The sequence below is a fragment of the Gasterosteus aculeatus genome, chromosome 21 (assembly GCF_964276395.1).
Source record: "Gasterosteus aculeatus chromosome 21, fGasAcu3.hap1.1, whole genome shotgun sequence".
In the NCBI taxonomy this organism is placed as follows: Eukaryota; Metazoa; Chordata; class Actinopteri; order Perciformes; family Gasterosteidae; genus Gasterosteus; species Gasterosteus aculeatus.
Window position 1 is genome coordinate 15,142,421 of NC_135708.1, and position 241,778 is coordinate 15,384,198.

General features: G+C 45.6%; 23 protein-coding genes across 81 annotated transcripts; 14 read left to right on the top strand and 9 right to left on the bottom strand.

Moving 5' to 3' along the window:
* Positions 1 to 425: 425 nt before the first annotated feature.
* Positions 426 to 7,436, bottom strand: cdk8 (cyclin dependent kinase 8). Of its 2 annotated transcripts, none has more exons than XM_040167690.2 (13): positions 6,882 to 7,436; positions 5,543 to 5,618; positions 5,127 to 5,237; positions 4,536 to 4,676; positions 3,859 to 3,916; positions 3,644 to 3,775; positions 3,389 to 3,532; positions 2,662 to 2,731; positions 2,397 to 2,469; positions 2,124 to 2,221; positions 1,859 to 1,937; positions 1,593 to 1,751; positions 426 to 1,380 (listed from the first exon to the last, which is right to left on the bottom strand). In XM_040167690.2, the coding sequence occupies exons 1-13, from the start codon at positions 7,007 to 7,009 to the stop codon at positions 1,255 to 1,257; spliced, it is 1,395 nt and encodes a 464-aa protein (XP_040023624.1). In that variant the 5' UTR covers positions 7,010 to 7,436; the 3' UTR covers positions 426 to 1,254. The 2 variants fall into 2 exon arrangements, with proteins under 2 accessions (XP_040023624.1, XP_040023623.1); XM_040167689.2 differs by having other exon boundaries at positions 1,850 to 1,937.
* A 448-nt stretch (positions 7,437 to 7,884) lies between these two features.
* rnf6 (ring finger protein (C3H2C3 type) 6) lies at positions 7,885 to 14,502 on the top strand. Its single transcript, XM_040167392.2, has 4 exons — positions 7,885 to 8,062; positions 9,146 to 9,301; positions 10,311 to 10,475; positions 10,900 to 14,502. Exons 2-4 carry the CDS (start codon positions 9,160 to 9,162, stop codon positions 12,747 to 12,749), a joined length of 2,157 nt encoding a protein of 718 aa, XP_040023326.1. The 5' UTR covers positions 7,885 to 8,062; positions 9,146 to 9,159; the 3' UTR covers positions 12,750 to 14,502.
* Positions 14,503 to 14,547: 45 nt separating this feature from the next.
* Positions 14,548 to 54,456, top strand: atp8a2 (ATPase phospholipid transporting 8A2). Of its 26 annotated transcripts, XM_078096583.1 has the most exons (38): positions 14,552 to 14,651; positions 15,630 to 15,811; positions 18,343 to 18,450; positions 23,054 to 23,198; positions 25,900 to 25,999; positions 26,613 to 26,711; positions 26,840 to 26,885; positions 27,119 to 27,159; positions 28,432 to 28,505; positions 28,974 to 29,043; positions 29,163 to 29,290; positions 29,641 to 29,752; positions 30,040 to 30,208; positions 30,336 to 30,463; positions 30,599 to 30,676; positions 30,827 to 30,915; positions 31,146 to 31,190; positions 31,438 to 31,510; positions 31,625 to 31,813; positions 31,902 to 31,951; positions 32,045 to 32,114; positions 32,193 to 32,277; positions 32,394 to 32,533; positions 33,391 to 33,529; positions 34,166 to 34,230; positions 40,031 to 40,203; positions 42,856 to 43,039; positions 43,944 to 44,054; positions 44,971 to 45,045; positions 45,366 to 45,488; positions 45,901 to 45,979; positions 46,064 to 46,125; positions 46,567 to 46,623; positions 47,881 to 47,988; positions 49,677 to 49,765; positions 49,962 to 50,066; positions 52,306 to 52,397; positions 53,015 to 54,456. In XM_078096583.1, the coding sequence occupies exons 2-38, from the start codon at positions 15,769 to 15,771 to the stop codon at positions 53,107 to 53,109; spliced, it is 3,639 nt and encodes a 1,212-aa protein (XP_077952709.1). In that variant the 5' UTR covers positions 14,552 to 14,651; positions 15,630 to 15,768; the 3' UTR covers positions 53,110 to 54,456. The 26 variants fall into 26 exon arrangements, 20 of the variants coding, with proteins under 20 accessions (XP_077952711.1, XP_077952712.1, XP_077952709.1 ...); XM_078096585.1 differs by lacking the exon at positions 18,343 to 18,450 and having other exon boundaries at positions 14,548 to 14,651; positions 23,021 to 23,198; XM_078096586.1 differs by lacking the exon at positions 18,343 to 18,450 and having other exon boundaries at positions 14,548 to 14,651.
* A 748-nt stretch (positions 54,457 to 55,204) lies between these two features.
* shisa2b (shisa family member 2b) lies at positions 55,205 to 61,532 on the bottom strand. Its single transcript, XM_040167394.2, has 2 exons — positions 60,376 to 61,532; positions 55,205 to 56,917 (listed from the first exon to the last, which is right to left on the bottom strand). Exons 1-2 carry the CDS (start codon positions 60,677 to 60,679, stop codon positions 56,352 to 56,354), a joined length of 870 nt encoding a protein of 289 aa, XP_040023328.2. The 5' UTR covers positions 60,680 to 61,532; the 3' UTR covers positions 55,205 to 56,351.
* A 495-nt stretch (positions 61,533 to 62,027) lies between these two features.
* Positions 62,028 to 67,243, top strand: spice1 (spindle and centriole associated protein 1). 11 transcript variants are annotated; one of them, XM_040167386.2, is made up of 18 exons: positions 62,028 to 62,354; positions 62,560 to 62,655; positions 62,843 to 62,890; positions 63,010 to 63,150; positions 63,306 to 63,408; positions 63,620 to 63,738; positions 63,932 to 64,020; positions 64,148 to 64,281; positions 64,373 to 64,498; positions 64,618 to 64,892; positions 65,197 to 65,328; positions 65,408 to 65,543; positions 65,626 to 65,739; positions 65,817 to 66,217; positions 66,368 to 66,548; positions 66,627 to 66,705; positions 66,858 to 66,921; positions 67,013 to 67,243. In XM_040167386.2, the coding sequence occupies exons 2-18, from the start codon at positions 62,560 to 62,562 to the stop codon at positions 67,070 to 67,072; spliced, it is 2,298 nt and encodes a 765-aa protein (XP_040023320.2). In that variant the 5' UTR covers positions 62,028 to 62,354; the 3' UTR covers positions 67,073 to 67,243. The 11 variants fall into 11 exon arrangements, with proteins under 11 accessions (XP_040023320.2, XP_040023322.2, XP_077952733.1 ...); XM_040167388.2 differs by having other exon boundaries at positions 67,016 to 67,243; XM_078096607.1 differs by having other exon boundaries at positions 66,633 to 66,705.
* An 18,449-nt stretch (positions 67,244 to 85,692) lies between these two features.
* Positions 85,693 to 106,650, top strand: boc (BOC cell adhesion associated, oncogene regulated). 2 transcript variants are annotated; one of them, XM_078096598.1, is made up of 18 exons: positions 85,693 to 86,166; positions 96,172 to 96,300; positions 96,680 to 96,952; positions 99,841 to 99,987; positions 100,664 to 100,807; positions 100,907 to 101,194; positions 101,924 to 102,199; positions 102,308 to 102,576; positions 102,674 to 102,839; positions 103,074 to 103,139; positions 103,423 to 103,632; positions 103,944 to 104,119; positions 104,236 to 104,458; positions 104,589 to 104,774; positions 104,869 to 105,083; positions 105,180 to 105,271; positions 105,382 to 105,533; positions 105,639 to 106,650. In XM_078096598.1, the coding sequence occupies exons 2-18, from the start codon at positions 96,189 to 96,191 to the stop codon at positions 105,806 to 105,808; spliced, it is 3,165 nt and encodes a 1,054-aa protein (XP_077952724.1). In that variant the 5' UTR covers positions 85,693 to 86,166; positions 96,172 to 96,188; the 3' UTR covers positions 105,809 to 106,650. The 2 variants fall into 2 exon arrangements, with proteins under 2 accessions (XP_077952724.1, XP_077952725.1); XM_078096599.1 differs by lacking the exon at positions 85,693 to 86,166 and adding an exon at positions 88,884 to 89,854.
* Positions 106,651 to 106,830: 180 nt separating this feature from the next.
* Positions 106,831 to 115,930, bottom strand: usf3 (upstream transcription factor family member 3). Of its 2 annotated transcripts, none has more exons than XM_040167375.2 (7): positions 115,759 to 115,930; positions 115,163 to 115,287; positions 115,029 to 115,060; positions 114,839 to 114,921; positions 114,645 to 114,741; positions 109,665 to 114,538; positions 106,831 to 109,101 (listed from the first exon to the last, which is right to left on the bottom strand). In XM_040167375.2, exons 2-7 carry the CDS (start codon positions 115,204 to 115,206, stop codon positions 107,302 to 107,304), a joined length of 6,930 nt encoding a protein of 2,309 aa, XP_040023309.2. In that variant the 5' UTR covers positions 115,207 to 115,287; positions 115,759 to 115,930; the 3' UTR covers positions 106,831 to 107,301. The 2 variants fall into 2 exon arrangements, with proteins under 2 accessions (XP_040023309.2, XP_040023308.2); XM_040167374.2 differs by having other exon boundaries at positions 115,697 to 115,890.
* Positions 115,931 to 116,085: 155 nt separating this feature from the next.
* naa50 (N-alpha-acetyltransferase 50, NatE catalytic subunit) lies at positions 116,086 to 119,836 on the bottom strand. 2 transcript variants are annotated; one of them, XM_040166878.2, is made up of 5 exons: positions 119,630 to 119,836; positions 118,229 to 118,365; positions 117,787 to 117,906; positions 117,623 to 117,689; positions 116,086 to 117,510 (listed from the first exon to the last, which is right to left on the bottom strand). In XM_040166878.2, exons 1-5 carry the CDS (start codon positions 119,635 to 119,637, stop codon positions 117,333 to 117,335), a joined length of 510 nt encoding a protein of 169 aa, XP_040022812.1. In that variant the 5' UTR covers positions 119,638 to 119,836; the 3' UTR covers positions 116,086 to 117,332. The 2 variants fall into 2 exon arrangements, with proteins under 2 accessions (XP_040022812.1, XP_040022813.1); XM_040166879.2 differs by having other exon boundaries at positions 118,229 to 118,362; positions 119,630 to 119,811.
* Positions 119,837 to 119,899: 63 nt separating this feature from the next.
* On the top strand, positions 119,900 to 127,223 carry atp6v1ab (ATPase H+ transporting V1 subunit Ab). The gene is made up of 15 exons (XM_040166876.2): positions 119,900 to 120,413; positions 122,737 to 122,840; positions 123,034 to 123,162; positions 123,390 to 123,604; positions 123,708 to 123,845; positions 123,940 to 124,091; positions 124,185 to 124,347; positions 124,428 to 124,536; positions 124,622 to 124,744; positions 125,263 to 125,377; positions 125,464 to 125,527; positions 125,610 to 125,813; positions 125,963 to 126,057; positions 126,183 to 126,354; positions 126,560 to 127,223. Exons 2-15 carry the CDS (start codon positions 122,759 to 122,761, stop codon positions 126,650 to 126,652), a joined length of 1,854 nt encoding a protein of 617 aa, XP_040022810.1. The 5' UTR covers positions 119,900 to 120,413; positions 122,737 to 122,758; the 3' UTR covers positions 126,653 to 127,223.
* A 340-nt stretch (positions 127,224 to 127,563) lies between these two features.
* Positions 127,564 to 137,221, top strand: gramd1c (GRAM domain containing 1c). Of its 2 annotated transcripts, none has more exons than XM_040166874.2 (18): positions 127,564 to 127,737; positions 129,023 to 129,125; positions 129,254 to 129,377; positions 130,023 to 130,123; positions 130,628 to 130,723; positions 130,804 to 130,884; positions 132,499 to 132,614; positions 132,691 to 132,838; positions 132,926 to 133,088; positions 133,191 to 133,331; positions 133,457 to 133,575; positions 133,662 to 133,804; positions 133,882 to 133,985; positions 134,149 to 134,319; positions 134,927 to 134,993; positions 135,165 to 135,284; positions 135,420 to 135,525; positions 135,768 to 137,221. In XM_040166874.2, exons 2-18 carry the CDS (start codon positions 129,027 to 129,029, stop codon positions 135,834 to 135,836), a joined length of 1,968 nt encoding a protein of 655 aa, XP_040022808.2. In that variant the 5' UTR covers positions 127,564 to 127,737; positions 129,023 to 129,026; the 3' UTR covers positions 135,837 to 137,221. The 2 variants fall into 2 exon arrangements, with proteins under 2 accessions (XP_040022808.2, XP_040022809.2); XM_040166875.2 differs by lacking the exon at positions 127,564 to 127,737 and adding an exon at positions 128,156 to 128,290.
* Positions 137,222 to 137,538: 317 nt separating this feature from the next.
* zdhhc23b (zDHHC palmitoyltransferase 23b) lies at positions 137,539 to 142,176 on the top strand. Its single transcript, XM_040167356.2, has 5 exons — positions 137,539 to 137,723; positions 138,939 to 139,093; positions 139,617 to 140,306; positions 140,669 to 140,836; positions 141,034 to 142,176. Exons 2-5 carry the CDS (start codon positions 138,957 to 138,959, stop codon positions 141,305 to 141,307), a joined length of 1,269 nt encoding a protein of 422 aa, XP_040023290.2. The 5' UTR covers positions 137,539 to 137,723; positions 138,939 to 138,956; the 3' UTR covers positions 141,308 to 142,176.
* On the bottom strand, positions 141,979 to 152,354 carry ccdc191 (coiled-coil domain containing 191). 8 transcript variants are annotated; one of them, XM_078096601.1, is made up of 19 exons: positions 152,149 to 152,306; positions 151,373 to 151,429; positions 150,903 to 151,001; positions 150,294 to 150,332; positions 149,986 to 150,121; positions 149,715 to 149,867; positions 149,124 to 149,302; positions 148,807 to 149,030; positions 148,215 to 148,359; positions 147,949 to 148,139; positions 147,600 to 147,846; positions 146,625 to 146,980; positions 145,418 to 145,509; positions 145,072 to 145,154; positions 144,864 to 144,965; positions 144,575 to 144,718; positions 143,623 to 143,775; positions 143,172 to 143,326; positions 141,979 to 142,411 (listed from the first exon to the last, which is right to left on the bottom strand). In XM_078096601.1, exons 3-19 carry the CDS (start codon positions 150,978 to 150,980, stop codon positions 142,270 to 142,272), a joined length of 2,619 nt encoding a protein of 872 aa, XP_077952727.1. In that variant the 5' UTR covers positions 150,981 to 151,001; positions 151,373 to 151,429; positions 152,149 to 152,306; the 3' UTR covers positions 141,979 to 142,269. The 8 variants fall into 8 exon arrangements, with proteins under 8 accessions (XP_077952727.1, XP_077952726.1, XP_077952729.1 ...); XM_078096600.1 differs by having other exon boundaries at positions 151,373 to 151,435; positions 152,149 to 152,288; XM_078096603.1 differs by having other exon boundaries at positions 146,625 to 146,971; positions 151,373 to 151,435; positions 152,149 to 152,281.
* On the top strand, positions 151,435 to 166,962 carry qtrt2 (queuine tRNA-ribosyltransferase accessory subunit 2). 8 transcript variants are annotated; one of them, XM_078096613.1, is made up of 10 exons: positions 151,663 to 151,916; positions 152,202 to 152,405; positions 152,908 to 152,963; positions 158,573 to 158,649; positions 159,394 to 159,603; positions 160,255 to 160,454; positions 161,380 to 161,531; positions 163,692 to 163,778; positions 164,986 to 165,100; positions 165,235 to 166,962. In XM_078096613.1, exons 2-10 carry the CDS (start codon positions 152,203 to 152,205, stop codon positions 165,485 to 165,487), a joined length of 1,353 nt encoding a protein of 450 aa, XP_077952739.1. In that variant the 5' UTR covers positions 151,663 to 151,916; position 152,202; the 3' UTR covers positions 165,488 to 166,962. The 8 variants fall into 8 exon arrangements, with proteins under 8 accessions (XP_077952740.1, XP_077952739.1, XP_040023288.1 ...); XM_040167351.2 differs by having other exon boundaries at positions 151,709 to 151,916; positions 161,380 to 161,549; XM_078096614.1 differs by lacking the exon at positions 163,692 to 163,778 and having other exon boundaries at positions 151,435 to 151,916.
* Positions 166,963 to 178,696: 11,734 nt separating this feature from the next.
* drd3 (dopamine receptor D3) lies at positions 178,697 to 193,753 on the bottom strand. 2 transcript variants are annotated; one of them, XM_078096615.1, is made up of 9 exons: positions 193,086 to 193,207; positions 192,897 to 192,990; positions 191,141 to 191,473; positions 188,066 to 188,178; positions 185,555 to 185,691; positions 183,996 to 184,189; positions 182,539 to 182,604; positions 181,538 to 181,910; positions 179,591 to 180,477 (listed from the first exon to the last, which is right to left on the bottom strand). In XM_078096615.1, exons 3-9 carry the CDS (start codon positions 191,429 to 191,431, stop codon positions 180,281 to 180,283), a joined length of 1,371 nt encoding a protein of 456 aa, XP_077952741.1. In that variant the 5' UTR covers positions 191,432 to 191,473; positions 192,897 to 192,990; positions 193,086 to 193,207; the 3' UTR covers positions 179,591 to 180,280. The 2 variants fall into 2 exon arrangements, with proteins under 2 accessions (XP_040023612.1, XP_077952741.1); XM_040167678.2 differs by lacking the exon at positions 192,897 to 192,990 and having other exon boundaries at positions 178,697 to 180,477; positions 193,086 to 193,753.
* Positions 193,754 to 194,758: 1,005 nt separating this feature from the next.
* Positions 194,759 to 201,245, bottom strand: LOC120811841 (thiosulfate:glutathione sulfurtransferase). Of its 3 annotated transcripts, XM_078096616.1 has the most exons (5): positions 196,610 to 196,838; positions 196,193 to 196,238; positions 195,971 to 196,093; positions 195,725 to 195,887; positions 194,759 to 195,381 (listed from the first exon to the last, which is right to left on the bottom strand). In XM_078096616.1, exons 2-5 carry the CDS (start codon positions 196,197 to 196,199, stop codon positions 195,327 to 195,329), a joined length of 348 nt encoding a protein of 115 aa, XP_077952742.1. In that variant the 5' UTR covers positions 196,200 to 196,238; positions 196,610 to 196,838; the 3' UTR covers positions 194,759 to 195,326. The 3 variants fall into 3 exon arrangements, with proteins under 3 accessions (XP_077952742.1, XP_040023440.1, XP_040023439.2); XM_040167506.2 differs by lacking the exons at positions 196,193 to 196,238; positions 196,610 to 196,838 and adding an exon at positions 200,981 to 201,245; XM_040167505.2 differs by lacking the exon at positions 196,193 to 196,238 and having other exon boundaries at positions 196,610 to 196,856.
* On the top strand, positions 196,948 to 199,681 carry LOC120811842 (cystatin-B). Its single transcript, XM_040167508.2, has 3 exons — positions 196,948 to 198,513; positions 198,619 to 198,720; positions 199,353 to 199,681. The coding sequence occupies exons 1-3, from the start codon at positions 198,442 to 198,444 to the stop codon at positions 199,482 to 199,484; spliced, it is 306 nt and encodes a 101-aa protein (XP_040023442.1). The 5' UTR covers positions 196,948 to 198,441; the 3' UTR covers positions 199,485 to 199,681.
* Positions 201,246 to 203,692: 2,447 nt separating the features above from the next.
* Positions 203,693 to 207,130, bottom strand: mix23 (mitochondrial matrix import factor 23). 2 transcript variants are annotated; one of them, XM_078096617.1, is made up of 6 exons: positions 206,915 to 207,130; positions 206,636 to 206,742; positions 205,652 to 205,777; positions 205,422 to 205,568; positions 204,766 to 204,825; positions 203,693 to 204,674 (listed from the first exon to the last, which is right to left on the bottom strand). In XM_078096617.1, exons 1-6 carry the CDS (start codon positions 206,952 to 206,954, stop codon positions 204,624 to 204,626), a joined length of 531 nt encoding a protein of 176 aa, XP_077952743.1. In that variant the 5' UTR covers positions 206,955 to 207,130; the 3' UTR covers positions 203,693 to 204,623. The 2 variants fall into 2 exon arrangements, with proteins under 2 accessions (XP_077952743.1, XP_040022821.1); XM_040166887.2 differs by lacking the exon at positions 206,915 to 207,130 and having other exon boundaries at positions 206,636 to 206,760.
* Positions 207,131 to 207,143: 13 nt separating this feature from the next.
* Positions 207,144 to 210,125, top strand: fam162a (family with sequence similarity 162 member A). Its single transcript, XM_040166886.2, has 5 exons — positions 207,144 to 207,309; positions 208,022 to 208,123; positions 208,523 to 208,634; positions 209,125 to 209,233; positions 209,456 to 210,125. Exons 1-5 carry the CDS (start codon positions 207,267 to 207,269, stop codon positions 209,573 to 209,575), a joined length of 486 nt encoding a protein of 161 aa, XP_040022820.2. The 5' UTR covers positions 207,144 to 207,266; the 3' UTR covers positions 209,576 to 210,125.
* Positions 210,126 to 210,325: 200 nt separating this feature from the next.
* On the bottom strand, positions 210,326 to 216,414 carry kpna1 (karyopherin alpha 1 (importin alpha 5)). The gene is made up of 14 exons (XM_040166881.2): positions 216,260 to 216,414; positions 215,442 to 215,575; positions 215,105 to 215,218; positions 214,889 to 214,988; positions 214,612 to 214,706; positions 214,318 to 214,449; positions 214,043 to 214,131; positions 213,846 to 213,945; positions 213,508 to 213,671; positions 213,209 to 213,287; positions 212,964 to 213,089; positions 212,751 to 212,878; positions 212,447 to 212,622; positions 210,326 to 212,220 (listed from the first exon to the last, which is right to left on the bottom strand). The coding sequence occupies exons 2-14, from the start codon at positions 215,565 to 215,567 to the stop codon at positions 212,033 to 212,035; spliced, it is 1,617 nt and encodes a 538-aa protein (XP_040022815.1). The 5' UTR covers positions 215,568 to 215,575; positions 216,260 to 216,414; the 3' UTR covers positions 210,326 to 212,032.
* Positions 216,415 to 217,135: 721 nt separating this feature from the next.
* Positions 217,136 to 218,335, top strand: LOC120811501 (nanos homolog 2-like). The gene has a single exon (XM_040166884.2). It carries the CDS (start codon positions 217,506 to 217,508, stop codon positions 218,016 to 218,018), a length of 513 nt encoding a protein of 170 aa, XP_040022818.2. The 5' UTR covers positions 217,136 to 217,505; the 3' UTR covers positions 218,019 to 218,335.
* Positions 218,336 to 219,126: 791 nt separating this feature from the next.
* LOC120811500 (uncharacterized) lies at positions 219,127 to 221,585 on the top strand. The gene is made up of 8 exons (XM_040166883.2): positions 219,127 to 219,259; positions 219,382 to 219,493; positions 219,575 to 219,719; positions 219,811 to 219,924; positions 220,295 to 220,439; positions 220,542 to 220,690; positions 220,787 to 220,926; positions 221,095 to 221,585. The coding sequence occupies exons 2-8, from the start codon at positions 219,394 to 219,396 to the stop codon at positions 221,244 to 221,246; spliced, it is 945 nt and encodes a 314-aa protein (XP_040022817.2). The 5' UTR covers positions 219,127 to 219,259; positions 219,382 to 219,393; the 3' UTR covers positions 221,247 to 221,585.
* A 761-nt stretch (positions 221,586 to 222,346) lies between these two features.
* Positions 222,347 to 224,889, top strand: LOC120811499 (uncharacterized). The gene is made up of 8 exons (XM_040166882.2): positions 222,347 to 222,377; positions 222,904 to 223,020; positions 223,162 to 223,306; positions 223,467 to 223,580; positions 223,675 to 223,819; positions 223,947 to 224,095; positions 224,184 to 224,323; positions 224,635 to 224,889. Exons 2-8 carry the CDS (start codon positions 222,921 to 222,923, stop codon positions 224,784 to 224,786), a joined length of 945 nt encoding a protein of 314 aa, XP_040022816.2. The 5' UTR covers positions 222,347 to 222,377; positions 222,904 to 222,920; the 3' UTR covers positions 224,787 to 224,889.
* A 605-nt stretch (positions 224,890 to 225,494) lies between these two features.
* Positions 225,495 to 232,242, top strand: LOC120811855 (uncharacterized). Its single transcript, XM_040167540.2, has 17 exons — positions 225,495 to 225,856; positions 226,264 to 226,307; positions 226,617 to 226,681; positions 226,772 to 226,908; positions 227,137 to 227,194; positions 227,321 to 227,519; positions 227,640 to 227,732; positions 227,991 to 228,071; positions 228,228 to 228,362; positions 228,431 to 229,134; positions 229,474 to 229,941; positions 230,046 to 230,625; positions 230,728 to 230,801; positions 230,903 to 231,043; positions 231,196 to 231,356; positions 231,465 to 231,555; positions 231,710 to 232,242. Exons 1-17 carry the CDS (start codon positions 225,833 to 225,835, stop codon positions 231,790 to 231,792), a joined length of 3,138 nt encoding a protein of 1,045 aa, XP_040023474.2. The 5' UTR covers positions 225,495 to 225,832; the 3' UTR covers positions 231,793 to 232,242.
* Positions 232,243 to 241,778: the final 9,536 nt, after the last annotated feature.

Below are 241,778 nucleotides of genomic sequence, written 5' to 3' on the forward strand. Positions count from 1 at the left end.
ATAATAATAAAATATTTTTTTAAACATGAATATCATCTGGTTCCAGATTCTACTATAATTCAAATTTCAAAATGACTTTTAGCTAAGACTAATCGTAGTTTTAGGAGACAGACAAAATAATTGTCAGATTAAAACATAATGACCATATGAAAAAAGTTAAGAGCACCCCAAATAAGATTCCAGGTGAAGAATTTTTCCAACAAGTAAAGATGGATGTTTTGATGGACCATCAAAAATGTATCAAGCAAGTTTAACACAATTCCTGGGATTCAGCTTAATTATCGAGAAATAATTAACAGCTTGTTGTGAAGTAAAATTTGCAAAAGTAGAGGAAAAAACATGTAATTAAAAGGTGCAAAAGATATGCTTAACCCGTAGGTTTGTATCACTCATCAGCAGCTTTCACAAACACTCAAATAACAATATCAACGTTGTCACTTTTATTGTCAGGATACTTGCTTCATGTAAAATATTTCGATACAGTACAGTGAATGTTGCATCTGCCAACCTCCACGCCATCGGTTGGGTTTGCCATCGTTTTGTAAGGCCGGGCGCTCAGACAACGCGAGTTGCTTCGCCACTTTACCACAAATACAGATTCAATTATAAACGACTAAAACAATTTGCCATCTGCTCTTTTTTTGTCCTTTATCAACGAAAACCCCCATAGCGCCAAAGCTGCGGGGGTTTCGTCATTTCCCAGCATGCTTCACGGCAGCTCAGTTCAATCCCCGGCTGAGGCTCGCACAGGGTTGCGCGCGCACACACACACACAACAGACACACAGGAGGACGGTCAGACAGAAATCCATCACCGCTGGCAGTCACATAGCAGCTTTCAGTCTCATCCAAGCTTCAATGGGGTGGGGTAGCTGGCCGGGGTCAGGCGTGGGTGTGGGTGTGGAGATGAAGAGGATAGGAGATGACACAGCAGATTAAAACGTGTCCACCCCCATTATCAAGCCATCTCCCCCTTGGCTGGTTTGTGATCCATCATCGTATCCATTGTTATGATCCTCCCTCATCAGGTCTTTGTTCGTTCTGTAGAAGTGTTTCTAGTATTGGTGTCGCGGGCGTCTTATCTTGAAGTGTAGATTGCCGACTGGTGGATAGAAAGTGCACTCTGTGGGGTGGGGGTGCTTTGTTGCGTGCCCTCTATTCCTCAGTACATTTGTTCTGGTGGACATGGTGAGGGCTTTGTGTGTGTATGCACGTGTGTGTGTGTGTGTGTGTGTGTCTGTGTAAGAAGGGCGTCTCAGTAGCGGTGGGTTTGGTGGGAGTACTGGGGCGGCTGCTGGGAGGTAGAGGAGTATCCCATGCTGCTCTGGGGCAGTGACGCACTTGGTCCGGGGTTCTGGTAAGCAGCATGTGGATTGGAGCGCTGCAGGGAGAAGGACGAAGAAGAAGATACTTGTTTACTCTCATTCATCGCGCTTTGGTCTAGGCCACAGAAAAGCCAGCCCCACATTTACCCTCAATGACCTTTAAAAGACTTGAAGGTTGACCGGCAGGTTGTGACATTCTGCCCAGACATGCAAAGCCAACACGAGGGAACTATCCAAAAGGTAACGTGCCGATGGAGGAAAGCCGTACCTGGTAGTCTGAGTTCATGATGAGGCCACCTGAGGTAGTGGTCGGCGGGACAACTCGCACCTTCTTCTGGGGCGGGCCCTGGGCATGGCTGTTGTCAGGGTTACCGGTGTGCCCCGCCCCGTTTGTGTGGTTGTTTCCCTGTTGCTGCTGCTGGTTTTTCTAATTATAAAAAAAAAAAATTGTATGTGTACACTTGTCTACCTCTCCAGATATTTATGAAATAAGCATGCCAAAGGACGGAAGGAAAAGGTTCTGACATTTCTTACTTTGTCTGCTTTGTCCTCCGGCTCCTCCTCGGTCAGGAACTCCCTCTTGGGGTAAGGAATCTGGCAACCTGCAAACACACTGGAGAAAAGAAAGGGCAAAGACGCACATCAACTTCAAACATTTATACCCACGAAATGAAGATTTGAGCAAACTGACCTGCTTCAACATCGTGGGAACCCTACCGTGAAATCAAACCAAAGTGCAACAGACGGAGGAACTGGACACAGTGTGTGTGTGTGTGTGTGTGTGCGTGCTGTGATTTACTCAGAGGTGGGCAACGGCTCCTCCAAAAAGTAAGGGTCCTGCATGGCCTGCTCGGATGTGATTCTCCGGATGGGGTCCATGGTCAACAGCTTCTGCAGCTTTAATGAATTGCCCAAGATGTTAGCCTCAAACAAGAAACCATTAATAGAAGGGGTGAAGCACGCTTCATTTCACACGGAGAATTCAACTGGCTTCTGTTATAGTTGTGCCAAGAAGTCGATAAGTTATGCAAATGACATGCAATTTTGCTATCATCGAGGCGTTTTCACTCACCAAGTGGAACGCTTTGCTGTCTGGCTTGACTTTGTGTTTCTCCATGTATTTTATAAGGCTGCAGTTTGTGTATCTGTGAGAGAGAAGGCACAAACGAATTTCATGCCTTCAGTGCAATCGCCCTACTGAGCAACATTCAGAGTCACAGCATGCTGGAGTAAGACTTTGTGTAGGATACTAAGAGGGGTCTATTTGCCAGGAGACAAAAGCACTTCGCTTCAACTTTGTCTCTGATCCTCAACAAAACTAGGACAGCAGCACTCACGTGTTCCTTCTAAAGTCTTTCATCAGCGTTGAGTGTTCTGGCATCTTTTTGATGTCCTCCCAGTCTTTATCTGATAAATGAGGGAAAGACAGTATTACACCCTGTCACACTGTCCCTCCCTTTAAGATCAGATCATTTAGGTTGTTAGTTGCCATCTTTTAAGTAGGAAGTGGTCATGCTTTCTGTTCAAAAAGCACATATATTAATTTACACTATATGTTATATTATAATATATATATATAAAAATTGTTTAAAAAAGTATAAAAACTAAAATCACATTCATCTTTGTACTATTTAAATTTGTCGCAACATTTGTAAGGCGTATTTGTGTGAAAACGACATCCATCAGACAGACTGGTGAATTACACAGCAGCAGAGATGGTAGAAAGAGAAAAAAAACATCAAACAGCTGAAGTGAACTGGAAAATATATGCCCAAATGTACAAATGTAGCCCTGCAAGCAAAAATTCCTATGCTTGTGACTTGGCAGTGGTGTTCAGAGCCAACAGAGCACAGCACTGCCTAAAGAAAAAAAAGGGCTTGAAAAGAGCAGGCAAATAATCGGCCTCTGGTGGGAAGAGAAAATCCTTCCACTGCATTGAAAAGACAGCCGTGAAACATTGGCACCAAAAACAACTGAATGGCACAAATCGTCACTCGCTCAGCTCATCAGAACGTTATTTAATTAATTCAAATGAGTATTCCCGCAGCAGTGGTGAACTCTCACCAGCAGGGAAGCCCATGACGTTGAAGATGCGGTCCAATTGGTCGTGGTGGTAAGGGTTACTGGTCTTGATGTCCTCCTGGCGACAGTGGAATATGGGCTCCGACGTCAGCAGCTCGGCAAAGATGCAGCCAATCGCCCAGATGTCTGGAGATGACAAGCGGAGCACACACGCACACACACACACACACACACACACACACACACTTTAAGTTCGGGGCGGGCCCGGCGGGTGGGAGCTTTTTGCACGGTTCTCACCGATGGCTTTGGTGTAGTGCCGAGCCCCGAGCAGCAGTTCGGGCGCCCTGTACCAGAAGGTGACCACCACAGGGTCGAGATCGGCTAAAGGCTTCAGCGGTGAATTGAAGAGGCGGGCGAATCCCATGTCCGCTGCAAGACACACGTTAAAGTCAGTCATTGACAACTTGTCAATGTGTGTGTGGTTTTCTTTAAAAAGGAGAAGTCATACATACCAATCTTTACTCGGCCCCTCTCCGGCCCTTCCCCCATCACTAAAATGTTTGCTGGTTTCTGAGGAAAAGAGACAGATACACATTTCTGAACATTTCTGGGGTGCTCACAGTCGCCACCCTGTAAAAATACTTTCTAAGAGCACATTTCTAATAGGTTTCTTGTTCACATAACTCTGGACATAGTATGATTCTAGTATGAGTCAAGTATGATGCTGTAGTCACTCAGTGAACCACATCGCTGCTTGTGTCATCAAAACTATGCTGCTGCCCTCTAGTGGACAAACACGCTTACTGCATTGCACAGGAGCACCAGTATTACAGTTTCTTCTCTGTGGATGGAAATAGATCAATTGGCTTTCCAATCAAAACTAAATCTGTTAATATCCGACTAAATCGAGTACAAATATAATACAATCTTTTATGTGATAATCTTCCAATGAAATAAATAAAACTGTATTGTACTGTATACATTATTATATTACGTAAAACGTCACGCTTATCTTAGACTAATTGAACTTGTTAATGATTATCCTCATCAGAGGGAGCCATTACGCAACACATGCAGATTGACAGCCTCTCTGCCCAATGACATTCTTCTAATCTCTCATCAACTCCCTTGCTTTCCTGCGCAGCGCATTTTCTCTCCCTTCCCCCCGTTCCCTCCCCAATCCTCTTACAAGGTCTCTGTGGAGGACCCAGTTGGCGTGAAGGTAATGGATGCCATCCAGGATCTGGTAGAGCAGAGACTTGACCATTCCTCTCGGCAGCTGAAGTGGCTTCTTGTTGGCCTTGGACGCTCTGTGGAACTTAATAATGTGCTACAGAAAGACACGTTAATAGGAATTGTGCGTATGGCTACATGACGATTAACATCTATAGATTTGTATGCTTGCTGTAGGAGAGACGAGTAAGCTTGGTGTGATTTTTACAGCTCTGTGGTTGAAAATGGCATTTTAACTCAGTTCTGATACACTGCAAAGTGTAGTACAGCAGAGGTTTGACAACCAAATGTTGAATATTTCTTGGTGTTTTCGTGTTTAATTGAGACTTAGCAGTGATAAAAATCTCCATTTGAGTGTCTTCGCTTACAACTGGTTGATGAAAATGGATCAGCGCTGTGGAGCGCAATCTGCCGTGTGTGCATGTGCAATCAAACTAATAAAATACATTTAAATTAAGTAGATAGAAACTTTTCACACACAGATTGCCATAGTCAACGTACAATGTGGTTTTACTGCAGTATGTTGTGTGTGTGCAGTTTTTTTTACCCAGAGATCGTGTTCGGCGTAGTCAAAGAGCAGCCAAACTTTACGGTCGGCGTGTGACAGAAAAACCTTCTGCAGCGAGATGACGTTGGGGTGCTTCAGCTCCCGCAGCAGCTACAAGACACAAAGCCACTCAGCAGACGCAGCACACACTCACCTAGAATAAATCACTCAATCTGCACTGTACCAATAACCATGAATGGTGCCCTCAGATTAAAAATTAATTTTGATTGGCACAGCTTTTGATACCAATATTGTGTATATCCTTTGTATGCATGACATCACTGTCTTACAAACTCTTGAGTTTGATGACAGTTGCTTACTTTACAAAGTGCAGGTGATTCAGACATTGTATAAGGCCGCATGGGAAACGCATGAGGATGTCAAAAAAGGAGTGACGCAAAACTGGCAGTTCTTACTGCGATCTCCCTGCAGGCTGACATGGAGATGCCAGTGCCTTCAATCTGCTTGAGGGCGTAGTCCTTGTCATCCTTCCTACAAACAGAGAGAGGCAGAGCAACATCAACACCAGACCAGACCGTGAGGCCCCCCTGAGAGCTGTCTGCACAGAAACATAAGGGGGGGGGGGGGGGGTTTGGCAGCTGGCACTGGAACTCTGAGTTGAAGCCACGTTGTGTTACCTCCTGATTTTGTGCAATCAAGCTCAGCTCTGAGGCTCGAAACAATACAAGGGGGAGAGGAAAGGAAAGCGGCGCCGCACGGTGGATGGCGAAGGACAAACGGAGCACTGGGACTCGCTCTCACTTGAACGTATCGGTAGGAACCCCTCCCTCCGCCTAGCCTATACAATCTCACAAACCCGTGCTTCCTCCAGGCCTCGTCCGACCGCCGCAGCTCACAAAGTGCCGTGAACATGAGCCTCCTAAAGTGAACACCAGCATCCATAAACACTTGAGGGATGTTTAGTGTGGTTCTGGCTGCCAGTACGCCCAGTCTGTGATAATAGGCGAGCACGGGCCCAGCAGCTCTGGCTGCCTCCAGCTCCTGACCTCCTCTGGTCCTGGTACACTTGACACGCTTACCAGAGGGTTAGATTACAAACACAGTGGGGACGTAAACACAGGGTTTGTAAATGAAGGTGGGTGGCCCCCCTGGTGGTCCTGGGTGTTTGAGGATCTGACCATGAACCAGTTTGATTGAGTTGGGCCCAGCCATGCACGTATCTTTTCCTTCATGATATCTCTCCCCCAATTTAGCAGAAGGCTAAAAAAATGAATTAAATAAACACAAAATACACAAACAAGGGAACGAAATTGTGGCTAACGAAAGAGGAATAACATGACAGACAATAAGAGTAAATACTAATCAAAGCTCTCATGTCTGACTCCTCTATGAGTGAACACATTTTAATAATTTACTGAGATATTTGAATGACCAGCAGTATAAAACTAAAACCTTACAAAAAAGGTCCCACACCATTTAGTTATATCTGGCTGCACTTGCACCTGCTGTAGGTTCACCAAACTCACCTGCAAAGGATCTTACTTCATATCAACAAAAAAAAATAACGTAGAGACACAACTCCACTACTTCGGAGACACACAACAACGCGTCAGTGAAGTTACACGCGTCCCACAAGCATCAGCAGCATCCTGACAGGTCAGGCGATAGACGTGGGCACCTTATTTTCTAATTTCTAATAACAACACGCCTCGGCGTGAGCGCGCGGTGTCTGGAGGTAGCGGGCCGGCGGAGGGCTTCGGAGGGGCTCGAGGCCTCGGCTGCTCGTCAACTCACCCATCTTTTCTCTTCGCCTTGTATACATGGCCGTAAGTGCCTCGTCCCACTTTGCATCCTTCGTACTCGAACAGGTCCTCGACGCGCTCTCTTTCGCCGGTCAGCCTCACCTTGAAGTCATAGTCCATTTTCACCCCCCCGACTCAGACTCCTTCTCCCCCCCCCCTTTTTTTTAAAGCGTCGCTTGGGAGCCAACCGGGCTAACTCCGCGGAGCTCGGTTCGACAAGTCGGCTAGTTGCCGTCCCCTGCGTGGCCCTTTCTTCCTTCAGCCCAGCTTCCACATCGAGTTTTCGGGGTTAGTTGTTGGTACCGGAAGGGGCGCGTGGTTGCTCGGATGTGGTCCAGGTAGAAAACAAGCCCGAAGTGTATTCCTTTCTCTTGTTGCTGCGTCTCACTCAGCCGGTACTTGCTCTGAAGAGACGCACTTTGCCTCGGTTAAGGTGCCGTATGTCAGCACGGCACTGTCGCAAAACGTCGCGAAGGAAGCCCCGCAGCAGAGAAAGGGGTTTAGAGAAAATAGGTATACAGACGGCACACCTCGTGGAAATTCGTACTCGTTATTATCAGAAATGGTGTATTTAACTATAACAACCGTATGTTGAAAAAATCATATTGTACTATAATATAGTTTGTTGCATTGACACATTATTCGGTGCTATAATACAGGTGCACAAAATAAATATCTGCCTAGATGTTTATGCCTATTACCCCAGAATAACATAAATAAAAAGCATGCATCTTTGAATGAAGCGAATAACTATATATATATATATATATATAAACCCTAACCCTTGCAAAAGTACAATAAAACAGCAGAATATTCAGTTTGGGTATCGATTAGTACTAATTAATAAATAGCTAGTTAAAAGGATTTTTTGCATTCCCAATATTAGACGAAAGAATCAAATAAAACAACAGTTCAAATAAAAGGCTTTTTTGTAAACCCTTCTAAGAGTCTCATTCATTTAAGACTTTACATTGAGATCAATATATAATGTAAAACTGCGCTCGATCCATTTTTGTACACAGAGACAATGTTTTTGCAGATATCGTGTTACCTAGGAACAAATCTAGCTATGACATTTGTTTTTGACGGACTATCTGATGTAGCACCACTGGTCCCATCTTGAGAGAGAAGGGAGTGCAAAGCAAACCGTCCATATTACCGCTGCTTTGTCAGGTAGTAAATTCCTTTTAATGTAATTGTCATCTCTTATACAACTGTGTTAGAGTTACGTAGACGCTGTGTTTACATTAGCTACTCGGTAAAACATTTCATCACATTTATATCCGAGGAGTTTTACAGCCTCACAGCTCGCTGGCGAGTCGGCTAACACTAGTGTCGACGGACTGCTATTCGCTTTCGTTAGATGTGCTAATTTGCTAGTGCTTGGTTAGCAACTATGGAATTGCGCATTCGGAATGACACTTCGCATATTTGAAAGCTCCTCAAAACCGACTATTGTGTTTGCGTGGAAACGCCTGTAATCATCGCCAGGCATTAATATCTTTAATGTTTAGTTCTGTGATAAAGCTGACAGGATTCTTTGTCTTTCCTTCTTTGCCTGCGTTTACATGGAGGAGACCTCCGTTTAGTTTGTCGCGGCCCGCCTCTGCAGAGCAACGATTGGACGCCTGGCTTGTCCGTCAAGAGCGCTAGGCCGGTCATTGGTGGCTAACCAGGATGACAACGCCAGTTTGGCTGCTTTATTGCCTGCCTTCAACATGGCCTTCCGTTGCTACTGATATAACTTAGCTAACATTAGCTTACATTAAGACAACGTTGTTATTGGGATCTATAAATGGCGGTGCCTTACAGTGACTAAATTGAGCATTAACCCACAAGCTACATTAGATAAATCTACGGCGCTTGTCCTCGGGTTAAACGTTAGCAAGATTACTGTAGCTGCCTCTTGCTGGTGGAGTCTTTCGGTAGAAAATGGATGGCGTTGTCTTAAGTGTCGTCCTTGACTAGAGATTGGTCATTTTAAGACTAAGATACTGGAACAATTATTTTTTCCCGCTGGTTTATTATACAACCAGGTAAGAGATATAGAGCCAAGAAAATCGCTCGTTCTTTTTCTTTCCAAAATATAATCGATCAGCCAATATAGATTGAGCAACATAATGTAATCACATAATTAGCAGGCAGCGTGTTACTTGAACCTTTTTTTTTAATGATGGCTAAATGTGAAGCTACCGCGAGTAGCCTCACATGACACCCCCAACCCCTGACTGACATCGTCACTCATCTGTGGTCCAGCACTTTTCAAGGGGATGGACCCTCCTGGTGGGGGAGACGAACGCCGGAGGCAGGCAGAGCGTCTTCGTCGGGAGGAGGCTTACTATCACTTCATTAATGAACTGAGTGAAGAGGAGTACCGCCTGATGAGGGACAGCAATCTGCTCGGCACCCCTGGTGAGGAAGGACACGTCCTGTCTTGACGTACTGATATGTGATTGTCGCTGTGGCTTTGCGTCAACATGCATTCCAAACGTTTTAAGTTAATACGGTACCTGGTGTCACACTGCATGAGTGCCAATTATGGCGTTATATTTGTGCCACAATCCTGAGCGCGTAATTTTAAGTTTTGAGCACAGAGAACTATATTTTAGCAACGAAAAACATTCCGTGCGAGCAGTTTACTGAGGTGCCCTCGCCACAAACTGGTTTTCTGCGCGCAGGCAGCCGTTGCTGCGCTCGCGCCACCTCTTCACGCTGCGCTCGCTCGACGTTTCACTCACGCGCTCGCTCGACTTGCAGCAGCGTTACATTTGTGCCACAAAACCAACCAATCAGAGAATTAAAGAAGGTCCATTGTGATTGGCTGTTGGTCTCCAATCACAACGCTTCCTAAAGAAGACAAAAACGAGTGATATTAGAAGTCCGGCTAGCCACCATCAGACATGACCGAAGCAAATGATGAGAACAGCAAGTGTTTTAATCCAGTCCATTAGCATTTAGCACAAATGCTGCAAACTTCAACAACTCGCTGAGCTTCCGCGATGCTGTAGGTAGTTTTACTAGCGTTGTGATTGGAGACCAACAGCCAATCACAATGGACCTTCTTTAATTCTCTGATTGGTTGGTTTTGTGGCACAAATGTAACGCTGCTGCAAGTCGAGCGAGCGCGTGAGTGAACCGTCGAGCGAGCGCAGAGTAAAGAGGTGGAGCGAGCGCAGCAACGGCTGCCTGCGCGCAGAAAACCGGTTTGTGGCGAGGGCACCTCAGTAAACTGCGCGCACGGAATGTTTTTCTTTGCTAAAATATAGTTCTCTGTGCTCAAAACTTAAAATTACGCGCTCAGCATTGTGGCACAAATATAACGCCATAGCCAATCATCCCCTCTCACAAGAGGAGCGGCAATAGTGCTTGACCCGCTCCCACTGACGCCACGTAACGGCCCGCGTGTTTGCGTGTTTCCCAGGGGAGGTGACTGCCGAGGAGCTTCGGCAACGCCTTGACGGAGCAAAAGAGCGAATGTCTTCTCAGCCTCGGACCGAGCAGCGTGCGCAAACGGCCGATTCTGGAGAGCAGCAGGGCGGCAGCGGTGAGGCCGAGGAGAGAGGCGCCGGAGGGAGACGAGCAGCAGGTAGGAAGAGCAACTGGTCTTTTTCTGATCTTTCCAAATGTTGCTTTCACTAGCCATGACGCAATATGGATTGGGTCTACGTTACTATTGATTACTTGTAAAATGTAAGAAAACCTGTATAAGAGGATCATTGGATTATTACAATGCCCCTACTGATGAAGTTCGGTCCTCTTGAAACATTCGTCACACATTTTATGGGACAAATATGACTAATTTGTTTGCTCGACGTAATCTTTGGCAATTTGAAAATAGTGAGTTTGGTTTAGCCTCGTAATTAATAAATTGGAATGGTCGTCTAACGCTGTTAGTGTTTTAAATGGACACAAGGAAATTGCAATCATTTTGTGGGTTTCCTTGCACCATACGTTTTTATTGGGAGTAATACATTGGTTTTTGGGAGTAAAACCTTTTTTGTTTTTCACAGGGGCCGCAGAGCCTGGAGCCGAACCATCTAATGGTGACTCATTATTGGAGTGGCTGAACACTTTTAGACGCACTGGTAATGCTACTCGCAGTGGGCAAAGTGGCAACCAGACATGGCGTGCTGTCAGCCGGACCAACCCCAACAGTGGAGAGTTTCGCTTTAGCCTGGAGATCAACATTAACCATGATCAGCCAGAGCCAGGGGAACATAATGACACCGTGGACACCGCAGAGCTGCCCGTGGCTGCCCAGAGCATAACCTCACCTTCCATACGCACTGCTTCCTCATTCTCCAACCCCCGCCCCTCAACCACGCCACGGCCAGTCCCGTACCCTACCCCTCGCCCCGCCCTCAGTAGGAGGATGCAGACACGCCGTACGCGCAGCAGCACTACCAGTCTTTTTATGAGCCCCCCTGCACTCCCTGCACCCGTGGCCTCCCCACCCGCTGCTGAGAGAAGTGCCACATTGCACTCTTCAGCCTCAGCTCCTACTGTTTCCAACCCGCCTCTTGATCAAACGACGCCGGTGCAACCTCAGGCCCTGAATGCAGAAGTAGTGCAGGGCAGTGATGATATGTCCGCTTCTTTAGACTGCCCCCGTGTGTCCCTGCAGTCTGCGTCCCAGGCCCCTGCGGCGGAACACGAATTGCGTGGCAGGAGGACTCGATCACGTGGTCGTGCACGCAGGGCTGCCGCGGGCGGCGGGGTTTCATCCCGCTTGTCAAGGCGCAGTCGCTCCCCCTTGCACAGAATACCTGTGGCCAGTACCACTCCACCGTCAAGTAGTGGCGTCAGTGGCTCCGCCATCCCCACTGTTGAGCCAGGCAGTGCCACAAGCTCTGTTTCCGTGGAGACGGTGGAGGCTGTGGCAGAACCTGCAGCTCTAACTGAGCCCGCTGTAGAGTCAGGAGAGCGCGATAGTGAATCACATGCAGTGGGAGCAGGAGGTTCGGCGGTGCGACGGCACCCGACTATCATGTTGGACCTGCAGGTGAGAAGGATCCGACCTGGCGAAAACCGCGATCGGGACAGCATCGCCAGCCGAACGCGTTCTCGCGCCCGGGTAGCCGAGAATACGGTCACCTTTGAAAGTGACAGTGGTGGATTTAGACGCACCATCTCCCGCTCTGAGCGAGCTGGGATCCGCACCTACGTGAGCACTATCCGGATCCCGCTGCGACGTATCAGTGAGACGGGCCTGGGCGAACCCAACTCCACCGCCCTGCGTTCCATTCTGCGCCAGATCATGACTGGATTCGGGGAGCTAAGCTCCCTGATGGAGACCGAGGCTGATTCAGAGACTGTTGCGCCTAGCCACACGGATGCTAGCGTTACAAATAGTAGCACCAGCCCGGCCAGTCGTCTACATACAAGCGAGACCGAAGCTGGCCATGTAGGCGCCAGCCGGGTAGATCAGGAGAGGGCAGGGCTGGTGAGCGCTGAGGAGGACCAGGTAGGGCAGGCCAGGGTCGGAGGAGCGGTGGTGAGCAGCACGGAGGCACGGGCCACCAGCAGAGACACCAACAACCTGGTAGAGAACGGCACTCTACCCATCCTCCGACTGGCCCACTTCTTCTTGCTCAATGACGAGGAGGATGACGAACACCCGAGGGGGCTCACCAAAGAGCAGATTGACAATCTATCCACACGTACCTACGGGCAAGCCAGTCTGGAGGGAGAGATAGGCCGCGCATGCAGTGTTTGCATCAATGAGTATGCCCAGGGCAACAAGCTGCGCCGGCTGCCCTGCTCCCATGAATTCCACATTCACTGCATTGACCGCTGGCTCTCTGAAAACAACACCTGTCCCATCTGCAGGCAGCCCATACTTGCAGTGCATCATGACTGATTTGCTCTCAAACGCAACTATTAAGTTCCTGGCTGGCTGAACTGAGCAGACCCAAATGGGCTTTGCATGTACATAGCGCTTTCATGGTTTGATTTTTCTTTTTTAAATATCCATAGTGACAAAGTTGAAGAAGGTTGAACCAAAAGTGCAGAAAAAAAGAAACTATAAATGCAGAGAATTTACAAAACTTTATTTTTTTAGACTCTTTTCAGCTTCCTATACGTTTTATTGTTTTTGCCATCTCCCGTTTCACTGGTCTCCATCACAAAGCTTAAGAGGCCCATGTCAATGGATGATATTAATGCTTAGGGAGTCGCTGCTGACTGGTCTCACTTTAACTCTTTAATGTCTGACACATGTGACGTCTCCTTGTCACAACCGGTCCACACAAATCACTTCTAGACTTGCTTCATTCAGTATAAGCTGTAAATAACTCACAACTGCTTGTGTTTTTATGGTTTTGATCCAAGCAGCTCCTCACATGGAATGTGTTTAGAAAGAAGCAGGAAACATAATTTTTCACATTCACCATTTTAAAGCTTTGACATCCATTTTAAAGTGTCCATCGACAGTTTGTTATAAAATGTATGATTTAACGGGATGTGTGTATGATGTATGTATTTAATTTTGAAATAAGTTTTATTCTGTGTGCCCGGTAGTATTTGTTTAAGCTCCATACATACATTTCTGTATAATTGCAATGCAGGATTAATCTTTATAAGTCACCCACTAAAATCAGCCACTTTCAAACCATAAACATCAACCATATCAGCAGCACACTTCTAGTTAAACGTAGGAGGAATGTGATAATCAGGAATTCAGTGATGTCATTTAGTATGAGTTGTGCAATACGGAGAGAAATAACAGTATTGGTTTTGCTGTTTATTGTTGTTTACATTGTAATGCCTGATTATCATCTCCACTTAAAACAGTCTTGTTTACCCTGAAATCAAAGTCCCCCCTCGGTTCCTGTTGCTATTGCGGATCCACACGTGAGCGACGACGAGGGACTTGGGTCACAAAGGTCTCATTGAGTACTGAGCCAGATACATCTGCAGACCAGAACCTGGAGTCTGGACTCTTTTTTTTTTTTTTTTATTCTTTTTTTTAAACAATTTTACAAACGCATCGCCAAAGTCATCTTCACGAGACAATTAACGCAACGGTGACTCAAAAACTACAATTTTAAGATTCTGTCAACACATCTTAATTGAATTATTGTTTTTCTTCAAGTTACATGTGCAGATGTGGACATTTCCATTGTAGCACAGGTGACTTTAGCACCCAGTCAGTGTGTTGTCCCTAGGGTCGCTTTAAACGCCATCAACAGTCCATAGCAGCTGCTACACCTCTGCAGATAACGTGTCACTAATAAAACTGCAGGAATGACATAGTGAGAGTGGAGAGCGTTTGTATGGTTTAACTGTGTGTGCGTTTGTGTGCATGTAAGTTTGTGTGTGTGCGCGCGCTGAAGTAACGGTCCAGTGTTTCAGTGAACCTGGTTCTCAGAAGGCTTTTGTTCAATGTATGTCCAGCTTGGAGACTTTGAGAGGGTCGAGCTCAGAAGTGAATATTTATTCTGTTCCTATTTAATAATATGGAAACATCAATTTTTGGAAATATGTATTATGTTACAATGTGATGAGAGTTAACAATTAAGATAAATATGTTACTATGTAATAAATTGAAGACATGGGTTTTCTTCTCTGCTCCTTAACAATGGAATAAAATACAGCTTTGCTATGCCTGGAAATGCGGAATGCAGGGTTCATGTGTGTGCGCGCGCTGACCGGCCAACGGCTGATTGTTTTGACCGTTAGCGCCGCCATGTTGGGACAAAACAGGGCCCCTGCGTTCGTTACGACAGGTGGATTTATGTCGCCGTAAAAGCTTCCCCGTTGGGTGAGTGTTAGCTAAATATGCTAGCTGATAATTCATTTGACGTCCGTTCATTTTTACCAGTTAGCTTAACGTTAAATGACCCATTATTCTTCCCAAACAAATAACTAGTTAAATATCTAACGTTAAATAAAGCGCACCCTAAAGAGTGGAGGCTATCTAGACCCTTTCCGCTAACTATTTTGCCGTGTTTCTATGTCACGCTTTACGAGTTGAGTCAATTTAACGAGTAACGATGAGTTTTAATGTTATTTCAGTTTTTCCCCAAAGTAAACTATTTCATTGAAACATAAACTACAATACGAAAACATGTCACGTTATTCGTTTTGAATAAATTGATGAAATAACATTAAATAAATACAACCGTAGCTACATATATATTTAACGTTATACAAGCTAAGTTACATCAGTTTTAGGTTACTTTGAGCCCGGAGGCCGGTGCGCGGTTTCGTCTCATCATACGATGCACGATCGCTCGGTCAGCTGTTAGAAAGCTTTGCCTACAGGGAAGGAGCGGAAGTTTGACAGTTGTCCTCCAAAATAAAGCATTACTTGAACTATACTGTTGATTTTACTTGTTCAAAACAGGGTTAAAACGAGCGATATCTCCAACTCATCAATAGGAAGGAAATAGCAGTATTGTTTATTTTAGTCTTAATAACAGCTATCTCCAACATAGTGACACAAAGGCTGCCTGTACTGTAGATGCATTCCGATCTCTCGCTTAGTAAAAGGTGTCACCCTTAACACGAACCGCTAGTTTGCTCTTCCCTTAGTGGATGTTATTTATTAAAATAAAATATGTTAAAAGAATTATCAAAATATTTAGCTAGCATTGTCAGTCTACTGTACTTTATTTTGAAAGCAGTAACCGGAAGCAGCGCGTTTACCAGTGCGTCTGACTGGAAACCGGCTGAAGCCGTGGTCTCCATAACATCACCTCAGCGGAACAGCTGATAAAAAATAATGATCTTCCAGCAGCAGAAGCAGCAGCGACAGAAGCAGCGACCGCAGGCCGGGTCCGGAGAAGCGTTTTCCCGCTGCGTCGCTGAGCCGTGAGCATGCCACCGCTCCGGCCTCCTCTTCTCAGCCTCACCGACACCCGTTCGCCCCCAGCAAGATGTATTTCAACCGGAGACCCAAGAAAATACACAGCGAGGGAGGTGAGCTGCGAAACGAAACACATTGTTTTAATCTTTGCTCGATCGAGGTCCCCGTTATGGAGGTGTTGATATGTGTTGATGTTATCGTATGGGATGTTGCGGCCTGTTATATACTCGTGCGTATCTGCTCGGTGCTTGGCGTTAAATCGGCTCGTCCTGGACTGCGGCACGCATGTGGGGTGACCTGCCGTAAGCCTATCGATGTTTACCTGTTTAGTCTCGCTCATTCCTTTTTCTGTTCACACCGCTTGGGGGATGCAAGGGCAAACTGACTGCAGGTGCCTGCATATGTCATCACTGACTGGCCTAAGTATGTTATTATCGGCGTCTCTGTTCCTTACCACCACGAAAACATAACGTATGTATTTTGAATGATGAATTTGAGTGTGACCTTAGTACTCATACATGTACTGCATTTCTCATGGCATTATTACTGTATTATATAATTTTGTCTAGACATCATGCATTGCTTCATACGGGCTATTCTTGTATGTATTGGCTTTCCGTAATCTTTCCATATATAGAATGAATGAATGTTCATATAGATCAGTCGAAGAACAGCCTATTACCTTGTCGACTTAAGATCCACGTGACCTAAGCGGTCCGTCGGGAAATGAATCTCACCTGATCTGATTCTGGACGCACTTGCAAAGTCTGTATTTACAAGTCATTATTTTACTCCCTCGTGTTTTGGGAAGATGATGTGTGTGTATCTGCTAAATGCTGTAAACCGAGCTGTTAATGAATCCATTGTGACACAAACGGTATATATAAAGCTATACTGATCTCACTTGTAAGAAAAGTGCCTCATAATCGCCTAAAATGAAAAAGTTGGAGAGAGAGTGAGAATAATTCGACAAAAATGATCAAATCATTTCACACATGGCAAACAGACATTAGATCGGATCGTCCTGGGAGAAATGAGTATGTTGGGGGGTGTAGTTGGTGGACCCAAATGCACACACACAGCAGTTTGGTTTGTAGCCAAATTATTTTATTTCCCATACAACCTGGGAAGTGAACAAACAAAAAGAAACAAACGAGGCGAATAGTCAAAAGGGGAACAGAAAGCTTGGGCTCAACTGGAGTCAGGAGGAAAACTCCATCGACGTCTTGCGGCCTGGGGCGGATCAAGCAGGGTCTGGTGTGGAAACCCGAGGCCCGACACCATAACCAGAGTCCGATTAAAACGAGTCACGTGTACTCTGTGGGTCTGATACTGCAGGACAAAAAACGAAAACATGCAAACTGGTTAGCTACTTCTGATAGCGACATTCAACGGCAGCTGAGACCAGCCTGGGTACTGGGACGGACTGACGACGAGCCTTGGAACTCAGGAGCCTTTATGCGTTCATCCCCGGAATGAGCCACAGCTGAGCTATTGAGAGAGGGGCGGGACCACAAAAGCATAGACAGAGGGGGGGGGGGAGACTGATAAGCAGATAGGGACCCTAACAGAGTATGTGTTTGGCTCATCCTGGGGCTTTTAATGGTGACTGTCGTTTTGTGGGGCCCAACTGCTGTTGTGTTTTGTGTGTGTGCGTGGTCCGTGTGTGGCTCACGCAGCTTCCAGAAATAGAAAGCAGGGCAAATTGTGAGCATAATTAAAGCGCCAACTCGGCCACACCATTTTCAGTTTTCCAGATATTTATCAGTTATTAAAAGAACACCACCACCACTTGATTTTTGGACACTGAGTGGGCACCAGACGGGGTTAAGGACATAAGCATGTCTTTTATGCTCTTTTGAACCAGTAGTGTAAGAGCATTCTGACATTCTCACACTATCTGCCATATGTTAAGCCGAGGGAGCAGTACCCCAGTCGGAGTGGCAGCCGGTTGATAAATGCGGCTCCTCCTGGATTCATGTTGCTGTCTGTGCTGTAATCTCTTGGAGCCTGACCTCCTTGATTCTTTGCTCCGAATAGCGCGCAGCCATAACCCTGGTGATGACTGAGTTCCAACGAGTACTTTTTAATTACAAGCACTCACAAGCACATTGGTTAAAAAAGCACATCTAGGAAGTCAAACCATTTGTAGTGAAGATGCCTTCCCGTTTTTTTGCAGATCGTCTTTGAAAGCCCACTTCATTTGTGTTTGAATGTAAAGGGAACAGCTTGTCCCTGTGTTGATGTGTCTAGTTTATGTGAGTCATTCAGCTCATCCAACTGTCAACAATACTTCTGTTTTGGAAAGATAATGAACGGTTGCTGTGGCTGCCAAGCTAGGGACGATGCCATTTGGGAGATAGCGGGGCCTAATAAATTGCAGCAATGATGTACTTTTATTAGTTGGACACAAGGGGGCTCTCCTGCACAAGCTACAAAGCTTGGACTATTCCTGTGTTCATCTGTCGTACAAGCAGGCCGGACTCCAATCGCACTATTGATGCTTCAAGCAGTGGGCACCTACAAACACATTAACAGCTCAGCTCCTGACACATGGGTGTGTTTGTGTGCGGTATACGTGTATTGACTTAATTGTCTTCTGTGTTGTTGTTTTCTCCTGCCGCGGCCTGTCTGGTGCCCACAGAGCAGTTAGTGTTGACCGCCATTAGGCAGAAGGCTTCTAAGCTGCAGGACCCGGGCGAGGTCGCTGGCGCTGCGATGCCTTCGGGCCTCACACACAGGTTTGACAAAAGTGAGTTTGCTCGAACCGGACTGGACCGACGCCCCTTTCGTGTCCGGAGTCCCCAAAGTGCATGTGGCCGATGCGCTGAAAGCCGAACCTCCGGCCCTCAAGAGCTACAATGTCTGGTTCCCTACTCTTTGGTTCTTGTTTGAAAAGGTTTAGACATGATATTGCTGCTGTGGATTCTGAATAATCTGTAGCTCCTCTGGGCCTGGAGTGATTAATGCTGGGCAGGAATGAACCCTTCCACTGCATGTGCTTGTAGTAGGGTGACCACCACTCACGTCGCACCATAACGATAAAGACAAATCAATGGGATCCTTCGGGAAAGCGTTTGATATAACCACACCGTAGAACACAGAACAAGCATGCGGGGCAATGGTTGAATAAAGCATGTCCATGAACACCGCTGCATGTATGACACGTAAGTGACTGAGATGGATTTAGACAGGGGGAACGGGAGTAGCTGCATGTTTGGGCCTTGCATGATTTCTGGCGTTTGAGATGTATGTATGTATGTATGTATGTATGTTCATCTATGTGCGTGTGTGTGCGCTGCAGTCTCACCTGTAGGCTTAGCAGGTTATGGATTAGCAGCAGGTGAAGTTGCAGAGCAGTCACAGAGGGGATTATCATACTCGGATCGTAAGAGGCTTTCTCGCCTTACCTTCTTGTTAGTGAGGCAAATGGACCCAGTGGGAATGCTCGGGGCTCGGTCCACCGGGACCTGCGAATAGGCCCGGTCTGTCGCCTCGGTGACCAACGCAGCTATGGGACGTAAGGTTCACCAAGGCGGACGACGCTCTGTTGGTAATGCTTTTCTGACCAAACAGCAGGATTGTGGGCTGAACAGAAGGATGTGGGGGGAGATCTTTTATTTAGTCATTGAAATTTCGAGCAGTTGTGGGGCAATTAAAGAACCCCCCCCGGCCCTTCCTTTCAATACTTCTGGGGCTCTCGTGTAAGCAGTGCACCGACGACATGCGCGCCGAGACAGCATTGTTTACAGTGCAATTAGTAACTTTAGTCAAGCGAATAGCGTTGGAGTCGTGGTAGCTATGCAAGTAGCTGTTTGACCCTCAGTTTATTTTCCTCTATGATTTTGGCCGAGGCATTCCAGCTCTCCTTTTGCTCCACCGCGGGGACAATGTGCAACAAAGGCCTACACACACGTGATTGGTCAGTACTGCTCAGACTACATACTCAGGGGCCGATACCTTGTGGCGTTGCTGACCTGTTCTTCATTCATATGCGAATATCTGTTCAGCTCAAAAACAGGCTTGTTGCAAGGTGAGGAAAAGAAAAAGTGCTTTGATCAAATATGCACATTATATGCTACTCTGATTTAATGCACGCATGCAGCTGCACAAGTGCAATTGTATTTTAAATGTTTTAACAGTTGCAGCCAAAGTTATTTTCCTTAGTGTGTGTTGTGGGGTTGGTGCTTTGACAGCTGGGGATAATTTAAGTTATTTTAACATAACTGTTGTTATGATTAGTAACTATTATCCCTCTGGCTCATTTCACCTCTGGGTTGTTAAGTACAGAAATAACAGACGTTATTAAAATAAACATGGACACATCTATTAAAGTTTTATTTGGGCCATTTAAAACACAATTACATTACAGGTCATTTAGCTGACGCTTTTATCCAAAGCGACTTACATTGCATTGGGGGTTAGGTGTCTTGCTCAGGGACACTTCGACATGGGACATGGAGAAGCCGGGGATCAAACTGCCAACCCTGCGGTTAGGGGTGTTAGGGTTATGCACACCCACTCTACTCCATGTGCCACTGGGGACGGGACCGGGTGAAATACGCCCTGCCATACCGGGAAATGGAGATGAATTATGCAGCGGCCTCCATCTATAATTAAGAATCCATGCCTGCTTTTTAACGGTGAAACTTTGGCCTCAGGCCTCGGCAGCTTCGACTAAAGCTCGAGACCGTAAGTTATTACTGTATATTAAGATTCATGAAGCTTTGATTAGTGACGCTGTCTTCACATGCCATGCGTAATGGATTCAAATGTCTGCCTTCCCCAGGCTGGATTGCTCATGTTCGGCTTTCTGGAACGGTCCAGTCTTACCTGCTTTGGCTGCAGGTTGCCAGACCTGTAGCACCCGTCCGGCTAGCCGTGGTGCTTTGTGTGAAATTGATTTGGTTATGCTCTGCTGGGCGTCACTGCTGACTCATCAGTGGCTCATCAGTACTGAGTTATGGCGCTGACTGCGCCATGACCCCCCCCGCCCCCCCATCGGAGATGAGTAACCAACACATTGATCTCGTCAAAAAAGGTGAAGGTGGGGAGGGCTGCAGTAAAGACAGGCGGCCGTGTTAAGGAGTACAGCAAGTAAAGCGTGGAAAGATCCGAAATGAAAGGGTAGGAAAAGTAGACTATTCTCCAGGAAGGTAAAGAAATGCTCTGTGACGGAGAATTGAAAATTTGACATATGTATCATCCTTAACCCTTTCCTCATAATCACTCGCTATCTTGACTGACCCTAGTGCCCTTTGCAGTGTGGAGTTCTGTGATTGTGATTTATGGCTGTGTTAGGTCCAGAGGTAATAGCCTAGTCATAGATGTATGGATGAGGGTTAGGCGTTTTATAATCCTTTTGCATGGACTTTGACTCTCTCGGCTTCGTTCAGACGCTTTGAGGCCTGGTCTGGTTTGTTACTATACGAAATTGGAGCTCTTGACAGGGTTTAAGCTTGTCAAACGTCAAAATGGGTTTCTTTTACAATGGTAGAATGTCAACTGCATTTAATACCATGAAGTTTACCCTCTAATAAATAAAAAGTAACACAAAAAAACATCCGACAAGTCGCACTCAAACAAATGATGTGATTATTGTAGCCGTTTCCCGTAGACACACACGAGTGTTTGGGTCTTTTAGTGGAAAAATGGAGGCCTGATGTGTCAGCAGTGATAATAGCGCATCTCGACCGTCTTTTGTCTTGGTCACTTTACAATTCTTCTCTTCCTTTGGAACAAAAGCTTGAGTGGAATATAATGATATTTTGGTTATTGATGAGTGAAGAGGCCGACCGTAGAGTGCTGCAGAAATAGAGTTTCAGGACTGTGGAAATCCAATCCGCCAAACCCTGACGGTGTTTATTCGTTTCTAATTTATTTATGCAACTAGCCTGTTGTTGATTTAACTTGCAGCCTTGTTCACACAGACAGACAAACACACACACACACACAATGACAACGCACAAATAAGAATTGGTATAACAATAATACAACAACTCATTGTATACTCACAATGGCAGCAGTGCAGGCACACTTGTGTAGATATCAGAATAATGAGAGGATTTGTGTCATTAGGTGAACCTCTTACCTGGCTGCACATGTTGCTACTGTAACTGCAGTAATTCAAACATAAACTGTCAATGCAAACTAAGGAGAAAGATATGAAGGGCCGAGACCTGTGGCGGGTGCAGAACAGCGGAAAAAGGGGGGGGGGGGGGGGGGGGGGGGGTGGGGGAGCGAGATGACCCCTTGATGGATGGTTGGTGCCTCGCGTGTCATCCGATCCATCTGGGCCGACCACTACTTCGAGGCGATATCCGGCGTCTGGCTCTTTAAAAGCGGAGCGGCCGGCTCTCGCGCCCCCCTGCCCCCCCCCGCAGCACCGGGGGAGCGCCATATGGCTCCTTCTTGTCGTCCGCACTGGCAGCTGTGAGGCCGCGCGGCGTCACAGTCCGCGGGGGCAGCCGGCCGGGACATTCGTTCAACGCGCACCCAGATCGGGACTACCTCCAGGGCGGCAGGTGGCCAGATGACACTGCCGCGGAGCGAGTGTCCCTCGGAGCCGCCTCTTCCTTTCGGCCGCCGCACGCGGAGAGAGGTTCGCCGCTGTGTTGCGCCTGCTGGGTAAACTGTGCGTCCCGCTAAACTGTCTGCGATGCTCTCGTATCCCCCCCCCCCCCCCCCCCCCCCCCCTTCCATCCCCACGAAACAAAGCTACAGGCTACGTATCATCCCGTCATTATAAACCGGCCGCTCCACGCGTGGGGCGCATGGGAGGCGATCACGACGCGCTCAATAAAGGGATGGGTGGAGACGACAAAGCCAGGCGGGCGAGGAGGGAGGTGTGGGGGGAGTAGGGGGCGGCAGAATCAGCGCCTTGCATCCCCTTATGTCACTAGCATATTAGCCTTGTTTGCTAAACGCCCGCCGCGATGCGTGCGTTGGTTGTGCAGATAAAACTGACACACCGTGTGTGTTTGTTCGCCATTGTGCATCACTCAGCACATCCATTATACGCGGATGAGGGAGGGAGGGGGGTCCCGTGGGCGTTGCGAAACGAGTGTGTGTGTGTTTGCGCGCATTGACGGAACCTGCATAATAACAGTGAAAGACGACGGGACGCGTCATTGGATCAAGCACGCCGGCTTCAGCGCACATCAGCAGACCGTAGCCTCTGGTACTGAATGGTCGCTTTCGTTTTTGAACCGTAAACCACGTCTCTCTCTCTCTCTCTCTCTCTCTCTCTCTCTTTCTCCCTCTCTTTCTCCCTCTCCCTCCTTGTCTCTGTCTCACTGCCTCCCACTTACTCACTCACTCAGCCTCACCTCTCTCTCATCAATCCAACGGTGCAGGACCTGCTTGCTCGTCCGGCGGTTACCGGAAGGCAGATGATGAGATGTCCGGCACCACCTCCCAGGCGGACCCCGTAGACGCCACCGCGCGGACGGTGCTGCTCAACTCGCCACAGAACACCAAGTTCTGCGACAACCACGTCAGGTAGGTGCCACCGAGCTTTCACCGACCCAACTGACCGACTGCACGGATCTCTGCAGTGCACCCGGACAAGTCGTGGCTCACCTGGTGAAAAGCCGACAGGCAATTGAAAGTGGGCTGTAATTGAACTGATTTTAATGTTTTGTTTTCCCCCAAAAGTTTAAATCAATGCTTTAATAAACTGCGGCAAAGTAAAGATGTGGGCAGACTAATGAAACCTGTGGTTACTCATCTGATACTTTGCGTTTGTTGAGTGAGTGATAAGCTCATCTTGATTATATTTACTTTATTACAAGTTGTTTGCCTGACTGGGATCAGAGGGCACGGCCGGCTTGTGGGATTCTGTGCTCATTGTAGATATTTACTTTGGGGCTTACACCCCTTTAGTCAGGTTGAAGGACACCCTAGCCTGTGTGTTTTGTGATACGAGTAGACTTTGGACAGGGTTGAATTTGTTTCCTTATCTCCTGCTTTAACTATTAGCTTTTTTTCAGTTTGGCCTAAAATCACATAAACCAAAACGTTTTGTTTTACCACAGTGATATAAATCCTATGATTCTCTTAATAACTCACCCATTAGGTGAGTTACCAACTGGGTGAGGCTAACCTGAATCTGAAAGTGCTTGGCTTAACAACTTTACATTACCATTAATGTACTGAATCGATACCTCCTAAGCAGTAATGCATGTTTAAGGACGCCAATGAAAGTAAGGTCACTGCACTTAGCTGTGTTACATACATTTCAGTAAGGGCTTTCTCTGTTTCCTCAGACACTGAAGGGGCAATTTTAGTAGTCTTTCTGTACTTCAAAGTAGACCATAAATCAAGGGCTAGAGTGTGATTATTTCACGTGGTGTGAACTTGAATTACCTGCCCGTATGTAGTTTAGGTCGAAGATGGGGTTATGGGCTGCACGTCATGTAATGAGGTCCAGATGTCTCTTCTGTAAGCATCATCCCATCCGTCATCTGTGTATTGTTTTGGGTGTAACTTTTGTCGTAAATACAAATTTGCAGTTAGACTGTATTAGAGTTTGAATTACACGGACCACAATGTAATTTGTTCCTTGTCATTTCCTTTTTATTAATCCCATTTATACTGTGCCTAGCGGTACGCTCAGGTTCAGTGAGTTGAGGGCTTGTCGTTAGTCTGCTGACATTCACCGGTCTGCCATTTTTGTTGGGAGATTTCATTTCACTTTTAAAAGAGGCGTTTTTTTAGCTCTACAAATTAGATTAACAGAGTGCTCCCTGTCTCAGCTGATTGGATCACATGTGTCCTTCCACCGATTGGTGCATGCTGATTGGAGAAAAGAGTGCACTCTGGCTCTATGTGGCTGCCCTCCGATGTCTCTGTATTCCTGTAACTCTTGTGTTTATGTTGGAAAGGTTCAATAGCCCATATTGATTTTTCTTAGATTAAAGCCATGTAGCTTCTATCTGTCCACTCAACTCACCGCCTCTCTGTTCCGTCGGCCATCCACATCCATATTTTAGTGTATGTAGTTGAATTGTGTTCATACAGACTTACCATTAGTGCTGCTCTTCATTGCACAAATGTAGTAAAGTAACCTGCTCCATAATTCTGAGGTTTCACCGATTCACCCAAGCTCCACCATGTTGGTGCTTCAAAATCAAATCAATATAACTGACAATTATTTTACAAATACTCTCTACCCTCCAGCGTCCAGTGTTGTCCTGTAATATACAGAGATCTTTTTGTTTAAACTAAAAAAACATTGACACCATGCCATGCCACACAGCTGCAGGAGAGCATCACCCCTGCAGCTAGCAGCTGTTAACACCACCCACGGGAAAAACTAGGAATCTAGGAAAAAGGGTGTGTGTGTGTGTGTGTGTGTGTGGAGTCTGATTGAACTTGTCTTTGATTAAATTAAGGGAACTTTATCTGCCGGATCTTAGGTGTAGTATCGGTAGCTCTGGAGTATTCAGAACATCAGGGTCAGGACACGATGTGTGTGTGTGTGTGTGTGTGTGTTTGTACAACAGACGAACAGCTGTTGTCACTCTGTTTCATGTGTAATGTCCTGCCCTTTGTAATCCTTTTGTCTGTGTAAGAGGCAGACGGAAAAAGCGGTCACTGGTTCGTCTCCTAGGAGATGGTGAACTGTGATGGAGAGGTGCACAAACTTGATACACTCACGCACACAGAACACATTCTATCCATTAAACAAATGCCTCTAACTTTGCACTCAGGCCACACAAGGGAAACAAAACAAAACTGAGAACAAGACAGGCCTCGACTTGAAGGTCAACCTTTTTCTTATTTTTAACTTCTCTAAAAGCTCTTACGGAAGCTCCTGGCTACAACCAGGCTTATCAATAACGTTCCCCGATCAATGCAGTTGACTGACAGACACGTCGGGGTTGCCAAGGTTTCTTGCCCTATTTTCTGGAGTGCTTGGTCTTTATATAGATGGCTGGATTAAAAGCCTCGGCCCGTTTTATAGGTGTGATGTGTGTGCAACCGATAATGGCCCACTTGGCCCCCTGAGCCCAAATGACGGTTTTTAATAGATCTTCAAGTGCTGCGATATTAAAACGCAAATTGAATGACGCTTTAATGTAACGCTGTGTAACCCTGTCACGTGAAAGAAATCATTGGCACACAAGTGATGTCTCTCCGCCTCCATCTGTCTGAATGTAAACAATGTGTTTAATCTCCTTTTTGTCTTCTTCTGCAGTACCACCAAGTATGGAATTCTCACCTTCCTACCTCGGTTCTTGTACGAGCAGATCAGGCGGGCGGCCAACGCCTTCTTCCTCTTCATCGCACTCATGCAGGTAAACTCTTACTCAGTGTGAGTCTGTGGCATTTCGGCTGTAGAGGCCGAATCCTCTTGAGGAGTTTTTTAATGTAACATTCCAGGATTTACCACTTGTCCAGCTATTTTGTAATAATGGATTATTGAGAGTTGTTTGTGAGACTGCAAAAGTTCTGACGTCATATCACAGGCTTGTGTCAGACTGAATATATCAATACGTATTTATTAAATATAATAAATGTACTAATTTGATGAATTAAAGATTGCGTGTTTTCTTTATTACTCATTTCCCTCACAACGTGAAGTCCTACAACAACTATTAGACCGTTTCTAGGCTGAAAAAATACATTTGATCATAGAAAGTAACCTCTTATCCAACTCTAGTCTCGACCTGATTAGTGAAAACAATATTCTTCTACAAAGATGGGAGGAGAAGAACGGCACTTGTTTCTTATCTTACTCATGAATAGTGGCACCACCTTCCATCACGGCTCTGTCGGCCCGTCAAAGAGACGTGATACAGCACACTCGTTTTACTCCACCGCCTTGTGCCATTATTGTGGTGTTGCATTGTGGAGGCTCTGAGCTCCTCGACAGGATTTCTGATCGCTGCCTCTCTACCTTCTGACCAGCAAATCCCCGACGTGTCGCCGACCGGTCGCTACACCACTCTGGTGCCGCTCATCTTCATCCTCACGGTGGCCGGCATCAAGGAGATCATAGAGGACTACGTGAGTAGCGCTGCCGCCGCCACCCGCTATATGAAGTTGCTCCTTTTTCCAAATGACAGGAAAGGAGGGCTGATGCATTCTTATCTGACGTAAACTGACGCGTCTTTATCCTTTTTTTTATTTTTTAGAAAAGACATAAAGCGGACAACACCGTGAACAATAAGAAGACGACAGGTAACGTCTGCGTGTCTGCGCCCGTTAGTCTGCACCGGTTCTGCGCACTGCCCCCCCGAGCGCGCTCCTGTCTATTTGTCTGGGTTTTGTTTTCCCTTTCACGGCCGGGTGAGCGGCTGTTGTCCGTCACTCACTGTGTCGCGGGCCCTCAGACAAAAAGTTTAGTCCCCATGAATACTGTACGAGTGCTGCTCTATAGGTTGACTGACGGATGTGTTGTCCCTGTCTCTCAGTGCTGCGCAGCGGAGCCTGGCAGACGATCATATGGAAACAGGTATCGCTGTCATGGCGGACTTCGTCTCTCTCACGCACTCATCACTCCTGTGCTTTGCCTTTTATCTCTCTACCGCGTCAGTTTCACAGTTCAGTTTAAACATACCTTCAACAGCAAAACATGAAAATGTGCCAGCTTGAGAGATGCATAAAAAAATGCAAATCCAACTAAATCAATAAAAGCATTTCAATAACGTAGATATAAAATAAGGCATAAAATGCTGCAAAGGCCAGAACAGTAATAAACTATTGGTATGTTTTTTTTCTTTAAATGAGGGATTAACATGAAAAGTGTTTTATTATTGGATTGTTTAATTTGCCTCAGAAGCTATATTTCTGTACAAGCTGTATATTTTCTCCTCTTATGACTTGGATGCAGGACTATATGTGCTCCACTCCCTGTTCCTACACTTTAGTCCCCCAGTATGTTTTTTGAGGATCGGTCTGTGCTTTGGATCCCTGACAGTAAAAACATACTCTTCCAAGTAGTATTTCTTTTATTAGGCCAGATAACAATTTCCAATATTTCACATAGACATGCGTTGTTGGTTTAAACATCAGGCTTTCTGCAGCTCATCAGAACTAATTTGCCTGATTTCATTTCACATGAAGCTTCATTCAGTGAATTCGCTACCTGTTTTTTCCCAGTATTTTGCACGATCACTGTATGTTCTTGTACAACAATGCATAACTGTGGCCTTGTTCTTGGATGTACTCATTAACTGAGTCCAGCTGTGTACAGCCATGCTCCAGCAGGTCAAATCAAACTTAGGTTCTTGTTTTGTCATGTAGAGAAGGAATGTAGCCCTCATGTTATTCAAGGTCAAAGAAGCTGGAATTTGTTCCAGCTTCCCCGTTGTTTCAATAATGTTTACATTAAACAAAGATGGTTACAAGTACTTTCCCAGAATGCCCTTTAATCAGAGAAGAACTCTGAACTCTGAAAATGTATTTTTTGCAAAAACTGCAGTTTTGTCAGGCTGATATTGAATGGCTTTTTATTCTCTTCTCTCATCCGTGTCTACATTCTTGCAGCCTGATCCAAAAAGTAAAAGCTATGCACTGCTGGGCTCACTGTCACTTTATCTGAAGTCTCTCTCTCTTTGTATATGATGCCTCTCGGTCGGTATCTTATTAACTGGCCTCTTGTCTCCCTCCCTTATATCTTCCCCTCACCCTCTGCCCTAACACCCCTCTTTTTCTTTGTCCCGACCTTATCCCTCCCTCTCCCTCCCTCTATCACGCTGTTGCACTGCTGCGTTCTGCCCACAAGGTGGCAGTAGGAGACATAGTGAAGGTAACCAATGGCCAGCACCTTCCAGCTGACATGGTCATTGTGTCCTCAAGGTTAGACCTCAGTGTGCATGGGTGTGCATGTTTGTGTGTGAGCACACATGTGCTTTTTAATATGTTTATCGGTTAACATTTCCGTTGTAGTTGTTTGTTGTGTATTAAACTACACTTTAAGGCTGCAACTAATGATGCACTTTCCTTATCAATCGATTTGCTAGTCTTTTGATTAATTGTTTCAATATATGAAAAAAGGTAGTGATTTAATTCAAATCGATATTTCAGGGATTTGTTTGAAATTTTATTAACTGTCATAAACCCAAAGTGTTCATATTAAAAAAAATTGTAAATTCATTAAAAAAGGCAATGAATATACAAATTTGAGAAGCAGATGTTTAACGTTATTACGGTAATTTTAAGAAAGACCACTGCTTAATTGTTCATTTGATATTCTAAGCGTCATTAACCGGTTTCTTGTCCATTGATTGGATCCATAATTTTTATTGCTACAACTGTCCTCTGCAGCGAGCCGCAGGCCATGTGTTACACTGAGACCTCCAACCTGGACGGAGAAACCAACCTGAAGATCAGACAGGTACGACCTTACCTCACAGATAAAGCCTGATCACATGTCTTGTTCTCTTTCATTTTGAACAGTTTCAGTAATGTACTTACTGTACGTAGTCCTGACCAGTCATATTTCATTTTCCCCAGGGTCTCTCGCTCACGGCCACTTTTCAGACCCTGGAGGATTTGATTGCGCTCTCTGGTCGCTTGGAGTGCGAAGAACCCAATAGACATCTGTATGACTTCACCGGCACACTGCGGCTGGAGAACCACAAGTGAGAAATACACACACACACGTAGGCTGTTATGCATTGACAAAAGTGTATTGTCAGTGTTTAGTGATGCATGATTTTTGTAAGTTAGTTTTTCCAACCGTCTCTCTTTTCAGACAAAACTATACAGCTCTTTTTATGTTTTATCGATTTAAAGATTTTCATCTGGTACAAAATGCATCGCATTTAGCAGACAATAAGTAACAGTAAAACCATTTTATAATTCTTTGTTCATTCAAAAGTTACCACAGGTTTTAAAAATTTCAAAAGTTTGCAACTTCCATCTGTATGCATTAAACAAACATGCAGGTTGTGTTAATTTATCATGTTTTCTTTTCCCTTGCTCCTCTCAGTCCAGCTCCTTTGGGTCCAGACCAGGTGTTGCTGCGCGGCGCCCAGCTCAGAAACACGCAGTGGGTTGTGGGAATTGTTGTCTACACTGGCCACGACTCCAAACTGATGCAGGTAAACCTGCATTCTGGTCTAAATACAACACAATGAATAATTTAGGGATTTTAACTTGAGGGATGTATTCATAACTGGGAGCACAATCCTTGTGATTAATGGCACAGTGTTTTGCCAAATTAGTTTTTTAATTATACATTTAATTATACAATTATACAAATTAAATATGTGAAGCAAAATAATTTTCCCAGAGAAAGTATTGCAACTCAACAAAACTGTGCCATCACGCAGCATCGCCTTGATGCGAGTGTCTTGGTGTTGTATTCATTCACCTGTCCACCCACCAGAACTCCACCAAGGCACCACTGAAGCGCTCTAATGTGGAGCGGGTGACCAACATGCAGATCCTGGTTTTGTTTGGCATCCTGCTCGTCATGGCCCTGATCAGCTCAGTGGGCGCGGCCATCTGGAACGACAAACACACCGAAGATTCCTGCTGGTACCTGTCCAGGGCTGGTGAGGACACACGCACGCACCTATTGCATTTCACAACCAGTGGCGCAAGTCTCCCAACGGTAATGGTTTGGCAAAAATACGCATTTTACAGGCTAGTGAATAAGTTGACTTTGTGTGTTTTGTCTAGGTGACATTTCCACTAACTTTGCATATAACCTGCTGACATTCATCATCCTATACAACAACCTGATCCCCATCAGCCTGCTGGTCACTCTGGAAGTGGTCAAGTTTACACAGGCCCTCTTCATCAACTGGGTACGGGCCATAAGTGTGTTGTGATGCAGCTTTTTCCATCAACTTAGTGTATGTGTATATGTCAGATATTTCTGATTTCATTTAATTTGTTGTTGTTTTTTGTTGTTGTTGTTGTTGTTGTTTTTCTGCGACCAGGACATGGAGATGTACTACGCAGAGACAGACACGCCAGCCATGGCTCGAACGTCAAATCTCAATGAGGAACTGGGCCAGGTCAGTGTCCCCGCCCAACCCTCCTACCCCTTCATAACCCGTGGCTTACGGATGGGAATTAGGAATGCCCATGGTGACCCTTACAGACGCATCTATACACATCTGGTAAACACGCTGCGTTTACTCACATTACCTTTTTGTATTTTCCAGGTGAAGTATCTCTTTTCCGACAAGACTGGAACTCTGACCTGTAACATCATGCACTTCAAGAAGTGTACTATTGCGGGAATTACATATGGGTCAGTCATAATACCCATTTTCTTTATTGTAAATTAATTATTGCCTGTTAGCTCTGCTTTTTAAAGGAGCCACCGCCTAAAATAAAATGAACTAAGACTGCCATTAAATGACTCTAAAAATGAAACTAGCAATGTGTCACACCAGAAACCTTATAATAATTTGCTCTTATTATTTCAAATAATTGAACTAACCAACTCATCAACTGATCCGTTTCCAACTTGCACTGCAGCCACTTTCCTGATCTTGACTGTGATCGTTCAATGGACGACTTCAGGTCGGTGACCTTCTCTTCTGATCCTCTCATACGTCTTCCCCTTTCTGATATTCTTCTCTCCATTTCAGCCTGTGTGCATGTTCTAAGAAACGAGTGCAATGTTTATACTTTCATCAGAATAAGAAAACTAAAAGTGTAATTATTTTTTAGCTTGCTGTGTTAAATGAATGATTGCTCACTTCTTCTTTTTTTGACACAATGTTAAATTCCTTGCTAACTCTATACATCTGTATTTCTTGTCTCACAGCAATCTGCCGGCCAGCAGCACTAACTCTACAGAGTTTGACGACCCGACTCTCGTCCTAAACATTGAGAGCCATGTGGGTGCCTCTGGAGCTTTTCTCATTTTTCTGTATTTGAACCAAACCTACTCCTACAAAAACAAATAAAGGATGCTGTTAAACCTCCCGTCCTCTCTGTTTCTTTGTATTTAGCCAACATCCCCTCAGATCTGTGAGTTTCTGACGATGATGGCTGTGTGCCACACGGTGGTCCCGGAGCGAGAGGACAACCAGATCATCTACCAGGCCTCTTCTCCGGACGAAGGAGCACTAGTCAAAGGTGCAAAAGGGCTCGGTTTCGTCTTCACTGCAAGAACCCCTCATTCAGTCATCATTGAAGCTGTAAGTGTGAATTTATTTCTATCTGTGTGTGTTTTTAATTATTTACTGCTTATTGCAAAGAGCTGACATGGGCTGTTTTTTCTTTCAGAGAGAGAAAGAGATGATCTATGAGATCTTAAATGTGCTCGAGTTTTCAAGGTAGCCTAATAATTGTTCATCTCAGGCAATTAATGGCTGTGTAATATAAAACTGGCATGCGTTTTGAAACTAAGCCCGCTGCTTTCTTTGCAGTAACCGCAAACGCATGTCTGTGGTGGTCAGAACCCCCATTGGAAAGCTTCGGCTGTACTGCAAAGGAGCGGTATGTTCATCTCATTAAGTATTTCAACTCGCCAAGTGTCGTTTTCTATCAATGTTTTATCTGTTGTCTGTTTCGCAGGATAATGTCATCTTTGAGCGTCTGACTGAGGCGTCACAGTACAAAGAATTAACTCTTTCTCAGCTGGAACAGTTTGCTACTGAAGGTAAGAGGGAGGATACGCCATAGTTGAGTTTCTCTGTTTCCTTGATCTGTTTTCCATGATCGTGCTCATCGATTGGTTTTCTCCTCCTCCTCTTCCTCCTCTTCCCATCCGTCCAGGACTGAGGACCCTGTGTTTTGCATATGTGGACCTGGAGGAAGACGCCTACCAGGAGTGGCTGAAGGAATACAATCGTGTCAGCACGGTGCTCAAAGATCGCGCTCAGAAACTCGAGGAGTGTTATGAGCTACTCGAAAAGGTAAACACACCACCTCTTTCTCTGTGTGGGATGTCTGGAAGTCAAAGACTAGAGCTGTCTATTCTTCATGATTTCCGCTCAAACGAACACACACATCCTGTTTGCCAGCAGGTGGCAGAGTGGCCCCGTTGTTTTCCACGCTGCAGTAAACCCAACGTCCTTCATTACTCAGCATGAGTGTAAATATCAAGACAGAATCCCATTTTAGCGGAACGTGCAGAATGCTACTGCTCTTTCCTAAAGGGATGGCTTCACGGACATCTGGTGTTGGTCAGAAGGATGGCACTGACTGGGGACGATCAAACACATTATGCAGATGTTTCAGGCGGGGGGGGGATATTCAAGAGCCAAACTAATATGTGGGCAAACCGAAGAGTTGGAGTTGAGGGTCAAGGTGGGAAGAAGGTAAAGAGGAAGCAGTTGCAGGAGGAGGGGAGCTCAGACTGGGAGACCACGAGGGTAATTACCTTCACCAGTGTGCCAAAAGCCCCATAAAACCGGAGTCAACAACACAGCAGTGTAAACCTGTGTTTGTGTGTGCGTCTGAGTGTGTCTAATGGGGGTACACAATCATTTAAATGCTGAACAAATTAAAGCAAGGGAGGGGGGGGTGGGTGGATGACTTTTTGGCATGAAGACACAGTCGGTATCAAGGTTTAAAATGAGCTGCCGAACCAACTGAACTCGCTGGCATCGTTCTCATCCTCTAACTAGATACGGATGGTGTTCTCTAGAGAAAGAGCCTTCACATACAGCCGGGGAATGTTGCCCTAAATACTTTCCCTCTTTCGCCATATTTTGCTGTCACTGTCTTTTTCAAAATTGTATTTCTTAAATGATTTCTGTTCCGCCAACAGAACTTACTTCTCTTGGGCGCCACGGCCATAGAGGACCGTCTGCAGGCCGGCGTGCCAGAGACCATCGCCACCCTGATGAAAGCCGACATCAAGATCTGGGTCCTCACGGGAGACAAGCAGGAGACCGCCATCAACATAGGTGGGTTAGATGTGCCAGTGATGGCGGGGGAAGTCCCCTGGTCTCTGCAGCTGGTGTTTATTGAATAATACCCAGAAGAATAGGAGGCATTATGTGTGCCATTAAATGCCAGACAATTCTCAAAGCTCTGGGCGAAATACACCAGCGGTATGCAGCGTAGAGGAGACTTAAAGCTGGAGGAGGATGTCCACAAAAAACACACTTACAAATAAGCACTACATTTAGTTTAAACGTTCTGAAACTCTCTGTGCTGTGCAAATAGTTTTTTAGTTTTAACTCTCTTTTATGTGATACAACTGTAGTAGTGTGTACTGTACCTGTTTTGGTATTTAGAATGATAGTGAGTTAGTGGTTGGGCTTAGTTTAATTGGCGCATTACGTAGTTGTACGATGCACAACCGACTGCAATGAGAGACGTGATGATGGCCAGAGGCTGATGGAGGAGAATGGAGTCGGGTAGCTCTTTGAGAGAACTGAGCGGGACAGTTTTTTGTTTTTTTTTGTTTCATTTTTTTTCTCCACTAACCGAGACCGTAAACGAGACAATTGTTTCACCACAGTTTTGGGTTGGAGTACACCTAATCTCTCCCCCTCCCTTCTCCACATTCTCCACAACCCTCGGTTTCTGTTTCTCAGGTTACTCCTGTCGCCTGGTGACACACGGCATGTCCCTCATCATTGTCAACGAGGACTCTCTGGACGTGAGTAGGCCCTCTGCTTCCGCCCGCTGACCTCGTTGATTCCTGTCTTTGTACAGTATTGGGACTGTGTGTGAGGAGGGAGGGGGGGGGGGGGGTGTTAAGTGGTGGGGTCTTAAGCGAGTTACTGTGGGAACTAAGGTGTGGTCCACAGCCAGATTGGTGGGTGGGGCTCTTTGTGTGCTCACAGGTGGAGGTAATTAAAGTCTCTGGTGTCTCTTTTTCGGAGAAAGGGATGAGAAGCGAAGCGTAGTGAACGGCCACCTCTTTCCCCTCGGTCTTTATTCCCCCTCTCCATACGTCTCTTTTGCAGCTCTCATACACCGAACCTTTAAAGGGTCAGACCGTATTCTCACAGTGTTTGTGTCTCTTTTATCGAACGTATTTTAGGGCTCAGACTGAGTGTTTGTTAACGTGTACGTGTGTTCCTTTGGCTCTAAATTACATTTAGTTTAAATTAAATTTCTCGCTGGCTAAGTGGCTTCATTACTGTCATGTGTCGGTCTCTCTCTTTCACACACTTTCTGACTCACGTGTGTGTGTGTGTGTGTGTTTGTGTTTGTGTGCTTACACTCTAACCTTTGTAAACACGCACAGTGTGTTCACTTTTATGGAGTTTGTTTATATGTGGGGCAGGGGCAGATTAGGCCTCCATAAAGTTTAAGCGTCGGAACTGCGTGTGTGCTTGTGTGTATTTGTAGATGTGTGTTTGTGTGGTGTTGGTCCAAAGAGGGATTTTATTAGTCTATAGCATAATCAACACAGCAGTAAAGGCGTCTACGTGGTTAACGTTGCATCCTGTGTAGAAGATGTTAATGTTTGTCATCATCTAAAATTTCATTGCACAACTTTGCACCTCTAATAATGTTCCTTCACAACTTGGAGTAAAGGGAATGGTTATGATTTTACTGTACTGACGCACATCACAGTGGTGCCCGGCTGGTCAAAAGCCAGACAGCGTGCACAGTTCCCACAGACGCTGAGTAAACTGAGCTGGACAGGGTGAACATTTTATGTCAGGCCAAAGCAGGTAACTCTGCCTCCGAATTCCCTGTCGATTAGAACCAGAGGTTGGATGCTAATGGAGTTAGCAGTGTAAGTGGATCATTCTTAACATAGTTTGGAAGGCTTTTGCTGCTGCTCGGCCCTCCGTGTTTGGTCACCCGAGTTTCTCAGGGTCATAAAATACAGAGACAAGTTTTCAATAAATTAGTTTAGCGTTTTAGTCTGCTTTATCTAGTTCGCTGAAATGGTGTCAATATTGTATTTTTCTTTTTTTTAATGGACTGGTAAGTAATGTGTGGGAACCTTGCTTCACTGTCAATGTAGTCTGAGTCGGAGGATGAAACATTTAGTTCAAACAGGTGATCACGGTAAACAAGTTTTCTTTCATCTTCTTGCCCGGCTGTTATTGCTAGTACATATTTGAAATTCATCTGTATACGCTTCAATTGCAGCCAAAAGAAATCTTATGCCTATCTTGCTTGGGAAACTCTTTCCCAGGAATTGCAGGTTCTTCGGAGCATTTTTGCACCAACACGTTGGAAAAGGGAGCTTCCTCGGCTCATTCGCTAGAAAAATATTTCAAGCCAAAAAAAGTAAATTCTTCCAACGTTGAATGACGAGTAATGAGGCGGGATCTTTCAGCTGGAAAGGACGGCCAAAATAGACAGAATCATATAAAAAGTACACACTGCTGATATGTCCTTGAGTTTTTCTAACCCCGGGCTTATCGCTCAAGTCGTGGTGCAGACACATTTCTATATGGCACAGAGAGTCCAGGCAACGCAGCAACCAAGAGACAGTGACGAAAACGTACATTTGCAGCCTCTTAGACAGAAAATACACTAATGGCGTCCTACTCTCCATTTAAAAAAAACATCATGTTGATATATTCAGTTGCAGAGATGCCCGTCAATCAGGACCACTTCAGGGAGCTCTGGTCGTGTTTGTTGCAGATAAAAGCAACACCGTCTTCACTACACCGCTTATCTCGCACTTAAAATAGCTCACGTCGGCTCGTTTTGAAACGGTAACCCCCCGAATGTGAGTGTGGAGGCTGAGGGAGACAGAAGCTGCTTATCAAAATGTCACCTCGAGGTCGACCTCCTGACTCCGTTGGAACGAAGTCTGCCCGAACTCTCACTCTCTGTCGCACCCTTTTTCTTTTCTTTTTTCTTTTTTTATCGGCGTGTGAAGGCACATCTGTGGGGTTGATCTTGCGATCATTGTGCTTCACGTATGAGATGGACAATCTGGAGAGAGAAAGGAGGAGGGGGGGACCAGCCATGCGAGGCTGACGAGTGAGCTGTAACGCCATCTCCTTTTGGTGGAGCTCCTCGTCAAAACAAACCCAGCGAACGATGCCTCCTGGGTAAACGCTGCGAAAACCACTGAAGCTGCGACAAGCGGCATCTGTCACCTTGGCGTCACATGCCACACACACACACACACACGCACACACACACACACACAGACACAGACTGACACGCATCTGCGCCTTGTCTCTCTCAGTTTAGTCAGTACTGCTGGACTTGGCAAGCGTGAGAATGTAAAGTCTTCCTCATTTCCCCGCTCGCGTCGGTCCCTCTAGATCTGTCACGCACCCTATCAGCTTTCTCAAGCTGCAGCGGCACATGAGCAGCCGGATCCGCCTGGTAGTTCTGAATATACCGTATATCCAACTTTCCCACCATCCCCTTCTCTGCGTCACGCTGCCTGAGGTGCAACTCTAAAACAAACAGCATCTCTCTTCTGCTCATTAATCATCTTTACGCACACACTCATACTTTGTGCCTCAACTGGCATGCTCTATTCTTCTCTATTTTTCAATTTGAAATATATATATATATTTCCCACTCTTAACGGTCCATATGTCAATTTTTTTTCCTTTTCAGACAGCTGTGTGTGTGTGTGTGTGTGTGTGTGTGTGTGTGTGTGTGTGTTTCTGGCTCAGGCAGCAGAGGATGTGGGTGTTTGCACAGATGCACAGTCAGATAATTAAACGGTATATTAATCTCAGCGGTGGTGACAGAATCTGCACTTCAGATATGAGCATGTCTACTACACCCCCCCCTCTCTCTCTCTCTCTCTCTTCTTGGTTGCTCTTTCTTCCTTTTTGCTTTGTAACTTTTCCTATTTATCTTGTTTAGTGCTTTTTTGTATATGTTATACTCTCTACATACCTCCATCATGATAGAACAGCGATTGAGTTCTCTTTGAATGGAGACGGTAGCCTGGAACCGATCAACATTTGGCTTTCCGCCTTGCTCACTGTGTGCATTTATTTATATCTTATATGTGTGTGTGTGCTTTTCATGGTAAAGAATGCAATGAGAGAAGGTGACCTGTGATATCTCAAACCGCCTCCGGGCCCTTCCCATTTTGTGGTCCAAATATAAACCCGATAAAATTTCATGCAAAAGGACCTGTTAACATGGTTCACAAAGTTTGTGCGTGTGTTTTCGGCCTGTTCAGATGCGTATGAAAAATCAACATTTAGTTTGGAACACAACGCCGCTTGCTAGAGAGATCTGTCGTATTGCAAATGGGGCAATCAAAGAAATTTCCGCTTAGGTCTCCAGAAATAGCGGGTAATTTAGCGTGAGAATGAAGAAAGTTACAAAGTAATGGATGTTTCTTTGATCTAGTGTTTGTTCTCTTCGACAAAGTGTTAAAAGATCCCGGTGGACCTCGAGGCAGCCGTTTCTTTTCATGTTAAGGCGCCATTCCTTCTCATGATTATACAGTTGGGTCTGGGCCTGCTGTACTTCAGCAAAGGCCCGCCTGTTAGCTTTGAACGCTAACTAGGGTTTGTACCTTTAGTCACCTCGCTAATCCTCTACAGCTCCATGCAGATCCAGCCTGGTTATTATTCCGGGTTAGCTTAGCTGACGGGACGCTGAACTGTTTGTGTTCACTTGAGGGATTAAACCGTGTGTGATCCACTCTCTTGGGCCTTTTTTTTTTTTAAGATAATGAAAATGAAACGGGTTCATACACTTGTCAATTTCAGGCTCAACCACCGACTGAACCATCATTCTTGTTAGCACTTGTCATTTGCCCCTAAATGCCCCGTGCGAGACGCCAACACCCGCCGTCGCAAACCCGTGTTGTCGTGTGCTGGGTGTTTTCATGCGATCGTTCTCTTCACATGCGCGCTATCTGCTTTGTGTCCTGCCGCTTAGCTGGTTTTCATGTGCGTTCCACTGGAACGAGGCGAGGACACGCAGGGAAAAGTGGGTCTACGTCCACAGCCACCTGAGCAATTAGAGCGCTAACAGGCAACACTCATACACGCATACACGTGTTTTACTCCTCCAGTAAAAATGCAACCTGTAATCCAATTTAATCCTTTCATTATGTTTTTGTTTTCCTTTCCCCTGTTTGGGGAAAAAGGTGAATGCAAACAGGAATTCCGGCATACAAAGAAAAACACACGGCCTCAGGCTGAGAAAACAAGAGCGGGGAATTTTTTTTAGGGGGGGGGGGGGGGGAGAGGAGGGACACTTGTGTGCATAGCTATTTGGCAAGGAGAAGAGAGAGCGCATTGTTCTTATAATTGTGCTACATACGTGTGTGTGCGTGTGTGTGTGCGTTTGTTGTCTCCTGCACATGCTGACCGGTAGAGAGAGGGGTCGTCTCTCCGCGGGTCACTGGATTTTGAGGTCAGGCGGCCGCCAACAACCTGAGGGAACCTGTAGCTTCTCTTCTTCTTTTCAAATGTTTCAAAAAGGATTATTTGGGAGACAATTTTTTTTTTAATGGAACCCCCCCAAAAATGCTTCATTGAAAAGGAAGCACACAAGGAAAACATGATACATGTGGAACCATTTGGATGCTCTGTAACATTAGGATGCCATGGAAGTCATCATTTCAGTCGGTGGATGTGTTAGAACTCAGGTGTGTGTGTGTGTGTGTGTGTGTGTGTGTGTGTGTGTGTGTGTGTGTGTGCGCGGGCCTGACTGGTAGCTTGTAGCGTGCCTGCTCCTCCACATGGAATTCATTACTCTGTGGGATGTTTATTTTCTCTATTAATCCTTGTTCCTCTATTATCAAGAGCTCCATCAGAATTGCCCCCAAACTACTGCCTTGCAGGCGGAATGGCATTCATTCACACACACACACACACACACGCACACTCTTACTCTTTGCTGATAGATAGAATGCTCCATCTTCTTTTCCTCTAGATTTGTGTTGTCCATTGCTTATCTTCTCACTGTGGTGTGCTGCTGCTTTTGTGTAGTATATATTTCGCCCCCCCGGGACCCTTTTGTAACATCAGCGTTCTATCATGACGTCTAGAACAACGGTGGACTTTGTATCGGCATTCCTAATTGTTTAGTTTACACACAAGCAAATTCTTTCCCCAGATGAAAGCAGCTGCATGAAACCAGGAGCACATGTCTTCCATTTACCGCCAGGGGTTTTGACCTTTCAACAAGCGGTCTGCGCGTTGTGATGTCTGTATGTCTGTGTGTGTGTGTGTGTGTGTGTGTGTGTGTGTGTTTGTGTGTGTGTGTGTGTGTGATTTGTATTTTTCACCCGTTTTAAAAGGCCACATTATATCCCTAAAAACATAAAACGTGATGAGTCACCATTTTCTGGAGTTAATTTAAAAAATGGTGACGAGGTTCAGGGTTTCACTTCCTTATGAGCACTTAGGGGGCTTGTTAGTGAACGCATGTTTGAAAGTGTCTAATTGGTCTCTTTTGAAGGGGGGGGGGGGTGAAGATCATCTTGATTGTCTCCCTCCTCGAACGATGGAAGTAAACCCCAAATCGTGGTCCCTGTGTCCTTGCAGGCTACCCGCGCCTCTCTGACCGCTCACTGTTCGTCCCTGGGCGACTCTCTGAGGAAGGAGAACGAGCTGGCGCTGATCATCGACGGTCAGACGCTGAAGTACGCGCTCTCCTTCGAGCTCCGCCAGGCCTTCCTTGACTTGGCGTTATCCTGCAAGGCTGTCATCTGCTGCCGGTAGGGAAGATGCGCTCATTACACACAGACACACACACACATGCAGACACACACATTTCCTGTCTTATTGGCGCTTAAATCGTCTGAAAAAATGGTTGTAATATTTTAATCCAATTAGTTGTTGGTGCTGTTGATGAAATAATTTATATTCACAGCAAACCGCATTCAAATATTCACCAACTTGTTGTGATTAAAAGGAGTGTGGTAAAAGCCAAAAGTAATTTAGCAAGAAGTCTAGAAAATGTAATGTAGAGATGCCCAGCATCATTGTGCAAAGCAAGACAGAGGTGCTCCACACACACCCACACACACACACACACACACACACACACACACACACATTTTCACCTTCTAACATGGTTGTAAAGTTTGTCGGTTTCTCACAGTCAGCAAAGGAGCGAGGATGATGGCAGACGGTCCCGCTGCACGGCTGCATGGAAATGTCAGAGCCATGACTCACTGGTGGCACCCCGAGGAGCGGGCACTAGCACACACTCACGCACATTAACAAAATGCATTTCTGTTCACACAAAGTGCACTCTGTTCATACAATGTTTACTGCATGTTCCCTTTTTTGGTCATGTTGGCCTCAGCCCCAGCTGTGATGTTTAACAAAAGAGTTTCCACTCGTCCTGTGTCTCTGTGTGTGTGCGTGTGTGTGTTTAATAGTGCGCGTTCATGTGTGTGTGCGTAACCGGGTGGGGTTGGGGGGGGGGGGGTGTAATTGACTCCCATATCCGGAATCGGGTCTCACAGGCCCTGCAAACAGCCTCCAGCTTCCTTTCCTCCATCCTTAACCTCTCCCCTCTCTCTCTATATGTATATCTCTCCCTCCTCCGCTCCATACGTATCTCTCCATCTCGCTACCCTGTTTAGCGCTAAGTGTTTGTCGTTTGTGAACGCATGCAAAAGATCACACGTTCACACGTTTTGCAAGTGGAGAGGAGCGCAGCGGCCTGTTGATAAAGAGGCCTTTTTATTAGTGACACGGCTTGTTGTTGACAGATCTTCATCAGGAGTGTTCTGCTCCTCCTGAGCTTTTCCAAAAGGTCTGAATGTTTCAAATCTTTTTCTTCAGGAGCTCTGGTGTTTTTGTATTTTCCCAGTCTCATATTATGTTTTATTCTAAAGTTCAGCTGCTTATGTTTACACTATTTAACATTGAAAATGTTGTACTGGAACCATATTTCTTAAAGGTAGAAAGAGAGAAGAAAAGAAATCCAGATATAATATTGACTCTAGTAGATATTAGTATTTTGTACTGTAGATCAATGCTCCCCAACCATTCTGGTGCTCAGATCCTTTAATCTTAATGATCATTTGAGGCCCAATACGCCCCGACCCTCATGTTGTACTGTAGGGATCCAGTTGTGACTGTCGCAAAATACTTTTAATAAGGTGCTTGTACATAACAAGCTCTAGTCTTGACTTTTAAGTCTCTCCCCAACAGTACGTGTGTGATGTTCCACATTGAGAGAGAGAGTGTGTGTGTGTGTGCTTCGGCTGCACTCGTACGCATGGCTTCCTGACTTCACTGTGCGTCTGTTTATAGGAGGACTTGGGGGGCTGCTTATTTTCTGCTCGGTTCCACCGTGAAGAGCGCTCGGGGTTCCTTTCATCTCCCCGATGGCACTTTATACAATCCCAGACTCTGTTAGCCGCGTTCCAAGGCAACGGTAGAGCGAGCCGGCGAGAGACAAGTCGATCCCATCCTTCTGCGTCGACCACGGGGGCCAAGACACTCTCAGGGTTTCCCCCCTGGTGCGGAGGCGGGGGGGTTTGTATGTGTGTAAACTTGTGTGTTTTTGCACACGCCCGTGTATGAACACTTAGCAGACCACCCAGCTCTGTGATTTCAGTTTGACCGGGACATGATCCTTACGTATTTATAGAAGACAAACCGTCTTTCGGAGCCATTCTGTGTGTGTGTGTGTGTGTGTGAGTATCTTGTGTGTGAGCACCAATGAACGTGGGGATGTGAAGCTGTACTTGAGACACGCACACACCGTATTTGTAGTCAATTTATATGCGACTCCGCCTCTTTCTTGTAATATATATCATTTGACGTATTGTCCCGTGTTGAAAGTCAAATTACTATCAACTAATACATCACTGGGACTCGGCTAATTACAATCACCAGCAAAAGTAAATGTAAACCTTTTTAGACCAGGAGCGCGTCCTCGTACGCAGCACGTTCATGAAGCAGAGCTGAGGACAAATTCCCTGTGTGTCTTTCTAAAGCAAACTCCCAAACCCTAAGACCGCAAGACCCACAATCAGTTTGTGTCGTTCTTCCAATTGTCGGTGTGTGTGTGTGACCCGGTAATATGAGAAAAACAAATATCCACAGCTGTTCAGCAGTTGCACCATTACACCTGGCTGTCGTGTCTCGGTGGCCCCCGAGGAAAACCACTGTAATGGAGCCTCCCTCGGTCCTTCTAAGGATCAGTGAGACAGTAGTACCACTGGAAGCTCCCTGAATGTACACACACACACACACACACACTCCTTCTCCTTTCCTGATTGCTAGCATCTTGCTTTCTATCTCGGAATCTCACAGCGTTCCTTTTTTAATCGTCCCGCCTCTGGTGAAGCTGCATCTCCCTTTCCAACATCAACCAACCACGTCCATTTCTCTCCTTGCGCCCTCAGAGTGTCGCCGCTGCAGAAGTCCGAGATCGTGGACATGGTGAAGAAGCACGTGAAGGCGATCACGCTGGCGATCGGCGACGGTGCCAACGACGTGGGCATGATTCAGACGGCTCACGTCGGAGTGGGGATCAGTGGCAACGAGGGCATGCAGGCCACCAATTCCTCCGACTACTCCATAGCACAGGTGGGTGGGGAAGGGGGGGGGCGGGGGGATTCATGCGCATATGTTACAAACCTTTCATATGAACGTGGATAATGGATTTGTGCCTGGCTGTCCCCCTGCTCAAGTGTCTTAAGGCGGACACTTAATCTTTACCTGCTCACGCTACGGCTGTTGCTGACCTTTGACCTCCCTGGAGGAGTTGGGGGGCGGGTGGGGGGGCACCGGAGGAAGAGTTTACTTCCAGGGGTCACTCCAATATCAATACAAGGCTGGACATTGATAAGAATTAAAGAAAGAGTGTGTAAATGGTAAAAACTATTTAAAAATAAAAAGTAAAATGTATTTCATGCTCACATTTAAGCATGATTCACTCTTGTAAACGAGTAATAGTTCAATTAATTTCACTCAGACATTCTAAAAATTCTCATTTGAGAGCCCATTCGAACTGAGAACTGAGAACTGGTTTATTATTGACTTTGTTGCTTGAAAGGAGATTAGTGTCCTACAAAGAATGTCAAACCTTCTCTAGGGAATGAAATATCTCAGGACGTCACGCTGTTGGTCAGACAAAACAATCCGCCTGAGGACTTCCTCATGAGTTGCACGTATCCAGACATCTTGTGGACAAAAGAAATAAGCAAGAAGAAGAAGAAAGATTATTTGCAATCCGGTTATCCCTGTGACACGTAACAACACCTCAGTGAAATGAACACATTCATTATTTCGGGTCGTTTATCTTTTAGTATCTCATTCTTGCACCACCTGGACTCCTCTTGCTTCAACTTTCTCCCAGCCACATCCTTAATGTCAGTTACGTTTCCCCCTCCATCTCAAACATTCTTGTCAACTCTCTATTCTTTCTTCTAATTGTGATCGTAATAAGCGTCCTAATAAGTGTCCTCTGTTTCTTTCCCATGATTGGTAGTTCTCCTACCTGGAGAAGCTGCTATTGGTCCACGGGGCTTGGAGCTACAACCGTGTCACCAAGTGCATCCTCTACTGTTTCTACAAGAATGTGGTCCTCTATATTATCGAGGTAAGAGCTTCACTACCACACACTCCCTGTTTCTCACACACACACACAGTTACATTAACAGAGACGTTCTGCAGCTGTTTATCGACGCAGACTGACAGTGATGGACGACGTGCCCTTCTGGTGTCTGCTTTCTGTCTGTTTTGCACACACACATGCTACGAAAAAAAAACGTGTGTTTAGATCAGCAGTGGCAAGACCTTGGCTCCAAGGGTCTGTGTGTGTGTGTGTGTGTGTGTGTGTGTGTGTGTGTGTGTGTTTGTGTGTTTGTTGGATGAAGGGGCACACAGCAGCCCTGGCCTTTGGTATGAGGGGTATTCGTCAGCTGTGCTCCACCCCTCCGTCTCACATTAAGGATGCCAGCAGGTGCAGGTCCTCATGGGGGCCTACTGTCCCGCTCACACCACCACTCTGTGGGTGTGTTTCCATAATTATCTCACATGATTGGCTCCCCTGCAGGGCACTCAAGGCCAAAGGTCATAGACTGTCTCTGTCCACTTAGTGGAGACAGAATACGCGGAAAAGTGTGTGTGTGTGTGTGTGTGTGTTTGCTCCATCGTACGCCTCCAGGAATGCTACAACTCCCACCACCGGCCCCAAACATTTTCTCTATCTGACCATAGATCAGCCTACGTCACCTCTGTGTGTGTGCGGGTGGGGGAAGTGGGGGGTCAATAGTAAGACGTTAAAGAAGGTTTTCCCTCAGCCGTAATTGTTTTTAGTTCTTATATATCTAAAAATGATGTCCACAATTCCCCTCAATCAATCTGTCGTAATTAAAGTGCACTAAAACATGCACTAAAACGTTGTTTAAACAGCACACACGTTATTAGCAGCTTTGGACTTTTTGTCCAACTTTTTGTCCAACTTTTTGTCCACTTTTTGTCCACACCTCTCATCTGTCTCTTTGTGCCTCCAGCTGTGGTTCGCCTTCGTGAACGGCTTCTCCGGACAGATCCTATTCGAGCGCTGGTGCATCGGCCTCTACAACGTGGTGAGTACCTCGTCTCACCGCTCACCACTTCGTTTCTCCACTCTCTCACTCAGTCTGTTTTTTATTAGGTCAATGTCCCTCTCCTCTTATCCTAACCAATCTTAATTGTGTGCGTCTGGAGTTTTTCTTTTTTTCTTCGGGTGTACATACTGTATGTCTTAACTGCAGATGCCCTGTAAGGTTACCCCACTTTTAAAACCTTGTGGCGTTCCATAAATGCCGCCGCTGAAAAGAGCAGCGAGTTCCCAGTATGTTTATATGTATACACGGCGCTCTGTCATTATGTGATTAAATGGCTGGATCTCGTGTGTGTGATGCAGATATTTACTGCGCTGCCCCCGTTCACTCTGGGGATATTCGACCGGCCGTGCAGCCAGCAGAATATGCTCCGTTTCCCACAGCTCTACCGGATCACTCAGAATGCCGAGGGCTTCAACACCAAGGTACACACACACACACACACACACACACACACACACACACACACACACACACACCACGTGCTCTGTCTCTGACTTGTCATGGCATTGCAGCTCGCTTTGGGAGTGCCAAGTGATGCCTCCTGTTTGTTTGGGCTCCAGTGGGTAAATAAGAGGGGCAGAGGAGTCCGGGTATGTTTCCATGGCAACGTCTAATGAGATTCATAGGCCCAGAATAAGGAAGTCTTTCATTTTTAAAGGGTACACTAGGAGGGCACTTTTTGATGGCAAGAACACAGTGGAAGTTGTGTGCTACTGTGAGGGATTTCTGTTTTTGTATGTTTTTATGTGTGTGTGGGCACATATGTGCTTTGGCATTAACCTTCACTGACTCGTTTTCCACTCTGTTCTCTCTCTCTCTCTCTGTGTTTTTCAGGTGTTTTGGGGTACTTGTATCAATGCACTGATTCATTCCGTTATTCTCTTTTGGTTTCCACTCAAAATGTTGGAGCATGGTAAGTGACGTGCCAGAGTAACTTAACATTCAGAACTCTGCCCGGTTAGACTTTGGCATTAAGGTGCGTGTGTGTTCCCCACAGATTCCCCTTTCAGCGACGGTCAGGGAAATGACTACCTGTTTGTTGGGAACATGGTCTACACAGTAAGCATCATCCATCTATTACCTTTGTCTGTGTGTCTTTTCATTCATATTCAGTTTTTATATCCGTGTCCTTTTTGATTTTGCTCTACATATGCACAGTATTTGTGGACACGCCGGCACTGTGCTGCGTTACGCGTCTCTCCACTAAATCTCGTCTCGTCTAGCCAGTCTGTCTCCTCTCCACACTCATCCATCTCTCTTCTCCCTCCCCACTTCTCCATCCCACACTATTGATATCATTTTACCCCCCACTCTTACTTTTATTTGTTGTTGTTGTGTGCGTGTGTGTAGACGGCACAAGGTTGAGGGGGTCTGTAGCCTTTTAACAGACATTTCTTAGTTTATTGTACAACATTAATGTTTATTATCTCCTTCAGTCGCCAGAGACTTAACCCTGTTTCTCTCTTTTTATTTTATTTGCTCTCCTGTGTGCGTGTGTAGTATGTGGTAGTTACAGTATGTCTGAAAGCTGGAATGGAGACCACAGCTTGGACCAAGGTAAGAACATTAACACTTTCTAATATTCCACACCACATGTGCTGTGTTTTACTCAACCGTTGATGAATAAAGTGGGAGGGGGGTTCACTGTGTGAGGCCTTAATATTTAAGACCTGGGAAAGGAGGTTGCTTACATCACTCGACCCTCTCACTCATTGTTTTTCCACTGCTCATGTTTGATATTTCAAAATTATCCACTTACAATAGAGTCACTGTCCAAAAACTGTGTGAAAATTGTAATAGATTAAGACTGAAGAACATTCAAGTCAACGTGGGAAGCAGGTACAGGAGCTGAATGGACGCCGTTAGTACACAGCAAAGGAGAAATGCAGACCAGAAAACCGAGACAATCATCAATCAGACAATCTGTTTGTAAGAGAAAATACAGAAACACAAGAGCCAAACAGATTTCATTTAAAATAGAGCCCAGGTGTCCCCAATCTCTCCAAAGAATTTCTATTTAAGCACTATTTTTTCACTCCTCTACATGGTTACTGTCAAAAGTTAATTAAATTCCAGGGCATACTGCAAGCCCTACTTTATATGAACAGTTTTTCTCGCTTACAAACAGAATGCGGGAGGCTAAGCTTATGTATTGATGTTGCCACTATTCATTTAAAATAACTAACTCTCCGGAAACCAGTCAAATGTATTTTTAAGTAACACATTATGAGTTAAAAGCACGCTAGTAATGTCAGCGTGTTTAAAAATTCTACTGTATGTATACTATGTACAGTATATGGCCAGATGTCTTGTGATAATGTATAAAGAATATCAGGTACACACACTACTATCTACATTAAAACAATAGGGAAAAAAGACCAAAAACCAAACAAAAGAGTTTCGGAACAACGCATACGAGGGGAACAGCCGCTCAGACCATGACGCCACCATGATGTGCCTGCTCTCTGCTGCTGGATGGAGAGAGAGAGAGATTGGCAGCATGAACAGGAGGGCGCTGACACTTTTGTCCGTTCAGCTGTCCACACAACAGCCCGGCGGTAATGAAGCAGGGTCCCGCTGGAATTCACACAGTGTCCCGTTTCAGAGGATCACAGAGAGCAGCAGTACGGAGATGTGGGAAGGAGCGAGGGAAAGGTTGTGTATATTCGGAAGAACTATTTGACCTTACGCTGTCTTTCTCCTCTGTCTCTTCATCTCAATCCTCTCCTGCACTCCACGCCGTGGGCTTCCTTTTTTTATTGGCCTTCCTTCTTGGTCTCCCTCCCTCTCCCTGTCTGTCTCTCTCTCTCTCAGTTTTCCCACCTGGCGGTGTGGGGAAGCATGGTGCTCTGGATGGTCTTCTTCGCTGTCTACTCTGCAATCTGGCCCACCATCCCCATCGCCCCCGACATGCTGGGCCAGGCAAGTCCCTCTGCGTGAACATGTGACGGGGGTGGGGTGGGTGGGTTAAAATAGCTCCTCCTTTTGACGTCTCTTTTCTGCCACCTCCATCACCTGCCCCTCCCTTGTTCTCGGCTGCCATTACATGGCGCCTGCGAGACTCTCCTCTTGGGTGTTCCGCGTCGGCACTGCTGGAGCCACGGGGGAGATTTATGCCTCGCCAGCCCCACTCACCAGGCTTCCTGCACCTGCTGCGTGTCACCCGAGCCCCCCGTTTTTTTTACTGCCCTCTGTGGAGGTGTTGACTCAAGAGGGTCCACTCGTGGCGGCGATGAGGATCCAGAGGGCCGTGGGCAAGAGTGTACGCAGGGATCCCTTGATAGGAAGACTCGTCTTTCGAGTTTGTTGAAGCGGCGGGGGAGATGGGGGGAGTCTTGCGAGGAGAAGGGAATAGGGCCGTCTGAACTGCCCTCGGCTCATTAATTCGATTTGTGTCAGAAATCTGGAATGTGGTCAAATATCTCTGCAGCTGCTCGGTCTAACTGGGGAGTGGTCAGAGACACTGAGCCCCCACAACCCCCTCCCCCATTACCTCTCTTGTTTCCCCAGGTCTGTTATCTATATATCCATCCGTCAATAGGGGACACAGGATGCCCATAGCAAGTGTGTGTGTACATTCAATTTAAAGCCCTTTGTGCGTCCAGGTACCTGTGGTTTGTGTTGATTGTAAAGTGGTGCTTGAGACCAGCACTCAGTTTCTGAGTAGAAAAGAAATGATTAAGCATTCCTCTGTCCTCCGAGTGTATAAAGACCATGTGATGTAGTGCGTGTGCAGGGCTGTTAGAGGGAATTGTGTTTGTCACATACAGAAAGACAAAGGATGGTTGATTCCATTTGGATCATATGTGACTCGGATGTGATTCCAGCTGCTGCAGAGCACTTTTCCTTATGCTTGTCAGATTCATTTTCCCATTATTTATATTTATTTTTCCCCTGGGAAGATTTATCGCTATTTCAGGAAAAGAAAACAGGACACGGGAAAACGCGATACGGCCAATAAAGTAGTAGAAGTTAAGCGCATGAAATGTTTGACTGTTTACTCAAACAGTTACTCCCAGAGACAACGATTTGATTTGGGTTCAAGAAACTACACAGAGCTCTTGCAAATAACTAAAGGAGGGGGGGGGGGGGGGTATTGGGCAATAAAGGGAATAAAATGGAGGGATTTGCAGCAACAGGTGAGGACAAGCAACGTAAGATACCGTCACTAATGAATGAAGTTGTGAAAGAGTAAGACGTGAGGGATGTGTAGGAGTGAGGCGCACAGACGGACAGAAGCACTGACAGCGGTTAGATGCATGGTTGATCCCTGGAGACGGAAGGAGGCTGAAGATTAAGGTCAACGGTTTAGGAGGCAGTTTGCAGCTGGACCGCGGAAACAAGCGGAAATCTGTGGTCTCTCACTATCGTTTCCAGCATGGCAGCATTGTATATCAGCTGCGGGGATCTTGTGTTAAATCCAGTGTGGTGGTGTAGTTACAGTTTGGGGATATCCTGCTCTTGCTGACTTTCAATGTGCTTTGTCTCACATTTCTCTTGGCCTTTTCCACATGTATTTCCCTGCGCCCGTTGCAGAGAAAAATGACTTAATACTCGTTTTGAATTAATATACGAGCGAAATAAATGGAGGCTGTGTGTTGTCATCGCAGGCTGGCAAGGTGATGCAGTGCTGGTACTTCTGGCTGGGCCTGGTCCTGGTGCCCACTGCGTGTTTAGTCAAAGACTTCGCTTGGATCACGTAAGTAGAGCACATTTAATATAAATACCCGGGATATCCACGCAGAGGCAATTTGAACTCAACCGTTTACATTACCCACACTGAGTCTGTGTCAACACTTACGCACACTTATATATCATGAATCCCATGTGTCTGCAAAGTAACACACACAAGACTTTCCTTCTTGGGTCTGACGAGCTTTATTTCTGCCCCGCAGCACACGTCGCACCGTGAGGAAGTCTCTCCTGGAGGAGGTGCAGGAGTTGGAGGCCCGTGCGGTGGACCCAGGGGCAGCTGTACTCAGGGACGCCAGCGGCCGCAGGTACGCCTAGTGTGCTAAAAAGCATCATGTTTTTTAACATTTTCTATTTGTGTTATCGATCAGTTTTTTCTATGGATTTTTGTTGATTTTCATTTTCGCTTTTTGTTTTTATGATTTTCATGTTTTTGTTTTTATTTACAATGATTTACACAAGAATAATCAGCTATCACATACATAGTAGCACTCTATGCACATGTGCAGATTCAGTATTTAACCGTTATTCCTACTTATTCAGAGGCGTTGTTGGAATATTTTTCACCAACGTGTTAACTATAAAACGCAGCCCAGTGCAACAGCACTACGAGCTACGACCTCAATAATAAACATACAGTAGAATGTAACCTCCAAAAGTAAAATATGAAATAGAAACCTGGTCTAATCTTTCACAGGATGTGTTGCAGAGCTGTTGTATCGTGTTGCATTGGAATGCATAGGTGAACATTTCAAAAGTGCGTGTAATATAAATTCTTGCTCCCCGGTGGCGCCGTCCAAAGGGCCGAAGCCCCGGCCGAGGTCCCGTAGAGCCACAGCTGTCACATGCTCACAGAGGTAGTTTCTGGGTTGGCATTGTCCCACTGTGTGAACTGTGACCTCAGTGACCTGTGTGCCCCACTGCAGGCTGCTTTGGAGTGACCTTCGCTTGTTTTCCATTATCTGAGTTCACCCTTCTCTCGCTTTGTCTTGAAGTCACCTTTTGTCCTCTAAATCATTTTAAGATTTAATTTCTCTCCTTATTTCCATTTTTCCACCTGTGGATTGCCTCATAGGTGGATCAATATGAATTGCTGTACAGACCTGGTGTGTTTTCTGAATCTGTCTGTAGCTCTCTCTGTGATTTAGCTGTGATGGCTAGAGGTGTGGTAGAAATTATTATTTGGCTATACATTATGATCTTTTTTAGAGGTTTGACTGTTTGCTAGAACTGGTAGAATTAAGCAAAAAAAAAAAGTAAATAGTCGTAAGGTGTTCAGAGGTTAAGCTGCTTCGTTTCTACTAAGTTTGGAAAATATATATTTTTTAAACTTTATTTATTTTGTAGATGACTTGCAGGTTCAGATTTGAGATTTGTAACCATAAATATCATAAATAAAAAACAAATAAAATGTCAGCATATATAAAGAAGCGCCACCTCAACTACAACGTTACAATGCAGCATACATGTCTATATCAATAATATCCATTCTGCATAATGAGTGCTTTACTTTTGTTGATGTTCAGTACTTTAAGTAAAAAAAGACTTGTTGTCCATTTTTTGGTATCTTTGCACGGTTATATTAATTTTTTTTTTCAAAACAAAAAGGTAATCTGACTCAGAAGTTGTTCAGCACTTTTCTTCTTCTTTTTTGACCTACACTCTCGTGAAGGTTCCCAACATTCACATTCAGTATGAAGAGTTTCCAAACACCCTGATCCAAATCTTAATCATAGGAAGGCTGGCTTTTCTTCATAACGTATCTTTGAATCATCACAAGTGTCCATTGGCAGATGAATGTAGAAAACGTACCCTTTAAATGAAATTGGTAAAAACTGATGAGGTGTTTTTCTTCCTACGCCTCTGCGTAGGGACTTTAATGAATGCGACTATGTTGATGAGAACGGACAGAGGTATCAACTAAAAATGTGTCAGTGCACGCATTTGTGTGCAATATCTGGAAAGGAGTTAGTTATTTTTGGTCACAGGAGGAGAGGAGCCGTGACGGCGTGTGGTCTCCGAACAGAGGAGCCAGTCTTCCTCTTGGAAAGGGGGAGAAGGGTGGTGGTGGTGGTGTGGGGGGGGGGGGGGGGGGGGGCGGAGTAGTTTACTGTGGATGTCCTGTTACTCTGCAGCCAGCGTAGGACTTCTTGGGTTGAAATTGCGCGTCAGGAAAAAGTCAGTGTCCGATCCACTTTATACCAACTTTCTGGTTTTACATCTTTAATGCGTGTGTTTCTGTGTTCATCTTTGAAGGAGAAACATACTTTTGTCTCAATCATTCAGAGATTAATTCAAGGGCAGTCAAAGGTTAAAACAATACTAAATAATTCCGCTGCCGTTCAGTCAGTTAAGTTAATTATATTTTGACAACCTGCCACTTCTCTTAACTAAAAGCAATTTGTTGAACTATGTTCACTAATAAAATCCCAAATAAAATCATTCCCAGCAGCTAGTTTTGGTTTTGTGCAGTAGTGGTGAGTCTTGTTATCATCATTGTCATCATGTGGCAGTGCAGTGAATAATCCCGCTTTCCTTTCTCTGCAGTCTAAACGAACGGGCCCATCTGCTGACAAGAGTCTTTAAGAAAACGCCTTCCAGCGTCGGACGCTCCAACTCGGTGCAGCAGACTGTGTCACGTGAGTCTCCTCTCCAACTGCACTGTGAGGTCAGCCGAGGACTGAGATTCAGTGTCCCGTCCTGTCAGGAATCAGGAATCAGGAAACATTAATTGCCAAAATATTTCATACAAGGAATTTGACTTGCGGTTGGTGCGTGACAGTAGACAGTATAACAATAGACAACAAGACAGCAGTGCACAAGTAATAAAATTAAATAAAATGAAATGCTAATGTTCCTGTCGTTACACGGAATAGACCTAAAAACACTTTCTTAAATGCAAGAATGAACAATGTATTCAATGTATTCACTCAGGATTTTGAGCTCTGTTTACTACATATTTACAGATTAGTTTGCTTGTTTACGTATATATTAAGGGTGTTATATGAGAGAAAGCAGTGCTTTTCCATATTTCTATATTTTTTTTAGCCCAGAAACAACAAATTGGGTTTAGAGCAAGAACATATACACTGAGTAGAGCGATCCAATATGTCATTCCTGAATCAAATGCCAGCTTTTGAAAATCTGACGGACTTATCATGAACTAAATTGCTGTTGTACTACACCGCAATACATCAGGTGTCCAATCTTCCTCCCTCAATGACGGGTCCGTCCCTCCTGTTGTCTCTCCCTGCAGACGGCTACGCCTTCTCTCAAGAGGAGCACGGCGTCGTTTCCCAATCCCAGGTAGTGCGCTCCTATGACACCACACGCGAACGCCCCAGCCTCTAGCGCCACCCCCCGATCCGAGGCAACGGTTATCAAGGGGACAGCGGAGACAGACTTATGTGACACCCTCGCACGGGGGGGATCGACCCCCCTCCCCCGCATCCTCGCTGTGGCCTTAACGGAACTATGACCCGACCCCCTCCGCCGGAAGGGGGGTGTCACGGTCAGCCGCGAAGGCCGGCGCACATAGGATTCACTTGAGAGAAGGGACCAGGCCGACTCCGTGAAAAACAAAACTCTTGAAATCCCCATAAGCTGCACAGGCATGAGCAACCTATCTACGCACAGACACGACGAGGCAAAGCCAGAGACTGCTGCTCATCCCTGTACGCCCCCCAGACTGGGTTTGCTTCATGCCGCTGTGTTATCCGTGTGTGTGTGTGTGTGTGTGTGTCTGTATCTGCCCGTGCATGTACGCCTGCACGCATTTGCGCTCCTGTGTTTGTGTGCATGTGTGTTTGCTTCCACGGCTCGCCCCCCCCCCCCCCCTCTCTGACATCTGAAACATACACACACACTGATGAGTTCCATACAGGAAAGGAAAGAGGGAGGACCGCCAGAGCCCTGGACCCCAGCTACAGACCCCCCCTCCCGTCCCCTCCCGTCCCATCGCAGCAACAAGCCTCACTGCCAAACACCGTGGAGATTTCACTGAGGCAGAGCGCTCTAAACCGGACCACCGCCTCGCCGCTGCCCCTCCCACCACACCGGGACGTCCTCTTGCTTATCCCTCCTTGTATCTTCATGTCTTCACCCCTATCGCTCCATCTCCCAGCCGCTCCTCCACGTCCCCCCTCCACCCCCCCCCCCCCCCCCCCCCCCCCCCTCTTATCACGTCTCCTCATCTCGGCCAGTTTTTAACAATCCACGTTGTTTCCTGTTGTTTTTGACCCCTCCCGTAATTCCTGATGCTGCCCGTCAAGCCTCGTCAGCTGACTCGGGAGGCAGTGAGTCTGGCATTAGAGCTTCCTCAGTTAGTTTTTTCCATTCCTTACTGGACTGCTCATTTCTTTTCTTTTTTTATTATTAAAGTTAACGTGTATGTGTTTGTATTTTGTATTTTTTTTTTCTAATTTCATTAACGCCTGTTTTTGTACTCGTATGTGAAGACTTGTCCTGTAGGGAATATTTTACTTGAAACAGTGCTACTACGCATCCAAACAGAAGGGATCTGATTGAGACACTCGCCTAGATCATGTGTTTTTGCGGCTCTGCGGTTTGTCCCAACGTAGAGTCCATTGTGTGTGTGTGTGTGTGAGAGACTGTGTTGAGGATGGGAATGCAAGACTGAACGGGTGGGGGTTGTCCATCCGAGTCCTAATCATTAAATCTAATTAATCCATGGCCTGACTAAATGTCTCTGTCTCTTAACTGGAAGTGTTTGATTTATTCGTCAAACTGGCTCTGGGCGTCTTCACTACATGCTGAAAAATGATTTATTTTTAAAAAGCATATCTTGTACATACGGGAACTGAATCACTCCCTCTCCCCCAATGTCTTTCCCGCCCACCTTCCTGGATTTGGCTGAACCCAAACCGACTCCAGCTGCTCTCCAGCGTGGAGAATCCATCCAGCGGGGCCGGAGGAGCCACAGAGCCATTTAGAGATCTTAACCCTGCCTGTAGTTTCTGGAGGCGTCCGCCAAAGTGACACCTCCACACGGTCACAGCTGTAAACGGACCATTGTTGTGCTGCATTGTCCCTCCTCGGGTGATGTGGCCGTCCACTGTGGGTGGTAAAGCTGTCTGCGAATGTGTGTAATTAGTGTTCCTAATTGCTTAGCTATCGGTGTGTTTGTGTTTCAAGGGAATTAACAGTGGGAGACAAACCCATTCACCCGGTCCCTCACCCGAGAGGTCAATGGCAACGAAGGTGACGAAAGACCAACACACACAGAAGCTCGCCACACAATCACTTCTGTGTAAAAGTTGTTTATTTATTTAGAATCAAAAATGTCACTCCTGCGTCAAATTGGACCAATTTCATACATCGTTTTACAGATTATTTTGTCTTCTGCGTCGAGGCTATCGGCTCTTCCTCAAGTCGCATGTGGCAGAGATGTACTGTACGCTGAGGGAAAATAACGCAACGCTTGACCTTTTTTTTTTAAATCTTTTTTTTATTTTTAGATAAACAAGCAACCTCCATTTCTGTTCTGTTCTTAAGTGGGAAATAATGAGTCCAAGCAGCCCGAGGCCCCCGCTAACGCACTGAGCCGTGGTAGCGTTAAATACACGCGCACACACACTTCCCACAGGGGGAGAAAGGAAGCCGGCAGCTTTATGCTGAATGATTAACTTGGTAATCTTCAGAGAGCTCCTCACTGCTTCCCTCGCACACACACACACACACACACACACACACACACACACACACACAAACACCCTTCTCATATACATTGACCGCCATCCTTGCATGGATTCAACATTTAGGAGGTCTGTGTTTCCGCTCAGTGCAGTGGGGATTACATTTTTTCTCTTTTTGGGTGGCAGTGGTGTGGGGGGGTGATTTGTACTGTCGGGTGGAGCGTCACAGTCTGTGTCCCGTGTTCACTTCATTAGACTTTAAATGGTCTACAGGGAGACGGCAACTGCCTTTCACATTACACCACCTGCTTTTGCCATTACATAGTTACTCATACAACCACACACACACACACACGTAGAGTACAATCGTTCCCATGCTTGCTTTCCTCACGCTTTCAACACAAACAGACATACCGTTCTTTTATAAACCACTCACAACCATTCACGTGGTGCAGATGTGCACATGGCATAAACAGCATGTGGTCGTAATCGTTTCTTGCTTGAATATATACTTAACTGCTATAAATCATCCAGTCATCATCACTCATTCCAGCACAAATAAAGCAAATTAAAAAAAGTTCTCACTCCCACACGCACGCACAAACACCTGCGCGGCCTTTGTTTGAGCCGCAGCGAGCGGTGCACCGTCACCCATCTGGGCTGCATAACCCTCCTCTTTGCAGCCGGACAGAACATTGTTTACGCATCCGCCATCGGTTCCAACTCGCGTAGAGATCATACGACACACTAAACGGACACACAGCGCGCGCGCCCACACACACAACAGCCAGGCAGGGCCTGCAGCCAGCAGGAGGTTTATGAGTCCTTCGTGTGAGTCCGAGTCTTCTTTTTTCCACTCTGGCAGCGTCCCCCGAAATGACTCACAAAAACTTCACAAAAAAAAAAAAAAAAGAGCGAGGTCTGCAGGTTGGCTCCTCATCATACAGTCAGCGGGGGGTACTTCTGGTCCCCGGTGATGCTGGACCCGCCTCCGTTGGGAGGCGGGCAGGGGGACTGGAGGGGTCTGTATCCCCCCTGAGTGGGGTCCAGGTAGGTTTGGGCCGGGTGGGCGTAGCCGATGTACTGCGGGTGGAGAAACTGTCCCTGGTGAGGCATGATTTGCGTGGCCTGCTGGCAGTTGAGCACGGAGAAGTTGGTGGGCATGTTGACGAAGACGCTGGCGTCGGGGGGCAGGCAGCAGGAGGCCTGAGCCCGCATGAGGGCGGCGCGGGGGGCGGTGGGCGGGGCGGAGGAGCTGGACGACGTGGCCGTGCTGGACTGGCGTGAGGAGGAGCCCCTGGAGGTCCCCGCACTGGCCATCATAGGGATGGTCTCCAAGAGGCGGCCGCTGCCCCCTCCTCCTCCTCCTCCTCCCGCGGCACCTCCCGAGGACGGTTCCTGCTTGGGGCGGAGGCAGCGGCAGCAGCACACGGCGACCACGGAGCCCACCAGGACGAAAGCCACAAACACCGAGCCCACGATCAGGAACGGCACATAGATGGGCACTGCGCACAGAGGAGAAGAACACAGCTGTCAGATCCGATTCTGTGGCAAAACATTGACTTCTGAGTTGAACATTAAACCTCAAGGCAGTGTTGCGTCTCTCACACACACACACACACACACACACACACACACACACAGGGGTCTCGCTTGCCTTCACAATAAAAACTCCTGCATGTGAGCGGAGGTTGGGTAAGACAGTGGAACAAAAGAGAGTGAGCAGAGTGGAGTGTTTGGACTCGGGTAGAAGAATGAGAGGTGGACTGAGTCCCCGGGGGGCCCCGGGCTCTCATTAGCAGTTATTAACTTTGTTTTGATCTGTTTTAATCCTCGGCACCCTGCTGTGTCCCCAGCCTCCCCGACCCTGTGGACCTGTGTGTGTGTGTGTGTGTGTGTGTGTTTGCAGCGGTGACATTCTTAAGGCCCGGCTGCCAGCAGACATATGTGACCCTTCTTATAACTTGGCTATTTATGACCGACTCCTTTGAAAATAAGTTACTCAAGTTGAACTGCTGTAGTTGGCTTCTGCTTAAAGAAGGGTATTAAAGTTGGCTGATTTAATGGAGCTGAATGGGAGCTTATTCAGCTCTTTAAATCAAAGCACTAGGCCAATTTCTTTTTTTAAATTGTTTTACTTGCAGGACAGTACTTTATTGGACCAATGATTCTGATTTGTTAAGCTAAATAGTAAAAGCATCAATAAACAGATATAAATCGGAACATTTTGTCCGTTAAGATCTCAAGATTCGGTTGGATATTGGTCATTTATCTACATGAACAGATGAAGCGCCAAAAGCACGATCAAAAATAACCGTATAAACAGTTACAGGCTTTTTCGTTTTCTAGGCTCCGAGAGAATGTTTTTGGCAGAGCCGGGGTGAGATGACGTTACTTCTCGGGTGTGTTTTTTCTCTCTCTTGTTAATTTCCCTTGCTCACTTGCACAAACACCTCTCAAACAGAATAATGTCCATGTTACAAGTGATAAGTTGTGCTTTATTGTTCCCGCAGGGTGTAGTTACCCCACCCCAAACCAACCCCCCCCCCTTTGAATATGCCCATGTGTTATGAGTTGTAACTTTATGCCAAAGCGGGAGAGGTGGCGACCGGGCTCCAGTTTCCTTTTGTCTCTTTGAAATACATCCACACGGCCTTGAGAAACTTTTAAAAACGCTCACCAAAAGTAGCCGGGGTATTAAACGGATTACTGCGTGAAAGCTGTTAAGCTAGGGGACATTTATCAAGTGAGGCGGTAAGACCAGGTGACAAGAGACAGAAAGAGGCCCGGGACTCGGTGGTGACATGAAACCGACGAGGACCTTGACCCTTCTCCCGTTGACTTCACGGGCCGATGTACCTCTCGGCCGCCGCACACCTTCCAGTAAACAGGTTTCAACGGGAACTCTGTTACGGCAACGCAGATATATGCTCAATTTTCCTGCACTTATAAGGCCTCCACCTCAACCTCTCATCTGCTTCCACTCCCCCTTTTCGTGCGCGGCCGACGAGGATTAGTAGTTGTTCATGTTTCGTCCCTTGCGTCTACACGACGGGCTGCACTCAAGTGTGAAAAAATATCAGTGCAGCAAATCAAATAAATAAGAGGTAGAAAAAATAATCAGAGTATCAGCAGAAAAGGTCTTAACGGTAAAATGTTTCTTTCAGTTAAATGCTAACAACGACATGCTAATAGCCCTGCTAAGTGGCGAATGTCAACCATGTTCACCATATTCTTTAAAGAGTTAATGTTAATTAGCACCAAACACAGCAGAAACCGGTTGGAGTAATTAAGTAAAAAGTACATTTCCCTCTTAGTGAGTCGAAGCCAAGCAAAAGTCCAAAATGGAAAGTACAAATACTGAAGTAGACTACGTGAGTAAATGCAACTCTGGAGACATCTGGAGAACGTTTCTCACTTTGTCAAACGTATGTTTTAACTGTCTAGTATATAGGTTTCTTTTCACAAAGGACTCTATTGCTTCACCACTTGCCAAGGTGTGATTTTCTCATTCTGAACCCTTTATGGTTCCCTGTCACTCGTCCACACCTGTTGCTGCAGTTAGCTGTAAAGCAGCCGGCCAAGTAACAGACCCCCCCCCCCCCCCTTTCTCCTATAAGCTCTTGTTTTGGGCACATCCCTGTGCCAGTGCTGGCTGGACTCTCTCTCGTCTCCCCCGTGGGATTTCTCCTGTTCCTAAATACCATATGTTCCTTCATGTTGAGCACATTAATAATTTCCTGCCGGTTATCCATTGACAACACGGTGTGTTTCTTTCCCCGGATGATTAATAGGCCGCAAACATATGACAAATGAGTGAAACGCACAAAACGAACAGGGCTTTCCTCTTAGTGCTTCTTAGTGGGGGGAAAGCTGCTTTTATACTTGAATTTATTATGGCCGAAGGCCCGTGGATGAAATGGATACATCTGCCCGCAGTGATAAGGCATGATTGTTTTAGCAAAGGTCCACAAGAGAGCTTTAATATCCTCAAGGGAAACATGAAGCCTGTGTTGCCTTTCTCTCTGATGTTCAATATATTGCTCTACTTTCCTGAGTGCCGCTACTTGTTAATCTTTATTAAAGATATGACCGGGCCTCCAGAGGCTTTATGGTAAATTAATCTATGGGAATGTAAGCGCTGATGAATAAGGAGCCATTGTGGAAAAAGAAGATGTATCATAACCTAATCCCCCCCTAAATCATATTGTCTCTCTTCTGCCTCTCTTGAATACAGCTTGTGCATGTGAGTTCTCGTTTAAAGCAGCTTTGGGTGAGAATGCCTGGACGGACCACAGACACCAGGTAGACATCGGGAGGATGAGAGGAATCCACGAGCCGGACGGGGAATCACACATGACGCAATGTGCGGCCCAGCTGTCAGCGGCGTTAGTGAGCCGCCGTCCCGAGATCCGGTCGAGTCCAAACCTCGATCCCCGGAGCGATTTGAGCCCACGGTCCCTCTCGCTCGAGGCCAGAACAAACAAAAGCTATTTATAAGTGCCGCAACGGTTTGCCATTTGTGAGGGCAGTTAACAGGTTTGTTTTGGTTGTTTTGTTGGGGGAGTCTGCTGCGGTCTCCTGAGCAGCTGTCGATGCCGACCGGGACAGGCAACAGATGAGGGTTTTTACCAGGGACAGACTGTGGGACTGTTTTGGGTTTGTAGGAGGGGGCACCGACCCGTGCGATAGCTTTGCAATTTGCACTATCCAATTTAAGGCGTTCTGCGCACGCACCCCCGGGGTAATTGATGAGTCAGTTCCCATTACATTGAATAGAATGAACCTTATTAACAAATAATGAAGCACCTCCATGCACGTGAATCACTTTCTTTAGTTGCCATTTTCCCTCTCGCACACTGTTTGAGCTGATACGCACAAGTTGTATTAAGTACACCGGTGACGCTCATGCTTATCTACCCATTTGTGGTGGAAGTTGATGAACCAGCAGAAGTGAATATACCTGCACCGGAGTCCTTGTCCTCCTTGTCCTCCTCCCCGGCCTCCTTGGCCTGCCGATCGTTATCGCAGCTCCCTTGGTCCAGCCGGGCCTCCGTGCTGGAGCAGCAGTAGCGCAGCTCGCATTTCCCGCAGCAGATGATCGCGTCCACCGCGTCGATCTTCTCCGGACACTGGAAGCCCTCCTTCCACGCGCCCTGGGAGTCGTGCCAGCCGTGGCAGTACTCCCCGCTGGCTTTCACGTCGATTACCACCAGGAGCAGAGTCACAATCGCCGTGCCGGACATCGGGAAGCCTCCTCCCCACATGGTGGGCCGCGCGCCCCGGCGCACTGAAGGAGCCGGAGAGGCTTTCACTGCCGGCCGCCGGCCTCGGGAGGAGGGTGAAGGTGCGGTGGGTCGCTGCGATGCAGGGAGGCGAGGGGATGAAGTGAGGGAGCAATAAACCGCTTAGAAGTTGTCATTTGTTAGAGGAATCTCGTGCGTAATTCAGATGTAACGTCTCCAAAAGTGACTCCGCGGTCTGGATGGGGTATTATCCAAGAGAACACAACGATGTTTGCTTTGAAAGTGAACAGAAATTCACCCAAAGCTAAAAACCCAGTATAGAAAGACTAAATAGTCTCCGCTTGATCCGCAGCGAGGTTGTTCATGTCTCCTGGCGCTTCAAATGGCTCTCCACAGGGATGCAGAGAATCCAAAACCTTTAGCCTGATCCATGCTGATGTTTACTCCCGAGACCCTCCGCAGCCGGCAACGTGCGCGAAGACAAGGTTTCAAACTTCCGAAGCTCGGTCTGCATAGCTGGGCGTCGGAACTCGGTCCGCCGACTCCGGGTCAGTGTGACCCGATTGAACCAAAGCGCGCAGAGTCTATCGGACTTTGCGTCAGAGTGAGTGTGGGGGGGAGGAGGGGGGAGGAGGGGGTGGGGGGGGCGTGTAAAAGTCAAACGCAAAACACACGACCTCTCAATCGAGCGATAAAAAAAACAAGTTTATCGAGATGCAAAGAGTAAAACTCAACTTCCGATTGTATGTGAGAATAAAAGTCGAAAGTTGTAACTTTAATGGGTGATTTTAAATAAAGTACCCTGATAAGGTGAATTTGGAAGAGAAGGAGGAAAAATGAATTATTTATTTAGCTAATTTGATTTTGTTCGGTGACTTACAGCCTTGTTTTTGTCATCTTTACGATCTACTTCAGGAAACTTCTTTTGTTTCTTTCTTTTACCCAACTTCAATCAAACTTCCTCCTTGTTTGGCTTGGTTGTCTCCAAAAAAGCATCTGAGATTTGGGCTGTTGGACATCCCTGTACGGCCCTCGCCAACATGGGGAGCTTACCAGCCTTTACGCACATGGCGCCAATGCCATCTAGTGGAGTTGATAGATCTTTGCTTCTTTGCAAACCAGAGGCAACATGTTTAAACTAGTTAAGATACTTCTACTTTAGTACTTGCTACTAACTACTTAACAGTTACACGTCAATTCATCTCCAAACAATGTTCACATATTGTATTCTACATCTTGCTCATACAATGTAAGAATGCAGGACTTTGTTTGCAATAGAATATTATTACACTGTGTTACTGCGGCTAACGATCTGAGGATTTCTTCCACCAGTGAACTACACTACCCAGCAGCATTTAGCGTTAACGCCGTTAGTCCCCTCGCCACAAGCTAGCTACAACATCAACTATATCTTTTAAATAAATAATAATCATAATCATCCTGGCGGCTTAACATCCACGAGTACCACTTTTCATTTTTCGATAATTCCTCTTCCAACGCTGAACCGTCCTCGCTCAACAAAACTTCATTTCCCGTGATGCTCCACGGTGAAGCGGCGGTCACGGCAACGGAAGTGGCGCGCGACGGTTGAAAAACGGACACACGACGAACCCGAAGAGGAGATTTTGATGCTCTTCAACTTTGTCAGATCCAGAGTCAACTTTATGGAACTAAGAGTGTCTTCCTAACGCGTAACGTAAGTGCTGACGTTAACTGCGACCTCAATCTTTGCATGAAATCACATTTCGGCGTTAACACGTTACAGCTGACGCCACTGGTTAAGAACGTTATATCCGTGACTATTTTATCTACTCAACCCACGCGCTGGTATATTAATTATTAAATATGTGACACGTGTAAAAGAAGTCATTGGACTGATGCCATCGTGTCCGTGAAAGCAGATGTCGTTGGTGAGAGTCGGACGTCCACAACAACACAAAGTTAAACGGCCCGTTCGACCCAAGAAAGCAGCAGCAGCTCCCAGGAGAGATTGGGTGGTGAGTCCTGACATCTGCTCCACCTGCTGTGTTCCTGTAATATGGTTGTCTCAATTGCATTATGCAGCTAGTGATAGGATTATTTATGGAGTTACCAGACAACTGAGAGCATCTTCCACTCGTGTTTGCTGCAAAGTAATCTTTTTAAGCAAGTTAAGTGATGTCCGCCCTCTCCTGATGGTTTCAGAGCACTGTCAATGACCTGTCTGTGCACAAGGCGTCACCTGCGGAGCTGGTAAGTTATTAGCGTGACGGAGCGATGCATGCTGTTTCATCACACTATGCATGTGAACATCATTGTAGCGCTTATTTCCATCCCACGTTTGCATGTCTCAATTATCCCCGCTGCTTCAGATCCATCGGCACGAGATCCACAAGTCCCACAACAGGGCGGCGGCTCAGTGGGAGCTGAGAGAAAAAGATCTGCAGCGCCGTTTGAGGCGCGCCGGGAGCCCCGCTCCTCTGGACGACGCCAGCCTCAGCATCATCAGGGAGGCACGTGTGACGACGAGTTCCCGTTTACCCTTTTGTGGCTTCTTTGGTGTCTCAATGTTTGTCGTGCAGAAGTCATAAGTCATTTAAAGTGTGAATCTACTGAAGTGCTCAGTGCATCAAAGGGCTTTTGCTCATGGTGTGTGTTACTGCTGCAGGTGTTCTCTGATCAGCTGCTGCTTCAGGATGTGCTGGCTCGCTCTGACAGAGCCATGGCTGTTGTCAAAGACTTGTTTGGAGATGCTCCACGCAGGCAGACTGGTATGAATCTTCTTCATTCACTCTGTAGTTGTATAAATGATAAGTGAACAAAACATGCACGTCTTTGCCTCTTCCCTGCCTGTCGACATACATCCCAAAGCTTCTCATTTAAGATAATTTCCGCAGTGATTAGATGTTTATTACTAAACTGGGATTTTTTGTTGTTGTTTTTTTTGGAGTTGTATACGGAGTGTTTTTTGTCTTCCCGTAGGGCACCCCAGTGTGACGATGGCTCCAAACTGTGACTCTGACTCCGGGCTGCCGGTGCTACAACGACCCGATCCTCCAACTCAGCTGTCACTGCTCAGCCAGTCTCTGATGGACCCGCAGGTCGGTGTGTGAATGAGTGTGTGTTTGTGCCAAGACAATGTCAATCATTTTTGATTTGTTACTTATGTTTCCATCAGCTTTCATCCATAATTGTGTATTTTCTTGCCTAATGACAATGTTTGTTTTTACATCCTAGTTATAGTTTCTTGCTGAATTTGTTCTGTATTAATTTATATAAAATGTCCCCTTTTAGGCTCTTAATGAACTTGAAGCTTCAGAGGAAGACTACAGTGATGAAGATCCTGGTCCTACAGGCAGATCAGACTATGATGTAATCCGCAGGTAATGCCTGTGAAATATCGTACCTGCAAAGCAATTGAACTGACTTGTGTTCCCTCCTTTTGGGAGAGAATATAATACATGCGTCTGTTGACACCATAACACTCGCTTGTAATACTTTTCTTTGCAGGAACAATGTTCAGAAAATGAAGGCGCAGTCTCGAGGTAGGCTGGTACAGCGACAGAAAGTCAACTCCAAGCAGGCAGGCAGGGATAATGATCCTGTGACCCCCTGCACATCAGGGAGAGCATCGTCTCAAGCAGGTAGGACGATGAGGAGAACGATATCCGTGAAAGAATTTCTTTCAGACGTCACAAGAGAAAAATATTGTCAACTCATCTCACCTTCTTTCAGCTCTGAACGCCACAATGGCGGTTCAGCGTCTCCGGTCCAGGCGAAGCCAGTCCGAGGAAGGGATGGAGGAACCGGAGGTCCTGGTTTCTCAAGTCCTGAACCCTGACGTTCCTCTTAACCAGTCAGGTAAAATCACAGAGGTATCCGTGTTTTCATAATTCGTCCCTCTGTGACAAATGCTCCATCTTATGAACCGCGAAATGCTGCATAAAACAGTAGAGCGTTTCTCTGTATGTGTACATCAGGCAGAATCAGTAGTCGAACCAGCAGGGGCAGGAATGGTGTTTCCCAGAGGTCGGCGCTGGATGGCTCATCGGTCGCCTCTCTCAGTGGGGACCAGTCCAGCCTGGGCCTGTTGCAGACCATGTTGGGGCAGGTGGAGGCCGACTTGGATACTCTGATTCCTGCCACTGAACCAGCTTCAGCGCAGAGTCAGAAGACGGATAAAGCTCAAGGCCTCACAGGGTTCTCCGTCGCGTTGGTCTCCACTCTGGGGCGTTTGGTGCACCTGCTCAAACAGGTACTGGAATTGATCCAATGACGTATCTGTTAATCAGTAACATAACCATCGCTTGGTTTGTTGAGCTATTATTTCTATTAATGTCTTTAAAGGGTTAGGTTTTTTTTTTTGATCTCATTGTAGAGCCAAAGTGTGTACAGCTCTGAGATCACTAAAAGCAGGCGAGGTGTACATTTGGATATATTGCTCAACTCAACCAAGTTTCAAATACATGAATGGAAAACCTTGGCTACCCATAAGAGTATTTACTTAAAACTGGAGCATCCCTTTTTAATTTTCCTAACATCCACCGACCTGTCGTCAGAGGGAAGAAAAGGCGCAGGAGGAGGCTCGAGAGAGGAGAATCCTGGAGGAGGTGTCAAGGGAGCAGCGCGGGCTGATCGATGCGCTCACTGCTGAGACGATGGCTCTGAGGGAAGAGGCCGCCGCCCTGCAGGTGAGACGAGCTCACCGCGCAGCCGGACGCCGCTTAACTCTCTAGATTCCAACCGTGTGCCCGCCGGTTTCTCCTTCAGTCCGGGCTGCAGCAGCGGACGACGGAGCTGGAGGAGAAGTTGGACACGGTGGTGTTGTTGATGGGGGGACTCGGACTTCTGGAGGCGCCCGTTGACCCGCCACAGGACTCTGATTCCAGAGCTGCAGGTTCATACGGTGTGTGTTTGTGTCCTTGCACAGATACGTGTCCAGTAAATTGTGCATAATTGTTGTTGTTTTTTCGTCATGTTGCAAACAGTTTGCCAGTCTGCACCAGTTGATAAGGGACATTCTGAACGAGCACGAGTGTCCGTCTCTCCCGCTGTCTTGCTGTCCCCTCCTCGCCAGAGAGACAACTGGCAACAAGCTCCCGGTAACAGCCTACGTCTATTGGAGTAATCGGCACTCCATCAGCCTTGAGAAGCCTAATTTCCTCCGCCTCTTTTCCAGCGACTCATTCTGTACAACTTCACCAGGACCTTCCTGGAGACATCCTGCGCTCCCGCGAGGACGTCCACTCCCACAGCTCTGCCTCTAGCCTAACCAGCCTCCCTCTCGCCAGCCTCCCCTCCTCTTCCTCATTATCCCCACCCTCCGACCCTCTCCTCTCACAGCTCTCGCCGGAGGTCATGCGGGCGGAGATCGCTCAGCTGACCAGACAGAACAACCTGATCAGGGCCCAGTTTAGCCGGGCTGAGAGCCGCAGGTCGGAGGCCGCAGAGCAGAGGAGGAGCAGCGCGGGGAGAGTCACACCCCAAAGTGTTGGAGAGGGGAGGATGTCGGCATCCAGCAGCACAGGGAGAAGGAGTCGGCATGTGCAGGCTGCTGAAGGAGAGCCGGTGACCGACCAGGTGGGTTTGAGGTGTCGGCCTACTCGGGTGTCTTTGAAACGTAAAGCTTCCTGTCGTTTAAATTAGTTTAGTTTACAGTTTTTTTCTCATACACAGATCAAGCTTTTCTGTATTGAAACTTAATAATGATTTGTTTCTCCTCTCGCTCAGGCAACATCACCCGACAGCCTCCACATGAGCAGTGTGGAACAGCGCCTCCTGGAGCTAAACAGACAAAGTGCAGCGGCGAGGCACCGCTTGCTGGAGCTTATTGAGCAGCAGAAGCAAAGTACTGTAGCTTCTAACTCTAGTTCCCCCGTCCCTCCCTCGGCTTTTAGCCCCCATTCAGCAGGTACGAGGGCTCACTGGGACACGGTTCCATTTATCAACAGCTTGTCACAGTAGAATATAATCGTATTGTCCTTCCCAGCTGCAGGAGGAAGTCCTGAGGCGTCTGTGCTGCTGCCTGATGAGGAGCGGCTGTCACAGACTGGTGTCGGGGGGAGACGGTGAGTTGCTCTTTTTAGATGATGGGGATGTTTCCTGAGGAATTCATTCTACACAAACTTTGCTCGTTAATTTTTTTTATTTTTTCTGTTCAAAAGACTTTCCTATAAAACTATTTTATTCACACATTTTTCATTGTATGTCTGTGGTGCAGATCTGCTGGTTCTGAAGTGTCTTCTAACAGTCTTGGTGGAGAAATGAAAGCTGGCAAAACACAGGTACACAAACACACTACAGATTACATAGAAGTATTAAGTTTTATCCAAACTGTTACCTCTGAGGTCTCCAACGTCTTTTCTTGTTCCACAGCAGATGGAGAAACGGAGGGAGAGAGAGGGGTGGTTTGCCTTGTCTGCTCATGTGAGGTGACAGGACGAGCAATTATTCAACCCAATTTGCTAATATTTTATCCACACATGCATTTTAAATGACTGAATTAAACGTGTTTCATTTGTGTTTTTGTTCTCACTGTTTCTTAGCACACATTGCAGATGCTTGTATATGATGATTGTGATTATGGAATAAATGATTTGTTCCTTTCTTGTTTGTTACGATCACGTTTGCTTACTTAGTAATGTTTTTGCCAAAACCAGTTTCTGACATAATATAAGTGTTTCCTTTTTGTATGCAGTTAGTTACACGTTTGTGTGTCTGACTGGCCCTCCTAAAAGTAAAAGTTGCATAAAATCCTGCAGAAAGGTCCAAGCTAAGTGCGTCATCCCGGCTCGGAGTCACGTTTTGATATCATTTAACTGCATGCTGACGAGTCACAAAGAAATGGGAGAGAGAGTGAGAGAGGAAAAGGAGTCGCTCACTTCAACCCACTTATCCTTTTCTGCTGTGGCTTCGACTAAACTATAGCCCCTAGTCGCTATTTATGGGATACATAAACGCATAAAAACATTTGTTTGTTTTTCTTCTTTTCTCCAGCTCATATCTGAAGCCTTTGTTTACCTCAACCTCTGTGGTCCTTACAGTCATCTCTTCTTTTTTTCTCGTACATTGTACTGTTTAGTTTGACTACAATTTACTGGGCCATGTAAATATATGAACCAACTGGTGCCATCTGTTTTTCCCTCTGTCCTCAATCCAAGACGATCCTTCGTCTCCACGTACAGTTGTACTACTTTTCAATCTATGACAGGACAGTAGTGTCATAATGTAGTTTGTTCCCTTCTTGTTTATGTGGTGCACTCTTAATTCATGTCTTGACTGACGCGTCCACCTTTTTGCTCAGCTGGACACTAAAGCTGGAGCTAAATCAAAAAGCCATGAATAAGTTGTCGTAAGCGGACTCTTTTCCACTTTGGGGGGGTGTTTGCTGAGGGTTTAAAGGTTTGCTCAAGTAGGAAGGGGAGCACTCGAGAGCGCTGTGTGAGCAACTACAATGAGCAGCAGGGAAATCAGAAGGAGTAAATATTGCAGATAATAACAAGATGGAGCCGCAAAGAGGCCAGGGACGGCGTCGGTAAACGTGGGGTCAGAGGTCACCGTGGGGGAATTGGGGGGAGGCGGGCGGGGCTTATTGTGCCCGGCCGGGCTGAGTGAAGAACGGGGTGAATGGGGATTAACCCCCAGCCCAGTGCCTCTCAATAACCCCCACCCAACCCCACTCACACACACACACACACACACACACATGGGTATTGGTATGGCCCCCATGTGCCCCCCCCCCATCCCCCAAAACCACCATCTTTATCCAGACCTCTCATCATCCTCAGCACACCTCCATTACTCCTCACAGCCACATATTCACACATACATCATGTGACTTAAAAACAGGGGAAACACCGCAAATTACATCAATTTGTTTTTTCAATTGTCAAAGTCCTGTGTGGGCATTTTGGGGGCTCTGAGGGGAGGGGGGGGGGTCGTTTTCTTTACACATTTAAATCTGCCCCCACTTCACCTCAGCGAAGGAGCTTGAAGTCACTCAGAAAAACACACTCACTAAGGAGCTTGTGCACACGCTGGCTCATGCGATCGCCTTTGGTTGGTTTGGTTGTCCAAGGTGACTTTGGACTCCTGAGTGACTTTTCTAGAAGAGAAATACATTCATAATTCATACCTTATTTTCTGTTGTTTAGAATTTAAACCAATGGCTATCATGGGATACATTAATTGCTTCAAATATTGTGTCTATATCTATCTTGCTCTTATTTCTAATAGGCACTTTTTTCTTTCTTTCACCCCCTTTAAGTGTTGCAGTGTAGTTATCTGTCCACTAGAGGGCAGTGTGAACGTACTACACAGCTCTGTTTCGGGTCCTGATGAGTTTGTGTAGAACTCTTCACTAACTTTCTTCATAATATTTTATTAATTTCATAAAACTGCAATGTTCATACAACTTATATCAAACACAAACCAAACAATCGTGGCAAACAATTCGTCTTTTAAAATAATAATAATAATAATAATAAAAATGCTTTAAAGTAAACCAGATTGGTTGAATGATCACAAATATTGTGAAATCTTAGTGGTCAAATTACCACATTATAAACATATATGTATACATTTTTAATACTGTGAGTTTGTGTGAGTTTGTTTTGATGCGTTTTGTTGTAACGTGTAGCGGCTGTCAACTCCTTCTGCTGCTTTCTCACCTAAAATTGCCTTTAACGTTTAAACGTTTTGGAAGCGGCGTGACGTGACGTGTGCGTGACGAGCAAGCTGCGTGTGTGCGCGTGTGCTGCACAGCTGCGCGAGGTTCTGATCTGAAGCAGGCTTTTGCTCGCTGTGAAAATATTATTGCGAGTGTTTATTATTGCTTCAGTGTGAAACAGTGGGAGAGTTGTGTGTGCTGCACGGACTGGTGGAGGGCGGTGTGTCTGTGGAGGGACGGTGGTGGTGGTGGTGGGTGGGGGTCAGTCAGTCCCTCCCCCTCTCTGTTTCCCACCGGGCAGCCCCCCCCCCCATTGCACCCTGGGTAATGGGGAGGCCTTTTGGAGTTGATTAGTTCCGGCTGGATCCCAGAGAGAGTCCTGACAAGCAGGAGAAACGAGCTCTCAGCGTGACCCCCTCCCACACACACACCCCTGTCTCAGGCACAATGGGCAAGGCAGGGGAAGGGCTTTTTAAACAACTGCAGCTTCACTCTACTCTGCCCCCCCCCCCCCCCTCAAAAAAAAACTGGGCCCATTATTATTACAAAAACCACATGACACTGCTGCAGCACTTCGGCCTAACTTTCCTAACTTTTCCCCCTTTCTCTGTCGGGACAAGTAAAAGAAGAACCTTTGATGGACCCTGTGGACGCAGCGCGCTCAGTGAGTCGCCCACAGAACCGGCCGCGTCCACCAGGCTCCGCCCACGGCGCTTTGTGTGTCCCTTACAAACCATCACATCCACCACGCCGGACACCTGTGGCATAAAGTGACACATCCACATTCCTCCGCAGAGCAGCAGCGTTCACACACTTTGCATCTGTGCCTTTATCCCGGCTATCCTCTTTAACTCCCCCTCCCTCCCCCCTACAGATCCTCTCTTTCTTCTTCTCTCCTTTCCCCCTCTCACCCTTTTTCTCCACACATAATTGATTAAGGGCCGTTTTCATAAATCAATTTGGGACGCACATCAGTCAGCCCTGAAAGGAGGAACCCCCCCTCTGAGCAGCGGTATTAATCTACCTCAGCATGCCCTGCCACTCTCTCTCACACACACACACACACACACACACACACACACACACACACACACACACACACACACACACACAGTAGTTTGTTTTCTTTGCTTTAGGTTTTTGGCCCTTACAAGCACTCAAACGTGCAAATGTTTTCAGCAGTTTTGCAGAAACAGGCGATTTGTGGGATGCATTCATAAAGTCCACGCTCGCTGCTCTGAAGAAGAAGTGTGGGTGTTTAAAGGGGCGGGAGGTTCAGACGCCACGACAAAAGCGGAGGCGAGCGAAAATAAAAAAGTGAAAGAGAACCAATCATTTCCACATGTCTTTGCTGTACGTCTCTAAACAAACAAATATGTTGTTTGTGCACTCGGCAGTCCGTCTCCAAGACAAACGTTCCCCACTGCTGTTCATGATTAGACCGATTTCATCGTCATTACAATTAAGTGACTTCATCTTTGCTTCTCTCTCTCTCTCTGTGCTCCTTCTCGGGTGCAAAGCTGTTGTTTTGAATGTTTTGATATTAATGTAACCATGACACCGCCCTTTCTCATTAGGAAGGAAAAAAAAAAACCTTGCCAGGTTGCAATGGCTTCTGGGAACACGAGCCTGCAGCAGCTGCAAGTGATATGCCTGCCCCCCCCCCCCTCTTGTTCTAACTCTGTGCCCCCTTTTCGCCAACTTTTTTCCATCACATTGATCTTTTGTTCTTTCATTTTTTTTATTAACCCCCCAGCCCCCCCTTCTCTGGCTCTATTTCTTCCTCCTTCTTTTACCTTCACCTCCGCCCCCCCCCTTCTCTCCGCCGCCCCTCTCCGTGCTGCAGGGTGTTGCCTTTAGTGGTAGTGAAAGCTGCTTTGCCTTAAAAAACAGTTTGTCTTAATGAGACGGGGGGGGCATGAGTGAGTGAGGGGGGGGCGGAGGGTCACAGCTGAAGCCAATTGCGTCCCTTTTCCTGTCTGAGGTGCTGCTGGCTGAGGTCAAGCTCAGGGTCACGCTGCCTCGGCGCTCCGGCTGGGTCCCGGTGCTGGTTCTGATAGCCGCCAGCGTGTGCGTGTGTGCACGTGTGTGTGTGTGTGTGTTCACGAGACAGCGGGTGTGACTTTGTACGAGTTAAGAGAAGAGGGGCAAGAGGCACATCTGTTTCTGATCACCCAGAAAGCTTTGCTCTCCGGCCCTAGAGGTGCCGGCGTGCTTGTGAAGGACTGCGCAGGAGAGGGGGGAGTGGGGGGGGGCAGAGGTCATCACAGTGTGTCCCGGGGGCCGATGCGGTGCGATGTGGCCTGTTTCTGCTGCAGTCCCTTCCACTTGCTTCCACTACTGCCTCTTTTACATTTTCTGAGTTTAAATCGTCGTCAGAAGAACAAAGTGTAATAATGACGTATCTGGAGTTTGTGTCCAGAAGTATTTCTTTGCCAGGACCAGTAGCTGACTCAAATGTCTTCCTATTGTGTTTCGAAGAATTATTATTATTATTTTGCCACTTCAATTGCACTTTTTAGGCCTTTATCATATTCAAAAACGCTTGAATTTTGGCATGCGCATCAAGTGATATTTTTGGGGTTGCGCATTTGGGTATGAAGAAATGGCTCTCCGGCGCCCCCTGGAAGTGAGAGATTTTTGCCTAGTTTCACCGATTGCCCTACAAAAAAGTCAATCATTGTATGCAAATGAGCCCAACTAGATTTTCCGCCATTTTTAATTTGGTGAAAAACACGTTTTTGCAAACTCCTCCCAGACGTTGGGTCCATTTTGTTAAGAGGTTATGGACAGATGAAGTTTGTAAGGGCTGTGGCCTAATAGTTAGACTTATAGACTTATAACTTAAAATGTACTTGACCTGTCCTCACCAAATCTCTAGGATATGTTCACATTGAGTCCTTGAGCATACCCTATTTTTCTCCGAAATATAAAATTAGGTGGCTCTGCAGTCATTCCTTGTATTTTTGATTCATAAACGAACAAACTCCTCCAAGAGTTTAAACCCAATCAATTCGGGCAGAATGATTTTGACGCCAAAATGAAGCGTTTTCATAAAACTAGCCGTGGCCTGGCATCCATTTTGGTCGATTTCGTTTGATTTTTTTGAAAACGTAAAATGCTATAAGGAACATTCCAACATTTCTAATTCACGATGCTCGCTAAGACTTAAGTTCATTTGTGTGTTTTTTATGTTTGAAATATGTTGTTTGCTACCATTGTTAGCTGGCACAGCATCTTTTCCTTTAATATATGTTTCTAAGCCATGACCATGTGAAAATATCTCCCAACGCGGTGCACATGCGTCTTCTTCCTCCTCCTCTTCCTCCGCCCCCTGTCCTCTGTCTCTGACTGTGTGAAGAAGGTACGGTCGAGATGAAACACCACGTCAGTCTTTGAACAGAGCCGTAAAACAGGCGCACATTAACGAGCATGACTAACAAGCTGCAGGAGCTGGATCACACTGTGCATTTTACACACACACACACACGCACACACACACACACACACACACACACAAACACATACACACACTCTCCCCTCCACCGCCTCTTCTGCATTATATCTGGATTTTAGGGTTCAGAGTTGCAGCTTTTCTCCATTTCCCACACATCTTTAAAGCCTGATATGCTCCAGAGCTGCTTTTAGAAGAAAAAGTTTCCGCAATGTTGTTTATTCCATTAAAATTAAAATTCCACTATTATTCCACTTCACTTCTAGTCGGCTCTTATTTTAGGTGTCAAGTTTTGGCCACAGTTTTCATCGGTTGTGATGAGATTGCAGGCCACTCTCTCGAGTAATCAAGTCTGCAAAAGCACAAGACGAATCAGGCTGTAAACAAATCAAACGTTTAGCCAGATATTCTTAAATTGGAACTTGATGATCCTCATTTGAAGTAAAACTACAGAAAGCAAATCAAAATCAAAATTAAATAAGGATATTTGAGTGACGGATAATTATTTGACTTCCATTTACATTTAGCTAACTGACTGCTATGTTTCCTGCCCTGTATTTAAGTATTTGTTCCATTGCGACTGCTCCCAGATCAGCATTTGATTAGCAGGGATTTCATATCCAATAATACAGATAGAAAAACTTCGCCCTTTTGCCGAAGTAAAACTGAAGAAGTACAATACTAAAGCAAGATTATGTAAGTATATGCAGCATGTTACCACTTTAAAAAAATACAAATAAAATGTTCATGAGAAGGAAAACTTGATTAAAATATTTAACATAAGACTGATGCTCTAAATACGAGGCTACAACCGGCAACCATTTAGCTTAGTTTAGCTTGTTGTTTCCTTTGGACAGAGCCAGGTTAGATTATTCACATAGGTGCAAGTACTTATGCTAAGCTAACCGGCTACCTACAGTTTTACATTTACATTTGAGAGTGTTGTTAATATTCAACTATGTGGCAAACCAAATCTTTAATTCGGCCTGTTTGCCTTTTCCTCTCTTGTTTTTGGTCGGTGTTCATTTTGTTCAATTGTGCTCAGGGATAAACGCACACTACACACACACACACACACACACACACACACACACACACACACACACACACACTATTTGCCATTTCACAGTCTCAGATTCTCCACCCAACACACCTGAGACACCAACTTTTTTTGCCAGGAAATTTCATCCTCTTACTGCCCCCCACCCCCCACCCATCTCCCCCCTCTGCCCCCCCCCACTGCTTCCATTTCAGTCCCCGAGGCCCTAAAAACGGCCTCGTACTTAACTTCTCCTGAACCCCCGAACACAAGCATGTCCGTCGTTGCCTCCAGACCCTTCTCCAGTTCCCCCGACTTCTCCCTGGCTTCATCCCGAGGGCCTTAAACCACTCCTCCCTCCGTCTCCCCTTCCTCCCCCTTCTCTCTCTCTCCCCCTCCAGGCTACTCAAGAGAGGTTCTTTACAGCCCTGTCATCCTTGCCAGAGCAGTAAAAAAAACACATCTGGAATCGCACTTTACGTTCTATGCTCTAACCCCGTGTTTAAGAAGCCCACCCTCTCCTACCTCCCCCTTCATCCTCCCCCCCCCATCCCTTTCCCTCACACACTCACTGCGAGGGCCACGCCGCAGGAAAAAACCCTCCCATAACGAGCTACAAACACTGAAATAACACTGTTACCCTAAGTGAGATGTTTCTCACTGAGGGCCGGAGAGGAGCGTGACAGAGAGGCACACGTTTTGGGTGAAAGGGGGGAGGAGGGGGGGTGACACTGGGGAACAAGACGGAGGCATGTTGGATTTGACTGCGTTCACCCTCCCACGCAGACTGGGTTCGAGCTGCGGCTTCTCCTCCCCGTGTTCTTTCGTAAGAGGAGTCCGGCGGACGACCCGGCGTTTGCTCTTTTTCGGGCCTTTGTGTGAGAGTGTGAGTCCGTTGGTGTGGAGCGTGACTATATATACATTTAATAAGAGCCCGTGCGGCGCAGTAATGGGCAGTTGGGCTCGGTGATGGAACACGGAGGAAATGTCGGCAGCGGAGAAGAGTGGAGAGAAAACAAATCGATTCCTTGAAATTGCTGCCTCATCTGCTCTGATTGAGACTCGTGTGAAGAAACTTTGTTGTCGTGTTTTCATGCACAGTCCGTGTTTGTGTGCGTGTGTGCGTGTGTCCCTGTGTGTTTCCAGGCTTTTGAACCAATTCACTGTCTCCTTGAAAAAGTCAAAACTATTGTTCCTCACCCTCTTTTTCCCGGCTCCAGCGATGGATAATAAAGGCTCAAGTTTCTCCTTTTTTGTACCGTGCAACTTAATAAGTGGAGGAGAGGAGGAGAGAGAGCAGAAGGGGGACGAAGGGGGAAATCTCTCCTATTTTCTGAAATGAAAGTTTTAGAAATAAGGGAATATTGTGTTACGATTTGGATCCAAGAACCCTTTAACCAAGACCATGTGCCACTTCTTGGCTGGTGTGCGCGTATGTATGCTTGTTCGTCGTGTGTGTGTGTGTGTGTGTGTGTTACGGGGAGACGGAGGGTTCGGGTTTCGGCGCTGAGGGGAGGCTCCTCGGTGCTGCGGTAGGTAAATAGGGCGCTGACCCAGGCCTGCCAGTGGAACGCTCTCTTCTCCCACTGCCAGAATCTTTTTTTGTTTTGTTTTTGTGTTTTCGTCTTTTTCTGCAAGACTTTGGGAGGAGGGCGGGGGGGTGTAAAGTGGAGTTTAGATAGAGGGGGAGTGTGTGTGTGTGTGTGTGTGTGTGTGGAGGGGGGGGGCTATTAACGAGCACCATCGTTTTTCTAATTAGTGCTTTGGGGAATATTTTCTTAAGGACTGTGGACCCTCCCTGCAGAGCTTTTAGGGGGAGAAATGCATGTGTGTGTGCGTCTGGGAGAGGAAGAAAGAGCGAGTACGCACATCTGTGCCAGTTTCTGTCCCTCCATGTGTGGACAGTACGTGTGTGTTTGTGTTATTTTCCTTTTTCTGCAGCGACGTTGCAGAGGCCGACTTTGATTTTCTCTCCTCTCAGCTCTACTTATTCATGACATGCACACACACACACACACACACACACACACACACACACACACACACACGCACACACACACACACACACACACACACACACACACCCTTGTCCCGCCCTGAAAGGTATGGATGGACACACACACGCACAAGGTCACACACACTCTACACTCCCAGTTCATTAAATCAAGGGGCTCCAGGTCGTCTCTTCTTCCTGTATTCTCAGAACTCAAGTGCAAAGGAAATTTTCCTTTCTCTTTTCTTCCCTCTCAAAACTTTCTTTTCTCCTTTCTTTCCTCTCGCTGCCGCTGCTCTCGTCCCGGCTTTGATCCCCCCCCCCCCCCCCCCTCCACCCCTCTACTTGCCCCCTCCACCCCTCCCAGGGCCTCTAGCCAGCTCACTGGAGCGGTTTCCTGAGTCTTCCCAGATTAATGAGTGTAACTTAGTGCGTCTGCATGTGTGTGTGTGTGTGTGTGTGTGTGTGTGTGTGTGTGTGTGTGTGTGTGTGGGAGAAGGAGGGAGAAAGAATGCTTCAATGTACCACAAATTGTGAGTGTGTGAGCTCGCATACTGTACAGGCCCTCGTGTCTTTGTGTGTGCGTGTGTTTGATCCGCAGTTTCCAGACCAAACCTTATTCTGTGGACTTTTTTTTTTCCTTCAGCGATCATCAAAGTAAGTCATTTCACAGAAGGCGGCGGGCTTTCCGCGTCGCGTCTGGGCCGTTTTTCAATTCTCCAATCACGCGGATTGCAATCAAGCGGCCCGGCGTCTACCAAAAAAAAAAAAAAACTTAAAAAATGCTCCCAGACTGTCCTTTGTGGCACCGTGAGGGGCTCAGTCTGTGGAGCCGGGGATGAAAACTTCATTCACACACTCAGAGTGTGTGAAACAATCACAATACAACTGATTAGAATCCCTCCATGAAAACACAAAGTGCTAAAAATAATCCCCTGATTGGAGCCATGTGTTGAATTCGGGGAGATGGGGCTGAGCTGGTGTGTGTGTGTGTGTGTGTGCGGTGGGTCGCACAGAGAGGCAGGAGGCAGCAGAGGGTGGGATGAATCAAACCCGAGTGAAAAAACAGTTTGTCTTTTCTCCGAGCTCCGATAATAACGCCACGTGAGTTCCCGCTGCACAGCGTTTATTTACTCTCACAACTCCCAGTCCACACACTTTCACTCTCACACACACACACACACACACACGTGCACACACACACACACACACACACACACACACGCGTGCACTCACTCTGTCGTCAGCACTGCAGACAAACACATACGCACGCAGACGCCTTCCAGCAGACTTACTAATATGGACATAAACACATAATCACAACCATGCATGGTCCAGTTTCTCTCTCTTGTCTTCTCAGACACACACACACACACGGATGGGAGGAGGGGTGACGGAGAAGAGGGGGCTCATAATGGCCAGGTGGGTCTAGTTAGGGAGTATTCCACCTGAGACCATTTGAAATAAAAGAAAAAAGACAGAATGAATTAGTTTTCTTAGCCAAGTCATTTCCCCAAAAATTCCACTTGGGTGGTTCTTATGTGTTGCAGTGAAGTGACGCAATATTGGAAAAAATATTACACAGAAACCTTTGAAGATAGTTCTGTTATACAGAAGTGCTTTCAGAGAGGTTTTTCTTTTAAGCTGTAAAAGGCTTCATCATTCCGCTTCTATCATGACTGCCGGCTTCCTGTTCAAAATCTGTGTGTTCCTCAAACCCAAACTGAGATAAGCCTGCTGAAATCACTATGACATCATTCCTTTTGCGTTCATTTATTAGCAGTTCGGGACACTTTTTGGCCCATGTTGATTACCCACATTTCCACGACAGCAGGCTGGAATCCAGCTGCTGATAAGACGGCGTTGTGTGATCGACCTCAGCAGCTGCCGTGTTAAAATCGTTTGTCACCACCTTTTTCATTTTCAATTGCTGCTCAATCACAAAATACATTCATTTGCTTAACAAGAATACTGAGATGCTCAAGAAGTCCGAGAACTGAACAAGAGGCAGCAAAACTACGGGAAGTCCCTCCCGTGGAGTCAATGGATCATTCAAGCGTTGAGTCATGAAGCCTCCATTGTGGGAACCGCCGTCAGGTCCTTATCTCCCTGTCATAAGGGGGGTGCCATGGCAACAGAGAGGAAAACACTGTGTTTTCCCATCAGCTCTGTGCGTGAGCGCATCTCCGAAGACACCAGGCACATCCATCACTGCCACATCACAGGAGGAGACGATCTCATCGACCATCGCCGTCGCAGTCGGTGGTGTGAGTGGTCCATTTGGCTGCCGATCATCGGGAACAAGCAGAGGCTCCGCGGCCCTCGAGGAAAGAGGGCGGGACGTCCTGTGGGGGCGCGTGGTTGGACAGCGGGCCTCGGAGGCAGCCTCTGCTTATTTGATAAGAAGTCGTCCGTCAGGAAAGAAAATAAACAGGCGAGCGTGCTGCTACTGCAGAGCCAGAGGAAGAGCTGCTACTAGAGCACAACACAATATTTACACTGCTGGACCGGGCCGTCACACAACCAGCCGGACACACGCACAGCCCTCAGCACATATACCTGAACACATGTAGGAGGGAACAAACACAGAGACATGTGCACACTCACACACACACACACACAGAGGGGACACAGCTGGCTCTGAAAAACATAATGCAACTCTATGAACTCCAGTGATGATGAGGGTGCATTTATGGGATGAAGTTCACCTGCGCGGGCCGACGTTTAGTGTAGAGAAAAGAAAATGTCACATTTAATGCCGGGTTAATGTTACCATGTTCATGTTCACTCACTTATCTAAGAGTACAATAAAGGCACCTTTATTAATTTTAGGCTTCTTATTGTGAACACTACAAATCTGCAGTTTACATCACAACTTTCAAAAATTGTTCTCAGGAAATTAAAATATATACGAGCTTAAAGCTAAAAGAATGTTTCCACGTTTCCATTTTACAACCCTTATAAAAAACAACAACACAGCTTTGAATGTCTCTGAACTCAACATTAACTTAAGAAATGGATGGAAGTCAAGCACAGATTATTTCCTCTGATTACTGCCTGGTATGAAGTTAGTCTTTAAATAGAGAAGATGGCCAAACATTTGCTGATAATAACTAATAATGTGAGATGGATTTTTATTCCGGGAAAAAACCCCAGTTGGTTTGAGTTCAGAAAAAAAAATGTGTGGTTAATACTCTTCTGCATTACACAAGAACACAAATGGAAACTTTTAAAGACCTCAGCTTGATCGCTGTGAACTTGTGGTATGAAATCTCCATTGTTTCCCTACATTTAGTGGACTAAACTATAAATTGATTAATGGAAAAATATTGATGGCTGAACCTTTTGAGTTCTTGAGTACGGTGAGTACTTTGTACGGTGTTTGTGTTATTTGGTCCGTGCTGGTGTCCTGCCCGTAAGCCAGCGCATCCCGTTTGTTTGCATAAGGAAGGAGGGGGGAGCCGAGTCTTGACCTCTGGCTGTGACTGACAGATAGCATCAGCTCTGCTCCTTATCAGCCGCCTGCCCTCTGATCTGGGATCTGCCTCCCAGCACCGCAGCCAGCGGGAGGAGGCAGGCTGGGATGAGGCGGGTGATGAGGGGAGGAGGGGGAGGAGGGGGACATGCCAAGGCAAGAGGGCACACAAACAGTTGTGCACATACATGTTGTAAGAGTGCTGAGGAAACAACGCGTATCTTACTTCTAACGTATTTGACACAATAAACGAATACGTGAGCGGTGAGAAAAGGAGAAACGAAACAGGCGAGTTTCAGCTTAACTGAAACCAGGCGGCTTCAAAACACGGATTCCTTCTCCTTCACTTTCTCCTGATTTACCCTCAGGATTACTCATAATGAGAGCTGCTGCCAGTGGACGCTGTGTGTGTGTGTGTGTGTGTGTGTGTGTTGCTCTTGGATAGCAGGCCGCTCTGTGCTTGCGGCCTGTGTTTTGCAGTCTCTGTAAGGCGTTTCGCTGTGTCTTTTGGAGGGGGGGGTGAGATCATGCTTCGCTGCTGACGCTGAACATAAAGAGTCATTGAGTGGAGTGCAGACCAGAGGCCAAGTCTGGAGGTACGAGGGGAAACAGGGACTGCGTATGCACACACACACACACACACACACACACACTCTGTCTCTTGAGCAGTGAGTGGACAGGGCTCCCGAGGGCCAGGGGGACTATCGTTTTCCCCGTTAATTATGACCGTCTGGCAGGCTGGAAAGCAGGAAGTCGGAGAGGGAGGGATGGAAAGAGGGAGGGATGGTAGATAGATGATAGGAGGGAGAGGGAGGTGGGGGACGGGGGGGGGGGGGGGGGGGGGGGGTTGAGCAAGCAAGTCAAAAAAAGGGAGGAGAGGTGAAAAGCTAAGATGGATGATGGGAGGAAAGAGGGAAAACTATGAGGGGGGAGTCCAAGGAAGGCTGGGGGAGTGGCAGAGAGACAGCCCCCCCCCCTCAAAAAAAACATATGCAGGGAGGGTTTGGATGATAAAACCATGTGCTCGATCGAAGGGGAAATGTCAACCTTGTTTTTTTTTCTCCAAAAATCCACGTCGGGTTTCTGGATGATTCCTTCTACCTCGCCTCCCTGACTTCTGATATACAACCTTCTCTCCCCGACCGCGGCTTCAGCTCGACCTTTTGACCCTTTCAGTAACACCATCGTGCGCCTATAACTTTACTTTACTATGCCCTTTTTTTTGTTCTGTTCAACTCCTCCGAGTGGTTGTTTCTCATGTGACTCCCAGCGAGGGGGGACGCCCCCCCCCCCCTTGTGTGCACAGATATTGATGTTTGGTCTTTCGGCTGTAAGGACAGTTCAGGCCGAGCAGCTCTGTGGGCCGAGCTGAGCGGAGCGGGTCCTGGATTTAACTGGCTCCAGGTCCAATTAGGGCAGTCTGCCGCATCTGGATACAATCAGAGTTAAAGTCAAAACTCACACTTTTGCTCCAATGGGGGCATAAAGTCACAACTTTTACTCTACAAAGAGCAGAGAATATTTACAGCCCGGCCGCAGTCAAAACACGGCTACAGATAAAAACACCTGAAAGAGAAAGAAGGCGGCGGGAGATTGATTGAGGCCGGCGTGCTGCTGTCAGACTATGTCAATAAGGGGATTTTTTTCCCCCCGTGTTGCAACACACTAATTATGTTTGAGGCTTTTGCTGAGGGCAAACAATTACTGGGAAAAATGCAAAATCAAGACCCTTACACAATAACAATGCTCTGCATTTTCCTTTTGAGTGTCTATTAAGTATACAGAATCAGGCCAAGAAACACACATGTGTTCTCATTTGCGTCTGAAACAACACTGATCATAGGAAGGACATTTGTTTTTTTACATAAATTTTGTATTTTATGCAAAGCTAGGATTTTCCAGCATATTCATTTGTTGTTTGAATAAAAAAGAGCAATTCAGTGATTGCCAGAGACATAATGGCAAATGGAAAAACCCTGGTTTTAAGTTTCCATTTGTTAAGCTAAGCTAACCTGCTTCTGTCACCAGCTTCCTATTTAACATACAAAACATGACAGTGGCATCCATTGATCCATCTCCTATGCTGTTTATGTGAATATGCAAACTCCCCTCAGAAAAGGTCTGCAAGAACGCAAATATGAATACTTTCCAAAATGCCAAACCGTTTCTCTTAAAAGTGAACAGCACTTTATCTTAAATAAGGCTACAAGCTGCAACCGTACAACAACGGTAAATGCCACGACAGTGTGTAAAAGTAACAGAGGCTGAAGGGATGAATTGTACGGTCAACAAACTATCAGATGTCAGAGTCTGACATCTGACAGCAAGCAGTCAGACAGCAATACCTTCCGCTAGTTAGCATTAGCATTAGCCGCCGTCAGCTACAGACCTTACCAGACCCTTATGAGGCAGCAGCTTCTTCATCCTGATTGTCTGCTACCAGTTTGTAAACTGTGCCTGAGCGAAACATTATCACCTTTACGTCATGTTTTCCAACCTTTGCTTATAGAATAAATAAATCCCTTTTCTGCAGCTGAAGGAGGTTTAGTAGTTTCCTTCAGATTGGGCCTTTTTTTAATTATGGTGGTTTAAATCGATTAAGATCTGTCACACGTTTCTGCACCAGATTTCCACATTGAGACAAATAATTCAAATCCAAATTTCCCTAAATACTGAAGTGATCATTTAAGCCTTTGCATTGAGTAGACAATTGAGGGATGGAACAGGTTCGAAACAGAAATGGAAAGTTACAAATTTCAGCTTCCAGCTATGACGATGACTCACGATGACATGTTGGATATACATTAGGTTGCAAAATCAAGTAAACACAGTAAATCAAATAACATTTCAACAAACAGATGCCATCACTGCAGCAAGAACTCTGCTACAATAAAAAACAGTTGCACAAAATTGCATCCAGGAACTCAGTGGAGATATGAGGCAGCGTCTCTGCAGGAAAACAACATCTAGCAGCACATTCCACACCGTGACACACACACGGCCACTCAGCCCGAGGTCGGACCCCACCTGAGCCCGGATCTCTGTCTCAACAGCACAATCACACTGGAATGAGAACAAATAACAGCCAATTATCCTCCATATGCCTCCAGATTTGCATCAGCAAGAACGCAAAAGAACAATAAAATCTCAGGATATGAAAAGCTCCCGAGGCAACGATGCACAGTTAGAGTACAATATCCTCCCGCTTTGTGCGTGTGCATGTGTTTGTGCACGTCGGAAAGAAAAAGAAATCTCTTCTCCCTCTTACTGAGTCTTACTGAGAATTTGGGTTGTTTGTCTTCATGTGGAGCCCGAAGCACAGTTATCAGAGTGTATCTATAAGACTGAGAGAAGCTAAGAACATTCATAACAGTAGTGTACAAGTACTTCATAATATACTTTATTATGTTTCATTACATCTATTTGTTTTTACAAGCATGTCTCATTTGCAAATTCAAGATCCATGAAAAACAACAAATTCTCTGGTTAGTTATGAAGGAAATAACTGTATGTTTTCTGGACAGACTTAGCAGCTTCTACTTCTGTAAGACGATGCATTATTTTACTTAAGAGGGAACAAAAGGAGAAAAAGAAGTCGAAAAAACGTTTTTTTGAAGGTAGCACTGCATTATGAAGCATTAGTTCATAACGCAAAGATGTGATGCATTGTTATTATTGAGGCTGAAGCTTCATATTTACCTTACAGAAATTAAAAGGTCAAAACCATTTTGATTGTGTAAAGTCAGAAAGCTGAAAACAGAACGGCTTTTTTATGTTTTGGTTACAATTTGAGGAAACTGTGACTTTTTAAAGGATACGTACTATATTAAATTGTAGGACTGATCGTGGTACTTTTACTCCAACACAGAGTTTGTGTACTTTTGCCATTTGAGAAAAGTCATGTGAATAAAGCTGCATTTTAAAGATAACAAAACTCCATCATTCAGTTCACCATGAAGACATTTTCCCATGAGCTCCATCGCTGAGGTCCTTTTTAAAAATGTAGAAATGCCAAAGAGAAATTTAGAGGCGGAAAAAGCAGCTGACTCCCCCTTTGAATCCCTTAATGGCAAGAGTTTATTTTTAAGTGCATACACTGAGAAAACGTCAGGAAGTAGAAGTCCTGCCGCTGTGCTGCTCCCATCATGCTTCATTTAGTCCTTTATTCAGATACTGTAATGGTATTAAGGGTCATGAATGGGAAGGCCTTCCCTGGATTGGTGTAGAAACACCTGTTGTTTGAATGTCTGGGTTATTTCACTCATCTGAACCGTGACTGAGGGTGTTTATGCAGCAACCAGCAGCGAACCCCAAAACACACACAGCTTTGGGTTGTTGTTGTTTTTGATGAAGAACTCCGTGAGGTACTTTAGAAGAACAATCATTTGATTGTGTTCAGGGTTATCTCAACACATCGTGTTCTTCACCCACTGGGAAGAGAGGCCCTCGTTCTCTGCACAGCGCGGGACAGAATTCACACTTTGTTTTGATCAAAGCTTCAATCTAAAGGCGCCTGTGAACCGAGATGGGTCAAGTAAAAATGTTGGTCGCGATGCGTGTGAGACTGTGCGTGTGTCTTAAAGGAAAGGAGAAGGCAGTGGCGGCCCGGGGAGACGTAGAACTACAATGCCAAAGAAGGGCAAGCAGAGACGTGTCATCGTCCCGCATCGTCCATCTGCGCCGCTGTCATGTTGTGAAACGCAGCAAAACAAACAAAACAAAAAGCGAAGAGGCGAGTTCTCGATCGGCAGCGCAGTCCAGTGCAGGAAGGACGTTTGAGTTCAGTTCCTTTGTCTTTTTTTGTTTTTGAAGGTAAGAGTGAAAATCTGTGCCCGTTTCTCTCCTTCCATGCGCCACCAAGCACAAGTGTGCGCGTGATTCAATCTGTTTTTCGTCGCTCCGAGGAAGCGACACAGCTGCTAAGGTCAGCGGGATACAGAGAGGGACGGAGAGAGCGGGTCGTTGTCATGGCGCCCAGCTAAACAATGGAGGGAGGAGGTCGCAGAGGAGGCAGCATCGCACTGTTGCGACCGGTGAGGAAGAATCCCCTCATGCTCTACACACACACACACACACACACACACCGATGAACAAAACACTGTTTAATGGGACACACTGGACGAGTTCACACCTGACAGCCAACACCCAAAGCTCTCAGCGCTCCCCCTCCATCTGACTATAGTCTTTGTTGGTAAAACGCACAAATCACACGCGGCTGACGCCCACGTATCTCCTTCTCTCTCTCTCTCTCTCTCCGTTACGTTCATCAACAACATTTAGAATCATCTCTGTGGTGGGGGAAGCGGTGCATGCTGGGATTGCGGCCCGCTGAGAGAGCGGCATTCTGGGAGGCGGTGTCCTGCGGGCCCGGGCCTCTGGGGATGCAGCACGGTTAATAGGCCTTTCATGGCCGCCCCACAAAGCCCTTTGTCCCGAGCTAATTCATCCAGCCCTGCGTGGAGAGATGTGTGTGTGTGTGTGTGGGGGGGGGGGCATCGCGGAGGGTTTTATTGGGGTCGGGAGTACCCCCCTTTTTTTTTTTTTCTTTCCTCCTCGCACTCCCTCTTCGTACTCCTCAGTGGAGTGCACGTTGGCGCTGATGTGAAGGAGCCACATACAAACAGAACCCCCCCACCGGTCGGTTGCAACAACACCAAAACATTGGCAGAGCTTGCAAAGTGCTGGCAAACTGCAGCACAACACTGGGAAACACCCACCATTAATGACTCCTTGAAGACCTCTTGGGGAGGGAACTTCCTGCTGGGTGTGACGTGCGGCGCCGGAGGGGTGTGCATATTCCAATGCGGAGCGGGCTTCCCGTTAATTGGACACGGGGAAACCATTTGCCAACCGAACCGGTCGCTTCCCCCCCCCACCGCCCCCCTGAACAAGAGCAACAGGTGTCTTAAAATGCCCCCAGCCCCGGCGGGGAAGGGAGCCCTGCTGGGAGGCAATAGCCCCGTCAGGTACATCATGGTGGGAGTTCCTGCATTCAACGAGCCGACTTCCCACCGCTCAGAACCCCCCCATCAGAGCGTGTGATCTGGGAATAGTCAGTTATTAATGAACTGGACAGGAACGGCTGCCCTCATTTCAAAGTGTGCTGATTGAAGCGGAGAAGAGAATTCCAGGGTGGGGGGGGGGGGGCGAGCTATGATCACTGTCTGTGTGTGTGTGCGCGTGTGTGCGCGTGTGCGCCCCGCACAGTCCTGACTGGACCCGTCCAGTTCACAACAACACAGCACAGCTGCACTGGAGGGCCTGCAGGCTTCAATGGACTGGTGGGGGGGGGGTCAATACAAACTCAGTGGGGACCGACGCATACCAAGTCAGGGGGAACAGGACAGGCGGAGGGGGAGGGGCCGCACTCCCCCCCCCTCCGGGACACCGTAGTTCTTAAGAAATGAAGTTTCTTACTTGTATTTCTACATTCACACATAAGACTCCAGGCAGTAGTTACACACAAACCTCTGGGAAGCCTCGGTGTGTTTTGGGGGGGGGATCTTTGGACGAACGGCCGCGCAGTACCCAGTTCTGGGATTGTGTTTTTTTGGGAGCCAGGCCCCATTGTTCAGATCCCTCCTCCTGCTTGGGAAGTGGGAGGACCCGAAAAGGCGTCGCAAAAGGGAGAATTGTTTGAGAGCTCAGTCATCCAAAAACGGCCTTTCAATGCGAGAACTTGGGGAGCCGAAGAAAATGTCGGAGGAATCGCAGTAAATTACAACCCCCCCCACCCCCCCAAAAAAGCAGCGAGGCCTTTGAGGGCGAAGAGAAGCACAAACTGTTGCTGCTGGCGTTTGGCTGTTTTCCGGCGGACTAAAGCTCAGCGCGGAGCGGGAGACGGAGAGAGCCGAGCGGGAGGACGAGACGCGGTGTGAGCCGCCGGAGAGGGAAGTTCTGGTAAGTTGTGTCGCTCCGTGCGGGTCCATGTTTTGTGCGTTTGTTGCGCGTTGTTTCCACACAGTTTAACTCGTAGATACAAAGTAGCAGGGTTTTTTTGGCGGCTGTTTGCAGTCCGGCGCATGTTTTTTTTTATTTTCTTTTTTAACCCAACTAACTTGCGACTTTGTTTGTAGAGAAGAGCGTTTTTTCGGAGTTAGAAGAAGCTGGACTACGTCGATAGCCACATTTGTTTTGTTCCCGCAGCTTGTAGATGCTCATACATTTCTCCTCCTCCTCAACCGCACACCTAACATCACTTTATCCGGGTGGGAACGTCCGGTTTTGCGGTGTTGGACTTACTTTTAATAAAAAACCGTGTCCCTTTGCTTTCGGACTGAGCCCGTTTCGGATTGGCCGAGCGCAGCCTCCATGCTTTCCTTTCCCAAGTCTCCTTCGTTTTCTGGATGTAATTCTTTTTCTTTTCTCTTTTTACACCACGATGCGTAACCGAGGAAAGCGCTCAGCCGTGTGTGACACGTTGCAGAAACTTACAACTGTGTTTTAAGACGCGCGTGTGTGTGTTTTTAGGGGGGCACATGGGTGTGTGTGTATGTGTGTGTGTGCGTTTTGCAGGCCGCAGCCTATAGTCTGCTGCTATAAGGTAACTGAAAACAGACCGGAGCTCTTCCACATTTACCCCCCACATCATCATCATCATCACCATCGGGCAGCGACGCTGCTAAAATGAATGAATGAATGACGTCATAGCATGTTCCTTGTGGATGCTCTGTTGCCTGAAAGACGTATCACCCTCATTAAAAGAGATTTTTTTTTTTTTGGAGGCTGATGCACCAAGTGGTTCGAAATCATGAGGACGCTACCAAACTCCGTTCCGTTCCTCCAAACCAAAGCCTGGTGTCAGAATAACCCAATTAAAGCCTCCGAGGACCTGACAGCTGCTCAGCTTAGCCAGGAATGCAGCATCCTGCCTCTCTCCTCGTATCCTCCTCCTCATTATTTTATCCTCTCATTCAGCTTTGGTCCAACGAGAAAATGTTTTGTCTTAATCTGCGAAGCTGCTAATGAGTGTTATGCCCATGGGTGTCACTCACCGAGGGGGCCGGGGGGCGGCGAGGTAGAGGTGTGTATGTGTGTGTTTGGGGGAGCGGGCCGCCTGCAGGAACAGCCGCAGGGTCTCGAGTTTCCGACCCCAGGTGCCGTTTTGTTATTCGGATTACATTTCGCCTCCGCTGCCGCGCACGGAGGAGCCTCCGGTGACGGACGTGGCATCGGACACGAGGGCCCGATTGTTCCCGCTGAATCAATGTCACTTGGATTAAAAGTCGAAACGAATGGCCGTGGCCTCGTCCAATTAGGCGCACGGCTTTATGGGAGAATTAATTGGTCTCTGTGAAAGAGGAGCCTCTTGTTGTTTGCGAGCAGGCCTCGTTGTTCTTGATCATCTCTGGCAGTCCGGTGGATCAAAGTTGGACTAATTGATTCCAGTCTGATTATCTGCCTGTTTCTCACACAGTTTGGCCCCTTTTTGGTCGCTTGTGTGGAGCCGGGAAAACCCCAACTATTCATCATCAAGCTTGTTAGACATTATGGAAATATTAGCGAATATGTCGAGGCCGTGCAGCTGCAAGTTGTAACTATGATCCATTAAACCTGACGGTCGTGGAACGACCAAGACTATTGTAAGATACACCTGTTTTTACTTACTGAATGCCGCAGGAAAGCTTTAAATCCACACCAGTGTTTGTAATGATGTGATGCTCTATGAGGCTTTCAGGTTGCAGTTCATGTCCCAAACTATGACTGTACACTAGTTAACAGAATAACCAAAACGTAATGTATTGCCTGGAAGTAGAGGAACACTTGCCCAAGTTTTACAACAGGCTCCTTAAATTCTGCACATTATTATATTTTGGGGCGAAAGAAACCTCTACGTCGGGACCAGAAACTTTTTCTTTTCTTTTGGTTCCAGAGCCTGAGGCGCTTTTTCTTTTGTCCTTTTTTATTACAATAAAATCCTGCGTGATTGCTCTTAAACAGACATGTAGCAGAGACAAAAGCTGCCAGTTGTCTTCTATTTGTCCCGAAAGCTGGAGGATAGTTCTGAAGTTTTGTATTCATCTGCTGTAGCTTGGAAAGAAAAGTTACTGTGTGGGTTAGGGTTAGGGTATGGGTATGAAGCCAGGTATCCATAGACCCTCACTCATATCTTGGTTTATTTTGAAAATGCACTCTGCCATATTGAATATTGATGTGCGATACGAGGTGGAAGGACAGGATCCGACTCGTTTGACCCGCTCCTGGTGCGTTTGAACATCTGGAGGTAAATCAAAGTATTCCGACGGCGATAGATTTCCAGATGCTTTTTTTCGGAGATTACAAACATCCAGCGGTCCCGTCGGGACGGCTGTCGCTGGGCCGATCTCGGCGTGTGTGTGTGTGTGTGTGTGTGTGTGTGTGTGTGTGTGTGTGTGTGTGTGTGTGTGTGTGTGTGTGTGTGTGTGAGCCAAAGTTCCTGAGGTTTGACTGCAGGGCTGGAAAGCAGCATTGTGATCGCGGAGGGTGTAACATTGGCTTTAATTGAACAAAAGAGGAGAAAATAAAAAGTCCTTCCTGAGGGCATGCTTTCATCTCTGTGACAGGAGGAGCGCTCATGGGGTCATTACAGCGTGTGTGTGTGTGTGAAAGTTTGTGTTCCTGCCCAATCTCTTTGCAAAGGAATGTATTGCTTGTCATTTTTGTCCTCGGGTGTCTTCACCTGCGTGGTCGTTTTTTGGGTGTTTCTTTAGAACAAAAGGAAAAGGGAGAAGAGAGAAAGAGTTAGTTTCCACTTTCATCATTTCAGCAAGCTTTTTTTTGCAGGGGGGGGATTAATGTCATTTTCATAAACCAGTCCGGAAAGCGCTCGTTGCCAAATAAGGTCGCCTCATTTCCCGGAGCCGGACATTGCTGGACACGCGGTGCATTAGTCCTCCCGCGCTGACAGATTGGGGGTGGGGGGGGCTCAGGCCTTGGGGCCCCCGGGAGAGTTTCTGTGTCCAGCCAGACATCGGATAACCATAGCGGGACACCTGGACCGGCAGGTGGCCGGGGTCCAAGCCCCTCCCGGGAGGGTGGGGGGGGGGGGGGGGGGGTTGCATACCTCTCTCCTCCTGATCCAGGATCACAGACCGGTCGAGAGAAGGAGGAATGTGAGGCGAATGGAGAAGGAGAGAGTCCAGACGGAGTGAGACGGATACATCTAACAGAACTGGATTATTGGGGCGATAGTGGAGACGAATTGTATGTGAGGAAAGGAGAGAAAGCAGAAATAAGGCTGTTGACAGAGAAATTAGATTTGTTTTAGAGCTTGGTATGCAACCTTTCCTTTCCAGTTTTTTTTCTTTTTCTTATAAGGTTTGAATAATATTTGCAACAATATGTTGAAGCGGGTCCAGTTTCTATCTCTGTCATGAGTACAGTCCCACTCATTTGTTATCCGAACAGCATAATGGGGATTACCCAGAGCCTTTAAACAAGCGGGGTGGATTTGTTCCACTACTTAAAGTAAAAGTTAAGATGCTCTTGATTGGATAATGAAGTTACTGAAGCCACGATGTCTCTCTCCCTCTGTCACACACACACACACACACACACACACACACACTGGAGTGAGTGCCGTTAGATCATTGATCAACTCCAGACTTGGGTAAGTAAGCAGTGTGTGTGTGTGTGTGTGTGGACAAATAGCCCTGTGTGTGCAAAGCAGATATTTGGACAAAGATTAGGGGTTGTTATTACGAGCCAAAGCAACCCTTAATAGATCACTCGCACACATGCACGAGGTTGCACTCTGACTGGAGCTGCTCATTCAAGGCCTCGCTTCTTTTTCTCTTTTTGTCTCGACTGCACACGTTTCTCTAAAATGCGCCGCTTGGTGAGACTTTTTCCCTCAGACGGCCTCGTGGCCTCTATAGACCTTCCTACGCTGCGATAGGAACCTCGTGGCGCGTTCCCGTATCGAGCGTGTGCGAACGAAAACGATAAAAGCACAAGAAAAACGCCGAGGAATCTGTGCTCCGGGGCTTTAACCAATAATCAGATTTAAAGTGTTGCCCTGGAGAGCAAAAGCTCATCACTGAAGAATGCGAAGCTGGCAGGAGAAGACATGATTCAACAGAATAAATCACCGGGCACCAGATTAGTTAGTTATCGGGCCCCTGAGGTTATCACAACTGGAATTTTCCATAGACTGCACTCCTACCGTGTGTGTGTGTGTGTGTGTGTGTGTGTGTATATAATGCACATCCATGACTCTGAGTGACGGGACAAATGGTAGCTCTGCTACGCCACACAAATCCAGCTTCTGACACCGAGGACTCTTTTGAAAAGCGCCTCCTCCAGCTGTTTCTCCTCCTTGAGAAAGTCTTTTTTTCCGGGCCGGCAGCTTTCTCCTCGCGGCCGCGGAGCTCGCCGTCCAGGCCGCTTGCGCCATCCCGAGCGCGGTGGACGCCCCCCCCCCCCCCCATAAGGCCCCCCTTTCTGTTTAACCCCCCCCCCCTCCCTCCTCCTGGTATCTGTTTTTCCCGTACCCTTCTCCTCGTCTCCGTTCCCTCGTCCCCTTTTTTTCCCCGTCTCTGCTTCTGCCTTATCTCAACTTCCTAGTGCCTCCCCGTATCTGTTTTTCATATAACATTTCTCTCTCTCTGCTTTTCTCTCCCTTCGTCTCCCACTGCGAGTTGTAGGGCCAGTTTCTCAGTCTCTCTGACCTCCCTCCCCCCTCTCCCTCCCTCCCTCCCTCCCTCGGTTCCTGCTGAATAATGGGCAGAAATTGCTCTTGATTTATAATTGGTTCCATTCACTCTGATGCATGAGCTGCCAGAGGAGTTTGGGGCCCCTTTCACCCCCCCTCCCTCCCTCCTCCCTCCCTCGCTCCTTCCCTCCCTACAGGAACACACAAGGAGCGGAGTGCAGATATGTACAGCTATGAAGGTTTATATTAGCATACGTTGTGTGTAGTTTATCTCTGGCCGGGCAGAAGTCTGTTTAGTTGCCTGTTGACACTTGGTGTTGGAAAAACTGTGTATTTATGTGCCTCCTGTGAGTTTACCGTTACCATGTAGCGGGAGTTTGTGATTGCTTGTGTGTCATCAATTGTGTCCGCAGGGACGTAATGGTTGTGGGCACACGAAATATGCGGCAACAGGAGTTTGTGTGACGACGAGTACCGTTGAATCTTATGCTGTGTATTTGCACACTGAGGCTGTTTGAACAGTGTCCCTAAAGAAGATGCACATTTCACTGTGACGTTCATCATTCTTCCGTCTTACTGGAGAAGCTGTAATCAGTGAATGTTGGTACACTGCGTCCTTGTATTGTTGTTTGTTTTTTATTATTCTCCCACTGTCTTTTCTGCTCTTACTTACATCTCTCCATCCACTCTGTCCGTGTTCATTCCTTCCTCCTGTCATTCTTTACTCTGTTGCTCCTTACCTTCCGGTCTATCCATCCCTCTGATCTGATTGGCCGATGCCACCTACCTCACTGTTTGGTCCGTCGCGCTGGCTCTGCCTCCTCCGGCGGCGGTGATCAGATCCCGTTCCCATGGCCCCGATGGGCACGCTGGCATCCCACACCGGTCAGAGGAATGTGGAGAGACGGGGGGGGGGGGTCCGGGGGGCCCGCGGCACAGTAATTAGCTCTCCGTGGTTAATTCAGCTTCGTTATCTAGATTATGCAAATGCCGCGGTGCCTAATTGATTGGAACGCCCCCCTCCTTTACATCGCGGGCCTGTCCGGGTCCCTCTCGTTAATCCTCGAGACGCCCTGTAGCTCGTTAGTGTGGTTTCGGGGGGGGGGGGGGGGGGGGGTCAGGGTGGGCATGTAGCTCGTTAATACTTGTGTGAGAGTAATATGAAGGGGGTGAATTCTCAACCTCGTTAGGGATGCTCTTGATGTGTAATTTTATGGCATGAGAAGCCCCCCCCCCCCCCCCCGTTCCCCCCTGAGATGGATGGATGGATTGAAGGTTTGTCCGCTGCCAAGTTTCTTTGCTCGCGTGAAGAAGCGCACCATCCGCGATGAGGTGGAGGCGGTAGAATCCCGCAGTTTGATCTATCTGAAGTGTTTTGGTTATTTGCGGCACAGTGATACGCGACCCAGCAGCTTCTTCCGATGCATTGAACGCGCGTCCCTTGGTTCATCCGGTAAAAGTGCATGGCCTATGAATAATTCTAGCAATTGAGTATTCAATTCTTTCTCGACGACCAATCTGATCAAATAGAATCTCCTTCCTCCGTGTTGCTCTTTTCTTTCGCGGGCTGCTGGTAAATGCTGGTGTTGGCACGTTGTCCGGCCCTCCTCATCCTCCTCGGCACGGGCCAAACCGAGATGGAGACCAGCAAACACAAACGCACCCCCTCTCGTTGGCCAGGCCCCTGCTCTCTCCTCGCCCCCGTTGACATCCTCTCCGTTGATTTGCGTTGCCGTTCTGCTTTCTCAGTCACCCCCCCCAATGCCTACATGAACCCCCTTCACCCATCTCGCATCAATCCATAAAGGCATTGAACCCACCCTGCCTCCCAAAACGCTCCACGCACTACCTCTTGGTCATTGAACCCCCCCGCCCCCCCCTGCTGTCTTTGGTCATTGAGCAGGGCCCATCAGCTCTTCCCCGGGGCCCTTCAGAGAAGCGTCTCCCCTTTCTCCAGGGGTCTGCGGGGTCTTTGTCCGTGCACCGGCTCACTGCTTTACAATGACTCTCCACTCTATTAAGGTGCGTTCTGCCTGTTAGCGTCGCCAGGGGCAACTGGCCTCCCGCATGGCAGCTATGCGGCGCGGCATTGTGGGCCGGCCGGCCCGAGCGGGGCAGTTGAACCCCCGGCACTCCTCACACTTGACACCGCATGTGTTTATCTTAAGGGAGGGGGGGGGCTTTGTTGTGTTTGGAGAACCTCGTTGTGTGTGAGAGGAGGGGGGGGGGGGGGGGCACGGGGTGTAAAAAGACGTAAAACTGGGGGAGGAGGGAGAGTTTGGGGAGGTGATAAATATTCAACAGCTCAGCTCCTCAGAAGGAGTTACCCCCCCCCCCCCCCCTCCACCATTACCCCTGTGTCCCCTCTCCATGCCAGGAAGCAGATGGAATGTGAGAGCTCGGGGAGGTGGCTCCAGTCTGGTTTTCTCCAATTAGCAGGGTTGTCAAAATGAATTTATCCACGGAGGCAGGGGGACAATGGGCCTGGCAGTGGCCCCCGGGAGAACAGGGGCCCCGGTGTCTTTACTTAGCACGCTCACAATGAACTTCTGTCAAGTGACTCCTTCCCACAATGACATATAAGGCACTCGCATACCTACTCGCGCTGCTCGCCTACACATCACCGCCTCAGCCGGGAGCTGCTCGGCCCGTCCCTCTATGATATATAAACACCTTTCCCCCCCCCCAGGCCTTTTGATTCCCAGGTTACTCGAGACAAGTTCAGGTCAGAAAGTCTCTCTTAAAATACAAAAGTCAAGTTGCTTTCATGTTTCTGAATGTTGCACCATTGAAACAACGCAGCCTTTGAATAATTTAGGGTGTAAAATCCACCGATCCAGCTGTTTCGGGATGGCTTTGGCAATGAAAGACACATGTAAATGAGGAATTGTATGTAGTCATTTAATGTGTGTTGGTGACCTACTGATGTTCCTGAGTAAAATATGTTTTTTCAAATTCTCCTTAAATGCCTTTTATTAACTAATGTGTGACAATGCGAGGCCCCCTCGCTGCAGGGGCCCGGTGCTTGAATCTTCTAGTGTGATGCAATTTCCTTCCATTACGTACCGATGAAGATGATTTGACTTTGGTTAAGCCGCTTACTTTAAGGATTGAACCAGACCTTTTCACCGGTCCAAATAGCTTTACTTCCGTAGTCGTACTTGAAGGACCGGCCGATTCGAGCGGCTCAAACTGTTCTCTTCAGTGCACTAAAGTGTGTTTTATTTCTACAGCGCTGTTATAAAACATTAACACCCACATTCCCTCGGTTGTTAATTTAGGAGAGCTGTGTGTCTCTGGTTCTTATCAGCCTCGCTGATGCGTAGGAGGCTTCTCCCTCCCTCCCCCTCTCTCTGAAGTCTCAGAAGGATGGATGGAAATAGTTGGACATGAATGTCAAGGGAACTTTTCATCTTAAAGCCCAGATGACGAATTAGTTTTTTTGGGGGGGGGTGATGATGTACGAGGGGCCTCCTCATACCGCCGATAGAACAAAGCTCTCTCTCCCCGTTCTCCTTCTCCTCCGGCGGCCTTTATCAGTCAGGTCAGAGGGCTCGTCGGCGAAGGAGCGTTTCCCGCGGCGTGTCCGGGTGGCGGGTTTGACTGGTGTGGTTTACGGTTGGTGACTCTCCCGGTTGGGACAGGTGCTCCATGCAGATATGTGTGTGTGTGTGTGTGTTTTTGTAATGGGTTGTGTCCGTAGAGCGAGCGGCCACTGAAGCCGCAAACCTTCCGCTTTGCTTCCAGGTTCCCCGGCGGCTCGCTGTTTTGTTTACTGAGCGAGCCCACTGCTGTAATTTAAGTGTGCGCTGTGGGTCACTGTCAATATCCAGAACACGGAATATACCTGTCGCATAGAGAAGTTTGACTTGCGTTAGCCGCGCAGAGCTTGTGTGTGTGTGTGTGTGTACACGTGTACAGAGAATCCAAATTGTAGTCCGGTTCAGCTTCTCTGAAACACGCTTCATATATTTGCGTGTGGATAAGCTAACCGGTTTTGAGGTACAACCTCAATAGTTGAAACCGTGGTTTGTGTGTACAAGTTGTTTCTGCTGCTCAAAGCAGCCCAAATAGGTTATTGCAGGATAATTACGTTAATAAAACCGATCGGCCAATCACAACTGCTCTTTATTGTGCAACTTGGACTGTGTTCTCCTAAGCCGTTTGTGTTGTGAGAATTAAAAAAAATCTAAAATGTTACACACAATCATACTTTGCAAAGCGGCTCAGCATGGCAGCTGAAAAGCACATTTTCCACAACCGCGCCAGGCAGCCAAACATTTTCACTGCTGCCATTAAATGATGAAGGTGAACTGCAAGAGTTTCCATTCTCTTACTGTCCTGCTTTGACCGTGTGTGTGTGTATATTGTGTTTGTGTGCGCAGTGCATCGTCTCCCACTACTTCATTAATTCTCTTTGTCGTAATAAGATCTGGACAACTACGTATGAGAAAGTTGTGCGCTTCCATTTGTACTACGTTGTCGCATGTTCACATACATGCATGCATGCATGATGTGAGAGGGAGAATGCGAGACGCAGTCCTGCAGGACCACCCTCCTCATCCTGACGGGAAGTTGTTAGTTTAACCTGACAGGAAAGAATTTGGGAAACTTGGCAGAAAGCGACAAGGGGGGAGAGCAGCCCGCCCGTCTCTACGTTAACCGTTAATAGGCCGACTGTTAACATCATTTTCTCCCCCCCAAAAAAACCATAGCACAACTCTCCATCTCGCACATGCTCCCCGCTGCTGCGATGCCCCCCCCCGCCTGCCTCTCATTAGTTGTTCTTTGTCTCCGCTCCTGAATGCAGCCTGTGTGTGTTTCCCCTCGCCCCCCCCCCCCCCCTTGCACCCTTCTACCTGTATCGGTTACACCTGAGCGGCGAGGCCGAGGGGTCGGGTTACGGCCCTGCGGAATGAGGGCGCCCCTTTGATGCGCGCTGGCTGGATGGGTGCGGGTACAGGCGGAGGAGATGGGGCGGGGGGTCAGCGCTGAGATGGGGGCTGACGGAGAAGAAAGGCTTTATTTGTGTCTGGCTGCTGAGTGTACGGTGCACCCCCCCCCTCACCTGGGTTGTGTTTCGTTAATGGCTACCTGTGTCTGTGTGTGTGCGCTGGTACGATAGAGAGCAGCTTACGTATGAATCCAGATGGGCGACGGATGTTTTTGTGTGTATTGGAGTCTATCAGAATAAAGTGGTTTGTACGTCTTGTTGTTTTGAGCGTCGTCTGTAAATGACCCTTGACCTTCCCGTGTGTGTTTCTGTGTTTCAGCGAGCAGTGTATGGAAGATGTCTGGAAAGCGAGACTGGACTCCGTGGATGAAAAAGAGAAGGGCTCCAGTGTTGTGCGCTCTGGGTGCAGTACTGCTGTGCTGCCTGCAGAGCGGCGCCTCGCTCTCTGGTGAGTAGACGAACTGAGATGGTGGAAAACTGGATGATTCTGCAGAAATTAAAAAAAAAAGTACTCACCTAATCCCTGCCAACGTTATGAATGCCTTTTTACATGAATTTTTCCAAGCACCTGGTGCAGGAAGGTGTTCTGGCTCAGTCAAAGTGAGCGAACTGTTTGGCAGTTTATTTGATATGTGGGGGGGAAGTGGGTAGTTTTGCATGAGCCTTGCTAGCCGCCATGGACAAACTGATGAAGAAAAGAATCACTGTATTTAGTGCTGTGTTGACTGTCCTGTTATTCCATTAGTACATCTGTTGATAATTGATTGATTATACAAGATACAAGCAAAACCCAAACGTGTGTGTGTGTGTGTGCCCTCCGTCCTCAGACGAGGTGCCGTCGTTCAGCGAGGAGCCCATGTCCGTGGTGCAGAAGCTGGGCGGCAGCGTGAAACTGCTCTGCAGCGCCCGACCCGCCTCCGCCAACATCAGCTGGCGCCTCAACGGCCGGGAGCTGGCGCAGGGACGTTCGGGCGTAGTGCTGCGGCCCGACGGCCTGTTCATCCCCACCCTCTCCAACCTGACGGTGGGCCGCTACCAGTGTGTGGCCAGCACCGCCGCCGGAGCCCTGGCCAGTGTGCCCGCTGACGTCACCGCAGCGAGTGAGTAGCCACCCACGCAAAGTTCAGACAAACAAACACGCGCACATCTTTTTGGGTTTGTCAGAGTATGCAAACAACGCTTTTGACTTAATTTTGCTCTGAATAAAACATAAACAGTGAAGGGGCTGTATTTGTTTGCTTTAAATCTTTTTAGCGTTTTCTTTTTCCACTGCTGTTCATGTTGGTCCCTTTTTTAATACGTCCAGGTAGTCGAGCAGTATTTAGTCTGAGAAGTTAAATACAGCAGCGGCTCTTATCGAGCGTCGTATTGATCTGATGGAGCTAAAGTGAATCATTCTCACCGCTGGCGTTTCTTTAGTGTGTGCGTTTCATTTGATATGCATCAAGGGGCCGAGAAAGGCGCCTGAAGCTGTGTAACTTGAGCTGTAGGAATGGAGGAGACGTGGGGGCCGTTCGGAGCAGGGGAAGAGGGGACCAGGAACTCTGGGGGGGGGGGGGGGGGGGCGGGGGGCCCTGCTTCTATCGGCCCCGCTGCTCCACACAACACCACATTCCTCTCCACGGGGCCCGACACAAATTATGGCAAATGGGTGGAGGGCTGGTGGGGTAAGGATGGTGTCTGTGTGTATGTGTTTGGGGGGGCAGCAGAGCATTTGCCTCACTGTAACACACCTTTGGGTAAAATGCACTGTTCACTGTATTGTTTTGCATGTAGTGATGTGTGAGGCCGCCATAGTTGGAGGAACCGGAGGTGTTTCAGGCCAGTCGAGACAAGATCCTGACGGAGGACGAGACGTGGTGTCACATTCCCCCCCCCGAAGGCCTTCAGGACGCATCTCTCTTCCTTTGCACGTTTTTCTTTCTTTACCCTTTCACTTTCCCTCCATCTTTGTCACAAAGATCCCTCCCACCCCCCCCCCCCCCCCTCGTCCTTCCTTGCACTAAGGCAGTAAAAGTTATTGATTGTTTCAACAGTGGATAAATTGGGTTGAGATAACCACATGTGGAGCCAGTTCTCCCCTCCCCTCCATAAAACCTCCTAATTCAATAACTCGTCCGGCCCCAAACCGTCTCAGGAATGGCTCCACGGGGAGTGTGTGTCTGTGTGTGTGTGTGTCTGTCTGTCTGTGCCGGCATCTGCATGCGAGCTCACTCAGTACCAATAGGTTGATTCCAGACCCTCCTCGCCATCCGCCTCTGATGGAGCTTTCATTTTTTGGCATAGATTAAAAGCTCCTCTCTTGAATTCTTGTGTAGACAATCCCCCCCCCTTTTTTTTTGCTGCATAAAACAGACATGTATCTGCACTACACGAAGGAAGAACACGTTGCACAAACATGTTATAATGCAGACACACACACACACACACACACGCCTCCTGCTGCTATACATAAAGATGATGAATGCACTGTCTGTAGAAATATTCAGGTCGGCCTTGCCAAGCGGCCCTCGTGCGGGAGGTCTGCTTCACTTTATGAATACCATCAATCCTCCATCCCTGCAACACGCACACACACACACACACACACACACACACACACAGGGATAGATGTGCACGCACTTACACCTGAGAGGCAGCCATGCGGGGTTCTTCCTGTGAAGAATGTGTGGGGGGGTTAAAAGGTGTAACAGGAGGAGGAGTAAGGTGGGATGGGTAGAGATGGGGGGGGTTCTGTAAAAACAACGTCTGATTGATTTAGCAAATGGAGCGCCACACGGCCCCCCTTTTAAGGCCCCACACACACACACACACACACACACACACACACTGCCAGACCGCGCGGTGGATCCAGCGTGTACGGTGAATAGATCAGCTGGCTGCCATGAAGGTGTTTGTTCAGTGCTTTGAGTAAATGCCGTTGTTGTCCCTATCAGCAGACACTCTGGCCGTAACTGAAGTTTCCCTCTTAGAGCTGCGTCCCATCAGCTGGCTGTATATACCAGCAGCCCGGCCTTCTCGCCAGAGAGCGCGTAGCCGGTCCAAGAAAAACAGGGCAGTTATTACACCTCTGGAAAGAATGGAGAGAGGCCGTATTTGTTAAGAATAAATCAACAAGGACTGGTAGGCGTTTAATTACGTTCCCGGGGAAGTTTTATTTATCTTTCATTTCACTGCTTGACTCCTTCATGACAAATTTCTTCAGTTGTTGCTTTGTTTTTCCACTGCTGTGCTGTTGCCTTCCCTCTTTTTTTTGGAGTCATTTTACTTTCCCTCCCGTCTCAAATCTATAAAATGGCAGCACGACCTTTTTTTCTTTTTCTTCTGGCTTATTCAGGTCAAAGTTTTGCTGCTTTCTCCCAAACTGGATAACTTTCTTTGAAATGCTATAGGATGGTCACCTCTCACCTTTGACCCCATGGCCAGGCCTCCGGGCCACTAAGGCAAGGGAAGGAAGGAAGGAAAGGAGGGGGGGGGAGGGTTAGGAGGTCAGAGGTCACATGAGGGGTCTGTGCTGCGTAGACAGAGTGTCTGTGGGACACAGTCGCAGCACATGGCCCCCAGTAATCCCACTCCACCCAGTTCCCACTGAATGTGACCCGGCTCCGGTCCCAGTATAATGTCAGACGGGATCAATGACACCGGCTCTGACGCTTTGGACTCGTCCAAAAGGGGGATTATTCAGTAAAAAAATGAAAAATGAGCTGGAGCCGCACGGTTCCTGCGACTCGGATGATGTAATACTCGCGGGGATGGAAATGAGCGAACGGAGCAGACGCATTGGACGTTGTGGGAGTGCGGTTATGATACAACGAGGACACCAAATGTGGTTGCGGCGCAGTTATCTGAGAGTTTGTTATTCCTCAGACGATTGTGGGCTTTTAAGTACTTTAAAAGTCCAGCAACTCACCGTATACATTTACACAAAGAGCGGCGTTTTGTGCTGGGGGAACGTTCGCAAATAACTTTTCTTTCTTTTCCTTCCCAGAGCTGCGTGATTTTGAGCGCGATGACCAGCAGGAGATCGAGGTCGACGAAGGCAACACGGCCGTTATTGAATGTCACCTCCCTGAAAGCCAGCCCAAGGCTCAGGTCCGCTACAGTGTCAAACAGGAGTGGCTGGAAACATCCAAAGGTAGCGAGCCGCTTCAGTGCACTGACATCTCCCCGAATCTCCCCCTGCCTCCCGCCTAATCGCCAAACGGTCTTTATAATTTACCGGAATGCTATAATCCTGCTATCTGACCCCATCGTGAAACCGGTGATAAGGGTCTTATCTCGAGAATGTTTAAACACGGGAATACGGTTGTTTATTCTGCAAGCCGTTTACTTTTAAGTTGCTTGGAGGAACAGCGAGACTGCAGTGGTTTGTGGCTGGTATGCTGATGATGCCTGGGAGCTGTAGGCACTGATATCTGCAGCTTATCTGCGAGGAAATGAATACCACATTGACGAGCGTCAGACTCTGGGGCGCCACCTTGTGCTCAACTGGACTAGAATGGCACATTGCACTATTGTACTAAGCTGCTATTTGCACTCAAGCGTTGAGACAAATTGCATGGTGCATTTGTCTCATTGACAAACCCTAAAACACTAAGACACATTTTCTGATTTCATTACGATCAATACACAATCATCCTTATTTCAGGTGTACTTGTAATTGTTCTTGTTTACTGTGAACATTATCCTGCATTCCTCTGAACATATTGTAAGAACAAGACAAGAAATAAAATATAATAAAATCAACGTATTCTGAGTAATTTGCGCTGACATCTGTTTGGGGTTCATCTTATTTATTCATTTTCCGACAGGGAACTACCTCATCATGCCGTCAGGGAACCTGCAGATCGCCAACGCCACGCAGGACGACGAGGGGCCGTACAAGTGTGCCGCCTACAACCCCGTCACCCAGGAGGTCAAAACATCCACTTCAACCGACCGCCTGCGCATCCGCCGTGAGTCACGAGTGTCCCATCAGGATCGCAAACTCAAAAGATGCGTAAGACCTCGATGTTCACGCCGCCCCCGTCTCTCTCTCTCTCTCTCTCTCCCAGGCTCCACCTCGGAAGCGGCTCGCATCATTTACCCGTCGGGGTCTCGCTCCATCATGGTGACCAAAGGCCAGCGGCTGGTGCTGGAGTGTGTGGCCAGTGGCATCCCCGCTCCTCAGGTTGTATGGGCGAAGGACGGGCGGGACCTGCGCTCCCGCAACAACACGCGCTTCCTGCTCAGCAACCTGCTGATCGACGCGGCGGGCGAGGCCGACTCGGGCACCTACGTCTGTCGAGCGGACAACGGCGTGGGCGAGGCCAGCTCCGCGGTTTACGACGTACAAGTGTTTGGTGAGTAAAGCGATGGTCTCCTTATAAATCGCTATATAAAAGTTCCCGTCAATGCTTTTCATAGTAAAGGAGGTTTTTCTTCCTTCGACTTTGTCTGTGTCATGGATTTAATAATTAGACCGACTCCTGTTTGGCGGACTGAGAGGACAGCTGTGTGTGTGTGTGTGTGTGTGTGTGTGTGTGTGTGTGTGTGTGTGTGTGTGTGTGTGTGTGTGTGTGTGTGTGTGTGTGTGTGTGTGTGTGTGTGTGTGTGTGTGTGGCGCAAGTGAGCCTGGGCGGTGTTGTGTAAGAATTAACTTTGTGGAGACAGAGCTCTCTGTTCGCTAGCAGGACTTGATTGAGTGTGTGTAGGTTATGGATGACTGTTTTTACAGGGATTTTCTGTGTGTGTGTGTGTGTGTGTGGTGGGCTTGTCTCTGCAGCTGGCTGTAATTAAAGCCAGCGAGCTGCTGTAATGAGCTCTGCCTTTGCCTGATTCACAAGCACTCAACCATCAACTGGCTGGCCTGGCTCTGCCTGCCCGCCTATATACACTGCCTGTCATACAGCCCTCTCTCTCACACGCACGCGCACACACGCACACGCGCGCTCATACATGTGACTTTGTTGGAGCGTGACGGCGTTTTAAAATGGTGTTTAGGAGTCCGTCGCCAACGCGCACAGCAACGCTCTGGCTTCCTTCCAGGTCTTGAACCGGCCTCTTATCCTCTGTCCGTCTCCCCCCTGCAGAGCCTCCCCAGGTGACCGCGGTGCTGCTGCACCAGCAGGAGGTCGCGTACGGCGACGCGGTGCGCTTCACCTGCCAGGTCCGCGGGAAACCCGTCCCCTCTGTGATGTGGCTTCACAACGCCCGTCCCCTGGCGCCGTCCCCCCGCCACCGCCCGTCCGCCCGGATGCTGCGGGTCTCCAACGTGGGCCCTCAGGACGACGGGCTGTACCAGTGCATGGCTGAGAACGGGGTGGGCAGCTCACAGGCTTCCGCTCGCCTGATCACCGTATCGACCGGTAAGTCGCGGTGGGGGGGGGGGCGGCGGTGTAAAGCATTTGTTAGAAACGTAGTTATTTGAATGCCGAAGCGTTTCTGATCTAACGCCGTACGTCTCCGCTCTTTAGGGATCTCGTCCAGGGGGAAGCTGCCCTCAATCTATCGGCCGCTCAGCCCGGACAAGGTGCTGAGAGAGCAGCCGCCGGTGAGGCCCGGGGCCGCGGGGGCCATGCTGCCCCTCGACTGCTCCGAGGTGCCGGGACAGATCCTGCCCGCGGAGGCCCCCATCATCCTGAGCCTGCCTCGCACAGGCAAGGCGGACTACTACGAGCTCACCTGGAGGCCGCGGCATGAGCGAGGTGGCCCCGTGCTGGAGTACATGGTCAAATACAGAAAGGTACTGCAGTTAGAGTGCAGAGCGTTCTCTGTTTGAACACATGAATGTTTTCTTTCATGTTCTTTGTCAGTAACTGGTGCCTCGGTCTCTCTCTCAGGTGGGAGATGCTCTGGCAGACTGGACCTCCAGCAGTATCTCAGGGACCCTCCAAAAGCTGACTCTGGCTAAGCTGCAGCCAGACAGCCTGTATGAGGTGGAGATGGCCGGCAAAAACTGTGCAGGTTTGGGCCAACCTGCTATGATGACCTTCAGAACTGGCAAAGGTAAAAAAAAAGAAGTCACTTTAGCATTGTCATTTGGAAAAGGTTGTGGTACTTTGCATTTTGGCGTGAAGCGCCGCTCAATGCGGTGCAGCCTCTCCGAGCTGCTGGCAGGATCTGTGGATTTGTTCGAAGGTTCCTTCTGCCCAAGAAGAGAATTCATTTAAAAAGTGTTGCATGGCTCAACGATCGGCTCCGTGATTAAAACTGTTCTCACTGGCGTTTTCCCGTCTTCAGGTCGCAGAGGTTTAGGGCAAGTTGACCCACCGAAAACTCCCGCCGTTCCTTCGCCGAGCCTCTCTCGTAAGTCACCCACCGGTCCTCAAACACTACCACTCATTAACTATACTAACCATAAACCGTTCTCCTACTAAATGAACTTCCACAGCAAAACCCTAAACTAACCATTCTTCTTCTGACCACTTTTCACTCTTTTTTTTGCCTTTCTGTCTCTGAAGGATGAGCTCTCAGTAAGTGCTGAATGTCATCTGTTTTTCCTCCACTGTCGTATTTGCTAATTACATAATCAGTGTTGTCTCCTAAGTGTATGTCCTCTATCTGACGCCGCTCCTCCTGCTCCGTGCAGCTCCAGAGGCCCCCGACAAGCCCACCGTCTCCACGGCAACGGAAACGTCGGCGTACGTGTCTTGGATTCCCCGCGCTAACCGCGGCTTCCCCATCCAGTCGTTTCGGGTGGAGTACAAGAAGGTGAAGAAGGCCGGCGAGGACTGGGTGACAGCGGTGGAAAACATCCCCCCGTCGAGGCTCTCTGTGGAGATCACGGACCTGGAGAAAGGTCCGCCATCTTCTTCATACAGTGTTATTATTCACGGAGGTTGATTCTGACTGGGGGGGGGGGCGTAAGATGTCGTACCACATAATTAAAATGATGCCGTCCCGCATGATTACATTCCCACAGCCTGTGTTGCTGCAGTCATTTCAGCGATTGCTGCCATCAATCAAAGCCATGTCCCAATCACAGAAAAGGAAAACATAGTGACGTGGAGACAAACATTAGTCAACACAAATTTGGCCTCATTGTATTGTTGGAACCCACCCCGCCCCCCCGCCGGGCCCGATGAGTCATGGTGATCCCTCTACCTGCAGGCACGTCCTACAAGTTTCGCGTCGTGGCGGTGAACGTCATCGGCTCCAGTCCTCCCAGCGCCCCGTCGAAGGCGTACACGGTGGTGGGCGGGAGAACCCACGAGCGGCCCGTCGACGGACCCTACATCACCTACAACGAGGCCATCAACGAGACCACCGTCATCCTCAAATGGACGGTGAGTGGCCGGAAGGAAAAACGCAACAACCCCCCCCCCCCCCCAAAAAAAAAACAATGTGGTTTTCATTGTGATGCTTAAGTCATTCGTTTTTCCTTCCTCTCTCCCCCCAACAGTACACTGCAGTAAACAACACCCCCATCTACGGTTTCTACATCTACTACCGGCCGACGGACAGCGATAACGACAGCGACTACAAGAAGGACGTGGTGGAGGGAGACAGATACTGGCACTCGATCACCGACCTCCAGCCGGAGACGGCTTACGACATCAAGATGCAGAGCTTCAACGAGAAGGGGGAGAGTGAATTCGGCAACGTGGTGATCCTCGAAACGAAAGGTGAGCTCATTTTTTATCTTGGCGGTGGGCCTGCAAGTGACTTTTGGCATAACAAACATTTACCTTTTCAGATGTCTTCTTTTTTTTTGTCCTCTTCTTAAAACAGACGGTTAACTTTTTGTCTCCTCAGCTCGTCCTAATCACCATCGGCCCACACCGTCGGAGACCCCGGATTCCAGGTTCGAAAGCCCCAGCGGACTGGTGCCGCGGCCCGGCGACCTCCCCTACCTCATAGTTGGCATCGTCCTGGGAGCCTTCGTCTTCATCATCGTCGCCTTCATCCCCTTCTGCCTTTGGCGGGCCTGGGCCAAGCAGAGTGAGCGCTCCTCTCGGTTCCCTCTTTGCGGTCGTTGAAGTGTTCGCCTCCACATCCGCCTGATTTTCCCCGCCTCTTTTTTGTTCTGTTTCAGAGCAAACGGCCGACCTGTGCTTCCCCGCCGCGGCCGCCCCCGCGTCCTCGTGCCAGTACACCATGGTCCCCCTCCAGGGACTGGCTCTGGTCGGTCACTGCCCTCTGGACGGCCGCGCACCGCCGCCGCGACACGGCGGCTACCCCGCTAACGGGGAATACGACCCCAACAGGAAAGCTTGCCCCGCCACGCGAGGCCTGCCCGGGCGCCAGCAGGTAAAAACTACTCCCAATAGATCCACAGGTTCAGAAATGGAAAAGCTCGTAATGTGACTCTTGAACCTGTAACCTATATGCTGTGGTGTCTCGCAGGAGGAGGGGCTCTGCGATATGGAGTGTGACACATTGTTGCCCCAGACGATGTCAAATGGACATCTGCCTGCTTACCACCAGTACTCGTCCAGGTACGTCTACATACGCCGTAGTTACTGTGAGGGACTGAAGGACCGTACGCAAATAACTTCAATCAACTAATGTGAATAATTATATAAATTATATCTATATTTATACTTAGTGGTGCAGATCATCACGAACAGAGCTGCTGTCCTCCTGACGACTCCACTCTGGAGCTCCTCGACAACTCCCATCAGCACCTCTGTTCACGGGAATTGGAAGGTGACGGCGACTTCTTTGATGGCGATGAGGTCGAGGACGGCTTCACTTACAGTACGTGTGGATTCTTACATTTGTTGAGTGAATTGCTCTTCAGTTGGTTGATTTGGAACAAGGCTTTTCTCATACGATTCATCCAACTCTCTCTCTCCTCTGCAGAGCCGGCATCCTACCCTCATCTCTCTCTAGAAGACGAAGGGATTTTCACCACTTCGTCTTCAGCAGCCTCGACGCCGCAATCCGCTGACGTAAGAATACAGGAAGTGAACATCCTCCCGAGTGAGGGGTCCCCTGAGGACGGAGGGACCGCCAACACAAGAGACGCTTAAGAGACAGTTCCACAAACGGAAAAAAACAAGAGAAAAAAATATTTATTTTTGTATCACAGATATTTATATATTTAAGCTTTTTGTACATACTGATTATACTGTATATTAGTTTATTTTCACATTGGAAAAGAATCTCGCTGAGCTGTCTGCATTTCCCGGGGAGGACAAATGGACACGAGACGTTGTTCCTTGTGTGAAGAAGACGACGACCAGTCGAGGGACCTTAAGCCTGCAGTTCAGCACTTCATCACTAGACCTTCCTCACTCCCTGAATTGAATCACCGGTACTTTGCTCCATGTACAACAAACAAAGGGACCGTTGCTGCAGTCGTGAGCCGCTTCTTTGCTGTTTAGTTCTGTTGCTTCTGTTACATATTCACAACCGTCATTTTGTATAGCAATAACACAAATGTATTATGGATTGCTCATTAACAATATATTAACACGTGTATGCACCATAAATCATTTTCTGTAGCGTACAAGAGATTATATATTGTATAGTTATTTATTTTTATGTTTTTTTTTTTTTTTTTACCACTGAATGGGAGATTCTGGAAAAACTGTCTTAAACTCAAGTCATTGATAAGCTGAACTTCACACTGCAACCACTTCTGTGTTTACTCATTTGCTGGTTACCAAATGCCTGCCAGGTGAAGGTCGCTGTGACGTGCGTCAGTATTACTCCTCCACCACCGGTCGGTGCATCAAGTATTAGTCTTTGCCAGAGACGTCTGCAGTCAGAATGAAGGAGATCCTGAATCTACACCCCCCTCTCAGTGTGGCTGTTGTGTGGTTGCACATGCTGGAGCACTATTGCTTGTAAATAAAAGCCTATGAAATTGGCCGGTGTTTGGTGCATCTTTTTAATCTTTTAATTTGTGTGGTGATCGCATTCTGAGAACTATGGTAATGCATTTTTCTATAAGTTGTCAAAATTGTCACATCAAGGAATAAAGTCACAAGTTGGTGGATATTTAAAAAAAGTTAAAGTGCCATCTAGTGGAGCAAGAACCACACACGTCTTCAGTTGGCAGCAAATACAAATGTCTCCGTATAAACTTTATTAATCAATCTTGTATTTACAAATACATAATCTAACAATTCTGATATGAAACATTAGTATTTACAAAATGGCTCTCGGACAAAAAACTGATTCTGTACAGCACAACCTGATATAAGTTAGTAAATTACATTGGTAGGAAACTGCAGGTTTTAGTGACCCACAAACAATTTAATTCAAGCTCTAAACATTTTGTTTTACTACCAAACAGTCGGTTTAACCAACAGAGAACTTAAAACAATTATATTTTCATGTCACCTTAAATTTAAAAGATTTTGGAAATATTTCAAATAACGTTGACATCCTACGTATGCCAGTCGGATCAAATCTGACACCAAAAACCGCGTGAACATGTAAACCGTCATCAGGTGCTTCACCACCTCTTTCTGACCTCATTGAACACCTGTCCATCAGAGCGCGGCGGATCCTGGCCTCACACGGCGGAGCTGCCGTCGTGGCCCAGGATGTGGCTGATGTTGTGGGCGGGCCGGTTGGGCTGCTTGCCCGAGTCCGCGGCCGAGGAGTTGGAGAGGGACAGCAGGGGGGACATCGGCATGGCCGAACCGTCGCTGGTCATGCCTGTGGCGATCTCCGGGAACAGGGAGGTGAGGCTGAAGTTGGAGATGTGGGGTGTGATCCCAGAGGAGTTGGCGATGGGCATCGGGGGCATATCCGGGAGCAAGGGGAAGCTCCCCTGGCCAAACCCCACGGGGCGAGGCGGGGAGAGGATCGAGCTGAAGCGGTTATTGAGCTGGGGGCCGCTGCCCTTGTCGGCACTTGGGCTTGTAAACATTTGGTTGGGAAAGTACTGGAGGGTGACGTCGCTGGGGAGGCTGGGGTGAGCGGCCGGAGAATACGAGGTGTAGAAGGAGGGCAGGGTGTTCTGGGGCTCCACGGGCAGAAGGGACGGCGTACGGGCGGCGTTGGGCTGGCTGACCGGAGGGATGAATGTGGAGTTGGCGTTGATCGGAGGCGGAGGATTCATCCCTCCCTCCGGCATGAAGGGGAAACCAAAGTTCTGCGCCAGGTGTTGGTCGGGGACCATGTTGTTGTCGCTAGGAACCTGGGCGGTGTCTGCCATAAAGCGAACGATAGTGCTGCGCCGCGCCTCTCCTCCAGACTGCACTCTGCTCAGCAGCATCCCGCCTCCCGACGGCAGAGGCAGGTGGCCCTCGGGCTCAAAGGGGTTGCTCTGCCTCAGAGTACCCGAGCGAGGCCGGTCCCCGGGTCTCAGCTTGGTGGCCTGTGGGTCTCGAGAGATGTGGCGGGAGTGCTGGCTTACGGCGGCGGTCGTTCTGGCGCCGGCCGGAGAGCGGCCTGGCTCAGAGCTGCTGTGTGGGGTCAGAGGGTGGGGGAGACCTGAGCGCACACCCGGGCCTCCGTGCATGTTGCTGCCAACCTGAGAAACGTGGCCCTTGTTGGGCTCGCCGTGCCGCATCGCAGTGGCCTTCTGTGTCTGGGCGGCACCGGGGCTGGAGGCCTTGGCCTGGAGGTCTCCCGAAGAGCCCCCCGGCACACAGCTGTACTCCATGCCGACTGGCGGGCAGCACTGCACTGCTCGCTGGTGGTTGCTCTGCTCAGACAGGTGGGGGGAAAGAAGGCTCTGCATGAAACTTTGGTGACATCCTTCCTGCTCCCGGGGGAGGCCCACTTGTACTCCCTGCGAGCCCGGGTGAGCTGCACTGTAGCGGTTACGGCCATCCGAGGGAGGGCCGACGCCCATCCTGAACCCGCCTTGAAGTTGCCCCTGAGGGACCCTCTGAGATGACGCCACTGACTTGGGGGCCATGTCGCTCCCACGCGACACCTGAGCCTCGAAGCCACCGAGTTGATGCACCCCTCCTCCCATGGTCTTGAACGGCGGACACTCGGAGACCCGCTGAACATCCGCCGTTCCCGAGTGGTCGGAGGGCAAGCGATTCTGCGGGTTGTGTGCAATGCCCGCCTTCCCCCGGGACGTGTCGAGATAACCACGGAGGTCCGGCTGCTCCTGTGCGGCGCCGCGGCCAGGTTGCAGGTGGAGACCCATGCGCTGCTGCTGTTCGCCGGTGGTGGAACTTTTACCGATGAGCGCCTCGGCAGAATAGCTGGAGACGCGGTGGCGTTCCTGCCGCGAGGGCACGCAGGCCAGGTCAGATGACCGGGACACAGGGTTGCTGGGAGGAGGGATGAGCTGCTGCTCCAGAGGCCGAGACGTCATCATCCTCTGCATAGCGTTGTGGTCTTGGCCGGGCTGAGGGAGAGGAACAAAGCGTTATCTTCAAATGAAAGTCTTAATCATTTAATCAATATTCATCGACCTTCGTTCCTGTCACCTTAAATACATTTCTACAGCAACATTTAATACCTCAGGAGAAAGGATGCTTTTTCACTGCGTAGCCCAGGAGAGAAAATAGCCAGTCAGAAAGCATTTGGTTTTTGTTTTCATGATTACAAGAAAAAAAAAATACCAGCACACCAGTTTTCTGACCCGCTTGAGAAAAGTCCCTCCTGAGGTAGTGATTAGATCATTTAATCATACGTAAAAAACTAAAGGTCATTAGAAATGGTGTTTAGTACACGTACACATACAACAATCGAGCCACGTATTGCGATTACGTTGGTAACATTTCGTGTGGTTTGATGTGAAATTGAAAAAAAAAAATTGGTTGGTTTTGAGCTGGAAATGCCAGTTGAATAAAAAGATACAAAGACAAGATGAATTTAGGTAAAAGGAGGTGCCACTCGAGCAACCTTTTTGGCTAAATAATAAGTTGTCCCATTAACTTTCACTCGTCCAATCTATGTGACACCAACCTTGAGGTGGTCCTGCGGGGCCAGGTGGCTGCTGTGGTGGACCCTGGATCCCGCTGACTGGGCCTCACACTTCTCCTGGTGTCTAAAGTGCTGCTGCTGCTGCTGCTGTTGCTGCTGGATCTGCTGCTGTAGGTGCTGCTGTTGTCTGGAGTGGGAGCTCTGCTGCTGCTGCTGTAACTGCTGTTGATGTTGTTGTTGTTGATGCTGTGTCTGCTGTTGATGTGCTTGCTGTTGGTGCTGCTGGGCATGAGCCTGTTGGTGTTGAGTCGTCTGTTGATGCTGTTGTGATTGTTGGTGAGACTGTTGTTGATGCTGCTGCGTGTGTGGTTGATGCTGCGTCTGTTGTTGTTGTTGATGTGAGTGCTGCTGCTGAACTCCAGACTTCTCCAGGTGGTGCTGCTTCTGCTGCAGGCCAGCGGGTGAACCAGTCGGACTGCCTCTGACAAGCCCTCGCTTCTTCTGCACATGCTGCTGCTCCTGCTGCTGCTGCTGTTGCTGCTGCTGAAGCGCCCTCTGGTGTAGCGAGTGGAGCTGTGCGGGGTCCGGCTGTGTCAGGTGGTGTTGCAAATGATACAGATGGTGTCTCTGCTGGTCTTGCTGCTGCTGTTTCATGTACAGGTTTCCTCCCAGGTGCTGGCCGGGTTGGCTTGCGGCATGCTGTGGATGACCCTGGGGCAGATGAAGCACACCCGCCTGGTTCTGCTCGAGGGCTCCTTGAGGAGGGCAGTGGCCATCTGTCGGCCGTACCACCGGGCTCATGAAAGAGTTTGTGGAGAAGAGGGGGCCTGCGCTTTCTGAATTAATCCTCTTCATGACAGCCGAGGACGTGGGCGGCAGCTGTCCCACCATCATCTGGCTGTGGTCGGGCACTTTCAGGTCCATATGGCTGACATTGGCAGCCGACGGAGGGCACGGCTTGGGCCGTTTTCCAGCGTTAAGCATCACCTCTTCCTGGGCCTGCCGTTTAGAGATGATCTTGCCATGCCGCTCACCTACACCGACTCCTCCCTGAGTCCTCATCAGCGCAGTCTTCAAGGGGGTGTACTCATTTAATTGGGCCACACCAGAGCAGGGCGAGAGGGTGTTGCTTGGGGGTTGGGGTATGTGGGCTGAGCTCCCTACAGGTGAAGGAACTGAGCCCTGCTGGACAGCAAGACTGGGGGAGCCAGGGTAGTGTTGCTGAGTGGAGCTGGGCCGGATCAGGTTGTTGACGCTGAGACTCGCCACGGTGCCGCTCTGGCACTGCGACTGCACCTGGGGGAGAGGCTGGGAGTATGAGATATTCTGCGCATGTCTGCTTCCATTGGGCCCCTCCCCAGCATGCCCTCTGACAGATACATGGACAGTGGGTTTAACTGCCACTGTGTCCGTGGGCTTAGTCACTTTTGCCTGCTGTCCAGCAGAGCCCCTTTCTTTACTGTTCGGCACTATTGGGTTTTTTGGGGGCTCCCACGTGGCTGCTGTGGCATTTGCTGCAGGAGGGTTCCCAGAGCAGCTTCCACTCCGCCTTCCTGGACTGTCCTGTTCCAGCATGGCCAGCGCCAGCATTTCCGCCTGTTCGGATGTGAACGTGAATGATCCAAAGGAGCCAGATGACGCACTTATGGTGTGGCCCTGGGGCAGCATGGATGCCACAGAGAACCCCCTGCCTCCCCCGGCCCCAGAAGACATGGGGGAATCGGTCTGTCTGCTAGACGTCATTGGGTGCTCTATAGTTTGATCGTCGAGGTTAGTGTACACCTGCTGAGATGAGGCAAAATCCTTTCTCGGGGGAATGCCAGAAGTCGCTGCCACCAAGACGTCTTTCTCTAACTGAGCCTCCAATGCTCTTCGAGGAGGCTGGGGCGGTTTGAGTTCAGGAGGACAGGGCGACGGGTGGGGAGTATTCACATCAGTCGGTTGAGTTGCAGCTCTACTTGTAGCAACCCTTTTCCTAAACTCTGAGCTTGTTGAAGAGGCTGTAACAGCGCCGTGGGCTGCGGTAAAAGTCACTGCAGGTGATGATGGCGCCACAGTTGTGGACATTGGTGGGAAAGTGGGGGGCCGTGACTGGGGTTTACTACATGGCGGAGGATCTTGGGAATTGGACACGTGGTGGTCACGGCATACTGAAGATGGTTGGGTTGCCCGATTTAAAGATGATGGTGCGGTTGATGGGAGACTGCTGGTGCAGACTGGAGTCAGGCATGCCGCAGAAACAGTGGTGGGAACATATGCAGTCTCGGTGGCCTCTTCAGAAGCAACCAGAGATTTGCTCTGTTTAGAAATGGAAGTGGTGGCAGCTGACTTACTTTGTGTTGTGCCAGTTGCTGAACTGTTGGTCGGCTGTTTAACCTCTGGAGCCGTGTTGTTGCCAGAAACTATTGCTGGTTTATTCTCAATGACCACAGCTGCACTAACGGTTGGCTTGACCGGTGTGGTACTGACAGTTGTCACTGCAGTTGCCACACCGCCAGGGTTACCGAGTACAACATCGGTCTGAGTTGCAGCGACAGAGCTTTTACTCGGTGGATGGGATTGTCTAGATGAAACAGACGAGTCACTGGATGAACTACACACAATCGTTATCTGACTGTTTTGTGTTGAGGAGATATTCGCCACGGCTTCACTCCCATCTGCCATTGTGACAGCTTTGGTACAAGTGGGGCTTATGTCGATGACTTTTACAGGTGAAGACTGTGATGCTTCAGATACTGAAACTTGAACTGTCTGACCGTCTCCGGCAGCAACCACTGGCCTGGCAGCAACAGCGACAACAAGTGGCGCCTCTCTGGGCTCTTTTTTGGTGGCTGGTTTAGTCCTTTTTGCAGTTGTCCTCTTTGTATTCAAAGTTGTGCAAAGCCTCTTGGATGCATTGCCCACCCGTCTTGATTTGACTGGGTTAAAAGAAGGGGCTTGTAGCTGCCGGGCAGGCAGAGCTAGTGCGGCTTTGGGGATGGATGCTGGAGCAGGAAGCTGCTTCTGCTGGACTACTGATAATGGAGCGGCTGGAAGCTGACCATTGTTCTGGCTTGAAAGGGTGAGTGCAAGGCCCCGAGAGATGCTCTGATTGAGACTACTGAGTGCACCTAAACTGTTGAGGGCCACATTGGTAGTTGGTTCCTCAGTGGTGGTGGGCTGGACTAGCTGGAGTGTACTCTGGCCAGTATGGGAGGTGGTTTTGTCAGAGGTCTTCATGGGCTGCAAAGCAAACACCTGGCCATTCACAGTGATAGTCTGTGGTGTTGGAGGAACTGGTGCGGGAGAGGAAACCTGTGTCACCTGAAGGGGATGGTTCATGTGAGGCTGAACGGGGCGTGGGAGAATGTGCACCAGTTGCTTTCCCCCAACACTCTGTAAGGAAGTAGCAGATGTTGAACAACAGGTCGTGGATATCTGAGAGGACGCAACAGGTACCGCGGTGGGCACAGCAGCAGGCACCAGGCCAAGCTGAGAATTCTGAGGGGCAGGTGCAACCTGATTGGGTGCCTGGATGATTACAATATGCTGACACGGTGGCTGGTTTGTTATTTCCTCCCTTACAACTGACTGGTTTGGGCAAGAACTGGCCTGCTGCAAAATGACCACACTGGGGTTGTTGGTGTTCTGTTGGGCTGTAGCACCTGAGCCCATCCCGCCAGTGGGGTTGACCTGCAGCACTTGCATGGTCTGAAGGAGGGGCAGCACAGTGGCCTGTGGCTGGGGCACCTGGGCTGGCTGTGGGTGGGGCTGAGGTATGAGGGCGCTTGTATGATGGGGAACCAATGGCGCTGGTTTAAGCGCAGCAGACTGGGGCTGTGGCGGCACGACGGTAGAGTGGGCTGCTATACCGGGCTGCGTTAACATGGCGGCCTGAGAGAGAACAGCACACTGTGTTTGGGGGACTAAAAAAGGCTGAGGCTTTACGTGGTTCAAGACTGCTGGCTGTAGCTGGGTGGGTCTCTGAAAGGGCTGTGCTTGTCCTGTGAGGGGTGCTTGCTGTGCAGGCACATGGGATTGCATCTGTATTTGAATGGGCTGAACAGAGGTCATCTGCTGGACAGTCTGGGCGGTGTTGATGACCTCTGGGGTGGCGAGACTCTGGCAGACGGGCTGCACTGTGTTTCCCGCCATCTGAAGAGTGGTCCAGGTTGTCTGTGTGCTGCCTGCCGCCCCAGCCCTAAGAAGGGCTTGGCTGCTGTGGATGGCAGTGTAACTTACAGTCCTCATAGCACTGTCCGGTGCGGGCCAAGAGCAAACCTCCGAGGTTGCTGCTCCAGATGTGGCTATAGCCTGGGAATGTGTGGCTGCATTCGTCACCAGCTGCGCAGGGCTTTCAGTGATGAGCTGTGACGCTGAAGTGGCTGTTATGGTGTGGATCGGGACTGGGGCGGCAGGCTGCGGTTGTTGGGGAAGGGATGTGGTGGCTGCTGGGATCTGCAGGGTAATGTAAGACACAGAGGGTGGCAGACTTGGAGCTGCAGCCGGTGACTCAACCCTGCAGTGCTCTATCATTCTCAGGCCTGTTGTAGACTGGTTGGGTGTGACAGTCGACCCGGGGAGAAGAGATGGGGTGGAACAAGAGGTATTAACTTGCAACAGGGCTCCATTAACTCTCAACCTGGCACTGACATCAGAAGGTGGCTGAAGAATTAATGTTTCAGAAGGCTGTTTTGCCGGGCTAGTCTCCTTCCCTGCGGGGCTCTTTACAACGCCATTGGAGCAGACATCAATTCCTTTTGGGAGTTGGTGATTGGGGGTGACCTTTGCCACCTTGGTGCAACGCTGTTGTCCCCTCCAGTGAATTGTGGGGTCTTCTAAAATGTTAATATCATGGGTTTTAAGGAGCTCGAAGTACTGAGCACTCTCCCTCCTCAGCTCCTCCATCTGACACCGCAGCCGACGTATCTCCTCAGCTGCACACAGACCAAGCACACACATTATCAACCAAGTATGCACATGTTAATAATTATAAATGCAGACACTCTATAGTTAGCAAATCATTGAATTATTAAACTTCACCTTGCACTTTATCTCCTCCTTCCAGAAGAAATGTATCATTTTGTTTTTTCAGTTCAGTGATGTAACGAAAGGCTTGATCCAAGATCATGTTCTTACTCTATAGATGATGGGATATCAAAATATCACACAGTAAACTGGAAGCAATTATTTGACAACATTTCATTGAAAAACAGCAATGCCAGATTGACTCTTACCTGTTTAAGTGCCGTTGAACAAGGTAGAAGATTTCCAATGCGGTTAATCCCAGCATTAATCTTCTCTTTTCTGTGCCTCTCAACTATATAGAGAAAAGACTACACTTTAATGTCCAGTTAAACGTATAGTCACCACCATCCACCAACAAGCCACGTTTGAATAGAAGCATAACAGGAGACATTATTTCACCTGCATTGTGAGATTCTTTGTTTTTCTTCTTTCTGCAAAACAAAAACATTATTATTCCGATAATGTAAATATGTTACTCGCATGATATTTTGGATGCCACAGTGATGCACAGCAGACATATCAAACATCCTTACTTGGGTTTACGACCAGGTGTCTGAGTTTCGGTCATCTCTGGCATTCTGTCTTCACAGTTGCATTTATGATAAGATACCAGTCAACACATTTAGCAGTTGGACCTTAAATCCCTCCCGTGACCGTCCTGCAGTGATCACATAAAACATCCGGTCTATGAATTTTAAACAAGTATCATGACACCAGACTGCATCGTCATTGTTAAATACATTGCTAAACCCCACTGAGCTTCTCACGTTATTACAACTAGATGCTAACAAGCTGTTGTTGATTAAACTAGCTTTACAGCTAACCTGGACTAATTGATCTGCTATTACAGCATTGTTACAGCATGTTTAACGAATTGCATACAGTTGTGGGATCTGGTTTTTGTTGTTAACAACAAGCGGCATTTGTATTAATATTCCGTCATGCAACGTTAACCAGCAAGACAGTAGCAACCTGTACAATGATCTATTAAGCTATCTTTCTGTTAGCTAACTAGCTAATAGCTAGCTTACTATACCGTTGCCGACGTAATTATAAAGGAAAATTACTGGCGTATTTCTTCACGTCCGTGCTGATAAAAGGCTGCTAATTGGCGGTAGTTTCCACTAACCTCAGGCGTCGGCATTTTAGAGACTGTCTGTCGCTTAGCGTATTTTGGAATTGAGGGCTAACTGTTGGCTAGCCAAGCATTAAACTCAACTCATTTCCCAAAACAATCTGGCGACACCTAACCCAGTGCAGAAAGGGGAGGGCCCTTGAGCAAGCTGACAGCCAATAGCATTTGAGATATGGGAGTTTTCTGCCAATCATGACGGGCATACAGGGATACATTTCTAATGCATTCTTCTATGCAGTATGTTTTTTAATAATCGTAACTATGTGCATTTAGATCAGAAGTAAGAATACAGACAATGAGAATGAGACAATTGGTAAAACATTTACTGCAAATAGTAATTCCTTTATTTAGACGTTAAAAAGTCTTACAATATAGAGCTCCAGAAAAGATAAAATTCTTCAAAAAAAGGAAAAAAACATGCTTAACGTTATACTACAGTGGAGAGGACACAACTCTCCTTGCATGCAGAGGGGACAGAGCTTCCTCTGGGTTAAACACTTTCCTTAGGGACAATACCAATATTGCCAAACTATCAGAAAGGGCTGTGTGTTGTGTGGGAACAGAAGCAGTTTGAGGCAGGTAGCTATCGAGGACAAATTCTGGAAAGTGCCAAAACATGTTTATGGTAAGATGTCTCAAAACCGTTCTTTAGAGATAGCCTCACAAACCTTTATTATACTACTGAAAGCAATGCCCAAATCAAATCCCAAATGGTCAAATTCAAAGATCAAAACTATGTGAGTGCCCTTCTCAGAAGCCCCTTGAATGCAATATTAAGTTTGTTTCTTTCTAGAATTATTTCAGTCTTAGTTAACCCAGGAGAACCTCTGAACCGCTTGCCGTTTTAATGTAAAAAATAGGAATTATAGTTGATGGGAAATTAAATCAACAGGCTTGAAAATGAAACTATGTGTGGTGACCGTGCCTATCCACCACCTTCAGCCTTCTTTACACCCGAACTGGGGGGATACTTTTCTGCGTTCCCCCTCTGGTCATAACGTTGAAAAGATGGTCAAACTAATTTCCCATAATTCCCATGGTTTAGTTGGTGAGGGGATCGAGTTGTCACCATCCCACCTAACAACTCAAAGCATCCCTCCAAGCTGACCAGCTGGTACTTTTGTGTGTGTCGGTGATGGTCTTTCAAACACTTTGACAGGTTCTAACCAACTGTTTTATTTCTGCTCAACAGTAAAGATATGTCCCAATTAGCTTTTATAACCGCATGAAAATACAACTCAAAACACAAACAGTATGATTTGCAAAACACCACATCCTCCCCTTGCACCAACGCTAAAGTTGGCCACCGTGTCAATCGGAGCACTTTTGAATTTTGAACTTTTTACCGTTTTCCAATTATCTGTACGAGGAGACAAAGCAATAAAATATGCAAAAATCAGAGGGGACCCCCTGCAAAATAAATGCAGCATTTTTTGTACTTTAAATTTGTTTCTCTCTTTTTGCGTCCTTTGAAGAAAGTGTTGAATTGTGTCGACCCTTGGGGCGTTTGTCACAGTTCTGTTTCTGTGGAGGCTGGCACAGCTGTGCTCTTTCCAAACACCGTGCCCCTACTCTGCCTTCTGAAGCTCTCCGCTGGGCGGTGCACATGGGCTGCGCAGGCTCTTCTGCAACACATGGGCATCTGCGGGCTCTATCCTCTTGTAGTAATTCTTTTTTGTTTCAATGATCTCAAAGCCAAACTTCTGGTAAAAGTGAATGGCTGACTCGTTGCTGATCTGCACGTGACTGTGGGGAGGGATAAGAGATACGTAGTGAGTGGAAAAACAGTTTGAACAATTGCTCAAGAATACAGCCTCAAGGGCCTCTCATAATACACCTTCTACGTTGAGTTACTCACAGGTAAATATTGTCAAAAGTGCCATCCTTCTCACAGATGTTTAGCACATGATTCAGCATCTTTGTACCTGGAGAGACAAAATCCACAAACGCAAAGTTTATGAAACAAAACGTAAGGGCCCCAAGGTGTACTCCAAAGTCTTCTAGAAGTTCAGAGCTCCTTACCAATTCCAAGTCTACGGTAGGGTGCTAAACAGCCCAGCGTCATGATGTACAGTCTCTTCTGGTTCTGAGAGTGGTCCACTCTGCAGCACACAGCACCCACTGCAATGTCATTGAAGTATGCTGCAAGAAAAAGAGGACTAAAACGTCACAGACAAACATAGAATCTTTAGTTCCTTTCCAGGGAAGAACTGATCATTTCTAGACTGCAGAGAATGGGGGAAATTAAAGGCAGCACAATTCGATTAGGTCCCGAATGAACTGTGTCTGTAGAGTTCTTGGTCTACTCGATGTTTGGAAACAAGCAGAAGAATGGTTTTCATTCATGTAGTCGTTTCATCTTCTACATCTTTTGTATATCTCACCGTTATCAGAAACCTTCATGCTTTAAAAAAATGTTTTTATGTTATTTGAGAGTACGTTGCACGAGTGGTGTTCCTCTTACCTAGCTTTGCAAGCTCTCCAACTTCCAGTACATCTTTGTAAAACTTGTCATTGTAGCTGACAGGGAAGATGACCTGGTTCAGGCGTTTCAACTGCTTTATGTTGTGGGGCGTAACATCCCCCAGCTCGATCCGGCTACTGGAACAACAGCAAAATGGTCAAATGGCTGCAAAAAGTACACTTTGAGTTTAATACTGGTCTGCGTTATCATTTTTATCTAAAAACAAAATTCATTCATTGCTTTCAAAATGAATATCATACATGAGTTGATTAATCCATTACTTTATTCAATCAACAGAAAATTTGGCAATTTAGAGGACTTTTTACTTCTAAACATTGTTGGGATCATCATAAAGCTGCAGCCCCTATGTAAAACAAATCCTCCAATGTTAATTGTCAAAAAGGACCAAACCACATTTGATGGGAGCAGATCAACTGTCATAATTAACGCACAAAATCGACAGCAATACATTTCAAATTAAAACAAATACCTAAAACCAACCACGTTCCAGAGCTCTTACAAAATTAATAAGGCACCTGCTAAACTCAAGTGACAAGATAATCTGCGGATGTGTTTCAGTGCTATAGTGGGTGACTCCAGCACAGCTCAAGAGTTAGTATGATTGAGGGGTTCACTGTGGTATTTATAGGAGATAACACACCCAAAAACAGCTGTCGGTCACGTGGCGTGTTCATTAAGACATGCTGTCCCAGCATCCAAAAAAAAAACATCAAGTCAAGTCTCCCAAAACTGAAATTATTAAAAAAGCCTCCAACGTTAATAGCTCACGCTGTGTGACAACCACATCCGTAGCCCCGAATCTGGTACAACGTTGAGAATCGGTGCTGGTGTGCTGCTTTGACATGAAGGATTACACGGAGTAAGCTGGAACAGACTCAGAAGTGGATGTCGGGTGTAATGTTATCGCGGTATCTGACAGAGGGGGTGACCGACATAACCTTAATGTGCCGGCGAATTGTTTAGTAACTTTCTTCACTAATTTGGCCAACATACCAAAGGAAGTTCAGTTGAGCCGTTGTCGAAGCGAATTATCGGACATCCAGGGTCTGCATGTGTAACGTTAGCTTAACTTAGCAAAGTGGGTTTTCTGACTCAGCTTCCCAGTAGCAGCTAGCTAAGCTAGCTAGCAAGCTAGTTTTGAGGGACCGCTACTCGGACGAATCGACAAACAGTCAACAAGTATAAACACGACGGAAGAGTTTCGGTAACAGTGCTGTCCGTTGTATATACATTTTTGTCATAGATGTAAATGAAAGTAGCTTAGCAAGCTAACTAGCCCCTCCGTCTCCTCCCCGCCTCCCCTTGTAAAAAAAAAAAAACGGACGTGAAAACTTTACTCGTGCTAAGCTACTTATCCATGACTCAAAAGCTTACACTCACCCTTTCATTGTAAAAAGATAATATCCCTTATTTTCGATGAGGCTGAACTTAAGAGTATTTTGGGGTATAACGGAGGAATTTGGACAGAGTTGGGGTCGGGGATGCCTCCCGTTTTACCCTCCACATGTAGCTAGTTGCGGTGGTTACTGTTAGCTTAGCCACCGCACTCCTTCCACGACTGTGTGGAGCTTGTCAACCCTGACCCCCGCATGCGCACAAACGCTGCTGCATGTTGGCTTGGGAGTTACCTTTCCCTGAGTTTGGTTTCTCAGGATGTCCACTGTTATTAAACTAAACCACAGCCATTTGTAACGGCACCTCCATTATGGCTCAAAGGTCACCGTAAAGATTTTCAGCACCCGTCTTAAGGCGTATGGTGTACAAATATAGTGTGTATACTTAAACAATAAAAAAGGTAAAGATGAACAGGAAGGCTGTCGCAAGGACTAATAATACTTTTTCGTAGTATGCATTTGAAATATCTTTTCTGGATTGCGACCAGGTATACTACGTAGCTCAAACAAACGATGGCTTCATAAATATTTTGATTTAGCTTTAAAAAAGTGAAAATTGCATTTGAGCTTATACACGCTCATAAACGCGTTACGGCAGTTGGCGGAGCAGATCCAAAATGGCGGATCCAAAATGGCGGCAGTTGCAGGGGCACCAGCAGTAAAACCGAGCAGCGACTGAATGAAGTCAGCTGACCTGCTGTCACGCACCGCAGCACCCGTCGTTTCTCTCCGGAGCCAAAGACAGTAAACCACCTCTTCACAACCAGACGGTAACTATTATATTGTCATTTTCCAGATAGTTGAGTAAATCATAGACTTACATTGGCTTTGTTGTGAGTTGTTAATGATTTTATTTTTTTGGTACACGGTTGCGACGAAACGTAGGCCGAGAGACCATTATTGCCATCGTTTTCACAACACAGAATCCAATCCCGTGTGGCGATGCGGTTTGAAGACCAAATGGGATTGATTTTTAAGTCACCGATATATTTAATCATAAAGTAACCGCCGTATTTTAGACACTCCTCGATGTGTCAGTAAAGCTACCAAGTCAAGGCTACAGTTTCGAGGAAAGCTGTCAGGCCGAATATCCTGCGATGCCATTAAATGTTACAATCAATTGGATGATCTTCTTTAGCTGGTTTTGATGAGATTAGCAACATGCATTCAAGTCATTTGCAATTAGCATCAGTTTGTCTGGGTGCTGTATGCGTCGTCATGTCACATGTTGATGTTACATTTCTGAGCTTATTTTGCTCACCCATACATTCCTTTAACATTGTTGTTAACTTGCCTTTTTATCACACAATATATAATGATGAAATGACCTTTTTAATAGAACACTTGAAGACCATTCCCACCTCTCTTATCCAGCTCAAATTACCCAACAAACACATTTAGCCATGAATATATTTATATGACCATTTTTAATGGAGGATTGTAGTGGGGGGATTTCTCCTGTGTGTTCACACACACACACACGCACACAACCATAATTTGCACTTCCCAGTTTTGCACCATGCTAGTTTTCCACTTCCTCAAAGACCAGACCAGCTAGTCATGTGCCAAGATCATATGATGGGCCATATCTGTCCTAAGGGTTATTACAAGAGGATGTGATGTGTCAAGGTTTACATTCAAATCCAGTTACATTTTAGTATTTAAACAAATCAAGCAAGTAGGGAGCTGTGTGATACAATGTGACTGAATAAGGAGAACCATAGACATTATCTTGCCTCTGCGTTCTGCTCATTGGAATCATTATTTTCTGTATTGCTGTTTTCAATTGCTTAAGTACTGATGCTGGGAACTGTGTGCTTTTTAGATTAAAAACACGGAATTGGCAAATATCAGAAAAAGGTTTTTGTCCTAATAAAAATGATGTGGTAGAGGAGATAAAGTGAAACCTTTTTAGGTGTCATTCCTGTAATTCCCACAACCGACCAGCTGGTGGGGCTACTAAATTCCTGCACAGATGGGTTAAGCAGCTGAGTGTAAACAGGAAGATCTCTGCATCAGTGGGAAGGACAAGGAAAGGGCATGGATGGAGTACTGTTTGTAGATAGAGAACAAAAACTTGAAGCAGTGTGAGACTGGATCTGGTGTTTGCGTGCGTGTGTGTGCTACTTGCAGTATATTGCGGATCAGAGCATCTGCAGCCAGCTCTGTGTGACGCTGAGGGGTGTCACGACTGAAGACAGCTTGTGTTTGCACAACTCCTCCATATCGATGCGCTTACACAGGATTGTATATAGCCGACATTCGATGTGAAAAGGAAAAGGGAATAAGAGGAGACTTAATAGTTTTACACAAAGATGCATTTTGTCAGTCAAGGAACATGCTTCTCTTTGGGGTTTCCCACTGGTGTTGGCCTCACACGTCATACTGGCTGCTGCACCTGAAGCGTGTGCAGCAAAGCAGCAGAGGGAGGCCTATATCAGGCACCGTGATGCTGAGTCGTGAGCAGTGATGCTGCTGTATTTTACTGGCAGTTTCCATGGTAACAGTAGGAGGTCCCCTTACCAAGGTAGTGGCACGGTGCCACACCGATATTCATCTCTGAATTTTGGGATTATTTTCTAAAATATATGTAATTTCTAAAGTTTTTTTCTATGAGTAAAGTGTGAATCTTTAGTCTGGAGCCATTTAGAATTTTCAACGTTGCGCTTTACGTTTACATGATAAATGTACTCACAAAATGTTCTGTGTTTTAAGTTGGCAAACGGTGTACAAACGGAGGCACCCTGCTGCATACATTGATGAACTTGTATAACCAGGTATATATTTATCTCTTGTGTATTGAGCTGGCTCAATTCATAAACTGACTAGGTCCAAAGCACACTGTGGTCTCAAATGAGATAAACTGTAAAAGCATTAGTCAAAGAGCTCTTACTCTTGCAGCTGCTTCGAGTCTGCCAAAAAAATGTATCAACTATTAAAATGTAGAGACGGAGGTCATATTGTTGTAAGTGACCGCTGCCCAGGAGAGGATATCCCCTCCTGCAAACTTTAATCTGACTTTTTTCCTTTTCAGTTCTAGCTTGCCTGCAGTCTTTCTCACATTCAGTCCTCTCCTCCCTGCTCTGCTTTCAGTCATCCTAATCAAAAGGAGAAGATGGATATGTCCAAGCTTCCCAAGATCAGGGATGAGGATAGGGAGAGCGAGTTTGGATTCGTTCATGGAGTCTCCGGACCCGGTATGGCCACCAAACTGTCATAAACACTGTCTTCATTATCATCGAACCTGAAACCCGATGCAGGCTGCATGCTCATCGTTAAAACAATGTTTTAGTTGCAACAGTAGATGGAAGTGGACAGACTTGTCCGCTGCTCTTAGATGGCTTAACCTCTCCCCAGCAGGATTGTTTACACTCCTTTTTGTTTTCCTAGTGGTGACAGCTACGGCCATGGCGGGAGCAGCCATGTATGAGCTTGTCCGTGTGGGCCACAGTGAGCTGGTGGGAGAGATTATCAGGCTGGAGGGCGACATGGCCACCATCCAGGTCTACGAGGAGACATGTATCCTTCTCACCACGTCTCAGAGGCCAAAAAAGAAAGTTCAAAAAAGTTATATTCTGAAATGATAAGGTATTCTGTATTGGATTTGAGAAGATATCCGAAACAAAAATGTAATAGAACAAGGAAATCAAACAATCCTTGTATGTAATTAGGCAGATGTCCCACTACTAAATGTTGTCAAAGTGTATTGTAGAAGTCCAAACATTTTTCCTGAGCTTTGCATCCAGCCGGTGTGTCTGTCGGCGATCCTGTGCTGCGGACCGGTAAACCCCTCTCTGTGGAGCTGGGTCCAGGAATCATGGGCTCCATCTTTGATGGTATCCAGCGACCGCTGAAGGACATCAATGACATCACACAAAGCATCTACATCCCCAGAGGCGTAAACATCGGAGCCTTGAACCGAGACCTCAAGTGGGAGTTTGTTCCTGGCAAAAGCCTGCGGGTGAGCAGCGGCGCAGCTCCAAACCTTTTCAGCGTGGCGCGTTCGAATCACCTCAGTTACGCAGCTTTCCTATTTTTCTTCTTCTTTCTTCAATCACCGTTAGGTTGGCAGTCACATCACAGGCGGCGACATCTACGGCATGGTGCACGAGAACTCCCTCATCAAGCATAAGATCATGCTGCCTCCCAGAAACCGAGGCACCGTGACCTACGTGGCTCCGCCCGGAAACTACGACGTCTCCGTGAGTTCACCGCCGCTCCAGCTCCCAGGTGTCCTTTTCGTTTGCCTGTTGGATGTCGCCTGGTGCTGATGGTGTGTGCGCGTCTCTGTGTCAGGACGTGGTGATGGAGCTGGAGTTTGAGGGGGTGAAGGAGAAGTTCACCATGGTGCAGGTGTGGCCCGTCAGACAAGTGCGACCCGTCACAGAGAAGCTGCCCGCCAATCACCCGCTGCTGACCGGACAGAGAGTGCTGGACGCCCTTTTCCCGTGGGTCTCCCATTCTCGCTTTACACTCATGATATGTTAAAAAAAAAAAAAAACCGATCCTGTACTCACCTCTGCTCTCCTCTCTGTGAGAAGATGTGTGCAGGGGGGTACCACAGCGATCCCAGGAGCCTTTGGCTGTGGAAAGACCGTCATCTCACAGTCCCTGTCCAAGTACTCCAACAGTGATGTCATCGTCTACGTGGGCTGTGGCGAGCGCGGTAACGAGATGTCAGAAGTACTGCGGGACTTCCCCGAGGTGGGCGACGACAGCGGCAGCGTTGTACTCCCAACTGGATTGGCGTTCAATGTGACTGACGGTGTGCTCTGACCCAACAGCTGACCATGGAGGTGGACGGGAAGACGGAGAGCATCATGAAGAGAACGGCGCTGGTGGCCAACACCTCCAACATGCCCGTAGCAGCCAGAGAGGCCTCCATCTACACCGGTGAATATACTCGTTGATCGAGTCTCATTCACTGTAGATTAACACACACACAAGTAGTGCATACTAACTGTGTTTGTTTCGGCAGGAATCACACTTTCTGAGTACTTCAGAGACATGGGATACCACGTGAGCATGATGGCCGACTCCACCTCCCGTTGGGCCGAGGCTCTCAGGGAGATTTCTGGCCGTCTGGCTGAGATGCCTGCAGGTAAGGTCGGAGTCTCCTGGAGAGTTATTACAATAAGGGCTTAAGGCAGGTGATTTGGGCTCTTGTATTTTTTTTTTACAGTAGGTAGATTCCAAATACTGTTCTTTGATGGAGTATTTTGGGGGGTTTTACACTGTTTGTCCGACAAAAAGAATCTCAATGTGGCCTATTGCAACTTTTAAACTCTAGGAGGCAGGATGTCAAAATGTAATTTTTCCTGAACTGAGATCCCAGATCCTTGAAGAATTATGATCATATTCATTATTCCCCCCAATATCGCAGATAATATAAATGCAATCTCTCAAAACAATAACAACTCAATATTTTTCCATATTATTTTCATTTTAAGATGTCATATAGGACTTTAGGATATTTTACTCACATTTTCCTTTTTTTTTGCAATTTATAAAAATTGGTATAAACTATTCGTAAAGAAAAGGGTTAATAAATAGGGTTAATAAATTAAATAAATTATGCTCTGGCCCCTTACTGTTCTCATTTCCTGTATCTGCCCACAGACAGCGGTTATCCTGCCTACCTGGGCGCCCGTCTCGCCTCCTTCTATGAGCGTGCTGGGAGGGTGAAGTGCCTGGGCAACCCTGAGCGGGAGGGCAGCGTCAGTATCGTGGGAGCGTGAGTATAGCTTTATCCCGCTAGAGAAAGACGTCCCTCTGCACATCTAGTACCAACGGTAACGCAACTGTTTGTTCCTTTCTCAGTGTATCGCCTCCTGGTGGTGACTTCTCTGACCCCGTCACTTCGGCCACCCTGGGTATCGTGCAGGTGAATTGAGGTTCTAATCCTAGCTTTGTTGATTCGAAGGGGCTCCGCTCTTCTCACTGAATGATGTCATTTCTCCTCGCAGGTGTTCTGGGGTCTGGATAAGAAGCTGGCTCAGAGGAAGCACTTTCCCTCGGTCAACTGGCTGATCAGCTACAGCAAATACACCCGCGCTTTGGATGAGTACTACGACAAGCACTTCCCTGAGTTTGTGCCCCTGCGTACCAAGGCCAAGGAGATCCTGCAGGAGGAAGAGGACCTGGCTGAGATTGTGCAGCTTGTCGGAAAGGTATTTCAGCGTTCAGTTGGCGGCAGGGGTTTAATCTTTTGGTTTAACTTATTTATTTTTTTCCCCTTCCCTTCCAGCGTAGTACAAAAAAAAGAAATTTCCAGTTGTGCTTTACCTGCTTTCTATAATCTAAATGGTGTTTTTATCAGGCATCACTGGCAGAAACGGATAAAATCACCTTGGAGGTGGCCAAACTGATCAAAGACGACTTCCTGCAGCAGAACGGTTACACACCATACGACAGGTAGCATCACACCCGACGCGGCATGCGCTCCCTCAGCCTTAGTCCGGCTCTCACCAGAGTTCAAATAGCTATTGGATCCCCTCGCGAGAAAGGAACCTCTCACTGATTTGTGTCCGTGTCCTCAGGTTCTGTCCCTTCTATAAGACAGTGGGCATCCTCTCCAACATGATCTCCTTCTACGACATGGCACGGCACGCAGTGGAGACCACAGCGCAGAGCGACAACAAGATCACCTGGGCCATGATCAAGGAGCACATGGGAGAAATCCTCTACAGGATCAGCTCAATGAAATTTAAGGTGCGTGTGTGTACACGCCTGCAAAATGTTGTATTTTTCCTGGAAATTATGTGTTCAGTGGTTCTCATTTAAGCGGTATTTTTCTTCATGTTCTATAATATCCTGAGTATTATTATGCCGCGGGGTTATCCCCTGTGATTTATTTTGTGTAAACCGCGGAACACTTTTCTGTTCGCGTTGTGAGACTGTCTCTTCGTTGGTGCAGGACCCGGTGAAGGAGGGCGAGGTAAAGATCAAGGCGGAGTACGCTCAGCTGGTGGAGGACATGCAGAACGCCTTCCGCACGTTGGAAGAATAGGCGGCCGCCTCTCGCGACCATTCCAGATTTCCTCTCCGGACCCTCCACTGCAAAATCACATTCCACCGCCCTGTATCCCCGAAACCTGCTGACACCCTGTGCTCCTTTTGTGTGTGTGTGTGTGTGTGTGTGTGATTGTGTAAGCGGGTGTGTCAGTGTGTGTGTGAGCGCGTGTAAATCCACGTGGAGGGAAAAGAGTCAGATGTACTGTATTCATTATTTTTCGTTGCCTCATACAGGCGCACTCCGGATCCTTTGCATGATCGTTGATCGTGTGTGCATGTGATGATTTAATGTGTGTACGAATGAACCCCCTTTCTTCCTTTCTCTGTTTACATAATTATTTTGTCTATTTCTGTGTTGCTCTTCTTGACGATTGTTCGGTTGATGTATTGTGATTCACAGGCCACCTGTACAGAAGAGTATTGAATATAAATCCAATGAGACGAGCCTATTTATTGCCGGCGTTTTGACGCTGTTTCACGCTGTGCAGTGTTGTGTACTTTGAGAGTGTAAACTCGATGCGTTCATGTGTACTCCGGAAGAATTAAAACATGAGTCAAAATACCAACGTTTTGTGTTTGCCTGTGTGATCTGATCGTTCCTAATGATGCTGTTGGAGCAGCTGAACTGGTCTCTCTGCATGTCGCTCATTCTCCAGCTCCGTGCCCTTTATACGCTTTGTTTCAACCAGTAGAGTTACTCATAGACTGTTTTACATTTAAACATCAAATTAAACAATGTTTGAGTGTTTAACAACTTAAATATAATGAAGCATACTCTGGTAGTTGTTTCACCTGGGTACTGATATGTATGTATAAAAGTACTTGTATTGGAATCCACACCTGAATGAATTAACGTAGATGCCATTTTGCGGCCATTAACTTGTTACGTGAGGACCAATGAGCGTCACGGATCAGATGACAACTCCCATTAAGTTTGTTCCCCTGAGCAGCTGGGATGCACATGCCACCGGGTGCACGAGCACAGCGCAGCAGAAGTGATCCAATACGGGCAGATCCTTGACTTTTTGTTTTTCTGTACTCTGTCGCACGTTGGGGGAACCTGGGTCCAGTCCGTGCCGGGTGAGTGACTAACCGCAGCGGTTCCGGCTAGGGTCGGTAACCCGCGTGTGGAGACGTGTTGGAGGTTCAGTGTGCTCGTGGCGCTGTGCGTAAAAGTATTTCTACTAGTAGAGCTGACCGCCCGCTTTTATCATGTGGCTTTGGGAAGACATCTCGTAGATCGCTGTGATCGCTCCAATCAGCAGACGCAATCTGACACACACACACACACACACACAGAGTTAAGCGTCTCATGCAGGAGGAGGTTTATTTAGATGTGTTTCAGTATTTTTAACGGAGACATGAACGCATTCTTAATGTTTTCCCCACGGGTTATATGTGCAAGGGTTTCTATTCTTTCACATGACTTTACTTGTTCCTCCTAGTCAAACCAGTTCTGTTGCGGTGCGTATGGCCCAATCCCAGTCTGCACCCAGCCTGCACCTTTACGCACTCACGGGCTTTGTTGCGCGCTCCCGCTCACTCCGTGAGAGTTTAGGTTTGTCCCACTGTCAAACCTTTTGAGCGTTTGGCTCCCTGGAGGTCATTTTGGGCTCAGAGTGGACCCTTTGGGGTAAGTCCGCGTTAGATGCTGATTTCCAGGAGCGCGATAAGTGGCAGGTTGCTTTTCTCAGAACAGCACAAGCCGATCTCTGTTGGATGTAGCGACACGGACCCGCCTCCTCATGCAAATCCATGTAAACCAGTATCTTTACTGCCGTAAATGTTTGTTTTTCCAACTTTTTATTGAGGACCTGGAACAATACAGCGACTTGTAGCGCGCGGCCTAAACAAAGTGTGTGTCTTTTAGAAATTAACACAATGGGATTCTGTATTTGCTCATAAACCCTGAAATTGGTCGTTTGGGCAATTTATTAATTTTTTCCTGGAAAAAAGGAATCTGCCGCCGACCACGAGGCATTGCGAAGTGACGTTACATACGTGGTAATCGGTGAAAGCATGGAGGCGTTTAAGGTCCCTCAATTGGAAATAGCTTTTGACGTTGCTATGTGGCTGAGCGGTGTCCCATTCACCTCCACACCATTTTAAATCCCTACAAGATTCTCACACTCAAACCACCAGCCAGATAAGGCCCGTTTGGGGCTTGTGGTCCAGCATCGGGCCTGTGACCTCCCCAGTGGTGCTGGTTATCCGGGTTGACTTTTACCGCCGAGTCAAAGATCAATACCCTCTTACATCATGGCACTGCTGCAGAGATTGAAATGTGTCAACCCCAACAGTCTGCAGCACGGTTAAAGCGGTTCCCCAGAAGCTCTTATTTTCTTGTTTTGTTTCTTTTGTTCAGGCAGATGGACCAGATGGACAACTCGCCCGGAGCGGTCAGGGATGATAATACAGACGAGTCGACATCCATAGTGGAGTTCAGGTGGAGCTCTGATGAAGAAGAGGTGAAAACGCAACAAAGTCCCAGTTCACACAAAGCTATAAACTCACAGGAGACGTTTGTCTGTATTCCTCTTTTGACCTCTTGTCAGATTCTTTTTTTTTTTTGTGATGTTCCCGTCTCGTCTACTAGAGCTCGGATCCGCAGGCGCAGTGTCTCGCAGCGCCTCAAGCTCCCCTGACCACCTACAAGCAGAGGCTGGACGAATTTAAAAAGTTGTTCAAAGAAATTCCAGAGTCAGAAAGACTCTTAGTGGGTGAGTTGTATGAAGACTGCTTCTGAGTCTAGTGTTGGTCATTGATGAAAATATTTGTTGAAATATTAATGATGGTCTTTACTATTTTGTGAAAGTACAAAAAAGTGTTTGTTTTATAAATTGTTTTCAGTTTTCCAAAGTGGAAATGCTTCTGAAAAAGTACACATACTTACACAGCGGGCAACTTTTTAACATGGGGGACAACAATTTGAATAAAATGTATGAATGTGTTGTGTTCAACTTGCAGTCACTATTATAACCTTACCCTATTTTTCAAAGTCTTAAGCAAATCTAAATCCGATAAAATGATGATATGAGAATCTGTACCTGTGTTTCATTGACGATGAGGTTCCTTGTTTAGAGAAAACTGTTGCATTAAGTGGAAAATGATCGCATAGAACAAACGTGTGACCTCGATCGTCAGGAAACCACAAGGAAATGGTTAAAATACTTTTGACATGAACTTAAATTATTATCTTAACTGAAATATATAAACGCTTCCACGTTGTCTTTACCTAAAGTAAAGGTAAATCTCACTGAGTCTCCCACACCACCATCATTACAGTGGCCTGTCTCATAGCCGTGTCACCTCAAGCACATTCATTTGCATGGATAATTTCAGCAGCCTTATGTATTTTTCCACAGATTACCCGTGTGCCCTCCAGCGGGACATCCTCCTTCAGGGACGCCTCTACCTCACAGAGAACTGGCTCTGTTTCCATAGCAATGTGTTTCGGGGTACGAAGGTAACTGGCGAGTGGAGGAGGTCAGAGGGGAAGGTTGAAAACAAACTTTTTACCCTCAACCTGGAATAAAACCCTTTTTAAACTTGCAACTCTTATTGTTTTGTTGCTGTGTTTGGTTATTCCAAAAAAAGATGACTCTGCAAAAATCCAGAGAAATGCATGTTTTCAGTGACACAAAATATACACCATGAATATCAGATTTTAGTTTTCTGTTCCTCAAAAGCAAATGGCAAGAAATTCTCGTTTGCAATAGTGTGCAACCGATGAACAATCAAGCTCGAGCCGTAAAAATGGCGAGTGAGAGTCACTAATTGAGCCACTTGCGGCAGTCCCCCTCTCTCCTGGGGCGTTGTGGAGTCATTAAAAGATGTCATCACAATTTGACTCCTGGGGCGAAGGAGGATCTAGTTTACAACATTGGTATCCAACGGCTGATTCTTTTATTCTTAATAATTCCGTCTTTTGATCATCATGTGTGCACTAACCACTCAACCTTTCTTCTAGATTATACTGACTCTTACGGACATCGTGACTATGACCAGAGAGAAAACCGCTCGTCTGATTCCCAACGCCATCCAGGTCTGCACGAGCACGGAGAAGGTGTGTTTTTAGAAAAAAATAGGAGAAGTTTATTTCAAGTTTGCTGAACCGATAATCAACTACTTCTCTCTTTACCTCAGTTCTTCTTTACATCCTTCTCGGCGAGAGAGAAAAGCTACCAGGGTGTTTTCCGCATGTGGCAAAACACCCTGCTGGACAAGGTATGGTCCCCCCCCCCACAGTGACTGCAGACGCATCAGACTAATGTCCGCTCTCTAACCACTGCTCATGCAGGCTCAACCACAGTCACAATTATGGAAAATACTTTGCTGTTGTACAATAACTTTGCTGCTGAGACTGAATGCCTCTCGGTCACCTGCTTTGTGACTTTGCTCCATTTAAAAAAAATCAGTCCAGAGTGCGTATGATACGGCCCTGTACAGCAGTACAACCGCCACCAGCTTTTCTTAAATATTGTTAAATGTAAACCCAGTACAGCGCAGTCACCTTTTATTTGTGTCCAGCTCTTCATACTGAAAATGCTACTGCAAAAAAACAGTCCAGTCAGTTGATTTTTAAAAAGGCTTATTTGTTTAAGGCCTCTGGGTCAGATAACTTATGATACTACGATTGGAATTTTAAGCACCACAGGCGGTTTGATTGCATTGTCAGGAAACCGGAGACTCTTACGAATGAATTGTATTTCAATTGAATCCCCTAAATAAGCAGAAGTAGAGATTTCATAGTTGTGTTTTTTTTTTTTTTTTCAGTGGATGTGTAGCAGCCATATAAGCATTGACATTTACCTGTTTGTCACAGATGTAGTCAAACATCAGTCCAGCCATAGGATATTATTAAATGACGCACGTGTTATAATCTTCTAAGAGGACAAACTATGCAGCCACGACTATTGGCACAGACGGGCTCCATGGCAGCCGACCCGAGGGGGTGCGGGTCCGCCGGGACCTGGAGAACAAACACACCTGTGTGAGAAAACACGCCCCCCCCAACCCCCCTTTTCTAGAGGTCATTGACCTCTCAGGTGAGGCGGCGCTGCCTTTAAGCGCTCGGCTCACTTCACGCTCCGCTCGCGTCCGGGCTGAAACTATCCGCGGAATCCCGGAAAAACAAACGAGTTCACCCGAACCGTCGATAAACCGGACCTCCGACAGGTAGAACACGTTTTTATTTACTTTTTTTTTTTTTAAATATATTTGTTTAAACGGTCGCGGCGGTGGTGTGGGTGACGCGTCGTTACGCCCCTAAGCCGAGGACTTCCTGACTGAATGAGGTCCAGGTTCATGGACCTCCTGAGGGACTGTTGAGACTCCGCTGCGGGGGGGAGGACAGACACACATGTCCTCTGGAGAGTAAGTAGAGTCCGCGGTCGCCTTCGGTCTGTTCGGTGGCCGCTGGAACACCGCGCGTGCGCCCATATGGCAGAAATACTACCGTGCTTTTGTTTTTCTGTCCATGTTCCGTCGCAGCGCTACACGCACCTTTGTTTTGGTTTTCATTCAGTAAAATTTGGGTGCGCTTGTTTTTCAACACCAACTGTGGGGAATAATGTCCCGGAAACAATGAGGCGTGTGTGTGTGTCCCTAGTTTTTGATGACCCGCGGAGATCAGACTGTGAACCTTTTTTTCCAGGTTCCTTTTGACTGAGTCGACTTTGAACCAAGCCGGTTGTGCACGTTATAGATGCTATCTGTCAAAGCAGAGTCCTTATTGTGCAACAGGAAGGGATATCTACAGGTGCTGGTTACCAAACAAAAATATGCAGTTTGTTTCCAAATTGTTGTGACCTTCTCCCCCTCCCCTCGGTCCTTTTTTAGCCTCTTACCAGCTTGGAGTTGTGGCAGATGGTCAAACAGCATTATGGGCAAGATCTGGGCATCAGCCCCGAGGAGATGGAGAGCTTAGAGCTGTCAGAATCAAGCATGCAGACCAGGTAATGCACTCTCCCACCCACCCCCCAAGTCTAAATGTGCTGTGATTCAACACCGCCTGTGTCTGTCTGTCTGCAGCCTGACGGTGAAGCCCGGTGGTGGTGATGGTCCAGGGAGGCTTGAGCGCACTCCTTCCATCCGCCTGCCAGGGATGGATCATGGACCTTTTGAAACCTCCAACTCTCAGGTGGAGGAGTTGCTTTCCCCTCTCAGCACCTTAAACACGGTATTTACATTTTTTATTTTATTTTGGTCAATGCATTTAGGAAATCGTTCCTCACCAGTTTAAAATTTTTTTTTTTTTTTACCCCAGCCGGACGATCCTTGCGGCACCCCGTCTCAGCGGCGCAGTCCTGCTCCTTCGCTGGACCGCCTCGCCCCAGAGCGGGTTTCCAAACGCTCCTCGCTCTCTCTCGACCTCAACTCCAACGAGAACGACGCGTCCGAGCAGAGCGGTTCGGAAAGCATCGAGGACGGTAAAGGAGAGCCCCCGGCGAACGTTTGCGCTCACCTGTTGTACTTTCGTTGTTTTTTTTAAATATTTTCCCCTTTGCCTCTAAACGTCCCGCTCCCCTCAGTGGAGGAGCGAGTGGGTTTGCAGGTACCAGGTCGGCTTTATATAAACAGGGTGTTTCACATCAGTGCACAGAAGATGTTTGAGATGCTCTTCACGGACTCCAGCTTCGGCCGCAGGTTCATGAACCTCAGGAAAACGACCAGTGAGTGTACTTTTTTTGTTTACTTAGTCTGTATCAGCCGGCTAAATAAATACAATAAGCCATTCCTCACGCTGATTTATTCACCAGTTGTGTCTCATGTTCCAAATCGTCATTGGTGTTCTCAGACGCCAGCTTTACTCCCTGGCAAAAAGACGCCTCCGGAAACCTGAAGAGGAATCTGACCTATACGGTTACCATCACTAACCCCCTGGTTGGCAAGTCCTCCACAGCTACAGAGAACCAGGTGTGTTTACATCCGTGTCATTGGTCTGAATCCATTCATCGTCCTGAATGCGTGAATGATCATGTATTTGTTGAATCATCTCCCAGACGCTATACAAAGAATCCAGGGAGGGTCAATATTACCTGGTGGACTCGGAGGTGTACACTCATGATGTTCCCTATCACGATTACTTCTACATTCAAAATCGGTACTACATCATAAGTAACTCAAAGCGGAAGTGTCGGCTGAGGTAAGTTATTACGATCATCTCATGACCTCTGCTCTTTATTTTAAAGTGACTGCCATTTAAAATGTCTGTGCTGCCAGGGTTTATACCGACGTGAAGTACAACAAGCAGCCATGGGGCCTGGTCAAGTCCTTCATCACCAAAAACTCCTGGAGCGGCGTTGAAGACAATTTCCGACAGCTGGGTAAGTAGAAGGCCGTCTCTGCCCAGCTGGAAGGGGAGTGAGCTTCCCGGTCTACCTTCCTTGGCTTTTGATTTTATTTAATCTCTTATCTGACATCGACGGTTTTACAGCCTAGGCCATTATTGCTATTATTTGAACCCTACTGTCATTTGACCCTGTTCAGAGGCCGAACTGATGGAGGAGGAAGCAGAGTTGAATCAAGTAGGCGGAGACCCTGGGAAGACGGGTGGGATTCGACGGAGGAGGCGGACTTACAGCCGGACGCTGCCAGAGCACATGAAGCCCAACAAGCCGTACGGACAAGAGCCCCAACAGCCCCGGGATGGCAACATGGGTACATGACACACGCGCGCTGTCTCTGTTCTTTGGGAAGATGGATACCACTCCCACCCCTTTTCACTCTTATCCACAAGATCACGCATGCTAATTATATTGTGTACAAAGATGAGAAGTTGTCTCTTCTGCCAGGAAGTATTGTGTCCCACAAAGAAATGGTTCTGCAAAATAAGGCCATATACTATGTTTTGTGTGATTGGTTCCTTCTAATCTTTATGCGCTAATAAACTCCGTTTTTAATGCTTAAACTTTTATATGCACATTAGAATCTAAAATGCTGAATCTATACCTAGTAGGCTGCGAATGCAAACCATTCACTTCATTTTTAGTTGTTAGTGATGTCATAAGTGCTTGAATGTACATTTGAAGACTTTGAGAAAAGTATCAAGTCTTTCAAAAGTTGACTGTTGTACATGAAAGAATTTCTTGCAGCTTTGATGGCAAATATCTAGAAAATAACCACGGCTGCTTTCTTGTCACTTCATTCTAGACTGCAATGTCTTACCAGAAAAATGTTGCAAACAAGTGCCACCTTTTTCATATTGATTGATATTTTTGTTTTCAAAAGGTTATTTTTATTATTTAAAATCTATTCTGTGTTTCAGGCCCCAACGAAATGCGCAACCTACACAAATGGAACACTAAGACCATAGTGGCTGGCATGAGCTTCATGTAAGTTAATAACCTGTAATTAGTTTATTGTGTAATGAGGATGCAAAGTGTGCCGGTACTCAGTGTTGTCCAAAGAGATGCACTTCTTCTAACGATGGACATTATTTTAAAGGCATTCTTGGTGTTTGTCTCTAAGCGGTCGGATTAAACTCTGCTTTCCGTCTCTTTCAGTCTGCTGCTTCTGATAGTGATGAACTTGGGTCTGTTTGTTAAGTTGTGGGCCATGGAGGACATCGCCCACCGAATGTACCTCAGCTCAAAGCACCGGCTGAGGGACCGGACTGAGGCCAGGTCGGGAAACCTCCTGCTCCTTTTTGCAAAATGCATTTTTCTCTTTATTGTTAGTGCCTTATCTTCTGCTGTCGCTGTGTAGCAAATGTAAATATATATTGCACTTTTTAGAATAACCACCTTTTTGGTCTGCAGCTTGGCCTCTGAATATGGGCCCAGACAGGGACCAGCGTATCGGAGCAGAGGGGATCCGCAGCTGCTAAAATCTGTACTGCAGGACTCTATCAACCTTTTAGAACAGGTAGGACAAGCTGGGAATTCGCTGCACAAGTTAAACCCCAGAGATGTGAGATTCTGCTTTGGGGGGAAAAAGGCGAATCTTTTGGCTCCGTATACATCACTCTATATTGTAGTCAAACGGATGCATGCAGCTGTCATCTTCTATTTTACAACCAGCAGGAGTCCATCTCATGAATTCCTATCTGTCATTTAACACCTTTTTAAAAAAAATAAATAAATTGGGTGTTGCTCTTCTCCTCACAGCTCCGCAGCTCTCTGATGGTGCTGCAGGAAACCTTCGCTTTGGTCAATCGCACAGCAGGGCCACGGTGATCCTCCACACCTGGCGACTGCAGAATGCCTGTGGGGAGAGAAATCAATGAATAGGGGACTGCAGTGGTGGACTGCTTCTGAGGACGTCTTTGGTATCTAGTGACGTTGCCAGGTACACATGCCCACACCACTGACATGTCATTTGTTGCCAGGGGTTACAGGTCCCAAAGCCTGTGGCGAGGCCAGGATGTTTTTAATGCTGCAGACTGACTGCTGCGAGGACAAAGTTGCATCAGTTTGCCGCACAAGGAGTAGGTTTAGATTTTTGTCGGTGCTATTTGCCAGCTCCCTCGGCTGGTGTCGTGTTTTTTTTTTTTTTTTTTCTTTCATTCTTTCGTTTAAATACTAGTCTTGAAATTCAGCAAACGCGTGCTGATTGTGCCACACCAAATGAGATATTAAACGCTTTTTAAAAAAAATTTCATTCCAGGGATGTGAATTGATATTATTTGAAACCACTGTGTAGCTCTACTTTTTTTGCACATACTAAAATGTTTGCACAAGTGCTGTTTTTTATTTTATTTTTAAGTTAAATCTGGTGAACCGAAGGTACTACTGAGGTTGGGCCTTTTTCACATCACATATACACGTGTATATGTTTTGATTGTTATTCCTTTTCACTTGTACGTGTCTTTTGTTGTTCTACACTGTAAGCCAGGTATCGTATAGCGGTTTAATTGTACATTCTAGGTGTCTGGTCACTTCGACTCTCCGGTTATCTCAGCACTTTGTTTTCATACGCTCAACACTGCATGCAAGATTGTGCTCGGATTTCCAAAGTGACATGAACACTATTGTTTAAATCAGCTGTTGGTTGTCTGCAATTTTTTTTTTCAGCAGTTCTTGCAATCAACGATTTAGTATACCATCATAGGAGATAAAATACAACAATGAAAACCATTCAGAACTTGTTCATTTGAATACTTTTGGAGTTCCTGAAATGGTTTTCTATGCTTTTGGAATTGTCTGAGTATTCTTAAGGTTGAACGGTTTTAGAAAAGAGGGAAAATGGCCATATTGCTTTTCTGTAAGAATCAAAGTAGAATAGGAGTACTGGAATGAATTGTACTAAGCCAAGATGACTGATTATTTTTTGTATCATGTTTCGTTGTATGACGCTGCAACTATTAGCAGGACCTGGAACCAGAAGCGGAAACCTAAATGGGGCCAAATGTGTCTTTGTCCCTTTTTTGTCAGAGGTGAAATACAAGACTATTGAGACTTTTTTTTTTTTTTTTTAATTCTAGCATGTTCTTGTGTTTGCCAGGAGTTAGAAACACATCACCCTAAGCTGTTCTTATGCTATCTTGTAGTGACCATGAGTTTGTTGAAAATCTACTGTTGTGTGTATTTATGGGCTTTAATAAAAATAAATTAAATATAAAGTTGCTCAAGTACTTTTTTGCTATTTCTATTGTGTTCTATATTTTAGAGGATATTCTTTTCCCCAGTCTACAGTTAAAAGTTTGTTATTCCTACAAACCATAACAGCATTTACATTGGGGCGTATTTGTTCCTTGTGTAAATCCCAATCTTATCCACTAATTAGGCTGTTGTCTTATTTCTTCTAAACATGGGTGACATACAGCTAAGTGTCTTGTTTGCAGTCTCAAAGAGGGACATAAGCTACTCTTTCTGGTTCGTGAGGTCAGCTGTCAGTCATCTGTTCAGAGGGCGGGTGCGTTGTCGCTCATTTGACGTCACGGGAGGGGGCGGGGCTACGGAACCCCACACCGGCTTCTTTTATTCACGAGACTTCCGCGGTTACGCCGCTTTCACGTCACGGAGAAATACTTCCGTTGAGCAGCTTCGGCGGGTTGTAAACCGCCTCAGTCGACATTTAACGCGGCTCGAAGGCGTCGGCATGTGGCGGCTCTGTGTTCGCAGGTAAGTCGTGTCCCTGTTGTGGCTTTTGTTGTTTACCTTTTTAAAGCCTCGACATAACGCGTCCAGCTTCACGCATGTGTGACCAGGGGAAAACATCTGCCTAAACCGGTAGCCAGCGACAAACCGAGCGCGTGTCGATCGTTAAACGTAACGTTACTGCTTAGAAATGTATACAAAATAAATGACGTTTTGTTTTTCTCAGGGAAGAAAGTATCCACAGTTGCACTTTTAAACTCTCTGCAACTTGTTACTTGATTAGGAGAATAACTCTTAATGTCGAATAGAAATGTGATCTAATATTTTAGGGAATTAACGGTAGAGTTGGATGATAAACTGACATCTCTCTGCAGCTGGAGTAAATGCAGCTGTGACTTCATTGAGTCCACTCAATAACACTAATACGTTAGCAGTAGCAATTCTCAGAATAGTTTCCTTTTCTGACAGATTTCATTACTCAACTAATTATTTGATCTTTAAGGAAGGCCTCCTATTTAATCCCACCAACAAAGGCATCATTTAATCCGCTTCAGCCCTCAACGTTACAGCACATTAAAGCGCAGAGCACTACAGTCCTGCTATGAATCCTTGCAGCAGTATTAGTTTTGTGTTGCTGTTCTCAGGAAGCAGATGTGCTACCACACATCCAGACACTCATTAATCAGCAGGTCTTCAGCTCCTCATTGACTGGCTCTAGGCGGCCCGGAAGGACGGTTACTCCGATGCCCTTTTTACCAGGTTTCTCTGCTCACTGGCTGATGAATATTAGTAAAACAACATACCCGGCTTTGATTTATCACTAATCGGAGGCTCATTTGACAGTCCACGACCCCCCCCCCTTCCCCATTCCTCCACCCGGAGAGATGTTTTACTGAGCTGAGTGATTGTTCCCATTTACTAGTTCACTAGCATTGCTCTCTGTGATGGAAGGGACACTTGTGATTGTTATACATCCTTCCACCGCCTCACCTCAGCCCAGATCCATCCGTTCTGTCTAAATAAGCCAGCAGGCTGCAGCAACGGTGGGACCGTTCAGTAGGTCATTAAAGCACAACCGATGTGGCGATGTTTGGCCGAAATCTCTCTGGATCAACTCCAACGAGTAGAAATAGCTGTTAAGCTGAAGTGTGTTACAGTATTTACAGTTACTGTCCTTCACTTCCTGTTTTTTTTCTCTCTAACAAAAGTTAGCAATGTTAAAAAACTCTAATCTAATAGGTTGCAAGGCTGTTCATCATGAAGAAGCGAGCCAACAAGGTGCCGGAGGAGGAGCAGAACTTGTGCTGCTGCGAGTATGTGAACCGGTTCGGGGAGCGCAGCCATGTGGGAGCCTGCTGCTGTGACTGTGAGGACCTGGATGACGCCTGCGACCGGTGAGATGTAAACTCAATGCAAAATGCACGTCAAAAGGTTTTTTTGGTGTCCAGCTAAAAGATATTTAATAAATTTAGATCTTTATTGAGCTCAAACTTGGCCTTTCACCTGTATCTAGAAATCCTTTTGCACTGTATGCAAAAATAATTTAAAAAAAGGGAAAAAAATAATAATAAGGAATCATGCCAGTAGTATTATTAGTGAAGTGTTTATTCACACAAGAGTATGTGCAGTTTTTAGTTTTTCAACCTATTTGGGGTCTTCAAATTATACTGCTCAAATCTGTGTTCTGTGAGAATTTGAGAAGTGATGATATTTCATGCTTATGCTCTGTGCTCCTCTGGTTTGGTAATATTTGTATGAGCGATTCCCTTTTTAAAGTGCAAAGTTTAGAAGCGGCGGCGCTCTGCTTTTCGTTGGCGGTGGAAAACGCAAACTAACTTCTGATCCGACCCAAATACATCCCACCGTTCAAATGCACTGCTCCCAGAAGTAACGATACTTCACTTGTTTCTCTTTCAGGTTCCTGAAGAGGGAGCCTCAGAAACCCGAATCCCTGTCACATGTGGCCGCAGACGTCACGGACCGCCTCCGCGTGCCTTGGCTGTGGGGCGGCGCCCGAAAAGTAGACCTGACCGTCATCCCTCCTCTTCTCCTCCTGCCGGTCCTTCTGCACGTCGCCGCTCTCCACTACCTGCTCGGCATGGTGGTCCTGACGGCTCTGCCCGGCCTGGTGCTGTGGTACTACTATTTCACCCACCGCAAGAAGGGACAGACGCTCTTCTTCCTCAGCCTGGCCCTCTTCTCCCTGGCGTACATGTACTACTTATTCGTCACCGAGGTGCTTCCCGACGGGGACGTTGGTCCGGTCCAGCTGGCCGTGGTAACTGTCGGGGTCACACTCACCCTGGTAGCCCTCGTCCTCACCAAGAGAGGACCCGGCATCGTGCGGCCGAACCGGGAGGCCGTCCACAGCACGGTGACGTACTACACTCCCGCGGCGGACCGAGACCCCGCCGTCAACGGCGGGTGGCGGGACGTGACCACGACCGTGGCCAGCCGGGCGGGTTCTCCGGAGGGTACGGGGGCGGAGCTGAAGGAAGGCGGGCGGAGGAACTGGTGCACGGCGTGCAGGGTGGAGCGGCCCCCGAGGGCGGGACACTGTCGGATCTGCGGTGTCTGCGTGCTGCGCCTCGACCACCACTGCGTTTGGTGGGTGCCGTTTAAAAAAACAACCACCTCTCACTCGGCATGTCTTCACTGTTCTTTCCACTTTGTCCCACGTCGCAAACGTGTCATCTTTTCTCTACCAGCTATTTAATAAATCTAAAAACGAGTCCCGTTAATTGTCAAGACGATGGAGTAAGTGACTTTTTTCACCAAATTTGTACGTGTTGTTGAGCCGTCATCACACACACACACATTATTCACACCTACAAACAAACCGCTCCCTGCAATCATCCATTCCTACACTGTGTGCTCCTGCATGTGTGTATTGTAGTGTAACCCTTGGGTCTCAGTACGATGTTTTGTGTGTGTGTGTCCGTGTGTCCCCTCCGTCGGTGCCCGGGTAGGATAAACAGCTGCGTGGGGCAGACCAATCACCGCAGCTTCCTGCTTACACTCGTCCTCTTCCTGTTGACGTCGCTGTACGGGATCAGCCTGGTGCTGCAGAGTGTGTGTCCCAATCAGCACCTCTTCGTTGCCCTGCTCTACTGCCCGGGGGTCTACGAGCAGTCCAGGTACAGAGAGCCCGCTGGGCTGGATGACTTTGACGGTCCCTTGAAGTGATATATTTTATATGTTTTAAGTATTCTTATCGTTCACGTTTCCAAGTCACATGACCAGATAAAGTGAACGGTTAAGAAGAAAGATTTAATTCTCTGTAGGGTCATCGATAGCGGTAAACAAGCCATCTTTTCTCATTGTCTTTGTCCAGTACTGCACTTCGCTTCACCTGTGCATGGTACAGCAGTATTGTGACCTGTGGTCTGCTCCACCTGCTGATGGTGCAGGTCATCAACGTCAGTCACAACGTCACTGAGCGCGAGGCCCGCGAGGCCCTGAGGGACAAAACCGCTCGCACCGCCTACTGGGGACTCGTCATCGACACGGGTGTCTACTCTAAAGGTTTCCGTGGCAACTGGGCCGAGTTTCTGACCATGGGAGAAAACCCGAATCCACCCTCTCCTGCCCCAACAAACCCGGTGTAAGAGGCTGCTTCCCAAACCTGATATTAAACCACGAGTCTGCAGCTTGTGGCTGCTGTTCCTGTTCAGGTCCACTGGGTGGCAGCATGGAGCTTTGCTCTGATTTCCCCTTCTGGTTGAAGCACTGCTTTTACTCCCGGGTTAAAGTTATTTATTTTTGGACACAGCAATAAGATACAATCACTTCCAATGATGTCACCCACAACGGGCATCTCCTCTTTGCAGCTGTGCAGACTCACTGACCTCAAATCACTCGTCACGAGTGTTTCTGTGAAACAAAAATGGTCTTCTCTGGATTTCAACATTGTCTCTGTGTGTCTTCCACATTCTAGTGTCTTGCTGGGCGTTGTCTAACAAAAGTGTGAGACTGAATAGTTGCTCTGGTCCCTCGTAAGGACGTGTTTTCTGAGCACGGCGGCAGCAAGCGACATGACGCCTCAGTGACGCACAATACACGGGCTGACCATCTTTTTTAAAATGCTCCTCCCGCACACTCTGTCCTCCACAAACACCTGCGGCGTTCGCAGAGGAGCGTTCCTAATTTGACCTTGTGGGTGTCATGGATTATTTATCACCGATGAATGAAACATTTCAGCACGAGCCAGATCATCATTAATTAAAGTTCTACAGTTTGTCATTGCATTTAACATGATGAATGATCGGATGTCCATGAATATATTAAGTTACTTTTATTCTCTTATCTGGTTTAAACGGAAATCCTGAATTATTTATAAGCAAACACACCAGTTCACATTAACGTCACCTTGAGAAGTTCGCACTCCGGGACATTAAAGGACTGAATCCTAAAAGTTGTAATGGTCTAGTTGTGTTTGTATGAAATTATTTATTTGTATTAAATGATTGAGAATCGTGCCAGTGTATTCATTTAGTGTTTGTATGTGTGTGTGCGCTCCAGAGCTGTTGGGATGTTTGTATGTGTGGGGAGTGCGTTTCTCCCAGAGGCTTTACGGTGGATAGGAGCAGAAATCCGGCAGAACTTCAGTCACTCTCCTTCCCAGCTTCTCCCGCCGCTCGTCTCTCACTCTTTCCTTGCGCATCAGGCAGGGAAGCTGCCTCCAGGCCTGCAAACATCGCCACAGCAACCGTCTGAAGTGCAGGCAGGTGGGGGGGGGGACAGATGGGAACAGAGCAAGTGAGCAATAGGAAACTGAATTATAGGGACCTCTGGTTTGACAACACCTCACATAATGTCACTGGGAGCTCATTGACAAAAGCAGCCAGGCAGCCGGTGGGATTTCACCTGCGTGCAGTGGTCATTTAGCTGCCGTCCCCTGAGGAGCCGGAGTTTAGAAACCCTCACATTCTTTGTCAATGACAGTTAAATCATTAGGTGGAAGCATTGAAGTGGAAAACTATTAATTTAGTCCGCAATGGAAAACAAAGAATAAAATAATGACGCTGTATTGAAATGCAAATAAAAGTTCCTGTTCATCTAGTGAACGGTCATAGCATCCAATCACAGACTTCACGTGAGGTAAATGTAATGTTTAAAAAAAAATATATATATATATACACATACTTTATATGCAGGGCTACAAACCAGTCGGTCCATAATCAAAGTTTCCACTTGAGCAGCACAACACTGACGTTAAACGTAATGGGAAGAGACATTTATTATGAACAACAGAGGCACGTCACTATTAAAGAGTTGATGGTGTTGTTTAAAATAATAATAATGCATCAGCAGTTGCGGTGGAAAAAACAGCTGCATCTGATCCAATGTATCTTTCTTTCTTTATACTCTGCAGTGTTGGTGAACTAGCCTGTAGCAATTAGTGCTGACATGTAATTAAACAGGATGTTAAATTGAATTTGATCAGCACGCCGCATCCACACAGGGGCAGACCTGTTATTGTGCTCCTGAGCCAGCTCCTGACGGTCCCACTGCACAAGCCTCTCCCGGGTCACATGGTCCAGCAGTGCCAGCAGAAACCTCCTGAGAGTGCGCGTGCGATGGAAACGCACGGCTCTCTCCTCTTGAATCATCCGCCAGTCGTTCAGCTGAAACGTACACACCACACACACGCACACACACACATTTACTGCAGTAAAATACACAACGGAACCACAGCAATCTAGTTTGAGTGAAAACCACTAAATAAGGAGAAAATTGTCCTTTTTCCTTAAAGTCGTGGGCACTCCGAACACATGATTGAGTGCAAGTAAAAGAAGATTAGGAGAAGGTTTAGTGCAGTGTCCTCCATAAGATGGGGAGACTGCAATCCCGATTGGGTATTTAACCGCGTGTGTGTGTGTGTGTGTGTGTGTGTGTGCGCACGTTAGGAGTATATACACACTCTTTTCCAGCAGCTTAAGCTCCTCCGAAGCAAGAAGCGCCGGTACACTTGGTCAACAGAAGCTTCTTTCTCAGCCTGCGTCTCTCTGGCTGATTGCTGCCAGCCCAGCGTGCACCGCCTCAGGAGCAGGAGATTGTGATGACTCTCGGCCAGCTGGCGGGGATTGAAAAGAAAAGTGTCGATGCACGCTGATGAGCACATCCGTACTTAATCAAACCTGCCAGGTTGAAAACAATGCAGCGCTATCAAGTGATGAAGCGCCTGTCTTTGACCGAGTCTCTCAATTTAACTTGAACTAGTTTTTAGATCTGCCTGTGAAGTATTCCCACAAGTTAAGGTTTTTTTTTGGGGGGGGGGTCCAGCAGAGAGGAACATTTTGAGGATTAAATCCTACTTTAAACAGAATACCGCTTCGAAGTTGTTTCATGCTTGAGCTTGGATGTTTTTCCTCTGCCTTGACGAGTGTGTGTGCAGGTCCAGGGGAGGACGACTGTGTTATTGGGTGGTGCGGTTATGTGGAGCTTTGCCGTTGGCTCGGGGTGTTCCTTTTAGCTGTGTATTTTCATCACAGTAGTTTTCACATGGCTCAGACTATTTACGGTGTTAAAGTGCGCTGTGGTTGGTGGTGCACTTTTACATGGTAATTCTTAATAATTCTTAATGCAAAAAACATCACCAATGGTAAGATAATGATAAAATAGAACACATGGAGGATGTAGAATTTAAAAAAATGAATACATTCCATACATACAAGAAAGAAGGGGAAATAGAAGGGCAACAGATTGTGTATTTTTTAAGAAAAAGCGCTGAGCTTCAGTTAAGGAGACAGGCAGGACATAAAAAAGCATATATAATCCTCTTTGGTTCAAAATTTCGAGTTGTAGGATTGAGGGGACATGCTGACATTAACTGACGATGCTCTGCCTGTTGCTGTGGCTGACAGGTGATTCACCTGTGCGTTGGCTTGTCTGATCTGAATGATTCGCTTCCATGGCGCCAGGCCTCGCCGCAGCAGCAACTTTCTGTCGTAATGTTGACGGGCCAGCTTCATGAGGTCCTGTTGCCTCTGCCGTTGCCTCTGTTTCTCCTCTTCCCTCTGCACAGACAAAAACAGTATATATATGTTTTTATATTTTATAGGGGTCACAGGAGTACAGTCCTGCTGCACGTCGGTCAGTGTTACCGCTTCCTGTATTTAGACGTGTATTATTGAACGCCCAAAATCCATGAACGAACCTCACCTCTCTTTCCTGCCTTTTCTCCTCTCTTTTCTTTACAGCTGCTTTGCGTTTCTCCTCCTCCTCCTCCTGCTGCCTCTGCTCCTCGGCAGCTTTCATCTGAGCCTGAAAAGTTCAATTAAATATATTTTTTCATATGTCTATACTATTTAATCTTGCTACTCATCCTACAAAACCATCCAGAAACAGAACTCTTCAATCTCCCTCTCACCAGTTTTTCCTCATCCTTTTTTCTCTTGAGTTCCTCGATTTCCTTCCTCCGTTCTGCACGTTGCCGTGCACGGACCTCCATGGCTTCAAAGAGATGAAGAGGGAGTTTAGCAGTAGATGTATGGATGATTAAGCATGATGGGAAGGATGATTTGTGTTGTTGTGGGACAATTTACATAAAATGCTGCTATAGGAGCAAATGTTAGATCCCCATAGTTGTGATTTAGGGTCATGCAATATACAATATACTAAATGCAGGAGCATTTTATGTTCAGTGGGATGATAAGTGCCTGCGATGTCATAACTGTGGTTCTAAGCTCTGTGAGTGAAGGACATTGGCGACTGACCCGTGATGACTGGATGGGAGCACGTCTGCCGCGTGGCAGCTTTCCTCGGCGGTGGATGGAGACTGTCGGGTTCCCCAGTAACTCTTGATGCCCTGAAACAGCAGCAATCACAGCTAGAAGCACCGCGGGAAGCGCTGATAGCTCTGTCCGAATGTACTGTGAGTCCAGCTGAATCTTGCCAGGGAAGTTGACGTTATTAGTTTAGACCATATATTTTTTTTATGAAAACCCAAACATTTTTTTGCCTTTTTAAAAAACATTTTTTACATAAATTTGAAGCAAACAGCATTCTGTTAAACTCTCCATACGTAATGATGAATTTAAATCTGAGGCAAATGGGCAGACCTTTTTTTTCATTAATCCATGAAAACTATGTTCAAGGTTCTTGGAAAGTTTCTGGGATCACATACCACTTCATTAAAACCACCGTTCATGTAGAAAACATGAACTATTGACTTTTGCACAGCGCCCGCTTCTCTTTTCTCTCTCAGCTGTATCTTCCATCTGCAGCGGTTTCTTTGAATCTATTCATAGATTCCTGTATTTAATAAGAAAAGCTATTAAAGGATAATAACTACCCGATTTACTACTGTTTTAAAATGTGTCTTTTTTTCTAGAAGACAACAGGAGATATTAGATTAAAATGGTAGGATTTCAAAATTACAGACATTCTTTCGATCTTTACTGAGAAATATTAAACAAGGTACAAATGGCCATATAGTCACATGACTTAGAATTAGATCCACTGGACCAATTTTTAAATCGTTTATTTGAAAGTGCAGATAAAAATGCAGAATTTTGTTTCCCTTTCTGTAAGTCATTTTGTGTAATTGCCTTTTAAACCAGTTATACAAACAATCTATCCTTCGACTATGTAATTTGGCCTTCTCCTAAAAGTGCCACAGGACAAGAATTTATTCACATGATAACGGAATTTAGGGGAATCTATTAGCAGAAATGGAATATAATACAAATGTGGGTTTTTTATGAGTATAATCCCCTGAAAATAAGAATCCTCAAAACATCATTGTAACTAGCAAACCAAACAATCCTCGTTAATGGCTTCAAGTTGATGATAAAGCAGCGGTAGAATGTGTATTGACCATGTATAAAAGGGATCAGTTACCAAATGAATGTGGGTGAATATGATGCCCTCACATCTAAAGCTTTTTTGGGGGCCATCTAGAACATTCTACAGCGAGCCTACCTCGGCTCTCTGGGATCAAAGTCGCAGCTCTTTGCTCTCGCTCCTCTTCTCGCTGACCGCTGAGCGAGCTGTGTGGTTTTCTCCATTTCCAGCTCCAAACCCATCGCGCTCTGCTCCCTCCTCAGCTGGGCGATCTGCTCTTGCTGATCCTTCAACAACTTCCTCTGCTGCGTGATGATCTGCTGCTGGACGCCACAGCTGGACTGCTGTGCCCCGTGGAGCGCTGCAGCGGTCGGCGCCGCGTGGCGTCTGGTCACCTGCCACGGCAGAGTGGGCGGGGCCTCGGCACCCTCAGGGTTCTTATGCTGAGCGACCGCGGAGGCTTTAGGGGCCAAAGTGCTTGACCTCTGGTGGTCCTCCAACAGAGCAGACATAAAGATGATGTTATACATGAAAGATATATATATATATATAAAATATATATAAATATTTAAAAAAAAATGCAGATGGATAACATGGAGACAGTGTCCCAGTGCAATTTAAGTCCAGGAACTCCAGGAATTGTGATATTTAAGCAGCGAAGGCTTCATTGTGAGGATGACCTCTGTATTGACCCATCAACCATGAACTTCATCTCTAGTGAGATGTTTCCCTCGAGCTCTGCTCCACAACCCTCTTATTCCTCTCTAGCCTTCTTTCCATCTGCGTTATGCCTCCGCATTCTCTATTATTCCACCCCCCTTCTTTCCTGCTGTCACTCTCTCCAGAGTTTTTCTCACTATTTGACTAAGGTTCATGCCATGCAAAGAGACCATGTAGAATCAATTATATTAGTATTTAAAATAAAGTCCCAAACGTATTTGTTGCCTCAGGGGTTTTAAGCTCTATGGTCACCTGTCAAAGATTGGGCTGACGTTTTGCTCATGATTCCACTCCAGAGGGTAAAAATGTCATTTGCAGTAGGGAGGCATCAACAAGGAGAATGACCTTAGTCCGATTGCATTGAAGAAATGAGTATGTGTGTGCGCCTCTCACCTTCTCCGGGGTCTCTGGTGGGTCAGAGGCCTCAGATGGGATGATTGCCTGGATCCTCGGGGGTTCAGTGGCCACGAGTTTGCCTCTCGATGCGGCGTTGATCAAGGCGGCCATCTTGCGACGGGTCTCCTGCTGCTGGGCCAAAAGCGCTCGTTGTTCTTTCTCCCTCCGACACCACAGCTGCCACTCATTCAGACATCGCCGTAGCAACCGCCTTCGGTCGCTCTCCACGGCCAGCTTGGATTGTCTGGAGCATGGAACAGACGTTGTAAGAGGGATCAGGTACTGTCATAATAAACAGTCACATTTGTTAGTCACACCCAAATTTCATTTTCATTGAGGTTCTTGCCTGTGTTCAGCTCGTAGATCCTCTTCTGTTCTCACCAACTCTCGCCGCCGCTGCTCCGCCCACACCGCTGCCCGCCACGCACGCCAGGCTCTCAGCTGCCGCTTCCAGTCACAGAGGGCCGTGGCCTTCCCTAAACGCAGCCTCCGGTCCAACACGACCGAATACCATCCAGAGAAATGCCTCTGCAGACACTAAAACACACGCACAAATGCGTTCAAATACAATGTACATTAATCCGTTTGCCGTACGCTCGCAGTACAACCAACCTTGAGATTTACCATGACAACCATGGTTTGGAGTTTCTGTTCCTTATAAAGTCGCTCCCTCTCCTGCGGCTGCTGGTTTGAGGGAGGACAAGGAGCTGACTGGAGGCTTCTGGCTGTCCTTATACCTTCCACTCTCCCGCTTTCCCTGTGGAATCACCAAACGCCCCATAAAGAATCATTCATATCACATCGAGTTCCATCTTCAAAATAAGTGAGCATGAGACCAATTTACAAATAGTTTGTTTGGGTAAAAACAAAAGCTATAAACCAATGACGAGTTCTTCACACAATCGTACAACTACACCAAATTGTTTATTTTTTCTCCTGCTAATTTTTGTGCCTCAGATTACCTGAGGTTACAGTTGCTACAGAGAAAACCTGCGGGTTCCCACTTGTGTTGGCCAAGAGCTTATGTACCCTCCACAGGGAACCCTTCCACAATGCTGGTTTGAGTCAGAAAACCGGCTTACTTCCCTTGATCCAAGGGTTTTCAAATTCTGAGACAGCAGTCCCCCCCTCACGTACACCCTCCCTCCGCTGCTCAGGCGCCAAGCGCCTCGGCGCAGGCCGGTGGTTGCTTTGAACACCGTACCTCTGTCGAACCAGCCGTTCCAGGCCTCTCTTCTCCTCCATAATGCGCCGCAGTGTCACCATCTCCTGCTGCACCATCTCCTCCTGTCTACGCGCCTGCTGCCTCTTTCTTGTCTCCTTCTCTCGCTCCCTCCTCTTTGCCTCCTCTCCGGCACCCCGCAGAGCCTCCCTCTCCCCTTGTTGCCTCTGCCTCTCGGACTCCCGCCGGGCTCGGTTCTCTCGCACCTTCAGCGGCAGTTGGAGGCAATTGATGAAGGTGAGAAGACGACTCTCACTCCGGCTGATTTAGCCCTCAACGTCACAGTTTGTCCGACATACCTGAAGCTGTCGCGCTGCCATGGTTACAATCGGATCTCTGAACTTCTTCCTCTTTTGTCCAACGTCCAGTGCCAGTTCCTCCATCACCGCGGAGTCTAACACCTCTTGCTCCATCAGGTCTTGCAGGAAGCTGTTAACGGCAGTCTGTTCTTCCTCCTCGGCCAGGCAGTTATACAGATCTACAGAGTGTGAAAAAATAAGCATGATGTCACAACTAAAGAGTTTCTAAAAGTTTTATAAAGCTATTAATTATTGCTTTTAAATAGTTTTTCCTTGTGTCCTTTCATTTGACCATGATGTGAAAATCAATATTGTGAGATTCAATGTTTGCTCGAGATAAATAATCTATTACAGAAAGCATTTAGTTAACTATGGGCATTATACATCATGTTTTATCGTTCAGGACTAGTGCAGTTAGACATATGAATTGTTTTGAAAACTCCAACATCTAAGATGTGGAACTCTTCTGCACTAGGTATTCCCATTATTCATTATGATTTGTAACATCAAATGGGAACCCCAACGTTCCCATATAATTAGGACATTTGAACTGGTTTAGAGAGCTCAATTGAAATGGTGACTTTCTGTTACCATCAAAGTTGCTGTAGTTGAGGGCGGCGGGCTGAGCAGCAGCAGGTCCAGTGGGGCTTCTCCTCTCATCGCAGCACATCAGGTCATCTTCCTCCTCCACCTCCAGCTCCAGCCGCAACTTACTGCTCAGCCAATCGCCAAGAAGAGCCTGAGCTGCAAGCAGCCCCGCAAATGTAATTGTCAGGCTTCAAGCGGGTGCACAGGCTCAACTCTATTATTTAGGTAACACTTCTCTGGAGACACTATTTTCTTTTCCTGTGTGCTGACCTACCTTCACTGTAAGCGTCATCGTGATCTCGTAACTGGTCAGAGCTTTGCAGCGGCACAGCTCGGCAGTTGGTTCCTGAACGAGGTTTCTTGTGGGAGAAGACTTCTGAAACGGCAAACTCGGAGGCCACCTCCACCCGCTAAGGACGAGGAAAAAAACTAACCAATGAATGTTTTCACGAGTGATTATTTTATGGATTTTTCAGTGACATGGTTAAACAGCCATTAGGTAAAAGGTGAGTTATCCAGCCTACACAGTCCCAACTGTCCAAAATCAAGCGCAAATGACTTGATATAAAACTAAATTGTCACCTTTCTCCACTGGTCGATATCGCCATTTTTCACATGCATCTGTAAGAAAAGAAAAGCCAAGGGTAAGCCGTCACTGTTTGAAAGAGAGATAACAGGGCGCAGGAAGATGTTCTCACAGTCACCTCTGCCTGCTTGAAAATTCCCAGCCAAGCAACAGTGTGCCAAACGACACCTGAGCCGATGCGGATTATTTCACAGGAAAGTTTAGCTATTGCCTTGAATCAGCAGATTAACCAATCGTTTCCCAAAGTCGGTGCTTTACTTTCAGCGATTCAGCAGTGACCGTCTCAGGTGCTGCAGGATATGTGAGTGTCGTAGCTCATCTGTAGGTTTATTATGACAATTATAATCCGTTCCACCGACATGAGCCGATCGTTCAAACATAATAAAACGGATTGGCCTTCCTTCATACCCTCAATAGGGGCATTTTCACAATCATATCGGATTCCTTGAGGAAATTAGATCATTCAAAAAGGGTCTAATAAATCGAAATATATTGAAAAAGACATTTTATGAAAGAGGAAAAGTTAATGTGAGGCGGAATGTAGACTATTATAATTAGAAACTCCACAGCTCTCAAATTAAAATAAATTCAAAGTCTAAATGTACCTTGTCCGCAGGTTTTCTACTCTTGCCGATCCCCCGCCACCTGAACAGGTCAGGATTGTGACCTGGGAATGTCATCATCTGCCTTGGCTAATAACGTTCCTTTTTTTATCGACAAAAAGGTATTGAGAAGTTATTACAAAGAAAAGTCCCACAGGATTCTGGGTGATGCAATATATTAACCATCTCAAGGCCTAATGCTCCCTCAACGATGCATTTTAGGACTACGTGGACCACTGCACTCGCTTTGTTGTGGTTGGTCACCATGACGACCTCGTTCATTTCTCTAAGTGAGCCAAATATGGGTTGAATTGAATAAAACGTCCAAAGAAATCCAGTAATGTAACGTATTCAAACTCTTCCATAAAGCACAACACAATATATTGGGGTTTTGATGAGAATTTGGTAGTTTTAATACTTCTGCGGTTGGTGATGACGGCATATTAAGTCGACTCGTTTTTTTCCTTTCCTACCTTGGATTTCCTTTTGCGTCACCAGCTTTTCCTGTGCCGCTCCAGTTGCCCAGCAACCTGTTGCTTTTAACAATAAACGCCTTGTTACTTAATTTAATTTTTAAAATGCAGCCAAAGATCGTAATCTTATTTATTTTAATTTAGGAAGGTATGCATTGCCTCCGTAGCATTAAATATTTCAAGCTGAAAGAATAATATTTTCCGGTCGTTTTAAATTTAAAACGGTTACTTTTACTTAAAAGTCATGTTGGAATTATACAGTCAATAAAAACAGTAGCAAAAGTAAAATTCCAGTAAAATGTATAAGGTAACTAACGCTTCTCCCGCTGCTGGCTCACCGGTCTCCATCCTGAATAAAAAGACTACATCAGATATGTCCTCCGAATTGGGGACAGGAAGGCTGCACTCGTCGACCGCATTTGAAGGAGCCGACGGAAGGTTACCGCGGCGGCGCAGCCACTGTGACGCAATCGATCTACGTATGCAGCCTCGTGAGGACACAGCCGCTGCATTGGGAAGTTAGCTTAGCAAGTGAAAGTTGTAGGTGAGTGAATGGAATTTGGTTCAAACTTATTTAAACAAATACGTAATCATACCCAGCGCGACTGCAACACCCTGCGTTTTCTTAACGTCAGCTAAGAGAAGCAACAGCGAACGCGTTAATAACACGTGAATGTGGTTCGGCTACTGAGCTAAAGTGGCTAACGTTACTTCACGTGTATTTTGCTAAGCGGTGCCACCGTAGTCCGAACTCGTGGTTTAGATAGTGTTCGTACGTGTAGTTGCGTTCCGTAAATCCCCTCAAAGCTCCTCGCATGGCCGGCTGCAGGATGAAGCTGGAGCTGTCCCGTGTAGTCCAGGGAAGAGGTCGACTGGGGGTCCTGAAGGAGCTTGGCAAGACGGGGCAGCACTCTCTGGAGGTCCCGGGATGCCTGCTGCACACACACCTGGGCGCAGTGCCCCACCTGACCCGGGACACCCTGCACACCCTGAGCAACCTCCCCTCTGTCACGCAGGTCACCCTGTCCAACATGTAAGCGTGTACATCATCACACACATGCTTTCACTCGATCACAGGCAGGTAGGACCACATTGAATTATAAGCACGCTATACTAAAGCTAATAAACTAGATATGACTCCCGATGACTTATTCTATTGGGATTTGGAATTATTATCTTATGTATAAAGTGTCCCCTGAGGAGATTGTACAAAAAGTAGCTTTTGGCAGAATGATATAATAAACAACTAAAGTGTACCTCTCCATCTCGACTTTCGAACAGCCTGTAATAATATGGACCAGTGCTTCTGTCAATGTTATTTTAACTGTTTGTGCTTAATATGCAACCTTGATTATGTCTACTTGCTTATTGATGTGTTTTCTTTTAATACCATCAACCTGCCAGAGCAAAAGAAGTTTCCATGACAACATTCACATGGTTGCCCATATTAACTAATTTAGATTGTCACTTCTTCTGAAATGAAACAATCATAAAATAAACTCTTTCTCTGAAATCTATTTTTTCCCTTTCTTAAGAGCAGAGCATCAGGAAGTATTGGAGGAGTTCAAGGATGGATTCAGGAGGTTTGCAGGTACTTTTTGTTCTTCCTCTCACTTCCCCTTAGTACAACCTATTTCCCAATGAGTGATCAGGAAAAGAGTGACGACAATAAGTTGGGAAATTTATAGCAGACCACAAAAAAACAATTAGACATATTCTTATGTATCATTTTATTTACATACTCTTTATAAAGGCACCCGATTGAACAGACATCCAACAAGACATACAGTCATGTTTAAATTTTTTGTTATATTTCAATGAAATAGTTTGAAACTCTTTAGTTTGTGCTGTTAAAGGCAGATATTAGTAATGTGCCAATCTGATACTCCATACTGGTCAGAATATTCAACCAGATATTAGAAAAACTAGAGATGAGTAGCAGCTTAACATATTTGTACAGTAGCCAGTCGGTGCTGAAATGCTATTGTAAGCAAAGCGGGTTAATGCAAATCTATTTATGTTGATTTCTCCCTTCTCGTCCTTTAAAACAACAGCCTCAACACGTGTTTCACCCAGAAGCTGTTCTTTTCCTTCAGTCTCAACTTTACACAGCCCGTCCGATCTAATGAAAAGCTTTACAAACAGCTACTGGGTTTGACATTGTATGGCATTTTTTGTCAGAGAGAAAGGACATTATTGGTTTGAGATTTGTATCTTTTAAAGGAGGCTTGCAGGTATGAATGTCTTTCTCAAATATTATTTTCTGCTCTCCCCTTTAATGGACTGATCAGTAAGTCTCTGCTGAAAAGCAGAACATATGAACTGTGTTTATGAACCAAAGTAGCTCCATAATCATCGCCATGTCACAGAATAGGCGGCCAGAGGAAGAGAGATTGGGTGTAGAACTATTTGAAATATCCCCTTTAACCTTCATTGGTCTCATTTTAAATAGCAACTACATCAGAAGAACCTCCGCCAGGCTGAAAATCCTGTGCTGGTGTGACCAGTTAATGTATATGATGTAAACCTCAAGCATGCACGCATTTCATCTGAAGAGCTTGGGGTGTTTTTAATATAATTTCCCGGGGATAGATTGGAAAGACGGGAGAAAATATCTTCTAAATATATATCATGTTGAGTTTAATGCTGATTAGCTCCATAACCCTGAGCAGAAGGTTATGAGTAATAAAAAGAAAATAATTTTCAAAATCAAAATGCACCTTTGCTGTACAACAGTAGCCTTCGTACTCTGCCTCAAACAGTTTGTAATTGTTTCAACTCTCTGGGGATTCCTGCTGCTCTGTCTCTGTAGTGTCAGAAGAGCAGTGATTGAATAACTAGAAAAGGCATTTCCTGCTGAAAATGCGTTGGAATGCAAAAAGCTGAAAGCTGCACTGAATATTTGAAAATAGCTGAAAATACAGAAAGTTGAAGGGAATTTGAATACATTTGCTGAAAAGCTGAAATGAATTTGAAATTGCTGAAAATACAGAAATGGGAGAAGCTGAAAGGAATCAATAGATTTGCTGAAAAAGCAGAAATGAAAACAGCTGAAATAAATTTGAAATATTGCAAAAAAATACAGAAATGAATATTAAAAAATTGCTGTTGATAGAGGCATAAGAATAGCTGAAGTTATTTTAAAGAACTGCTGAAAATACAGGAAGTGGGGAAGCTGAATTTCAATAGATTTTCTAAAAACAGAAGTTGCAGGAGCTTAAATTTGTTTAAAATTGTTTGTAGTAATATTAGTAGTAGTATTAGTTATAATTGTGGTATTAGTAGTACTAGCAGTATAAGCAGTAATAGTAGGTTTAGTATCAATAGCAGTAGAAACAGCTGGAATACTATTAGCCATAGTAGTATTTGTAATAACATTAGTAGTAGTTGTAGCATTAATAGCAGTAGAAATACTAGTAGTATGGTAGTAGAAGTATCAGTTTTAGTGTAGAAGTACTAGTAATATTCGTAGTGGTTGTAGTAGTATTTGAAAGAGCAATACGTATTTCAACGAAACCGCTTCATGGTTAAGGTACAGATAATCATTGAGGCTTTTAGTTTGTAATGATGGAATTGGGTGAGGGGGGGTTGGGAGACAGAATGTTTGTTATTCAAACTAAGAAGTTTTTAATTAATAGGCCTCATCACAAACATTACAGTAAAAATTCCCTCCATGGGGCTTTTATTTTGAAATTATTGGATTGGGTGGGGTGGGGGGGTGTAGATAGAGGGAGGGAGGGTGAGAGGGTGAGGAAGGGAGGGGTGGTGAGGAAGAGATAGAGGGAGAGAGAGAGGAGGAGAAATAGACAGACATACTGACTGACTGAGTGATTAACAGTGAGCAGAGGTCAGGGTGGAGGGGGGAGGGGGGGCGAGTGTCTTTATCATATTGGTCTGTTGACAGAAAGCATAGCTGCGTCATGTGACTCCACTAATCAGGTCATAGGAGCAGCTGTGAGCCACAGACAGATCCTGCAGCGTGTGAGTGCTCGTAACCACGACAACGCCGCACCTGTGATCATTAACGAGCGGCTGCAAAAGACAGAGACATGGCAGCGAGTTACACAGAATCCACACCTCAAACAAATGAGAACCAGCGCAAAACTATAACAGCTATCTAAAAAAGACTACGTTTGTATGAGACCCAAGACTCTACCGAACGCGTGGATGAGCTTTTTATGTCTGTCCGGTAATAAATACGGCTCCTATGGCCGTTTACAAAACGTGTACCTTGTGGATTTTTGTGAGAAATATGTCGGCAGATTTGTATTGGAGCCTATGGGGCTTTTGGCAGAGGTTGTGTCACTCAAACACTCCTTGCGCCAAAACTAAAAAACTCTGGGATTCCATGAACACATTAATCCAATCAGCACAACCATACCCTCATTAATCTGAAGAAATGAAGCCTCTAGAGTGTATACTTTGGCTGCAAGGACAGAAGTTCCATACTTTTTTAACCAGATTTCTGCGCTGCTTCAGCCTCTAGCCCGCGAGCTCTCCACTCTAGCAGACGCAATACACACTCATGTAAAAGTCAGAAACGGAGCGAAAAACTAGTGAAACATAATCAGTGATTATGAAAAAAGTACAATAGATATCAAGAAGCAGTTTTTTTCATAAAATAGTTGAGACTTGTGTGAACATTTGAGAGTTGAAATGGTGTCTGTAGCTGAAAGATTGGCGAAGCTGAAAAATCTGAAAGTTGAAGAAGTTGAAGAGGATTTGAAAAGCAAACTCCATTTGAAAACCATGTTAAAATATTAATGATTATTGATTTATATAAATTCAAGCATAAGAGGTAGAAAGCTGAAAAGTCATAGCCCTCAAGCCAGAAAGGAGCTGAACATTTTAATATTTGAACGGTTTAAATAGCTGAAAGTGTGAAGGAGTTGAAAGGTGCCGCGGAAGAAATAGAAGAAGAAGCTGAAGAACTAGAAAATGCATTTCCTGCTGAAAATGCGTTGGAATGCAAAAAGCTGAAAGCTGAAATGAACTTTTTAAAATAGCTGAAAATACAGAAAGTTGAAGGGAATTTGAATACATTTGCTGAAATTATAGATATTAGAAAAGCTGAAATGAATTTGAAATTGCTGAAAATACAGAAATGGGAGAAGCTGAAAGGAATTTCAATAGATTTGCTGAAAAAGCAGAAATGAAAACAGCTGAAATAAATTTGAAATATTGCAAAAAAATACAGAAATGAATAGTGAAAAATTGCTGTTGATAGAGGCATAAGAATAGCTGAAATTATTTTAAAGAACTGCTGAAAATACAGGAAGTGGGGAAGCTGAATTTCAATAGATTTTCTAAAAACAGAAGTTGCAGGAGCTTAAATTTGTTTAAAATTGTTTGTAGTAATATTAGTAGTAGTATTAGTTATAATTGTGGTATTAGTAGTACTAGCAGTAATAGTAGGTTTAGTATCAATAGCAGTAGAAACAGCTGTAATACTATTAGCCATAGTCGTATTTGTAATAACATTAGTAGTAGTTGTAGTATTAATAGCAGTAGAAATACTAGTAGTATGGTAGTAGAAGTATCAGTTGTAGTACTAGAAGTACGAGTAATATTCGTAGTGGGAGACAGAATGTTTGTTATTCAAACTAAGAAGTTTTTAATTAATAGGCCTCATCACAAACATTACAGTAAAAATTCCCTCCATGGGGCTTTTATTTTGAAATTATTGGATTGGGTGGGGTGGGGGGGTGTAGATAGAGGGAGGGAGGGTGAGAGGGTGAGGAAGGGAGGGGTGGTGAGGAAGAGATAGAGGGAGAGAGAGAGGAGGAGAAATAGACAAACAGACTGACTGACTGAGTGATTAACATTGAGAAGAGGTCAGGGTGGAGGGGGGAGGGGGGCGAGTGTCTTTATCATATTGGTCTGTTGACAGAAAGCATAGCTGCGTCATGTGACTCCACTAATCAGGTCACAAGGAGCAGCTGTGAGTCACAGACAGATCCTGCAGCGTGTGAGTGCTCGTAACCACGACAACGGCGCACCTGTGATCATTAACGGCTGCAAAATGCAGAGACATGGCAGCAAGTTACACAGAATCCACACCTCAGACAAATGGGAACCAGCGAAAAACTATAACAGCTATCTAAAAAATACGGCGTTTGTATGAGACCCAAGACTCTACCGAACGCGTGGATGTGCTTTTTTTGTCTGTCCGGTAATAAATACGGCTCCTATGGCCGTTTACAAAACGTGTACCTTGTGGATTTTTGTGAGAAATATGTCGGCAGATTTGTATTGGAGCCTATGGGGCTTTTGGCAGAGGTTGTGTCACTCAAACACTCCTTGCGCCAAAACTAAAAAACTCTGGGATTCCATGAACACATTAATCCAATCAGCACAACCATACCCTCATTAATCTGAAGAAATGAAGCCTCTAGAGTGTATACTTTGGCTGCAAGGACAGAAGTTCCATACTTTTTTAACCAGATTTCTGCGATGCCCCACACTCTAGCCTGCGAGGTCCCCCTCTAGCAGACGCAATACACACTCATGTAAAAGTCAGAAACGGAGCGAAGAACTAGTGAAACATAATCAGTGATTATGAAAAAAGTACAATAGATATCAAGAAGCAGTTTTTTTCATAAAATTGTTGAGACTTGTGTGAACATTTGAGAGTTGAAATGGTGTCTGTAGCTGAAAGATTGGCGAAGCTGAAAAATCTGAAAGTTGAAGAAGTTTAGGAGGATTTGAAAGCAAACTCCATTTGAAAACCATGTTAAAATATTAATGATTATTGATTTATATAAATTCAAGCATAAGAGGTAGAAAGCTGAAAAGTCATAGCCCTCAAGCCAGAAAGGAGCTGAACATTTTAATATTTGAAGGATTTTAATAGCTGAAAATGTGAAGGAGTTGAAAGGGGGCGCGGAAGAAATAGAATAATAAGTCGGAATAAAGATTCGAAGAACAATACTTGGAATGCATCTCAATGCATTCCAACAATAAAGATTCGAAGAACAATACTTGGAATGCATCTCAATGCATTCCAACAATTAGAAACAATAACATCCGATTCGCTGCCTATAAGCTCTGTTTTCTCACCTTTCGATCCTGCGCTGCGGCTGTGTTTGCCGATAAAGCCACAGCTCATTTCTCCTCGTCACATCAACATGCAGTAACGAAGCTCAATGTAACCCTTTTGTTTAACCTCCAGTTTTTTGCATTTATTTTCATTTCGTGCAGGTCTTCACAATACCGTGTTGTACTGCTCGCTGCACGACCCTGCGACTCCCTGCCCAACGGGTTACAACACTACCAAGGTGAGGAGAAGCTTCTGCTTAAAGGAACGGCTCCACGCTTTGGAATATGTGCTTATTCCAAATTCATGCAGTGAGATGAGGCGAAGACGATGACAAGACCGACGCGACTCCCACATCTGTGTGCTAAACTAGCGGCACCTCCAAAGGTCCAAAATGACATTTCTGAAGTTGTGATTTCATGGGGGTTGGTTGTGTGGTGGAGTATTTCTTGGCCTGGGAACAGTTGCTAGGTAACCAGTGGAGACTTCGCCGAAGGAACAACACGCTACCGCCCCGTAAAACCACATTTCACACTTCATTTGGCACTTTAATAATTAGTGAGATTCAGTTGCCTTCAGACGGGTCCAACTGTATATTATACAAAATACTGGTGTTGTGCTGTTTTTGTACATTGCATATTTGTTTTTTTAATCAATACTGAAAACCTTTGCAGGTGATATTGACTATATTTTTGCACATTAACACCAAGCTCTTTACCCTTTAAGCAGTTTCATGATACACAATTCTTTAATAATGCTAATAGTATTTTTTCAATATTTGTAAAGCAAATACCTTTTTAATGTTTAAAACCTGATTGGCAATGTACTGGATTCTCAGTCTGATTTCTGGAATTGGCATCGATCTTCTGATCCAGTACTTGTGTTCCTCCCACGATGCCAATCAGTAAAGAGAATTAGTTCACTCAAGCTTTCTTTCTCTTCTTTTTTTTCAACTCCAGTGCCTTTGCTTTACATTTGTGGTTAGACGGTGTCCGTGTGGGGCAGCGGTGGGCGGATAGAGCTGACCGTGGCCAAGTTTATGGCTCTCCAGAAGACCGTGCAGCCGGACTGGTACCAGAGCATGGCCGATGGAGAGACGTGGCAGAGCGGCACGTCGCGCAAAAGGGTTCGGAAGTCGGTGGACCGAACTCTCGCCCACTTGGATGAGTGTCTGCTGGTTCACCAAAACTCCCAGGTACGCACACACACACAGACACGCGCAGCCTAAACATGGCTGCTCTTTTACGTTTGTGAATCAATCACTCGCGGCACAAGTGCACATCGCAATGATTGATAGCCGGGTGTTTTTTTGTCGTAGTTGCACGTGCGGCTGTGCTGCGGCTGCAAAGGCGGTGAGATTAGGAGGAACCCATTAATTGGTAAATTCTTTTTCAGTAGGCCGAGCATCAAGCATGAATAATGGAATTAACTTTATCCTCTAAAAGCAGTGAAACGCTAGAGAGAACCGAGCTGATCCACACAAAGAAGGAGATGGTATATGACGCTTTTACTCAGTTATGCTCCAAAGGAGGTTGTCTATTTATGTAACGGTACAGCTGTAAGATCTGTAGCTTGATTTATAGAACATTGTTTATTGTATTTTACATTGTATTGAGTGAGCTGCTTGAATGCTACTGAAAGCCGCCCCCCACCTCTTTCCTGATAAGCACTCAGCTTCATGCTGAGGCATAAAAACCCAGATGGGCTCTGACAAGAATAAAACATATATGTTTGAAAAAGGACATTTATGTTTCAATACACCTTTTTGCTCTCTCCTTTTATTGGCTCCCTTATCTGTCAGAGTTTCGGCTGTTAAATCCCCTCTCTCTCCGCCTGTTATTTCCAGGAGTTGGAGGGGGTGGAGGTTTTTGGGGTCGTGGAGGGAGGAGACATCCTGGAGGAGCGGGTGCGCTCTGGCAGGGAGACCGCCAAGAGGCCCGTGGCTGGATTCTGCCTGGACGGCCTACAGACGGGTTCCATGGATCAGGCCCTGAGGACCCAGCTCATCACTGCTGTGACCAAGGAGCTGCCTGAGGACAAACCCAGGTCAGCCTGAATAAATGTACACACACAAACGCACACTAATCATGCAACCGCGTTTAAAAATAGTCAGACATTAAATCAGCTGCAAACACAAGGAGGCATAGAAGCTGGGTGGACAAATGCTACCCTGTTATTCATTATCTTATCAATAAAACAGAGGCACACTCTTCACTTAATCAACAGTCTTTGGAGGCTCCAAATCCATGCAGGAAAATAACACCCATATTGGTTTTCATCGTTAATGATTGTGTATATTTTTCACTCCGCAAAAGACTTGAAAATGTTCATTACGATTCTAAAAGACTATTAAATGTTTTTTTGCTGTAACTATTAAAAACAGCCGCAGTGTGTCCAACCCGACTGACTACACTTTCAGAGTGCAATACTTGTAAAAGCCAAAACTTTTCCTCGATGTTACTGGCTCTCTGATCTTCAGAAGCCTGTTGCCTCTCTGAAGCTTTTCACTGGGAGTATCTCTCCCATGAGTGCTCCTCTCACAGAGGTGATGGAGGAGATCCGGACAGTCTCCTTGTTTGCCGGCGGCTCTGGTCGGGGAGATGTTGGGAGTGGATTCGTAGCGCTAAATTGGCCTTGACCTTGATGCCATCGGGCAGAGAGTCAGCGGGAGCCAGTTAACTGTGACGAGCACAACCACACAAGGGTGCACATTTTGTTAAAGGGTGATGTGTTGTAGACGCTTAACCCCTTGAGACCCACAAATGCCCATTTTATAGACTCACTTTGATGGGATATAGTGTCGATTTCTACACGGATTTACTGCAAAATGTGACAACAGAAGAATGAATATAAAAATGTGAAGCCGTCTGAATTTGAAACAAAGTACTATTCTAAACTGTCTCTAGAACACTATTTAATCATAATCGTTCCCTATTTGGATTCACCGGTTTCTCCGGTCTGTGACCCTCAGGCTGCTGCAGGGCGTCGGACGGCCGGACGAGGTGCTGGCGTGTGTGGAGGCCGGTGTGGACCTGTTCGAGAGTTTCTTCCCCTTCCAGGCGACGGAGCGAGGCTGCGCTCTCTGCTTCGGCTTCGACGTCTCCTCGGACCCGGAGCTCGCAGGTAGAGCGCCCCCTGCAGGTGTGGTGAATCGCTGCGCCGGGGGGGGGGGGGGGGGGGGGACTAATTTGTTTCAATTTTTTGTTTTTAAACGTACAACATTCAGGGGGTAATTCAATGCATCAGAAAAAGCCCCTTCGCCTTGTCACGACCCCTTAAGCGGAGCTCGGCCCACTAAGGCGTGTTCATGCTACAGAGGGGAAAGTCAATGGCTACACACGCTGCTTTTCTTTTTAATGGTCGTAAGCGTGCATTAGGACCTACCTGGGTGTAGTTCCAGGTTTATAGCACGGCTGAAGTAGTGTAGGGGGGGGGGGTGAAGAGGCTGTTGAAAGCCCCATGTTACTCCCACATTTGGTGTCACTCCTGGTTTTAAGTGCTTGCGTGATGGTTTCTAGTTAATGTACATGATGCCTCCACACCAAACTCCATTGTTAAACAGCCTATTTCATCGTTAATGAATTTACATGTATTCCGTTTGTCGTGTACTCCAGCAAATGATCTGAGCCACACAAATGGAACATCAGCAGATCCCGCTTGTTAACTTCCAGCTGCTCTAACTTTTTCCTTTGATCTGCTTGGACCCTCCTCCGCTCTGTGCTGCTTAAAGATTCCCCATTACAAATGCATTAGTTCACACACTGCACGGCAGTTATTTATGTAACCGTCACTTGCTTTTGGACATAAGCATTTATCATTGAAATTTAAATCAAGGTTTAATTCCAAATTTAAAAGGAGGATTATTGTGCTCTTGTCAACCCATCTGACTTTTTAGGTACCTTGCCTAAAGCCAAAACATGTTTTAAATCCTGGTTCTATTCAGGAGCTTGCAACATTTGCCAGAAGCAAACATTGTCATTTGGATTGAATGAAACCATAATAAAACAAGCTTAGGATTGAGAAATATGATACCCATCACAACGAAAGTGTGCTTTACATATTTTCTGTGGATGAAGCGATGAGTAAATATTTAAATATATTTATTTATATGAAGACAGAAGTTTAGGTGCAAGAAGGGACACCCCTTTGATTTAAACGAATGGTACCGAGTAGAGTGGAAAAATTAATCAAATTCAAATTAACATCGCAATGTAATAGAAAGCTTTTGGTTAAAAGCTCGACTAATCAAACGTTTTAATTGCTACAATATCAAACCCAGCAGAGGGTTGGAAAGCTGTGCTACGCTCCGTGCGACACGTGAGAGTAGAGAAAAAAAACAACTCGGAAATCTCTCATTCATTTTTAATATGCAGCGCTTTGTTGTTCTGTTTTTCAGAGGTGAGTTGAGTTATGATTATATTACATGTTTACTGGCCTTGAAGGCATCAATATTTGACTCTGAAGGTTTTTTACACCTCACTAGTTTAGTCATATCCATGCATTAATTCATGTCATTATATCAGCACATACATAGACCTGATATACAGTTCACTCCTTCGTTGTGTCTAATGCGGTTTGTCATTCAATTACTTATTGCTCGTGTCTGGTTAATAATTTATGACATAAGGAACAAAAAAAAGGCTTTCAATATTGATTTAAAATGATCTGGATAATATTTCCCCATATTGCCCATCACTTGAATAGTTATGATTTAGATATGCAAAATAATGAGCCTGGTGGGCTCCTACAGGAGGGGCCTCTGATTCAGAGTTAGAAAATGCTTAGAAATGTTCCATGTGCTTATATGAAACTGAAGGGCCATTCATCTCAAAGGTGAGAGGCTGAACAGAGACCCTTTTTCTAATTGCACCATCTTTTACTACACTGAAAAGGCACAGACCTTGCGCAGCATCTTCGGTGTGTATTATCAGCGCTTGATCTAATTTCAATTTGGGCAGAGCACGGGGAGGTCAGCCTGCAGTTTGAGCCGGTTTTCACATAATGAAAAGGAAAGGGGTGCGTGTCTCCTATTTCCCTGCGGATAATGGATTTATTTAGCTTTAAAATCAGGGCTGGATAGGATGGTTATTGAAGTTGAGGATGTGCGTGTGTTTGTGTGTAGAGGTAATGGTCAGTTGAGGTAATTGGGCAGAAGAGAGTCAATCGACGGTGCATTACGTATCTGCCGAGGTAACATGAAGTCTGGGCCCGTGATTCTGTGAGGAGCTGTGGGAGGCGACTCGCGTGCTTCATTAAAACGCTGCGTTAAACTCGTCCCGACAGCCGGAGTGAAGTTCGGTACCCGGCAGCATCCGGTGTCAGGCGGCGTTCGCCGACTCGGCGCCGGCAGTCTGGTGGAGTTCAGCGGAGGTGAGAAGTGACACAACCTCGAGAGAAGTTCTAATTCCCCTCTCAACCAATTACTGAAACCCAGTGGGGGGGACTTTCTCGTTCAGGCCCTCTTTTGACTGTACGCTCTGTCAGCCCTTAACCTCTGGGGGTTATGCGCTTCGTCTTTTTGAACTTCAAGTTTTCATCATCGGATTTTACTTTTATTCCCTAAATCCCCTTCCTGCATCTATTCCGCCCTAAAAAGCCAAAAGGCGACGTTATCATTTTTGGTCATTGACTTAAAACCAGAACCTGTTTAACCCTAATATGAGTCATGCCATGTTATAAACTTTTACGACTTTGAAAAGTCACACACTTTTAATTGTTTTCAGGTCATGAAATCTGATATTTCTTTTCTTGCAAAAAATGAATTGAAAAAAGCGTGATTGACTGCTAAAATGTCAAACTCAACTTCATATCTCCACAAACCAATGGGGGTTGTGACAGTGATGATGTCCACTTCTAATATACAGTCAATGAGTTTAGCTACTGGGGTTTAAATGTATTTGATTAAAAAAACCTGAGTTTGTTGAAGCCCTTTTCTGTTCTGGTCTTTATAAGACAGACTTGCTCCTCAGCACGAGCTCCTCCTCCCTCCTTTAAATCTTCCTTTGGCCGAGCCTCATTTTTTTTCCCTGGTGTTCTCTTATCAGTCCCTCCTCAAAGCTAAATTCAATTTAATGCTCAGTTTATACACTTTGTTGCTCTCTGCTTCACCCGTTACGGTTGGCGCTAAACCCATTTTGCTCTTTGTTACCTTTTTAAACCCTTTAATCTTTAATCAAATTCACAGCTATTTTTTTCTTCTTCCATCTCCCTTCCTCCCCTGGTGTCTGTAACTGTTGTGTTCCCTCCTGTGAACAAAAGCCCTCTGCATCAAACACACCCAATCACCTCGGGTTACTTTTTTGTACGCATTAGATGCAATGAAGTTTTCACCTTGCAGTGAACACCCCCCTATTTACGACACAGCCAGTGAGCAATTGTATTAGAACAGTGGAGAGCATGAAAGGACACCGCAGCGATTCAAAGGGGTCGAGCTACAGTCTGTTTTATTTTTGCCTTCAGGCCGATAAGGCGTTGTTTTTTTCCCCCCGTGTTGTGGCGTATTCTCTGCTAGCGGACGGGGTCATGGCGTGAGTGTTTTTTTTTTGGAGATGGGACTAATGCGCGTGTGTGTTTCCAGTGGTGGAGCTGGCCGAAGAGAAGACCGCGTCAGGAGAGACCCGACAGAACGGAGACTCAAACCCTGCCGATCAATCGCGGATGACGTCCTTTGAAATTGATCTCAAAGACAAGAGGTAGTTGCCCGTCCCACAAACCCCCGACGGTGCTCGCAGAATCCGGAACACTCGATTCATATTCACCGGGGGGGGGGCGCGTGTTCATGAATTCTGCTAACTCGCAAACTTTGTTTTGAACTTCTTCTCCGAAGGCACAGAGATGACTTCAGGCCGCTGGTCGAGGGGTGTGGCTGCTACTGCTGCGTGAACCACCAGAGGGCGTACCTGCACCACCTGCTGGTGACCAATGAGCTGCTGGCCGGAGTGTTGCTCATGATCCACAACACGGCCCACTACCATGCCTTCTTCAGGGCCCTGAGAGAAGCTCTGGCTAATGATAAACTGGACGTCCTTAAGAGACGAGTACTCGGGGAGGGAGGCGGGCAGACAGAACGAAATGAATGACTGATAAATCCCACTGATAGAAGGATTGATCCTTATTCTCCTCGTCCTCCTCTACGATCACTGGACTCACTCAAAGCTCTGCCTTTCTGCTGCAGAGGAGTCCCTCCACATGCCTCTGAAGTTACGCTCCCTGAAGCAGATGCTTTTAATGCAGGAGGATGAAAGGACACCATATAGGCGACCATTTGATGTGTGTCCCTCGGCGGTGCGTCGTGGTTTCACGCTGTAACGGACCTGCTTAATCTGGTGTATTGATCATAGCCGGGAGAAGTCAAAGCGAGGTGGGCGTGAGAGGAGCTGGATCAGGGGGACTTTGCATAAAGGGAGGAATGTGAGGACGTATGGCGGTGTACCATCGACAGTGACTGAATACCTTTGAGCTCCTCTGGACGAGTGTTGGCCAGAGGGAGAATCGACTCGGGTGAACCGTTACTTTCATTTCTCCTGTTATGCGTTAAAACATCACCTGTATAAAAGTTCCCCCAAAGCTTTTTTGTCGAGTCAGACTTTTTAAAAATCATTTGCTCGAATATCTAAAATGTATTTCGCTATCTGCGTCCGTCAAATCCACTGAATAATCGGCACATGTGATGAGATTGGGTGTGGGTTTCGGGAGGTTACCTGAAGGTTTACTGCACCATCGTTCCTGCTGCTGAGAATGGATGAAATTCAGGGGTGGAGATGGGTCTCTACAGCCCACCGTGCAGACGTGCAGGGAGGCCTTTTTGAAGGTGAGGAGGTATAATTGACTACTATTCCACCAGATGTCTGTGGGGGACGGACCGGGCTGGAGGAGAGTGTGACGGATTAATGGAACAGTGGCGAGCCCATTTTGTCGCACTTTTGGGTTACTTTTACTCCAAAGTGCATTCTAGAGTAGTAGCTTGAAGGATTTTCTGTCATCGCTAAGTGGACAAAGTGCACGAATGAAGAAATATAAAACGTATTTGGAATGAAAGTAGGTAATTTATGCCTGTGGGCGAAATAAGTAGAAAACTAAAGTGTGGAGAAAATTGTGATGCCATGTTAGCCAGTAAGAATAGAAGTAGTAAATGGATAATTCCGTCCTCTCGCTGATAACTGCTGTTCATAGTTTAGTCGGGAACCCTCGGTGGAGGTGTTCAGCAGCTAATGATGTTTCCATGTGGGATTTGTATTTAAGCCGCTCAGTAAATCCACCCTTGGTAAATATATGCACTTGTTAGAACAGGGTTTCAGTCTGAGCCCCTTAGAAGATATTTTTGAATCGAGCTGCTTCTAATAAGTCTTGACTAATGCATTCTAATTTATTATTCATTTTGATGTATTATGGGGGTCTTGAGATGAATCCGTCTCTTAAGCGGGAACATGTCCCACTATGTCCAGCAGCTCTCCAGCTCCTGAGCAGGTATGCGTCTGCAGTCATCCAACCTTTTTTATTGAAAGAATTTGGCAGCTGTGGCTGGAAATAAAAAGGTACTAAAATGCTCCATAAACACGTCCCTTTGGATTTATTACTGTGAATATTCCACATTTATCAAAACTTTCATTTGGGAAGCTTTGAACTGGTAGACTTTTAATAATACAGCTGTTATCTCAGCATGTCCAGTTCTTGCTCAGATTTCAGGTTTCAGTAAATCTATTAAATTTCTAATTATTTAAATATATAATAAAAATCCAGGAGGAAATATCCATATAAGAGGAACTTTCAACTCGTTTCAACAACTTTCAATTGTTATCTGCTGTGGTGGCAGCAAGAAGGATCAGATCAGCTGTTCTCCCACGAAGCCGCGTTGTTTGAAGTGCGGTCGCCGTTATCGTGGAGGAAATGTCGGCGAGAGAAAAGTTTCATCGGCGAGAGACTGCAGAGAGAAAGTGACACTATTTGTCACTTTGAGAGGCAGGTGTCGCATTGTGACGCATCGGTGCCTTAAATCATTAATTTTTTTATGTTTCACAGCCGTGCGGCAATTACTCAAAGGAGCCACTTTGTATTCATGTACCAAGATCCATCTTCATTTATTATTTGCCTAAAAATGACTCGACAAATTTTTGCGCGACATTAATAACCGCTTACGTGGCGATGGTAACGAAAACAAACATGACAAAATACACGTCAGAGTGTACAGTGTGGCTCCTCTAAACGTCCACGCACACGGGCCCACCGTCTCCTCTCCCTCCCCTCGGACCCCGCGGTGACCCTTGACCTCGCGCGAGGAGCGCCTATCTTTTTTTTTCCCTCTCACCGCGCTGGCTGTGAAGGATTGCTCACTAAACAGGAGTCCAGATTGCTTTATTACCTCTGCGATGTGTTTCAGGATTAATTTATTCACATAAATCATCGGCCGACAATGTTCTGAATCAGAAGGGAGCCGGTCGGTCGGTGAGTGAAGACTTCACGAGGGGGATTTCTGAACGCGCAGGTTAAAGGACTCTCACGCATAGAGGTGGAAAAAGGTCACGATATATTAATAATCCAGACCTTTTCATTCCTCATGACCTTCTGCGTCAGTATCGAGTGGATGGGATAAGAAACTAAAGTATTATTCTCCTTTCACAAATCTGGAAGGGATAAAAACAATCTGTGTTTTACATCTGCACACATCTGTAGTTGTGTGTCCCGCTTGTAATCACACACGCAGGCTTAATTCTGAGAATCACACTTTTTATTAATGCCGACCATGTTTGTCTTTTTAAGTTTATGCTCTTTTTATGTACCTGTAAAGCCAGGTGCTTGTTTGTTGGTGTTGTCCTTTGACTTTGTTAAAGCGATGGTTGTTTGAGCGTCAGTCGAGACTTCAGTTGTACAAATCTGGGCAGGACTGAGTGTGTTGAGGTCTACGTTGAGTGACGGTTGGGATGCAAAGATTTATTACACAGCTGCAATGGGGACGTCATAAAGCAAAGTATTGGACAAATAGAAGTTTTTATGATGACGGCCCTAGAGGATGTAACATTTATTCTGAGGTAAACATGAATACCAAATTTCCTGTCAATCGATATATTATCAAATAATTGATTTACTTTCACAGAAAAACAAAGATTGATTACACCAAGTCCTCTCTTTGACTTACACATCCTCGCTTTGTGTCCACACCAGTTCTAAAAACTTTATTGTTTGAGTGGAAGCCAAGGTGGTTGGAAATAAAAAAAAAACATTTATTAGAAGTTTTATTTTGTCTTCCCTTTCACCAAAAATGATCTCTCCACAGTAAGAAAAATAGTAGGATTATAGAAAATTGTAAAAAATGCCTTTTCCTGCAACACGTATTTGTAACACAAATCGATAGTTGGAATATTGTCCCCGGGGCTCGAGGGTAACGCACGTTTCTCATCTTCAAATCGGTGAAGTCATGCTCCTTCTGCACAGCGATTCGCTTCCTAAATGCAGGATTACTGTGTGATTTCGTGATGCTTTTTACTGTTCAAGGAGCTAAAATCCTTCCTCTTCTCTGTAATTTAAGTCAGTCAGGAGTTTGTTCAGGGGAAACCAAATGTTACAGAAGGTCAGGTGAGATTCTGCCTCTCTAGTGTCTGTGATACTGGAGCAAGGCTCTCCCTTTCATATCGCTCTCCTGCCCTGGAGGTCAATGGAAATGGAATGAAAGGTCAGCTGTGCTGGGACAGCGCGAGGACGAAAAGGCCACCAGTTTGACCTTTACTGGTGAGGATCATCGGTTACTGCGGGTAAACGGGGAACTGACGCCTCGCTCAGCAGCGTTTTCAGGTCAGGTTTGCTGGAATGGAAAACAGCGGGAGATGTAGGGGAGGAAAAGGGGGGTTTTCGGGAGAAAATCAACACTTAAAGGGTTCTGAGCGGCTGCATTAGATTTGCTCTTTGCAGACGAGGTAAATTGCCTGAAGGGATTTGCAGGACCTTAAACGTTGACAGCTAAAGGCCTCCTGGTGTTATTTCTACATGAGCAATAGTTTGAAATCCCTCCTTCACAACGAGAAATTATTTAGGGATTCATCTTCCTCTTATGGTGCAACACGTGGAATATTAGCTCCTGATATTTCCTGAGGGGAAATTTGCAATGACACTTCAAACCAGTTCCATTTGATTGCCGCGGTTTTCTGAAGCTCATCCGGCGCTTGTTTGAAAGTGAGAAAAGACGTTCGGGGACGGAAGACTTTTAATGATGCTGGATTTATGTGATGCCTTCGTCAATAATCAGGGATTTACGCTGCAAATCATCTATTTCCGTCCTCCAAAATTCAGGATGGTTTATTGTCAATCTTAAACCATTATTTCTACAGTAAGTGGTTAATCTGCCGCAATCACAGCGTTCATTTGAGCTTGATGCACGGCATTGTGTGCCTCGTGGCAGCACAGGAGTGTGGAGAAAGGCCCCATTGATTCTGCATTTGACCTTTTCCGTGTGTGCACACCATCTCCAATACATTGAAGGAGGCTTAACCTGCTAAAATCAACAGTGACTAGCACGATAATCAGGCGTAACTCAATAGAATGTAATTATAATGACAGCTCGGAGGGTTTGGGTTTTTCTGAGTGCAACTCGACATCCTGATTGATTTACATGCAGAGCCCTGATTAAATAGCGATCGTCTGAAGCGTTCGGCTGCTTCTTGTCGAGTTGCTTCTTGTCGAGTTGCAGCAGGTAAAGTAAAGTTGTGTCTTCTTTGCCTCAAAGCGAGGAACAAAAAAAAATGTTGCAACAGCTACTTTGTGCCTAGTGTGGCTTTAATTAATGGTGCTTAAAAATTAAAAGATTAAAGATAACAATATTTTCTTTCTAAGAAAATTGTTGGAATAATTAATCACGCTTGGAAGACGGGTAGCGAATTCACAAAGCATTGCAGGTGAGAATAAATGGCAATCAAATAACATTCAACGGCAGCCGTGGAGGGATCAGGCGACCGGTATAGAAAGTGAATCTTTAAGTGTGAGAAACGAGGAGCGTGCAGAGAAATCCCATTGCAGAGATGAGTTTTATTTCTTGGCCTCTTTGAGCAGAGACAGCCGATAGCGAGAGATTTATAAATTCATCCAAAGTTGAAGAAACATCAAAAGCCGACGCGCTTGTGGAGCTTTGAGACACGTCACGTATCTGTTGCTCGGCACGGCGTCTGCAAATTGTGGTGATTTTAAACGCAATTTTCTTTTAAATATCTCATCTTAGAGATATCTGAGAGATATAACTACCCTTCACAGGGGTGGTATTGTTCGTAATGGATTTTCCACCAAGAAAAAGAAGCTCTTTAAATAACCCTTCCAAGCCCAATCCAGTGCTACTCGCTCATTGAGAATTCCCGTCTATGAACAGAAAGCTGCCTCGGGCCTCGCTCTGCTCCCGCTCCGCCTAGAGCTGACCGCCACGTAAGCCACGCGCTTTCAAGTCATTTGGAGCCGATGTTCATCTGTGCTTTACGTCAGTGGGCTCAGGAATACGGCACGCTGCTGCTCTCGTGCAAAACGCCACCGAGCTTGAAGCGTCTCTGCGCCGGCGCGTGATTGCTCTTTTTTGTTGTTGTTGTTGTTGTAAGTGAATGTTTCCATTTCCACATTCAAGGACCGTTGACACGCCAAAGAGCGAACACAACAGTCGCTTCTCAAATCACGTAAACCGGCGGCGTTGAGTGACTTTTCAAAAAGCCCACAGAGATTGAATTTGCTTGTCGCCGGTGTCATTGACCATTTTTCTTTTGTTGTCGTTCACTTTACTTGCTCCCGCCTCTGTAATTGTCCGGCCCTGATTGAAATACTCATACATCCCCTGCGCTCGCCTCTATCTGTGTTGGTCCGTCCGATACGTCGGATACGTGTTCCTCATGTCGTTCTGCCCTTTTTGATGATTTTCAATGCTAACTTCTGGAGTCAACCGTGTTAATTTTTTAATGAATCATCCCTCTTTTCCCCAATGTCTGGTCTGCATGTGCGTCCATCCCTTTTTGTCTTTTATCTCCTCTGTTACAGTCTGCAAGGTTTTCAGTAATCCTTTCATTTTATGGCCAATTAGGCGCAGGAAATGCAACGCAAAACCGAGCGGGATGCCATTCGATCACGTGTGTTCACTCGAGGCGCTTACGGAGACGCATGCTAACGCCACGGAGGACACCGACAGACTTCCAGCCATCGACCTGTAATCCCGTCATGTGAGAACCAGGCCTCTGAAAAAATCATTTTTTTCAGACCATAAACGAGTGATGTAACAAACCATTGACTGAGAGTTCACCGCAATAAAGATGAACTTTTAGCCTTACAATGGGCCGAAACTTAATTCGTGATGAGTTTTGCACAAATATTAGTCTGTATACTATCGAATGTCCAAAAGTAGACTTCTTTTTTGGTGCCATTTCTCTAAAAGTTCACGCTTCCGTCCTTGGAAACAAACAGTGTGACTGTTGCTGCCGCTGTGATAAATACACTGACGCTCGTTGAGTTTGGAAGGCAATTTCCTCGTGTCATCTCGGCGCCTCGGTTGTTGATGCTTTGCATTCAGCCTACAGGACACGTTTCAAATGTTGTTTCCCCCCCCCCCACCCACCCCCACCCGCCTCTCTAAATCTTCCTTATTCCTTCTGCTGTGAGCAGTACGTGAGGAGAATCCTCCGCCTCACTGCTGCGGGCCGACGGCAGTGTGTGTTTCTGACGGAGCCCAAACTCCCAAACGCCGGCGTTGGTCCGGTGTTTTAATGGCGATGATGTAAAGGCTGTCAGGCCGCAAATCTCTCTCTCTCTGGCGTCCACCTCGGCACCACCACCACATCAAGTTCGCTCCCTCACGTTTAGCAGTGCAATGACACCACCCTGCCAACGGAAATATTCTACGTCTGATTTTCAATTACGTCCCTACAAAAAAAAAGGTCATTGGCGATGCATAAGATGGGACGGCACAATACCGGCGTCCAACCGGCAGTGTTCCTCCTTCCTCCGGTGTCGTTACACCACGTAGGTGATGCTGGTCAAATTCATTCAGCAAACATTTCCATCAGTTGTCAAAATTTCGTCTCCGGGTTGTTTAAGGTTGAGAAATACACGGGGGAAAGGGTGATGAAGTTCAAAGCAGGAGTTAAAGCTAGAATATTATTATTTCGGGTCTGTCTGTCCCTGAGGCCACTTGCCTCCTGGACACCAGTGGCCTTTGCCTTCGCTGCTGTCGCAGCATCTTATGTCTCTTCAGGACAAGTCCACACGGGAGCCAGAATTTGCATGTTTTTAATGGAAAGGACAATCTGCGTCGCAACATTTTCCATCAAAACCCTCAAATAAGACACAAGATGACACTAGGCTAACGGTCTTATTACAGCAAGTGTGGTGTTCTGATACAATGCACAACATTATGGATGTGGGCACTCCGCCGTGTCTTTTGTAAAATTGGACTGATTGTTATTCAAATTGTATTATAATATATTTATTAGTCATGACAGCGACAAGTCGGTCTGATTGTAGTTCAGTCGGCTAAGTTATGTAGCGCTCTCATCAGCACGAGCAAACACATTAATAAATAACACGCCAGTGAAAAGTATGATTAAACTCTAATTTTGACTCAAAATAAAAATGTCTCTCAAATGTTAGTGTTGTGATGTTTTTCTTGGGGGAATATACCGCTTATCCTTGTACTCAGCTTCCTCCACGAGCAGAAGCCTTGGCCCCCGTAAAATAAACATTACCAGCAGATATGAAATTCACGGGGGTCAGTTGGGTCATTGTAAAACTAAAGTCTAAATCTATCGAAGGGTTTCCTGTAGTCTGAAAACGTTTCAAAACTATTCTCTGCCTCCTCAATTATGATTTATTTATTTATTAATTTATGTCGCTGTCCAAATTAAAACAAATTGAGCCACATTTACTAAGAAGGTGTCATTGATTGTAACCATGGAAACACATCTCTTAGCCGGCTGTTTTAAAACCAATGTGTTTTACACATTGGTTTTAAAACAGCCGCTGAAGTTCACCTCTGGACGTGGGTTTGCCGATGACATACTTTCGGCGGGCAATTTGGGACCTTCTAGGCTATTTTGAGAAGGATTGTTGTCTCCGTGATGACTCACCGCCATGTTTTCCCCGTGACTTTGCATTTGGATGTGGTTTTGGGTGCTGCTGATGTTTGGGCCAGCTGGGTCGGGTCGTTGTTGCTGGAGATGTGGAGGTCAAAACACTGAGTTAGCTGCAGGGGCAAAAGAACAGCTGGGCCAACCGGGATACCGCCTGCAGCTGAAGACAGGCCGGGCAGCTCTCTGTCGGACTACCAAGTACACTTCGTATGTGTGTGAGTACACACGTGATTGCGGGCCTGGATATTTGTCTCAATTTGCAGGTTGCACGGCCAGGCACGGTTTTAACCTAATTTGCATGTAACCTCTGTTCCGTTCTTTATGAATCAACAGTGACGTCGGCCTTTGGCTTTGGGGGAATGAGATGACATCTCGCGGTTAGAGGACATCTCCGCCACACAACAGGTACGCATTAAGGCTTCGGTAGGAGCACCATCTTTCCTGATTTAGATGACACGTCATCAGCAAAAGCAGAGATGAGAGCCGCAGGGAAACGGGGTAAAGGCAAAGGTTCTCAAATGTGGACATTTGCTGTCTGCTGTTCCTGCCGTGACTGAGACGAGGGAAGCGTGTTAGCATTGAGTGAGTGATTGAGATTGCTCTTACACTGCTTAGATGGGCCCTTTGTTATTGTACAAGTGCACGCACTCACTCCCCTCAATTGGGCCGCGGACGGGGGGCCGACATCAGGGAAAGAATTGTGTGGAATGAAAGTCATCTATTTGTGCTCATCGAACTTTGTTCCCCCGGGGGGGGGTCTCTCAACCTGCAGATTTAATTAACAAGTTTCACATGACGAACAGGCAGATGGGGGAGCGGGACGGGATTATATGGCCAGGAAAAGTCAAATATGAAAGAAAGGGAAGGTGCGAGAGACATGAAGTCAATTGGTAGGAGAACATGACGGGCCCTTGGCTAACAGAGAAGAAAGGATGTGTTGGAGAGGATTAATTAAATCGATACATTAAATGGTAAGAGGGGGAACGCGCACAAAGGATAGTAGGAATGAGTATCAGTCGTTCGCTAAGGAATAGTTTGACATTTTGATGAGAATGCTCATTATATTGGATAAAAATCCCAGGGGATGAAAACACCACAAAGCCTGAAGCTCATTTCCATTAGCGATTCCACGTCTGACGAATCATCTCTGCCTGCAGCTGCAGGTCTCTGCAACCAGAGCTGTGGGATTCATAATCACGCCTAGCGGACAGATAGCTTAGCTTTTCTTAAAGACTGGAAGGGAGTGGCGGGAGGGGGGGGGGGCAGATGTGGAAAAATCTAAAGTATAATGAGAATAAGATAATAGCATTTCAACTTTTCCCCCCCCTCAATACGTGGCCGAGGTGCTGGTGGGCAGATTGACCTTTTTAGGTGGGACGGCTGTCGGTTCCGTCGTCATGCCGAGCTAAGCTCAGCCGCGGCTGGATCTAGCTTTCTGTTTAGCATACAGATATACAATTTGCGCCATTGATCCTCTCATTTAACTCTCTGCAAAAAAAAAGCAATTTCCCAAAATGGGGAACTATTTCTTTAACTCCAGTCTCGTTTCCAACGACACGCAGACGGCCGGAGAAGCGCTCGGCAACATACTGGTCAATACGTCCATGCAGTAACAAACCACCTGTGCATCAACACTGAACAATCAATACACGAGAGCCCAACACACACACACACACACACACACACACAGAGGAAGCACACATGTGGTTGCGAAGCTGAGTGAACTGGAAATTGAACAATTAATAACATGGACACAACAGAAGGGATTTGTCCATGGAAACAGTTTAGTAGCTTTGCATGTCAGTCACGTGTGCAGAGTATCTCGCCCAGCAGGGAGGAAACAGGGAGCAGCCGCAAATTCAAACGGAGAGAAAGCAGAGTAGATAGCAAAGACGTGTTCAGTGTGTGTGTGTGTGTGTGTTTGTGTGTGTGCTGATTAAGGTAACTGCTTCCATCCAGGTGCTTGTGAGGGTTTTGATAAGAACATCTTCAAAAAAGCCCCTCAATCTTGAGACTCGGTAAACTTTCTGAATAAACACCAACCAGAAAAGAGGAATCCGTTTCATTCCGGCTCTGTCAGAAGCACCAGCAGGCCTCCGTGAAACGGACAACAAGCCAGAGAACAAAGTGGGCAACAGCCTTCACTCTCGTTCTCTAAATGTGGTGTAATTTAATGCTCATTTCTTCTCCTCCGTCTCCTCCCTGCGAAGGTGGCAGGGAGGACTCGCTGTAATTGCTCACCAGATCGACAGAAGGGGAGCCCAGGTGCTGAGGATCCAGCGTTAGAAAGGTGTGACTCTGCATAATGCATGACTTATCTTTGCCAATACATTATTGAATCTGCCACTATTTAAAGAGCACAGCGTATCTGCAACTTAGTGCAAAAAGATTCAGAGATACAGTAGAGCCTCAATTGGGTAAAATAATGTAATCTGCAAAATTCTCACCACGAATAAAATGTGCCTCTGGCGAGACCGTCTGCCTCAGCCTTTGCCTCTGTGTTTTTTGGTCCCGTCTCCCCTCATTAACTTGGAAAGTGGCCCCCCTGTGAGACCCGCGGCTGGCTGATGATAATAATCGCGCGGCAGCATTGTGATAGTGATTCTCAGGGCTGCAACAGTGGCTGTTTAATCTGCTCCATAGGAGACCGTCTGAAGAAGCATTGTGCCACTCTGCACCCTGAAGAGACGTAGTTCATTAGATATAAAGGCAAACTGTGTGTGTGTGTGTGTGTGTGTGTGTGTGTGTGTTTGCAGAGATTGGATCAGGTGTGTGAGTGCCTGCTGCGGTTCGTGCAGCGTACACAATGAACTGTAGTCGGAGTCTCGGCTCTTGACTGTTTCTTTTTGGCATAAAAATGACCGAACATTTATTTCAGGTGGCCGTTGTTCTGGTTTTATGTCGACGTGTTTGGAGATAAGGAACGGGGTCATTCCCTGCTTCTTGATTTAAACAGTGCTTCACTGAAGCGTTTCACGTTCAAACGTCCTCCTTTGACCTCTTATTTGGAAACCCTCTGCATCTCTAATCATCCAGAACTAATTATATCTAATCACGCTAAATAGTTAAGTCAACTACTCAGGGCTACTTGTGAATGGAAGTCACGTAGCTCTTGAAGAACATCCTCCTCTTGTTATGTCCTTATCGCAGAAGTGAGATAAAAAACAGCTGGAGATCCACAAAGGGGATGTGAGACGTGCACCTTTCAAGGAGTCATTTGCCAAAGAGAGTCCAAGCCTCATCGCCTGAGCAGGAGCACATGCAGATTTGCATGCTATCAGAGCGCACAGACAGCTGCAGAAGATTAAAAAAAGAACCAGTCACATCCGGTTTGATGTGAACCGTGCTGGTATATGAATATGATGTCGATAAAACCTTCCCTATCAAAAGTGGAGGGGTAAATTCATTCTAATCATGTAAAATAAATCACTTGTAATCCCTTTTTTTCACAACATAGCCTGTCTAAAAGGGCAAAACAAAATGTACATCTTCAAGAAAAACTAATGCTAATCTGAATGAACCAAACTGGTGATTGAAAAAGCTGTCTGAATGTTTGGGATAACTCCACTACCTACCTACCTATTTACAGGGCTCTAACTTCCCACCTGGCCACATTATGCATTCATAATTTAGTATATATTCACCCTGTGCTGCCCCTCCATCCTTTCCCCTCCTGGTTCTGCTTTAATGCCATTATTGTTGTAAGCGATGAATGGTGTGTGAGAACATAAAGCAGCCGCACTGCAGCGATTAGATGGTTCCGCACATCCAGCAGCCATCAGTGACTGCGAAATATAAACACAACTTGAAATCACAGAAGAGGGCTTTTTTTAATTACAACAGTATCTCTTGGTGGCTCCTCTATGAAGACTACTGTGTCTACTGCTCCTGGCAGTGAGATCGCAGAAACAATGCTGACACGTCACACAGCCAGCAGCTTAAAATCTCGATGTCTTCTGTTAGAGTATAAATAAGCTGCGTTGCTCAGCAAAGTACTCACATTTATGCTCGGTTACAAGACCAAACAACACACGCAACAAATAAGCATGAAGTGCTCCAGGGACGACGCACAACTGGATGTTGGCATCGCACTGGTTCCCCTGACAAAAAGCCAAGGATATTTTTCCTTTGTATTTTGCAAAATTGCTACAAAAAAATCAAAGTTTAAGTACTCAAATATGTTGTTCAACAGGGTAATCTTCCCAAAGAACGTCCCTTTTTAACAATTTTTGAATCATGAATGCTAGACTGCTGAATGAAGTAAAAAGGTTGACACGCCACGGGTGAATGATTAAAAATACAGACAACGCTGTTTTATATGTTACGTTAGTCAAATTGCAAGAACTAATTTACCAACACTGCAAAACTGCGTCGGTCCTTGCACCGTTTAACCTTAAAATGACATCAAATTAACAGTAGTGGCAGCATGTGTCTGAATGTCAGGGAGGGGGGGTGATTATTGTGCTGCTTTGACACACTTGGTGGGTGGAATTTGAGGAAGCAGAGAAGGACAAAATGAATGTCAGTCATCGGCGTGCATCCACCCCTGCTTGCAATCAGCATCTTCAACTGTTGCCAAGGACTACAAAGGCCGATAACCAATATCCATGCTCCCACAGAAATACTCCAAGCCTTTTGTATCCCTGACAACAACGAAAATAATAAGTTAAAGATTTGTGAGTGGTGGCCCTCGAGGTCTTAAGTATTTCTTTCTGTGCCTCCTCAGTCACAGACATGCAAAGCAGCAAGGAATTTGGAAAGCGTAAAAACACACACACACACACACAGGGGTCTGATCACATATGAGTAATTAAAAGGTGAGCAGCCCTCACTCCCACACAGGTGCTCTTCCTTTTGAAGAAACATGAAGACTCTATAGCATTCATCCTTTCAAAGTGTCATCCTCAACTATAGATGCAATGAAACCCTCCACCTTCCACCCGGAGATGGGATTCTTCACTTTGATCACCACCGTTCACTCGCCTATTTGCACGCGCTCCTCACCAATGTATGCAGACATGAAGAAAGGCGAGCCGCTGTTTGTTTGTGCAGATCAGAAACATGGATGTCATTCAGCAAATAATAATTTTAAAAAACTAAGCCTGAGTATGTGTCCCTTCATGCATAACATCATATAGCTGCACAGCACGCACAATGACGCACAAAGGTGCATTGCACGGAAACCTGTTGAAATCAGTTTGCCTCAATTCCTGGTGTATGAACTGGATTTTTATTATATATTATTATATTATACCATGTTATCTTATTGTATTTCAACAAGAGTCATAATAGACATCGGTGGAAAAAAAAGAATGACACTATATCACAGTGTTATGAAGAAGGTATTAAAAAGTGGAACTATAGTTAAACAACTATAGTTGTTTAAAAAGCCATAGCGTGGTATCTCAAAATAAGTCATACTATAGTATGTTGAAAAGAGTAATAAACAAGTCATTGTGCATTTTGACAATAAATAAAAAAGTCATACTATGGTGTGATGAAAAAAATCATAACATACTGCCAAAGAAAAGTTTTTGAAAAATTTCAACTTCAAAAGTCAAGAAATAATAAATAAATGAAAACAATTGTGCCATCGTATGTCGACAAAGGTCATACAGGAATATTCGAGAAGACACCAACAGTTGATTAGTGATGTGATTTGAATGATCACTACATCACAAATGTATTTGGCAAAATGATGCAATCCGAAAATAAGTCAAATAAAGGTCACAATCTCTGACACTCAACAGGTTTTCCAAACACTTGCAATACCTTCAGGATAAAAAGACAACGCGGAAGATGTCTTTCAATGTAAAAACCTGATGCCTTGAAATTGGATGATCACATTCTCGCTTCCAAAGTGAAACTTTTAGTTTTTTTGTACGACCTTGTAACCTTTCCTCTAGCTGCATCTCGAGAGGGAGGTAACCGCTTTACATTTTAGTCTCCGTGGTTGATACTTCATATTATTGAATGTAATGAAAAGTCTCACAGTGATGAACACAGCGTCTCCCTGCCTTTGGGGTTTTGGGCTCATTTGAAATTCATTTACAGTAAGAGGTTTTTATCATTGTATCTGAATGAGGCACATGTGCACAGTTGTGCAGCATTTACACACCATACAAGGCCTCTTTAATTGGATTAACACATTAACAGAAGAGCAAACATCACAAATCTAAACCTCAGTTATTTTATGTCCTGATTACACCATTAAGTTTCTAAACATCAAAGACCTATCTATATAATACCAATATGTTTTAAATATTGACTCTGGTTGAACTGGAGGCTCCTCACAAATCACAGCACACGTACATAAATAAAGTGATGCACGCAGATACACACGCAAAATATCCCACAGCTGTGTGATCAATTAATAAGCCTCAAAGCTTCATCTCGGGTCCGAAGAGTTTCCAAGCGATTGAAGTCCTGTGCCAAAAAAGCAGCACACATACTGTACAAGATATGTCACAATAAAGTTCAACAACTTGTGATATTAACAAGACTGAATGCATGTAACAATGAGGGTTTATTTTAGGAGCAATACTGTTCTACAGGAGTCCAAGCCCTGTTCAGAAGAAAAGTCTGTTTTAAAGTAATATCTTCTCTTTGAAGTTATTGCAAACCACGGCGTGTTGTTTTTTCATGCTTCATCTTGCTGCTTGTGTGTAACTCCTGTGAAAGATTTATCTGGAGAATAACCAGCGTAAATCTATGGCCATGTTTTACTGAATGCACCGTGTTGGAGTTGTAGACGCCTTTAAATCCATTTCTAATTGTCCTGATGTGCTGTCTCCCTCAGCAGCTGAGGATCTTGATGAAGGCCCGTCTGAATTCAATGTTGAAGGTGGTGTAGATTACGGGGTTGAGGGCGCTGTTGACATAACCCAGCCAGGTGAAAGCACTGTAAAGCCCCGGCGGCACGTAGCATGTCCCGCAGTGGGTGTTCAGAACGTGAGTCACAAAGAAAGGCAGCCAGCAGATGAGAAACACCCCTGGAGCGGCCAGAGAGGCACACGGAGAGAGGGCGGAACAAACGAAAAAACACAAGAGCAAAATTGTAAGAAACATTGTTTCTGTCAGCTGCAAATGTTAGCATGCTCGCTTATCTAGCGTGAGGTCCAGAATAAGCTAATACTCTATAATAATACATGTAATCAGCAGCCAATTCTGGTTATTATGTGGGGTTACAGGTGATGTATACTGCTCACATACCTAAGTACCAACTGCATCTATTAGCGTGCCCAGCTAACAGTGCTACCTCGCACATAATAATTATGATTAATTATCAGCTTCATCAAGCATTATCATCATCCACTACTTTGTTATTAATGTGGTTTTGCTTGAAAAAATCAACAGCATGCAGCTATTAAACAAATCAAATCAACTCATGGTGTTAATTGGGTAACAGTTGTGGTTGGTTTTTACCTTCATATCAAATCAGCAACTTACGAATCACAAAAATGACGGTGAGTAGACGTAAATTATAACACGTTTGGTTCCCAATTAACCTTTGCTTTGTGTTGAAGTCACTTAGTATGCTGAGCAGCAGCAAACAGGATATTTATCGTGAACAAACGGCTATTAATGCTGCAGCTCGCTTGAAACACTAAATTCCAGCTCCATAATTGGGGTCACATCACGTGTTCAGTTGGCTTTAAAGCAGATGGTAAGTGGGCGGAAGCAGAAATCAGTTTCTGAATGTGTGCAAAGGTTTTCACTGGCACCAGTGTAAAATAATGAGACATCTAATTTGTCGGCGAGATCTCTGCCAAGCCGGAGCTAACTTGACCGGACGTGCAGCAACCTGGCTGGTAATTGGAGCGTGTGCAAGCCGTGTCAGGAGCCACAGAGTGTGCGGACGCACACTGCGATCCCGGAGACGTACAGACACTCTTGACATTTGAACTCTGCACAAACTCTGCACAAAATAAGATACGCTCGTGCCGTCATCAGCAGGTGAGAGACACAACAGGTGCACCCGGGCAAATTGGCTGCATTAAGTGTTTCCGTGACATTCACATTTCTCAGCCACTTAAGACAATTTCCACTCACCAAGCACAATGGCGAGCATCTGGGTGGCCTTCTTCTCCCTGGCGTGCATGCTCCTGAACCGTTGATTATTGATGGAATGAGCCATCGACTGCAGCGACGTGTGCGTCCGTCCGTTCGACAGATCCTTCACCTCGCAGTTCATCCGGGCCGAAGGCCGCTCGTTCTGGTTGCCCTCCTCCGCCTCCCCCTCAGCTCCTCGCTGCTCCTCTTGATCCAGCTCGGTGCGACCGCAGGAGGCGTGGGTGATGCTGCAGCAGTCCAGCGTGTCCACCTGGAGCCGCATGGAGTTCTCCGCCGGCCCCGTCTTTGGCCTTTTGCGCCACAGGCACCCGGACAGGAGCTTCGGCTTGCAGTGACCTGTGGGCTCCACACTCTGCGGTCGGGAATACACGGTGAGAGATGCCACGCAATCAGCACACATGTTTAATTGCCTTGATAGACTTTATTGTCATAACAGCTGCACTCATTAATTATTTTTAGACTACGGACATCATGTGAGACGTAGAAGCTGCCGGTTGCAGACATTTGAGGTATTGTGCACACGTGTATTTCCACTACAGCCCAAAACGTAAATTTCCTCTCTTACTCATTTCATCAAAATTACAGGTCATTATTCTCGCCGCCTCTCGGCAGCGTGTGGGGCCGGCAGGTGCTGCGGTGCGTCATCCACAGACTTTGCTTAGCTGACGAGCGACCAGGTGCCGAACGCCAACAAGCTTCACAATCACTCGTTTTCCAGCGGCTTCTCAGAAGCTGCGGCCGCACGGCGGAACGCAGAGAGTGTGCAAACGTGTGCAAGACACATCAACCGCTAAAAACAGAACCACCTCGCCCGCCAACCCTGCCACAATACGCCAACACAGTCAATAATGGAGCTAGTCAGGCGTGAGGCCGCGCTGCGTTGTGCGAAACGAGAGCAATGACGAGAAAAAAAAAAGAAAAAAATATCTATTCACCAGTCTCGTGGTTGTGTGGAGTCGCTGGTCTAAAAAGGAACCTACCACTTCGATCCTTATAGGTGACAAGTCTTGCTTTTCCTTGGGAGCCGCTTCTTGCAGACAGGTCTCCTATAGGGCATGAGAATAGTTTTCAGAGAAATACTCCGTGACCGTGTTGTCTTATACAAACACCGCATTCGATCTGCATGCAGAAGGCTTTTGCCATTCACTTCGGTATCGATTCATTTATTGCATCTCCGAGGATTTCTTTCATCAGACCTCCAAGAAATCTGGGCGAGCGTCTCCGAGGGACAAATTAGGATTCACGTCTGTTGTGTTTTGTCGCTTTGTGGCTCAATTAAAGCTCACAGCAGAAAGAAAGATAAATCACTTTTTTTTTTCTTATCAATACGGCAGAGTATTTCAAAACACACTTCTATTATAACTCTCTCAGTTTGATCTCCTCCAGGGCTTGGATCTCACCCATGGATGAGATCACAAACCGAGGCTTAACCACAACCAATTATATGTAAACTGCTGTTACAATAGACGACTTGACTGTGAATTAGTGTGCAAAGATGGAGGAAATGGAGTGGAACCACACAACACAGGAATCTGCTGGATAGGCAAATTCATGTTACACGATGTAATTATAATGTTGTTTTATACACCAGATTTTAAAAATAGAGTAGATGCACAAACACACGAGCAGGTGTCTCCAAGCCCGAAGTTAAGAGATGAAACCGTTATTTGTATGATATTTAACTGGGACAAGTTCTAGAGTGATGGTTGTGATCAAAGACCTCACAGCTGGTTGAGAACAAAAGTTAAAGTTGCTTCTCAAAATAAACTCCTTCATATTTCATTGACAGAATCTGGTTATCTGTTAATCTTTCAATCCATCATCCATGTTTCTTTTTTTCCATTTAACTGATATCATTTTACTTTACAAGATGTTTTAATTGGTGATAGTCAGCTGCTCATGAACCGAACATTTTTTTATTTCATCTTTGACCTCGGCTCAGCTGAGAGGCCAATGGCGCTTAGCCCACATTTACATTTACTCGGAACATTTTAACCTGAAAATTACTTCATTTGACAGAGTTTCTTCAACCGAGGCATTTTATTTTATTCTAATGAGGCTTCGGGGGAGGTTTTATTAATGAGGTCCGAAATAAAGGTGAATTGTAGTTTGCAAGTCATTACGAGTATAAAGAAAATGAACGTGAATGAAGGACAGTATCTACATGACAAATTTAAGGCTTCGGTTGGGAAAAAAATCAGCTTATTAGGAGCTGAAGCGGATGGAAGTATTATTGTGAACATTACAACCAATTCACATAATTGGATCTTAAAAGTGATGTAGTGGTGGTTAATGGAACATCTCTTAATAATTCAGACGCCGCTTTCCAATAAGAAAGCCTTTCTAAAGGTCTAAGATGTAACTCAGGCTCGCATTAATGGTTAGTAAATAAGTCGCTGAATAAACGCTGACAGAGGAAATAGGGTAATGGTCTCACCGCAGACGGAGGAGTTGAGTCCGGCTGCACCTTCCTGCTGGCCTGGCCGAAGACGATCCTCTTTCGCCTCATCCTGAGGAAGACGTAGATGCGGATGTAGACCAGCAGAGTGACAATAAACGGCAGGTAGAAGGACACCACAGAGGAGTAGATCACAAAGTTGGGGTTGGAGATGGAGCACACCATGGGGTCATCTGAGTCACAGAAACAAACAAATCATAACGCCAAACAACACAGAAACGCACAGAAGGGATTTATATTTATATCTGTGGGCAGAGCTGTGAAATGCATGTTGCATGTTAGTGGCATGAACAAACTTAAGTGATTTACCCTCCCTGGATCAATTTCCACATAGGCGAGCCCAGATGGCTAAGAGCTTTTTCTAGCCACTAAACTCCCTTTTGTTCCTTTCCATTGTGTTTTGCAACGTATCGATTTTGTCTAGATGAGATGTTCTTGTTCAATGCTTTTCCTTTGAAGGGCGGGCGAGGACCCTTTGACCTCATGTGAACCCACTGGTCCTTCCTTTCAATGCTGATGCGTGGTGGCATTCAGATTCCTGCCATCTTGCCTTGATTGTAATTGAACTAATCCAAATGTGCGTGTCACTGTTACACTGTGTCTGACTAACGCTGTTGGTTGTGTGGAGTCACGTATGCTGTGCTGCTGTAAATCACATTTTAAAGGTGTCTCGCATTTCTGGGTCATTTTATCGTTTTGTGGTCTATTTGCCAATTTCATGATATGACGTTGTCGACACTGGGGGTGCGTTGAGTTATTATCAAAGACCCTCCCAAAAAATGATTAAATTTAGGGAACAAATTGGCAAAATCCAAGCCGCATAGGCTGCGTCTTATATCTCTCTCTCTCTCCCTCTTTGCCTCTAGGCTCAAGATGATCGGGCGTCTATACTTCATATCTCAACTGTGGTGGACTTACAACCTAAATTCAATTTGACTGGTATAAACCGTTATCTTAATTGTCTAAAAACAGAAATCTCCTTTTTGCTTCTGCTATAATAATAATATAATTTATACACGCTTGACTCAGACAAATTTGACTTTCAAGACTGGAATTTGTGATAGTTTTTAGTGGATGCTTTATGAGACACTCAATTGCAATACACACATTTTTACTTTAAGCCAAATTTCCAGTGGCTTTAATTTGGGTTCAGCTTCTCCTGATAGCGGCCTGCGCGATAAGACATGGACGGCCCCGTCTTTGAAGTCTCAGGTCTCACCCCGAGCGGGTTATTTCTCAGGCTTGACCGAGCTCAAGACAGAGGCACATAAAACCATATGCGACATTTTCACAAGCTGAGATGAACAGCCCCAGAGTAAATTGAATCTGACTAAATCGAGAGAACGCATCTCAGAAATCCGATTTTTCGATAGCATTTCACGTCCCGCCATTGACCCCAAAAAGCGAGCGCACGGAAGTTTGACCCTGAAATTCCTATTAACATAGTGCCTTGAACTCTGTGTCAGATCCTGCATGAAATTGATTGCTCGCTGCGATGAATCGCGGGCAAGACGGAGTCGCGAAGTCGTCGATGTGACCTGTGGTGTTGAAACCGAACAGCAGCGGGCAGGAGACGGTGAAGGCCAGGACCCACACGGTGGCAATCATCATAAAGACTCTCTTCTTGGAGCGATGGGTGGTGCTGTAAAAGAGGGGCATCACCACTGCAGTGTACCTGCACACACACACACACACATTATGGTCTGTCTGCTTTGAAAATGTGTGCGTACAGAGAATAGCTGGTGACATTTTAATGAAGAGAAAATTGCTGATACGGAACAGCAAAAGGGAGTAATTAGAGTGAGTAAAAGAGCGCCCTTGGAAAGAACCGGACTTTCTCTGAAAAACGCACCGCTGAGAGAACGCAGGTGATATAAAGACCAACAAAGGAGGAGCAAAATATTGGGTCGTCGTGGCGCAGGGGTTAGAGAAGGTGTGCTGGGAAGCACAAGGTTGTTGGTTTGATTCCAGACTGTTCCATGTCAAAGTGTCCCTGAGCAAGACACCTAACCCTAATTGCTCCCTGGGCAAAATGTGAAAAAGCCATGGGTTTAAAGTGTAATGTAAGTCGCTTTGGATAAAAGCGTCTGCTAAATGACCTGTAATGTAAAAATAGGCATCTTCATTTAAAAACTATGTGGGTATTCAGCAATAAACCAAGTGGAGCTTTGACTAAAAGTAAACTAGGCTCAGATGAGGCAGCAGTTACGCTGGACCCCGACCCCGAATGGATGTAATGTTGTTTAGTGGCAGACAACTACCACGATTGTTTAATCTCATCAGACTAATCGTTACTTCTCTGGGCAAAATGAAGAGGCAACACCGGAGCACCAGGAGTTAAAGATCATGCTGCTGTCGGGTTGAATAAGAACGGACATAAAAAAAAAAATGTAGTAGGTAAAAAACATCTGTGATTTATTGATCAATTGCTACTTTAAGTTTCACTTTTATGTGAAGATAAAAACGAGGCTCTTCTGTTCTGAGACGCCACTCAAAACCTGACCTACACTTCACCTTGAAGTCCGCCGCAAGAACTTCTTTGCTCTTTGCTCCATCACAAAAGAGGTCGCCTATAAACTCATGAATAATCAACGCAGCCGCGAGAGGTGATGCGGGTGCGTCGAACACTATCAATGACACCCAATGCCGCTGGTGCTTCGCTTTAATTCGCCGCCTCGGCAAGCGCGTCACGCTGTAGCGATGATGTCAACTTGTCTCATAATCAATCACAAAGATCCTCGGGCGTCAAAAAACTTCTTCCCTCAGAAACACAGTGTGTATTTTTTTTTATTATCAAAACACAACAGCAGGCATGCAAGCATGTGCAATTTAGTAATGGTGTTTTATTGTAGCTGACTATGGCCTGATAGCATCTGCTCCTTGCAGGCCATGTAGTTCCTATTGAGAGGTCGTCCTGGCTGCAGAGTTGTGTGCGTGTGTTTGTGTGTTGTCCTCTAAACCTTTGGCCAACTGGGGGCAGCAGAAACAAGTTGTATCAGCGCCGACTCACCATCGCTTTTTACAGTAAGTTGATACGGTTCACTTGTAAGCAAAACGTTCCCTGTTTACACATGAATCAGAACAAGTAATCATCCAAATGGAGCCGTGTCTTTTAGTTCTCTTTTGGTCTCCACAAAATCTGCTGCAACTTGTTCCCCAGATAGACTCTCAGTTTGTCCCTTTGCTGTTTGTTACTGAGCAGCTTCTTTAAAGTTAGTTTTTGCAGCCATTTCACTAAAAACACCTGCCGCCTGCTGCTGAAAGCAAAACCGGCGAGAATGAGGAGAGTGAAAGAAAACAGTCTCGTTGAAATGAGTTGACAATCACTTTAAAGCCCCCTGACGCCGGTGTAAAGTTAACCTAGATTTCGACACTCTGCACGACATCATTTGATAACGATGACACAAGACAAGGCAAGGGGCGAAAAGAGGTAATAGACGCATGGTGACCGTCCCTTATCACAAGATACACAATTATCTCACGAAAGCGCTCATCAGATTAAATGTGTGAACACATCCTGGATTAAGCTCGAGTCCGTATGTGGTTCCTATTTTATTCTGAGGTTGAACTCTCGATGCCGTCGGGTTGTAAGTTCAACGCCCGTGGAACGTCATTAAATATTAACTGTGACACCAGAAGAAAAGTAAGCAAATAAATAATTAAAATACATAAATGTATTTTTACTGTTAAGGTCCAAACGGATGCAGTTCCCCCTCCACTAATGCAAACAAATGCATATGAACCTGAAGATGAACATCAAGTTAAAAAACATAATGTCCTCATTTCTGTCTCTTAACCGTCTGTCACACACGGACAAACACACACCGACTCACATTTATCAAGAGGACATGAGCAAGAGTGGGTTAGTATATTCTCTCTGCAAGGGTTCTTTTCTTAAGTATCAGGTGAGGTTGAGAAAAGAACCTGCAAATATGTTAAATTGACATTTACACTGGAAGTGTCACGGCAAATTTCTGTGTCATGCACTAGAAGTGGAACAAGACACACACACACACACACACACACACACACACACACTGCACACTCACCTGTCAATGCTGATAGCACACAGGTTGAGGATACTGGCGGTGCACATCATCACGTCTAGCGTGACAAAGACGTTACAGTAGAGCCGACTGAAAAGCCAGGCACCGCCGACCACCTGCACAGGACAGAGGGGCAGATTATCAACGCACGCGTTTCTCCTTCCCTTCTCCACCGCGAAGTGTGACGCTCCGATCGACCGCACGCCCTCGCACATGTGACAGGAGGGGCGAGGAAGAGGAGGGTGACATGCACACACAAAGAGAGTTTAGCCTACGATGAAAAGGGTTGAGAATAACGAGAGGCCCGAATATACTACCGTGTTCACCTTGATATGTTCGACTTGCGCGTTTATGCTAATGTGGATATTAATTAGGCTAATTTATGCATCAGTTAAATATGTTTACATCTGTTGCTCTCACATAGTACATGATGCAAAGGGGCGAATGTGACAATGTTCTGTGATGATGCGCAGTGATGGATAACGTTCAAGGATCCTCAAGGGGATTTTCAATCCCCAAAGGACATTGACCCCGAATTATGTACCGATAAGACCCCAAAACAAGACCCCCCACCCCCTCCCCCACCCCTCCCTCCCTCCTCCCCCGTCTCTTCTCCTCTGAGCAGAGTGAGACCGACCGGCTTTCACCGAGGCGCCATGACGCCTGGTAATAACTGTCCGACAAAGATAAATGGTTTCAAGCAGCATTGCCTGAGTGCTGAGCCAGAGAATATACGCCCACCTACAGAGAGAGATGGCAGGCACACATGGGCCCCAGTACAGGAACATACACACACATGGACATTCAACGAGATGTAAATAGACAGCCATTTCTCCCCCGGAGACCACGGTTGTCACACATACACAGAGACAAACACAGCAGGGTGGAAACATTCACCGCTAACATTCATTCCCAGACTTAACAGGCCCAATGTTAGCACGAATCTCCAAGTTAAACTAAACACATAGCCATGTATGGTGATTTTAATTCAATATCTAAAAAGGAACTTTGCACTTAATTGTACACATACAAATCAGTTTACTTGACATTGTTAGTACCACTGAGTTTGCGAAAACAAGCTGCAGAGGACATTGAGTTCAAAGGATGTGGCTGTTTATCAGACAGGGAGAGTTTCACCAAATACGCTACTTGAAGTGAAGGAAGTGCAGCAACAGTTATTTTTTAGGAGAAGGTACAAAAACATGTATACTTAATGAAATCCTATGGATCAACACCTTTTTTTTTTACCATTACTGCATCACACAAAGGAAATAAAGGAGCTATTCACAGCTGCAAAAACTGAAATAAATTGAAGGTGCAAAGTGCTTATTTTTACTTAATCACCCTCTGGGCACATATTGAACAGTGGGGCTCCCAGACACTTTGTATCGATTGGGCTTGAAATTACTGTATGTGATCTATACTTTCACAACACTCAAGCCTGATAAATGTCTCAGTAAAAGTATAAAATCAGAAGAAAAGAAAGAAAGAAAATTGTAAATCACAGTAAGCTACTCTTTTGAACATTTTGGTGAAACCGGTGCATATGATGAAGCCTTTTCTTGACCAAAGTCGGAGGAACCAAATCGATAAAAAGTGCACGCAGGAGCGCAAAACCACTAAATCCTTTCTGTCAAACACAGACTCTGTTTGATAAAACCCTCTCCAACAAAAGCTTGACCTGAACGAGGGGAGTAAGCGGCGCGCCGCAGACGGAGCTGCTCCCGTAGTCGGCGTGCAGGATGAACTGTGCAAAGTGAGCGCTCGGTCGCTGCTGCCAATACAAACACTTCTCTCAGGTACAAGCCGCACATCGAACTCCTGGGATGCGATGGCTCGCTCAAGGGCACGTGACTGGTACCCACCGAGGCGTCAGGGGAGAGATATTCCCTCGCGTTTCCTGCAGAGACACACCTGCAGAAGCCAACCAGGCCACAACAGGCCATCCCTTCATCCTCGTGATTGGAGCTGGCGGGGAGACGCTGCTCGCAGTGCTCACCCACGCAGTTGGAAGTCTTTTGCCTACACGACTCTGGACTCTGGCCCTTTTTCACAGAGTCTTTTCCAAGATATCGCTGACCTTTACGTCTCTGCTAAATGAATGAATATTGTGCCTTTGTCATAGTATCTTTCGATGACTCATTCCTTAAGGAATTGTCCCCCCTTTGAATCTGAAATGCAGCACATGCTCGAACAGCGTGACTGCCTGCGAGGAAGTTCAACTCATGACTGAATGTACCACGGCTCCTGGCGACCTAAGACGACCTTTTCATATAATCCTGTTTAATATATCAGCTTCTTCCCGCTGAGTGTGTTTGGTTTTTTTTATGGTTGACCTGCCGTTGAATCTTCTGCACGCTGTGAGGAATGGTGCTTTCTGCTGACGGCGAGCAAACTTTGGGCAGCAGGGAGGCGGCTCGTTAAACGTAACTGGACTTCAACTGGATGATTTTTCTACCTCATGTTGAGCCTCAGACACGCACACACACCGAACACAAGCAGGAGACAAAGGCAGTGCATTTTCAGTACTGCTTTGATGAAATGTGGGTGTCTGAGAGACATCGCTAATAGGTAATCTGTGAAAGTCAAATAAAAAATAACATTAAAACGCAAACGCCAATTTAACTGAGAGGTTTTGATGACAATTATTTCACAGCGTGTCTACATTTATCCTTTATGAAGAGACTTGTGTGCTGGTTTTGGATGGCACATTCTAAAACGTAATTGTGTTTGCCACAAATGTTGTACAATCCCGCAAAGCGCAATTAAAAAAATAATAAATATCCAAATTACAAACTGCAAGGATGGAAGTCAAACTAATTTGATATATAAGTACCTCATGGATAAGCGTTTTATTTTAATAACCATCCAAAAGATAAATAAATTGTTTCTGATCAGCTCAACTAGGAGAAAACAGATATCGACCGTTGAGGCGTTACATCACATTACATGTCAGTTAGCTGACGCTTTTTATCCAAAGACTTACAATAAGTGTTATTCAACATCTATTTAGAATTGAACTGAAATGACCTGAGGGCACACGTGATGTGGGACCGACGGACACCCTGACCTCCTCACCTCCAGGTACACGGCCCAGGGCATGACCAGCGAGGCCACCAGCAGGTCGGCCACGGCCAGGCTGACCACCAGGTAGTTGGTGGTCGTCTGGAGGGAACGCTCCCTCATCACGGCCAGGCACACCAGCACGTTTCCAAACACGATGGCCACGATGAGCAGCGAGTACAGCATGGCGTAGTAGTTGCGCTCGTCCGGCTCCGACGCCTCCGAGCTGCCGTTCCTCTCCCAGTCCCACCCGAGGCGATCCGACTCGTTCCAGGCCCGCTCGCCGCCGCTGCTAAACGTCGCCATGGAGACGTCCCGGTGACATGGGGGGTGAGATGTTTGACAGACCTGCCGGAGGGGAAGAGCACAGTTTGGGTTTCAACCATTCATACACATGCTGGAGTCACACACACACAGGCTGAACATTTCTCACATCTCATCAGATTAAAGTGTAGCATATTTGCCGTCAGGGGATGGAGGCTGCATCCTTTCAGGTGGGAGGCCTGCTGGGAACACGTCTCTTGGCTTTGAGTAAGTCAGATGAGCTGATGAATTAAACAGTTGAAAAGAGCCCCGGCAGTAATGTTCCCTGAATGAGAAATGGGAGGCACATATTGATGCCTCCTCAACTCCATGGCTCAGACAATCAACTCCACAAAGCTCTTAGCAGCAAACTTCATCCACAAGGCATTTATGATTGTTCCCGTCGGCCTGTGTTCCCTTCCTTCCTGTAAAGGGCTTTCAATGCAGCTAACGGCGAGGCCAAAGCAGAGATGGTAACTTTAACGAGGCGCTGGCAGTGTGCCTCTGAGCGTCGTCTAGTGAGGTTAGCTCATCAGCGATGGGTAATAAGTCCCGGTCCCGGGCTCTGCTCCCCACACTCCGTCCTCCCTCTCATTTATTCCCAATCCTCCCCATCTGTGCCGAATCCAGATAACGGCGCCGTGCCCGCGCTCACACCTGTGTCCACATGTTAACCAAGCTGATCCATCTTACTCAGCTCTCTCTTTCTGTGACAAAAAAAAAAGAGGGAGACAAACGTGGAGACACTCGGATCCTTTTTGGGACCTGGCTCAAACCCATGAGGCTTTTATGGATTTTCTCCAGGCCTTTAATTCCACTCAGTGCCTCAATGGCTGCAGTATCAAATGATTGTCCACACGGGAATCTAAAGATGCACAATCACCTTGGTGTGTCAGGTTTATCACACAATCAGGCTTTGCAGGAGGAATGCAACCAAAACATCTATACACACAAACATAAATATATATATAAATCTTAGGGGGGTTATATGATACAAGGCTGCATAATCCGAATGGCTTCATTATAAATTGGCATTAAGTAATTGAAACAGATTTCCCTCTTCACTTGCTTGTTTCTCTTATTAATCAAGTCACTGTGCGTGTTTGTGTGTTTGTGTGCGTGTAGTTTGGCCGTCATTGGACCCTTAAGGCACTTGCTCACATACACACTGCAGTCTGTTCGGAAGCACTCGGAAGGCTGTAATGGAGGGAGTTTTTTTAAGATTTAAATTATATTTAGCTCCATTAACCAAAAGATCTAAACACAACTTACATCAGAGCAATATTCACATTCAACTAATATCAGATCAATTAAGACGACAACATTTCCTTCCAAATTCAAACAGGATGCCATGGCTTGGCTTGATTAACCTTTACTCTAAAAATTAAATGAATTAAGTGACAGAGCATCTTATCGGCTTATTGGGGTCAAATACATAGTAGCAAAAATGAGATCGCCATATGCTCACCTATCAGAGCACGCAGACAATGATCAAACATGTGCAGCAGATCAGATACGGTCATCCTTTAATAGATGGAGTAAGATAACAATGAAATGTAAGGCTGTAAAGCAGAAAGGAAAAAAAAACTTAAAAGAGGTGTCGAATGTTATTCTTTTGTTATTTCAACAAGCCGATCGCGTAAACAGACTTAAATACCTGTTTCTGTGTCCCAGTGAAGAATTCATCAGATGCCGTCGAGGAAAATCATCCCTCGTGCAGGTTTAAAAGTTATCCGGTCATCGCGCACAGCACTGCGACGCGGGGAAATGATGATGATGGGGGGGGGGGGGGGGAGAGAAGGGGCGCACGGTGTCATTGCGCACGGGAGGATGCGAGCGTGGGCAGCTCCAAGAATAAGAGGCGCTCGCGCTCACCACGTTCCCCACGACGCTGAGAGTGACCGGCGTGCACTCTCTCCAGCACGCGCACGCACACGTGGCGCAGACGTCAGGTGTCCCCCATCCGTGCGTCCAGTGATGCGGTGGCAAAGGAAGGATCCCTGCAAACACGTGAGGTCAAAACTAGTCAACAAATGAGCTTGAATGGCGCTCCAGTCCCGTTGGCCTTTGCGCCTCAGAATGACCCTGAAGCCGCAGTCTGGGTCGTGTTTGGCTGGAAGTGAAATTCAAAAATAGCCGAACGTTAACTTCATAAATCCTGGGCGAAAATTGGGTCAGCCTCGTTTTAGAGCTGCAAAAATAAATGTATCGACTGACACTTCGGGCTCTGTCTCTGCTCCCTAACAAGAAAGAAACACCCGAGTTGAAGGTTAAAAAAAAGAAAAAATCCTTCACAGCTTTGTGTCTCACAATTGCAGCGATTGTGCATTTGAAAGACAACAACGTGTTGCATGGTATTTTGAGTGAGCCCTGCAGCATTGCACGCCACATTAAGGAGAAATGAACCAAACCAATGTAAAGTGCATCAGGAGAACGTGTTGTTTTCCTCTAAGAACCAGTTCCACAGGCAATGAGGTTGTTGGAAAACCCCGAACATGTTCAGCAGACTTTTCTGTGGCACTCGGGTTGCATTTGATACACGCATCTGTGAAAATAAACAACCAACAACTTGTGTTCCCAGATGTTTCTGTATTTAACAAATGACAGCAGCCACTGCAGACTTTGTTAATGCTTTCTATAAAAAGTAGGAGGCGGTTAATGAGCTGACGTAACTCCGACAGCTGACAAACAGCCCCCAAATGAGGACTCACTTTGGGTTTTAACGAAGCTAAAGTGTCCAAATGTCCTTGGAAATTGGAGCCATTCTTCTTCTACGTCAGCACGCTGGGAATCTTAATACCCACCGCATACATCCACACGTTTGAGGATGTATGTATGTCAAAATGTGTGTGAAATCCACAAGTCAACTTAGACCATTGAGTGCATGTCCACTGGATCCAGATTTCCTTTCTCTATGTGCACATCATACAGTATTTAGGAAATCAGTCTTCCTCCCACATGAATGGCAGCTAATGTGTAAGAGATGAAGTGGGATCTGCTTTCCTCTAAATGGGGTCTAGTCCCACTGGGGCCCCTGACAGCCGCTCATAGGGTCCACACCTGTTTGGACCCATACCTGTGTGAAGGTCAGCCCTGAGAAGGCAAAGCTACAACAATCCTAAAGGGAGGAGGTGGTTGTAATGTTGCTGCCATCTACTGGTCGAGGGATGGAAGTGCTTTTATCCCTCATTCAAACTGCAGCTGTTACTGCAGGTTGAGTCTCCATGTGTGAGAATGTCCACTCGGACTGGATAAAGATAAAACACTATGTGCAGACATATTTCGCTTTATGTTTAGGTCATAGAGGGAGCAAATAACACACACGTCAGCTGTTTGGAGGTATTTTTAGTTAGCTGCACCAACACGTTCTACAGGCACGTTGCTTTTTACATTTTAATCTTATTTCATGCAAATGTATTGTCTTACAGTTTTGAGCAACTTTTTTATGAATTAAAAAAAAAAGTTAATTTCACAACATTTCCATAACTATTGTTTTTCAAATTTATTAAACTTTTGTTGTGTAAATTTAAGTAAGCAATATTGACATAAGGCGGAGGGATTGACCTCACAGCAAAGAATAAAGCTCGTCAATTAATGAATGAGCATATACACAAATGTATACAAAGACATGTGTTGACATTTGTAAGAGATTTAATAAACACCAAGGAACTGAATTCCAGAATAAAACGTTTAGAAAACATGATTCAAAACCTGAAAGAAAGCGTTGAATCAGGCGTTAAAAATGTAACAAGTTGAAGCTCAAAAGTAGTATTCACCCATAAAGTAACAGCTAACATAAATAAAGTATGTAACTTCAATAGTAACAGGCAGTAAGAGGTAATTCTCATTTAAACCCTGGAGTTCTGCATTGGCTGCATTTTGAGAGTTGGGCTCCGGTTCAGTTTCCTTCTTGCGCTGCCCACTCAGTGTATCCTCCTTTGTAATGTCTCGCCCTACGGAAAGAAGAAAGCAGCATAAAGAGAAGAGCTTAGTCTCCTTTCATGGTCGTTTTACGCAAATTCATCCAGAGTGCAACAAACCAAAAAAAAAAAACGACAGGACGTTGTAGTCTGGCGCAGCACCAGGACGGATTAATGATTAAATGACACATAAAAGAGGCCATTTATACAGTGGTGAACACAGCACATCCACATCGTCTAACAGGAGTGAAAATCAAAGACTCTAACAGGGGAGTCCTTTTAATCCATTTGCTATCTTTGACCTTCAGTAGGTCATGTGGAGATTGGAGCGCTGCATGTCTCACGTGTGTATCCAGAGGAATCTGCCGTGATCTACCTGTGGAATCCCAGCTTTAGGGCGACATCCAGCGCTCTGGAGCTCCTGCCGCCAGTTTTGCAATGAAACACGATGTTGTCGTCGTCTTTCCCAGGAGCCTTCACTTGAAATGTCTGCTGAAAGTGTTCAGGGGACAGCTTCAGAGACTCCTCCAGGGTCCCCACTGATGTCCAAACACAAACAGGACGGTGTCAACACATAGAAATGCACTTTTTATGATCCACCTTGAACAGTGTTTCCACCTACGTGGGATGTTGACGGCGCCTGGAATGCGTCCGGCCAGGTATTCATCAGGCTGTCTCACATCAAACAGCTGGATGTCTCCGCTGGACAGCATGGTCTTCAGCTGGGAGTGCGTCACCACCGAACCTAAGAGGGGGGGATAACATAGAGGATGAAACGATAAGAGGAAGTTAAAAAAATAAAAAAAAACTTTTGCGTATTGACTCCGTTGACCTTTGAACTTACCATCCATGTTTTATCAGTAGTCTAACTCGTGTTGACCTGCTCGATCCTGACGGGATAAGCTGGTCATTTTCTCTACTGACACTCCATCAAACACCAGTCAAACAAACGCTCAGTCTCACACAATGCCATGGAAACCACCAGACACACAAAGTCCACCCAGTGGGACAACGCTGGTGGCACAAACAGGATCCACTACATTGTGAGCAGCATTAAGGACGGAAATACCAGTTTAAAGCGCCACGCCACCATTACAATAGAGATGCTTCTAATTCCAACCCCGGAGATAAAGAGACACGGGCGTGGTAGGCCAACTGGGACATTACAGGGATGTCAAGAGGGACATTGAAGGGCCATTGAGGTGACCCGTGTTGCACACAGTCAAAGTGTTAGAAGGTGTTTGCAGGAAATGCATTTTACCGCTTTCGGATGCTTCGCCACATTTGGGAGTTGAGGTTGTAAAAGCCCGTGAAAGTGAACCGAAGGTCGGGTAAGTTCTGCCGCCGACTTCGGCCGCAGTCAGGCAGAAGCCTCGCGACAGAACGAAGGACAACATGGCGAGGACAGGTGCGACGTGCAGACAGGTGCGCGGCGGAGTCATGAGCGACGGCCGCATTGTTTCCTACAGACGTCCTTCTTCTCGTCCTCCGTGTTCATCTTCTTCTTCTTCGTTGGTGATTAATGACGGCTGGTGAACCGGTTCAGAGGCGCATTACCGCCGCCTACTGCACTGCCGCGCGGAGCAGCAGATTGATAGGAAATTATTGTCATTTCTTTTAATCCTTTGGTTCATAGATAATTAATTCAACTATATTTCCCAGAATCTTTCCCAGATGCCTTTCCAACAGATCCCCCACAGAAAAAGCTGACAAATGAGTCGGCATTTGTCTGCTATAAAAGCCTTGGAATCCGTGCACAAGGAAAATTGACAGAGAGATTTAACTTCTAACAAGACTTTTAATCCTCACATATTCTGAATCCATAGATTCCATTTTGGGGGGGATTATTTAGCAGGAAGCGAGTCAGCACCAAATATGAAACAGAATCATATAAAAGTGGCTGAAAATCCAATTTATTCTATTTTACCCAGTTCATTTTTTGTCCCTTTTGTCCATAACATGTAGGGTTTCACATTTGCCTCTTTGTGCATCAGTCTCTCTCTTTTTTCTTTGGTACTTGCATTACAGTTAAGTAATCTGTTTGTTTGTTTTTTATATGTGAGCAGGATATTTTAAAGAGTTGTATGCCTAGTTCCATTTGTGTGAACTGTAAAACAGCATGACAGCATACTGCAGTATTACAAACTATTACTAATACTTTCATCATTGGGTCATTCACCATCAGCGACTTAGAACACATTTACAGTATGGATGAATATCTTCATTATAATTACGTAAAGATAATTTGCTGATTATACATTTGTACTTTTAATGAAGTTACATTTTAGTTTAGTAAATCTAATTACTTGTTTGATTTCCAAAACAGAAGAAAATGAAGTGCAGAGAAAAAAATGACGATAAAGTAGTTGTTTCAAAAGAGGAACTGTAAATCTTCCAAAGACAATGAACATGAATCATCTGCTCTCACAAAACCTGTTCAGTGAAGTTGAGGTCGCTACATATTCTGACTAAAGTCATGTCACAACTTGAGTTTAAACAAGTGGGGGGGTTATAATGCAGTTTAATTTTCCATTTGTTATAGTGAGCTGTGTCATCTGCTGCACAGATGAATGTTAAAAGAGGAGATACATAAAAAGGAAGAAAAGTTAATGGAAAAGTTTAGTTAGTAGAAGACTCATCATTCCATCATTGACTTTTTTTGTGTAGACAGTCGGTATTCGCAAAACCCCAGTAGTAAGGATTTATAGTGCACAGTAGGCAAAAACACAAACCGCGCCTTGGACTAAACCAAATTCTGTCCCAAAAAACGGAGGGGGAAATTAAATAAAGAGATATTTTAAAGTACATTTTTTTGGAAGCTGCTTTTTTATACTAATTAAAACACGTGCGATTGAATGCATTACATTTAACCAATATAGAGATCTTATTTTCTATTTTAGTTAGTTTGTAACATCGTTTAAAGGCACCCCCCCCTCACCCCTGCGCTGATGGTATGGCCCATGATACAGTCATGTGATTTAGTGATTCATCTGGAGCACTTCCCGGACACAAACACAGGGATCCGCAGAAACACCCCAAACGTCAGGGTTTACTTTCGTCTTTTCTCTAACTCTTGCCACTACATCCGTCACCATGTCGGCGATGTGCGGGGGACTCGGCGCGATATCTGAAGCCAACGAAGAAATCCAGAAGATCTGTGAAAGCGTGAGTAAAAACCCCAACGTATCCCTCCTGTTTCTGGACTATTCCCACTCGGTGAACGGAGCCTGTGTTTCATTTGCACGATGCTGTCATCTCATCGGCGTGTAGGTGAAGCCCCACGCAGAGAAGGAAGCAGGGAAAACCTACGATGTGTTCACAGCCAAGAGCTACAAGTCTCAGATGGTGGCTGGGACCAACTACTTCATCAAGGTACTCAAGAAGCACGGCCTCGGCCGGTGGTGTTTCTCACATGGATCACATAATACCAGAATGTCATCCATTGTCCTAGAGGCCCATCCAGGAGAGCAGTATTGCAGAGAAACTGAGAACCGATTTTCCACAGACGTATTAATTGAATGAGTCATAGTTCACACACACACACACACACACACACACACACACACACACACACACACACACACACACACACACACACACACACACACACACTTGCATATGGAGGAGGGAGAAGGGTCCATGACATGATCGGTTCATGCCGTTCTAAAATTGGAACATGCCACCTGCCATGCTGGAAAACTTTAACTTCAATGCATGATTAAATACAACATGCATGTAATGCATGCTGGGAAGTGGACTATGGTTATATGCTAACAAGTTGACTGAGATAAGCAAAAATCAATTAAACATTTTGTCGAGTCATCGTTCAGTTATTGCTGAAATCATGTCTTGTGAAAGATAACTTGGAACGGACATTCTTATAGAGGTTGTTCAATATAACTAATTATGATGTACATTGCAAAAGAGCCTTGTATAAATAAAGTGGACATGAAGTGACCTCACTTTGGTTGAAATAATCAACTCCTTGTTTTACGTCTTTGCAGGTCCACGTGGGAGGAGATGATCACGTTCACCTCCGTGTTTGGAAAAAACTTCCATGTTATGGAGGAGAGTTAGAGTTGACTAAAATGGAGCAATCCAAGAGGCACGAGGACCCCATTGAGTACTTCCAATAGGATCACGAACCAAACACGGCACCAGTGTCTACGTGTTGCCTTCCTGTTCTAATCAGTTATGATCAAATTATTACAGCTAAACATAGAAAACAATGTTTGTCCTCCGCTAACATGTTACAACCGTAGATCATGATGCAAAGAGCATTTTAAATATGGAACTATTTTGTACAATACCTAAATAAATGAATCTAATTTTCTTTTTTGTGATATGTGTTTCTTTTCTTTTTGGTGGTATTTGATTTGTAAAACAGCTGCAGGCTTGTACGTCTTCAGCCGGACAAAGATATGAGAAATGGAAGTCTGTTTACAAATAGGTTTCTGCTTGCTAATTGATGTGCATCGTGAGAGGCAGCCTGCTTTGTGTTTGAAGTACAACTTCAAGCTGACTGCATTTGGGAAAATGTGTATATTATGCTGCACAATATATGTAAATGATATCTTTTTGCTGCAATGGTATTCAGTCACTGAATGATATCATCAGTAACATTTGTATATTGGTTTCTCATTTAGTACAATCTGAACACGGGTTAAACATGCTCATGTTAAGTATTGGTTCATATTTAGGGGAAAATGACTTCAAGAGGTTCAAACTTAAATTAATGCTCTGATGTACCTGAATCACAATTCAAATCCCTTCAAAATGACAATTAAGACTATTTTTTGTGGGGTGTTGCCATTTGCCTTAAACGGGAGGAGTAATATATTGGACTTCTAATAGGGCTTTAGGTAAATATCAAACACACTTGGTATTAAAATATATATGTGTTCAAAGGGACATCCATTTAGATTAGTATTGCTTTTTCATTCTCAATATGTTATGCAACATCTGCTTTTAAATTATGCAGTCTGATTAACAAATGGTAAATTAATTTAAAATGTAAAATAAATATCCTTAGTTAACACAAAACTTAACACGACTATTCTATTTTTAACCTCTCTCATCAATTAATAAAAGAAACATACTCACATCTCACATTGTGGGTGACATGAATTTATACCCAATATTTAAGAAATTAAGTCAAGTACTCAAGATTTGATGTAACTTTTTTAACGCTAAAGAAATCTACATGTAGTGCACTTATAAATGGCTCAATGAATATATTTAGTTTCTTCACCACAATCACTTGAGTAAAAGGCCCATTTGTTCCTTTTACAAAGTGATCAAACAACCTGTTTCCACAGTAAAATACTAACAGGCTGCATATCTCATATGTCTCATATTAAAATGCTTGACTTTGAATGTGTTGACACATAAAGATGTATTGGTTTGGGAAGCAGAAAGTACACTGAACTTCATTTAAAAGAAATAAAGACAGCACTAAAAAACTGATTCTTACATGAAATATTTGTTGAATTTTTCAAGTGAAATCTTTGAGAATGTAAATACATTTCCTTAGTTTTCATGCACTAAAGTTAAAACAAAATATAAGACATATATTTTTTTGCATTGTCATATTGCGTGTGCTGATCACACAAACCAGGAAACAGTGACCTACCGTGTTTTACGTGACGGGTGAACATTCTTCTGAGAACAAAAGTCTGCTGAGTCTCTCAGCTTCTTCAAATCCAGATTAAATACGTTTATTTTCTTCTTTTTTGTCTCTTTTTTAATTGACCATTCGTGGATTTTGGAATCTTGGTACTCCTGGCTTGCTTTGCCTTGAGATTAAATGAGGAAACACATTGACACCAGTTACTGGTCTGGCAAGTGTCTCAAATCAAAGAATGAAGATGAACCACATTACTTGTCTGCAGCTCTGTGAGGCTCTGTGATTCACACGCAATGTTAACATGCTCACGTTCTTTTAGATCGGCTTACATATTTAACTTTCATCCCACTAACCAATCACTGACCCTTCTTTCCTTGGTCCTAAGGGACGATATCGATACAGTGATGGAGCTTCATGTCATAATGTAGCTCTTTGCTGCTCTGGACTATAATGATCTATCACAAGGCTCCGTGTTGATATGAATGTATGTATTTTAGACCTGTATCTGTGTTTAATGTTTGGAAACTACTGAATAATAATTTGTTTTACTCCTCAGGTGAGTGCTGAGTTCATGCGTTTGGTTTCTGCTCATCTCCATCTGTCTCCTTCTACTTGATAGACAAATATGTCCCAAAACTGCTGGAGATGAACAATACACAAGGTCAGAGCTGTTCTGACCTCTGCTTCATCTCCTTGATAATCCTTGATAAACTGATTTTTACCAAATCCTTTGATAACATCCTTAAACCATCAGCAAAAGTAACATTGTATCACCTTTTTGTATGAAGTGTCATTGTCAAATCTAATCTGATGGGAAACTGTTACTGTCATTTGCTTAAATCCAGTCTCAGGTTTAGTGGGTCAGATACATATTATATTGTCTCTTTCATTTTAGTGGAAAACCTATTTAGACAACAGGGATCATGTATGAAACAATGCACTAATTACTATACATGTAGGTCAACACACACTGTTGTGTTTGCTGTAAAAATAATTATCTCTATACATTACTACCTCTTTTCACTACACACAGGTCTTTTTCACTGTGTAGTCACTGTATTGTAGTAGTTAGCTGTCAGTTAGTAACTCAGCACCTTAACTTGTGTTCTTTGCTGTCAATTTGTAATATTCAGACATTCGGCAATTGCTCACTGGTCATTTTGAACCTAATGAATATAAACATATGAAAAAAAAAGTTTGATACAAAGTGTGCAAGAGCCACTTTGTTATTATTTTGTTTTGTTTAACCTTCCACCACTTCGCTGAAAAAGTTACGCCTCTAGACAGAGATTGGCCGGTCGTAGAGCACAGTACAATGCAGGGTCTTCAACATTTTTCAGGCCAAGGTCCCCCAGACTGATGGCGAGATGCAGCAGGGACCCCCGATCTACGGAGTTTGGTCCTCCATCTTTTATCTTTGAGCTCCGCCCTCTTTAGACGCGAGCATGAATGGATCTGATTGGCTGGTGCCTGTGATGTCGTATCAGCTTGAGAGCTGCTGTGGGACTGAAAGACAACGTCTCCTCCATCAATTTATCCTTTTCTACAATATGTTGGATTCACGTTAATGTGTATTTAAAGACAATAAATAAAATTCTGATTCTCAAGATATTTAACTTCGTGGAAAGAAAATTGGTTGACTTTAAAAAAAAAAAAAAATTGGCGACCTCCTGCAGTACCGCCGCGGACCCCCTGTTGAAGAGCTCTGGATAATGATTTATCCACAAATAAAGCATAATATAGCGTAATGAAACTAAAATAGACATACTACGACCAAGGAGAAAGGGCAGGGAAACTTCTGGTCTGGCGTCAATGCAGAACGAAAGATCAATACTAGAAATTGACTCTGAGAAAGGGACAATAATTAATAACCCACAGGAAATAAACAGCAGTTTTCAGACATTTTATTCTAAATTTTACGGGTCAGAAAGTCCATCATTGAAAAAAAGGGAAATGGTTCAGATATATTATTTTGATGTTGTCCCCTATCGTGAGCTTTTGGCCAGGATTATGCTTATGGGAAAGACATAGAAAGAAAGAAAGTGTGTGGCAGTCTCCTCCTCACTCTGGTGGCTGCTCCACACTCGGTGTGTATCTGGACTGGTCTGCAGACACTCTGTCCTTCTACAAAGTCTCCTCCAACACACTGACACACTGTTCACACCACCTTCACCGAGCCCGTGTACCCAGGCCTCTGGGTTTACTATGACTATAAAAACAGTAAAACATGACTTACTAGCATTTTCTGTGACATTTTGGTCCCTAGAAAAGCAGAAGTGAGGCTTACGGGTAAAATAACACTTTTTACATTTACCAAAAACATTCATTTCTTCAAAGATTTTGACAAAGCCGGTGCGTCTCATCCGGCGTGAACCTGATTGTGATCATTGTATCTTAACTATCTGTTCTAAACCACAGTGAACTCGTCAAATACAAAATGATACAGGAGCAGCACCAATTGGTGTCAGAAACAAGTAACATTTGTGTGCCTCATTCCTAAGTACAGTTTCACAGTTTATCATCTGTTTCTGAATGCCTGAAGGAGGACTCCACCGGTGTCGTCTCGGTCTGTGAGGTGTGTGTCATGTAAAACCATAGTGAAAAATACATGTAAAAGTAGAAGACAGAAAGCTAAATCTCTCATTTTAACATGTTTTCCATCAAGCTATGAAATGATTAATTAATTTTCTAACCAATGAATAGATTACACCTCCCCTATCAAAGTGGTGGGGTCAATTTATTGTCGGATTTGGTCTTTTTATGGAATTTGTTTAACCAAAAATAGGAACAGAATTTCCACCTACCACTGAAGCAGCGAAAGCACTGGACTTTTTGTCGTTGTGGGCCAAGTTAACAGAAGGAGAAGAACAAGAACACAACGGGTGTCTGAATAGAAGCTAGAATTCAAGGCAGAAATACTGGTATAAAAGGTGTAAAACACACATTATTTGCTGTTAAAATCTACAGTTCGTAAACTTATTGAAATAGCTCAAGCAATATGTTTGTTCTTTCTTCCCGAATCACATGATGGTTGTGTCCTACCATGCATTAGGTGACAGGTGAACATTCTTAAGATTAAAAACATGAGTAAACGTACTAATCACCGGTCTAACAAGTTTGCTGAGTCAAGGAATGAAGATTAACAACATCACTCGTCTACAGCTTTGTGACGTTGTTCTGCGGCACGGCGGTGATTCGCACGGAACGTTAACATGCTCACATTCATTAAGATGAATTTTCCGGGACCCATGAATGTCTGTACACAGATCAACTGACATTTGTTTCAAATGTAAAATATTTAAATTCGCAGAGCAGCGTAGGAAGATTAAACCGTACCACTTAATTGCAGGTATCACACGAAAATGGCATTCAAAAGCAGACAACACGCCGCTTGGAAACATTTCATTTTCTTATTAAAAAAAACAAAAACACTCTTTTTGTACAATGTTTCCCAGTAAAGAAGCAAACCAATGACTGCGGTACAGCTGTGGTGATCCAATACAGAAGTCACAATGGAATACAAGGGTGTTGTAGGAGAAGTCGGATCGGTCTGAATGGTCTGCAGTCGAGATGTGGCAGCAGGTCATAGTTTCACATCCAGTCTGGATTCAAACCCCGAGGAAAGCAGCTGCTCTGATCAGACGCTGCTTCACTTCACCTTGGGAGGCGTGTAGTGGATTCGGCACCTTTCGCTGAAAAGCTAAACACGGCAAATCAGGGGTGAATAACCTGCAGAAGTGTGATGGTATTTAGGTGTGATTGCAGGACTTTGCTGTTAGTAGTGCGCATACCTTCAGACTTCTATCATTGACAACTTCCTCAACATTCAGCTCTGACTGCATGAGCTTTAACTGGAAACAAGAGAGGAAAAATGCATAACCTAAGTCATATTTTCAAACATTTAATAGTTGTAAAAACAAAAACACCTTTTCTCATTGACAAATATTTAGCCAGGAAGAGAGCTGCATCTACAGGATAAGGGTCAAATTTCTGTCGTGAATTCAACACCAGCATAACGGGGGGGATTTTATAGTTGGTTTGTGGTGCTCACTTCATGGAAAATGACCACGGATTCAGTATCTTTATTATATTTAAAAGGGGCAAAAAGAATGAAAGCAGCAGAAGTGAAAATATTCAGACTGGTTGGTTCAAACATTTCCAATGGTGCCATTCAATGTTTCCATGTGTCTGTATTCATGTGTCTGGGATTTCTGCTGTGGGCAGACATCATTCGTGCGTCATAAAATCCTGAATGATTGGAACATGTTTTCTGTAAATTGAAAGAATAATTAATAAAAATATATATATATTTTAAGTGAGTTTGTGTTTAGTGGGTGGGTTTGTGTTTGGTTGAACGGTGCCTAAATCGCTCCCAATGAGAAGTGTATTTCAGTGACTCCTCCAGCTTGGTGGTTTAAAGCCCTCTAGTGTTAGAAACTGGACCTACTTTGGTCTGCTCCTTTCTGAGCAGTTTGATGAGAGCCAGGTTTTCGCTGTCTTTTGCCCTTTGTTTACGCAGTTGTGCCACCTCCTCTGAAGATTGCGCTATACAGGACTTGATGGCTTTGTCTCTGGTCAAGTGGGCATCCATCATCTGTGGAAATGCACAACATTATTACTGGAGCTGGTTCATTATGATATGAAAAGGGCTAACTGACGCATACTTTATCCACTCACAGATTCATAGAGTTCTTTGCACGTTTGTGTGGCATCCACTTTGCCTGAGAAGGAGACCGTGGGCACTGTGGTGTTCAGGGCATGGACAATGCGGTCATCTATGTTGCGCATCACCTTCAGAACCTCCTAAAAAAAGAGGAAGTCAGCAACTTTAATTCAACTAAAACAATTATGTAAAGTTGTTTTTTTCCTGTTTTGTTGCAAAACATTACATCTTTGAATTGATCTTTGGTCATGAAAGCATTGCATGATGTCGGAGAGAAGTACACTTATAATTAAGAATCAGAATCAGAACTGATTCCTTTTTTTTTTTTTTAAAGAAAAAAGGTTTCAACAATACAAGGAATGTGCATTGTCAACCACATGAGAGAAGAACAGATAATCTGCACAGGAACAGTGGACTATTTGTGCGCAGTGAGCAGTGAAGATAAATAAATACATTTTAAATGAGCTAAACTTGTGCACAAACATACCAAAGATAACAGATTGAACAACTGCGCAGAATTGCAACAAGTTTTTATCTTGCTCAGCATGCGTCCAAGGTTTTCTGCTGCAGAATTGGGCAACGCCGAATCTATATTTTTGTCCCTTTCCTGCAACATGTATTCGCCTACTTGTGACACCTTGTGAGATAGTGGCGTGATGACACCTGGGATTTCACCACTTTTAGAAATCCAGTCTTTTTTTCAATGTTTATATAAAGTGACTGGAGATGAATTGACTTCAACAGGAGAAGTACATCCCATGCTGGCCAACCGGGTTCATCTGAGATCCCGTGACAGCGATTTTCAAACCGTGTGCTGTTTCAGCCCTGATGGTTCAGTCCGTGTGACCAGTAGTGATCAGGAGGGTCAACCATTCACTGACTTGACGTTGCACAGAAACTAAAAACCACAACATGTGAACTTTTACCAGGTTCCGATTCAGACCGCAGCAAATCAATGACATGGAAAGAAGGATTGTTGAAATATTCGTTAAGATTACCTGAAACATTGAAAAGTCCTCACAGTTTAAAGTTCCACCGGACGCTGCCATGGTCGATTGATTGGTCCGTTCTGCAAACAACGCGACGTGACTGTTCGATACGATGCCTGAGTACAAACCACCGCGGTCAAGCTAGAAACACGACCACGTTGTATTATATTTACCCCGTTCATTCCTGATATCGAAAGAGTTAACACAGTGTGTCAAAAGGGACAACGTACATATTTTAATATAAGTACCATCGGAAATAATTGAGAATGAACAGTTGAGTTACGTAACTTGTTGCAGGATCCTGTTGTGTCAAAAGTCTGAGCCACATCGATTTCAAATGTCCCCTGCCTCTTACCCAGGAACCAGAGGCAAACCAGTCACTATTGTGATGTCTGGTCGCAGATGCACAATAACCCAAATTAAGCTACAACTCTAACTATGCACGGTTGACAATAATGGTGGAGGAAAATGATCCTTTCTGATCAGGCAAACGCCACGTGCTCCTCAGCTTGTTAGCGGGTCCGTTGGGTTAGTTTTATGAACGCAGTTGGCTGACTTTCAACAGCTCGCGGAAGACGAGGTGTTACGAGACAGTTTGATGGGTGTTTAGAGGCGGTGAACTTAAATAAGTAAAATAAAAATGAATTTCATCCGATCTCGCTTCTCCATTGGCAACTTTATAGGTTTGTATTCTTTAATTAAATGTGTAGGTTATTTGTTGTTTTTCAGTAATTGCCTGCAAGTCTCTCGTATTACTCTAAATCGGGGTATAACCAAGTTAACTAGTTAACGTGACATTAGTTGCTTTATATTAACGTTACGTACTAGCAACATGCTGCAGGTGTAGTAATCTTGCATACGACCAGCTGGTGATGGTTAAATGCTATTTGTTTACCTCGTTTTTTAAATGTCATTCTCTAACGTGAGTAAATTATCACGTGACTACGAAAGGCGTGGTACCTGTATTTGTGACATTTGTATGGCGGGTACAGGTTTACACCCAAATTGAATCCTGAGAAACGTGACCCTTTGTTTAGGCTTTGTGACGCCGACACGCGTCCGTACTTGTTTTATTCATTCATTATTAGTCGTGATATTGTGATATGATTTAGAGGTTACATTTTTAGAACAGAAACATTATCAGTAACTGCAACTTTCAACAAAAAAAAAAGACAAATCTTAGAGCTACTCCGTTGTGATGTCATGACATTCTTTTTGACAAAACTAACAACTTCAGGAATTTGACATTCCCCTAATTTCCCAACACTTTTCAAAGACCTGTTTATAAATCAAGGCAGCTACTTAGCATTTCACCCTAAATGAAACCATTTCAATTTACTTGTTATTCCTAATAGGTCCGATTCACTGATGGTATTTTTAAAAATATCTCACCAGGCCGAAAGGACCGACCGGTCACTGAAACATGGAGCCACAGAGGGATGTGCAATAAACCACAGGAGGTGAAAGCCGAGCCTCTGCCAGCAGACCCAGCACAAGGTAGAGTTGGATCACGATCCTGTCCAGGTTTACTTGTCCTGTGAGTCAATAATGCTTCAAATCTCCCACCTGCAACTCCGAAAAGACCTTTTTTGTCTTGTGTGAATTGTAACTTTTTTTTACAGTTTGCATTTAAGATCGATCGATCAACAAATCAAAAATAAACTTAAAATAATCTTCAAAATAGAAAAGCGACAGTTGTATGTTCCACAACCCCAGGTTCCCATATTGACTGCCAGAAGATTTTGTACATCGCCAGTTGCTTGTTGCAATAGCAAAAGTGTGATTGTTTTGTTAAGTCCCAGCGGGACAAGGGAAGTGGAAATACAATCTGGGTGGACGGAGTGAACAACACTGAACTCTGTACGTTCATTTCAACCTGTGCTTCCTTTCGCACAGAGCCCCGTCCCGCTTTCAGAGTCCCCGGCTACAGACCCTCCAATCTGGACAAGAAGATGCTGCTCTGGTCGGGACGCTTCAAGACAGCAGACCAGATACCAGAGCTTGTGTCGTAAGGAGCCTTTTCCTGTTTATACCAGACCTCCCAGTACACTTGCGTCTGATTGGCCCTGTGTGTGATGTGGTTAAGATAATTTGCACGAACAGGGCGAACTAACTGGATCGGAGGGGTTTCTGCTGTGGGCAGCTAATATTCCAAGTTCAAACATGGCATCTGTTTTTGTCTGGAGGTAATTGCTGTTGTTCCTGAAATCAGGGTGGAGATCATGTGATAAGATCTGACAATGATAAAAGCCGACTGTCACGCAGTCAAACGGCAGACATTCTGCGATCATAATGGGCCAAAACTCACTCAGGTTGAAATGATGCTGAAATAATTGTTGCTTTTAAAGAATGAGATGAGAATAAATATCCGGCGGCGGTCGTTGACACATTGCCGTTGTATGATGAAACATGCGCGACATTAATAGTGTGCTGAGAACGGCACTTTGCATAATATCTGGCTATGCTGACGTTTGCTTGTCCATCTCCCCGCGCCACAGGTTTGAGATGATTGATGCTGCTAGAAATAAAGTGCGCGTGAAAGCCTGCTACGTGATGATGGCGGCCACACTGGGCGCCTGTCTGGTGATGGTGTTCCTGGGCAAACGGGTCAGTGGCAACAGACAACGTACTGTTTGTACTGACAACTATTTTTCCCCTCAGATTAGTTTCGTTGTTACAATGTCAAAGAGTGGTTTTGTCTCTGCGTCGGTGCTCATTATTTAATCACTTTGCTTTACACAAGTTATTTATTTTAGCGCAAATACAATTGTGGGGAGCTGAGATTTTCTTTTTCTAGCTTTGTCTGTAATTTGTCTCGTTTCGTCGCAGGCTGTTGGCAGGAACGAGTCCCTGACGAGTCAAAACATGGAGAAAAAAGCTAAATGGAGGGAGGACGTTCAAAGAGAGAAGGACGCTGCTGCTGCTGTTCTGTCAGAGAAGGCTCAGTGATGGAAGACAACGCGTTCCTGCAAACTCCTCCCCCTCAGTACTCCGCTGGCATCGTAGAGCAGAAAACGTATATCAGAGCTGATATGTAATAGTTAAGGATACTGCCTTTTTAAAAACACAAACTATGGCTTATTCATCTTGGATATGTGGTTTTACCCCTTCAGTGACTACATTGAGGCCATAAACTGGCACCAGTTTGTGAGGAAAGGGCCCGGTCAGTTATTGTGGCGTCAACATTTTTAGTTGCCTTCAAGGTCGAAAACACGAGCGTGACTGCGTTAATGTGGTATTTTGATGAGTTTATAAAGAATCAAAACGATTGTCAGACAAATCAATTGAACAGCCGCATCAATTTAGGTTTTCTGTCAACATTTCTAGTAGACTTCTATCTAACATTAGCAAGGCAAAAGCCCCGGGGAGGTTGTCTGTTTACTACGATGTGCTCTCGTGTCCTGGTACTTATGTAGGTAGGCTGGTTTATTTATGGCTGATGCGATCTATGTTTGTATACAGTCAACACCAAAAAAAATAAAGTATAGCTTCTTGAAAATGCCCCTCTGACTTAATGACATGATCTAATTTGATGTAAACTGCATCCTAGTGATCTCGGTTACTTTTCGGCAATAGACAAATGAGAAAATCTTCAGAGGAACTTGTCACAGAGGCACAACATTTCTTCAGCTGGGCGTCGGTACTTCAAAGTGATTCAACCTGCACACAAGCTACAATGAAATTGATTCACTTGCGCTGTGGTTCATTAACCAGCTTTTATGCAAATGGCGTAACAGGGACAGTTGCACAAACTCAATACAACAAACAGTAATCAACATGTAGAGCTGGTAATCTCTTGCAGAGATTGATAAAAGTAAGCAATGTTAAGAGAGCTCGGTAAACAAACATTCGGTTTTAACTAAGGTGATCACCAGTATTGAACATTTTATCTGGATTTATGGCACCATCAACAACATGGCAGATGCTAACCGCTAAAAGAAACAAATGTTTTGAATAAAGACCAGCTTCAGGCCCAATAGCTGATACATGTTTGTGTCGCGGCAGATGAAATTGTAAAATGCTACCTGAATGTGTGCTGGAAAGACATTTCGACGGCTTGTGTTTTAACAGCCAATTTTCCAAAAGTCTGACTTGATACAATGCAGCGTTTCTTGCTTTGCTGAGGCAGCATGATCTACTGATCGTAATTAGTGTGCTAAGAGTTTCAGTCCAGAATCTGGTAAAACAGTGACATACATTGTAACCCTTATCAAACCTTATCAAGAAGGAGGTCGCAGATTCAGACCACACTTTTTTTTTGTTTTTGTTTACGCCTTGCTTCCTGAAGAGGGAAAAGCCGTGTCACCAACCAATGCAATGCAAAAACTATGGTAGATTGTTGAGGAGCAGGCATCGGTCCGGAACTAAAGTGCTGCAAATGAAATTAAGGAAAGATAAAAGTTCCCGCTGGTCTGCTGCTGGTCACATTCCAACGGTTAAATAGTCTGCTTTGTCTCGTCCAAGTCAGTCTAATTGTCTCAGTGCGAGGGAAGACTCCAATTCCCGTGGCTCCATGGGGTTATTCACGTCACACCAGAGGCAGTCTAAACCCTTGAGGATGAAGCCGGTGCAGGTGGAAAGTCCCATAGCTGGATAAAGGAATGCATGATATGAGATCCAGGAGGGACTGCAAGCAGCCTGGTGGACAAGCTCCACCCCTCAGCGACAGTCAAGTTCCTAATTTGTCCATCTGTAGTAACTTATCCAATGGCCGGAGAGAGGAGGTGAAGGAATTCAACCTCCATTTTTGAGTTATTTAAGTGCCTTTAGTAGAGGTCAGTTGAGTTCTTGGGTTGGGACTGGCCATGAGGTCCCATTGTGGGCAGTCCAGTCCCAAGACCACAGTCAGACATGTGATCCACGTCTCATGGTCAGTCCAGTGTTCGGGTTTGATCATTCTTCTCTGTGTGTGTCTGTGGAAGAGGGGGGGAAGAAATCACGTCCATGTCCGTCTGTCTTGTGAGTACTAAATGCTTACCTAACCTAATCAGACATCGGGTCGGCCAATCCTACGAGAACTCTGAGAAGTGCCTTCCATTTGGGATGAGCTGAGGAAAATCCAAAAGGTACGACAGGGTGGTTTTGCAGGGACAACCTGCTGGTAGGAGACCCCCCCGGGGCCTGAGCAGGCATGTGGGGATCGCACGCAGAATGATAAGTGGCACCGTCACAAACTGGCTGAAAGGACTGCAGAACGTGACCCACGTCGGACGCTACGCACACACACACACACAAGTGCTTCTGTAATGTTACATTTTCCATAATCATGATTATGATTAAATCAATCTCTCTGGTGCCGAGGGGAGCCGTGTGAAGCGTAACCCTTGATCGCGGCAGAGAGTGAGAAATGAGCAGAGGTGACGATGAAGGTGGAGCACACAGGGGAGGGGGGGGGGGGATTTAGCATTATAGCTGGAAGCCTTCCATCGGGGCCTCGCACTGCTGGAAGAGGAACTGCTGCTGCTGCAGGTCGACGGCTGGCGCCAGAGACGGGTCCTCGTCTTCGGTGTTGAAGTAGCGCTCGATCAGGTCGAAAGCTTTCTGGTAGATTTCCTGGTTCTCGTGTCCCTGCAGGAACTCCAACTTGTCCAGACCTGTGAGAAGGGGAGATGGCCTTTGATTAACGAATTAACAGACAGAAACCAAAATATAATAGTTATTGCACAGGTCGTTGATCAGGTTTAATGGTCTTAAACACCAACTAAACATCTTGTTCTGATCCGTCCACTAATTGACAAGCGTACTTGAGTTGGTGTCAGAATCGCTAAATGTAACCGGCATGAATGAGAACATTTTAATCGTGCGTCAGTGTACACTAACCATAGGCTTCTTCAATGAGGGCACAGTAAGGGTTGATGCCTCCTCCCCTCTTGGCCTCCAGTTCTCCCAGTCGCAAGATGTTCTCGAGGCCATTTAGAGCCACCTGAACTATTTTGGAGTCCATAAGTGTGAGCAGGTCACACAGAGGTTTTATACAGCCTAGATCCACAAGGTGCCTGCAGATAAACACATACAGCGATAAACATTTATTAGTAATTTATAGCAAATCTTGAAAACTATACTGAAACGGCCGTGTGGATGGATATCGGAGGTAGTGTGGAGGAACCCGATGAAGTGCTCTTACCTTATTTGCTCTGCAGAGCCCCCTGAGGTGGCATTGGTAATTGCCCAGGCTGCCTCCTTCCTTGTGCGAAACTCCGCTACCTGAAGGATATTGATGAGAGGAGGCAGCAGGCCAGCATCTATCACCATCTATTAAGAGGGGGAAATAATTTATTGGAGGAGGAAATGCTCATGTAAAATTTTGAACCTTAATTTAAGTTATTCAAACGCAAACCTGTATTTGTGCTCGGTTCCCTGCGGTGATGTTGGAGATCGTCCAGCAGGCTTCTTTTTTTATGGACTCCTTGGGGCTACTCAGGAGATGAAGTAGGGACTGCAGTGCTGAACAGTTCAAAATCACCTAGGCAACCGCACCAATTAGACACAACATAATTAATAAATATCAATTTACAAGTATTCAATTACCTTGTCCAGAAGAACAGCTTTTTGTGTGTGTGTGTGTATACATCGGGTCTTTACCTGTGTCTGCAGATCGTCTCCAGTGACTATGTTCCCAACAGCTCGCAGTGCAGGGGATACCACCTTATAATCCGAATGCCTATAAACAAGGCAGAATTGTAATGTCTGATCGGAGGTCTGTGTCCCCTGATATTAGACAAAGCTGGTGAAGCCTCAGTCAAACAATAGTCAAATACTGTTTGGAAACCTTTACAAGACATCATCATCCAGCTAGATTGCAAACATTGCTCTTCTCAAAAAATTGATAGCTGAGATGTGCAATCTTCAAACATGTTAAGCATACAACATGCAAGCCTTACATCAGTAACTCCACCAGCCTGCGACAAACTCCCGAGTCAATAACAGCTTGGATTTTGTCATTGGGGCCATCTGATAGGTAGGACAGAGCCCAGCACGCATCAGCCAGGATGTCTGTGTCATTGACAAACAGCAGCCAAGACAGCACACTGAGACACGGGGACACCTGGAGTGGGAAAAAAGAAAACGTCCTGGTGTTCGCTTTAACATGATTTTTATTTCTATTGAAACACGCAAGCAGCTCTATCAAGCTTTTGACCGTGAAAGTAAGAAATGATATACTTAAGCAATGTGAGAGATTTGCTGTTGCCATAGCGACATATTTATCTTGGCAAATTACCTTAGTAAAGTCCGGAGGTGGGTTCTTTCCTCTGCACAGGTTTGATAGCGCCCACACAGCATTTCTCATCATAGTTAGACGATTCTGCTTGGCCAATAATCTGCCAAAGTGGTATGTTTTGTTCAGGATGCAGCATCAAAGTTACTCTGTATTTTCTTAAGTAACAACATGAGAAAGACAAATGAGTGGTTACTTACTGCACCAGGGAAGGCAGAATGTTGCAGTCTATGACAAAGTCTCGGCATTCTGTGCTATCTCCTGCTATGTTTCCCAAGGCCCACACTGCCTGAGGGGCAAAGCAATTATTCAGGTCAGTCGACAAACAAAGTGAAACTGTACAGTATCAAATATCAGGATTAGGTTTCATTAGACCAGTCGGTTAAAAAAATATATGTTGTTATGAAAATTACGTTTTAATGGAGACATGAAATGTCTGTTGACAAGAAAAAAAGTAAGTCTCAATTCTCCCTACCTGTTCCTGCACGTCTTCAAAATCAGAGCCGAGCATCTCTATGAAAATGGGCACAGCACCAGCCTGGATTACCACCCGAGTCTGATGGGATGTGCCTGATGCAATGTTGGTCAACACCCACGCAGCTTCAAACTGAAACGGTAAAAATATATAATATTTACTACACAATGATCGCTTGTGGAGCTGCACGTTGGTGTATTCGCTAGCAGTGTCGCCTCACAGAAAGACAGGCCCTTCTGTGCTGCCTTTGCATGTTTCAAATAATGTTGACTCAGATCCTTTAAGGAAATGTACCTGCAATGTGCAGTTCTCTCTCCTTTTCAGGAATTCCACAAAGCGCTCCACCACCCCTGAAGTGGCAATGACTTCATCAATGGGTGGGTTGGGTTCTAAGTGAAAAAGGAGTGAATAAAAATAATATAGCAATATTTTTCACAACATCGTTGAATCAATAAATAAATGAACTGTCTCAAGTATTCAAAATAACATGTCATGGCTTTATGTTGTCATACAGCTCTTGTAACAATTTAACTATTCTATGAGGAATTAGGGCAATCTATAGCACCCTTACCTTTAGAAAGGAGCTTCCTAAAGCGCTGAGTGCCTATTAGCTGCTGCTCAGGACTACTGGAGAAGATCATTTGAGTCATGTCTTCAGAGATCACCCCACCCTGTAAGGCACAGATATGCAAATCAGATCAACATATAAGGAATGCTGTCATATGACTTCGTACATGCTCTGCATGACACGTAGATGGATAGCAGGGATATTTGATTATCATCTTACTGTAACTGGGTCCACGTTGTTACCCTGGGACTCCAAATAGCCGCTATCCGCCATTCCATCTTCCTCTGGGAGGCCATCATCCTCCACAGTGGCAACATTCCTCCTCTTAAAGAGCTATAACATAAACCACATTCAAAAAACTTTTTAAAATCTCTTTTAGCATATTTCCTCTTCATCCTTATATTGCTAGGAACACAACATGGATTTAATATACCACTCAGACATTAACTTACTGGCAGGACATCATTTCATAAACAAACCCCCTTATTACATGTCCACACTCATCTTCTGCTGAAGTGGTCTAACTCTAAAAGACTTCCTCCGCCAATTCACTCACCTGTTCATCCTTCTTCTGTTTGCGAAGCTGTAGGCCTTCCTCTTCCCTCCTTCGTCTCATTTCATCTGTGTTGAGGGACTTGTTCTTGTAGCTCTTGAGTCGTGCATTGTCCTTAACCTGACTCATTGTGAAGCCTAGAGGGATACAGAAACCAAAAATAAAGTTTGGATACAACAATTGAAGTAAGATGGATAGATGACAAAGTCCTTTTGTACGCCAACTATTGTCTGTCCATACATGCATGTCCGTATGTAATATCTTACGCTGTACGTAGGGTTCCCCCTCCAGTTTTCTACATTTGTCAGTTAATGTCAACCATAAACAATCACTAACAGGTAAAACTGCCGTATGTAAGAGGTAACTGTCGTTTACGGCTAAATAGCGCAATAGCCTTTACGCAAATCAAATTGGGGGATCTAAGAATACAACTTAGCCAGCTAGCCAGTTAGCTTAATGTCACTTGACACGGCGTGATTAATAAACAACCAAATATATCATTATCTACTGTTTTAGGGTGCTGCTTCTCCTTATCGATTTAAAACAAACAATATAGAATTATCGAAGAATAGGCATACGGGAGCGGAACACTTTGTCAGCTAACGCTGTAGCTAATGTCACAGCCGCTGTTAGCACAAATACCGAAAGCTGACAGAAGCTAGCTGAATTAGCGTTAGCGCTAGCTTCGAAATGTGACGTTATCTCATGCGACAGCGCTATCTTTTTCATACGTTGCCAATATTAAGAATCAAATGAGCTTCTCGATACAAAGGGATACCACACGCGCACTCATCAATATGTTTATTTCTTTTTTAACTGACCTGTCAAAATGGGCTCTGTAATCCCCTTGTTTTTCACTAGGCCACCGTCAGAACAGTCGTCGCCGGTGTGACAGTGCGCATGCGCGATGTAAACCACGCCCCCTGCCTAAAATTCCCCCGCACTTATTTATACTCCGCCCCAAACCACGCAACGCGTCTGCTTTGTAAAGGGCTAGAAAGACAGCTTCTTTTATTTTTAATTACAACACACCGCACGCTTGCTTTGAATGTGTAATACACTTGGCATACACAACACGTGTGTGTCTGCTTGGCAACGCGGCGCAGATTGCATACGTTGTTCCAAGAAACGACCTGTGCCGGGGGTCAAACGCGCAGATGAAGACAAGCATTCCCAAAGGACAACTTCAAGGAGGGAGGATGCAGCCGTCGGCCCCTCAGTTGTGTGAGCGGGCAGCCTAAGTGCAGTGCAGGTGTTGTGAAAGTTGCACGAACATTTAACAATGATACAGTTTGAAAGTGCGCCAGACACGCGCCGGCGCCAGCGGCGATCGGGTGGAGGCGTGGCCGGTCTGTGTGGCCGCACGACTAAACAACAAACACCCATCACAGATGGTGAAATAAACAAAACCAGTACAGGGGAGACGCTCACATAAATGAAAAACAGCAGCAAAGACAAAAAACACACACAACAAGCCTTGTAATAATTGACATGGTGGTAATAACCCCGGTTATTCATCACCAGCATCGCAGGTTAATTTTGGGAAAATTACTATAATCGAATCATCTTCTTGCTTCATCGTGTTCACTATTATTAGTTTCATCACGGCATACTTACATAAGTTAGACCTATTCACTTGGATTAATCTATTGTATTTGTATTTGACGATGTGTGTGTGTGTGTGTGTGTGTGTGTGTGTGTGTGTGGAGGATGAGATTTTTTTGCAGGTGACTATTGCGCCAAATCCAGTTCAAATAATGCATTAACTCTGTCTGACCCTTTGACACTTTAACACAACAGGTGCATCTGCTAAATATATTATCGGATTACTTCTCATCTGGGTCCTAATAAGGCGGTCAAGCTAAATTATAGGTTTCTGAGATAAAAGAAACCCCCCCCCCAACTGCACAACAGTTGTGTTTTTTTTGTCTATCCAGACACCTGTAATCGATCTGTTTGCAGACGACTCAATCAAAACATTGTTGCACATTAAAAGCAACCCACGTCTACAAATACGAGACTCTCCAAACGCGCGCACAAACTCTGCGAAGAAATTCTCTCCAAAGGATGACAGCGATGCAAAGACAAGTCTTGGCCCAGAGCTCGCTCCCGTCCTCCGGGGACCGCTTCGACATGTGGCACGACTACATGAACCTGGGCGGACTGCTGGAGAGGCTGTGCCACGATGAAACGGACCCCACCGGGGACCTCGAAGGCGCAGCGAAAGAAGCAAAAGAAGCCCCGGCGACGCCTTGGAGCCTCATCCAAACCTCTCCGCGGGGGAGCTGCGTAAACTCCCCGGAGAATGGTTCGGTAGGAAGCCTCTCCGGCCTCTCGGACAGCAGCAGCAGTGGGACTTCCTCGGGCCACTGTCGCTTCTGCAAGCAGAACGGGGAGTCCGCCAGGGTGTACCGGTCCCACAGCCTGAAATCCGACGAGGGGAAGGTCATCTGCCCCATCCTCCGGAACTACACCTGTCCCACCTGCGAGGCCACCGGGGACCGCGCGCACACGCGCCGGTACTGTCCGCAGGCACGGCAGGGGGATGCTGCGAGGATGCTGCCGGGGTCCAGGTTCTAGGAGCCGGGGAAAGACACTGGGAGACCCGATGAAGGTCAAAAATACTGTAAATAATTACCACAGATGTTTTGGGATTTGGTTCACGTGTACTTGGACTGTTTGGGGTTCTCAGTTCGAAGGGAAATGTTTGACTTTGCTGTTGTTTTTTGCGATGATGTTGCATCACAGTTAGTCGACACCAACAATTTCTAACGTTAATAACAAAATGTTATCAAACATCGAGGAAGTCAAGTGACAACAACTTTACCCTTTAGGAAACTGCCAAGAACTGTTTGTTTTTTTTGTTTACTTTACCAAGAATAAATATTGGAAAAGTGGTGCTCTCTTGTTGTAAAAGTGTTTTTTTAATAGGTCAAACTATGGAGATGTTGTTTAGCATGACAGGTTTTTGAACTATATAATAAGAAAGAAACTGTTTGCAGATCTGAATGTGCAAAATACTACAATAAGTGAGTGACATATAATTAATTCAGGTGAGATGTAAAGTCACACAACGTTTCTAATAGCAAAGCCAAGTCAGCCTTTTATAACTGAATGCATCATAATCATAAAACAATCTGTGGTTCCTCCCGCTGCTTTGATCAGATGATAAATCCTTGTTACTAAACGGTTGAACAATGCCCCCTTATATGACTATCTTAATATTAATGTTATATTAACATATAATATTAAGATACATTTATCTGTAGTAACAATAATGTAGTACAAATGAGTTTTTATTATAAAATCCTAATCTGCAAAGCAGCCAGATATATATAAAAAAAAAACATTATTTCCCTCTGAGATGATTGAAGTACCTCAAGATGTCAAATTTGAGGATAATTATTACTTTCCCCACTGTTGAAAATACCCAAACAGTATACAATTTCATAGTAAAGGGTCATTCGGAGTTCCACAGTAAAGAGCACGTGTGTGTGTGTGTGTGTTCACCTGCTTACACACAGACAGATTTCATTGGTTGAAATATTCCTGTTACCAAACATTACTTCTGGCCCAAAGTCCAGCGTTGACACACTTTATAATTCACTTATGAAGCACCTGTCATATACTCCAGATTTTTATCATCTTATCCAGTCCTCCTTTGACTCTGCCAACAGCTGTATGTAACGTTCAAACACGTGCAGACAGGTTATGAAAGTCCCGGCTGTTACACAAGCAGCTGTTTTTCACGCCTAAAAGAAGCCGCTCCCTGCAGCACTCTGTGTTTCACTCGCTTTCAACCTGAGGCGGCTCCATAAACGGTGGGTAGAAAGCTTCTTTTATTTTTTTATCTGATTTGAAGAATGAATTGAATGACACATTGTTCAGAGCTGCAGGAGAAAGTTGTTTTCTGCGTTTTAATTCATAGTACTGATGTTTTTAGATAACGCTCACGATGTCAAAGCACAGCATCACCCTGCTGATCGCCATAGCGCTGGCTGTGGTGTTCTTCGTCATCACCATGGTGTTCTCTGCTTTGGCAGCATCTGGAAAACGTACGTTTTAATGTTCTACTTATGTGCATTATTTTGTGGTTTGCTATTGCCTCTTCATCATTTTGCATTTGTGTCCCACAGATCCATTTTTACAGTCCACCAGTAATATTTCAGATGAGTTTGTAACCCAGATCACACCAGCAGGATGGACCTTTATCATCTGGTCGTTCATTTACATCTTCCTTGCTTTGGTGTTGGTGTACGTCCTCTCCGGCATCTTTAGAAAGTAAGAATTAACCTTAACTCCTATAAGTCGTTGTGTCCTGTGTGGTGTCTCGTGTTCTGGCACAAACTTTTACCTGATTTTCTTTCTTCAGAAATACGCACGGTTACGTCTACTGCAGTCCGGCTGTTTTGCCACATGGATTTTATGTGGTTTGGTGCTTGAATCTGACTCTCAACACTACATGGTTGTTCATGTGGGACAGAAAGTGAGATGGGATCTTTTTTTTTCTTCTTTTTTACTTCTGCTGAAATCATTCAGCAATTCTTTTGATAGTCTTAAAAAAACATCTTCAGTAATTTGGTTCACGCAAACGAATGACTCTAAGTAGATTTGAAGCACATTCTCAAGAGCCGGTTTGAGCCTGACGTCATACTCTGGAGTACCGGAAATATGGCTTTGAAAGTTTTAATGGGTTTCTGTGTTATTAAATGGCGTTGGCTGCATCCTCGTGCATTCCCATGGGGGTGTGTCATCAACCTGGGAGGGACCGCGGTTTAAAAGTATCCTGTGTATCAATACTTTGAACATAATCACTGAATAGAATAAATGGACCGTTTCACTTTTCCTCCCTAAAGGTTGATGGGTGCCGCGCTGGCTTTCCTCATCCTAATCACCCTAACGAACTACGCGTTGATATTCTTCTCCTGCCATGGTCTCCACAACTATGGCGCCTGGCTCAGCAAGTACCACAAAGTCGACCTGTGGCTTCAGCGCGTTCTGGTTGGTACCTTGTGGCGCCGCAATTGCAAAGCTCGCGTTTGTCTGTTCACCTGCGGCAACGTCGTCTGTGTCAATGAGCCTCTCCTGTTGTCTCGACTACAGGTCCAGAACGGCATCGCCATATATGCGACGTGGACAACAATCGCCTCTCTGGTCAACCTGTCCATCGTGCTGAATTACGATGCCAACGTGTCCCCAGCGGACGCTGCCACCGCCTCCCTGTCAATTCTGACTGTACTGTTGGTCGTGTGGTGCGTGGAAAGCGGACAACTTTTCAGAAGTTTGTAAGAAGAGAAAGAAAAAAAACGCATGTCAGGAGCAAATTTCCTGTGTGTTTTTTGTTGCAGGTTCTTCCTGGAAAACTTTGTCCTCGACAAACATGTGAGGTACATCTTGACCATTTACCCCTTTGTGATCTGGGCGGTGACCGGGGTGTTCTCGAAGAACAACAACGCTGCAGATCCCAGTCCAAATAACATCTTCACCAGTGAGGGACTCCTTTGTCAATCTCAATCCTCATTGCCCTGGATGCTTCATGCATTCATGCGTTCACTATTCTGCAAATATTTCATCGTCTGTGATTCATTTTTTAAAAACGTACACAAAGGAGTCAGAAAGTATATGCAGACTAACGCTTCCTTCTTTTGCATTTCAGCCATACTCTTGGCCGCAGCCTGTGTCATGTGCACTGCACGGATAGCTCTGGTCACCTGGAAGCACATCAAAAGGCCATTGTACAAAGACGCCAGCGCGGACAGCATGTCTCCGATGGAGATCGCTGGGAGGCAGAAAAACATATTCATCTAAGAGTGTTTGATGGATACTTTGAGGATAAACCTTTCTGTATTCATGCAGTAGTGTTCCTGTATGACGTGTAAATTCTAAACGCTTGACTGTATGACTGATTTTTGACACAAAATCTAGATTCTTAAAATGAGTTTTACAAAGATGAGTAGATTAAATGGAATGTTGCTGAGGACAAATTGAAGTTGTCTCATGTGCTCAGCTTTAAATACACGCCGTTCTCAAACTGCACTCTGGGTTATAATGACATGTTTAATTAATTTCAGTTGTATTTAGAAAAATGTTATGTGTGCCTGTGTTTCATTTTATATGCTTTTAAAAATAAATGTGACTTTCCTAACATTTTCCGTTTCTGTGGAATACATTGTGGTATGTGAGAGATAACAGATACCGACATTGTTGAAGTACCCCTATGCCAACATAAGGGATCATTCATTATATTCATCAACTGCTGCATGAGTAACTGTCCTATTTGTTGATGTTATTGTACTGTAAACGCCTTTCTGAGAAAGTTAACGAACTGACAAGTGTGCATGTCAAAAAATAGAGCGAAACACATGAGGAATAAAACCAACAAAAATATAAGTTAAAATAAAAACAAAATGTCGAGTGAAAAATGTTATTGCATATAAACAGTTCAAACTGGTCTTACGTGAAAAAACTACGGAACAAGAACGGTCATCAATCGGCCTTCTGGCTGGTTCATTCGGGTCATTTGGGGATTTGTCTGCAGTATATAAACTGAATGGTTGACTTTATGTCGAACATCAAACTCTGCCAGATTCATCTCATGTCATCTCGAAACAAAGCCTGATCTTTAGACTTTAGATAGTTAATCTAAACGTTAATTGTCCGTTCCTAGGGACACAGGGTTTAATTTCCGATGAAATAGCTTTGACAAGGCATATAGATTACCATTCACTGTGTTTCATAATAATTGATACTATGAAGGAAAATATTTGTTCAGTCACGTTTTATTGTTTTATTACTCACTGCAGGATGGCAGAAATGTATGTAAGATAAGAGCAGCGCGTGATGATTGTAAACCTCCTTACACAACTAGTTATCCTATAAAGAGAAGGTCCGGGTTACTCGCCACAGTCACTCAGCTCACAAAGAGAAGGCCAAACGAGGGTAGGTCTTTATCATGTAGGCACTTTTTTTTTTCTGCCAATGTTTTACCATCCTGAAAGAAAGCAGGCTGCGCAGCAGTGGAGTGTGGACCTTCCTGAAGTTACATAAATTGTGACATCAGAAAGATATAACTTGATTTTTAAATGTATTATTAAATTTATTTTCTTTACTTTTTTAACAGGCTTTTAAAAATGCTTTTTTATGGTGGCGATCTTCAAAATAAGGCAACTGGGGATTTATTAGAGCAGAACGACTTAATGTAATTGTTTGAATGCCTTATGAGGTGAGGGATTATTATCACTTGTCAAGGTCAGGTTCGAATACAGGTTTTCAGGTATAGAGTTGGAAGGGATTACATATCTTCCTCCAGGACACATTTCTTTGAGCAAAACACTATTTACTAACTATATAAAAAATGCTACAATGTAGTAAATGTACCAAAGATCTAATCTGCACATGTAACGTTCCATATTTCCATTGTAAGTCTTTCATTCTTCATTTGTTTCCTCTTTTCAATCGTTTTCAGTTACGCAATAGACCACAATGAAAAAACACAATCCAGGACGTCTCGTTGCCGTAGTGGTTTCTGTTGTCGGCTATGCGATAAGTTTGGTCTTCAACGGGCTTTCTGTGGTCGGAGTCGGTAAGTCAAAGCTTTCTTATCGTTGTTTCTAGTTTCAATTTTCACTTTGTCATTGAGCCTTTTAAAGTTGTTTCACGAATAATACAACATGTTACACTCCTGTCCTTCCTCACGAGTCGCCTTCTTCTTCTGTCCCGACAGGTCCTTATGGTACCACCACGGGAAACGTGTCTGCAGTGTTTGACACCCAGATCACACCATCGGGTTGGACCTTCAGCATCTGGAGCGTCATCTACGTCTGGTTGACGCTAATGATAATCTACATCATCGCTGGACTTTTCAGAAAGTTGGTGTCAATTTCCCTTTAAGTGCAAACAGCAACCTGTATCTTTGTAATCGCTTTGTTTTGTTGAGTATTAACAAAGAACGGTTGCCTGAATTGACAATCACTGTTCTGTGGACATTGTACAGACTGAAGCATAAACTGTGGTTCTTTTTTGTCGCAGGAATGGTTATGGCTACGTCTACTGCAGCCCTGCAGTGTTGCCTTATGGATTCTTCGTCAGCTGGTGCCTGAATCTGTGCGTCAACATTGGCTGGCTGCTTGTCTGGGACCGAGGGTGAGGGGCTCCAATGGCTCCTTTGATTGTCGTTTGTGAATTAGTCAACCTAATTTAAGTTTTCATACCTCATTTTTCTGCTGTCCTACTGAAGAGAGATGATCGTTGCACTGGTTTTTCTCTTCCTGGTCATCTGCACAAACTACTCCATGATATTCTTCACATGCCATGGACTTCATGTTTATGGAGCCTGGCTGAAGAAATACCACAAGATAGACCTGTGGCTCTTCCGTGTGCTGGTTAGTATGACAAATACGCAATAATTGCTTCTCATTTCGTTCAAATATTGTACATATAAAAGTGTATGTATGATGTGAAAGCCCACTTATGCTTAACTAAGAAGAAAATATCATACTTCATTCACAGGTTCAAAACGGAGTGATGATATACACCACATGGACAACCATTGCGACACTAATCAACCTGACCATCGTACTGACCTACAATGCAGAGATGTCCCCAACGGATGCTGCAACCGTCTCGTACTCGGTTTTGTCCGTCCTGCTGCTTGTGTGGTGATTGCTCTCTACTTTCAAAAAACGGTCATTAGAGAAGTTCTGTCAAAAAACATGCTGGGATTCTAAGGATTGGTGTTTTTTCCAGGTTTGTTTTGGAAAACTTCGTCCTCGACAGACACGTGCGGTACATCCTCATCATCTACCCGGTCGTGATCTGGGCGCTGTGTGGAAACCTGGTCAAGAACTATGATGCGGAATCACCCACCCGTAGCGGCATTTTCATTGGTAAGCCTACTAGACAACAATAATATGTGACAAATGTCTCTACAATCAGCTGTCCACATCACTTTAACATAAGGTCCTTAGGCATATCCCCTTAAACACAACTGATATAAAGTAATACAGTAAATATAGACATTATTGATGAAGATAGTATGGTCCTATTGTCATATTGTGACCTTTGATTAAATTGCTCCACCGTAAAGCAATGTCAACTTTTTACCTCCCGGGAGTTAGTAAAATACTAACTCCCATACAAAAGTGCATCTGAGCAGAAACATCTGTTAAAAAGTCACATCTCGGTGCTCTTCTCTTAGTTGTGCTGCTGGCTGTCGCCTGTGTGCTATTTGCCATCCGGATTGGTCTGGTTGTTTGGAGACACATCAGACAGCCGCTCTACAAAGACGCCAGTCCCGACACCATGGAACCAATGGAGATTGCTGAGAAGCAGAAGAAGATATTTTGCTAAACACATTCACTTTATTTGAACAAATGTTTTATTTAGAAAATGTTGATACATGTTGTAAGATTCTGATTGTATAAAGTATGATATAAAATACACTTAAACTTTGGCTGATGGTCTTTAAACCTTTTATGTCTGTTCCCTAACATATTTATTGTTAACACGACACATACGGCTTTGATGCGTGACTGTTATAACATTAAAATCGTAAACTATGATCCGCCTCATGTTCCATACATTTTAAATCATGTTCAATGGCCTATTTATGCCTATTCATAGGATACTATATGGTAATTATAGTTTTCTCATTTGGACATATTATTTGAATTATCATGTGTAATATCAACTATTCTAATAATGAGTGTGGGCTCTATTGTCATAATATGGAAGATGAAAAAAAAGGACTGGTGCAGGACATGACTGACCGGTAGGGGGCAGCAACGGGATGCACCAGCTGCGGGTTTAGTCTGCAGGAAAATAAGATGTAGAAGAAGAACATCCTGATAATAAATATATATTTCATTCCCTGAATTTAGTATTTAAGGCAACATGTTTATCTTCACTGGCAGCAAACTTTAGTCACTGCCAGATAGTTGAGTTGATTGTATTGGCCAGACCTAACTTGATTTCATAGATGCAAAGCCCAGACTGCAGATTATTAATGACCTAAATGGCAATGTTCTGCCTGAGAGGCTGTACGCAGGGCAAAGTTCCCACCCCCTTTCAGAATGCGCGGTTGATTAGAATATAACTTTAGTCAACAGCGCCATTGTTTTGCTAACGCTAACGCTAACCTTACCAAATGAGAGACGTAGCGGGCTCGCCATCGTTTGCACGATGATGTGTTGTCGGGCGACTTATGATCTTAATGTTTAGAGAGACAAATGCCTCCTGGGAGCTAAACGAGCTGGAGCAGTTATTTAAAACAAAATGTTAGCTAACGTTAGCTAAGTTAACCGTTAGCATAGCATCGATTGCTGCTGGAAACCGTCGTACAACATTAACTGCCTTTGGAAGATAAACTTAGTTAACCTTTGCGTTAGTTAACTTAAATGGAGACGGGATACTCTAACCTGGTAAGTTACGTTTTTTGTGCTTTTTTTTTTTGGTCGCGGTGTCGCGGACTGAAAGCTGAACAAACACGTTAACTTTAATAACAACTCCGGGAGGAAGAGGCTGAAACGTTTCACTCCGATGAGGACAGTTTGTAAAGAAATAACAGGCAACGTTAGTTAAACTCAATGCAACAGCCTTAAATTAGAGTTGATTACGAAATTCATGGAGCTTATAACATTTAGTTAGTTCATCCAATGTCCCCTCAATTCAAGGTTGGTTATAAGAACAATGGCGTACAATACGTTAACTTCAACTTGATGTAAATAAACTAATACATTTGGCATTAACGAATCACGTTAGCTGGCAAAAAAAATATATTTTGTCCCCGATTTGAACTTCTCTGTCGTTATATGTTATCAATTCACAGAGGAGACCAAAGAGGAAACTCTGCTATCTCACAAACAAGACCAGGTACGTTTTGAAGAGTATTTATGTGCTGTTTGTTGGCTTAAAACAATGAAAAAAGTCTTAAATATGACAGCTGAAACTTTATTTGTTGCATTCTTTGTTATGGACCTTTTATGCAATAGTAATACATTGGAGGTTGTCGTTTTCTCTGTACATATATATTTGTTGTATTTATATATTCAAAGTTTTATTTTCATTTATTACAAACAATGCAAGTTATATGTGTAAATTATTTTATTTAGTTTTTTCGATTGAATGGTAGCGATTGGTCAGTTGAAATGAAACTATCATACTGATCTTTTGTGTTTTAAGTCCACCCAAAAAATGGTCGGAACCTCTGACATTGGATGACATTGACAAGATGTTTGATGACTTGGGTAAGTTGCGTGTGTAATTGTTTTGCTTTAATATTTTGAAGGTATTTTGTATTTTCAGTGTATTAACCTATATTTGTATATTTTTGTCAGATCCATCCTCACATGTTAAAGATGACCTGTTGCCCTCGTCTAGTCTGCTTCAGACCTTTGATACTGAGCCAAACCAGTGTGGGAGACCGGTTTCACCGCTCCCACAGGAAGGACATCTAACAGAAAGATGCCAAATGGTAATCAATAGTCAATAGTGACTGTTCACTGCTGTTATGTCACACAGGGCTGATGAGCCAGTAGTAACCGAGCGCTTCCACTTCTTGATTTCTGATTATGTGCCTGGTCATAGTCCCAGAAGCTCTGGTATATCTACTCCTGGGCTTTGCGTACCTTTCTTGAATTGGATAACATTTGGTGGCATTAGGTGTGTTGATTTTTTATATCTATTTATTGTGATTCTTTAGGATCCTAAAGGTGATTCACTTCATCCTGCATCAGCACCCAGTCCTAAACCAGCAATTGGTAAGATACTCAGAAGAAACCCATATTTGGTTTTCCAAATTCACACATATTAAATGTTCAGACACTTTGTCTGTTTTGGGGGTAAAATGTTCTTCTCGTTAAAGTATGCTACTTTTTCTGTTGCAGATTTGGACGTCCCGTTTAAAGCACACATGCCAGTGAAGACATCCAGCCCTATTGAAGAGAAGATGGTTGTTGAAGAGTTGGACAATGAAAAGGATCATGTTGTATCCCCAATTCTCTTTGCCTGTGACGATGAAGCAGCAGCAAAGACGGAGCCTCTGCTCCTCCAAGGACCCCAGTGCAATGGGCACGGCACAGAGCAGTGAGCATTCATTAATGCATTTTCTTTTAGAATAGTACAGAGTTTAGGGTTCTCGTGCTAACACTGATTTTACTCTCACCCAGAACCAGTGTATTTTTAAAATATTGTAATTTCCTCTAGAAATCCTGACTATGTGTTTGAGTCTCCTCCAAGCAATGTTGTTTTCAACAAACCCAAGATATCCAGTCATCGAAACAAGGTAGTGGGATTGAGGTAGGGGCCTTTTTTAATTTGCAGTGTAATGATCCGTTGCTTTTAGCTCCCAAGTGCTCCATCATAATTTGATGCTCTTCAACATACAATTCACAAGTGACCACGTGTCTGTCTGTCTGTCTGTCTGTCTGTCTGTCTGTCTGTCTGTCTGTCTGTCTGTCTGTCTGTCTGTCTGTCTGTCTGTCTGTCTGTCTGTCTGTCTGTCTGTCTGTCTGTCTGTCTGTCTGTCTGTCTGTCTGTCTGTCTCTGCCTATGCAGCACAGAGACTCTCACAGTCAAAGAAAAAATCCTCCCGAAACCCCAAACATCTGATTTTGAGGGCCAACAAAAAACACAGAGGTAGAAGAAATTACTTTTTAATGTTTAGTTATTTTTAATTTGGCTTTCACTTTAGGCTGAATGATAAAGCAAAAGTGGACATTTAAGGCAATGTGTCAGCTTAATTCTTAGAAAAATGATTGATATTCAAGCTTATTTTTTTTATTTTTTTTCCAGGCAAGAAAGCAGAGACCCACCTGCATCCGCAGTGAGACGGGAACCTGAACTGGCAGCTCCCAAGAAGACATCTGAAAATGACATGACCGCCTTTCTCATGAAGCTTCGAGATGCTGGGCAGCCCAAAGCCACATGGTGAGTTCAGATCAACAGCAAAGTAGTTTGTTGTTACGGTGCCGTGTTTAATAAAAACGTTGTTGTAGTTCCAGGAAGACACCAGTGAAAGTTCCCACTCCTTCTGCTGAGCCAGAGGATGACTTCCTCATTCTGGAGGATGAAAAACCTCTTTGGTTTTCTATCCCGACTAAAACTGCCACAAGAAAAAAACAGCGAGAGGGGAGAACCTCCAGCTCCGACAAAGACAGTTCAACAGACAAGAGCAAGAAGGATAGCTCGTTAGAGACGGCACAAAAACGGCAGGAATCTGAACAGGCGAAGAACACACTGGGAAGTCAGTCCGTCCGTCAGAGAACCAACAAGTCGAAAGGGGGAGAGAAGAAGAATAAGAAGATTGCTGAGCCCGGAAGCGATAAGGAAGGACTGCCCGGTCTTGAAGACCTTCCTGAAGGCGACTTAAGGTTTGAAGAGCAACCAAAAGAAAAGCAAGGGAAGAAAAGAGCCACATCTAAAGGAAGTGACAAGGAGCAAGAAGAGCAACCGAAGGACAAAGCCGGCGGGGAAACACACAAAGAAAAAGCCCCCCGGAAGACGGAGAAGAAAGCTCCGAAGTCTATAAAATGCGAGAACGAAAACGCAAAGACGAGCCGGGCTGAATCATTAAAGCGGGGCAGGAGGGGGGCGCACGGACCCGCCGCCGTGAAACAGGCGACGAGCGACGAGGCCCAGAAGGAACAAAGCCGGGGCAGTGAGGAGCACGCAGAGGCTGAAGACCTGGGCTCTCCTCCAGGTGAGAACCCACTCTTTGTTTTGACATTGGATGGCATCAATAGCTGTGAATAGAAAAAACTGAGCTGTTGAATTGGGAGCTCCTTTTTTCCTCACATTTTCTAGATTACAAATTCTAAAAATCTAATCTAGTGGCTTTTCATGGGTTGGAATAATTTTTGGGAGTTTTATTTTTTATCTACCATGCTAGTTTGGGCAACACACTAAACAACAATATACATATGAATAATATAATAATACACTATAAACACATTTACAATCTGAAATGTTTGAAAATATCATTAAAATAAGTATACAATACTGTGTTTAATTTCTTGTGCTTTTCTTTTTTCTCCCACAGACGCAGAAATGATGAATTCTGACGCTCAAACAGAAAATTATGTTGCAGAAGAAAAGGACAAAATGAAGAAACTCCCTGTTGCGTCCAAAGAGACTTCGTCTGAAGAAGATGTGATTCATTGCAAAAGGAAGAGGAGGCCGGTCGGACAGTGGTGGGCGAACCAACAGATCACAGAGGAAACGAAGCCTTCAGACAGCCGGCCCACTGCCAAGAAGTCAAAGCAGCACAACCAGCAGCCTGTAAAGACAAAGAAGGACCGAGTTCTAGAGAAAATAAACCAGATCCAGCCATCCACCCGGAAGCCAAATAAATCTAAAGGCAGGGAAACTAAACAGAGCAAAATTAAAAACACAAGAGAAGCCAGTCGACCAGATAAAGTTTTCCAAAAGATTGAGAAAGAGCCGCAGGCCCAGGATGGACCGTCCAGCCCGTTGGACCTCTCCCAAAGAGACCCCAGCTGTAACTTGGGTAAGGCCAACGCTTATGGATCCTACTTAAAAAATATTCCACTTTTAGTATAACAACGTACCACCTAATACACGCTTAACTTCCCATGATGTGATGTTTTACAGGGGATCAGATATTTCAGAGCGCGTACCACAACTCCTGGAATGAAAAACCGTGCACCACCCCGGCGTCCGTCTCTGCCGGAGGGCGCCGGGAGCAGTTCAGGGCAGCGGAGTCCGAGAGGCGGAGCAGGAAGCCTCCCGGGAACTGGTGGCAGGTTGGTGACGTGTGTGAGGAAGCCGAGGGCGTCTCCCCCCGGCCGCAGGGGCCTGAACCTGCTAAGGAGAGAAAAAGGGTGTCTAAACGGAGAAGCAGAGCCCCCCGACTCGGGACTCCCAAAAACGGCAACACGGCGGCCTTGCGGAAACAACGAGGGGGAGCCGCCGCCCCTCTTCTGGCGACTCCAAAGGCTGCAGTCTTCCTGGCAGCTGTTAAAGGCCTACTCGCCCCGGCCACGGCCCCCAGGAGGGAGGCGGGTCGGACGAGCCGACGCGGAGTCGCTGCTCCTCCGGCCGAGGACGCCGTCTGCACGGTGTTCAGCGATGGGGACTTACTCGGTTCGGCTGCCGTTGAACTCCAAAGCTCACACGACCAATCGGCCAACCGCGAGGCGCCACACGGCAGCAACTGTCAGTCGGAGAACCAGTGAGGAGACGTTCATGCTGTTCCTCCTGACATCTCCCTCTTATTGGATGCAAGCGTTCCTGCACGATCGTGTTCCTTATGTAATTGGGGTTTTTTCTGCAGGTTACAATCCGTCAGAAGTGGGCCGTCCTCCATGATTGAGCTGATAGAGTATGAGGAGGACGAAGACAACTTGAGTGTGTTTTTATGTACTCTTTCACTTGTTTTAAATAGATGGTTCCTCCTCTTTTTAACTTTATTGATTAACTTGTACTATTCTTTTGCTTTTTTATTCCAGTTTTTATGCCGGACAGGTCGCCCGCTGCTCTCTCTTTATCAGATCTGTGTGCTCCTCCTCTCAAGCCGTTGATCCTACAGCCGAAGGACAAAGACAACCTGACGGAGTGGTTTAGGAGTCTCTGGTCTGTTCCTGTCGACAGTAAGAATTTTTTTTATTAAAAAAACAGCTGTTGTCGATTAACTTAAAGATGTTTTTGTTGTAAATGAAACATTGTAGTGTAATCAAATGAAATGCTCTACAACATTAGACCCTTTGTTGACTGTTTTGTGTCCTGTTCCCTGTCGCTACAGAAGGTGGAGAAGTCTCTCCAGACCAGTTTGAGTGGTACTTCCATCAAGGCCGAGCTATTGGCTTCGTGTTGGACCTGAACTGTGGCTCCTTCTGTAATGGAAAGATCCTGCTGGGCTCCTACATGAAGAAGCCTCTGTGGGTGGATCACAGCGCCACAACAGTCAGTAGACTTCTCCCATATTGTTCCTCTCATTGTGTCCTCCGCTGTCCTCTCACACAATAAGTCTTTTTATTTCTGTAATCTTACATTCGTTCTTTTTTTTTAAAGGTTTTTAACTTATTAACAAGCTCTGTGAGTGTAACCATCGACGGCAAGGAATCCTGCTTCCATCCCGGTCAATCCCTCATGGTGCCATGTGGTAAGAATCTTGTATCAATACCAGGATGCAATTATTATGTTTTAGTTGTCTTTTGCTGAATTGCTTCTTCGTCGTGTCCACATATCTTTTAAGACCGTTTAGCAGTAATTTGATGTTAGTTTTTAATTTTCTGATGTGTCCGTTGCTCACACAGGACGCGCCTACAGCATCCAAAACGTCACGGCACAGCCTGCAGTGATGTACTTCACCCGCATGCTAGCAGAGAGCGCGCACTGAAGTTGTCAGCGATTAACCAGTTCCTGAGAAACGCCCCGAGTATGTAAAACTGAAAAGAGGACCGGGGATGTGCGCCATTATTTAAAATGATATTCTGTATTGAAGTTGTAAATATACGTTTCTTTTTTAATCAACCTATTTGATTCTCGGATGTACTTGTAATTACACGATTCTGTTAAAACAAAAATGATTGTAAATAAGGTGCTTGTTGCTGCCATCTCCAATGATTCTCCTGTTTTCATGTATTGCTCCCAGCCTCTGAGGGGCAGTGTACAACCGTATCACAACATCAACCAGTCAACAACAACATTTGTATATTCCAGGGTATTGTATATTTGTTTTTGCCACCACATAAACTGTAATGAACAATTTGTTGTGATTCTTAAATACATTATAGTAGTAATACAGTGTAAAAAAAAGAACCTCCATTAAAAATAACAGTATGTTGTATTTTTATTTCCCATTTGTAATTGGTTTACGTGTGTGTGGGTGCTGAAGTACATTTAATTTAAGCACTGCTGCAGTACACGGATGAACATTGCTTGAGGCAATCGGCTTGTGGCAACATTAGCTGCTACAAGCTTGGAAAAGTCGGGATCTTTAATAAGACACTCTTTACATTATTAAGACATTTGTAGTTTCTGAATCAAGACAAGCAATTTTTAATCCAGAACAATCTTTTAAAGGTCTCGTTTTCAAACATCTCCTGTGTGTGTGACCCGGAGATGTTCTCATACCTGCGGGTGATGCTTTATTCACGCGGGATCGCGCTGTGCCGCCGACCGGATTCCACGTGTTCGCAGCGTGTTACCGGATACGTTCACTTAGTCCTTATCATGTAGTTGGCATATTATGGTCTATAACTGTTTTTTGTCAGGAATATTGAAGAAGCGAAGCCGGGGTTTAGAAACGCTGATGTTCCCAAACTGACGCCACACATAACTTGTGGTAATGACGTCCCACTCGCTGTGATGTCATGAAACATTTACTGACCCACTTCATAAAGGCAGAATTATGATATTTATGTGAATCTGTTATCCACCTCTTATGCCACTGAATAGTTGATGATCCACTGATAGCAAAAAGTCCTCCCCGCGATGTTTGAATAATCCCTGACCCGTTACGCAATAACTGAGTTGTGTGACTTCTGGTGTAAAAGAGGTTCCTTCTGTCAAACGTTTCTGCAGACTGTGAAAAGGCCAAAAATAAAACCAATCGGCATTCTGGGTTTGAAAACAAACCAAAGGGGGAAAAAAGAGTCTCCTCCCCACAGTCGAGCTCCGCCTGCCAGTTTGATAACGTATTACTTTTGAATGTGCCGTTGCAGCGGCGCCTGCAGAGCCCCGGCGGGCCGACTGGCCTCTGGGGAGGTTCCCCCCCCCCCCAGAGAATAAACCGGGACGGCCTCCCCGCGCTTTATTTAGAAATCATGTCTGTGGCTAAACAGGCGGCCTGAAACGCTGCAGTGAAATATCTGTGATGCATGAAAGGAGAGCATGAGAACTGAATGTGGGAGATTTTAAGTTCAGGCTGAACATTCTCTGGTGAATTGAAATGAAATTTATTTTTTCAGCCTGATTTTGTGATAGCAGAGACAGGCCATCTGGGGAGTATCTTTTTATGTATTTTTACTGTAGGGGGGCGTAAAAAGCTTGAACAGCATGCTGATGCCTTCACAAAGACAATGAAGCAATAATTACACATAATAAATAACCATTTCCGTCACTGGGATTGGCTTTGCTGTGGAAATATTTTGAGGTAAATGCTAACATCAGTATACTGAAATGATTACTGTGACAATAGACAGGTTTCTCTATTTAATTGTACTGATCATCAGAAAAATATCAGCTAATTTTAGTTATCTATTGCTAATTCAAATTACTGCTATTCTGACGCCATCCGTAATGCTAATTTCTATTATGTTAATGTAATGTGTACATTAACACAACTACGGGCAATTTAAAGTCCCCAATTAACCTGATCCCCAGAGCACGTCTTTGGACTGTGGGAGGAAGCCGGAGAACCCGGAGAGAACCCACGCAGACACGGGGAGAACATGCAGACTCCACACAGAAAGGCCACTGGGCGGAATTGAACCCAGGACCTTCTTGCTGTGAGGCGACAGTGCTAACCACCACGCCACCGTGCCACCCTGGCAGAAGCACTAAATAAATCTATTTGAAATAATGACTATTACATATGTTTACCACCATGGCTGATTACCATTAGATCAACTGTTCATGCTGATTGTGATCTAAAAGCGGTCGAGACACATTACTCAAGTGTCCACGTCGGCCGGTGAGGTCATGAGGGAACGTGGACATCTACAACATTTCAAAGTCACTGACTGACCATTGCTTAAAATGCCTGAAAATGAAGAGCAAAAATCCAAATGAAATGGGCCGTTTATTTGTTTGTTACCTTAACTGGGGGTAAAACGAGGCCCAGCCTTGAACAAGTTGAATTGGTGAGACAGACACTGAATAATGTATCGAAGAGAATCTGCATCACAGAACTTAATCTCATCCCTCACGAGCAAACTGCACTCGTTGCTTTCATCGCTCTCCCTCAGTGCGTTCGCATTAAAGTTAATTTCTCACATCGGTGAGTAATTTAACCGCCAGCGCTGCAACAGTTTGAAGCTTTGTCATAGATGTCAATTCGTTACATTACTGTTTTCATTTTAATACCCGGAGATCTTTAAATATAAATACAGAGCCGTCGTTAGATGGAGCTGATTGGCGTGTAGCGTTTGATTAATTAAATAAAACAATTCAAGCCGGCGAAAGCTAATATAAACCTCCTTAATTCAGAAGATATTTACATTTGTGGATAAAGACTCATTGTGGGCATGAAGAAGCAGGAGCAGAACTCATGGTCCGAGTTTATTAATGACTTTCCGTGCTTGGTCTGAGTTGTATTAAATATGATTTCCTCCCTTTGTTCATGTTGGCGCTGAACATTTTCTTTGATAGAGTGAATGAAAAATCCTTTAAAGTTAGAATGTTGCTCCATGAATCATGCTCCGACAATCTAGCTATTATTTAACGAGACAAATAACAGGAAATCATTTTGAATAAACTTAAAGATTTATTAATATATTTATGTATATAAGAACAAAGTTAAGCGTCTTTCAGCATTAACCCTTTACTCTCTCTATGGAAAGGTCATCGTGATACAATCCTCTCTCACTCACTTGAATCCGTATTGACGTTTGCCCTCAATAACCTGACCCTTGACCTCTCAGCCCCCCCGGCCCTCACGCTCTCTGATCCCCGGATGCACTACCATTACACGGAGAACTGTCAAAGGAAAAACACAGAGGGTCGACTTCTGTTGGACCTGCGTTTCTCATGAGTAGGAAGGCAAATTGATCACACGAGGGGCTGCGGAGCAAATGTTCAGGGTCACGGCCTTGATGAGGCTTCTGGGGGTTAAAACAGCCGTTGAATCCAAGAGTCCAATTATCTTTTGACAGCTACCTCAACCGAGCGCGAACCTTCGCCGACTTAATACGTTTGTTAAGAATCATCGCCTGAAAGGGGAAATCAATGATGGACCAGAAGGCTTCCGGGGGCTCTGAGATACAAACTACAAGAGGCTCGAGGAGGAGGGAACATAAATACTCTGTGTGCTGCATCACATTGGAATAAAAGGGAATTGCAGTGCAAAAATATATATATAAATATAAAAAGAATGATGTTGTGTTGTTTTTACATTACATTACATTACATTACATGTCATTTAGCTGACGCTTTTATCCAAAGCGACGTACAATAAGTGCATTCAACCATAGGGTACAAACTCAGGAGAACAAGAAACAAGAAAGTGCAATTTCCTCAAATAAGCCAATTTACAATTTGCTATAGATGAGTGACGTTACAAGTACAATTTAAGTGCTACAATTTGTTAGTCTTTAGTCGAGGTAGAGTCTGAAGAGGTGTTTCTTTAGTTTGCGGCGGAAGATGTGAAGGCTCTCTGCGGTCCTGATGTCTTCAGAGAGCGCGTTCCACCATTTCGGCGCAAGGACAGCGAAGAGTCGAGACCTAGTCGAGTGTTTTGCTCTCAGTGAGGGAGGGACGAGTAGTTTTGCAGATGCAGAGCGGAGAGTGCGGGTTGGGATGTAGGGTTTGACCATGTCCTGGATGTAAGCTGGACCCGATCCATTCACAGCATGGTACGTGAGCACCAGTGTTTTGAACTGGATGCGGGCGGCCACCGGTAGCCAGTGAAGAGAGCGGAGGAGTGGAGTAGTGTGGGAGAATTTCGGAAGGTTGAAGACCAGTCGAGCTGCTGCATTCTGAATGAGCTGCAGAGGTCGAATGGCGGTGGCAGGGAGACCAGCCAGGAGGGAGTTGCAGTAGTCCAGGCGGGAGATGACAAGAGCCTGAATCAGTACCTGCGCTGCCTTCTGAGTGAGAAGGGGACGTATTCTCCTGATGTTGTAGAGCGTGTATCTACAGGATCGCGTTGTCGCAGTGATGTTGGGAGTCAGGGAGAGTTGGCTGTCGAGTGTGACGCCGAGGTTCTTAGCAGTCGAAGTGGGCGTTAGCACAGAGTTTCCAAAGTTGACTGTCAGGTCCTGGGTAAGCGAATCTTTTCCGGGAAAGAGAAGTAGTTCAGTCTTGTCGGGGTTGATTTTCAGATGGTGGGCGGACATCCACTGAGAGATGTCAGTTAGACAGGCAGAGATCCGAGCCGCCACCTGGGTGTCCGAGTGAGGGAAGGAGAGAATTAGTTGGGTGTCATCGGCATAGCTGTGGTAAGAGAAGCCATGCGAGCGAATGACAGCGCCAAGAGAGTTGGTGTAAAGCAAAAACAGGAGGGGACCCAGCACGGAACCCTGAGGAACTCCAGTAGTAAGAGGACACAGTTCCGACACAGATCCTCGCCAGGTTACCCGGTAGGTGCGGCCATCGAGGTAGGATGAGAGAAGGGAGAGAGCAGAGCCTGTGACACCAAGTTCCTGAAGGGAGGAAATAAGGATCTGGTGGTTGACCGTGTCAAATGCAGCAGAGAGGTCCAGAAGGATGAGGACAGAGGAGAGAGAGGCGGCTCTAGCAGTGTGGAGTTGCTCAGAGACAGCAAGGAGAGCAGTCTCTGTGGAGTGGCCTGCCTTGAAACCTGACTGGTGGGGGTCAAGGAGGTTGTTACAGTGGAGATAAGAGGACAGTTGATTAAAGATAGCACGTTCAAGGGTTTTGGACAAGAAGGGAAGAAGAGAGACCGGTCTGTAGTTGTTTTCTTCAGAAGGGTTGAGGGTGGGTTTCTTCAGGAGAGGGTTGACTCTTGCCTCCTTCAGAGAATTGGGAAAACAGCCAGATGACAGAGCGTTGTTGATGAGAAAGGTAAGGAACGGAAGAAGGTCAGGTGCGATAGATTGTAGAAGATGTGATGGAATGGGGTCAAGAGGGCAGGTGGTCGGACGGGCAGAGGTTACTAGGGTAAGAATTTGGTTAGGAGAGAGGGCGGTGAAAGAGGGAAGTGAGGGCGAAAGAGGTGAGGTCGGTGGGACGCGAGAAGTAGGTGGTGGGTTTGAGAAGGAGGAGCGTATGTCAGCTATTTTCTTGGTGAAGTAGTTGACAAAGTCTCCCGGAAGAAGGGTGGGGGGGGGAGGAGGGGTAGGGGGTTCGAGGAGATTGGAGAAGATCGAGAAGAGTTTTTTGGGGTTAGAGAATGAGGATTCGATTTTGGACTGGTAGAAAGAGCTTTTGGCAGCAGAGATAGAGGCAGAGAACGAGGAGAGGAGAGATTGAAATTCAAGCAGGTCGTCAGGTCGTTTATATTTACGCCATCTCTGGCGTTTTGTTATTTGTCCTCTGATTTGACTTTTTATTTAAAGTCTTTAAGTGTGTTTTGTTCATAGTTTGTTCAAACTAATATTGTATGAGGTGTCGATGTAGGTAACTAAAGCCCCGCTACATAAACATAGTGGTTAAAGTGTGAAATGGTTAGCTGACGGGATGGTGGAAAGTAATGGAAAAGATCTTGCTGATCGTTTATTTCACTTGAGCGGGCAGCGTTCTTCCTCAGTGACATAAATGCACATCATCATTTTTATGAAAGCTGGCTGTAGGTTTCCAGTAGCTTCCCATCAGCAGGGGCTGTAGTTTACATTGCAATCAGATGGTTTCGCTGGTGGCGCCGTTCGTTGTGGCTGTCAACAGAACAAACTTCTCTCTCTTTCTTTTTGTGGGTTCCATGAGGAAAAAGTATGAAACTGATCGGTGTTTTCCACCTCGTGCTGTTTTAAAGAAGTCTCGGGTGTCTATTCCTCATATTTAAATTATTCAAAGTGGTATGAAGCAAAGACATCCCGGGTTCATTTGGCTCCAGAGCATTACTGCTTGCCATCTTGCCCAGTTTAAATGTTCCTTCTCTCTTCGTTGCTACCAAAGTTTCTCCTTGGTCTATTTGTATATCCTTTAACGCAATTAATCACATTCCGCTGGGCCTGAAGACGAATTTTAACCGGCAGTGTTTCCTAAAACGTTCACTAATATACCACTGAAAATGCTGTGAAAATGCTTTGAAGTCTTTTTATTGTCGGGTTGCAGACCACAAACCATTGCTTCAAAATGAGATGAGAACAGCTGATTGTCTACAGATTAAAGTATTAGTAGGACAATAATAGGAATCTACACACCGCAGCGAAATCCCCATCTGTCACTAACTATCTATCGATCTGTCTATACCTATTTTTATTTTCTCAGACGGACTATAAAACCGTACCGTCAATTTATTTTTAACAGTTCCTTTTGATTTGAGAAGTCGTTCCACCGTGATCTAGTGAGTAATCATGTCAGCGGTGTGCATGATCCACTGTGTGAGTCTCCTGCATCCCACTACTCATCTTCGGTGCGACAGGCCTGAAAAATGTCATCAGTAGGTCCACAGAGGGGCTGTGGAGCGTCGCAGAGGCAGGATGAGGCACGGCCTCAGACACCTTGAGCTGTAAATTCACATCAATCTGTCCGGCTGCAGAGCTCCACATGTCCACAGCGTGAAGGTCACTCGGTCGACTCCCTCTTAACATCTGTATTTTTCTTACTGTCACCAAATACTATGAAAAGACCCCAAAATAACTTTCAGTTTATTCTCACCAGTCTCACAACTCATCAATGAGCTGCAGCGACACACTTGATGACACATCATGCTACCATTAACAGACACATCTATTCGCCACAAACCCAATATTTCCCTATTTTAACCATTTAGTTGTAACCAAGTATTTGTGATCTGTTTTCCCCCATAAGACTTGAAATGTGTTGATAATAAAAAATAATAATGAATCAAATATTCACAATGATTTTGTGATTTATTATTTTCTTGCTCCTCACCTGGTTTCTAGACAAGATGTTGTCGGTGGGAAACAGAAGGACACGGCCGTCACGTTTATTTCGGGCCACAATCAAAGTCGGGCAGCTGGCGTCCTGTGGAGGGAAGGCGTTAAAAGAGGACTCCCCCCCTCCCCCCCACTCTACTGCACTCACAACGTCACCAATAAGTGATACAGCTTTTTTGGACCTTTCCTTCCCGCTTTCACCTTGAGAATGAGAGTTTTGAAGCTGGATAACAGTGTTGAAAAGCAGCCAGCAGCGTCTGAAATCAATCTGACGGAGTGAATTAATAGACTGCGGATTCTGCTGAGTCAGCCATGTGAGCAATTTCAGGAGCCCGGGATGATGTTGTTAAAGAGCAAAATAACTATCCCCTCTCGTAGTGTAATTCTATGTCAAGGGGACTCTATAAATTTACCTTCAAAAACACTTTTTGTATGTTCTACTATCTGTTCTTTAGCATCAACAAGTTATTTAGATTTTTATTTTGATAAAGTATTTCAATTTAATCTGTGTTGCATTCAAATTAAATAATAACAAAATGCATTCAAAAGCTTTTGTTGCAGTGTGAAGAATGCTGATACGGTATCGCCGATGCTTGTTTCATCATGGGAGTAAGAAATAGAAGCACTAAGCCACAAGAGAAACGACACGTTGCCATGCTTGTTAACAGTGGGCCTACAGTTCTGTGTAGAGTCATGTGGAATCTTTCCTTTGAATTTATATGCATTTCACATACTTGTGTTATTGATTCTGCTGATTGATGATTTTTTTTTTTTTGGGGGGGGTGACGTTCAACACGTTGTCAAGAAGTGATTCACGTGACATCAGCTTCTGAAGACGTGAACGGCTTTAAGCTTCTGGGGCCAAAACAAATGAGAAATGTCAGTGAAAGGCTGTTGTCATGGTTACGATGAATCAATGTTATCTCCACAAACAAACTCCGCTATCTTCTGTCTGTGCACTTTAAGAATGTCAGCTGTGCTTCTGATTTACAGATTTACAAGATGATAAGCGCGGTATAATCGTAGGTTGTTTTAAACATTTTAAAAGTCGTTATTCTGGTGACTCTTGATCAAAAGTGGTTCTGTTACCTAAACGGGTTCTGAACTCTATTGCTGTTGATCTAAGCAAATATCCATGTGGGTAGCGGAGATGAAGCAAGTTAAATATTGAATAATAAAGTTATTTACAGTCTTCTTTTTTTTAATCCCGTGAATTTTCATCGTACGCCATCCTCATTTCGACCTTGTAAAGACAAGGATCAATGATGAGGGCCAACATATGCAGCGGCCCGAAGGCACGGAGCTGTAAATTCAGTAAGTGCACATCCTCTTGTCTGGCCAAAATTGAAGTGACAGCCCGCTCAAGAAATCTTCCAGCTCCTCGGGGTAGGCTCGGGGGCTCGGGGGGTAACTGATGGTGATGATGGGTGAAGACTGGTTGCCGCGGTGCTAATTCAGCATCCTGGTCCATGACCGTCTGCTCAACGATAAATGTCATCAATGCAATTATCTCTGGGTAACTGGATCCTGCTGGGAACTTGTTGAATAAGCAGAAAGCAAGATTTCACAGATTTCCTCGGTGCTGAATCGAAGTTTCACTTCCGATCTAGATGAGCTCTGCTTGTGTTGATGAAGGAGCAGTTTCTTTCACTGCCGGCATAAAAGGCTGCGGATGTTGATATTCTGTTCCGCTCTGTGTGCTGGGACATGAACCGTGAGGCGACAGCGTACACTAAATAAAGGATGCAGGAGAAATAAAACCATACATATGTATGTTTGAAAAAACACATTAGACTACATGGTGAATGAATACACATGGCATCATGTTTTTATTTTATTTTCTGTGTGTAGGTTCGTCTTCAGGTCGGTCATGGTAAAGCAATGTCTTTTATGCTTTGGGGAAAAGGACCAGAGAAGAGCAGTGTTTGTCTGAACATGGCCCAGGAGGATGTTTAAATAACGCAGCCTGCTATGTTCAGTCCATTCTCTGGCAACAATATTGATCGACGGCGTAATCAGTCTAATTCAATTGTGTGAAGATGAAAGAACAGCACGTGTGGGGATGCACAGCACCAAACGATGCTTCTGCTACTGAAGCCATGTTATTCTACTATTATTTTAATTTACTTGTCTTGATCTTAGTTTGCTTCACAAACCTACACTGAACTGCCGAGTAAAGCGTAAACACGTCAAATCCACCAGGTGCAAATGTCAATAAACCTATTTTCTCTGCTGAGGTTTGACGCATTAGGTGAGTAGTGCTGCTTTCAGACGGTGTTGCAATAATTTGGATGACAGTTTATTCACTGAATCCGATGAAACCTTTGATCCAGTCCCTCTAATTAAGCTAACGCGCTGTCGAGGTCTCACCTCACAGGATCTGATTCAATGCACCACGCTGACAGTAATAGGATGAAACCGTGGCATTATGAACATGTAATCGTCTTTTAAATTGTGTTTCGGATCTTGTTAAAATAATTTCTTATCCAAAAGGGGCAAATAATCACTGACTCTAGCTTCTCAAATGCGAAGAATTGCTGCATTTCTGTGATTTATACTAGCTAACTGTGAGAAATAACAAGGCACGTCACCTTGGCCTTTAAGATATGAAAAAGTGCATTTTATAGACAATTATCAGTTT

Excerpts from the sequence above, each read along its gene's own strand:
- cdk8 (XM_040167689.2), bottom strand. The coding sequence starts at position 7,009 with ATGGACTATGACTTCAAGGTGAGGCTGACCGGCGAAAGAGAGCGCGTC. Across the intron at positions 2,222-2,396 it reads ACAGCAAAGCGTTCCACTTG|CTGCAGAAGCTGTTGACCAT; the intron begins GTGAGTGAAAAC and ends AATTCATTAAAG. Across the intron at positions 1,752-1,849 it reads AAGCAGACAAAGTAAGAAAT|AAAAACCAGCAGCAGCAACA; the intron begins GTCAGAACCTTT and ends TTTTATAATTAG.
- rnf6 (XM_040167392.2), top strand. The coding sequence starts at position 9,160 with ATGGACCCTCCTGGTGGGGGAGACGAACGCCGGAGGCAGGCAGAGCGT. Across the intron at positions 9,302-10,310 it reads CAATCTGCTCGGCACCCCTG|GGGAGGTGACTGCCGAGGAG; the intron begins GTGAGGAAGGAC and ends CGTGTTTCCCAG. Across the intron at positions 10,476-10,899 it reads CGGAGGGAGACGAGCAGCAG|GGGCCGCAGAGCCTGGAGCC; the intron begins GTAGGAAGAGCA and ends TGTTTTTCACAG.
- atp8a2 (XM_078096582.1), top strand. The coding sequence starts at position 22,722 with ATGAGGGAGGGAGGGGGGTCCCGTGGGCGTTGCGAAACGAGTGTGTGT. Across the intron at positions 22,879-23,053 it reads TCAGCAGACCGTAGCCTCTG|GACCTGCTTGCTCGTCCGGC; the intron begins GTACTGAATGGT and ends CCAACGGTGCAG. Across the intron at positions 40,204-42,855 it reads AAGGCTGTCATCTGCTGCCG|AGTGTCGCCGCTGCAGAAGT; the intron begins GTAGGGAAGATG and ends TTGCGCCCTCAG.
- shisa2b (XM_040167394.2), bottom strand. The coding sequence starts at position 60,679 with ATGTGGGGAGGAGGCTTCCCGATGTCCGGCACGGCGATTGTGACTCTG. Across the intron at positions 56,918-60,375 it reads GGACAAGGACTCCGGTGCAG|TGCCCATCTATGTGCCGTTC; the intron begins GTATATTCACTT and ends CTCTGTGCGCAG.
- spice1 (XM_040167386.2), top strand. The coding sequence starts at position 62,560 with ATGTCGTTGGTGAGAGTCGGACGTCCACAACAACACAAAGTTAAACGG. Across the intron at positions 63,151-63,305 it reads GCCTCAGCATCATCAGGGAG|GTGTTCTCTGATCAGCTGCT; the intron begins GCACGTGTGACG and ends TTACTGCTGCAG. Across the intron at positions 63,409-63,619 it reads TGCTCCACGCAGGCAGACTG|GGCACCCCAGTGTGACGATG; the intron begins GTATGAATCTTC and ends GTCTTCCCGTAG.
- boc (XM_078096598.1), top strand. The coding sequence starts at position 96,189 with ATGTCTGGAAAGCGAGACTGGACTCCGTGGATGAAAAAGAGAAGGGCT. Across the intron at positions 104,775-104,868 it reads GCGGGCCTGGGCCAAGCAGA|AGCAAACGGCCGACCTGTGC; the intron begins GTGAGCGCTCCT and ends GTTCTGTTTCAG. Across the intron at positions 105,272-105,381 it reads TACCACCAGTACTCGTCCAG|TGGTGCAGATCATCACGAAC; the intron begins GTACGTCTACAT and ends ATTTATACTTAG.
- usf3 (XM_040167375.2), bottom strand. The coding sequence starts at position 115,206 with ATGCCAGAGATGACCGAAACTCAGACACCTGGTCGTAAACCCAA. Across the intron at positions 115,061-115,162 it reads ACACCTGGTCGTAAACCCAA|AAAGAAGAAAAACAAAGAAT; the intron begins GTAAGGATGTTT and ends TTTGTTTTGCAG. Across the intron at positions 114,539-114,644 it reads AGGAGGAGATAAAGTGCAAG|CTGAGGAGATACGTCGGCTG; the intron begins GTGAAGTTTAAT and ends GTCTGTGTGCAG.
- naa50 (XM_040166878.2), bottom strand. Across the intron at positions 117,690-117,786 it reads CTACCGTAGACTTGGAATTG|GTACAAAGATGCTGAATCAT; the intron begins GTAAGGAGCTCT and ends TTGTCTCTCCAG. Across the intron at positions 117,511-117,622 it reads ACTTTTGACAATATTTACCT|TCACGTGCAGATCAGCAACG; the intron begins GTGAGTAACTCA and ends CCCTCCCCACAG.
- atp6v1ab (XM_040166876.2), top strand. The coding sequence starts at position 122,759 with ATGGATATGTCCAAGCTTCCCAAGATCAGGGATGAGGATAGGGAGAGC. Across the intron at positions 124,745-125,262 it reads TCTGGCTGAGATGCCTGCAG|ACAGCGGTTATCCTGCCTAC; the intron begins GTAAGGTCGGAG and ends ATCTGCCCACAG. Across the intron at positions 126,355-126,559 it reads TCAGCTCAATGAAATTTAAG|GACCCGGTGAAGGAGGGCGA; the intron begins GTGCGTGTGTGT and ends TCGTTGGTGCAG.
- gramd1c (XM_040166874.2), top strand. The coding sequence starts at position 129,027 with ATGGACCAGATGGACAACTCGCCCGGAGCGGTCAGGGATGATAATACA. Across the intron at positions 133,986-134,148 it reads AGACAATTTCCGACAGCTGG|AGGCCGAACTGATGGAGGAG; the intron begins GTAAGTAGAAGG and ends GACCCTGTTCAG. Across the intron at positions 134,994-135,164 it reads GTGGCTGGCATGAGCTTCAT|TCTGCTGCTTCTGATAGTGA; the intron begins GTAAGTTAATAA and ends CGTCTCTTTCAG.
- zdhhc23b (XM_040167356.2), top strand. The coding sequence starts at position 138,957 with ATGAAGAAGCGAGCCAACAAGGTGCCGGAGGAGGAGCAGAACTTGTGC. Across the intron at positions 139,094-139,616 it reads CTGGATGACGCCTGCGACCG|GTTCCTGAAGAGGGAGCCTC; the intron begins GTGAGATGTAAA and ends TTTCTCTTTCAG. Across the intron at positions 140,307-140,668 it reads CTCGACCACCACTGCGTTTG|GATAAACAGCTGCGTGGGGC; the intron begins GTGGGTGCCGTT and ends GTGCCCGGGTAG.
- ccdc191 (XM_078096602.1), bottom strand. The coding sequence starts at position 150,980 with ATGATGACATTCCCAGGTCACAATCCTGACCTGTTCAGGTGGCGGGGG. Across the intron at positions 150,333-150,902 it reads GTAGAAAACCTGCGGACAAG|ATGCATGTGAAAAATGGCGA; the intron begins GTACATTTAGAC and ends CTTTTCTTACAG. Across the intron at positions 144,719-144,863 it reads AGAAAAGGCAGGAAAGAGAG|AGGGAAGAGGAGAAACAGAG; the intron begins GTGAGGTTCGTT and ends TTGTCTGTGCAG.
- qtrt2 (XM_040167349.2), top strand. The coding sequence starts at position 152,188 with ATGGCCGGCTGCAGGATGAAGCTGGAGCTGTCCCGTGTAGTCCAGGGA. Across the intron at positions 152,964-158,572 it reads TGGATTCAGGAGGTTTGCAG|GTCTTCACAATACCGTGTTG; the intron begins GTACTTTTTGTT and ends CATTTCGTGCAG. Across the intron at positions 160,455-161,379 it reads CTGCCTGAGGACAAACCCAG|GCTGCTGCAGGGCGTCGGAC; the intron begins GTCAGCCTGAAT and ends TGTGACCCTCAG.
- drd3 (XM_040167678.2), bottom strand. The coding sequence starts at position 191,431 with ATGGCGACGTTTAGCAGCGGCGGCGAGCGGGCCTGGAACGAGTCGGAT. Across the intron at positions 181,911-182,538 it reads CACCTATAAGGATCGAAGTG|AGTGTGGAGCCCACAGGTCA; the intron begins GTAGGTTCCTTT and ends TCCCGACCGCAG. Across the intron at positions 180,478-181,537 it reads GATGCTCGCCATTGTGCTTG|GGGTGTTTCTCATCTGCTGG; the intron begins GTGAGTGGAAAT and ends TGGCCGCTCCAG.
- LOC120811841 (XM_040167505.2), bottom strand. The coding sequence starts at position 196,805 with ATGCGGCCGTCGCTCATGACTCCGCCGCGCACCTGTCTGCACGTCGCA. Across the intron at positions 196,094-196,609 it reads TGGCGAAGCATCCGAAAGCG|GTTCGGTGGTGACGCACTCC; the intron begins GTAAAATGCATT and ends CCCCCCTCTTAG. Across the intron at positions 195,382-195,724 it reads CTAAAGCTGGGATTCCACAG|GGCGAGACATTACAAAGGAG; the intron begins GTAGATCACGGC and ends TTCTTTCCGTAG.
- LOC120811842 (XM_040167508.2), top strand. The coding sequence starts at position 198,442 with ATGTCGGCGATGTGCGGGGGACTCGGCGCGATATCTGAAGCCAACGAA. Across the intron at positions 198,514-198,618 it reads TCCAGAAGATCTGTGAAAGC|GTGAAGCCCCACGCAGAGAA; the intron begins GTGAGTAAAAAC and ends ATCGGCGTGTAG. Across the intron at positions 198,721-199,352 it reads GGACCAACTACTTCATCAAG|GTCCACGTGGGAGGAGATGA; the intron begins GTACTCAAGAAG and ends ACGTCTTTGCAG.
- mix23 (XM_078096617.1), bottom strand. The coding sequence starts at position 206,954 with ATGTGGCTCAGACTTTTGACACAACAGGATCCTGCAACAA. Across the intron at positions 205,569-205,651 it reads GCAAAGAACTCTATGAATCT|ATGATGGATGCCCACTTGAC; the intron begins GTGAGTGGATAA and ends GCATTTCCACAG. Across the intron at positions 204,675-204,765 it reads TCAATGATAGAAGTCTGAAG|CTTTTCAGCGAAAGGTGCCG; the intron begins GTATGCGCACTA and ends TGCCGTGTTTAG.
- fam162a (XM_040166886.2), top strand. The coding sequence starts at position 207,267 with ATGAATTTCATCCGATCTCGCTTCTCCATTGGCAACTTTATAG. Across the intron at positions 208,124-208,522 it reads GCCAGCAGACCCAGCACAAG|AGCCCCGTCCCGCTTTCAGA; the intron begins GTAGAGTTGGAT and ends CCTTTCGCACAG. Across the intron at positions 209,234-209,455 it reads TGGTGTTCCTGGGCAAACGG|GCTGTTGGCAGGAACGAGTC; the intron begins GTCAGTGGCAAC and ends GTTTCGTCGCAG.
- kpna1 (XM_040166881.2), bottom strand. The coding sequence starts at position 215,567 with ATGAGTCAGGTTAAGGACAATGCACGACTCAAGAGCTACAAGAACAAG. Across the intron at positions 215,219-215,441 it reads AACAGAAGAAGGATGAACAG|CTCTTTAAGAGGAGGAATGT; the intron begins GTGAGTGAATTG and ends TTTATGTTATAG. Across the intron at positions 212,623-212,750 it reads GGCTCTGCAGAGCAAATAAG|GCACCTTGTGGATCTAGGCT; the intron begins GTAAGAGCACTT and ends GTTTATCTGCAG.
- LOC120811501 (XM_040166884.2), top strand. The coding sequence starts at position 217,506 with ATGACAGCGATGCAAAGACAAGTCTTGGCCCAGAGCTCGCTCCCGTCC.
- LOC120811500 (XM_040166883.2), top strand. The coding sequence starts at position 219,394 with ATGTCAAAGCACAGCATCACCCTGCTGATCGCCATAGCGCTGGCTGTG. Across the intron at positions 219,925-220,294 it reads TTGTTCATGTGGGACAGAAA|GTTGATGGGTGCCGCGCTGG; the intron begins GTGAGATGGGAT and ends TCCTCCCTAAAG. Across the intron at positions 220,691-220,786 it reads ACTGTACTGTTGGTCGTGTG|GTTCTTCCTGGAAAACTTTG; the intron begins GTGCGTGGAAAG and ends TTTTTGTTGCAG.
- LOC120811499 (XM_040166882.2), top strand. The coding sequence starts at position 222,921 with ATGAAAAAACACAATCCAGGACGTCTCGTTGCCGTAGTGGTTTCTGTT. Across the intron at positions 223,307-223,466 it reads ATCGCTGGACTTTTCAGAAA|GAATGGTTATGGCTACGTCT; the intron begins GTTGGTGTCAAT and ends TTTTTGTCGCAG. Across the intron at positions 223,820-223,946 it reads TGTGGCTCTTCCGTGTGCTG|GTTCAAAACGGAGTGATGAT; the intron begins GTTAGTATGACA and ends CTTCATTCACAG.
- LOC120811855 (XM_040167540.2), top strand. The coding sequence starts at position 225,833 with ATGGAGACGGGATACTCTAACCTG. Across the intron at positions 228,072-228,227 it reads GGCCAACAAAAAACACAGAG|GCAAGAAAGCAGAGACCCAC; the intron begins GTAGAAGAAATT and ends TTTTTTTTCCAG. Across the intron at positions 230,802-230,902 it reads GGAGGACGAAGACAACTTGA|TTTTTATGCCGGACAGGTCG; the intron begins GTGTGTTTTTAT and ends TTTTTATTCCAG.